This window comes from Papio anubis, chromosome 8, assembly GCF_008728515.1.
Source record: "Papio anubis isolate 15944 chromosome 8, Panubis1.0, whole genome shotgun sequence".
NCBI lineage: Eukaryota > Metazoa > Chordata > Mammalia > Primates > Cercopithecidae > Papio > Papio anubis.
Window position 1 is genome coordinate 132831939 of NC_044983.1, and position 288358 is coordinate 133120296.

At 38.4% G+C, this 288358-nt stretch overlaps 2 long non-coding RNA genes and 1 pseudogene across 2 annotated transcripts; 2 read left to right on the top strand and 1 right to left on the bottom strand.

Annotated features, from left to right (window-relative positions):
- Window positions 1-31518: 31518 nt before the first annotated feature.
- Window positions 31519-156501, bottom strand: LOC110744023. The gene is made up of 3 exons (XR_002524051.2): window positions 156266-156501; window positions 139105-139225; window positions 31519-36176 (listed from the first exon to the last, which is right to left on the bottom strand). It is a non-coding gene; the product is annotated as an uncharacterized LOC110744023 (long non-coding RNA).
- LOC110744022 lies at window positions 69651-72674 on the top strand. Its single transcript, XR_002524050.2, has 3 exons — window positions 69651-70043; window positions 70165-70271; window positions 72467-72674. It is a non-coding gene; the product is annotated as an uncharacterized LOC110744022 (long non-coding RNA).
- Window positions 85837-89283, top strand: LOC101019065 (annotated as a pseudogene).
- Window positions 156502-288358: the final 131857 nt, after the last annotated feature.

A 288358-nucleotide genomic window follows, 5' to 3' on the forward strand; every position in this document is an offset into this window, starting at 1 on the left:
GCATAAGAGAAGACGCTCCTGGGGAACTAGTTTGTATTTTGTTGAATTCCATTTTGAAAAGAATGAGTGGTGATATGAAAGTTCCTACGTTTTTACCTTGCTGTATGAGAAAAAAAAATAGTAGGCTAGTATGAAAAGGCAATATCATCACTCTGTTGGTTTTGCACAAAAAAACTTTTATTAGCTTTGTTTGGTTTTGTTTTTCTGCCCACAAAGAATATTACGTGTAATTTTTAGAAATTTAGGGAAAATCAGAGAAGCACAAAGAAGGAAAATCAGAAAAGCACAGAATTTATTTAACACCTAGAGAACAGAAGTAACTGCTGATAATGGCCAGGCTCAATTCTTCTCTCATGTATCTATGCATATTATGCATGGGAGGGCTTTTTTTATGTTATTATATTTTAAAGATTTTGTGTCATGTTCTATACTTTGAAATCAGCTGTTTCTATTTAATATCATAACTTAGAAAAAATACTCTTTCTTAATGAAATTTTGGGTTGTTACATCCTTTGTTGTAGTGAGCTGGCTTTAGAGGGTTCTGGTCTTCGGTTCTGGCCATTTCTGTCTTGGTCCCAAATCCTCCGTTAACCATTTGTGTTGCTTTGGGAAAGTCCCTGCCTCTCTTTGGATATCTATCTCATCCACCATATAAAATAAAAAAGATTGGAATTAGATGGTGTGACTTACAAGCGCTAGTGCTCTAGAATTTTCTAACTCTTCATCAGTGCAAAGTCTCCCCACCATTGCCATCAGAATCCTGGGAACCTGTGGAGAGGAGCAGGGCCCCATCTATTCCAGTGACCCGTGAAGGCACTAAGGAGGAGGAACACCGGTCCCTTTGTGGCTTCTCTTTATTCATTACTTTTACTTTCTGCTCCAAACATCCCCAGATCCCGCTCAGGCCCACGGAAAGGGAGTAAACCACCCCAGCAACGCTTTTAATCTTAGCATATATTACCTGTAGTGCCTCTACAAAAATAAAGTATTTTAAGACAAAACTGAAACAAAATATCCATTTGGGACAATAACTGCCTTTTTTCAGGACTTTAAATGTTGCATACAGAAGGGACATAGCCAAATGCAATGATATGTTTTCCATCAATGGCTCTTTGGCTTTGATGAAGTCATCAACCTCCTGAAGGCAGCATCATCCTAGGAGCATAGATCTAATTTGGAGTTCAGTGGATGTAGGTGCTGTGTGAGTTTGAGAAATTTGCTGAACATCTCTGAGCTAAATCGTAATGTATCATATTATAATAAAATATGTCTTAAGTACGTCATTCTTATTATTTTACTAATGTGGTTTGTGTCCAGAGTCATCTTCCAGGCACCTAGTGATGCTGCCCTGCTACCTCTCCGACTCCTCTTCTTCCCCTTTCCCTACCTCACTCTCTCTAGCTGCACTGGCCTTCTTCTCTCTGCTGCTTCTTCATTCTTGGCTTGCTATTCTCCAAGCCACCTGACAGGCTTGGTCTTTCTCCAGATCTTTGTTTAGGGGGTCCTTACTTTTAAATCCATGTCGAGTACCATCTTCTCAGAGTCCCGCTCCACAGTTGGTCGGTCCACCCACCTCAATACCATAAGTCCCTCAGTCACTGTCATCATTTTTTTTTTCTTGAAACAGGTTCTCATTCTGTCACCCAGGCGGGAGTGCAGTGGTGCAATCGCGGCTCACTGCAGCCTGGAAATCCTAGGCTCAAGCGATCTTCCTACTCCAGCCTCCCAAGTAGCCGGGACCATGGGTACATGCCACTACATGTGGTGAATTTTTATTTTTATTTTAGTGGAGTCAGGCTCTCCTTATGTTGCCCAGGCTGGTCTCAAATTCCTGATCTCAAGTGATCTTCCCAGAATTACTTCCTGGGATTACAGGAGTAAGCCACTGCACCCAGCACCGTTTTTAATCTTAGCGTATATTACTGTTCAAAAATAACTCAGGATTCTAAATATGTGTGAGTGTGTGTGTGCATTATGTTGTGTGTTGTGTGTGTAGCTGGTTTAGTTATTGACCTTATTCCTTCCCACTAGAAGTTTTGTGAGAGAAGGGGAGTCATTTGTCCTATTCACAGCACAGCATCTAGTACAAAGTAGTTGCCCAGTATGCATTTGGTGAATAAATGAATCAGAAGGAAGGAAGGAACAAAGGAAGGATGGAAATATTGAAGAGAGATTGGGAGATGAGGTTGAAATACCATTCTCATGGATCTATAACCTATGAAGGACCTTCCTTGTGTTTCTCCCCAACACGTGGGAAAGGGGAGTCATTGGCTTAGGCTGTGGGGCTGTGAAGTCCCCACGTGTCCTGAAGCAGCACATGCCAGCTATGACCCTTTTTCTTGGTTTGAAATAGATTTCATCTTAAAAATGTATTTTTCTTTTGCATTCTAATTCATACATCTATTTGTTAGAATATTTTAAAATCTGTTCCCTTGTCATCTGTTACGGGTGCTGTGAGAGGAGGCTCAGCACTCCTTATGGGGACCCCTCCTGTGACTCAGGTTCTACGTTGCCTGGCTGGAGGGGCCTAGCTGGTGACGGGAGTCTCTGAAAGTCTTGGGGATTGGTTGATCTTGTAAATGGCATGCCCAGTTCTAAGCTTTTTCTAAATCACATTTGATTTTGTGAAGAGGAGGAATTGTAAGACAAAAAGATAAGGCAGCGAACTGGGTTCCCTGACTGCTATCTGTCAAAGGTACACACATAGAAGAAAAAGGAATGCAATGTAGGCTTCCTCAATAACTGAAGGATATATTTTACTGAGTAAATGCCACTTTTACATGTAGACATAATGCTTATGTAGTATGAAAATTCTTTTATTCATTTTACATATTTGAATGAAGGTTTTATATATTTCTAAATATGCTTCATCAGTCATAGGAACTTTTGTACTTTGATGTTTTAGAAAGAACATGGTAGAGGAGTTAAGAGTGCTGGATCGTAGCCTTAGCAGGGACTGTATAAGAACCTCAGTTCTTGCCAATGAAATGCGTTTTGACTCTGCAGTTTTGTTTTTCTTCAAGCCTCAGAAATCTGCATTTCTAAGGATTTCCTTACATTAGTTCATAAATACTCAGGAGAACGAGATAAAAATGTGTCATCCCAGGTGCATGGTGCTGGACTCCATTTACAGCTGGGAAATGTGGCAGCATAAGACAATGCCAGAGGCAGACATGACGTGTACAACAGGCTTCCAGCCTCTAAAACATGAGTCAAGCAGACAAGCCAAACAGGTGATAAATGTCTGAGTGTCAAAACCGTGCCTGAATGATGTGAAAGTGAAAGTCGAACTTCTTCCTTACATCTTGTCAGAACCCCAGTGTCCTGCTTGAACAGGTGCTCTCTTCCACGTGGCCACCCTGAAGTTGGCTATCTCCAAGTTCTTTGATCTTGCCTATCAACCTCTCTGTTCCCTCTCTATATTTTCTTCTTTTTCCATTTTTCCTTCTATAACCAATTAATACTCAATTTTTAAAACCACTATAATCTCAGATCCTACAACTGGACTAACAACTAAGAGATACTGTCTCAGAGTAATGAGGCATTTACATAGAAAGCATCCTGCCACATAATGAGGTGTGGGTGAAAACAGATAGAAAAGTGGAAGACAGGAGTTACTTGTAGGAGAAACAGCATCGAGTGATTTGGAATAGTATATTCAGGAATTGGTGAGAAAATCACAAGGCCAAAGTATACAGTGTTTGAGACCAGCCTGGCCAGCATGGTGAAATCCCCTTCTCTAATAAAAAATATAAAAATTAGCTGGGGTGTAGTGGCACACACCCGTAATCCCAGCTATTTGGGAGGCTAAGCCAGGAGAATCGCTTGGACCTGGAAGGCAGAGGTTGAAACAAGTCAAGATTGCGCCACTGCGCTCCAGCCTGGGTGACAGAGTAAGATTCCATCTCAAAATAACTAAATAAATAATAAAGAGTACAGTGTTGCCAAGCGGGAAGTAATGTGAGAATTTTTTAGGAAGACAGACTGAGGACATTTCATAAATATTAAGCATGGCTTAATATTAGGAGCTAAGTTAGGTGTTAGAGGCACAAGAAACACAAGATAAATATGATCCCTGTCCTCATGCAGCATGCAGTCTAGGGGAGGGTGAGTAGTAAAATGACCAACAAAAAACAATTAAAAACAACTATAATTACAAACTGAATTTTTTCTATGAAAGAAAAAACTAAGACTAAGAGTTCAATGGGGTAGTCAGGAGGTGTCTCTAAGGTGATAATATTTGACTCATAATCTCTGTGGAGTCAGCAACGAGAATAATGGGAGAAGCTTCCAAGTAGCGACACCAGTATGTGCAAATGTCCTGAGGTGGAAAGGAGGTTAAGGAAGTGTTGGTGGTTGGAACTTCGTGAGGCAGTGTATGGGATGCCAAGGCAAAAACAGATAGGAGATAGGTTGACTAGGGCCACGATTCCAGGTTTGATTTCATTATAAATATAATGATGATATTGATAATAATGATAATTGTAAAGATAATAAAAATTAACATTTACTGAATTTTACTCTGTGCCTGAACCACTTTACATTTTTTAACTTATTTGTCACAACTATCATATAGGATGACTACTACCACACTCTTTATTTTACAGACATGTAAACTGAGGCACAGAGGCAAGAAATAACTTGCCCTAAATTACATGGATAGTCATGTAAAGTTAGCAAAGCATTTTATACGAGAATAGCCTAATTTGATTTACTTTTAAGAGGATAATTTTAACTGTCATTTGTAAAAATATTAGAGGAGGGCAAACATACAACCCCTAATTTTTTTTTTTTGAGGATGAGTCTCACTCTGTCACCCAGGCTGGTGGGCAGTGGCACCCATCTCGGGCTCACTGCAAGCTCCGCCTCCCAGGTTCACGCATTCTGCCTCAGCTCCCGGTAGCTGGGACTACAGGTCCCCGCCTACCACGCTCTGGCTAATTTTTTGTACTTTAGTAAAGACAGGGTTTCACCTACAAGAAATGCTGTGATGGTCTCTGGGCCAGGATGGTCTCTACCTCCTGACCCTCAAGGACCCACCCCACTTCCCCGGCCTCCCAAAGTTCTGGGATTGCAGGCTTGAGCCACCACACCCGGCCACAACTCGTAATTTTTAAGAGCATATTACAATAGTCAAAGAGAACAGGATGGTTTACATAAGGATTTTGGTAGAAAACATAAAAAGAAAAGGGCAGATTTTAAATATATTCTGAAACAAAATTAACAAAATATTTTAAAGGATCAAATGTGGGAGATAAAAGGAGAGAAATTAAAGACAATTTGAATAATTCTCACTTGACCAATTAGACAGAAAACACAACAATGTTCATTTCTTGAGTTGAAGAGTTCTAGGGTAGAAACAAGCAAGGGGCTAAAGCAGAGTGCAGACTTAGACTTATAATTGTCCTGCTGTGGTTTGCAAAAGGGTGGCTCCTTTGTTAACAGCAAGTAGTTGAAGAGAGTGAGCCATCAAGAACGTGATGCTAGATTCTCTTCTATATAGAAAACAGGCAGATGCTAAGACAGAGGCGGGATGAATAGATGTGTAGCAGGGTACATTAGATACAATGTCTCAAAAGTACAGTAGTCTCCGCATCTCCCTGCAAATCTTTCTGTATTTTCTCTCTTTTAAACACATACACGTACACACACACATACACAGTAGAAATTACTTATGGTATATATCAGCATTTCTGGGAGCGGGCTGTGGGGTTTATTTAGATCAGCTGGGTGAACACAGCATGAGGTATCTAGGAACTGGCATCCACTTTTGTGCAAAAGGCACACAGAAAACCACAAAAGTGGTACAAGTTCAATGAGGCCCTAATCAACAATCTGGGATTTGGGCCAGGGCTCCAGTCCCTCACTGAGAAACTGGAAACAAGACACAGGCTAGAATCAAAGCAGCTTGCTCTCCTTTGGAATGTGGCACGTTGAGGTGGAATTCGGCTATGCAGGAATACATTGCTCAGAGGTCTTCCCTGGAGCACTGGAACCTGGATCCAGCTGGATGTCACCAAGGCTCTGGCCTGAACGCAGGAGCTCATCTTGAGTTTTACGAGTCTATTTATCAGAGAGGCCTTCCTTGAATCTAAGTGATGTGTGTCCCCAGAGCTCTCTCCCTACTTTTTTCATCCCTGAGAATGGCATTCATCATGTTTTGCTGCAATTACATAAAACCTGGTGAAACTATAACTTTATAAAAATAGACTTTTCACTGCTATCTCTTCAGTTGATAGCACAGTGTCTGAAACATGCAAAACCTACAAAATGTGGGTTGCTGAGTGGATGTAACCTCTCATCCAAATTCACTATCAAATAAGTGTTGTATCACATAAACATGAAGGCTTCTCCAAGTATCCATTTGAAAATATTCATAATTCCATTAAAATTGTACAGCCAGCAAAAAAACATTTTCTAAATTAAGATGAATGTCCCGAGTTACCTTTATCTGAGATTCCCAGGATGGCCCTAACAAAGCACCACAAACTAGGCGGCTTAGAGAAGAAGGAACATGTTCTCTCACAGTTTTGGAGTCTAGAAGGCTGAAATAAAGATGTTGGCAGGATTGGTTTCTTCTGGAGACTCTGAAGGAAAATCTATTCTGTTCTTCATTTGTATCCTCTGGCGGTTGCTGGTATTTTTGTCATTCCTTGGCTTATAAATGCATTTTACAGACTCCAGTCTCTGCTTTTATCTTCCCTCTGTGTCTGTGTCTCCTCTGTGTCCAACTATCCTTTTATAAGGATTAGTCAATGTATTAGGGTCCACCCTAATCCAGTATGACCTCATTTTAACTTGATTACATCAGCAAAGACCCCTTTTCCAAAATGAGACTGCTAGTGGAACCAGAGATTAGTACTTCAACATATATTTTGGAAGAACATACCAACTTAAAAACACATGTCTCCTTTCAAAATGGCTCTTGGGATAGTGTATGAGAGCTTCTTTGTAATGGGAGACTACTTAAGAAGATGCTTGATTAAATGGCTGGTGGCTCTACCAATCCCAGCACCCTTTGGGAGGCCTAGGCTGGCTGGATCTGCACAGGTCAGGAGATCGAGACCATCCTGGCTAACACGGTAGAAACCCTCCCTACTAAAAATACAAAAAAATTAGCCGGGTTTGGTGTATGGGCTCTGTAGTCCCAGCCACTCGGGAGGCTGAGGCAGGAGAATGGTGTGAACTCCGGGAGGCATGGAGCCAGTGAGCTAAGATTGCGCCACTGCACCTGTGCCTGGCAAGAGCGTGAGACTCTATCTCTGCAAAAAAAAAAAAAAAAAGAGGAAATTAAAAAAAAAAAAAAAAAAGGAGATGCTTATCTTCTCCCCTTGCATGAGACTAGCCCCATGCTGACCTTTTGCATAGCTGATCTTTATTAAATATTCAACTCTAGGAATAGCTGGAAGTGCATTTCATTGTGGTGTCCTCTTTGGGTGCCATAGTTTAAAAAGCACAATTCCCTGTTCCCTGCCCTGGAGGAATAGAATGTCCTCCTTTCTGAGGGCTTCTGTATTAGTCAGGGTTCGCTAGAGGGACAGGACTACTAGGGTAGATGTATATATGAAAAGGAGTTTATTAAGGAATATTGACTCACCTGATTGCAAGGTGAAGTCCCACAATAGGCCGTCTGCAAGCTGAAGAATAAGAAAGTCAGTCCAAGTCCCAAAACCTCAAAAGTAGGAAAGCCGACAATGCAGCCTTCAGTCTGTGGCCAAAGGCCCTGGCAAACCACTGGTGAAGTTCCAAGAGTCTAAAAGCTGAAGAACTTGGAGTTCCATGTTCCAGGCCAGGAAGCATCCATGCCCTTCCACGTATCCTTCCATGTTCCTCTGCCTGCTTTTATCCTAGCTGCACTGACAGCTGATTAGATGGTGCCCACCCAAATGGAGGGTGGGTCTGCCTCCCCCAGTCCACTGACTCAAATGTTAATCTCCATTAGCAACACCCTCACAGACACACCCAGAAATAATACTTTGCATCCTTCAATCCAGTCAAGTTGACACTCCGTATTAACTATTACAGCTTTCCAGACCACTGGGCTTCTGCAGTCAACAGGGAGAAATCCAGCTCTAATCAGCAGGAGAGGGGCTGTGGAAGGGCCCCACATAGCATTTAACCCTGTTTCTCTCCTCCATTATCATTAGGCCAGTGTCTGGTTAACTGGGAGTCTCAGGACAGCATTTTTTAATAGATGCATATTTTATCTCACCCTAACTAGCTCTTTATTATGCAAATAAGCACTGTGTACTTTGTTTATGTTTCAGCTAAATCAAAGAATCTTTTGGCAGGAACTGCATTCTTCCAGCAGCCATATGTTGTTGATTAATCACACAAAATAGGGAGTTATTGTATGGAGTAAAGCAATTTCATACCAATTACTACCTATTGTTTAAGATCTCTTTGACACACTGTCTCATTTTATTGTATCATACCTTTAGAGGAGTGGAAACAGAACAGAGAGATAGAGAAAGCAAAGGGGAGGGAAAGTGGTTTCGAGGAAAGATGAGGGGACTTCCTTCCTTGGAGAGGGAGAGAGGGAGAAAGAAAAGCATCCAAAATTAAAACAGTAGGAAGAAATAGGAAGTATGTAACATGGGTTTGAATGAATTTCATAACTGAACAAGTCATTCAACAAATAGCGCCACCCCGTGGATTAGAGTTCTATGACACCTAAAAAAATAAACATAATAGGGAAGGCAGAGCAAGGCACCGGGATTACGAATGTTATTCTTAGAAGCATCCAAATGAAAGTGACTCCCCTGCCTGAGGATGGAGCGTGTAGGGAAAATTTCCAGCAGAGGAAACATTTAAAATACATTTTGCAAGGCAGGTAAGAATCTACTTCTTTGCAGGCTAAAAAGAGCTCCTCTGTATCCCACATGGACTGTGTGTGACACAGGGCACAGGACAGCCATGCACTGTTTAGTTTTGTTGTTTGTTTGTTTGTTTGTTTTGGAGACGGGGTCTCGCTCTGTCGCCAGGCTGGAGTGCAGTGGTGCAATCTCGGCTCACTGCAACCTCAGCCTCCCGGGTTCAAGCGATTCTCCTGCCTCAAACTCCCCAGTAGTTGGAATTACAGACAGACGCCACCATGCCCAGCTAATTTTTGTATTTTTAGTAGAGACGGGGTTTCGCCGTGTTGGCCAGGCTGGTCTTGAACTCCTGACCTCAGGTGATCCAGCCTCCTGGGGATGGATCGGGCGTGAGCCACCGCGCTCAGCCGCATTGTTTAGTTTTTGCAGATAATTGTTTAAGGCGGGTTTTATTGTTCCCAGATGAGACATGGAGAGTTTAAGTGACTTGTCCAAAATCACCAAGCCTGTAGGTCACAGATCGATGCAGAGCCATCCAAGCCTGGATGCTTTCCAAACTCAGCTTCCTCATCAATGTTCTTTTCAGGGGCCTCTATAGTAAGTTTTTCTTTGAGAAAGCCAGGTAAACAGGCTGGCGCGCCTTCAGCTTGAAGCTGCAGCCCCTGGGCACACAGAGCCCTTGCTGAGTAAATGCATGTGAAATGGACTATGGGGATGTGTGGCTTCTAGCACACAGACTTGCCCTTCTGTAGCCTAAACTCAGTCTCATCTTCCCACTGTCCACCCTATCTTTACACCAGTGCCAGTTAGTTCTTTGAGAAACTAGTTCAAATCCTATCAATTGTCTTCTCAAAAACATCAGATGCCTTGGAATTAGTGGGTTGGGGCAGTGCTGGTGGAAAGGAACTCCTCAGTGTGCAGTGGAGCCCCTTTATAATCCAGCTTTCACTTTTGCATTGCCTCACTCCAGTCTCTTCACTCTAATTACTCTGAGTGCCCTGAGAGTTCCCGTTTCTGAGCCGACACCTTCTTTCCCAAAATTATTATTTTTTCTCCTAGTTTCACTTGCTATTGACATTTGTTTCTTTTTTTGAGCCTCACACCAGATGTCTCTGCCATTTAAAAGCCTTTTTTCTAATCTCTCTGGAGTTAGCATGGTGTTCAGTGTTAAGAAAAGAAGAGGACAGTAAATAGTAAAATGAAGAAGACGGGGAGTAGACTAAGAAGAAAAGACAATGGCTTCATTAATTAGTTTTATCTGGATGCTTTTGTTTGGTTTCATTTGTTTTCTCTTACAAGGAATTCTGAGATAGAGAATATAGAGTTGGTGCAACAAAACAATGTCATCCTGGATATTGAAGGATGGAGCCTTCTGTCTAATACACTCGGTATGCTCAGTGTGTAGCGCTGGTCTACACAGGAATCCTTTGAACTAGGTTAGATGATGTCACTTCTCTGCTGAAAAGCCCTCCACAAGCAGGTCTTCGCTTGCTCAATCACAGGAATCCCCAGTGTTTAATACAGTAAATGTGGGGTATGTGGGAGCTCTTCTTAGCAGGCAAAGATGTAGAGTCTCACTTGTCGGCAGCCCCTAGCATCCTGCAGTCTCGTGGCCTCCCTCACTCATCCTCTCCAGACACATCTGCCTCCTCAAAGAACCACAAATCTACTAGCAGATATTCTCTCAACCAGCCTAATGTCTCTTGTTCTTCTCATTTATCATGTAAGTTCATTCTAATTCCTTAGCGTTTCGTTGTGCATCTAGGAAAAACATTAGATGCCTCATGAAAACAGTTTAGAAAGATCCAGAAAACAGCATATCTTATCTTTTGATTGCTCTAAATAATATTATCATTATTAGCACAGTTGAGGCCATGTTTTCTAATAAAAAATTTAAAGTATGTATCAGTAAAAAGCTCAAAGAATGCTCTGGAATTTTGGCGGGAATTCTGAGTTGCACTCCTTTTCCTTTACCAAGAATGTTTGAACTGAAAATACTTTTTCGATTGTATAAGCGATTTATTGTTCACATTAATATCTGTTCAATTATTACTTTCATTCATGTTAGAGAGGGATCATTGTTTCATTTTTTTTCCCTCTCCCACTACTCCCCATCTTATAGATTTAGCCATTCTGACATTAGTTTTTAGAATTCTACTGAACTTGAGAATTTGAAATTGTTCTCTATAAATATTGGACCATCAGTGCCATGTTACCCTTGTTATGCACCACTAAATATTATTTTTCTTCGAATTATTCAAAGTTCTGGATAAGTGCTTCTCTTGGTTGAGTAATATTACCTGTTTGTGATCCATTTTTTTTTCTGTTCTTGGAATCCTATGGGTGCTTTATTGGGTATAAATATTTAAGTGTTGCCAGTCATAAAATCTTCATTCATGAAAGTTGATATTAAAGATTTATTGTGAAACATGTAAGAGTAATGACAAAATACTTTGTCTTTAAATTTAGTATACAAAATCCACTTACTTTCTAATCTGAAAGACTTTTCTTGTAAAATTAACAACAATATATGTTTTATATTTCAAAATAGCTAGACAAGAAGATTTGAAATGTTCCTATTACAAAGAAATGATAACTATTCCAGGTTCTGGAGATCCTAAATACCCTGATTTCATTATCCCACATCATATGCATGCATCAATATATCACACATACTCCACAAATAGATACAATTATTATGTATAAAATAATAACATTTTATTTTTAATAAAAATGAAAATTAAGGTATAATACATATATGAAAGTGTCAGTAGAATCCTAAAAAATACTACTTTCTCTCATAATCTTCTAATATAAATTTTTTATTACATACTCACTAATGTCAAAATTAGGTTTCTTTTCCTAGAAACCTTCTTCTAATCTCACACAGCTGTGACGAACATTTTCCAGAACCATCATTCGTCACAAGAGCAAAGTTCAAAGTATTTTTGTCTTTCTTGTTCAATTTAAGTGTAATTTTCTTTATCTTACAATGGGAAGGCCAGCCTTATGAGTAATTCTCTGTTGTAGTCTCACAGTTTTGGTCAGTAATGAGATCTTTATTAAGTAAAGAATGTGTAATATCCTGTAGGTGTATAAATTAAATGTAATATCCACTTAATGGAAATCTGCTAATTTTTATTGTTTCAAATTTCCTAAAAATTTAATCAAAATGATCTTAAGAATTCCTATTTAATTTTAACTATTAGTTTTTCTCTTCTCAAAATACTTTTGTATCTATTTTTATCCGTATTCAAACTTTTCTTATTATTATCGATGAATCAAAAATAAAATGTAATTATATTAAAAGAGTACACATTTGAACATAACCACATTAAAATTTAAATTAAATAGAATAAATCAAAACTTAACATTTAATAATATGTTATCGCAATAGACTTACAAAAGATTATCTACTAATATTATAATACAAAGTATAAATTATATCAAATTAAATAAAAATTTATACTTTTAATATATGTTGAAGTTTTGAAGCAATCTGGAACTTACTAAAAAGCTGCAAATACAGTACAAATAATGTTCTTTGGCTTATCTTGATGCTTCATCACTTCAAATTGTTTAGTGTAATTTCTTACAAAGACTTTCTCCTACATACTCACAATCCAACCATCAAAATCAGGGAATTAATGCTGACACATTACACATTTAACTGACCCCTGTAATCTGCAGACCCTATGTAACTTTTGCTAATCTTGTCAAAAATGTCAAACTTATTAAAATGGAATGGTGGTTGTGAGGGGACGAGAAAAGTGAGAAACGGGCAGTTGTTCAATGGGTATAAAGTTAGAGATAGACAAGATGAATAAATTCTAGAGATCTGCTGTGCATCATAGTGCCTATAGTTAAAAATATGCAACTGTGAACATAAAATATTGTTAGCAGGATAGATTTCAGGTTAAGTGGCTGTATCTCATCAATCAATCAATCAGTCAATTAAAGGCTCACTAGGCTTCTGACCAATTTGCGTAATTCACATTTGAGGAACAATCAACAAGACCAACCATGTCACTCCCAGCTTTCCGTCATCATTGACCAAGATTTCTTTCAATAGTTATTTCTTTGGCTAAGACTATAAGTGCCAATCTGAAATGAAAATATTTTATTAATGAAACCACCTGATGGCCAGTCCTAAGTGTCAAGGCAGCAAGCAGGATGCAAAGGCAGAGACCTAAGGAAGAACAATTTTAGAAAATGAAAATGGAATCCGGGTGAGGCAGCTCATGCCTGTAATCCCAGCACTTTGGGAGGTCGAGGCAGGTGGATCACCTGATGTCAGGAGTTCGAGACTGGCCTGACCAGTATGATGAAACCCTGTCTCTCCTAAAAATACAAAAATTAACCAGGCGTGATAGCATGTAACTGTAATCCCTACTACTCAGGAGGCTAAGACAGGAGAATCGCTTGAACCTGGGAGGTGGAGATTGTAGAGAGCCGAGATCGGGCCATTGGACTCTAGCCTGAGCAACAAGAGCGAAACTGTGTGAAAGAAAGAAAGGAAGGAAGGAGGAAGGAAGGAAGGAAGGAAGGAAGGAAGGAAGGAAGGAAGGAAGGAAGGAAGGCAGGCAGGCTCTGACATGTTTCTGCACAGAGATATGAGATTCAAGGTGTTGAGCGAGCACAGATCCACATTCCTGGGTGTTTTCAGTCTGTACATGGACAGTAGCCTATTTGCCATATGTATTCATGGCTAATCCAGGACTAAAAATGACTATTGACGCACTGTGTGTGTTTCCTTCCTCCTTTATGTAGGTTTATTTCTTCCTTTCCAGATGGGTTTGTAAGTGGAAGTAGGTTAAATTTAGAACCCTGCTCTCATCATCCCACTTCCATTCAACACTTTTCTCTCACCCTGTCTTACCTTCCTGCTTTCATTGTGCTCTGTTCATTCAAACCCTTTCTGTGCAATCTATGGGGATTCTGAATACAAAATATAAGAAATACAATGATAATTCTCTTCTATTGTAATACTCCTGCATAAAGCAATCTCTGTGCCTGGAAAAATTCATTTATCTTCCACTAGTAATACTTGTGAGTAAAAGACTGCTGGAGAACTACCCCATTCTGTACTCCAGGCACTGTCACAGACACTGCCCCTTCACAGCCCCTCTCCTGAGCAACACAAAAACTGCAGTATACAGTCCAATGCCTGCTACTTCGTAGATTCCAAAAAATACACTTGGTGAATGGATAGTCTGCTGATTGCACACTTCAATAACATTCATAATCAATCTTTGAGTCATGATTACTGTTATTCTTTATAGATTTGAAATCAGAAACTGAACAAGGTATAGTAACAAAGACACCAAATTGGACCTCCCATCTTAGGACTCCAAGTCCAGCACTGTCTTCGTTATCCCTTGGTTGCCTCTCCATTGTAGGAAGTCCTAGTATTTTTTAACTCAGTTTAAAGAGAACAAAATGTTTCTATTTTCAAATCTTCCTTCAAATGGGACACTTTAACTTGACAATAGAATGGTTCAAGCCCCCTGTCTCTGAAGGAGGGATCTATAATTTCTCATCAAGGACTTCAGAGATAGATACCATAAAAATGCATGGGGTGATGGGCGATATGGATTATCTTGTTGCATCTATGAATGTGAGATTGAAATGTTTGACCTATTAGATTTTCTTTACGCTGATGAAATTTTGGATGGCAGCTTCACTTAGAAACTAAATTAACCAAAAACCTCCATCCTGTTCAGGAATAATTTGAACTCTGGATGGACTATTTGCTTTTCTGCCTTGTCAGATCCTTTTGCCATCAATAAGTGATTGGGGAAGAGTTTGCAGCCTCATCAGTTTTGGACTCCACATGAACTAAGTACCAAAGTCTTGTTTTGTTCCTGTGGCAGGGAAAAAAATCAGTCATTAATTTGTTACTTTATTTACTAATTTGTTTATGGAACCATCTAATAAATATTAGTGCGATAGAATTCAGAGTTTAAAAATGCAAGCATTTACTGCTTCCCAAAATCAACACATATTTCTCAAGAAAGTAGACGGAATAGGATCTGTGGCATCTAAAAGACTATGTTTAAGGAAGTTTCCACTTCCAAAGAAAATACAATCCAAACTTTCCTTAGAATTGATTAGGTGGGTGCCATACTCAAAGCTCCAAACCTTCTCTGGGTCAAATGTATAGGTACCAAAAACAAAGTAGAGGTGCCTCAAAAAGTGCCTACCTCATAGGTTTTCCAGCATATGGGGAGACAACTCGATGGCTAAATGTAACTGGGTCGCACACGTGAATAGGTACTTCTTCTGTTCCTGCCCCATCGGGAAGCTTCATGGCTAACCCTACTTTCTGCTTGAGAGGTACTCCATTACTCAAGACAAACAGGAAAACAATGTGGGGTCCATAGGAAAAGACACATTATTGGATTAATTTGGGATGATATATACTGTGAATTATTTACTTTAACATTTAATTTTATTTATTATCAAACTATTACGTGCTGTAATGAACATGCCATTTAGAGCTAAAGGCTTATAACACAACAGATTCAAGAAACAGGGCTTTTTATGTATTTCTACTTCTATCTTGCTCCCAGAGGCAAACTTCTCTACTTTTAGTTTTATTTTGCTTATAACTGTATTTTTATTTTTATTTCTGCTTCAGTTTATCTCCTACCTCCCACTTTTAGGATCTTAGTTCATTTATACTGCCACTTGCACTTTCCAAATACAATATAAATTATCTATCAATGGAGGCATGGCACGGTGGCTCACACCTGTAATCCCAGCAATTTGGGAGGCAAGACGAGCAGATCACCTGAGGTCAGGAGTTTGAGACTAGCATGGTCAACATGGCGAAACCCCGTCTCTACTAAAAATACAAAAACTAGCTGGGCGTGGTGGCAGGTGCCTGTAATCCCAGCTACTCAAGAAGCTGAGGCAGGAGAATTGCTTGAACCCAGGAGGCGAAGGTTGCAGTAAGCTGAGATTGCACCACTGCACTCCAGCCTGGCCACAGAATGAGACTCCATTTGGAAAAAAAAAAAATATATATATATATATCAATGGCCTTATCTACTGTGTGCTAATTTCAATATTCTGACTATAAAAATGCCCACTGCTGAGTCAGGTAGTGTATAGTTAATAAATTACCCTTGTTCAATTTTACATTATCCTTGAGAATAATCATAACTTACTTTTTTGGTTGTATATTTATTTGATATCTGTGTCTTTCTATATCCTTTAAAAATCTGTAAAGTATCCCTCCAGTACATTTTCTACACAGTCTAAACTATCAAATAATTGGAATTACATTTTTTCCTCCAAAGAAATATTTCTAAAACCATGTAAACTATCTAGATGATTGGTCTTGGGATCTGCTTTCCAGTTATAATCTAGGAATTTTTTTTCCATATCATCCTGGGACTTAATTTATTTTGCTTTTGTACTGTTGCCTTTCAGTGTCTGTATCTGCATCCCACTACCACATCCCTTTTTGTTGGTTTATACCATATTTTAAAAACTGCATCCTTGATCATATATTTGGTTTTAAAATTCTAAATTGAGTATATATTTAGAAGTTTGTCTGTGGAAAATAATTAGCTACTATGACTGAGAAGAAAGGACAAAAGAGGCAGGAGAAAATATTGAAAGTATCACAGACCAATGAAAATAGTGTTTCACGGCAAAAATGGTGATTATTTGTGTTGAATCCTACCTAGAATTCAATTAAAATGAGAACTTCAAATTTCTACTAGAGTTTGCAAAAACAGATGTCATGGGTATGCCTTAAAAGGAATATTTAACAGAGAGCTAGGATAAAATCTGACTGGGAATGTTCAAGGGGGAAGTGTGCTGTGGTGAGTGGAAATGGGAGTGGAGAATACTCTCTTTGGGAGTCTTTGCATAGATGGAGTGGGAGAAAAGAAATGAAAATAGCTAACATGGGGCCAGTAGTTAGAATATATTACAGGCTTGTACATTTGCATGCTGAACTAATAGAGAAGGACAAGAAGAAGAAAAAGAATGAATCAAGGGCAAAGAGATAACTTCAGAAGCCAAGCCATTGATCAGATGAGAGGAGATAAAAACCACAGAATAAACAGAGGGTTATCCGTAGGTAGAAACAAGACTACATTTTCAGTTTTAAGGTGAGGGCAGGAGAGGTAGATGTGCTTTCATATAGGTAGAAGCAGGAGTAAAAACTACTTTAAATAATATTATCTGACAGTGGGAATTACAAGGAATGGCTTTTAAAGCCATCTTAGAAGGAAAGGTCATTTCTTAATCATGATATACTCAGAAAACAGAGGCAGATTTTTTCTAAACCTATTACATATCTTTTGTAAAGATGTGTACTAGATGGTGTACTTTTAAAAATATGTGTAATAGCAGAAAAGCTCCTCTTAGCAGAAAAGCTAAGAGGCCACTTCTTAAAAGTGTATAACACACAGCAGTTTCAAAAATTCTATGAACTGGGAGCTCAGTCATGTAACCAAGAAGAAATACTTGTGAATCCATCTTCAAATATCTATTAAACACCTACTCTCTCTCTCTATGTTCTAATAAATCCTTTCTGAAGTTTATAAAATAAACAAAGTGTTAGCTGTTTTTTTGCTAGGATTGAAGAAAAGCCTTCCAAAGTAAGCAATGTGACAATAACATGTGGGTAATGAGAAGACCACTCAAATAAGAGAGGAAAAATCATTCCTGAAACCAGCAAACTGAAAGGCCCTGAGATGAAAGTGAGTTTGGAGAATCATAAACTGAAGGCAAGACAGGAAATCAGTTCCTCTTGCATTTGATTTCCAGGTTACGGGGCCAGATTCCTGCTGGACTTACTCCACAGAGACACTCACATCATCAGAAAGTCCAAGGGGTGTGATGTGATTTCCAAATGTTTAAACAACAATGGCCTGCATTAATAATAGTATAACTTCCAGACCAAGCACTAGAGCTCCAATGTTATTTTTTATTCTCTACAAGTCCCATTTATATCATCATCTTATGGCATTAACTAAGAACCCCATGCACAAGGAACAAATTTCCCCTTTCCTTAAGAGGATAATATATGTAGAAAATGACCATGTCACACTTCTCCACACCGCTCTGCTGGACCTCAGCTAGATCCACACTTCTATAAAATTAATAGTCTTTTCTACATTCTCATGACTAGTATTGATCTATCTCTTTATTAACATTTTTAAAAAATATCCATCTTTATTAATTTTATTCTGCATACACAGAGAAGGTATTCTCTGTGGGTTTCTTATTAAGTACCTTGCAAAAAATAATAAGCACACCATCTCCACTTGCCACCTGGGGCAAGGAGATGAGAAGAAAATGGTGACACCTTCTACAAGCCTGTCTGGACATTCCAATGGCAGAAATGAAGAATGGGTTCTCTCTATCTTTATATGCAGGAGAATGACAGCTGACCTCCTGCCTTTCAGCAAGGAGAGAAACAAACTTTTGCTCAACTGAGACATAATAGGAAGAGAGGAGACCACCCCTCATACTGTCTTATGCCCAATTTCTGCCTCCAAAGAAAGAAGAATTAAAAACTAAAAGGCAGAAATGAAATCCACAGGCAGACAGCCCGGCGCCGCACCCTGGGCCTGGTAGTTAAAGATCGACCTCTGACCTCATTGGTTGTGTTATCTATAGATTACAGACATTGTATAGAAATGTACTGTGAAAATCCCTGTCGCGTTTTGTTCCTATCTAATTACCGGTGCAAACAGCCCCTGGTCACGTACCTGCTGCTTGCTCAATCAACCATGACCCTCTCACATGCACCCCGTTAGAGTTGTGAACCCTTAAAAGGGACGGGAATTGGTCACTCCGGGAGCTTGGCTCTTGAGACTGAAGTCTTGCCAATGCCCCTGGCTGAATAAACCCCTTCCTTCTGTAACTCGGTGTCTGTAACTCTGTGTCTGTAACTCAGTGTCTGGGGAGTTTTGTCTGCCGCTCGTCCTGCTACAATAGAAGGGATCCCAGGTTATCACCCTAATGTTTTGGAAGGTAAATCTGTCTCCAACAAGGACCAGGTAAACTCAGGGGTCAGTCTTTTAAGTCCTAAAGATGTCTTCTTTGGTCGGCCCTTCACAATGTTTTGAGATGCAAGCAGCTGGAGAGATGGCAGTCTTGTCTTTCTGGCCCTGCAGGTCTTAATTTAGGGGTCTAGTTGGGATTGTATAGCCCTCTGGGATCAGATCAGTTAACTAGGAAAATGACTATGGAGCTTATTTGCATGGGATATGAGGAGTGAAATGCATTCTAGAGGAAGTGAAAGCAACATTTTCTATCTTTAACCATAGTCATTTCCATATCGCAGGAGGTTAGGGCTTTCTGTAGGAGTACTGAAAAATCCAAAGGAGTTTATTTTCGAAGAGGCAATTCAATACATTCCAAGGCGGTTAGTTTCCTGTTTGAAATGCTCTTATGGAAAAATAATGGGAATAGCAGTCATTATAATCAGCATTAGTAATCACTTACTTACGGGAAAGAAATTCTACTAACAGTTTCATATAGATTTGATTCTCACCACAACCCTATGAGATTGAGACTCCTATTATACAATTTTAGAGAAATATAAACTGTGGTGAAAACATTACAAAACTTTCCTGAATATCCACAGCTAGTGTATACTTGTACCCTCTTCACACTGAAGAAATGAAGCTATTCCAAATGACAACATTCTGTACTCTCTACTAAGCTGGTCGTAACACACACCTTCATCCTGCACTGATAATTTTCTTACCATAACTTTCTCTCATCCCATTTCCAGGACCTCAGTTCTTTAAGACATTTATTCTGTCAGGATTCCCAGATCTTCATTAAACCTTATCACTGTCCTCTTGATGCCCTCTTGTTTTTCAAAGTCCTTTTTAAAATCAAGTGCTCTGAATTCGATCCAAGTGCTTTTGTGTTAAGATAAGGAGTTGAATTTTCTTCTTAAAGGTGATTGAGAGGCATTGTAGGGGACTACAATAAAGCAGATTTGCATTGTTTAAGGTCACATTCACAAGACAATGGAGAATGACCAGGAAACCACCAACTAGCGGAAGAAAGGCATGAGTTTGATGGCCATTGAGTCAATGTGGTTTAGAGATGAACTTAAAAGAATGTCTTAGCAATGGGAATTTCCTCCTGTATTAAATGAGTTCTGACCTACTCATTCTAATTACCGTAGAACACTTTTCGCCTTTCAATAAATAAAATTAAATCAATTCTTGATATTGATACTGTTGATGTCTGCATTTTTCATTGCATTTCAGCAAAGAGGTTTATAATCTCAAACCACAAGAGGGGTTTGTTGAAGGAAATTCCCCAAGACTGTGGGTGATGCCATTTGGGTCTAGAATCTCTAGTATTTTTAAATAACATTCCCTCAGCCTATTATTTTTCAACCCAGATGGTCACCATATTTTATCTGGAAGGGGAAACAATCTGAAGGCTATAAAAATATTACATTGGGAGAAAAGGGTTTTTCTGGTCTATATAAATTTTGGTCATAGATATTCTTTTTTTGAGATATGTTTTGGATACCACATTCTCAACATTATAGATGTTTCCCAAGCACCTCAGTATCCAAGAATATAAAAAAGGGATTCTCATGTTATTCTCTAATGAACATTCATACATATACATTCATGTAGACACATAACATGGAGTAATTTGTGTATATAAATTACATGTAAGGATTCAATGTCTCTTCAGACTTGCTTCTACATATAAAGACACCAATATATGCCTGTAACATATTGTGGCCTTTATGGAGAATTGGGGGACAACAACCAGGCCTTTCATGTCATCTCCAAAGGAGGAGAGAATTTTAATGGTTACAAGGCAGAGACAAGCCTGACCACACAGATTTCAGGTTGAAAAATAAAGCTTAAAGGTTCTTGTTCCATCTAGTTTGGAAAGGATAATCTTTTTGATTTATTAAGATGTTTTATTTCTTTTTAGTTTGGAATCACTGTCTTTTGAAACTCTGTAAGACTAATGCAATAAGATATTCTTAAGCTGGCCGTCAGTTCTCAGGACATTCTGTATACCAAGGTGGAGCAAAGATGGAGTAAGGATGGAGCCAGGTTGGGGCAACTTAAAGTTTCTTCCACTGTAGGTAGAAGGAGAGCTTCTGCCTCCTATATGGTCCAGCCCAAGCAAAATAGACTATACTTAATGCAACGTTTTATGTGATAAACAGCATGTTTTGCCTAGCCTGTCCCTCAGCAAGTTTCAGTCACTTGGGATTTGAGAATTTGCCCATCTTCACTGTTCTCCCTTTGCCTATTTTTTTTCTCACATTTCGTATTCAATCAACTAACCTCTTTCCCTGCCTTAGACTCAATGCACACACCTCTGATGGGACTCAGCTAATCTAGAAGAGTCATTGCCTACAGAATCCTGGAACTAAGACATTGGTTTAAATTCTCCTTAGGGAAGAAACTAAATCAGGACAATATATTGGCCATAGGGCACACGTTTGCAAGACGTTTCACAAACTGAAAATATGTGGGAGAAATAGCTAAATCACAGACTAGTAAAAGGTTATTATCCATTTTTTCCCAAAGACAACATTCCTAGACATTTTCTGTAATACCCACAAACTTAATTATAAAAATGCCTATAAAACCAGAATTACATTTTGCAGGACTTGACAGGTCTTGATGGGATACTTAATAATTAAGAAAAAATGAAGTTGTATAAGTAGACTGTCAAGGAAAGCAAGCAATGTAATTCCAATATTCTGGAGAGTTTAAAAGAACAAAAGTTTGTAATACAATTGTTTCTTGTTAAGATGCTTGCTAAAAAAAATACTATGTGGTTGCTAAAAAAATAAAATACATTTAAAAAAATGGTTTGGAAATCCAACTCTGATGAGTATTAATCTATGACATTGGATAACTCCTCTAAATATACCAGTTTCCTTTTAGTAGAATATAGATAATTTTTACTTATATCAGTTACAACAATGAAACATAATATTCATATATATGTATATAAATTATGTGAAAATGCCAACATGTTGTAAATGATTGTTAAATGTACGTGAATTTAAAAGACCAAATTCCCAAGTCTCTTTAATGTTAATGCAATGATATTATTTTCCGTTTGACAGTAAGCCACAATAACCTTTTGTTAGAATCACGTTCCTTAGGGTTTGAGAGTCGGCGCGAGGAACCACCTAACACACAAATTTCGGCAGAAAGTCATTTACTGGTGCACCAGGGCCCTCTCACCTGGAAGGAATGAGGGAGAGAGAGGGAGAGAGCCCCGATTTGTGGCGATACATCTCTTTTATAGCGTTTAGGCTTCATTTACATACAGGCTATTGATTGGCCTCTTTTGTAACCTCGAGGCCAGGTGTCTTTTTCTATTTGGCGACGCAAAGGGGTGGGATTGGTACTAGCCCCGGGGAGGTCTGGGGAATGCAGTTTTCCTTTGCTGATGCAACCTTGGGTCTGGGTTGCAGCGATCGGGCCCCGCCACCTTTAGCATACTGGTTTGGAATTTCCGGCTGAGGCAGGGCTTGTTTTACAATTCGGAGGGCGGGAAAGCAGTTTTACAGAAGCAGAACAAAGGCAGTTAATCATTTAGTAACAAGTCTTACATCAAGCCTTGCAACAAACTCTGCCTGCGCCACGAACAAACAGAACCATTTACGGGGAGGGCCTAAAAGTTTTACTTTTCACTTTAAAGGCAGCTTTGACCATGGTAAAACAACTCCATTATTACCTACGAAATATGTTTGACATATTGCAAAGCCACACATAACTTATGACACTCATGTGAGTCTATGAAATAAAAGAGGAAACTTTCATTGTGCTTTTGTTGAGGAGCAAAACAAATTTGGCCCACGTTTTCATTTTGATATAAGTTTAAATTAATATCTAATTTTCCCTTGAGAAATACTGTTACAAACCTATAGAAGGGATTATGGGTAATATGAACATTATTGGAATACAAATGTTGGTACATTGCTCACTTTCCCTCCCTCATTTCTTTCCCCAGGTCTCAGTAAGAATGTGGCTATTTGGTATTCATAAGAAATTCAAAGGGAAATAAGTTTTGAATCATTTAAAAAGATTCTATAACAAACCACCTTTAAAAGTATTCTTTTATTTTTTAAATTGATAGGTGAAATTTATTTATCATGTACGACACGAGGTTTTGAAGTATACACACATTGTGGAATTAATAAATCTAGCAAATTAACATGTCTATTACTTTACATAGTGATCGTTTTCTGATGAGAATTGTTACCATTCACTTCTTAGCATTTTTCAGAATTGCAATATATGGTTATTAACTATAGTCACCATGGTGTATAACAGACCTCTTGAACTTATTCCTCCTATCTAACTGATGTTTTGTATCCTTTGACCAACATCTCCTTCAAGTACCCCAGCTCCTAGTAACCACTATTGTGCTTTCTGTTCAAGGAGATTAACGCTTTTACTTTTTTAGATTACATCTATGAATGACATCATGCAGTGTTTTGTCTTTCTGAGCCTAGCTTATTTCACTTAATGTCCTCCAGATTCATCCAGGTTGTGGTGCATTAAAAGATTTTCTTTCTTCCTGTGACTGAACAGTATTGCATTGTGTGTATGTACCACATTTTCTTTTCTTTGTCCATTTATCTGTTGAGAGACACTTAGGTTGTTTCTATCTCTTGACTATTGTGAATAATGCTGAAATACACAAGCGAATGCAGATATTGCTTTGATATACTGATTTTATTTCTTTTGAATAATATCTAGTAGTGGAATTGCTGGATCATATGATAGTTCTGTTTTATATTTTAGGAGCTTTCATGCTGTTTCTCATATTGTCTGTACTAATTTATATTCCCACCAACAACAATGGGCAAGGGTTCCTTCCCTTTTGTACACATTCTCAACAACACTTGCTATATTTTGTCTATTTCCTAATGGCCATTTTAACATGTGTGAGATGAAATCTCACTTTGGTTTTAATTTGCATTTTCTGATGATTAGTGACGTCGAGCACTTTTTCATGTAACTGTTGGCCATTTGTATGTCATTTATTTTATTTATTTTATTTATTTATTTATTTTTTGAGATGGTGTCTCACTCTGTCGCCCAGGCTGGAGTGCAGTGGCGCAATCTCGGCTCACTGCAAGCTCCGCCTCCCGGGTTTACACCATTCTCCTGCCTCAGCCTCCCTGGTAGCTGGGACTACAGGCGCCGCCACCACGCCCGGCTAATTTTTTTGCATTTTTAGTAGAGATGGGGTTTCACCATGTTAGCCAGGATGGTCTCCATCTCCTGACCTTGTGATCCGCCCGTCTCGGCCTCCCAATGTACGTCATTTTTAAGGAAATGTTTATACGAGTCCTTTGCCAATATTTCAATCTGTTTGTTTGCTTGCTTTTCAGTTGCTTGAGTTACTTACATATTTTGTATATTAATCTCTGATCAGATGTATAATTTGCAAATATTTTCTCTCAGTCTGTAGGTTGTCTCTTCACTTTGTTTATTGTTTACTGTGCAAAAGCTTTTAGTTTGATAAAATCTCATTTGTCTATTTTTCTTTTGTTGCCTGTGATTTTGGGGTTATAGCCAAAAAATTATTGCCCAGATCAATGTCATGAAGTGTTTTTCCTTACATTTTCTTCTAGTAGGTACATAGTTTTGGGTCTATGAAAGTATCAATCTATTACTGTTAAGTATTTAATCAATTTTGAGTTGATTTTTGCATATGGTGTGAGACAAGGGTCTAATTTTATTATTCTGCATGGTAATATCTAGTTTCCCCAACACCATTTATTGAATAGACTGTCCTTTCCCCGTTGTGTGTAAACTGTCCTTTCCCTATTGTGTGTCCTTGGCATCTTTGTTGAAAATCAGTTGACTATAAATGTGTGAATTTACTTCTGCATTCCCTTGGCATCTTTGTTGAAAATCAGTTGACTATAAATGTGTGAATTTACTTCTGCATTCCCTTTTCGGTTCCATTGGTCTATGTGTCTGTTTTAATGCTGGTACCATGATGTTTTGGTTACCATAGATTTGTAAGAGATTTTGAAGTCAGGAAATGTGATGCCTCCAGCTTTGTCCTTTTTGCTCTACATTGCTTTAGCTATTCAAAAACTTTTTTGGTAGTTCTATATGAATTTTAGGATTGTTTTTCCTACTCCTTTGAAGAATATCATTGGTCTTTTGCTAAGGATTACATTGATCTGCAGATTGCTTTTGGTAGTATGAATAACAATATTAATTTTATTAATAATATATTAATAGGGATTATAATATTAATTAATGTGGATAATATTAATATGCTTATTAATATCCATACACGTGGGAGATTTCTCCATTTATTTGAATCTTATTCAATTTCTTTATATTTCAGTGTAGAGATATTTCATGTCCTTGGTTAAATTTATTCCAAAGTATTTTATTTATTGTTGTGAGTGTAAATGGGACTGATTTATTTCTTTTTTAGATAGTTTGCTCTTTGATATGGTTAGGCTTTGTGTCCCCACCCTAATCTCATCTTGGATTGTATTCCCATAATCCCCACATGTTAAGGAAGAGACCAGGTGGAGGTAATTGACTCCTGGGGGAGGTTTCCCAATACTGTTTTTGTGATAGTGAGTAACTTCTCACTAGATCTGATGGTTTTATAAGGGGCTCTTCCCCCTTTTCCCGGCGGCACTTCTCCTATATACTGCCTTGTGAAGAAGATGCCTTGCTTCCCCTTCACTTTCTGCCATGGTTGTAAGTTTCCTGAGGCCTCCCCAGTCATGCTGAACTGTGAGTCAATTAAACCTCTTTCCTTTATAAATTACCCAGTCTCAGGTATTTCCTTATAGTAATGTGAGAACAAACTAATACACTCTTAGTGATTATATCGCTAATATCACTGATACCAGAAACAATCCTGATTTTCATATGTTGATTTTGTACCCTACAACTTCACTGAAATTATTTTTAGTTCTAACGGGATTTTTTTTTTTTTTTTTGGTGACATTTTAGGGTTTTCTATGTATAAGATCACGTCATCTGCAAATGTACAATGTAACTTTTTCCTTTCTGAATGTAATGACTTTCTTTCTCTTGCCTAATTGCTCTGGGTAGAATTTCCAGTACTATGTTGAATTAAAGGGCAAAAGTGAGCACCCTTTTCTTGTTTCAGTTTTTAGAGGAAAAGCTTTCAACTTTTTTCTGTTGAGTAGGATGTTAGCTATAGATTTGTTAAATATGACCTTTCTGTGTACAGGTATTTTAAACCATGTATTATATTTCCTTAAACTTTGACATCTAGTTATAGCAAACCTTCCTCATTTATCCTCTTTCTTTTTAAATATAATTCTGTATTTTTTAACTTAGACATAAAAAAGCCTTAAGAAAGTAATGGATCCACTTTTTAGTTGTTGAGTGTAATTACACCACTGTAAATGCTATGCATTGCTCTGAATCCATCTGGGTCTGTGTGCATTTCTGTAACAGTGAGGCATCCATCAAAACAGCCTTTTCCTTTGTGTGTTTCTATGGGCTGAGAACATTTAATAAACCCAGTCTCTATCATCAAGAGGCAACAATTTGAAATTATAATTTACTCACATAAACAAAAACCTAATGGAAGAGGACATTGAGGTTTCCAAATAGGTATTCTTAGAGTAGTTTATCTTTTATAAAAGTGACTAAAAGTAATCTAATTCTGTTGTTTTTTTCTAAATTTATTAGATACCATTGAGTTATAAAGCTATTACCTGGCAAGGGAATTTTGTCTCAGACTAAAATACTGTCAAAGTAATGCCAAGTTGAAATCGGATTTAAAATTGAAATTATCCATATGGAGGCTACAAGGCTGGTTTCTAAAGAAATGATTAACAACATACCCTATCACTTTAGAAATAGATTTAAGAATATACCCTCATTCCCAACGTTTGCAGCTGTAATATTCAACACCACCTTTATATGTATAAACTTTAATAAACGTCTGTGATTTATTTCACTCATTCATTTATTTATTCAATGGTAATTGAAAGTCTTTTCACCTGTATGCAATGTTGCTAAGAACATAAAGGTACGAAGATACAATTCGGGCCCTCAGTGGAGTTGTAGAACATTTATAAACATAAATTTTTAAAAGACTGGTATAAGAAAGGGAAATACTGCTATGGTAAATATAAAGTCTTCTTCCTTGCAGCCAACAACTTAAAATAAATTTTAGGTCAATTTAAAGGGGACTCTCTCTGAAGGGTCAGGGAAAGCGTCTTACAGAAGGTGGTACATAAACTATGCCTTAAAGATAACTGATGAAAGGGAGATGGAAAAGTCCTTATTTGGGTAAGAAATTCCACCTCCTCTACAAGTACTTTAATTTCATGGAATTAGCACAATAAAGGTTTATATCTTGCTCAGTTCACCTTATACACTCCACTTCACCCACGGGTGAGCTGGAGAGGGTGGGACTGTGGTTTGGCTTTATGCAGTAACCCAGATGTGGGGCACCTTCCTGCCACTGACTTGCCCCTGGAGTTCTCAGCCCGTTCTTCTGGATCTTGCCTATTGATAAGTGGTTTTAGAATCTGGCTCTGGAATTGGCAGCACTCACGTCTGTCCACATAAAAGGCCCCAAACTTCCTCCTGTGGCATGTCTAGAAATAAAAGCCTAGGAATTGTAGTTTGATATTAGGCCAAGGGAAAGAAGGGGTAAGACTTACTGATAAGTGGAGACAGTGCCTCCGGAGTGGATAAGGGGGATTCAAGGAGAGGGAATAGGACTTCTAAAATACAGAGAGGAGAGCATTGCTTGATGAAAGGGATTGAGGAAGGGGTACAGGGAGCCCAGACTCGGAACACCAACCACATTTATGTTGGCTTTGTTGGTAAGCTTAGATTTTACCATGCAGCACTGAGAGCCTACTATCAAACTTTAACTGGAGGAATATGAGATGATATTTGCATTTATTGAAGGGAAATCTGATGATTACATGGAGGGTGGATTGAAAAACAATAAAAGGAAGTGGCTTGTGATAGGCATAGAGAAATATAAATAAGGAATATGGAATTCGTGCCTCAATGTATACTTGAAGACTTGCATTTGTACAGAATTTGGGTCTCAATGTATACTTGAAGACTTGCATTTGTACAGAACTGTGAGTTTTCAAAACACAGCTTCACTGATCACTGATCACTTTTTATCTTTATGGCAAGAATGTGAGATGAAAAGGGTGTGTGTTCCCTCTTTTCGTTGAGGAATAGGTTCAGTTTAAGTGGAAGTGATAATATTTTGCCTTAAACAACTCATCTAAGAGACGACAGGGAAGATATTAAACCCAAGCCTTCTTCTTTATAGCCACCAACTTAAAACACATTTTAGAAAAGAAATTTTTCAGGAATCTGAGAGCCATTTCATGCTAAGCACAGTCATATCGGGTCTGTGCCCCACTAGCCTTTGAGGCTATGGGGAGAAAGTCTGGGAGTCCACCTAAGAATCCATAAAGCTAATTATTTCTGAGATAGTCAAAGTCTTCTCTAGAACAGCTCAGTGGCATTTTTGTGAGAATTTTCAAATTCTTAATTTTCTGTCAGTTTTGTTACTTATCAAACAGTGAAACCCAAATTGTCCTTGGGCATGTTGGCCACAAATAAAACATAAAATAAACATAACAGCCACAGTCAGATGCATGTTAATAAATTTTAGACTTTATTGGTCAGGAAAGTAAAATCATAGATAGATTTAATCAAGTTAACAACATCAAAAAATGCGTATCTGAGTCTACTAGAGAAGCATAATAATCTTTTGTTTTCTGTGTTCCTTATGGCATCTGGACAACACGATTGTGATAGTTCCATGTGCTTTTAGATAAACCTTCCTAATTCTTGAGGAGGACAGAAAGGTGAAATTCCTTGGAGTATATAGGGTACAAATATTGGGAACTTTTTCCAATAGTTGTTCTTCTGAGACAAACACAGAAAAAAATCATGAATATAAAAACACTGAAAATGCTTTCTTTAAACAGAAGACTGAGACAAGAAGATAGATACCATCACTATTTATTACTGGACTAGAAAAATTAATGCAATTTGAAAAGGAAAATAGATGAAAGATATGTAAAAAGAACTAATAAAACTATCACATTTTGAGGATGGGATAATAATATCACTTTAAAAACTCAAGAGAACAAACTAGAAAGCCATTTAAAACAATACAAAGATTTAGGAAGATAGTAGAGTACAGATCTCAGAAACCTATAGCCTTCACATATATAAGCTGTAGTAGAAATAATAGAGATTAGAGAAAACACTTACAATAGTAAAAAAAAATGATTTAAAAAACCCAACAGAAATAATAAATTTTTAAAGAGATTTTGGTGGAAACTAGAAAATAGTACAGATGAATACAAATGAAATCCTGAAGGTATGGTAGACTTACCTAAGAATAAATGCCTGAAAGAGTCTTGTGTTCTTTGTGACAATCATGAGAGTATATACTCACACTTCCCTTGCAGAAAGATTGTGCCAGTCCCCTTTGGGAAGCAGTAAGCTAACATCCTCTAGCTCAGCAAGGTCAGGATCCACTGCAGTGTTAGAGCTATCCCACACTCTTCCCAGGCAGTACACAGATAATGACTGAGGAAGGTGGCAGTGACTGAATTATCTATTACCATGTAATAAATTATCCCCAAATGCAGCAGGTCCAAAGAAGAATTAATTATTATTCCTGTGTGTATGAAATTTGAGTGTGGCTTACCTCAGTAGTCTGATTCAGTCTCCTAAGGCTGCTGTCAAAATGCAGCTCTGGCTGCTATCATTGGGTGGTTGATGGGTCTGGAGGTTCTGCTGCCAAAATGCCTCACTCATTTTACTGTTGGAAGAAGCTCCAGATCCTGGCAAACTGGAGCTCCCTCGGGACTGCTTGAGTGTTTTCACAACATGGCAGCTGGCTTTTCCCTCTGTAGGTCACCTTTGCGCCATGAGCTCCCAACAAGCAGGCTGAGACTCTCTCAGTTGCACCATAGTCTGTGGCTCTTCTACTCAATTCTCTTTCCATCTCTACTATGGGCTGAAGCTCTCCCTGCCCATGCTTGCCCAGTCTTTCACAGTCAGAAGCCTCCAAACATTGTCACACATTCTTACTTTATCTTGGATTCTGCTTTCTAGAGGACTAAGCACACTCAATAATTTAATTTATAAATGTACCATCATCACAATAAAAATATCAGACATGTTTCCTTTGAAATGCATACATATATGAAATAAAAACCAGTAATATGAATAAAAATTTGAAATTCATATACATTTATATTCATATACAAGGGTTGTTGGATTTCTATGAATACAGAATACAATAATTAAGGAAAGTCTGTTTAAGAACTACAGCAGAAAACCATCCTGAACAGGTCATAAGGCATATTATATTATAATGCTTCAAAACAATTAAAACTAGAAATAATAAGATGAAAAAATACATAAAATCTAGAAATATTTTGAAATCAATACGGAGTTTAAATATATGATAAATTTAACTTTTAAAATTGAAGTGGGAATGACAGTTTTTTTTTAGCAATTGGGTTTGAACAACTGAAGAGTTATATTGATGAAACTTAGCAGGATACGCCAGTAAAATTTCAAATAGATAAAAATTTCACTGTAAAATATGAAGTCATATAAGTATTAGAATAAAACAATATTAATTCCCTTATAAATTTGAAGTAAAGAACATCTTTTTTAAACTAATTCAAACTATAGAAGTTGTTAAATTGATACATTTAATTCTTTTGATATAAAAACAGTAAATACAAAAGAAAAAAAATCACCGTAAATAATGTCAGGGAAAAAAAAGAAAAATCTGATACAAAATATTTTCAACTTCAGGATGACCTGAAGTTCAACAACTGAGATTATCACCTTGATTTCTAAGAACTAGAAAACAATTTTAAAAATCCAAAGCAGGATAAAGACAAACATGTATATACACACTTACTCACCCACAAATTACAAATTGCCAGTACACACAGTACATAATATATTCACCTTTCTCTAGAGGAGAGAAAAGCAACTTAAAAATATACTGAGATACCCTTTCTCCGTTATCAGATTTTTGGTGGCAATGCTGAAGAAACAAGAACTTTGCTACCTAGCTGGTTAGAATGCAAAACGGTGTAAGCCCATGGAGGGCAGGTTTACGATACCTGTCAAAATTTATTTTTCATTTGTCCCCACAATCCCATTTCTGTTGCCTTATCCTACATAGTCACCTGTGCATGTGTGTGTACAGGTATGTTCATTGTAGCATTGCTCATAATCACAAAATATTATCATCCACCCAAATGTCCCTCTACACTCAGTCAATTCTTACTGTGCCTCTGTTAAAAACCAACCTTAAATGCGATATAAAATCAAAAGCAAGACATTCCTCTATGTACTGTTATAGAAAGCATTATGAGATACTGGCCGGGCGCAGTGACTCAAGCATGTAATCCCATCACTTTGGGAGGCCAAGGCGGGCAGATCACCCAAGGCCAGGAGTTCGAGACCAGCCTGACCAACACGGCGAAACTCCATCTCTACTAAAAATACAAAAAAATTAGCCAGGTGTGGTGGTGGGCACATGTAATCCCAGCCACTTCGGAGGCTGAGGCAGGAGACTCACTTGAACCCGGGAGGTGGAGGCTGCGGTGAGTCAAGATTGCACCATTGCACTCTAGCCTGGGCAACAAGGGTGAAACTCTCTCTCAGGAAAAAAAAAAAAAAAAAAAAGGAAGTATTACAAGATACATTAAGTGAAAGCAGCAAGGTTTCGTATAGTGTATATAAATTAGTACTTTTGGGATAAAAATGAAGGGTGGTAAGAACATGTACTCATATTTGCTTTTGTTTTTATGAAAGGACAATGCAAGAACACACACAGAGAAACAAACATGGGGACTTTCACAGGAGAGGAAAGACACTGCATTGCTAGGGAGAAAAGCAGGAACAGAGACTATTGATTCTGCCTGTACTTTCCTTACATTGTTTTGGATCCTTAATCAAATAAATGCACTCTTCCTTTAAAAATTAAGCTAAGTGCTGGAGGCAATTGTTCCTCTTCATCCTGCTCTCAGATCATATTCATATACACACACACCTATTACACAGATATTTATCACATTCTTTAGAGAGCTCCCTACACAGTGTAAGATGCCATAGAATACATCTATGAAGAAGATGTGCACAGGTGTTATGAAATATCTCTGTTTTGTAAAATTAATGGTGTTTGCCAGTTCTGATACTTGACTTTGATTTACAGCATGCTGAATATTGATATGGGTCGTTAGGCCTTTGCTAGGAGTCTCATCAGACCAAAGGAAGGCGACAAGAGGAATATATCCACCAATCCTGCTTCTATGGTACAGTACACTTAGTAACACACAACTGGAACTTTTCTAAACAGGAGACAGAATTCATTCAACAGTGCACCATCAAAGGGGCTAAGGGCACGTGGGTGAAGGAGGGACATGAGAAGGTGCACAGAGGATGTGATGTCAGAAGGGAGCCTGTCCTTAAAGGGAAAGATGCCATTAAGCCAGGAAAAAAGGATACAGGGTGTGTTCTGGGCAGAGACCTGTGTACATAAACATACCCAGGCTTCAAAAAACTACCTTAGTTAATGGAGCTCTACAAGATTTTACTGGGTTTAAGCCTGAAAAACATAAAGAGATGTGACGCCTCTTTCTAATGAAGAAATTTGTCCAATGAGGTGAAGAAGTTTAGAATTATAGGAACTGGGAAACTGAATGAAAATATTAACCAGGGAAAGAGTAGAACTGTATTGGAGCTTTAGACAGAGATATTGGAAAAGAAAAAAAAATAAAAATAAAAAACTCAGACTAAGGAAGGAAATTTAGTAAAAGTTTACCAGCACTCAAACATACAAAGCTTCAAAACTAGGAAACTCAGTGAGCCATTTCTGTGTTCTAAGACAGGAAAACCAGAATGCACAAATGCAGCATTGTCAGCTGGCATTCTTCCAGGAGGCCTTGCCGAGGTCTTGGTCAATCCACAGCGACTGAGTCCATTCCTTCATTGACCTTCCCCTGTGCTACCTCGTGGCCACCCGCTAAAAGTCACTTCATTGTCTTCCAACTCCATCTCCCTGGTCTTAATCAGGAGCAAGGCAGCAATTTTAAGAAAATAGAAAACCCTTTCATGTCTAACTTCATGCCTGCGTGAATTTCTTAGAATGCTTTTAGTGGAGAATTCCATTTGGCTGAAAGAGAAAATATAAGATGCTATGAAATGCAGGGTTAGGATAAGTAAATTGAAGCTATTATATTTCCTATTCCCTTAGTATCATCTTAGCATTAATAGATCCCTGACCTCGAAAATTGGGGGTCTTGTTACTTTTTTTATGCTCATTACTATTGTCTATGCTTCTCCGCCAGTCAAATTTATTTGGGAAGGAACCTTGAAAAAGCTTTCTAATCAGCCTTCACAGCAATGTTTTTATATATGTTAATTCATTTTCCCCATGTCCTTTGTTGCTATGAGATTTGTATTTTTGGTTTAAAGTGGAAAATCACCATGCATTGCAGAGCTACTTTTCCCCAATACCAGCACTTACCAGCTGCGGTCTAGTATTTTTTTTTAAAAAGCATTTTCCAGTCTGGCTTATCTACATTTCCTGGCACCAAATATTTACAGAGTGTCTCACTGGCATGCATATCTTAAAATGTATTTTGTATCTTATCTGTTGACTACTGGATAATATTTTAAAACTTATTTTGCTGTTTTCTAACTGTAAATGTAATTTTAAAGACTAGAGATTCAGAAAATAGTGATTTAGAAATGTAATGATGGAAGAAAGAAGGAAAGAGGAGATGGAAAGAAGAAGGGAGGAAGGGAGGAAAGAAAAAAGTAAAAAAAAAAAAAGTGCTAACTGAAGAACGATGGGGTTCATTAATTTGGAAAGGAGGCTTTTATTTGTCATAAAGGGTTGCGGCCTTCAGAGTGGCCATTCTGACAGGCTGGGAAGCACAGCCTCTGGCCAGAAGCCAGAAACAGACACTTTGAAGGAGGGGCAAAAAGAACAGGGATTTACGCTGAGCAGAGTGGCCAAATATACATCTTTAGTAAGCTATAGGAAGAGTCATGAAAATTTATAACAGGAGAAACATGCACGTGTGCAATTGAGCTTCATGCACCTTCATGAGACCCATGTTTTAAAAAGGCAGTGTTAGCATCAGCCTAATCCAAGGATGGAGTTTTCGGTCCTCTGACGTCAACAGGTGAAGGAGATGACACAAAATCCCTTAATGCACATTCTTCATAGACTGGCCAGAACCAATTCGTGGCCCATGGCATTTTATCAGGTCAAAAAGGAGAAGAAGCCTCAGGCCCTTGGTTGATAATTATATCAGTGGTAGAGACTTTTGGAAGGGCTGGTTTCCATTAAGCCCTCAGGGAAAGAAGGCCAATCATGGTTAACCAGGGAGGAGGTACACAGAGGTGTGTCTGATCCCCCATTCTGTCCTGGCTGAGGACTCAGTTTTTAAGGTTATGCTGCTATCCTCTTGGCCAAGACTGGTCTGTTCAGTCGGTTGAAGAGCTTAGAATTTTATTTTTAGGTTACAAAAGGAAGAAAATAAGGAAGAAAAACAAATAATTAAGCTTACTCTCACAGGGATGAAATTACTAGTAACATACTAGTGGATATGCTTACAACATTTGTAAGGCTGGTACCTTAGGTGCACATGGAAGCCCATATAACATATATCTAAATATCTAAGCATAAGTCAAACAAACCTACTGACAATAAATGTATATATGCTTTTCTTTCTACCTTGAAAAATAAATCTAAACAATGGCTGCAAGTTCAAATTCAAATATTGAAATGCCAGGTCCTAGAAGTTTCTCACCTTAGCATAGCAGCATGGAGGGGGCCTTGTCTTCCTCTGGTCTCTGCACTGACCTCTTCCACAGGGGGCCTCACGGAAGCCTTTGCCCATTCCACTTAATCCAGTCAGCAAGTTCAAGTCTTGATCATAGCTTCCAAAATAGCTGCATCTAGGTCACTTTCTAGTGGTATGATTCACACTTGAAAAGACAAATTTGGGCAAGAGGCTAGAACCTTTGAAGCAGGAACTTTTGGAGTCCTGGGTAACTAAGACATTATAAGGAAGGTAGGGTAAGGGGGTCTCCAAATAGGTACATGTCTTTGGCCCCACAGACACTTATGTGGGCAGAGGTAAGTTTTGAAGAAAGCCCAGAATAGAGTTTCTATTCCAAGAGTCTGATGCCTGTCAGTATTGCATGCTGGTATAGTGTTTCAGGTTTTCTATTACATGTACAACTTGCATGTTGCTTTATTCAAAATCATTTCTGATAGCATTACATATTGTAGTAAGCATTTATATGGCTGCAAAGATGCAAAGACAACCTTGATGTATAATAATTTAATTTTCCAAATCGTCTTGTAGATTTAAATTATATACATAATTTTTGTCTGGTATACACAGTGTCAACAAAGTACATATAGGGTGCAAAAAATTTCCCCCATTAAAATATGTATTCAACAGATTTCTAGTCATTAACTTCAAGAATGTGTGGAAAGTAGAAAAGTTGAAATTGTGAAGATTTTAGACAATTCTGTCAAGAAGCATGGCTATGAGGGAGCAGTAAAGTACTTGGTGTTATTAGGAGAGAAACTTGGGGTAGAAGTAGGCATTTGGGGGTGTGTGTGTGTGTGTGTGTGAGACAGAGAGAGAGAGACAGAGACAGAGAGAGAGAGAGAGAGAGAGAGAGAGAGATTGGTTATATGATAGTAATGAAAATACACCACTCACCACTAAAATTGAAACCCCTCTAGATGTGGGGACTGTGGAGGAGGCAATGTGAAGTCATGGAGAAGGTAGAATGTGATCTAATCCAAGAAAGAATAAAATGATAGGGAGGAGAAGCCCTTAATCACTCCACCATTCCAAAAGTGGATAAGGAAATGCAACAGGACATGAGTCGTGACACATTTGGATATTTGGTTTCAGTTAGTTGCAGCAGAGTCCCAAGCACAGACACAATTCTCAATAAGATGTTACAGAGTCATTGAACTGTAGTTTTATTTTCTCTGTGAATTGCAGCTGATGTCATCAGGTGAGACTGGGTTGGAGCAGAGAGATGAGAGGTCTGAATATTGGTGAGAATTTTCTTAAAATACATTGTAGAGAATAGGATAAAACGCTGGTTAAGGACTTTCTTCTGGGTTATCTGGACAAGATCAGGATTTTATTCCATGTTGGCCAAGGTTTTGAGTAGCATGGAGGGCAGATTGGTGTGAATTTTTTTCAGTACAACTCAGTATTCTGAAAGTATCCAGGGATCCTGGAGAGAGATGGCATAATACAAGTTGATGTTGTCCCAGTTTCTAAAAAAAAAGCAAAACAAAACAACATTGAAATAAAGAGTTTAGAGAATGGCCAAGGGAAGTTAAATTTATGGACCACAAATGCTAAGCTAAAAGCAAGTGAAGACAAGGCATTTTATAAATAGAAAAAAAGGGATTAGGAATGAGTAAAGAACTGAGGACTTTTAAAAAAGCTTTTATATTGGTACTCTGAAAAAAAAAAATCTCATCCTAGTTGCGTCTCTTTCTCTCATTGCTGGTCTTTCAATATTTTTTTAGTCTCTCACGAGATTCCCTATCTCCCTCCACTCTACTGTGTCTATATTATAAAATCCTCTATTTTATAAAATCCTCTTGTGATCCCTGTCCAGGCTGAAATTGTGTTCTTTCTCGAAGACTCTGTGTCACCTGCCACCTTGACAAGTGGATACTAGCCATTCTTCTATTGCTTATAAACTGCTTACTCAAGAAAGATGACGTGAGATTTTTGTTCTCATACAAGAGCAAAGGCCACGGTGTTTGCTTTACTTGTAATTTTCCACAGACAAAGGCACTATTTAAAGAATAATGTTGGTACAATTAAAAGCCTATACTAGAAATGAGCTGATCCATCTCTATTAACTCCCCATCCTATGAGAATCACATCATCTGGGTAATTATTAAACCATGAATGTGAATTTAGTTAATGTCCTCATCCTCCACATAGTATCTTATACGAAATCACTTCTTGGTCCTTGAAAGTGGTTTTTAAGCAATCTTTGAACCTTGCGGTGTGGGGATGCCTTAAATATCAGTAAATCACAGGCATGTTTTTATGCATTATTGATTTTCTATTGTCATTTACTACTTCATTATGTTTGGGGAGTTTATTATTTATAATCCCAGCGAGGCAACTCAACAAGGTTGCCACAAATCAAGCCGGTGCCTCTCCAACTAGCTGTCACAATTCTTTATGACCAGCCTGGGAATTTACATGATCATATCACATTCCTAACTTAATTTCAAAGTACAGTACAGATAAACTACCCAGTAATGTAAGAGGTGCTTAGCACTTCTCATTGAATATAAGCCTCAGGCATTACAGGAATGCATTATGAAACTACAGGGTACCAAGATTCTGTTCTCTAAGTGGTGAGTCCATAAAAGCCTCAGATTGTTTCAAGCTACGTATCTTAGAAGAGGGAACACAGTTTGTCTTGTGTAGAAAAAAAGTCTTAGGATTGTTCTAAAGCACTCAATTAAGAGTCCAAAAAATTTAAAAGTTCTGGTGAAATTAAACATAAAGAATACATGACCCAGGAAGAAAATAATAAATACTCTGGGATTTATGAAGTTTTAACATTTTAAAAGGTATATAATTATTATTTTGTATTCCAGAAAAGGCACCAAAACCATTAGATGCAAGTTTCAGAACATGACATTTATAATCAGCATAAGAAAGGGAGTTTCTAGTTAAACAGAAATGCAAAATTAGTGACCTTTTTTAAAGCAAGTTTTTGGGTTGCTCCAAAAATGCTTATTCTTAGAATAGATCATGAACATTCACCCTTTAATACCTGTAAACTCAGTAGAGAAAGGTGTCTAATTTTTGTGCTCGTTGCTGTTTTTGTTATTTCATTTATTAATATTGAATGGAATGGATATGAGAATCGGGAAGAGATAATGAAAACTGAGGGAACTTGTGATTATAAAAATGTGACTAAGTAGTAATTAAGAGACTTTTATGACTCTTTATTCTATATAACCTTAATAACATATAGAAGATAAAAATTGTATCCATCAGGATTCATCCACAGAAGCAGAACTACTTTATACATTTGTGTACGTGTGTTTGTGTGTGTGCATGAGAGAGAGAGAGGAGAGAAAGAGAGAGAGACACCCCACAGTCTGCCCTCTGTGCTGTTCTGAACCTTCATAAAAATATAACAGATATTCCATTTTTACCAATGTCCAGATAACCTGGAAGAGATTCCTTAGCTAGGTTTTCTCCTATTCTCCACTATACATACATATATACATACACACACACACACACACATATATATATATATTTTTTTCTTTTTTTTCCCACCATTCTTCACTCCACTCATCTCTCTGTTCTATACCAGTCTCAGCTGATTACTTACTCTCCAGTTCACAGGGAAAGTGAAACTATAGTTCAATGACTATATAACTTATCATTGAGAATTGTGTCAGTGCTGAGGACTCTTGTTTTAACTTCCTGAGATTGAATATCAAATGCATCAGGATCCTGTGATAGATATAAAGATAAATTTGTCAAAAGAATTTTGACTTACACAATTGTTGAGTTGCTTGGGCAGTCTCTGTAAGCTGACTTTCTGGATATGATGCTAGAGCTTGGAGACAACTGGACAGATCATCCGGAAGGGAAGGTAGTGTAAAGCGGTAGAGAACTAAAGCAGGGTGCAATCTGCAGGCATGAGCTGGAAACCCATGGGGAAGGAGTGAAACCCACATCACTTACTTCTGCCTCTACCCTGGGTTACACATGTACCCTGCAGGATTTGGACCCCTTTGTTAAACACCTAAACACACATACTCTTGACCCAAGAGTTGGAGAAGCACAAGGAGAAGACAAAAGAAGGTAGAGAAGTTGCTGCTTCATACCAATGAGGTAAATCAGTAGATCAACAACAAAACACATGGCTGAATAGAAGGGTGTTGTATCCTTTCTGTCCTACAAATCTCCTGAGAATTTTACTTGTAGACCACATTATATGAGCACATGCAAGAAACAGGATTCTGAAAAAGGTAGTCAGCCTCGCTGTGAAGTGGATGTATCACAAAGTCACTGAAAACTCATATTCCATTTCAAATATGAAAAAAGTGGTGTGAAGGATAGTTACAATTATAAGAGTTACACCCTCTGTTAGAATGTGGATGGACCTACACTACTGCATGTATCAAGAGTAAGAAAATTGGAACTTCAAGCATACAAACACAAAAACTAGATTTAACCAGAATATTTTATTTGTCCTCTCTTACTTTAGACTAAAAATGCAGGCAGTTGATCTTCAGTTTCTGCTGTGGCCTATATACAAGGATTAGCTAGTGTAATTGACCTGCTTCAGGTACTTAATCATATAGAAAATATTCTTGATCTTGTCAGATAGATCTGCTATGCAAAGCCTCATGTCTTCTGGGGATTTTGAATCTCTGGCGTCATTCTCAGATGATAAGAATCTACTTAAGTTCTTCATTACATCTTGATCTTGCATTTTCACTTTCTCTTCCTTGTTTTTCTCCTTCACCTCGGCATTTCATGGTCTCTTATTTCTGGTGCAATCTTAGATTTAAAAAGATACTCTCCCCTCACCAAATTAAAACCCACAGAGACTTCATCAACTGTATCAGACCTTTGACCACTCAGAGGAGAAAGACCAGACATTTGCCTTTCCTCCATATTTTACATTATTCTCTTAGGTGTGGTAAAGCTTCTCCTGTTTTTAATCATTTTTTATGTTTTTTTTTTTACCATGGCTATTTCATAATTCATTTTTATTCATTGATTTATTTAACAGACACACATTGAGTGTATACCATGCATACACACTGAGAATACTAAAATGAGATGTCCTCAAGAATACACATTAGATGGGAGGTAGATAAGTAAATGAATGATACAAAACCAGTTACCAAGCTAAATACAGCGCTATTAAAACAGAAATCAGAGTCTGGGTATGGTGGCTTATGCCTGTAATCCCAGCACTTTGGGAGGCTGAGGTGGGTGGATCACCTGAGGTCAGCAGTTCTAGACTAGCGTGGCCAACATGGCAAAACCCCGTCTCAATTAAAAATACGAAAATTAGCTGGGCATGGTGGTGCGCACCTATAATCCTAGCTACTCGGGAGGCTGAGGCAGGAGAATCGCTTGAACCTAGGAAGCAGAGGCAGAGGTTGCAGTGAGCTGAGATTGCGCCTCCAGCCTGGGCAACATGAAAAAGATTGCGTCTAAGAAAAAAGAAAGAGAAAGAAAAAAGAAAACAGAAATAATAAGAAGAAGATGATTCCAGAGTAATCAAAGGTTACAGATAGTGAACATATCCTAATGATCGCCAAAGGTTGACCTGATCTTCCTTTATGACCTTGGTTTTTGTTCTACAAATGAAACCTTGTGCCTGATTCTGAAGCCGGTTCCTGCCTGGCCTAACCCCATCTCATGCAGAGTAAACTCATGACCTACAACTATAAGCATCGAGCTGTCAAATGAGCAAAAGTAATGATTTCAGAAAAAAATGATCATTGGTAGTAGGGATAGAGTTAATGTATCAGAGAAGGCTTCCTAGCATTGGATAAGTTAAGCTGAAATTGTCATGGAGGATAAGATTGGCTTCTTGGCAAAAGGAAATGTATATGCAAATCTATAAAAATATAAGAAAAAGAGGGACATTCAAGACCATAAAGTTGCACTTAGGGGAAAAGTTAAAAGTAATAATAACACTTACAATCTTTGAGCACTTTTATTATAGCCAAGCAATATTCTAAGTTCTTATATGTGTTAACTAATACTAGCCAGAAATATATGCATATATTCTATTAGTAATTTTCATCATCCTCATATTACAGATGAGAAAACTGAGTGACATTAAGTATGAGAAAAGCTTAAGGAGAAAATCCAGGATAGGAACTCTTACCTCTTGACTCTATAACTTGAACTCTTAACCTTTGTTCTCAACATTGTGTGCCCATGAGTTTAGAGAGAAAGGCAAGCGTGGCTTATAGAAGCTCTGAAATCAATAGGCCTTGAGTGTCGGCCTTGAGTGTCAACCTTGATAGCAAACGTCCAAGTAATTGCAAACTGCAGAAAAGTGTGATCATATTTTTATTTCTACATTTTCTCCTCAAGGCAGAGTGTATTTTGAATGGAAAGGAACTAAAGACAAGAACTCCGGATAGCAAAGTCTTAAAATTTAAGCAAACAGCAATGAATAAGTTCCGGGGGAGGGGAAAAAAAAGCCAGTTACTGTAATAATGACAATTAAAGAAAAGATTAAGAGCTATTTATGAGAAAGAATGAACAAGGTCATTGGAAGTTAATAAATAAGCAGTAGATGAGATGACATGATTTCTGACTCTTGAGACCAAGTGGTACCACTACTCTATGATATAGAGAAGACAAGAAATGTAGACTTTAAAAAAGCATTAATTCAGTTATGGCTATATTGGCATTGCGTGTTCTGTATTGCAGGTAAAGCCAACTGGAGACGTTTTGGATATCATGAAAAATGACACATCCAAAGTTCAGGAGAAGAAACTCGATGAAGAAGATGGTTCCAGAGTCCAAGTGATCTCATTGTTCAGGTCCCACCTATGAGTGAGAACATGCGGTGTTTGGTTTTCTGTTCTTGCGATAGTTTGCTGAAAATGATGGTTTCTGGTTTCCAGTTGCGGGAAGGGGAACATCATACACCGGGGCCTATCATGGGGAGGAGGTAGGGGGAGGAATTGCATTGGGAGTTATACCTGATGTAAATGACAAGTTGATGGGTGCAGCACACCAACATGGCACAAGTATACATATGTAACAAACCTGCACATTATGCACATGTACCCTAGAACTTAAAGTATAATAATAATTTTTTAAAAAAAAGAAAAAAAAAAAGAAGACGGTTCCAGAGTAATCAAAGGTTACAGATAGTGAACATATCCTAATGATCGCCAAAGGTTGACCTGATTTTCCTTTATGACCTTGGCTTTTGTTCTACAAATGAAACCTTGTGCCTGATTCTGAAGCCGGTTTCTGCCTGGCCTAACCCCATCTCATGCAGAGTAAACCCATGACCTATAACTATCATCATCGAGCTGTCAAATTAGCAAAAGTAATAAACCCTCTATAGGAATAAAATCTGCCACTTGTTCTCTTGAGAAATTCACTGTGAATGGAGAAGCACTTAGCTAATAACCTTATAAACAAAATTATTCATTACTCTTATCTTACATAATTCAATCTGATGTCCCAATTCCCTATGCATTATGCTCTGACAACTGCATTGGAATTACTGTTTGTGCAGTTATAAAAACATTTCTCTTCATTGACTATGTATTTTTTGCTCTGTAAGCTTCAGGTCATTTTTTTTTTTTTCATCTGTAGCATCTTAATGAGCAAATCTGTTTTCCTTTTTGATAGGTTTTGAGGTAATTCTGTGTGTTTTTGCCCATTATGAGTTGTCCAAGGAATGGACAGTGCTACTTTATTACCACTCTGAATTATACTTTTATGAAAATAAAATAAAGTAAGATTTGGTCACCTAATTTACAGCTGTGTGTTACCATTCTAGGGAGATGCAAAAAAAAAAAAATGTATTCTTTGTCTTGTTCCTATGCCCTTTTTGGAGCTCCTTAGGTAATCTAATTAGAAGAAGAGTTTGGGAAGCTATTACTTTAAAATATATCTTCATATAATGAGAAAAATACATTTGAAAAAAATGCAACAAAATCGTGGTTAGGTCCCTCTCTCCTCCATAAGCCCTAAAGGCACTTGCCCTTCCTCCCCCATCACTGAGATTATTCTTCCCATCGCTTGTGCTGACACTACTTCCTCCAGCTTTTCTTTTAGTTGGAGGAATTCTTCATGGTTCTGACCCTTGATATTTCTTTTCTTTGTAATGTCTACTGTTGGCTGAATAGCTACCTATGGTCTTGGGATGTCATTGATCACCTCTAGGCTGATGGTTTGGAATTTAAAACAATAAAGATGGTACCAAACATTTGTGTATCAGGGCAGAGGTCTTTACTCAGTGGAAACAGCAAACTGTCCTTCTTCTGAATTCTTCTACCCTTTTATTTCCTTGTAGAAATGGACAAGTCTATTTTAAAATTCCACATTTCTTTAATCCTAGAACACTTGAAAATCTATACTTGTTCATTTGTGTTTACAGAGCAGATCACAGGGCAGTAGGATGCTTCAAGAATTCATATAAGGTTAACTTAAAGAAAGAAAAATGAAATTATAAGTAATTAATTTATGACATAATATTTGAATTCCTCATTCCTAGATCAGATAATGAGACTTCCAGGGTCGGGACAAGGTTGATTGCCATAAGATTCTGAGGTTTAAAAAAAAATAATGATAAGATCACTAAAGGACATCTGAAACTGACAATGCATCCACATTGTGGTGAAACCTCTGGATAATATCTATATAGTGGGCTTTCTAAAACATAGATCTGAAAATGTCATTCCAGTAAAATGTAAGCACTACAAGGGCAGGGAACTTGCACTAATGTATCCTGTGTACCACGAACAGCACCCAGCACATAATAGATCCTTAATAAACATTTGTTGAAAAGTGAATAAATCCCCTGGCTTAAAAATCCCCTTGCAATAGGCTAAGCCCACACTCAACAGCATAGCATGCAAGACACATTCAAATTTTTCTCAACTAATTTGGCAGTGTTATCTCCCTGTACATCATTCCATAATCCCACATAATCCCAACTAATTTCCAAAGACAATTCATATTTCTCCAAAGTTGCCTTTTTTAAAAAAAATAGATTTGTAGGAAACATATTGTGTTGAATTCACTATGTATTTTTTCAAGAAATGAGCTTTACACTCCTTTCTAACTGGGTATATGTAAACGTGGCATATACCACTCTGCCTTTGGAGGTGTTTAGAAATGATGAGAGAGAACAGAGACATGTAAAATAGAAACAACTACAAGGAAACACACACACAAATGTGCATGCACACACACACACATGCACACATACCACACACACATACATGCACACACACACACATGCACACACACATACATGCACACACACACGCATCCACACATACATGCACACACACATACATGCACACACACACATGCACACACACATACATGCACACACACACATGCACACACACATACACATGCACACACACACATACATGCACACACACATGCACACACACATGCACACACATACATGCACACACACATACATGCACACACATACATGCACACACACATACATGCACACACACACATACATGCACACACACATGCACACACACATACATGCACACACACACACATGCACACACACATACATGCACACACACATACATGCACACACACATGCACACACACATACATGCACACACACACACATACATGCACACACATGCACACACACATACATGCACACACACACACATGCACACACACATGCACACACACATACATGTACACACACACACACATCTACACACACACATACATGCACACACATATGCACACATACATGAACACACAGACACACATGCAGGAACACACATGCACACACATACACACGTGCACACTCACACATATACATGTACACACATACACATGCACACACACATACACACATGTACACACACATGCACACACACAGCAGAAAAGGGGCCATAAAGAGCAACATAATGGACTGTAATGTCTAAGAAATGCTTCCTCGAGGAAGTCACAAAACCAGAAAAATGGAGAATCGTTTTGTACATAGATACAGAAGTAGAGCTAGCTACACAATTTGTGGGATCCTGCCAAATAAAAATGCAGGTCCCCTTGCTCAAAAAGCAGAAAAAATTTCTAATTAAGGTACTAAAATACAAAGTTCTTTTCTGTCTTCCACACTTTCTTTCTTTTTTTTGTCTCTCAAAGTATCTTTTTTTTTCTTTTTTTTTTTTTTATTATACTTTAAGTTCTAGGGTACATGTGCACAATGTACAGGTTTGTTACATATGTATACATGTGCCACATTGGTGTGCTACACCCATTAACTCGGCATTTACATTAGTTATATCTCCTAATGCTATCACTCCCCGTCCTCCCATCCCAGGACAGACCCCAGTGTGTGATGTTCCCTTTCCTGTGTCCCAGTGTTCTCATTGTTCAATTCCCACCTATGAGTGAGAACATGCGGTGTTTGGTTTTTTGTCCTTGTGATAGTTTGCGGTGTTTGGTTTTTTGTCCTTGTGATAGTTTGCTGAAAATGATGGGTTCCAGCTTCATCCATGTCCCTACAAAAGACATGAACTCATCCTTCTTTATGGCTGCATAGTATTCCATGGTGTATATGTGCCACATTTTCTTAATCTACTTTATCATTGATGGACTTCTGGGTTGGTTCCAAGTCTTTGCTATTGTGAATAGTGCCACAATAAACATACGTGTGCATGTGTCTTTATAGCAGCATGATTTATAATCCTTTGGGTATATACTCAGTAATGGGATGGCTGGATCAAATGGTATTTCTAGTTCTAGATTCATGAGGAATCGCCACACTGTCTTCCACAATGGTTGAACTAGTTTACGGCCCCATCATAGTGTAAAAGTGTTCCTATTTCTCCACATCCTCTCAGGACCTGTTGTTTCCTGACTTTTTAATGATCGCCATTCTAACTGGTGTGAGATGGTATCTCACTGTGGTTTTGATTTGCATTTCTCTGATGGCCGTGATGATGAGCATTTTTTTCCATGTATCTGATGGCTGACTAAATGTCTTCTTTTGAAAAGTGTCTGTTCATATCCTTTGCCTACTTTTTGATGGGGTTGTTTTTTTTCTTGTAAGTTTGTTTGAGTTCTTTGTATATTCTGGATATTAGCCCTTTGTCAGATAAGCAGATGGCAAAAAATTTCTCCCATTCTGTAGGTTGCCTGTTCACTCTGATGGTAGTTTCTTTTGCTGTGCAGAAGCTCTTTAGTTTAATTAGATCCCATTTGTAAATTTTGGCTTTTGTTGCCATTGCTTTTGGTGTTTTAGACATGAAGTCCTTGCCCATGCCTATGTCCTGAATGGTATTGTCTAGGTGTTCTACTAGGGTGTTTATGGTTTTAGGTCTAACATTTAAGTCTTTAATCCATCTTGAATTAATTTTTATATAAGGTGTAAGGAAGGGATCCAGTTTCAACTTTCTACATATGGCTAGCCAGTTTTCCCAACATCATTTATTAAATAGGAAATCCTTTTGCCATTTCTTGTTTTTGTCAGGTTTGTCAAAGATCAGATGGTTGTAGATGTGTGGTATTATTTCTGGGGACTCTGTTCTGTTCCATTGGTCTATATCTCTGTTTTGGTACCAGTACCATGCTGTTTTGGTTACTGTAGCCTTGTAGTATAGTTTGAAGTCAGGTAGCACAATGCCTCCAGCTTTGTTCTTTTGGCTTAGGATTGTCTTGGCAATGTGGGCTCTTTTTCAGTTCCCTATGAACTTTAAAGTAGTTTTTCCAATTCTATGAAGAAAGTCATTGGTAGCTTGATGGGGATGGCATTGAATCTATAAATTACCTTGGGCAGTATGGCCATTTTCACAATATTGATTCTTCCTATCCATGAGCATGGAATATTCTTCCATTTGTTTGTGTCCTCTTTTATTTCATTGAGCAGTGGTTTATAGTTCTCCTTGAAGAGGTCCTTCACATCCCTTGTAAGTTGGATTCCTAGGTACTTTATTCTCTTTGAAGCAATTGTGAATAAGAGTTCACTCATGATTTGGCTCTCTGTTTGTCTGTTATTGGTGTATAAGAATGCTTGTGATTTTTGCACATTGATTTTGTATCCTGAGGCTTTGCTGAAGTTGCTTATCAGCTTAAGGAGATTTTGGGCTGAGATGATGGGGTTTTCTAAATATACAATCAGGTTATCTGCAAACAGGGACAATTTGACTTCCTTTTTTCCTAATTGAATATCTTTTATTTCTTTCTCCTGCCTGATTGCCCTGGCCAGAACTTCTAATACTACATTGAATAGGAGTGGTGAGAGAGGGCATCCCTGTCTTCTGCCAGTTTTCAAAGGAAATGCTTCCAGTTTTTGCCCATTCCGTATGATATTGGCTGTGGGTTTGTCACACATAGCTCTTATTATTTTGAGATACGTCCCATCAATACCGAATTTATTGAGAGTTTTTAGCATGAAGGGCTATTGAATTTTGTCAAAGGCCTTTTCTGCAACTATTGAGATAATCATGTGGTTTTTGTCTTTGGTTCCATTTATATGATAGATTATGTTTATTTATTTGCTTATGTTGAACCAGCCTTGCATTCCAGGGAGGAAGGCCAGTTGATCATGGTGGATAAGGTTACTGATGTGCTGCTGGATTTGGTTTGCCAGTATTTTATTGAGGATTTTTGCATCGATGTTCATCAAGGATATTGGCCTAAAATTCTCTTTTTTTTGTTGTGTCTCTGCCAGGCTTTGGTATAAGGATGATGCCTGCCTCATAAAATGAGTTAGGGAGGATTCCCTCTATTAATTGGAATAGTTTCAGAAGGAATGGTACCAGCTCCTCCTTCTACCTCTGGTAGAATTTGGCTGTGACTCCATCTGGTCCTGGATTTTTTTGGTTGGTAGGCTATTAATTATTGCCTCTTTTTCAGAGCCTGTTATTGGTCTATTCAGGGATTCACCTTCTTCCTAGTTTAGTATTGGGAGGGTGTATGTGTCCAAGAATTTGTCCATTTCTTCTAGATTTTCTATTTGAGTAGAGGTGTTTATAGTATTCTCTGATGATAGTTTGTATTTCTGTGGGATCAGTGGAGATATCCCCTTTTTCATTTTTTATTGTGCCTATTTGATTCATCTCTCTTTTCTTCTTTATTAGTCTTGCTAGCAGTCTATCAATTTTGTTGATCTTTTTGAAAAACCAGCTTCTAGATTCATTGATTTTTTGAAGGGTTTTTTGTGTCTCTATCTCTTTCAGTTTTACTCTGATCTTAGTTATTTCTTGCCTTCTGCCAGCTTTTGAATGTATTCGCTCTTGCTTCTCTAGTTCTTTTAATTGTGATGTTAGGGTGTCAATTTTAGATCTTTCCTGCTTTCTCTTGTGGGCATTTAGTGCTCTAAATTTCCCTCTACATACTGCTTTAAATGTGTCCCAGAGATTCTGGTATGTTTTATCTTTGTTCTCATTGGTTTCAAAGAACATTTTTATTTCTGCCTTCATTTTGTTATGTACCCAGTAGTCATTCAGGAGCAGGTTTTTCAGTTTCCATGTAGTTGAGTGGTTTTGAGTTTTTTAATCCTAAGTTCTAGTTTGATTGTGCTGTGGTCTGAGAGACAGTTTGTTATAATTTCTGTTCTTTTACATTTGCTGAAGAGTGCTTTACTTCCAACTATGTGGTCAGTTTTGGAATCAGTGTGATGTGGTCCTAAGAAGAATGTATATTCTGTTGATTTGGGGTACAGAGTTCTGTAGATGTCTATTAGGTGCTCTTGGTGCAGAGCTGAGTTCAATTCCTGGATATCCTTTTTAACTTTCTTCCTTGTTTATCTGTCTAATGTTGACAGTTGGGTGTTGAAGTCTCCCATTATTATTGTATGGGAGTCTAAGTCTCTTTGTAAGTCTCTAAGGACTTGCTTTATGAATCTGGGTGCTCCTGTATTGGGTGCATATATATTTAGGATAGTTAGCTCTTCCTGTTGAATTGATCCCTTTACCATTATGTAATAGTCCTCTTTGTCTCTTTTGATCTTTGTTGGTTTAAAGTCTCTTTTATCAGAGACTAGGATTGCCAGCCCTGCTTTTTTTTGTTTTCCATTTGCTTGTTAGATCTTCCTCTATCCCTTTATTTTGAACCTATGTGTGTCGCTGCACATGAGATGGGTCCCCTGAATGCAGCACACTGATGGGTCTTGACTCTTTATCCAATTTGCCAGTCTGTGTCTTTTAATTGGACCATTTAGTCCATTTACATTTAAGGTTAATATTGTTATGTGTGAATTTGATCCTGTTATGATGTTAGCTGGTTATTTTGCTCATTAGATGATGCAGTTTCTTTCTAGCATCGATAGTCTTTGCAGTTTGGCATATTTTTGCAGTGGCTGGTACTGGTTGTTCCTTTCCATGTTTAGTGCTTCCTTCAGGAGCTCTTGTAGGGCAGGCATGGTGGTGACAAGATCTCTCAGCATTTGCTTGTCTGTAAAGGATTTTATTTCTTCTTCACTTATGAAGCTTAGTTTGGCTGGATATGAGATTCTGGGTTGAAAATTCTTTTCTTTAAGAATGTTGAATATTGGCCCCCACTCTCTTCTGGCTTGTAGAGTTTCTGCTGAGAGATCCGCTGTTAGTTGGAGGGGCTACCCTTTGTGGGTAACATGACTTTTCTCTCTGGCTGCCCTTAACATTTTTTCCTTCATTTCAACTTTGGTGAATCTGACAATTATGTACCTTGCAGTTGCTCTTCTTGAGGAATATCTTTGTGGTGTTCTCTGTATTTCTTGAATTTGAATGTTGGCCTGCCTTGCTAGGTTGGGTACATTCTCCTGGATAATATCCTGAAGAGTGTTTTCCAAGTTGGTTCCATTCTCCCTGTCACTTTCAGGTACACCAATCAGACATCGATTTGGTCTTTTCACATAGTCCCATATTTCTTGGAGGCTTTGTTCATTTCTTTTTACCCTTTTTTCTCTAAACTTCTCATTTCATTTCATTCATTTGATCTTCAATCACTGATACCCTTTCTTCCAGTTGATTGAATAGGCTACTGAAGCTTGTGCATTTGTCATGTAGTTCTCGTCCAATTGTTTTCAGCTCCATCGGGTCATTTAAGGACTTCTCTACACTGGTTATTCTAGTTAGCCATTCATCTAATCTTTTTTCAAGGTTTTTAGGTTCTTTGTGATGGGTTTGAACTTCCTCCTTTAGCTCGGAGAAGTTTGATCATCTGAAGCCTTCTTCTCTCAACTGTCAAAGTCATTCTCTGTCCAGCTTTGTTCCATTGCTGGTGAGGAGCTGTGTTCCCTTGGAGGGGGAGAGGCACTCTGAATTTTAGAATTTTCAGCTTTTCTGCTCTGCTTTTTCCCCATCTTTGTGGTTTTATCTACCTTCGGTCTTTGATGATGGTGACATACAGATGGGGTTTTGGTGTGGATGTCCTTTCTGTTTGTTAGTTTTCCCTCTAACAATCAGGACCCTCAGCTGCAAGTCTGTTAGAGTTTGCTTGAAGTCCACTCCAGACCCTGTTTGCCTGAGTATCAGCAGCGGAGGCTTCAGAACAGTGAATATTGCTGAACAGCAAATGTTGCTGCCTGATCCTTCCTCTGGAAGCTTCATCTCAGAGGGGTACCCAGCCGTGTGGGGTGTCAGTCTGCCCCTACTTGGGGGTGCCTCCCAATTAGGCTACTTGGGGGTCAGGGATCCACTTGAGGGGGCAGTCTGTCTGTTTTCAGATCTCAAACTCCATGCTGGGACAACCACTACTTTCTTCAAAGCTGTCAGACAGGGTCATTTAAGTCTGCAGAGGTTTCTGCTGCCTTTTGTTTGTCTATGCCCTGCCCCCAGAGGTGGAGTCTACAGAGGCAAGCAGACCTCCTTGAGCTGTGGTGAGCTCCACCCAGTTCGAACTTCCCAGCTGTTTTGTTTACCTACTCAAGTCTCAGCAATGGTGGGCGTCCCTCTCCCAGCCTCACTGTCATCTTGCAGTTCAATCTCAGATTGCTGTGCTAGCAATGAGTGAGGCTCCATGGGCGTGGGACCCTCCGAGCCAGGTGCGGGATATAATCTCTTGGTGTGCCATTTGCTAAGACCATTGGAAAAGCGCAGTATTTGGGTGGGAGTGATCCAATTTTCCAGGTGCCGTCTGTCACAGCTTCCCTTGCCTAGAGGGAATTCCCTGACCCCTTGTGCTTCCCAGATGAGGCAATTCCTCACCCTGCTTCAGCTCATGCTCGGTGGGGTGCACCCACTGTCCTGCACCCAGTCCGACAAGCCCCAGTGAGATGAACCCAGTACCTCAGTTGGAAATGCAGAAATCACCTGTCTTCTGTATTGCTCACTCTGGGAGCTGTAGACTGGAGCAACTGTTCCTATTCAGCCATCTTGGAACCACACCCCTACAGTTTCTTTCTCAACTTGGTTTGTTATAGTATTTTTATTTACTATGTAATGCCATTCTAGCTAAAGAAAAATTAACATTTTTAATTATTAGCATATATTATTGCATCTTCATGTTGTACAAGTTTAACTGTAAATAAGAGAACATTTAATTCACAAAAATATCATCAAAATTACACAATTTGTATTCCATCATTGGTACAGGTATGTGCATTTAGCTTTTACAATGTAAATACTGTTTAAAGCTAACTCAGTGGTTTTTATTTCACTTCTTGAAAAATGCACATGCTACCAGCACTCTCTACCTTCAACTTACTGATGAGTAACAAAGAAAAGAAAAGTAAATATGTTATTCTATTTTTCCCTTTCCTCTACACCATCATTTCCAGTAAGTTCTACTTCTAAAGGAAACTGGGGCCTCTCAGGGTTCCTTGCACCCCTTCTCAGTCACAGATGTGCTGCTTTTCTACACACTTGGAGTCTTGCTGAATCCCCATGCATCCTGTCCATCAGAACACTGTGCCCATGAAGCCTCAGAATGACCCCATATGCCTATGGGGCCTCACAGACATGCATGTTACACATACCTCCTCGGCTCACATGAATACTCCATTGTTCCTCCAAATTTCCCTTTCAAAACACAAGCTCAAAGATACAACTATTTAAAATTTCATAATGGGTGACAGTAGAGAATTAAACAAAGGTTGCCTTCTTTCTGAATGTAGGACCCATTGCTAATGCACCATTGCCGCCAGCTCTGACATGAAGCAAAAGAGAGTAGGGCACGCTGGGGAAAGTTACTTCATCTAGGATGGTTAGAGCACACAGCGTAAGAATAGTTCTGTGAGACGTGAGATGAAAAGTATCTTAAGACATGCCACCAAGTCACTAATGGCATCTAGGACTCTCTTCAGCCCTAGATACACTTTTCTGTAGAATTTTAAAATTTTGATTGTTTTCCCTTTGAAAGATGTATTCTAACTTCTATGGGAATATGCTATCCTGCTTTCCACCTTAACCTTCTGAAATGTTTGTTGACCTATATTCTGCCCAGGCAATCTCAGTCACTTGTTATTTCTATTGTGATCAAACCTAGATAGTCAGCTCAGATTTCATGCTAAAGCACCAATTCTTCAGGTCACCTACTGGACATGTCTCACAAGTATCTCAAATCATCTGTCTTTACCAGACCATCCGCTTCCCAGGGTGCCCCTTCTCAGGATCCAGTTCTTTACTCTTGAAATCTAAGAATCTTTTCTTTTTTAAAAAAAAAAAAAATCACTCTATTGAACTGCTGGCACAGTCAAAATAATCTTTAAATGTCTACATGTGTCATCTCAATGTCTACCTCCCCAGTTTAAGTTTAGGTTGTACTGTCTTTTGTTTTTATCTGGAACCTTCTTTCTTCCTTCAATTCATGCTTTACACAGGGGTTAGAGGGTCATTATAAAGCCAAATCTGATCACATCACTCACCTCTTAAAATTTCTTTAATGCCTTGCAAGGTCCTAAGATGAAATCCAAATTTCACAAACTGTTTAAAAGACCAGCATTATCCAGGCTTGAAAAACATTTTCAGTCTCAGTTTTTCTCACCTTGATAGGCTGGGAACTAGGCTCTCCTGCTGTAAGTTCAGCAAGAGACTCAAATATTTGTGTTTTAGTTTACTCTTCTATAAAATCAAGGTAACTTACATAATTTTTCATAGGGTTGTTAGGAGGAGCGAAAGAGCTAATATATGCCAAGTATATAAAATATTAAGCACCATTTCAGTATAAGTTATTGAATTAGTCAATTATTTCTAGGTAATAAATAAACCCAAAATCTCAATGGCAAACAGCAATAAGCAATTATTCCCCACTCACAAGTATGAAAGTTGGCAGGTGGTTTAATTTGGCTGTGGAACACCTGCTATTGGATCCAGCCCACAGATCCAGCCCATGTGCTCAGTCTGGAACCCAGACTGTAGATACAGTGTTTACCTAAGCATATTCTTCTCCTAACAAAGGTGGGAAGCTTCTAGGTAGATGAGTGTAAATACAGGATGCTTGTACGTATTAGGCTCAGGATTGTCACTGGGTCATTTCTATTTTTTACATTGAGCAAGGCAAGGCCAGGGCCACAACATGGCAAGTATAACATAGTATTGAGATTGGGGGAGTGGTGGAGTCAGCAGTTCCTGAAAAACTATCTAATTTGCCACTGTAATTGTTGCACATCCCTATTTCCCAGGGCTTATACTCCAGCTATACTCTATATAATTTATGAAATTTATTAAAATTATCCATGAGGTACTTTGCATGGGAAATATCCAACATGCTGCCTGGAGAAGTGTCTCTACTTTACCCATTTAGCCAAGTGTCTTATTGATGGATTTGGATAGATGATTAGATACAGATACAGGTATTAAGAACAGTGCCTGTCTTGAATAGAGTAGGCTCCCAAGAGATATTGGTAGAATAAATGAAAATTAATGATTTCTGGAAATATGTGTTTGTGACATTTAAAGACAGATGAGTAACAGAGACTTGGTATAATGTGAAACCAGGCTGCACTGAGATAGTATCTGAGTAACAGACGAGAGACCCCAGAGCAGAAAGCAAGGTAATAGCAGGCACTGTGGAACACTTCAAAGCCACATCAGTGTGGTTGATACTAAGATAAATCTCTAAAAACATCAGAAGCCTCTCCAGGTTCCATTATTAAGGCTGATGCACACTGAGATGCAACACAGCCCATAGGGTGCTAACAAAGGAAAAAGAGACATTGAAAACCAGGCCATATCAAGATAGATTTTTATTATGGAGAGTTGAACATAAAATACAAACCATAGCTCAAAGGGGCTCAATATAGCCAAGCCCCAAACTAGTGGTGGCGAGGGATAATAGGAGGGCAAGAAAATAAGATTGAGATCAAAGCAGGTCACAAGCAAGTCAGGGTGTCAATGTGAGTACATCACATAAGAGTAAGTGCAAGAACCGTAAGAGAATGCTAGAGGCCAAGTCCCTCCCATCCACAGGGATGTAATATAACTGATAGCATGGCATCAAGAGAAGGCCTGAGAGCCATAGGAATTAAGTACAGACGGGAAACAAGAGGGTAACAACTTCCTAACATTTCTGCCATTTATTGTGAGTCCGTGATGTGCCAGGCAATGACAAAAGGACTTTGCATGTATTATCCTACAGTAGTCACATAACAGCCCCCATGAAGTGTATGTTCTTTGTTCCCACCATGTTACAGATGAGATACACAGGCTCAGGGGGTTTCAGAAATGTTACGGTTCTATTCCTAGGAGTAGTGCAGCTGGGGGTAGATTAAGATATCGGAGTCCTGTTGGTGCTGGCGATAAAAATGCCCCAGTAATGCATTCACTTGGCAATGTCCGTGGAAGGATCCCATGACTTGGTGGGCATGTGTGTGTCTAGGTCCCATCCACAAGCTACCAGTAGGATAACTCCACTTATTTTAACTCGTCCTTAGTGAATCTTTTATCTATACTTTTATTTTCCACCCGAGCTTTGGAAGGGGTGTCCTGAACTGGCTAACTGCAAACGTTTGGAACCCACTGTTAAAAGACACTTAGGAAAAGTAATATCTAATTTCTGACATGAGCCATCTTTGCTGTTAGGTGAGTAATGTGCCCAACCCCATGAGTGGTAATCAAAGAACTTTTTTCCCCCTCCACTGGAAGTGATGTCAGTGGAATTCGAAAAAGATACATTGTTCATCTTTATAAGAAATGTGTGAGTTTGCTGATACGCTCCCTTAAAAAACTACCAAGAGAAAATTATCTGTTTATTATTCATGTGTATCTTTTCAATTCACTTGACCCCATTTTATATTACCAGAATCTCAGACATCAGTTAATGACTGAGTAGTATATTCCTAATGTGATCTTTCAGGATAATTAGTCTCTGTATTTTTCCTACAACAGTGTTCTAATATGAAAAGTTGATTTTGTTGGGTTTTAAACATACAAAAGGTTAAAGACATAAACTGTAAATTATCTATAAAAGGTAAAAGTCTGAGTGATGCTCTAATTAAAAATAGCCTATTGGGTCTGAATATCTTTTTTCACTTCAGAATCTTTTTTTTCCTTCTTCAGACAAGTCTGTTTTGCCAGTATTAAGTAGTAGTAATAATAATATTATTATTATAATAAAGAGAATATCAGCATGTAATTATAAAATACCTGATGCAGACTATCATTTGAAATTAACTGCCCCAGGGGCCTCAAGCAATTTAACTGAGCTACTGTTGATATTGGAAATTCGACCTTTTTATTAGTGATTGACAACCTGATTCTAGAGAGTGTAAAATTTATAGATTCCATTGCAAATTACATTACCTCAATTCTCCAAGGGACAGGGAAAAAAAAAGTAAGGCCTCTGTAGTTTCATGGTACAGTGGATAATAAGAAATTCCACTTTATATATTCCCCAATCTGAAAGGAAGTAGGTCCTCAAATTCAATGCTCCCATTGCTGTGTGCTGTGTGGTTGAGGTGGTGTGTATCCTCAGGATTTATCCCAACTTCTAGAGGACATGGGCAGGAAAAACTCCCTTTAAATCTCCAAGTTTGTCAATTCTTGAGAACTTAGCCCAACTTTCTTTTCCTTTCCTTTCCTTCTTTTTCTTTTCTTCCTTTCTTCTTTCTTTCTTCTTTTTCTTTTTTCTGGAAACCTTCCATAATAAGCCAACTTACACATGATCCCTGTATTTTCTCAAAACCTTTTGTATCTATCTATTCCTCTATGCATCAGTCAGGGCTCAACCAGAGAAGCAGAGCCAGTAGGATCTACAAACCGGACTTGTTACAAATAACTGGCTCATGCAGTTGTAAGCTACATAGACTCTGGCTGCGTCTCCATGCCTGATGTTGGAATATGAAGCCCATGAGGTAGGAAATTAAGAAGGGAGTATTAGGAGCAGCCTGTAACCTAAGAAAGATGAGCTGGAATTTCACAAGGACAGACTGAGTCCTTTGCCTGTTCTTGTTGTCTCTGACCCTGGTGAATGGGTTTCCTACAAAAACTAAGCCCTTTGTCGCAGAGCTGAACACACACACATTTGACTCAAGAACCCTAAAAACTAAAGTAGAGATCAGGGAACATAAAGAAATTGTAGGATCAGAGGCTGCTTCATGTCAACGAGGTGAGTCAGCAGATCGGGAACGATGTGTGTCAGCTATAAAACCGCTAATGCCTTTCTTCTGCCCTCCAAATCCTGCAGGCATCTTCCTTGTGCTCCATTCTTACAGAAGCATACAAGGATAAGAATTCTCTAAATGTAGGTCAGTCTAGTCAAGATGGGCACATTACAAGACCATTCTGTTGTGTCCAGAAATTTCTCCAAAACACAGGGGCTTAAAATTATAAAATAATAGTAGTAACTGACACATATTATCATTTTTCTTGAATTTATGGGTTAGTGGTCTATTCTGGTTTGAGATAGCTTCTCTGGAGCTGGATTATCTATGATGTTCTTACGTGCCTTGGGTCTATGCTGAGGTGGTGGTCAGTTGGGGCATAAAAAGTAAACCTGCAAGAATTCTTGAACTTTATGATGAGCTTATGGTTAATAGTGGCATTTTTGCAGTGAATCTGTAGAATAGAGAAAATGAGTAAATCTACTGATGCTCTTGGAACCAGGTTTCTAACTCTGGGAAAAAAAGATATACAAATAAGGGAGGAAAAAAGATATACAAATAAGGGAGGGAAAAATGTGAGGAAGAGTGCACTTATTTAGATTTGATTTGAAACTCTAAGACATCTCTGTAGCAATAGGCCTACTGAGCACCCACGTATTGATTTCTAATTATTATTTACCATGAAAATGAATGAGAACATTTTAGAGAAATGGGTGATTTCAGATTTGTGGTAAGAAATAATATAAGATAAGCCTAGGACATTTTGTGCCAGAAAGTACAGAAGCTATTGAAAACTAATAGAAACATGTCAAGTAGATTGAAACTACTTTGAAATTCAAACCCCAGTCTAATATAAAACAATTTAAAAATTAATAATGATAATCATAATGCAGTTATAATTAAAATATTATACTATATTGAATTTTAAAACCTAGAAATTCATACACATACTTAAGCAATAGGATGAGGGTTAGGAAAAGGGAATCTCATCTTTACAAGAGAATGACAGCTTGTAAATGAAGAAAGAGTCAGAATTGGAAAATCATCTCACATTGATTATATAACAGCACTCTGTGAAGATGCATGCTCTTTTGTTTCAGAAACTGATTTATCTAAGTAATGCAAGTAGCCGAAATGTATTGGATTTTGAACCAGAAGACTGTTGTACAAGGGAGAGTTTTGCAAATTATTGGCTCTATAAATTTACACTGGTTAGATAATTTCTATGAGCTCAGTTACCATAGCTACATTCAATCACTAGTAATACTTATCTCATCATTGCTAGCTGTTTTAAATGAGATGATGAATGTAAAGTAATAGATAAATATAACCTATTATTTATAAGGACCACAAGCATCAAATTAAGAGACTATAAATGAAGCATTAGTCCATGAATAAAGCTTCACAATAACTCGAGTACTCAGGAGAAATCAGTACAGAGTAATTAGAAGTGTTTTGTTCCTTTATTCTCCAATGTCCCTTGATTTTCCCTTTTGTTCATTTCCCGATTCACTTTTATAAACAACCCTGAATTGTATGGCATTATGAAATGTATACCATTAGAAAAAGTCGGTCTGAGAACACACATAGGCAGTTCTTTCTTTTTCTTCTTCACTATGGCAATTTCTACTTAGGCATTGAGAAATATATTACTGGGGAAGATTCTGCTGATATCAGGCTTTCTACACAGGCAAGGTGGCACTGTGCAAATCACTAGTCTCTTGCAGCCAACCAGAAGGTCCTGATTGCCAACAGTGATAAATGAACCCATATCAAGCCTTCCATGCTTGTTTCAAAGAGCCAAGCATTTCTATTTCTCTTTTCTTGGCCAATGTTTGTTTCTGGCAAGGAAATGCAGTGGCAGAGGTTTTTATCTTTTTTCAATGAAACTCATGCTTAGATTTAACTTTATTTTATTTTATTTTTTTATTGATACATAATAGATGTATATATTTTGGAAAGGACATGTGATAATATAATACACTCACATAATCAAATCAGGGAAATAGAGATATTCGTCACCTTAAATATTTATTTTTCCAAGCTAGGAACATTTGAATTCTTCTCTTCTAGTTATTTTGAAATGTACAATAGATTTCCCTTGCAATTTATTTATTTCTGACACTTACTTGTGGTTCAGAAACATATATTGCCACTTCAACATCAATATTAGAAATTTTGAGGATCAACAACATCCAGCAACTAGAGAGAATGCAATTAGAGGGAAAAGGTGTCTTTGTTATGCCTCAATATTTCAATAATAAAGGAGAGAACAAAATAACTGAGTCCAATCTGTTCCCCTCCAGTTGTATAACATACAATTGTATTTCAGGGGAACACATTACAACCATACACACTGAGCTGTTGAAAATTAATCTTCTTATTGCTGGGACTATTTACAATGAACAAAGAATTTTTAAACGCTGATGTTCTGTTTGAAAATTTATCTCGATTTTATCAAAACTGATCTATATAGGAGCTCTTATGAAAGATGAATCAAGGAGATATTCATGTTAACTTTGGTGACTTCCATTGACTTGGAAGGTGACAGAGAGTTCTCTGCCTCAAAGACATTTTCCACAAATACTCTTAAAAGGCTCATCTTTTTAAAAACACTGATTTTGGGCCGTGCGCGGTGGCTCACGCCTGTAATCCCAGCACTTTGGGAGGCCAAGACGGGCGGATCATGAGGTCAGGAGATCGAGACCATCCTGGCTAACACGGTGAAATCCCGTCTCTACTAAAAAATACAAAAACTAGCCAGGCGAGGTGGCGGGCGCCTGTAGTCCCAGCTACTCGGGAGGCTGAGGCAGGAGAATGGCGTAAACCTGGGAGGCAGAGCTTGCAGTGAGCTGAGATCCGGCCACTGCACTCCAGCCTGGGCGACAGAGCGAGACTCTGTCTCAAAAAAAAACACAAAAAACAAAAAACACTGGTTTTGTTGTACAATTTAATTCAGATTTCAGCTGGACATTCTTGCCTTCCCATTTCATGCTAAAGTAACCCACGTGTTGCTCCGGCTTAGCTTTTGAAATATATCACTACAGACAACTCCTATTAAGTTAGTCATTGCTGTTAGACTGATATGTCAACTCGGCTTCTATTTATAAACATCCTATTTATAAAGTCTGCTTTACCTATAATAAACCCCAACTTACTATATGTCAAATATTATACATTAATAATTTTAATGTCTATAATGACTCTACAAAATAGCTGCTATTATTACGTTTTGTATACGTGAGAAAGAAGAGCTAACCCCTGGCAAAGCGGGGGTTGAAACCCCAGCTGACTATCCTGTAGGAGTTGCATGTTACCCACTGCAGTGCTCCTTTAGAAAGGTCATCTGCTTTGAGAACAGCCTGGCCAGTATGCTGAAACCCCGTCTCTACTAAAAATACAAAAATGTACCCAGGTGTGGTGGCTTGCACCTGTAATCCCAGCTACTCAGGAGGCTGAAACAGGAGAATTGCTTGAACCCAGGAGGCGGAGGTTGCAGTGGACAGAGATCGCACCACTGCACTCCAGCCTGGGCGACAGAGCCAGAGTCCGCCTCCTCCGTCTAAAAAAAAAAAGTAAGAAAGAAAAAGAAAAAAGAATGAAAATTCTGGCTATGCATTTTAGGGGCTGGTGATCCAGGATAAGAAGTTACTTTATACAACTAAGGTGGTTGTCTGTAAAAAGAAAATGATAACAACTTCTTGTCTTCTATAGGGTATGATGTGAGAATCAAATGAGACAATCTATGTGAAATTGCTTTAAAGAGTTCAAAACCATAGGCTTTAAAATTACCCTTGTCATTAACATGACTTGTATAATTAGCATTATTGCTCCTTATGCCTCTGACAAAATGATTTTACTGAGAATATATAACACTTTTTCATATTGTTATTATTATACTGTTCATTTATTTCCCTATTATATAATGCATTGATTCATTTAGCATTATGTTTTTTTGAGCTGCCAGCCATGAGATTTTAGATTCTGAATAAATCATAGTCTTTGACTTTGGGCCTGGGAACTGAGAAGGTTGGAGGGGATGGCTATGTTATACAGAAGCAAATAGAGTACAGCAAATGTGCTGAAAACAATATTCACATTTTGAAAGCAAAAAAGTAGCTCTGTATTGACAAGACTATGACTTATGACTGATGGGACAAGAGAGTGGAAAGATAAAACTTGAATTAGACTGCAAAGGGTATTGTATGTCATAATATGGATTTTCAACTTTGACTTGTGAGAAATGTACAATTAAGGAAACCTTTTAAGTAGGTATTGCTGGATAGCAACTTCTCCCTTAAACATATTATTGCACTTCTCTAAGCCTCAAGGTCTTCATCTTTAAAACGGAAATGGTGATACCTCCTTTTCAGAGTTTCTCCAAGAACTAGAGCTAATGCACCTAATGCTTGTGACATCGTGCACATACACACTCAATAAACCCTGGTCACTAATGCCCAGGTAACATAAGACTGTTAATTTCTTTTGAGAAGCTCTAAAATAAATTATTCATATAAAGTCAGTCATGTTTATACTTTTAAAACTTGTGTTCATACTTGAGCTTCTTGGATGGTAAGTGAATGAGCTTTCCTTTCATTTTAGCTGCTCAGTGCAACTATATATTTTGAAATTATATAAATTATATATAAGACTAACATAATGAAACCCCATCCCTACTAAAAATACAAAAAATTAGCCAGGTATGGTGGTTCAGGCCTGTAGTCCCAGCTTCCCAGGAGGCTGAGGCACGAGAATCACTTGAACCTGGGAGGCGGAGGTTGCAGTGAGCTGAGATCGCATCACTGAACTCCAGCCTGGGTGACAGAGTGAGACCCTGTCTAAATAAATACATAAATAAAATTAACATACTGAAGTTCTAAAAGATGAAAAGCAAAAAGCTTAAGAGACCCCCCAAAAACAGCATGGTACTAGCTTCTCTGGGTATTTGTTTTGTTGCATGTGTTCCACACTTGAAGCTGAAAAAGTCAGTGACCCAAGAAACATCAATAGGTGCAGACACACAAAAAAGGTCCAATAGCCAAAGGATGAGGAAAAGGGCAGCTCAGCAAGACAAAAAAATTTTTGTTCACAATAACAACTCTACTCCATGCAAACACTACTGAAAATACTGTGGCCCCACCACACTTGTACCAGAAAATGCTGAGTGGAAAGCCTAGGCTTCCACCCTTGTGAGGATATAATTCGTAAATCCCACATTCTCTCTCCTGGATGATGTAACAGAAGGTCAAGTAGAGAGCTCAGACTTACTTTCATCTCTTCTGGGTAAGAACCACCCTACCACAGTATCAGAGGAGACCATGTTCCAAGCCTGGACTTCCATCATTATCCAGAAGTAGCAAAGCTCCCTTCTCCCTACCTGTTGGGCTGATGTCAGAGGAGGCCTAGCAGAGTCAGGACTTTTACACCGTCCAGTGCTAGTGAGGCACACGTACCCTTCGTATGTCAGTGGAGGTCATTTCAGGAATAGCAAGGAGGTACTCCTGTCCCTCCAAGCCCTGATAGTATCAGTGAGGGATACTGCGGAGCTACAGTTTCAACCTCCACCCAGCATTAAAGGAGAGCTTCTCATTGACTTTGGAGCCAATAAAGGCCAAATGGAAAACTTGGACATCTCCCCCATCTGGCAGCACCACCACTTTCCTTATAGGAATGATATCAGAAGAAGTCAGCTAGAATAAAATATTTAAATTAAGATCCAGAATCTTCTTAGTAAAATGGTAAGGTTTCAATAAAAAATTATTCATCATATCAAGAACCAGAAAAATCTTAACTTGAGTAAAAAAAGACAATCAACAGATGGCCACATCAACATGACAAACATTTGGAATTATGTAACAAAAATATTCTGAAATAATGAAAGGATAAAGAAAATAATTAGTGACCTTAAATTGAAAACAATCAAAAGTATCCAATCTGAACATCAAAGAGAAAAAAAGAAGAAAAATATAAACATAGTCTCAGAGCCTTGTGAGATTATAACAAATGATCTTACATTCATGTATTCAGAGAATAAACAGACTGGGAGGGGAGCTTAAAAGGAGTTCAAATGAATAACAGCTGATTTGCTAAAGAAATACATCATCATATTTGTGAAGCTGGACAAACCCCAAACTTGAAACACTCAAAGAAATCCACATCAAGAGACATCATAGACAAGCCTCCATAATCTAAACACACAAGGAATATTGTGGAATCAGTGAAACATTAATGACACTTTACCTATAGGAAAAATTAAATTACAGAAGATACTCATTGCAAACAAGATAACAATGGAAACCTAAATAAAGTGGCAGAACATTTTATAAGTGTTGAAAAAAGAGAAATGTCAAGTTACAATCCTGCATCTAGCAAAAGTATCCATAAAGAATAAAGGAGAAATTAAGATATATTTAGGTAAAGGAAAACTAAGATGTCATCATCAGACTTAACTATAAAAGTTAACTAAAGGAAGTTTTCTAAACAGAAAGAAAAAAGAGAAATCTTCAAACATCAGGAAAAAAAGAAGAAACACAGGAAGCAAAAGCATAGGTAAATATAATAGACTTTTCCTCTTGGGTTTTCTCAGTTACTTTGATGGTGTATGCAAAAATGGTAACGCTGTCTGAGGTAGTTATAAATATTATAGAGAAAATATTTTCAAGGATTGCATTATAAACAGGGGAGAATAGATGGACATTAAGACAGATAGTGCTGTATTTTAATACCTCACTTGAAATGGTAAAATGTCAACAACATGAGCATGCCAATACATTGTGCATATATAATTTAATAACTAGAATAACCATTAAAAAAACTACACACTAAAAAATAAAAACTTTGACATTCTGGTAGATTAAACATAGCCACAGATTCCTTGCAGTTTCTCTCATAAAGAGGTAGAATCCATTTTCCTTATCCTTATATCTGAACTGTCCTTATTTGTGGCATGTTTAATCAATAGAATAAGGTGGAAATTGCATTGTGTGAACTCAGTAGCCAAGGCCTCTAGAGCTTCCATTTTTGCCCTCTTGGAATGCTGCCAAGGGACCACCATGTGGAGAAACCCAGGATGAAAGATCACATGGATGAGAGGCCAGCCACCCAGCAGTCCTAGCTGAGCTGAGGCCGCAGCCCCCCTGTCCTCTGATGGCAACTGCTGGAATAAACACAGTGAGGCCAGCAGAGAAATCACCCAGTCCGCTCATAGAAGACTGAGAAATAATAACTGAGAAGCAATAAAATGTAGTTGCTTTTAAAAAATTCTATACAAAGGGATGTACTCAAAAACACCATCAATAAATCAAAATAAAATTTATTTTTAAAAGTTCAAGTAAACCAAAGGATGATGAAGAAAGAAAAAAAGAAAGCCACCTAGCTCAGAAAAAATAACAACAAAAAAGATGAACTAAACTCTAACATATAAACCTGTATAAAAATGTAAGCAATCTCAATCACTTTATATTAATGATGTTTGAATGATAATATTTTGGCCATGCATAGTTAAATAAAAGGTAGTATTAACTTAAATATATTAGTAAATATATTTAATTAATATGTAAAAATTATATAAAATGACCAAGGGAGTTAAGTCCACAGATATAAGACTCATTCAATATTTGAAAACAAAAAGATAACAAGATCATATTAACTGATACAGAAAAAGATTTGACAACATTCAATATCCTTTTCTGAAAGTATTTCTCAGAAAAATGGGATTAACGGCGAACCACCTCAGCCTGATAAGGTACATCTACATAAAAAAGAAAGATAACACATTTAATAGTGAAAAAAATAATGTTTCTTCCTAAGATCATGGACCAGGAAAAGACATTTTCTTTTTTCTCTCTTATTCAATGTAATACTGAAAGTTCTAGCCAATATAAGACAAGAAAGGAAAATCAAAGGCATACAGTTGAAAGCAGTAAAATTGTTTCTATTTGCAGATAACATGATTGTGCACATAAAAAATACCAAGCAACATCGAAAATAACTTGTAGAATTAATAAGGGAATTCAATGATTTAACAGGATATGGGATCAACGTACAAAAACCAAGGTATTTATATATGCTAGCAATGAATACCTGGACACCAAAATTGAAAATACAATGCCATTTAAAATCACTAGAAAAATGAAATACTTAGATAGAAATCTAGTTACACATATTTAGAACTTGTATGTTAAAAACTGCAAAAGGCATATAAATAAATAAATATAGATCTAAAGAAATGAAGACTGACCATTTTAACGGCTTGGAAGACATAATATAATAAAGATTTCAATTTTTCTTCAATTGATATATAGGTTTAACACACTTCCTGTTGAAATGCAAGCAAGACTCTGTAAATATGGACAAGATTATCCTAAAATTTATATGAATGGCAAAGAAATGAGAAGACTTATAAAAATTTTGAAAAAGAACACAGTGGGGGCAAAAATTTACCGAGTTTCAGGATTTATTACATAGCTAGTAATCCAAACTGTTGGTACTGGTAGGAAGATAGACATATAGACCAATTGAACAGAAGACAGAATCCAGGAACAAACCCTTACACATGTATCCAGCTGAATTTTGAAAATACGCAAAATTAATTCAATTTAGGAAGAATAGTCTTTTTAACAAATGGTGCTGGACCACTTGGAAGAAAAGAATACCCTTGAATTAACCCTCACAACTTATGCAAACATTAATTCAAAATGGATCAGAGATATCAATGTAAACTATAAAACTATAAAAGTTTCAGAGAAAATAAAATTAAAATCTTCAAAATGGAATATTAGGTAAAAAGTTTTCAAGGTTGGCACAAAAACTTTGACCCATAACATAAAACATTGTCAAATTAGACCTCATCAGAAGCAAAAACGTTCGCTTTGCAAATACTCTGCTACTGTGGAGGACAAAAGTATAACTTACAGACAGGTAGAAAATATTTGCAAACCATGTACCCTACTAGTATCTAGCATATTAAATATCTCTGATAACACTAAAAAAAAAAGTAATTTGAAAATAGAAAAAAAAGTGACATGAGACTTCACCAAAGAGCATAGATGGCCAATAAACATATGAAGGTGTTCAATCATTAGACATTAGAAAAATACACATTGAAAACATTAGCTATCACTATAAATCTACCAGAAAGACTAACAATTTAAGAAAAATAGCAACAACACTGGTGATTACAAGGACATGGAGAAACTAGGTCACAGATGCATGGATAATGGGGAGATGAAATGGTACAGCTACTCTGGAAAATAGTTTGCCTGTTTCTCACAATAAATGAAATTATCATATAACACAGCAATTCCACTCCTGGATGTTTACCAAAGAAAAATGAAAACTTATGTTTACACAAAAACTTGTGCATGAATGTTCACAATAGATTTATTTGCAACAGACCCACACTTGAAATAACCCAGACATCCATTGATGGACAAATGGTTAGTTGTGATACATACACCTCGTTGAATCTGATTCATAAATAGTATTCATGAATAAAAATGAATTAACTATGAATACATGTAACAACTTGGATGAATATTCAGACAAATTTGATTGTAAAACATAAAAACACAATCTCAAAATATTACACACTGTATGAATCAATTTATGTAACATTATCGAAATGATAAAATTATAGAGATGGAAGAATATTTGTATTTCCTAGGTAGGAGTTAAAGATATTGTGGGCTGTGAGTGATGTGGGTATTGCTATCAAAGAACAACATGAGGAAATATTGTGTAGAAGAAAAAAAATGCTATCTAATTGTATCAATGTCGATATCTTGATTTTGACACTGCACTATAGCTTTGCAACATTTTCCATTGGGTAAGACTGGATAAACTGTACATGGTATCTCTCTTATTATTTTTCATAACTGCACATGAATTTATAATTATATCTACATTTTAAAAAGTTTTTATAATTATATCTACATTGTTTAAAGTTTAAGTATAAATGGTACTTATATACTTTATTCTATTTTTTAAAACATTGCCTCAAGCTAGGGAAACAGGATAATTACTGTGGGAGAATTTTGATGGAGGATTTTTTGATTGCACAACTCTGAATATATGACAAAAGAAAGAGGTTTAAATTCTAGTTTTTCCACTTGTTCATTATATGTGAATAATCTGTGACCTACAATCTCTTCAATTACAAAATGGGAATAAAAGAGCATAATGTTAGTATTATTATGGAACATAAAGGGGATAGCAATATAAGTAAAATTAGCTGCTGCTTACATGCCAGATGAATTTTCTGAAATATGATTGGTAGTTCATGCAACTAAAATTTATTAAATAGAAATATGTGCTTTATAATTTGTAGTATCAATTAAACATATTATGTGTTAATTGTGTGTCAGGCACTTAAAAGTGCTCTGGGGACTTTTATACATACTGAGTCATTTAATCTGCAAACAATGTATTATTATTATTTTCATTCTTTCTTAAGAGGAATGTATGTTTAAATAGAGTGAACTAACCCAATCCAAGATCACCCAGCTAACAAATGTCATTAACAAGGTTTATGGATTCGGTTTGTTCTGAGATTTTAGTCACTAGAGGATTATATTACACTAATTTTCTTCTACCTTGGGGTGGTATCCGGTAAGTGACTTCTAACATCCCACGTGAAAGCCGATAGGGGTGTTTTGCAAGTACCCTAACATTTTACATAGATGGCTGGCAAAGTGTGAGTTAGGGGAGATGGAGAAACTTTGTAAGTGCCTGAGATCTGGAGTTCGCCAAGAGGCCAATGAGAGTAGCATAGATGTAAATAGCTGATGACAGAAAAGTTATAGGTAGTGAAGTAGTTAGTCCCAAGAGGTGAACATTGAGTCACATCAGGAAAGCACTTGGTCTTACAGTTATTGAGCCGTACAGATACAGTGAATGTGTGGTGTCTTAACATTGCAGGAAGAAGGAACATTAAGTAAATATCCATTTGAGATGACATGCAGGGGCCAGAAAGCCATCAGTTGTGTGTAAGTTCAGTGCTTAAAATCAGGTATTCAGTAATAGGGAGGAAAATACAAAACGGGAAGGAAGTGAATGCCTCATTATGGCATTACTTTAAAAAAAAACAGCATTGCTGTTCCGTTTATTTCACATATTAATGAACCTTTATATAGTAAGCCATGTGCTAAGCACTATGGCTGTGGTAATAAGCAATACAGACGTATTTCTGTCCTCATGAAGATTTCACTCTAGTAAGGATAAAGACTATTAAACAGAATGGAAAGTCAGGTACAAACACCTGAGCATTCATTTTAATCAACTGAATTGTGTGTGTTTCTTTTATGTTAGGCTCATAACCAGTACACAGATTCTGAACCTATGGGCAAACCTCCTACAACTCCTTATAACTCTCCTGCAAAGAAAAGGCAAAAAGGGATCTAGGCAGCATTGCACATACAGGCCAACAGCAGTGAGCTCAACAGTGAAAGGTAGAAGACAGGTAAGAACAAGACTCAGGAATTAGGATCTTGTTGCCTTGTCTGTAAAACACCCTCTGCTCTTAATCACATATTTCTCACTTTCAGTCTTTTCTAGAATTGCAAGTTACTGCTAGAATTCATACTGGGATAAAGACAGCATGGAAAGTGGGGGTCGAGGCAAACGTTAACCTAATTTATAGGATCTTGGTAGCCTAACAGTTTTATAAATGTTTGAAAATAAATTACTCTGACATAAAGGAGTAGTTGGCATTTATATCAAGTCTAGATTTGTATTTTCCAGCGAGTCCAGGTGGAAAATTGTGTAAAATGTAAGACTTCATTGAGCAGCCAGATGCTGCATCTGAACTAAGATTTTGTGGGTCAATAAATAACCCAGATCCATAAAGTATGTGATGGTAATGGGAAATACTATAATTCCTTTTAACAGATCAGAAAACAGCTGTTTGTTTTTCCCTTTAATAAAAGAAAAATATTTTCTGTTTTTTTTTTTTCTTAAAAAGTCAAATATCAACGTATCAGCACAGTTGGAAATACCCAGCATATTATTCTTATCAATCAAATGTCAGAACCACAGACCTTTGACTTTCTGGATCATTGGACTAATGAAGGTACAGAGTGAGTTTGTTTCTCTGAGGTGCATTCTGAATCTTTGCAGGGTCTGTCTGCCTAGCAGGAATTTGAGGTTAATATGAGTGCATTTGAGGGGACTGGCCATCAGAATATCCCATGGATAGAAAGGTTTTAACTAATGGTTTTCTTTTTCTTTTTATTTTCATGACTGAGAGTCAATTCTCTCCATAATTTTCTCTTCTGAAACCCCTGCTTTAATCTCCATAATTCTCCTCCACTACCATCCAGTTTATATGACACTGTCTGGCTGTGGCTATAATATTTGAGTCTAGGTAGGAATAAGAATATTACAGATATGAGAGCAAATAAGCTTAAGAATTGCTAAGATAATAGTGGCAGTAGTAGTAATTATACCAAAATAGAGGTATCACTATCATCTATAAAGAGCTTTAGATCAAAACTCAATGTTTCTCTTTTTTGTATAAATTTAAAGGATACAAGTGCAGTTTTTTTCCCATGGATATGTTGCTTAGTGGTGACGCCTGGGATTTTCGTGTAACTATCACTTGAACAACGTACACAGTACTCACTAAGTAATTTCACATCCCTCATCCTACTCCCACCCTCTCACTTCTTCCAACTCTCCAGTGTCTATTATTTCTCAGTTTTCTAGTCTTTGATTATACACTAGTTTCTGTGTGATCTGGAGTCAATCACGTCTCCTACATTTTAAAAATAAAACCTGCTTTGTTGGACAGTCCCAATGAAAGCAAGAAGAGTCTCAAAGAGATATGGTATGACTGGAAGGATGAGAAGGAATTTATTACTAGAGACTGGTGAAACAACCCTCATTATGTGAAAGTTGAAATTCAGTGACATTGTTCTCTGTGGTTGTGTGGAAAATAGAAGTTACACTTAATTAGCTGGTAGATCTAGCTAAAAAGGTTTCTGTTTATCTTGAAGTGTGAATGGGTTGTGTCCATTCTTTTGTGTTTTCTGTTGAGTTTTTTATGTTTTTAGCCAGATGTGACAAGATATGGATAAAAAGAAATAATGTTTTAAAAAGGACATTTTTTAAAGCAAAAAATATAAAAGAAATATAAAATGATTTGCTGTGTTTAGAAAATAAATCTCATTATTATACTTAGATTCTCTAGATTGCCAAAAACTCAGGATTAAGATAACCAAAGCAAGGATTGATTAACTCTTTTTTAAAATAAAAAGCCAGAGTAAATATTTTGAGCTTTCAAGTCATATTATCTTTGTTGCAAATACTCAACTCTAAAATTTTAATGTGAAAGCATCTATGACAATGTGAAATTGAATTAACATGGGTGTACATTTTGCCCTCAGTATCCATGGGTTCCTCATCTTTGGATTCAACCTACCATAGATTGAAAATATTTGAATAAAAATACACCAGAAATAACAATACAACAATAAAAATACAAATAAAAACAATAACATAACGAATAAAAACACATGGTTATTAAAATAATGGTTATTTACATAGTATGTACATTGTATTGTATATTGTAAGTAACCTAGAGATGATTTAAAATATATAGGAGGATATGGGCAGGTTATATGTAAATATGCCTTTTTATAGAAGAGTCCTTAGATGTTGGTGTTTGTGGTGGGTTCTAGAACCAATCTCCATGGATACCAAGGAACAACTGTATTCATAGAATTTTATATCCAAAAACATGTGACTGGCTGAATTTGGCCTATGGGCTACAGTTTGCCACCCCTAATCTAAAGTCTATAGCTATAAAGTCCTTTATCAAACTTCAGACAGATTTGAAAGTGTGCCACATAGACCCTCTCTACTAGACAGTTTTCCAAGACTCTTGAAACCATTGTTCCACAGCATTCTGATTTTTCAGGTAAGCCATAGAGAGGTCTGTCACAAGGAAATCATTGGGTATGGATTTTGTTCAATAGAGTTAATCTCAACGAGATTAAAAGAAAGACTACAATTTTTTTTGAATATTGTATTGGCGAAAGCATGATCAGCTTGCACTGAAGGGAACAGAAAAGGTTCACCATCAAACAAAACAAAATACCACAGAACATTCAGAACCTCAGAACTTCTATCGGCAGGATATAAGGTGGTAAGTCTACTTAGCTACAGATGTGGGATGTTTCTTATGTGAATGGAGAGATGACACAGAGGGCTGAATCAAAGCCCTAGAGAATTGAGCCAAGCTCCGCAGAATAAATCCTGAGGAGCAGTGCTGGGTTTTAATGAAGAGGTTGGCAATATGCGCCAACCGAGTTTCATAATTGTTATGGACCAGTGACAGCTATGTGTTTTACTTTTTCTCACATTTTGCATACTACTGTCTATGGCAATTCTTCTACCCTTGAATCACCATATTATATTAGTTGGGTTGGGGGTAGATACGTGTGTCTTCAGTTGGCGAGTCTTTAAAATGAAAGGAACTATACTCAATGACGATACTTGAGGATCTGCACCATAGGAACCTCATCCACATATGGGTGAGATCTGATTTACATGACAAGGCTTTTACACTTCGATGGCATAATGGGATGAGAATTTAGGTAAATTGGAGGAGGGGGAATAAGTGTATTTTTCATGTTGGGGAAAAGAAATAATGTGTGACCAGAGGGTAAACTCTGGTAAAATATAGATGAACACAAAGTTTTTGGTAGTCTTCCCATTGACAGGTATGAATTAATTTCCATCCAATTTATACTGACCTGACCTCAGTGACTTGCCTGACCAAGAGTGTTGAGCAAATAAGGATAGGAGACTATCAAGGCTAGGTGATAAGAGAGCTTGCTGCTTCTACCAACAATCTTTCTGAGATTCCTGAAACACCATATAAAAAGTCTTACCAAGCTTAGATCACTTATGCAGAAGGGACTCATGGGGGTGCTCTGGTTGATCAGATGAAGCCAGTCTTCTAGGCACACTGACAAGGCACCAGACATGTGAAGTAGATGTCTTGAATCCTCTGAACCAGACCATTTTTAAACTAGATACAACTGCATATCAAACTGCATGCAAACCATCATCTATGCAACATATGCAACAGATATAATAAATTTGTTAAATTTTGTTGTTTTAAGCTGCTGAATTTTGTGGGACTGTATTTCAGCAAAACTGGCATGAAGGTTATTTACAGTCTATTTTCCCATTCATTAGGAATATCTATATATATTGCCACCTAGATATCCCTATGTTCCATTATAGGGTGGCGCTCTAGACTACATTGAGTGAATTACCTAATGTATACTCTATGTTCCATATAATCTTTCTGAATCCTGAAAAGACTTCATTCCAAAACTCATTTGGCCCTAGGGGTTTTAGATAAGGAATTTTGGACATGTATTATTTTCATCATGTTGAACTTTAATTTATCCTATGTCTGAAAATAGAAATGGGCTGCTTTGCAGGGTCTATAAAAATTTAAGAATAGAATAAAAGGGTATATAGTACTCAGAAGTTTTGCTTATCTCTAACAAAGACTCTGTTCAGTCAGCTGATTGGGAATCCACTCATCTACGGCTTCCATCTCCTGAAGTAACTTTATACCATGGTTTCATCTCATCTATCTAGAACAAGTGCCCTATTTCTTTCTTACACAAACTATGTGTTGTTGTTGTTGTTGTTTTCCTCACTGGTAAACCTCCTCAATTCCATCTTCGTTTATTATAAGTCACTTAAGAACCCAGCTCCTAAAGGTATAAAGAGAGTTAATGATTTCAATTATTACTATTATAACCCAAAATGATGAATTTGGGCTGAAGAATCAAGAAAGCCTGACTGTCCCCTAAAAAAGACATTGAAGCTCTCTACAGCTTTGAATCAAATCAATATGATTTTCTTGGGTCAACTGTTGAAGTAATCTTGGGATTTCACTTCTGGCTGTACTTCAACATTTCTTTGCACTATAATATCTCTTTGTTTTTCTCACAAATACAGAAGTTTCTTTTTTTATTATGTAATAAAAACAAATACAATAAAAATGTCCATTAAAGTAAATACACTAATGAGAGAAATGAATACAAATACATTTTCTTATATATTATAATTAACTGTTTGATTTGAATGGTTATTAGAAAAAACTATGAAATTATATACATAATTTTAACCTTATACCAATTCATAGTAATGATTTTAAAAGTAAATATTAGAAAGGGGCATAATATTTTCAACACCTCTTAATGACTATTCATGGTTTATTCATAAAGGGGATTGTTTTCATAAACTAAATTGAAACAAATTATCAATTTTCCCAAAGGTTTCTATTAATTTGTTTATGTCTGTTCTCTTTTAAAGCAGCTGCTGTATGATAGTCCAGATTGGTAAAGGACCACTTATCTGACCCTCAGAGCTCAGTGGGTGAATCTGCAATTTGAACACTTATGAACATGACTTTCCCTGGCTCTTTAAAAAGTGTCTCTCTCTTAGTTATTAAATTAGTCTTAAGATTTGGTGAGTTCCAACTGCCTCAAATTTTATCATGATTAAATTCATCCTGATTATATTTGTTGCCTCTGTGTGACATCTACAAAATGTAGCTGATGAGGTTTATGATGAAAACATCCACCACGGTTTACTGTCTTTTGGCAGACCATGCTTTCTTAGGGAACATTTAGATTAAGTGAAAGTTCTAGACAGTGGTCTCAAATATATTTTTCTGAATTGTCTACTCACTTTTACTACACTTAATTTCTTGGGCCACAGTGAACAAAATTAATTTTTCTTATAAAAGACAACTCTTTGCGTACTTAAGACAGCTTCCACAAATACCCTCTGAGTCATTTCAGGACATTTTTTACTCTTTTGAACACGTTCTAAAATGACTATCATTATAAGAGTAGGCTTATCCCTAAGAATTACCATCCACCAAAGGAAGCTGCCTCACCCAAAATGTACACTCTTTCCCCAAGAGAGCCTCCTGCCATGACTACAGGTGTAGGCATAGAGGCCACTCCCTGGCCTAAATGGAGAGCATCTCTGCAGGGTGGTCTCGGCTCCAGCGTGCCACAAGGGATGGGCTGAGGTCCTGCTGTAAGTGCATCACGGTGCACCTTATCTCTCTGCTTGTTTCTGCTCCCTTCACTTCTATGCAGATATTAATCTAGGGAGCACACCCCAATAAACACTCTGCTTGCAAATCTCCATCTTTGTCCTTGGGGAACTCAACCTAAAACACCCTTCATCCTGTTCTGTCATAGCAAGGTTCACAGTCCCTAGAAACTTGGGTTCTGACACTGATGGTGGGCGTCACTCTCCTCCCATCACTGCACCTGCATGTAGTCACATGATGCAGTCACTCCTACAACTGAAGACATGGGAATAAAAATACAGACAACTATCAGTGGAACCTTACATACCACCAAAGAGTGTGCGGTCAGGTTGAGAGCACACACACAAAATGCATGATTCCAGAATGTTCTAGAGATTCAGAGAGTCCTTTGAGGTCAATGGCTTTGGTACTGATACTCATTACAATCTATTTAAAAATGGATGGACATCTTTGGTCCATCCATCTGCAAAAGAGGCCACCCTTCACGGTAGGAGGTTTTAGAACCAGCTGAGGTATTTCAAACAAATTTAGCGGTACTTGAAACCAATCAAGCTCACATTCTGTGTCTCTCTCTTTCTCATACACACACACACACACACACGCACACACACACACACGGCACACGGACACACAGCCCTAAACCTTTGCAAGTGTTGTTCCATTCTGCCTTTCCTCCTTTTCCTAACATTCTTTACCATGCTAATCAGTACTTAGTTCTTCTGATCCAATTTTGTACATTTCTTTCCCTGGAACCTCTCCTGATACTCCAAGATGGGATTGGATTTTTTTGTCTTTGTGCTCCCATAGAGTCCCAGATTTAAATTTCACTGGAATTAATCATGGCACACAACATCAGCAACAGTAACAAACACTAACCTAGCATTTATGATGTGTCGAATACCGCTCTGAGCATTTTACATGTGTCACCTCAAAGGTACTTCCCCTGTCTGTTAGCTTCGTCTTACAGGTGTGAAAAGTGAGGCACAGAGTTTCAGTGAATTACTACAGAGATTTACAGAATATTTAGCTATAGCCAGGCATCGCTTGCCACCTAACATCAGGAATGTGATCAGAAAAAAATGTGCTGTTAGACAATTTTTAATTGTGTGAACATCACAGAGTGCACTTACATATACCTATCTGATATAGTCTATTGCCTATAGGATACAAACCCATACTGCATGTTACTGTACTAAATACTATACTAAATATTTAAATTGTACTAATACTGTACTAAATACTGTACTAGTACTTAGTACTAAATTTAGTATTTAGTACTAAATACAACTGTAACACAATAGTAGATATTTAGTACTGTACTAAGTACAACTGTAACACAATAGTAGATATTTGTGTATCTAAACATATATAAACATAGGAAAGGTGCAGTAAAAATACACTGTCAAAGATAAAAATGGTGTACCTGGATAGGGCACTTACCATGAATGGGGCTTACAGAACTGGAAGTTGCTCTGGGTGAGTCAGTGAGTGGTGAAGTCCTAGGACACTGCTGTAGATTACTGCAGACTTTATAAACACTGAGCACTTAGGCTACACTACATTTATTCTGTAAATTATTTCCTCAATAATAAATTAACCTTAGCTACTGTAACTGTTTTTACTTCACAAACTTTTTTGAATCTTTTCAACCCTTTCATAATAACATTTCACTCAAAACACACATTGTCTAGCTGAAAAAAAATACTTTCTTTCTTTATGTACTTACTATATGAGCTTTTTATTTTACAATACATATATTCACTAAAAATGTTTATTAGAATCTTAAAATCTAAGATACACACAGTAGCCTAGGTCTATGCAGGGTCAAGATCATACACATCACTGTCTTCCACCTCCACACCTTGTTCCACTGGAAGGCTTTCAGGGTCAATGACATGCATGGAGCTGCCATCTCCTATGATGATAATACTTTCTCCTGAAGGACCCGCCTGAGGCTGTTTTACAGTTAACTTGTTTTAATAAATAGGAGTGCACTTTAACTAACAATAAAATTATGGTATAGTAAATAGACAAATCAGTAACATAGTTGTTTATCATCATTGCTAAGTATTATACACTATATATGATTTTATACCCTGAATTTTATATGACTGGCAGTGCAAGCTTATTTACACCAGCATCACCACAAACATGTGAGTAATGCTTTGTGTTAGACATTAAGGTAACCCCAATGTCACTAGGTGATAGGAATCTTTCAACCCCATTGTAATCTTATGGGACCACTGTACTTTATGTGGTCTGTCATTGACTGAAAGGTCATTACATAGTGCACAGTTGTACTGACTTGTGGGTTTCACCTGATTATCTAATTCCCAGCAGGCAAGAGATCTGCTTTACTCACTATAACAATGCCAGTTCCTAGCACAGGAACTGGAATAATATATATTAAAAAAAAAAAGTTGAAAGAGTGACTTAGAGAATAGTGGGATTTATATGCTGGCTCCAACTCTGCATGGCTGCTTGCCCAGGCAATGGGTGATAGATATCCTGGAGGTTCACTATGGCACCCCTACTGATGAGAGGGCTCCGCCATCACCCTGGGAACTGCAGAGTGTGTTTTCATGTTTCAGTGACTGGGATATGATTAAATTGACCTACCCTCTACCATGGGCACACATCAGACAGTTACCAATGAGTTTTAGAAAAGTTGTCCTGTAGAATTATGTCAAGGATACTAGTAACAGGTAACTATCATGTATAGGTTTGTGATGCAGAGACAAAACCTCTTTGAATCCTCAACACAGTATTTTGAGGTACACAGCATTAATATGATGCATATTTTGCAAACGAGGAAAGCAAAACTTAGAGTAGTAAGATACTCAGCCAAATTGATAATTCTAGGCAGTGATGGGTTTCTGTGAATTCTTGGAGTCTTTTCTTCATATATTGTATGAGTTTCCTATGGCCTGTATGGCAAATTATCACAAATTTAATGATTAAAGCAATGAAAGTTTATTATCTCAGACTTTATGGAATTCTATCCATTCTTGTGGTCAGGAGTCTGAAATGTGTTCCATCGGGCTAAGGTCAAGGTACTTGGCAAGTTTTATAGCCTCAATCCTTTCTTCTGTCTTTTGATGCCTCATTCATATCTTTAGTGTATGGACAAATCACAGAAATAAAAGATAGGTGCTTAGTTTTAACACATGGATTGTTTCATCATGAGATTGCCCATAGATGCACGTTTCTCTTTTGTGTCTTCATAATGAATTTCATAGCCACAAAAGAGTACAACATGTCGGAAATAAATGCATCCCCGGTATTCACAGAGGTTAATGGATTGTCCCAAGATCACACTCAGTGACAGGAAATCAACTGCAAGGTGATTGGTTGGTATCCCAGTGCATTTTTTTTTTCACTTATACTTTAAAATTCAAATGGAGCACATTAGCCCTTTCTTGATTAATTACCAGAAAGGCACAGTACACAACAAAACAAAAAACAACAAATGATAGGTATAAAGTTCTTTTTAAGTCTACAGGTCCTCCAGTAAAATGAAATCTTCTTAAATGAAGGCAGTTTGTTTCAATTATTCCACATTCCCAGCACCTAGTACAGGTCCTGGCACATGGGAGGTATTCCATAAACATTTACTAAGAGAATAAAACATTTTCTATTTGAGTTCACAGAACCTGTTTCAAGAAAACATAGCATAGAAATCTCAAAAGGCTTAAGAATTTACTCAAATGGAAGTGCAAATAAATCAGCAGTTGGATGTAGCTATCATAGAACAAAGGTTATTTTGTGTTCAAACAATAGAAAAAACATGGGTCTCAAAATGAGATGATCGTTTCACTCTACACTGCATTGTTTATAGCACAATAAGCATCTGGTGTTAGAGAGTCAACAAATATCTATTGAGCATTTACTGCACACAAGGGTACATGCTAAGTCCTAGAAATCCAAAGGTAAACAATAGAAGATAATCCAAGACCTCATGGTGCATTATGTTAGTGGGAGTTTAAACTTTTATGTCAGAAAATAAGTTGCATAAAATAGAACTGTTTCTATAATTGACAAATATATTTTCATTGAAATGATTCAAATACAACTAAATTATCAACACTATCTACTGATATACCCCTTTTAAAAGATAACCTCTCTTCATGGTTTGATATGCAAGTAATTAGTTATTTAAATAAAAGTACACACATTGCTATGGAGAAGAAATACCAGGTTATTTGAACACCCAAGCGTAATATTTTACCTAAATCATGAGGTTGTATTTGAGGTCATGGATGGAGTTAGCTGGAAGAAAAGACAGGGAAAACCATTACAAGTAGAGGATAGAATACTGAGACATTTTTAGTATACTAAGAAAAAATAATGTCCTGAGATATCGTTAGAAAAAATTATTAGATGGTAGCAGAAAGACAAAAGTAGATATTAGACTAAGGTGAGATTGAAAAGAAAATATTTCAGGTCCTGCAGGAATATCATGGCTATTATTTATTCTTCAAGGTCCAAATACTCCTGGACTTTGGTAAACTAGGGCATATTCATATAAGGGCATAAGGGTATATGAAGGACATATAGTAAATCATGTCATATAATGAAGAGGTAAAGACTCTGAGTATGTTCAATCTGAATAAAGACAGACTAGAAAATTATAATCCATTTCATATTTTGCATTTCTCTAGCTACTTGAGGTTGAGCTTTCTTTCCTACATTTTTACACAATTTACATTTATTTCAGCGTTTTCTCTATTCACATCCTTTCTCATTTTTATCCTGACTTCTTTACCTTCTTCATATCAATGTAGCAAGTAATTATTATTAAAAATATTATTTTTAAAAATTTTATGTGAGGCAAATATTTTCTACAGTCTATAATTTGTGTTTTGACTTTATATTAAATTATTTTTAGCTGTGCATTCATAAATGTGGGATGATGTCTTTGTAATCAAATGTATCAGTTTTTTCCTTTATGACTTTTGGGTGTCCTGTCTTATATTGGAAGACATACATATGTTTCTAAATTTTCTTCTATATTTTCTCCTATATTCTACATCAAGGGTGTGAGTGTTAACTGGGAGCAAAAGGGTAAGAGAGATCAACCTTCTTTCACTGGCCCCAGAGCTTCCATCCCACCCCAAGGAAAATGAAGTCCACCGTCTGTTCTAGTCCCTTAATGTTCAAGTAGAATCTTCTTCTTAGATGAAAATTTCAGTCTTAGCCAGTCTTTTGTCCTTAATGTTGTTATTACAAGAGTGTTTTTGGAAGAAAGCTAAAAAAAAGTGCTTACAAATTATCCATAAACACACACTTTATCTTTCGAATGTAACTAATGGTGCACTAAGAGGTATCAATATATGTTCAACTGCACTGAATATTGATGTCTTTTGTTTAAAGGGTGTGTCTCAGGAAGGGGAACATCACACACCAGGGCCTGTCACGGGGTGGGGGTAGGGGGAAGGGATAGCATTAGGAGATATAACTCATGTAATGGGTACAGCACGCCAACATGGCACATGTATACATATGTAACAAACCTGCACATTGTGCACATATACCTTAGAACTTAAAGTATAATAAAAACTAAAAAAAAAAAAAAAAAAGGGTGTGTCTATGTAATTTTTGGTTTCTTAAATTTTTACCAGAGTCATTTGAATTGTTTCTACCATTCATGACAAATATTTAATAAACTGGTTTAAGAGGAAAATTATGGAAAAAAAAACACAAAAAAATGTTATTACTCCTTTCATTTGTGAAGAATAATGTCAGTTCCTTCTAAGAATTTTATAACTTGACACTCCCTTGCTGGGAATAAATCTGATTCCTCAAAATGAATTGTTTTTCCTTCTTCAAGCGGAATTTCCTAGGCCCACATGTGGAATTTTAATACAATACCTTACTGTTGCATTATTTTTGTGTCTGTAAGAGATGTTAATTTAATGGAGTAGTATCATCACAGATGTCTAAAGACAAACCACTTCTGTATTATTTATTTATTTATTGTGGTAAGAACACATACATAATATGAATTCTACCCTACTAACAATTTTTAAAATTTTTAGTTGTCATGTAGTTATACATATTTATGGGTATAATTTAACAATTTGGTACTTGCATATGTTGTACAATGATCAAATCAGGGTAGTTAGTATATCCATTGCCTCAAGCATTTATCACTTCTTTGTGGTGAGAGCACTCAAAGGCCTCTCTTCTGGCCACTTTCTAATATATAATAACTTACTGTGCAGCATAGTCACTGTTCCATGAAATACAGCCCCAGACCTTATTTCTCTCATCTTATTGTAACTTTGGAACTGTTGACCCACCTCTCCCCATCCTCCTCTTTTCCCCCTCCTTTTCCCAGTCCCTGGTGATGACTGTTACACTCTCTATAGCCGTGATATCAATTTTCTTTATTTTCTAGCTTCCACATATGGCATTTATCTTTATGTGTTTGGCTTGTTTCACATAACTTTGTGACTTCCAGGTTCATCTATGTTGTTACAAATGACAGGATGTCATACTTTTCATGGCTAAATAGTCTTCCACTGTATATGTGTGCATCTATACAAACACATATACCACATTTTGCTGAGCCATTCATTATTGGGCACTTAGGTTGAGTCTATATTTTGGCTTTTGTAAACAGTGCTGAAATAAACACGGGAAGGCAGATATGTCTTTGACATACTTCATTTACTTTAGGTATAAACCTTTCAGTGGGGATTGCTGGATCTTGTTCTATTTTCAGTTTTTTGAGAAACCTCTGTATTGTCTATACTAATTTTCAAATCTACCAAGAGTATACAAATGTTTCCTTTTCTCCATCCTAACCAAGACTTGCTTTATTAGGCATTTTGGATAATAGCAGTTCGAGGATAAGTGAAGTATCTTATTGTGGTTTTGATTTCCATTTCCATGATAATTAGCAATTTTGAGCATGTTTTTCACATACCTGCCAGCCATTGGTATGACTTCTTTTGAGAAATGTCTATTAAACTACTTTGCCCATTTTTAAATCAGATTTTTTGGGGGTTTCTGTCGAGTTGTGTAAATTTTTTAATATATTCTGGATATTAACTCCTTTGTTAGATGTATAGTTTGCAAACATTTTCCCCTATTCTACAGGTTGTCACTTTCTTCTGTTATCAAGATCCTTTGCTGTGAAAAAGCTCTTTAGTTGGATGTAATACTATTTGTCTATTTTTTGTCTTGTTGCTTTTACTTTTGAGGTCCTTATTTTTTTTAAAAACAATCCTTGCCCAGCTAGATGTTGTGAAATGTTTTGCCTATGTTTTCTTCTAGTAGTTTCACAGTTTTTGGGGTATACATTTAAGTCTTTAATCCATTTTGAGTTGACTTTTTAATATGGTAAGAGATGGATATCTAATCTCATACTTTTGAATGTGGATACTCAATTTTCCTGGCACCATTTATTGAAGAAACTGTCTTTCCTCAATGTGTATTCTTGGCACCTTTGTCATTTACAGTATAGTATCATTACCTATAAGCACGTTGTATAGCAGATCTCTAGGGCTTTTTAATCTTGCTTACCTGGAATGTGATACCTATTAAATAATAACTTCCCAACTCCTTGCAACCTCTGCCTCATGCTTCCCTTAGCCTCTGGCAACCACCATTCTATTTTTAGCTGGTAGACATTTGACTGGTTTTGATGCCTCATATATGTGGAATCATGCAGTATTTGTTCTTCTATAACTGGCTCATTTGATTTAGCATAATGTCCTAAAGTTTCATCCATAGTGTCAAAAATAGAAAGACTTTATGGAAGAATTTTAAGTAAAGACTATCCAATGTATATTCTGTCATAAAGTAGCGAAAAAGGCCCAAAGATCGCTGCTTTCTCTCCTTGGCATAGAAGGACAAGATATTTCTGCATTATCTGTGGTCTTACGATTTGTCAGTTCAGTCAATAAAGAGAAGAACAGAGAGACCAGTGAAAAGTTATTACCTCTCTGAAACTCAGCTTTCTCATCTGAAAAAAGGGGAATGATAAGAAAACATCTCCAGGTACTTCTTAGATTTGACCTTTGAGTCTCATCGGCTGCTATGAGATGTTAACACAAGCAAACAAAAGAACTAAAAACGATGACAGGAGGAAAGTAGTGTTTCTGTTGGACCTTTGGCATTCTCCTCGGCATCTTCAGCTGAGCTTCAACAGTAACTAAAAACGCTATTTTTTCATGTCTTATTTGGGATCAAGTAAATATTAGCTATGAAAATACTTTATAAATAAAAAAAGTTCTTTGCAGTAGTTAAATTTTTTTTGAAAGTAAGAACAAACAGCATTGGCTAAATGAAGTTAAATAAAAGATAAACATACACTGAAACAAACAAAAGCAAGGGTGAGTAAAACAAAATAAAATTATTGGCAGGTTCTTGAAAATTTTTAAAAATATTTAAGGAATTATATAACCTTGAGAAGGCCATTAGAAGCAAGACTTTCTGTAGTACACTACTGCTAACATGATACAGCAACAAGGCAAGTGATACAATTAAAATTCCACCTTCTAAGGAGATAGAATCTGAATGGCCTAATTTGGATCAGGTGTCCTCCTGGGTCTGTCCAATTTGGCAATTGTAGTGACATGGTGACTTGTCACTAGCACTGGTGGCCTGGATCTGCAAAGAGGCCCCAGTGTCCACAACAAGGTAAAGTGAAGTGGAACAGCAGCTCTACCTGAAACACATAATAAAATGTATTGTTTCTCAGCAAAAACAATTATGTAAATATATTATATAAACAAACATTATATATATAATTATATATAATATAAATGTGTATGTATATATATATAAATTGAGTAGCTCAATACATGAGAAAAAAAGAGAGCTCTTGGACATTTCTGCACCAGTCAGATTACTCTATTGAAGCCCCAAGATGGCCTTACCCCCATGTTTTGTATCTAAATATCTCATACAGACTAGGAAAAATCTATTAGATCACCATATATAGTACTTGAGAACAAATACTTTGATAAACATTCAGGTGATATACATGTAAACAACAACACCACAATATCTCTATCCTCTTAGAAATTAAAATTCAATGGAAATTTAAAATCTCAGAAATTAAAATCTAATAAAGGGGCAATGGAAATTCAGTGCAAAAGTCAAAGGCCATGGAGTTGGGATTCTGGTTTATTATCTATGCCTATATATGTGTGTGTGTGTGTGTGTGTGTGCGCGCGCGTGTATGGAGAGAGAGAGAGATATATAGATATATCATATATACCTAGGCGCGTGCGCGCACACACACACACACACACACACACATATATATATATATATGCAGAATATAATAAAGTTTTCTAAAAATTTTATTAAAATGTTAACCAGGGCACAGAAACATTAATGAGCTAATAATAACCATGAACACCTGATTTAAAAGACTGATTATTTGGAGGATCTAGAGAAGTTTCAGCTTACTTCATGGCAGATGGAATTTTAGTGGTGTACCTCACCAGCAGCACTACAAAAGGAATAAACCTGTGATCCTGGAATTAGAATCCTGGGACCTGTCCACTCTGTCCACTTTTTCACCCCAACGCAAACTCTGCAGCATCCAGAAAAATAAGAAACTGCTAGTTTTAACATGAGAATTTTATTGTTTCAGAAAAATTATAAAGCTTCTACTTCTCTATCCTTGCATTACATATTCTATAACTACATAGATAGCCAAGGATTGCCATTCATTATAAGCATACATTGATAGTGCAGAGGGCAGTGTCTGTCCCAATCCATGTTTCCTTGTCCTATCTTTGAATTAGCTCATCTGCAGTTCTAGTGGATAGTTACCAGCAAGGTGACAGTGTCTCTGTCTCTCTACATCTTTGCTTCAATGCTTGCTTTGGCCATGCAGGCTTGGTCTGACCTGCAAGTCCAACTCAAAAGTGTAAGAGAGCTAAAGCTGCCAGGGTCAATGTTTACCACCTGGGGGATGGGAGTCAATGGATAAATGACCTCAGACTCTCCAGGCTTGTCTAGAAAAGCTTGAATGTTTCTCAGAGAGTCCCTTGTGGTTTTCGAGTTCCAGTTGTTTAGAATGGTAAGCCACTCACCAATGTACTCTATTGTATTTTCTCTTCTCCTATTTCACTTTCACACTCCCTATCTGGAATCATCTCTCAAATAAACTACCTACTTCCAAGTTGTTGTATCATGGTCTGGTCTAAGACAGACAACCAGATTGTGATAGAGAAAGAGAGAAATGGAGAGACGAGAATTGTCTGTAAAATGGGGAGAAGTGCCAAGTTCCTATAATATCATTCTAGATAACATGAAATAGGTAGCGTTTAAGATGAGGTAAACACTATTTGCAAACTTTCTAAGAAATGCAGTTTTTATGTTCTTGGGCTCAGAATGCCATTTATAAGGACAAAATGTTACTTGCACCAGAATTCAGTATATTGAATTGCATAAGGAAAGATCTGAGTATTAGCAGATTATAGACCCAGAACAGGACCTGTCCAGAGCAATTATATCATTTATGAAATATGAACACTTAAATAAAAGAAGAAGAAGCAAAATGAGAGGGTTTTTTTTTTTTTTTTACTCAAAACAAATGCACTTTTTGATGCTGAGTTTCTTGGATGGGTGGTGCATAATATCTCCGTTAGGATCGATGAATGTAGTTATTATCGATGACAATTATGTGTCTATACATACACTTAGGTCTCACAGAAAAAAGTCTACTCATAGTAATACATTTTTAAAAAATACATTAAAAGTCAGAAAATAGCAAGAGGCAGATGTTCCAAACTCTTGGGACCAAGACTAACAGGGATAAGAAATTTCTGGATCAACACTGCAATAAATGAAAATCTACATGATGCCACACACTAGGGAGACATTAACTTCCTCTTGCATCTGTTGGATATCAAAGCTATTGATCAGTAGAGACTTGCCTAGAGGGATTTCAACTATGAAAAATACTCTGCAATGAATAAGTGTTTGTAGAAGAGACTCTTAATGGGGGATTGGAATACAGGATAAATCTCCCGTGCATATAGGACCTAGTGATGGCAAAATAAAGTTATTTATTGATGTTCACTACTATAAATATGTGCATGTTCCACAACCTTTGCTAAAATTCTTATACATATCTAATCCAGCTATTTATGGAATTCTAGGATTTGCAAGCATGCAGAAATAGCTAAAATAAAGATAGATGGATGTATAATAATCTTGAAAAAATTATAACTTTGGAAACCTCTAATAGTACATTGAAACAAAATAAAAATAAGACTCATTGCTGTTGACATATGGACATTTTTTCCTCTCTCTCAAGAAGGGAAGATTTGGATTTTCTTTAAGATTGATACTGCTATTTTTTGAAACATTTAGTAGATGTCTTTCTATTAGCATAAATATATATTTCTTTCTACCTGGCCAAGTAGAAACGAATAGACTCAGGAAAATATAAGAAAATAATCATTCCTTGAAAAGTAGAAACTGAACCAAAAATAAAGACAGATTGACACCAATGATCATACACAGCATGCTGGTAAAAAGATCAGCTGACACTGTACACCAAAATAATGGGTTTAAATGATGGATGAGCCAAAAATCCCATGAGGTGAGATAATTGCTCAGATAGTATCTTTTATCTTCGAGGACATGAAATCTCTAGATTGTTGTATTAATGAAAGGCATTATAACCAGACACAATTATGTCAGTAATAAATTGAAAGAGAAAATTTTAAGAGCTAAACCTAATGGGCTTAGAGGCAGAGAGGGGAAGAAGAAAGAGAGAGAAATATTTTCCCTTATATATTATATCCCAGTGCACCATTAAATCTTTGCAAATATTGGCTTTTTGAGGACTTCTTTATGAAAAAACACAAGTCTCTTCGTTAAATAAAAACACTACTTCCTTCTGTTTATTGATAATTAATAGGTCTGGTTTTACATGAACAATTTTTACAGTGGGTTGTTTAGCTGAGAGAAAATAAAATTTAGGCAGATAATTAGAAATATTTACATATTTAAAAGGACTGAACTTTAAAAAATAATTTGATATATTCTTTCTGGTTCCAGGCAGTAGATCATGCAAAGGTTGAGAATTCATTGAAAGATATAAAAATAAGATTTAAAGAAAATAACTCTCCTTATCTATTTTTGATGTGAGGTAATACTAGCCTTGTAATACAAATTGGACAATGCCTCTTTTATTTGTTTTCTGAAAGAATGTTTTTGTCATTGAACGTTAAATAGAACTCACTTGTGAAACTGTCTGCTGTGCCAAGATTTTGATTGCATGTTTTATTTAAGTGAATAATTGAATAATTTACCTAACGGCACTAATTAATTACCAAAGCATGATTTATACTTTTTTTCCTTTTTATTTTTTTGTTTTAGAATTTTGGTACACTACTTGATTAACTATATGTCTAATTGTCTAGTTCATTTAAATTTTCAAATTTGTTGGCGGAAAGTTGTTTGTTGTATTTCTGTATCTTTTTAAATTTCTGTTTATCTGCGTCAATACTAGATTTCATATTTCTTATTATGTTTACTGGGGTCTATTCATTTTTCCTTCATGCACCCTAACAGAGATTTTTCTAGTCTTTCAATCATTTTGAAAATATTTATTTGACTTTGTTGTTTTCTCTTTTACATCTTTGGTTTACATGTCATTAATTTAGGTTATTTGTTTCATTATTTTTCCTATTGTGTGCTTCATTTTCAATTATTCCTTTCTTACTTAATATTTAAGTATTTTCTCATTTTGATTATAAGCATTTAGAGCCATAAATTTACCTCAACTCTTCAAGTAAGCTGCATTTCACATGTTCTAATATGCAGCATTTTCCTCCCACTTAATTATTTAAAATTCATAAATGATTGTGAATTCACAATTAAGTTATTTGTGAAACAGATAAATTATTTTAACAGCTTTTATAGGTATTTTGACAATAAATTGCAAATATTTAAAGTATACAATATAAGTTTTGACATATGTATACAGTCAGAAACCAGTCACCACAAGATAGTGAACATATCCATAACACCAGAAACTTCCTTGCGTTCCTCTATCTGTCCTTCATTGCCAACCCCAGCTCCAGACAACCAGTGATCTTTCCATCACTATAGATTTGTTTGCATTGTATAGACATTTTTTAAATGGAATCATGCAAGTAGCTACCCTTTGTTGTCTGGTTACTTTTATTCAGAACAATTAATTTGAGATTTGTACTTAGATTGATGAGTAATATCTTACTGTTTGGGCATATCACCATTTGTTTATCCATTTATCTGTTGCCTAACATATTTTTTTTCCAGAATGGTTGCAATATTTTAAATTTCCACCTGCTCTGAATGAAAGTTCTTAAGGTGCAACATACTTTTCAATACTTGGTATGTTCAGTTGTTTTAATTTCAAACATTCTAACCAGTGTGCAATGGTATTTGACTATAGATTTAATTTACAATTTCCTAATGACTAATGAAGCTAAGTGTATTTTAATGTGCTTATTTGTCATCAATAGATTTTTCACCAAGGGTCTATGCACATTTTTGCATATGTTTTTATTAGATTATTTTCTTATTATTGAACTTCAGTGTTCTTTATAAGTCCTGGATCCCATCTATCATCAGACATACCCTTTGCAAATATTTTCTCCCTGTCTGTGGCTTTTCTTTTCATTTTAATGACAGTTTTAGGAGCAGAAATTATTAACTTTGAAAAGGTAGTAGTGACACATATTGCTCGGAGGATGGTGGATGCTGGCTTGCACCATGTGGTTCCCAGCCACCTGTGTCCCCTCGTGTTTGGTTTCCTGCGTGACAACCAACTCTTGGAGATGGCCAAGAGGTTCACCAAAGTGACAGGAACTACACAGTAGGATGCCAACGCGTCTTCCCTCTTGGACATCTACAGCTTCTGGCTCAAGTCTGCCAAGGCCCCAAAGTGAAAGTTACAGGCAAATGGAGCAGTGACTAAGAAAGCTAAGAAGCAGCTAAGTGACGGCAGTGACGACAGCAGCGAGGAGGAGGGGAACAATCAAGGGCCCCCAGCTAAGAAGGCTGCTATACCTGCCAAGGGAACCAGTCTGCCTCAGCATCCTGAAAAGGCTGTGGCCAAAGCATCAGAGCAGCAGCGGTGAAGAATCTAGTGACAGTGAGGAGGAGACAAAAAACAAAAGCCTGTCCAGATGGAGTCAAGCCGCAAGCCAAGGCAGCCAAAGCTCCTCCTAAGAAGGCCAAGAAATCTGATTCTGATTCTGACTCAAGCTCTGAGGATGAGGCACCAAAGAACCAGAAGGCAAAGACTACACCTGTGGCAGCTAAACTCGGGCTAAAGCCATATGGGGTACTCTAGCTCCAGCAGCACCTAAAGTAGCCAATAGCAAAGCAGCCAGCAGCAGCTGCAGCAGCAGTGGTGACTCAGAGAAGGGGCGGACAGCAGCCATCCTCGAGAAGACTGTACCCAAAAAGCAAGTCATGGCCAAGGTCCCAGTGAAAGCAGCTGCCACCCCTACCCAACAGAGTTCCAGCAGTGAGGACTTCACCAATGAGGAAAAAGGGGACCAGAACCTTCCAAAAAAAAAAAAAAGCAAAAAACAGATCCCTACAGTTCAGTCCCCCGACCTTCTGCTCCTCAACCATAGAAGTCTGTGGGAACTCACACTTCCAAGAAAACTGCGGGGAAGAAACAGCTTGCGGAAAGCAGTGAAGACAGCATGGATGAATCTAACTCCAGTTCTGAGGAAGAGGAGAGACCCCTGTCTATGGGAGTCATCTCTGAAGCAACAACCAAATCACCTACAGCAAAAAGAAAGCAACAGAAATCTCTGCAGACAGCTCAGACCCCGACAGCTCTGAGGATAAAGGAGCTCCTCCCAAGCCAGCCAGTGCCACCAAGAATTCCTCAAATAAGCCAGCTGCCACTACCAAGTCACCTGCAGCAAAGTCAGCTGCAACTCCCAGGCAAACTGCAGTCAGTGGCCCGAAGTTTCTGACAAGAAAAGCTGACAGCAATTCCAGTGAGAAGAAGACAAAGATCACTGTGGCCACCCCTAAGCCCAAGGTGACTGCCAAAGCAGCTCCTGCCAGGCAGGTACTTCAGGATGGTTGGGTCTGCAGCTCTGATTCAGATAGCTCCAGGAGTGAGGAGGAAGAGAAGACATCTGAATCCCCAGTTGAGAAGAAGCCACAGAAGGCAGCAGCAGGCATAACCCCTTCCAAGCCAGCCTTGGAAAGAAGGTAAAGGCCGAGGGCAGCAGCAGTTCTTCCTCTGATGATTCCAGTGAGGATGAGGAAGAGAAGCCCAAGGGCAAGGGCTCTCCAAGTCCACACCCAAGGCCAATGGCACCTATGCACTGACTGCCCAGCATGGAAAAGCAGCTAAGAACAGTAAGGAGGAGGAAGAGAGCAAGAAGACAAGAAAAATGTAGCAGTGGCAGTTTCCACACCAGGTTCAGTAAAAAAGTAGAAGCAAAATGAGGCTGTCAAGGAGGCAGAGACTCCTCAAGCCAACAACATAAAGCTTCAGACCCCTAACAGAGTTCCCAAAAAGAAGAAAGGAGAAAAAAAGGCATCATCCCCATTCTAAAGGGTCAGGGAGGAGGAAATGGAAATGGATTCAGGAGTGGCAGACAACTTGATGCCAAAGGAGGTGCAGCTGGAGACTGAAAGAGTGAGCCAATCCGGTTTTGAAGTTCACCAAGGCAAATCCTTCTGGCACGAGAAAACTAAGAAGAAAGCAGGAAGGCTCAACCTCTGTCCAGGTCACTTTCGTTCAGTTTGGCAGAGAGTGACTGGGCCATCTTTGGTGAAGCAGGAGTGATGATCAAACACCACTCACTTTCTCCAGTGGACCGGAGAGCCCTCAGCTCTATAGGTTGGGGCCTTGATGAGGATGAAAGCTCAGAGTAGGTCCTAAGACTTTACAGTGGAACATCCCCTCTTGTCCTTTTCTATATTCCCAGTTTTGTGCAGATTTGTTTTTGAGTGTTAAGTAGCAGGGACAAAATAAGGGGAATGCTATTTTTTAAGAAAACTGATTTCTACTGTTGTCCCCTTCTTCCTTTTCTGTGAAAGTCCTCATACTAAGAAGTTTGTATATTTTATATTAAATCACTCCCTATTGATTTTTGTTGTGATTTTCAGAGGTAGAGCCCCATGGATAAAAATCTTAGCTATGGGCCAGAATACAGTAAAGGGTCGTATGTATGTCTTGTTACAGTTAGAAGAAAAATTCTGCCTTTGTGAGTGCACATGTCCACATTGCATCCCTCTCTCCCTCAAAATCCTAGAGAGGGATACTAAAGAATGGTTAATCTATATGCAATGCCTATTAAACATGCACTATGTACTTCATCCTCATTCACTGGGTCTGGGGCTGAAGACTGAGGCCAACGTGGACCTAACCTACTTTTTGGAATAAAATTTGTTGTTTTGTTACAGGCAAAATTCTGGTTTGGTGTGAATGCCTTGGGTCAGTCTGAATATATTTTTTCTGTAATTTCATCATTATTACATGATGTTTGCAATACATGCTTTGCTTTTTAATTTGAGAGCAAACTTTTCTACTGCTGAAAGACATTTTTTGACGACTTGACTATTGCTAATATTGAGTACTGAGTCGACTGCATTCTCTCATTTTTACATTATAGAGAACAAAATCACATTAATTTGAAAAATAAATATCACTTGGTATTTCCGTCTTGTCTCCAGAGGTGATACAGAATTGGTTTCATTAATTCCTACATGGCTGGGATCAAGAAAGTAGGAAACAAAACCTTTAAAACCTCAATTCTCAGTAGGAAGTAGGTTACATTAGGTGAATTTTTAGGTAATCCATATATGTTCTAATGGGTTTAGAAAGAACCTTACAGAGCATATTGCATGATAAACCTGAGTGGAGTGGGTTTGGGAGAATAAACTAACAGGATTATTGTGTCTTGTACTTGCGTAATTGACGTGCCCCCTTCAGAACCTGAACTGTTAGTAACAGTGGCAGTAACACCACCAACCAGTGAGCAGAGATACAGCTCTTAGGCCAAGCTGGACTCACCATATGGCTGTAGGAGGTGACTGACAAGCAGCAGTGCTTAGCCAGACCAAGACGAGGAGGGAGGAGTCAACAAGCTTTCTGGAGGCTGAGGGCTTCCAGTGGTGGGAAACTGTGCCCCAAGCCTTTATGGATGAGTTACAGGTCTTAACATTAGTCTCCTCCTGCATGGTTTCCACACCCACTAACTAACCTGATGATAACCTGGTTTTCCACGTGACTGCCTCTAGGAAGAAAATGTACTGTTCATGCTGACATTGGTATTTCAGTCTGCATGATAAAAGTTCTACATCTTACTACAAAATAATAAACTGGCTGGTTTATAATGGATCTTAGGAGTTTTATTGTTGTGAGTCTAAACCCCTTCCATTCCCTGCCCAAACCAGAACAACCTGGGTGGCAGGTAGAGGGCTGGGGTCCAGACCTGTGAATTCCCTGCAGAAGCTTCTTAGAAGCAGCTTACAGGCTTTTGGCCACAGCTTGTCTCATCGTGCCTTTTCCAGGCTATCTTCCAGCCTGGGCATAGTCTAAAACGGGGGTTCGCAAAATGACCTATGGGTCAAATCTAGCTCATGGCCTATTTTTATATTACCTAGGAGCTAAGAATGGTTTCTACATTTGTAAAGGTCTTTAAAAAGGAGGCATAATATGTGGCAGAGACCTTATCAATGGCCCACAGAGCCTAAAGTATTTAGGATGTGGCTGTTTACAGAAAAGGGGGCTCCTGGTCTAAATGAGTGATCTGTGAGACACCAGCTACTCACTGGAATCATCTGGGGAACTTGAAAACACTGCTACGCAGAGGCCCATTCTGAGATTTCTTAGTCCTCTCTGGTGGGACCTGGGTGCTAAGATTTTTTTTTTTTTTTTTTTTTTTTTAGACGGAGTCTCGCTCTGTCGCCCAGGCTGGAGTGCAGTGGCCGGATCTCAGCTCACTGCAAGCTCCGCCTCCCGGGTTTGTGCCATTCTCCTGCCTCAGCCTCCCGAGTAGCTGGGACTACAGGCGCCCGCCACCTCGCCCGGCTAGTTTTTTGTATTTTTAGTAGAGACGGGGTTTCACCGTGTTAGCCAGGATGGTCTCGATCTCCTGACCTCGTGATCCGCCCGTCTCGGCCTCCCAAAGTGCTGGGATTACAGGCTTGAGCCACCGCGCCCGGCCGCTAAGATTTTTTAAAGCTCCCAGGTGATTCTAATGAACAGCTGGCGTTGAAAACTACCTATCTAAGAGTATTTGAAAAGAAATGATTGGTATTTCCCCCATTCATGCTTCCATTTTCAAATGTACTTGTTAAAAATAATAACATAAAACGAAATTTTGTCTCAGTGCCATTTCCTGAAACCTGTTTCTCCTTCCAGACAGCTTTTAGGTATGCACTATTACATGCGTCCTCCCCTCCCTTTTCCTTGCACAAATGGGTTATATGTGCAGTGTTTTGCCACTTTTACAGGTCGTTTTACAGCAGAATACAGCAGCTCACTTTTAATGGCTCTGCTGTGTGGTACTCCATTGTGTGGAAATAACGTAAGTTATTTAAACTAATAGTTTATGGGCAGATGTTTAGGATGTTTGAGGGTTCTGCTGTTACAAATAGTGTTACAGTGGATAGTTTTATACAAGAGACTGAGTGTCTGTGTGTATTTTTTGTAGGACATATTTCTAAAAGTGATTACTGGTTCAAAGGATATGTGCATTTAACATTTTGATCACTATTGCCTTTCAGAATTATTGTACTAATGTATGGTTCCAGCAATACTGTACCAAAGAGCCTGTTTGCTTGTCCTCTTGCCAACAATATTTACCAAATTGATCTTTGCCGCTTTGATACATGAAAATGCTCTTATTGCTGTTTGCTTGTTTTTTGTTTTAAATTAACCATAAAAAATAAAGAAATTTACCTTTTTTTCTTTTGTGAACCATGCCGTTAGAGTCATATCTAAGAAATCTTTTACTAATACAAGGTTGCAAATATTTTCAACAATTTTTCTTCCAGGAGATTCGTATTAGTCATTTTGGATATTGTATTTAGATATATGATTTATTTTTAATGAATTTCTAAGTATACTTTGTAATGAATAGACTCATCTCCTTCATTTTAAAAGAAACAACAACATGCGTGTGAGGGAGTTCTGCTTCCAAATTCGCTGTGGTTAAACTGTAAGACTGGGAGCTAGAATCAATGAATTCAGGCCTAGCTCTACTACTTCCTTTTTTATTATTATTTTAGGACAGGTTCTTGCTCTGCCACCCAGGCTAGAGTGCAGTGGCACGATCATAGCTCACTGAAGTCTGAAGCTTCAACCTGCTAGGCTCAATCCATCCTCAAGCCTCAGCCTCCTGAATAGTTGGGACTACAGGCACACACCATCACGGCCGGCTACTTTTTGTACCTTTTTGTAGAGACGGGGTTTCACTGTGTTGCCCAGGCTGGTCTCAAATGCCTAGACTCAAGCAATTCGCCTGCCTTGGCCTCCCAAATTGCTAGGATTACAGATGTGAACCACCACGCCCAGCCTCTAATACTGAATGTAATAAGTATGATCATCAGCAGGTCACCTGACCCTTCTGAGCCTGCTACCTTATATCTAATGTAAGTGGGTGTGATTGATTGACTCCAAAGCTCCTTCTGATTGCTAAGATTTTCTCTTAACAGTAGTTGATATTTTTACTCATTATTGGTCTCATACAAAACAGCCAGCCATAAATTTCTTTGATGCTCTCTTTTTACTGTTTTACGTAGGTTAGCTTGGATCATCACTTTAATAAAATTGACTATTAAAATCTAGGCCGCTATATGGGATTATAAACCGGATGTTTTTCTTTTCTTTTTTCTTTTTCTTTTTTTTTTTTTTTTTTTTTTTTTTTCTTTTTTTTTTTTTTTTTTTTGAGACAGAGTCTTGCTCTTGTTGCCCAGGCTGGAGTGCAATGGCGCAATCTCGGCTCACCACAACCTTTGCCTCCCAGGTTCAAGTGATTCTCCTGCCTCAGCCTCCCGAGTAGCTGGGATTACAGGCATGTGCCACCACTGCTGACTAATTTTGTATTTTTAGTGGAGATGGGGTTTCTCCATGTTGGTCAGCCTGCTCTCGAGCTCCCGACCTCAGGTGATCTGCCCACCTCAGCCACCCAACGTGCTGGGATTACGGGTGTGAGTCACTGCCCCTGGCCCCAGAATATTTGTCTTGATATGATTGTGAGGTCTCTAGATTTAAAAATGCTTTATATTGAAAATTTTACATCCTGAAAAAAATGTACCTTTTATTTATTTCCCAATTTAAATATTTCAAAGGAATTTGTGCTCTATCAGAAAAGATTACACAAAACAAAAGACTTGTGACAATTCAGTTATTTAACCCTGTGACAGGTTCAAGGAAGCGCTCACACAGCTGTGAGGGGTTCCCACAGACAACGTAGTCATGACTGTTCTACTACTCCTTTTCTTGTCAATGAGGAAAGCAGAGTAAAGGTTTGCGGAAAATAGTTTAAAGAAGATATTTAACTTTACTGGATTGCAACATAAGGTCCTCATTTTGGTAACTATATATATTGTACGTTTCCCCTAGTTTTAGGAAAGGAAACTGCTTGTCTAAAATGGTGACAACTCAACCATATGTTGACAATTCCCTTGGCCAGTGGGAAGTCATGGGTTTCCTTTGTGTGATAGCAAGCTAGGGCTCATTAGATTCAAATTCCAGTGACATACAGAAGCTGAAACCCAAAACACACACTTGGCTGTGAATCCAAGAACATACATTTTCTACCAAGCCCTGCAATCATGGCAGTGAGAGTTTGGGGGATGTGCACAGTGGAAATACTAAGAGTTGGGAGCCCGATGATCTGAACTATGGTCCTAGGACCTACCATTGTGCATCCTAAGGCAATTCATGACAAGTATTTGGCTCATGTTTTTCCATTTGTAAGGGAAAAAAAGACTAAATAATATCTGAGAACATTAGAAATGATTTTGTAAAGCCAGTGGCAGAAAATTGATGCCTAAAAAAATTGCATCTATTGATTTACCAATGCTTTGGAGTAGCCCAAATTAATGTCAAAGGTGGACCTTGACTCTGCCTTCAGATATGCTCTTGGCTCAAGTTTGTATGAGTGTGAGAACCTTCTGCTTTTTTTTTTTTCCTAAGAAAATCTTGAATAGAGCTCTCTAATTCCACTCATGCTTGTAAACAATTCGCCTTACTCAAATGTTGTGGACACAGATGAGCCCTATGTTAATCACACCAAATAGCCACTTACGATATTTTTACTAAGGGGTACAACTTTTATCTCATGGCATCTCAGTTTCCACAGCTCAGATGAAACATAATGGTTATGCATGAGTATTGCTGTGGGCTCCCACACACATATCTTATTCCAAATAGTCCAAAGTGTAAAACTTCCTGTCAAAACAAGTCAGATCAGCAAAGGACTAGAAAGTTGACTCACTTGGTTTTCCCCTGGTGTGGTATCATGCAAAAGTATATCTGGTTCTTGTCACCTCCTGGACTCCAGGCACAGAGGTCCTAAAACTTTGAGGATTTCTGAGTGATAAGTATGTCTCCTGTTTTTGTACTGGGTCCCTTTTATTATACATGAGTTTATGATAATGAGGTGACTTAGAATGGGGCTTTATGGTCTTAGGGTGAGGCTGGTCAACAGAGAGACCCAGTGATTCTGGGTTGGAACATTCAGTCCCACCCACCAACCTTTTGGAAGATGAATGGGGGGCTACAGACTGAAATCTAAAACACTCTTTAAAAAATTATATTTAGAGAGCCTCAGAATTGGCAGATACATCCATGTTCTGGGAGGGTGGTGCCTCCAAATCCACAGGAGCAAAGCTCCTGAGCTCAGGCTCTCACCAAGCCTTGCCCAATGTACCTCCTCAACTGGCTGTGCATTCGTTTCCTTTATAGTAACCTGGTAACTGTGAGCAAAGTGCCATCCTGAATTATGTGAGCTGTGCTAACAAATCAGCCAACCTGAGGAGGGGGTTGTGGGAATTCCCAATTTATAGCTGGTCTGTGAGAAATATGGGTAGCTTCAGGATTTGTGTTTGGCATCTACAGTGGGGGCAGTCTTGTGGGACTCAGCTCTGAAAGCTGTGGAGCCCGATGCATACTCCAGGTAGCAGAATTGAATGAAATTGTTGGACACCCAGTAGGCATTTGGAGAATTGGTCATTGGTGTCAGAAAACAGCCCACCTTCCTATCCTCCTTTTCCATCAATATTGTTTATAAATGAACTGTCCATTAAGGTCATCATCTTTATGAAGGGGCCCAGGTCCTATGAGGGGCAGTTGAAAGGACTGGGAATGTTTAGTATGAAGACTCAAAGACTAGGGTCTGAGTGGACTCTAGGGTACATGTGTACAACGTGCAGGTTTGTTACATATGTATACATGTGCCATGTTGGTGTGCTGCACCCATCAACTCGTCAGCACCCATCAACTCGTCATTTACATCAGTTATAACTCCCAATGTATTTTTCATGCTTTCATTTCACATGCTCAGTCAGATCCATTTGTAATAACTCTTTCAACGTCTTTGTCCACTAATTCTATCATTTGTGCCATTTCTGGAGTGATTTCAATTCATTGATATGCCTATTCATTCTGCCTCATATTTTCTAGCTTCTTTTTATGAATAATAGTTTTTACTAAATATCATGTATGAATTTTATCCTTTTGCAGCCTGGCTATTCTTGTATGCCAGTACATGTCCGTGAACTTTGTTCTAGATCTCAGCTAATTTACTTGTAATTATTTGTATCCTTTTAATTTTTTCAAGCTTTGTTAAGTAAGAGAAGAGCATCAGTGAGTCTAGGACTTGTATTCTCCCATAAGGGAGGTAAAACTCTACTATGGAACAGAAACCCTCCCTATTAACCGCCCATTTAAGCCTAAGACTTGTTCCCTTGTTTCAGTGTTCATTTCACTGCTGTCTGATATTTTACTTACGTACATAGGTCTGTCAGTCTTCAGCTGAAGACTCAAAGAAGACTGTCAACAGGTATCTAGAATTCTCTCTCTTTTTCTCTCTGTCTCTGTTTTGCTGCCTCCTCTCATCTGCGATACTCTGTGCCATTCATTCAAACAATGGACCACCAGGGTCCTTCTGGGTCCCCCTTACCTGGTCTGTGGTCTGGAAACACTTCACGCAGTTAGCTAAGGCAATGATAGGGTTTGCCTTATTTGTTTCCCATTCTAAAGGGATTAGTCTCCGTATCAACTGATGTCCAATATTTTTAAAGTCACAATTATATGTATTTGTGCACTTTTAAAGTTGTTGTTTTTCTTTTGGATGGGAGGGTCAATCTGTTTCCTGTTATGCTATCTTGGATGGAAGACAAAATGGGAAGTTATTTCTTGAAAGAGATCTAAATGGCATTATTTCATGACAGATAGAGTCAGCCACAAAGGGATAGGATAAAATATGATGATTAATGTATAACCTGGGCCCTGAGAGAAGAGCATAATACATTCAAGATACCAGTTTCTGGAAGGAACAATAGCAAATGGTGGTCTCAGATTCTTTTGATTCCCTCTGTAACCACTAACAAGCAAAGCTTAGTGTCTGTGATGGTTAATACTGGCTGTCAACTTGATTGAATTGAAAGATATAAAGTATTGATGCTGGGTGTGTCTGTGAGGGTGTTGCCAAAAGACATTAACATTTGAGTCAGTGGGCTGAAAAAGGCAGACTCACCCTTCATCTGGGTGGGCACAATCTAATCAATCTAATCAGCTGCCGACAAGGCTAGAATATAATCAGGCAGGAAAATATGAAAAAAGAAAATGGCCCAGCCTCCCAGCCTCCATCTTTCTCCTGTGCTGGATGCTTCCTGCCCTCAAATATCAGACTCCAAGTCTTCAGTTTTGGAACTAGGACTGGCTCTCCTTGCTCCTCAGCCTGCAGACGGCCTATTATGAGACCTTGTGAGAGTGTGAGTTAATATTGAATAAACACTTAATAAAATCATATATATATGTGGTTGTGTGTGTGTGTGTGTGTGTATATATATATTCCATTAGTTTTGTTCCACTAGAGAACCCTGAGTAATACAGTGCCCTTGTTCAAAGTTGAAGTTTTTTTCAATTTTATATATTAGTGTGTGTATATATGTACTAATGAAATACATATAAATGGAATATATATATATATATTCCATTAGTTCTTTTCCTCTAGAGAACCCTGATTAATACAATGCCTTTATTCAGAGTTGATGTTTTTTCAACTTTACATAAAAATTGAACAAAATTATTACTGAAAAATTTAGGATTTTTTTATCTACATCTAACTAGCAATATAAATAAAGACACCATCTTCACTTACGCACAGCTTCAGTACAGTACAAGTCTCTCTTAACACAGACTTGGTCACTTACACAAAAGTGTTGCCTTTAGCTCCACTCACAAGAAATCTCGAAGCTACTCTACTGGGCTGGTGTCTTTGAACACGTAGATATAGCATCAGTCTTCATCAATATTCATTCAGAGCTAGGGAGGCTGAATCAGGCGAATAAATGAGGGGAGATGAATGGACTGGCAAGGGCAGCAACTAAGACTGTAGAAAGATAGATTCACCTTCTGCTTGATGCAAAGAGGAAAGCCTCCATGTTATATTACAAACTAAATAGAGTTGAACAATTTATTCTAGGATTTCAGAGGAAAGATCTTCAGCATTGAGAACGGAGAACCCAGAAATATTATGCTAAATACGTGAGAAATGTTAGAAGACACTTTTTCTTTCCTGAATTTACATAAAAGAAAAGTAGACGTAGGTCATTCAACATCAACATTTTCAGCCACTGCTGGAGAATGGACCCTAGTAACAACGACTGCACATCGACAAATGGACCTTTTATTTTTATTATCGAATTATGCGACCTAAATTATACATTCCTACTCAGCTAGTGCTACACTTCAAAAGACAGATTTTTATAGCTGTTAAGAAAGCATACAAAAGAAGCCAAATGTGAAATAGTATTGCTTGCCTTTACTTTTTAAGCAGGACAAAAGAAATAACACGTTCAGTAATTGATTGGAATAATGGATTCCGGTATTTATTTAACTATTAAGGAAGGAAAAATGCTGACATGTAAAATAACAAATGTTAAACTTCTTGATTTTTAGTTGGAAAGATTAAGGAGTCATCAACTTGTTATGTGTTATTACTTTCTAACATTTTATATTTCTTAAAACTGTGGAGCAATTTTGAGCTTATGTCTCCTTTAAATAGCATGAGATGAGATGGGGTCAAAAAATAGAATATGTTATAAATTTATATTTACTGCGGTCCAAAGGTTAAATTAGCTACTAAAATTAGTAGTGAGGCCCTCATTCGTGGATATGTAAAAGTAGAGTCTGTGTAAAAATTCTTCTTCACTTAATGCATTATTCAAGATTCCCCAGATAAACAGAAACAATAGGATATATATGTAAATATGTGTGTATATGTATATGTGTACATATGTGTAGGTATGTGTATATATATTTTTATATATCCTATTGTATATAAAATACATACACATATAAGAGGAAGTTTATTATAGCAATGGTTCACACAATTATGGAGACTGAGAAGTCACATGATATGCCATTTGCAAGCTGGAAAACCAGAAAATCCTCTGGTTTAATTCTGCTCGAGCCTGAAGGTCCAATAACCAGAAGAGTCAGTCCAAGGTTAAAGGCTTAGAACTGAGGTGGAGAAGGGGAGGAATTTTTCCTTTTTCCACTTTTTTATGTAATTTGAGCCTTCTATTTATTGGATAATGCCCATTCACAGTGGTGAGGAGAAATCCCTCTCTCTCTTTTTAAATTTAGCCTACTAATTCAAACACTAATCCCTTCTGAAAACACCCTCACAGACACCCCTAGAAATAATGCTCAATTCACTATCTGGGCCTTCTGTAACCCAATTTGATGGGTAAAATAAACCATCACTTTTATGCTTACTATACTATTAGTGAGAGAGAAGGAGGAGAAAGAAAGAGGAAAGAAGAGAAAAAGTAATAAAGTAAAGGGAAGAAAAAGTGAAAGAAGGAGGTGAAGAACCAATTTACGAAATGGCACATTTGAGGAAGTGCAAAAGACAATATGCCCTTTCAATTATAAATATGCTAAGCTGATAAAGCTGCAGACATTGACAATAAGGCTAAAATGTGGCACACTTGGGAAAAAAATAAAGCCTCTGTATTTTTTAACAATTTTGTATTATGTCCTTTTGAAATTGCAAAGCCAAAAGCCATAAATACTATCTATGCATTTAAAAAGCCACTTCAAACACTTTGAAATGGGTAATAGATGATAAATATCATGTCCAATAGAAATATTTTAATTTAAATTGTAAATGTTTTATCATCAGCTATTAATTAAAAATTGTTTCAAAATCAATAGAGAACGAGGAGGAATTACTGAATGCAGGAGAGAGAATGAGGAAAGCCTGTATATAAATATTGGATATATAGGAGAAAAAAATGAATATAGTATCCTTTTCTGATTTTACCTGTCTCTCTGCTTATACCCCTTACATATTCTATGCAAAGTATGCAATTGTAGTCAAGGAGTTACTGTCTTACATGCCTAAGAAAATGAACTGGTGTACAATATGTACAAAGAGGTCATCACACTGGAAATTAAATTTAATCTTTTTTAAATTAAATCCCTATTTTTAGTGGCATTGCAATGTTTGTATCTCAGGAAGAAAACACCCCATCCAATCCACAAACAGCTATCACATTGAAAGAAGACAGAGTCATTGTGATCATAGCTATCAAAAAGAAGTATTAAAAGGATAGTATGGAATTCAACCCAGCATGACCACAGAAGTGGGACACTCAGTCAGCCACGCCTGTATTGTGTTCATCCACATGAGCTAAGAGCTCCACCCACGGCCTTAGTTTCAAAGCACCTGTCATGATAAGGTGCCAGATTTCTTTATTTTCTGGTTGATTCAGAGACAGAAAGTATTTTCATTAAAGATCTTGGATAAATATGTCAAATCACTAAATAATATCAAACACTGAAGACTTCAATAAGTGAGCCAGTGTGTGTGTGTGTGTGTGTGGGTGTCTGTGTGTGTTTAGGTAAAGTATTTATTAGGGTGAAAAAGCAGCATTTCCTGTTTGAATTCTTGTTGTTACGGATGTTTCTATCTTTGCAACCATAGAAATGGACACAAGAAACGGCTCTTATTATTTGGGGGTGTCAAAAAATCAAAAGTTTTTTCCATGTCTATTGAGATAATCATATGTTTTTTGCTTAAAATTCTATTTATGTGGTGAATCCCAATTATTGATTTGTGTATATTGAATCAATCTTACATCCTAGGAATGGAGTCTACTTGATCATGGTGAATTAACTTTATGATGTGCTGTTAGATTCACTTTGCTAGTATTTTGTTGAAGATGTTTACATCTAAGTTCACTAGGGATATTGGCCTGTAGTTTTCTTTTCTCTTTTCCTTCTTTTTTTTTTTTTTTTTTTGGTGTATCTTTGCCAGGGTTCAGTATCAGGGTCATGTTGTCCTTTTAGAATGAGTTATGGACGCATCTCTCCTCCTTGATATTTTGGAATAGTTTCGCTAGAATTGGTACCACATTTTCCTTCTATATCTGGAAGAATTCAGCTATGAATCCATCTGGTCTAGAGTTTTTTGGGTTTTATGTTTTTCTTTTATTACAGATCCAAATTTGGAACTCAATATTAGTCTGTTCAAGGTTTCAATTTTTCCTTGTTGTTTTTGATTTGCTTATTTGGATCATCTCCTTTTCTCTGTTAATCTAGTTAGAAGTCTATTGATTTTGTTTATCCTTTCAAAAAACCAAGTTTTAGTTTATTTGATTCTCTGTATGGATTTGAGTGTCTCAAATTCATTCAATTCTTCTCTAATTTTAGTTATTTAATTTCTTTTACTACCTTTGGGGTTATTTTGTTATTGTTTTTCTAGTTATTTTAGGTTTGCTGTTTACCTAAAAAATATCATTCTGAACATTAACCTGGGGAAAGAATTTGAAACTAAATCCTCAAAAGCAATTGCAAAAAGAGTTAAAATTGACAAGTGGAGCCTAATTAAAGAGTTTTTGCACAGCAAAACAAATGAAACAAAACAAAACAAAAACATATTAATGGAGTAAACAAACAACCTACAGAATGGGAGAAAATATTTGCAAAGTATACATCTGACAAATGTCTCATATCTACAACCCATAAAGAACATTAACAACTCAACAAGCAAAAAGCAAATTACCCCATTAACATGTGGGCAAAAGACATGAACAGACACTTCTCCAAAAAAGACATAAAAGTGGCCAACAAACATAAGAAAAAAATGCTCAACATCACTAATCATCAAAGAAATGCAAATCGAAACTACAATGAGTTATCATCTCACACCAGTCGGAATGGCTATTACTAAAAAGTCAAAAAATAACAGATGCTGGTGAGGTTGTGGAGAAAATGTAATTAATATTGTTGGTGGGAATGTAAAATTACTTCAGCCACTGTGGAAAGCAGTTTGGAGATTTATCAAAGAACTTAAAACAGAACTACCACCCAACCCAGCAATCCCATTACTGAGTGTTAAGAACTTACCTAAAGAAGAATAAATCATTTTACATAAAAGACTTGTAAACTTGTAGGTTAATCACAGCACTATTCACAATAGCAAAGACATGGAATCAACCTAGATGCCTATCAGTGGTCAATGGGATAAAGAAAATGTGATACATATGCACCATGGAATACTACACATAAAAGAGAATAAAATTATGTCCTTTGCAGCAACATGGATGGAGCAGAAGGTCATTATACTAAGCAAATTAACACAGGAATAGAAAATCAAAGTATCACATGCTCTTACTTATCAGCAGGAGCTAGGCACTGGATACACATGGACATAATTAAAATCAACATACAAAGGGAACTATGAGACTGGAGAGAGTAGGAAGAGGATAGAGGCTGAAAAACTACATATTGGGTACTCTGCTCACTACTTGGGATATGGAATCATTTGCACCTCCAACATCAGTGTCACACAATATACCCATGTAACAAACCTACACATCAACCCCCGAATCTAAAATAAAAATTGAAAAAAATAAATAAAAAGAAACAGCAACAACAGAGTGATTTTAAACACAATAAGACCCTGATCTTAAGATTTCACCTTGAAGATAAACATCCATTTGATCATATTTCTTTTAAAACACTGTGAGATTGGCATAAGTAGTAAAAGTGTGTGTTTTCGTGCATGTGTGTGTGTGAGTGTGTGTATGTATTGCTTGATTTGAATTCTGGGTCCCTGGCCATTAAGGAGAATCAAAATTCAATTCTAGTCATATGTTCATTTATGAATTTGTCCATTATTCCCCAAATATATTTTCACTGGCCATTTTATGGTCCATATTGAATTAGAATTGAAGATAAAACGGTAAATAAGAGAGAGATTCTACCCACAATGAAAAAGAAAATCATAATGTGGAAGGTTCTATGGGTGTAGTCAAAGAGAGATACACCTAATAAAGGCAATCATTCACACTCAGTCTTGGTTTATGAGCGTGACTGAGTTAGATGAAGGGATATGAACAGCATGGGAGGGGAGCATTGCACACAGAGTTTGCAACTTGGCCTAACACCTAACTGCAGAAGTGAGAGAGTAGCCATCCAGTGCACATATGCTGAAGCATTAAGTGTATGTGCATATGTGTGCATGTCTTTTATTAATTGGTGGCTATGATAAGGGATGAGGTGGTGAAACTCATATTGAACATTTTCTCTGTGCTTCATGTTATGATATATACCCAAAACAAATGAAAACCAGAGTCTGAAAGGACATCGTGACCAAAAAAATGATGTGTATCTATGACATGCCAGAAATATTGCTAGGCACACTCACTAACATTGTTGTCCATGTGTAACGTGTCTAGAACTTTACACAATTTGCTTTATTTAAACTTTCTGGAGAAATAGATCAATAGTCAATCATATTTTACAGATAAAGAGAAAAAAACTTCTAAAAATTTAAGTTAAGAAAAGCTTAACTTTTCTTAGTAGTAGAAGAAGATTCAAAACCAGATATAGGACAGATTGAAGCTGTATTTACAAGGCAATTACAAATGTGATCACTCTGTTTACACTTCTAATCTCCTACAATCCATTCTCAATACAATACATATATGTTATTTTTTTAAATGAGAATCACATTAGACATGTACAGATACACACACACAAACACACACATACACACCCCCCTATGGAAATACAACCCTTCCCACCTCCTTAAAGCATGCCACTGACTTTCCATGGCATGTAGAGCATACTCTCACTCCTAACATCAGTGTTTTACCTTACCTGGCCTATTTCTTTAAGCTCTGAGTTCTTTATGCCATTACTTAATATATTCCAACTGCCTATTCTCTGTGGTTTAGCCTGCCAGGCATTATGTTTGTTCTAATCTTTGCACTCATATTCCCTCTGCCAAGAAAACTCTTAGGTTCCATAGATGGCTTTATCCAATGTTCAAGTACTGCCTCAAGTATTACCTCCTAGAGTCAATTTCCCACCATTTAATAAAAAATGAGCACACTCATCTCCTGGTATAAGCACCAGTATGTCATCATGATCTCTTACATTTTTCAGTTTATTTACTGCCTAATGATACGTAACGCTATACAATGCTTTCCCTTGCTTATTTATACTAGTTCTTTCATTATTATCTATAATCTCCTAGAGGATGTGGTAAATTTAATTTTAATTCATTGCAATGAAAATTTTCTGTGTTCTACTATAGAGTGAATTTTGTGTTACATATATGCTAAAATCAATCTAGGTTTCTTTTTCATGAGTGCATGTTTTCCTATTTCTATCACTCTATAACTTTTTAGACAATTAAATCTTTCATGTCCTTGGTTAATGTTCTGGTTTTCTTACTTTGTCAAATATTTGATGATTTTCAATATAATTGTGAATTTTTATGTTTTTCCTTTGACTCTACCATTTTTTTCCTATATTTGTTAGACCAAATCATTAGGTCAAAAAGTTTCAAATATTTCATGTCTGGTTAGTGGAAACTTCTAATCAGGATTGAAATTTTATTTTCTTTTTTTGTTTTACATGTTAAGTTTTCTTTTAATGATCTAAGCATTTTTATATCACCTTCCCTCTGTTATATTTTCTTGGTTTATCTTTTTTTACTCTTCATTTCTTACCTTCTTTTGGTTATATTCATGATCTATTTATTTCTTCATTTGAAAGATCCATTTTCTACTTCAAAAAATTTATGTAGCCTAACAATTCATTATTTTTAGATATTGAAATGATCACACACTTACAGAAAAGTTGATGATATAGTAAATTAAAAATGAAAAAAATACTTCAATTACTATAATCTGGAATAAAAAAGGAGACATTACTACCCACCTTATCTAAATACAAAATATTATAAAGAAGAAATGTGAAAAATGTTATGTTAAGAAACTCTATAGCTCAGATATAATTGAAAAACTCAAGAAAAAAAAATCATGAATCTAGGTAGAACTATAATAAACTTCCAATAAATGAAAGCTCAAGCACAGATGCCTTCAGTAAAGTAGTGAATTCCACCAAATGTTTAAAGAATCACCTTAACATAGAGCTAACTTCAAAATTCTTCTCAAAACAGAAAATAAGGAACACATCTTAATTCATTATTTCAGGCCAGTATCACATTAATCCCAAAAGCAGACAAGACTTCACAAAAAAGTATAGACCAATATTCATTATGATATGTACACAAAAAATCCTCAACAAAATTCTAGCAAACTAAATCTAGAAAAAAGGATCATATACCGTGACCAAGTGGATTTACTCCAGAAATGCAAAACTGGTTCAATATGTCAAAATCAACCAATGTAATACACCATATAAATAGACTAAGAAAGCAAAACAAGACGAGCACATGTTCATCTCAATAAATATATAGTAAATCTGCTTTCCAAAGTCCAGCACCCTCTTAGTAAAAACATTCAGCAAACTAGGAATAGAATAAAAATATTCTCATGCTAATAAAAGCATCTATGAAAAGTCCACAGCTAACATCATACTTAGTGTCAAAAGAAGCAAAACTTTCCCTTTAAGATCAGGAACAAGACAAAGATGTAAGTGTAAAATAGTACATCCACTTTGGAAAACAGTTTGGTTCCTGAGTAAGTTAAACACAAGTTGCCATATGATCCAGCAATGCCACTCCTCAGTGTACACCCAAGTGAACTGTAAGCATATGTTCACACAAACACTTATATATGAATATTCACAGCATTGTTATTTCTAATAGCCCCAAAATAGACACAAACCAAATATCTATCAACAGATAAACAGATAAACAAAAGGTGACATAAAATACAATGAAATATTATTCAACCATAAAAAGGGATGCAGTGGTGACACACGGTATGACATGGATGAACCTTCAAAACATTGTGGTAAATGAAGGAAGCCAGGCACAAAGACCATATATTATATGATTCAATTTATATGAAATACCCAGAATAAACAAGTCCATAGAGGAACACAGATTACATGTCAGGGTTTGTGGTCAGAAAGGGAATAGAGCCTCAAACCTGTGTTTTTGTGTGTATGGTGATGAAAATATTCTGGAATTAGTGGTGATGGTTATACCTATAAATATACCAAAAACTGCTAAATCATAAACTTCAGATTGGTTAACTTTATAATATGTGAAATGTATCTCAATTTAAAAAACAAAAAATAACAAAATGAAAACATAGTAGATGCTCAATAAATTAAGCACTTTATGGAAAAGAGTATCGAGTACAAATATCACCATATACATGATGTGTAGAGAAACGAAATATCAAAAAAAAAAAAAAAAAGAGAAAGTGCATGTGTGAAATAATGTGAAAATAACTAAATGTATAATAAGGAATAAATTAAATAAGATGTTATTAAATGTTGGCAAACATCTACAGTGGCCAACTAATATAATTACTGTTTAAAACTAAAACTGGTTGTTAGGACTATTTCTGGTCCTAATCCCAGCCCTATCAGTACATCTCACTAAAGTGTTCGAATCTGTCTGAGGAAACGTCATCATCATCCCAAAGCAGGAAGTTCGGGTGGCATGAATTCAAATAGTCTTGAAAACATTTAGTTCAGTTTATATGCTTTTGGGAAAAACAAAACAAAACAAAACACGCACATTGGAAGAACATTCTCATAGCAGTATTTCCCCCATTACATACCATGAATTATTTATGAACTGAGTACTTTATGATGAATGTAGATGTTTGTCAGGATTAAAAATAGCAGCTCTTTCAAAAGTTACTCCCCACTGCCACCCAGCTTCAACCCCTGCAAATGCTGATTGCTTTAGAACCAACACAAAAGAATCAGTAATTCACATAAGCAGGTAAGACTTGGTATTTTTTTAAGCACTATATTTTATTCTGGATTTTTTATGTCAGTGACCCGTTTTTACTATGCCTTGAAAATTTCCATTTTAGGAGACATTCAAAACAGCAACTCAGCTGGTGCTCTAAAAATGGGATTTGACTCATCTGATATAAAATTCAGTTCATACAGATGCAGTTTCAGAAGTGGCCATAAAATCAGGTTTTCTTTGGCTCTCATTGGCTCCTTCCCACTCTGTCTTTGATATCAAGGAAGTCATTCTGTCTATTATATTTTATTATTCCAATTATTTCAGCTTGCCACATTTTATAGTATTAATTATAATTCAACTAGAGATTTATATACTACACATCTGTCTCTCTGCAAGACAATTTCTATCCTCATTCAAATATGCATGTTGATAAAATTAACATGATTACCAGCAAATTAATTCTTTCATCTGTCATGGTTCAGTTTACCCTTCATGGCTTATTGAACTATTTTCCAACTTTATAAAAAGAATGAAAATAGTTTGATTTAAATATATCAGTGCCTATCGTTTTAAATCATTTTGATGAAATAAAAGAAAAAGATCTTGCTTCAATTTGAATCTAGTAAGTTTTATATATGTTAGCAGTGTCAACAAAGGGAAATAAAGCAATTTTTGAGAATTTGATCTAAAATTTTCATGATACCATCTAAATTATAGAGTAAGCACTGTATTGACACCAGTGACATGGGGAAAGTGTATTTCTCTTGTTCCTATGTTGTTCTGGAATTGTCAAGGAGCTGGCTTAGGTTAGCAAAAAGGACACTGAACCTGGAATAGAAAATTCCAGTTACTGATTTCAAATGAGGCATTTGCTGTCTGCATCACTCAGAGAATTACAGCTAAGTATCCTGAATCTCAGGTCCAATGAAAGGAATGAAGCTATGTTTCTGTTTGATATGACATGAAAGGAAAGGAAAGGAGAGGAGAGGAGAGGAGAGGAGAGGAGAGGAGAGGAGAGGAGAGGAGAGGAGAGGAGAGGAGAGGAGAGGAGAGGAGAGGAAAGGAAAGGGGAAAGGGGAAGGGAAAAGGGAAAAGGGGAAAGCAGAAAGGAAGGGAAAGGGAGGGAAGGAGAGGGAAGGAAGGAAGGAGAGGGAGGGAGGGAAGGAAGGAAGGAAAGAAGGAAGGAAGGAAGGAAGGAAGGAAGGAAGGAAGGAAGGAAGGAAGGAAGGAAGGAAGGAAGGAAGGAAGGGTAAAGGAAGAAGAAACCATTGCAAACCCAGAGGCTCCTTTGCTGGCATGCCTCTCTTTGTGGACCACTGTGATAGATAAAACATTTAGAGCAGCAGCTGCAGTTGAGCTCTTTCTTCAAAGAAAGGCAAAGCTCTAAGGAGGAATTCATGGGGAGGAAATGGGCACTGCTGGATCCAACAATCTAGCTATTAGACTATGAGCTACTCTGGAGCAGTCCAGGGCAAGACACTCCAAGAAGCAGTTCTGCAGGGGAATGGTTTGAGTACAGAAGCCTAATGGGGTCACTGGCAGAGCACTCTAAGTCAGCTTGTGACCACATCATAAAGGGTGTCTGTCACATTAGTGGACCCATCCTCCCTTCCTCAGTATTGGTGTCTGCCCTTTCTGCCCACAGACCTAAGAGACAGTTTAGCACAGCAGTTAGTAGCTTGGTGTCTGGAGTTAGGATGGCTTGGATTCAGACTCAAGCTCTGCCATTTACTAATGCTGGAATCTTGTAAGTCTTAACCTCCCTGTGTCTTCACGTTTCTCACGTGTAAAATGGAGTTCTTATAAGTGTTGAAAGGAACACCTTGTATAAAGTGACTATTGGAGTGGATTGTCTCCATATGTTGATATGTCAGTGTTACTGGTTTTGATTAGGAAAGTGCATAGAAGAAAGTCTTTTTTTTTTTTTTTTTTTTTTTTTTTGAGACGGAGTCTTGCTCTGTCGCCAGGCTGGAGTGCAGTGGCACAATCTCCTCACTGTAACCTCCACCTCCCAGATTCAAGCGATGCCCCTGCCTCAGCCTCCTGAGTAGCTGGGACTACAGGTGCTGCCACCATGTCTGACTAATTTTTTTTTTTTTTTTTTGTATTTTAGTAGAGATGGGGTTTTACCATGCTGGCCAGGATGGTCTCGATCTCCTGACCTCGTGATCCACCCGGCTCAGCCTCCCAAAGTGATAGGATTATGGGTGTGAGCCACCGCGCTCAGCCAGAAGAAAGTCTAAGAGACCCCGTTTCCAAAGTTGTCAGCCCACTGAATCTACTGCTGTGTGACTGTGGGATCCTTGTTCACCCTCCTCTCATGTTTCTGTTTACTCATCTGTAAGTGGTAATAAAATACCTTCCTCACAAGTTTCTCACTAGGATTAAATGAGACAACAGAGGGGGACAGGCACGCCGTGAATATCCACTAAATATGAGATGCCACTCCAGTGATTCTGGAGCAGCAAGGCAGGCCACTCTGAGGTCTGGCTGCATACATTCTCAGTCTAGGTCTTCTCTTTCTAGGGGTGTCACTGTCAGTGAATTACTTAGTCTCCTCGTTAGTATCCCAGGTTTTTCATCCGGGGAATGATAGAAACTACCTCACAGGGCTGTGTGGAATTAAATGAGTTTAAACGTGAAGCTTTTGGATTATTGCCTGACACAAAAATTTGAAAAGAATTGTAGCCCTTATTATCATTGCTGTTATAATGATTAAGATGGTGAGGAGGAGGAGCATCTGAGTGAAAGCAACAGCATAGAGGTGCTTCCGGTTCTTACGTGGCAAGTGGTTTGGACACCCCACAGGGAAAGCTCCCCTACATGATCCCAGGACAGTTACAAGCCCACAGCCATTCATGGGGGCGAGCAGTAGGGGAAGTCCTCACAATTGTACTGTGAAGCCCACATGGGACAGAGAAGAGAGACTCTTGTCCCATTGGTAAAATCAATTACAACAAACTATGATTAAAACCTCTATCTAATCTCCCTAGTAGATTTTCATGTATGTAGAAATTAAAGGCATCACATCTTTTTTTTCCCCCACAGTCGGGCGCTATATAGAAAATGCCTAGTATATGGTAATAAAATATTTGACTCTGGGAAGGCATCATATTTACATCTCAATAACTACAGAGCAGCAGCTTTAGACATTCTCTCTTCTAATATTTACCTGTGGAGCATCTGGTATGTGCCCGGGTCTGCTAGGCTCTGAAGAAACAATTGTGAGCAAGTTAGATACAGTCTCTTTCAGGAAGTTTAAAATTTGGTGGAAGGTATAAGAAAAAGTAAACATTAAAACCTCTACTTCTCTTAATTCTTTTACAAGTGCTTTTTATTCTTAGAGGACACATATGCCCTAAGTACAGTCAGGACACCTGTAAATAAGAAGATGGGGCCACTTTTTCCAGAGCAGGTCTCAGAATCCGTAATACTATTAAGAACTCTTCCTAATCAAAAAGCATCCTCTAAAAGCATAAAAATATAATATACCCAACTAGCTTATATTTTTGACAGTCGTTTATAGTAGAACACAAAATATCTGATAATCCACCGTTTGTCTGTGAATTCTGAATTCTATGAAAATAATGAACAGGAAGTTTCCAGGAAATTGAACATTTTAAAGGTCATTCTAAGAGATGATAGCACAAAGAGGGCAAAAGAAGCAAGACTATAAATGCTAAATTAATAAAATCTAAAGAGGAACAATGTGGATTTATCCTTTACATCATCCAGGAGATGAGAGAGGAAACAGAAGGCCTTTCCCAGGGAATAACAGTAATTGATAATAGCTTTAAAATAGCTTGTTCATTGAACTCATATTTTTAACTCATGTTTAAAGAGTAAATACTCTTAAAATGCAAAACATATTTTTCTTTAAAAAAAAGGCATTTAAATTAGAAAAAGTGTAATGTTGGGAAAAATTCATGTTAATGAAAAGCTCTAGTAAACACCTTTGAATCAGAGAACAAGCATGAAGGTAAAGTTTAGAAAAAATAGAGTTGGAAAGACCCTGTGTTGGAGACTTCTTATTTCTACGCATGTGGAAATCGGGAGTCAGAATGATGACTTCATGACTCCAAGGTCCTATGGCAAGAGAGGTGCAAACCTGAGGTAGAGGCCGGAGTGCTATGTCCCCCAACAGAATCGTCAGCTTTTGTGCTGGGCCTGTAGGTGCCATTCTTCAATCCTAAAGGAAACACCATTCTAGTTTTGCTGAAAATGAGACACAGTGGTTCTTAGGTATGGGGATGATGCAGCACAGACCACCAGTGAAAACTGGGTTTGGAACTGTCTAGATATCAGCTGCTTACTGTTGAACAGACTTAGTGAACAACCCAATAGTACTGCTGGGCTTATCAACATATACCCAATGGCCTCCTCTATGCAACAACCCAGCCTCTTCAATTCTTATGACATGAGGTGTTCCCTGCTTCCTTGGCTATTGTAGTAGCTTGAGAAGTGGGCATTGGGCTTCAGCTGGATTAATCAGTGCTTCCACTTCTTAGTCACAGTGATTGTCTTGAGGGTTAGACATGTAACTAAGCTTGGTTACTCTTAGTTATTCTCCAGAATCATAATTATACCTAGGTTATATGGTTTAGATGCTTGTCCCCTCATATGTTGTGTTAAAACATGATTCCCAATGTTGGAGGTGGGGCCTGGTGGGTGGTGATTAGACCATGTGGACAAGTTCTTCATGAATGATTTAGCACCCTTGGTGATAAGTGCATTCTCCCTGGCTGAGTTCCCATGAGCTCTGGTTATTGAAAGAGTCTGGGACCTCCTCCTCCTCCCTCTCTTGTTCCTGCTGTACCCATTTGGTGCTTCTGCTCCCCCTTCACCTTCTGCCATGATTGAAAGTTTCCTGAGGCTTCACCAGAAGCAGATATGGGTGTCAAGCTTCCTATACAACCTGCAGAACTATGAGCTAAAAAACCTCTTTTTAAAATAAATTACCCAGTCTCGGGTATTTCTTTATATAAATGCAAGAACAGACTAATACTCTAGGTATAAGAAGATTCATTTCTTTCTAGCTATGAAATTTAAATGCTAGGAGTTGAAGGGGGCCAAATTCCCACCAAGTGGAGAAAACAGAAGTTAAAGCCAGTGAATGATATGATGCAAAGATGAAAGATGGAGAAATTATTACAGTAATAGGGAGTCACTTAATCAAACTGTTTGTATCTATATTATTTTACCTCCACATTTTCATGAGCTAATACATTTTTATTGTACCTAAGAAATTTTGAGTTGTGTTTTTTATCAGTCTCAATGTGTCCTGTCAAATATTTTTGCTAAATAAATAACCTGAATGGCTACAACATTAAGAATACATGGATATTGTGCTAAAATTTTCTATACTATTTACCTAATAACTATACCATAATCAGCTGCTACTTATTCAACACCTCTATCATTCAAGTTATTTTATGTTATCCACTTTATTTCTCACAAAAATATCTTCAAATAGGGCATAACTTTCTTTAGTATTTAGATGATGGAATTAAAGTTTACAGAAAACAAGGGATCTGTTTATTGCACTCATGGCTCTTGAAAAGATCTGTATACAAACAGAGTGGCCCCCTGATTTTCCATACTGTATGTACATGCTACAGTAAAGTCTGTGCTGCCCCTCCAAAATTCATGTTGAAATTCAGTCCCCAGTGCAGCAGTGAAACCTTTAGGAGGTCATTAGAGGGCTCATGGATGGGATTAATGCTTAAAGGGCCTCTGGGAAGTAGTCAGGTAGGCTCCTGTTTTCCCCCTTCTGCCCTTTTGCTGAGTGAGAACATGGAAGCACTGCCCTCTGGAGGATGTAACAACGAGGCACCATTTCCAAGGCGGAGACTCAGCCCTCACCAAACACTGAACCTGCCTGCGCCTTGATTACGGACTTCCCACCCTCCAGATCAGTGAGAAATATGTTTCTATTATTTATAAATTATCTAGTCCCAGGTGTTTTACGATAGCAGCACAAACAAACAAAGACAGTAACTGGGACTGAGAAGTGGGGTGTTACTATAACAAATAGCTGAAAATGTGGGATTGGCTTTGAAACTGGGTAATGAGTCAAGAATGAATGAGTTTTGAGATGCCTGTAGAAAACCTTAGGATTGAAAAAGGACTCATTGGATAGGATACTATGCTTATTTCCTGGATGATGAAATAACATATACAGCAAACCCCTGTGACATTCAATTTATCTGTAGAACAAACCTGCACATGTAACCCTGAAACTAAAATAAGAATTTTTTTTAAAAAAGAAAAAGCGTATATTGCCATGAATGGAGCATTAAAGGCAATTCTGGTGAAGGTTCAAAAGAAGAGAGCTGTAGAGAAGGCTAAATCTTCTTAGAGATTATCTAAGTGGTTGTGATGAGAATGCTAGTAGAAGTATAGGCAGCAATGGCTATTCTGATGACATCTTTGACAGAAGTAAAGAATGTCTTACTGGGAACTGGAGAAAAGGCCATCCTTGTTACAAAGTGGCAACAAACTTGGTTGAATTGTATCCATTCCCTGGGGCTTTGTGGAAGGCAGAATTTAATAGCAATAAACTAGGACATTTGGGAGAAGAAATATCTAAGTGTTGAGGGTGTGGCGTGAGTTCCTTTGACTGGTCATAGTAAAATGTGGGAAGAGAGAAGCTAAGTAAAGGGAATATTTATCATCAAAAGGGAAGCAGAACCTAAGGATCTGGAAAGTTCTCAGCTTGTAAAAAATGAGAAATTATATTCAGCAGAAAACATCAATGAACATGAAGAAACCAAGTGCTACTCATCAGGACAATGGGAGAATGACCCTGAAGACCCTTCAGAGATTATCAGCATTGCCCCTCCCATTACAGGCCCAGAGTGCTAAGGCCTGGACAACAGAACCATGTCATAAAAGGGGCTTCAGGTGCCCTTGGAACCACTCACTGCCCTCTCCTGCTTCAAGACTGCTCCCAGCATTAGGGAGCAGTGCTCATTTGTTTCCCTTTATGTGGCTCGAATGGTTCCAGGTGCAGCTTGGGACACCCCTCCAAAAGAAACAAGCCGTAAACTTCGGTGGTGTCTATCCCTGGCCAACTCTCCAGTTCACAGAGTGAATTACCTATGGAGACATACTTACCTCCAAGTAGATGTCAAACGATGTCTCAGAGAGCCTCGGGGCCCAGGCAGAGGACTGGGGTAGGGGCATGGCCTACATAAAGCATCCTCATGAGGGCTCTGAGGGGATCATGGGGCTCTAGTGGGATCCTGGGGCAGGGCTACTCTCAAGATGCCAGAGCTGTAGAGCTGCCAGTGTGCAGCTCCAGCCTGGGACAGCCACAGGCACGTGACTCCAACCCTGGAGAGCTGCCACGTGAACTGCACCCCGCGAAGGAGTGGGAGTGGGGCTGCCAGGAGCTTTGAGAGCCAATCCCTACCCCAGTGTGTTCAGAAGGTGACTCATGGAGGGAAATAATATTTTTCTAAAACGTTAAGATTTAGTGTTTGCCTTGCTAGGTTCTGGATTTGGATGGAACCTATTACCCCTTTCTTCCTTCCTGTTTCTCCTTTTTGGAATGGGAATGTCTATCCTATGCTTGACTCACTATTGTATTTTAGAAGCACATAACTTGTTTGATTTCTCAGGCTTACAGCTGAGATAAATCTGCCTCAGGATGAATCATACTTTAAGTCTCACCCATATTGGAATTAGATAATATTTAAATGAAATTTTGGACTTAGACTTTAAAGTTGATGCTAGAGTGAAATAAAACTTTGGAGGTTATGGAATGGATTGAGTGCATTTTGTATATGAGAGGGACATACATTTTGGGAGATCTGGGGCAGCATGCTATGGTTTGAAAATTTGTGTCCCTCCCTAAATTTATGTTGCAGCTTTATCCCCAGTGCAACAGTATTAAGGGGAAGAGCCTTTATTAGGTGATTAGGCCATGAGAGCTCTGACGCTAGGGCATGGGCCTAGAGCCCTTATAAAAGTGTTTGAAGGGGTGAGGTCATCCTTTTTAACCTCCATCTGTTTTTGCCGTGGGAGGATACAGTAAAAAGTCACCAACTTCAAAAAAAGAGCAGGCATCACCAGACACCAAACCTCCCTGCATCTCGATCTTGGACGTTCCATCCTCAGTACTGTGAGAAATAAATGTTTATTACTTACAGATTACCCATTCTCAGGTATTTTGTTCTTGTAGCACAAATAGACTAAGATACTATCTATACATGCCAAGTGAGGAGTTTAGTCTTTACGCTAAAAGTTAAGGAGATGTATTAAATGCATTTTTGACAAAACATGGGAACAATACAATTTGAGTTCAGTGTAGGGGATGAAGCAAATATCATATGTTAATTAGTATCATAACTTTGTCATTACGTGATCATAACTCTAAATGTAAGAGTGTCTCAAACAATACATCGTCCAAAGACCTTCAGCGGGCAGATGAAAGATCCAGGATCCAGAAACATAAAGTGCTTTTCAGGTTAAGTTTTAAAAAATTGTTAACATAAAAGAATCTAATTTGGTCTCCTGGTTGAGTCATCCATTTACTCCATGGACATGTACATTCTATTTCTGGTGCAAATCGGGACACTTCTTTGCATTACTTAATTGAAACTTCCTGGCCTAATAATCTTCGGTCAATTTATTTTCCATCTTAAGATATATCTTTGTAGATCCTTTATGTCTTCAGTAAGACTTTTTGAATTAAGAAAGTTATATCACTTTCATTAATTTTCATTAGCAAATGTTTGATTAAGCTACGACTTTAGAGAAACTTGACTCTGTTGGAATCTGCCATGGTGAGACTTAATGTTCTTTGACAAAGCAAATAGCTAACAGAACAGTTTTCACTATTTAAGAAAATCTTCAAAACAGGCACTGTTTCATTTTAATGTTTGTGAATAGCAGTTTGTTACGGAATTTTAATGGTTCGATTATAACAACCATTTCTAAAATGAATCACAGTTATTATCATTTAAGGTACGGCATAAATTGTCGATTGTAATTGCTTACAGACTTTCCTAAAACAATAATATGTCTACATCATATCTGGAGCATACTGTTGACTTAATAAACCGAGGAGGGGTCATCATAAAACTAAAACAAAAGATGGAATGACTGAGAAAGACTGCTGTAGCAATAAAGATTTACCATTTCCTCAAAGTAAAAATTAAACTGAAATTAAAGCAGCAAAAAAGGTCATTTTCACCTTCAAACTTAAAATCTTTATTGCATCTTCCTTTACTAGGGTCTGTGAGAATTTTACATAGAAAGAATGCTTGAAATTGTTTCAGTTAATGGATTTCTAGTGTGTTTAGCTATGGCCTCTCATTAGCAAATTATCCATAGTCTCAATAGGAAAAATAGATTAAGGATGGATTTTTATACAGTTGAATCAAGAGCAAAAGTTTCCGGATATTTGTACCTCAATCTGACCCCATTCCCCATCTCCTATTCAATTTGATATGCCCAAGTCACCAATGAAGAGTGTAAACTCTGCAGCACCATTCTACTCATCCAATTATTTGACTGAAAATATTAAAACCAGAAAATAGACATGAATTTGCCAATACTTCAAACCTTATTAGTACAAAATCTGGACTAGGAAGTCAGGTTTCTTGGAGGTAATAGGGAGAATATTCCATTGTGCTGGCTATTGTTCAAGAATCTTAGGATTTCTCCTACATTCACAATATTCTTCTGGAACTTGCAGGCTCTTGCTTTATTATTAAATGATTGAAAGCCCAATTATCCTTTGGCTAAAGAAATGAATTGTAGTTATCTGTAGAATCTGCCTGAAAAGGTGGCTATAATTCAAAATAATTTGGGAAAAAAATGAATATCCATTTTTATTTTTACCAAAACCAAAGAAGTCAAGGGAATAGAACATTTAAAATAGAAATGGTAAAACTTGAAGAGTTGGAACATTATTTTGTGAGCCAATATTCTATAGGTAAGTTAACAGTCTTCACTTAATTCAAATTATAACCCTGTGTATCTTTGCCAGAGACAGAGCCTTGATTTTTGAAGTCAGACTTATCAAATTAATTTATCATCTGCTGAATTGATAAATCAGATTTCTGCTATAATACTGCCTTACACAAATCCCACAAATCTTAGTGGCCTACAAAAGTAAATATTTGCAGGTCAGTTACAGTAGGTTTCTTTCAGGATATTGGTTGCTATATTCACCTGCTTCCCAGGTAAGACAACACTATTGTACATACTGAACATCACATGCACCCACACAAACATAAACACACACTTAATGTATTTAGACAAATTCCCTAAAGAATAAATCTTTGAATTAAATATTATGTACTCTAAAATAATGTCAATTGATTATCTTTGAATTGCTTCTCTAATGACTTGGGATTCACCTAGTATTTTCCTTTTAAATTCTAATCTTCCTTACTGACTAATAAATTTGTAACATCAGTCCAACCAATCAATGGCCTTTGGTACATGAAGAACAAGTAAGGATCCTATAGTCCTGTATATTCAAGACAATTTTTTCACTATTATTGTTGAGCAATTTCCACCAATAAGCAACTTTTTCTACTCATAGTTTCTAGTTCTCATACGTAGCATGCTGGCATGTGGAGTCATTCATATGTGCCTGTCTGCAGAGGTATGGAGTTTTCTTTCAACTTTTATGTTCGTGCTCTCTTTGTCTCTCTTGCTCTCTCTCTCTCTCTCTCCGTATTTCTTTTTCTTTTTCTCTTTCCAATATCAAAGGCCCATCAAATAGTGAAAAGGAAACTTAAAAATCAAACTGTCAAAAATTGTATTTATAAGCCTGCTGTTTCCTTGCTTATTTGATTTTTTTAATAACAAGAAAAGTGAGTATCCAAAGATTTCCCAGCCCGTAGGTTTTTCCAAATGCCATTGTCTTTAAAACAAAAAGATGGGGAAAAATCTAACAGTGCAACAACAAATAAACTAGTGTAACTAACTCCATTTTCGTTTAAAGGCCTTTATTCATTCCTCAAGACAGGCCAGGATAATTTTAGAACACAGAGGTAAAATGCAAAAATAGCAACCATATAGCTTTTGAAACTAACTCTGGGATTAAAGAAGAAGTATGTAAACAAGTAAATATGTTTTGTTAATAGGAGCATCCTGAACTGACTAAAGACAAAGGTGTTCCCAACCTCCTCGGACCCTCTCTGGTTCCCAGATGTCTGAGGTCGCCAGTCACCTCCTGATCACAACCCCTTCTTTTCCCCCTGTCCTTAACACAAAAAGAGCCTGAAATTTGTACCAACTCGAGATGGCTAGTCCACCATATTCTCAGTTTGTTGCCTCTGCGAATAAACCTACTTTTCCTCCCACCAACCCTCACCTCTCAAGTTTTGGCTTTTGTGCAGAGAGCAGCTGGATTGCTGTTGACCCATGTCATGTCATTGTTACCGAACACCAGGGGTTTGGTCCAAATCTCATTGTTTACCACACCGAAAACCAGTCATCAAGACAATGAGCATCACCGGGGGTGGGGGGGGGACAACTTTCTTTTACGGGTGACATCTGCCAGAGAGATGGGAGCCAAATCTCAAATCCATTTCTCCTCTCCGACAAAAGTTAGGGGTTTACACAATGGAGAAGGAAAAAAGAGAGGTGGGGAAGTGGAGTTGGCTAACAAGTGGCAGGTGGTCAGATAAGGGTTCTAGTATCTCATTGTAACCACAGGCAGAAAAATAGAAATTAGGGAGAGGTAAAGTAAGGAAGGGGAATTGGTCAATAGGCAGCAGGTGTATCTTATTGTCCACGTGTGGCGATCCCAATAGCCTCATCTCTCTAATATCTGGAAGGCCTGAAAGTCAGTTTTCTAAGAAAGGATGTAAGTTTAAAATTGGGCCAATTTCATCCTGGTTTCTGATCTTCAGTTCTCCAAGCAAAGAATTATCTTATTTGGAAAGTTGATTCTGTACCCTCGGTAAGTCCCTTTAGTTTGGGTGCTCAGAGGCTTTCAATATGCTTTTCTCTGTGATGTGTTTATCTGATCCTGACCCAGAGACCTGTTGTTTTAATTTTTTTCATTTGTATACTTTTAAAATGTTTAATTTTTTGTGTACATGGTAGATATATGTATTTATGGGGAACGTGACATCTTTTGATACAGGAATACAGTGCATAATAATCACATAATGAAAAACAAGGTATCCATCACCTCAAACATTTATCATTTATTTGTGTTACAAACATTCTAATTATCCCCTTTTAGTTATTTTTAAATGTACAATAAGTTTTTATTGACTGTAAGCACCCCATTGTACCAGACCTTATTCATTCTATGTATTTTTTTTACCTATTAACCATCCCCACTCCCACACCAACTACCATTCCCAGACTTTGGTAATCATTCTTTTTTCTTATTATTATACTTTAAGTTCTGGGATACATGTGCAGAATGTGCAGGTTTGTTACATAGGTATACACGTGCCATGGTGGTTTGCTGTACCCATAAATCTGTCATCTACATTAGGTATTTCTCATAATGCTATCCCTCCCCTAAGCTCCCAACTCCAACAGGCCCTGGTGTGTGATATTCCCCTCCCTGTGTTCATGTTTTCTCATTGTTCAACTTCCACTTATGAGTGAGAACATGTGGTGCTTGGTTTTATTTTCCCTTGTTAGTTTGCTGAGAAGGATGGTTTCCAGCTCCATCCATGTCCCAGCAAAGGACATGAACTCATCCTTTTTCATGGCTGCATAGTATTCCACGGTATATATGTGGCACATTTTCTTTATCCAGTCTATCATTGATGGGCATATGGGTTGGTTCCAAGTCTTTGCTATTGTTAATAGTGCTGCAATAAACATACGTGTGCATGTGTCTTTATAGTAGAATGGTTTATAATCTTTTGGGTATATACCCAGTATTGGGATTGCTGGGTCAAATGGTATTTCTGGGTCTAGATCCTTGAGGGATTGCCACACTGTTTCCACAAAATGATTGAACTAATTTACACTCCCACCAACAGTGTAAAAGCATTCCTATTTCTCCACATCCTCTCCAACATCTGTTGTTTTCTTTTTGATGATCGCCATTCTAACTGGCATGAGGTGATATCTCTTTGTGGTTTTGATTTACATTTCTCTAATTACCAGTGATGATGAGCTTTTTTTCATCTGTTTGTTCGCCGCATAAATGTCTTCTTTTGAGAAGTGTCTGTTCAGATGCTTTGCCCACTTTTTGATGGGGTTGTTTGTTTTTTTCTTGTAAATTTGTTTAAGTTCCTTGTAGATTCTGGACATTAACCCTTTGTCAAATGGATAGACTACAAAAATTTTCTTCCATTTTGTAGGTTGCTTGTTCACTCTGATGATAGTTTATTTAGCTGTGCAGAAGCTCTTTAGTTTAATTAGATCCCTTTTGTCAATTTTGGCTTTTGTTGCCATTTCTTTTGGTGTTTTAGTCATGAAGTGCTTGCCCATGCCTATGTCCTGAATAGTATTGCCTAAGTTTTCTTCTAGGGTTTTTATGGTTTTAGGTCTTACGTTTACGTTTTTAATTCATCTTGAGTTAAATTTTGTATGAGGTGTAAGAAAGGGGTTCGGTTTCAGTTTTATGCATATGGCTAGCCAGTTTTCCCAACATCATTTTTTAAATAGGGAAGCCTTTCCGCATTGCTTGTTTTTGTCAGGTTTGTCAAAGATTAGATGGTTGCAGATACGTGACATTATTTCTGAGGCCTCCTGTTCTATTCCATTGGTCTATATATCTGTTTTGGTATTAGTACCATGCTGTTTTGGTTACTGCAGACTTGTAGTATAGTGTGAAGTCAGGTAATGTGATGCCTCCAGCTTTGTTCTTTTTGCTTAGGATCGTCTTGGCTATACAGGCACTATTTTAGTTCCATATGAAATTTAAAGTAGTTTTTTTTTTTTTTTCTAATACTCTGAAGAAAGTCACAATGGTAGCTTGATGGGGATAGCATTGAATCTATAAATTACTTTGGGCAGTATGACCATTTTCACGATATTGATTCTTCCTCTCCATGAGCATGGAATGTTTTTCCATTTGTTTGTGTCCTTTCTTATTCCCTGAGCAGTGGTTTGTAGTTCTCCTTGAAGAGGTCCTTCACATCCCTTGTAAGTTGTATTCCTAGGTATTTTATTCTCTTTGTAGTAATTGTGAATGGAAGTTCATTCATGATTTGGCTCTCTGTTTGTTATTGGTGTATGGGAATGCTTGTGATTTTTGCACATTGATTTTGCATCCTGAGACTGCTGAAGTTGCTTATCACCTTAAGGAGATTTTGGGCTGAGACTATGCGGCTTTCTAAATATACAATCAAGTCATCTGCAAACAGAGATGATTTGACTTCTTCTCTTCTTTTTGAATACCCTTTCTTTCTTTCTCTCGCCTGATTGCCCTGGCCAGAACCTCCAATACTGTGTTGAATAGAAGTGATGAGAGAGGGCATTCTTGTCTTGTGCCAGTTTTCAAAGGGAATGCTTCCAGCTTTTACCCATTCAGTATGATATTGGCTGTGGGTTTGTCGTAAATAGCTCTTATTATTTTGAGATATGTTCCATCAATATCTAGTTTATTGAGAGTTTTTGGCATGAAGGAGTGTTGAATTTTATTGAAGGCCTTTTCTGTATCTATTGAAATAATCATGTGATTTTGGCATTGGTTCTGTTTATGTGATGGATTACGTTTATTGATTTGCATATGTTGAACCATCATTGCATCCCAGGGATGAAGCCAACTTGATTGTGGTATGTAAGTTTTTTGATGTGCTGCTGGATTAGGTTTGCCAGTATTTTATTGAGGATTTTCGCATTGATGTTCATCAGGGATATTGGCCTAAAATTTTCTTATTATTGTTTCTCTGCCAGGTTTTGGTATTAGGATGATGCTGGCCTCATAGAATGAGTTAGGGAGGAGTCCCTCTTTTTCAGTTGTTTGGAATAATTTCCGAGGGAATGGTACCAGCAACTCTTTGTACCTCTGGTAGAATTTGGCTGTGAAATCGTCTGGTCCTGGGCTTTTTTTTTTTTTTTTGGTTGGTAGGTTATTAATTACTGCCTCAATTGCTAACTTGTTGTTGGTCTATTAATGGATTTGACTTCTTCCTGGGAGGGTGTATGTACTCAGGAATTTATCCATTTCTTCTAGATTGTCTAGTTTATTTGTACAGAGGCTTTTATAGTATTTTCCGATGTTAGTTTGTATTTCTGTGGGATCAGTGGTGGGATCATTTTTTATTGTCTATTTGAATCTTCTCTCTTTTCTTTTTTTATTAGTCTGGCTAGCAGTCTATCTATTTTGTTAATCTTTTCTAAATACCAGCTCCTGGATTCATTAATTTTTTGAAGGGCTTTTTTATGTCTTTGTCTTCTTCAGTTCTGCTCTGATCTTAGTTATTTCTTGTCTTCTGCTACCTTTTGAATTTGTTTGATCTTGCTTCTCTAGTTCTTTTAATTGTGATGTTAGGGTATTGATTTTTGATCTTCCCTGCTTTCTCTTGTGGGTATTTAGTGCTATAAATTTTCCTCTAAACACTGCTTTAACTGTGTCCCAGAGATTCTGATATGTTGTCTTTGTTCTCACTGGTTTCAAAGAACTTATTTATTTCTGCCTTAATTTCATTATTTACCCAGTAGTCATTCAGGAGCAGGTTGTTCAGTTTCCAAGCAAAAGCAAAAGAACAGAAATCATAACAGTTTCTCAGGCCACTGTGCAATCAAATTAGAACTCAGGATTAAAGTAATCATTATTCTACACTCTATATCCATGAGTTTGTTTTAATTTTTAGCTCCTACAAAAGAGAACATGTGAATTTTGTCTTTCTGTGCCTGGCTTGTTTCACTTAAATCCCTCTAGTCCCATCCATATTGATGGTTTAAATAGCAGGATCTCATTTTTATGGCTGAATAGTATTCCATTGTGTATATGTACCACAGTTTATTCATTCATGTGTATATGGACATTTAGGCTGCTTCCAAATCTCAGCTATTATGAATAGTGCTACAATAAACATGGGGGTGCAGCTATGTCTTCTATATACTGATTTACTTTCTTTTGGGTATATACATAGAAGTGGGATTACTGGATTATATGATAGCTGTATTTTTAGATTTTTAAGGAACCTACATACTGTTCTACATAGTGGCTGGACTAATTTACATTCCTAGTAACAGTGTATGGGTTTTTCCTTTTCTCCATATTCCCACCAGCATTTGTTACTGCCTGTCTTTTGAATAAAAGCCATTTTAACTAGGGTGAGATGATATTTCATCATAGCCTTGACTTGCATTTTTCTGATAATTAGTAATCGTGCATAACTTTTCATATACCTGTTTACCAGCTGTATTTCTTTTTTAAGAAATGTCCATTCAGATAGTTTGCCCATTTTTGAATCAGATTATTACATTTTTTCCTCTAGAGTTATTCGAGCTATTTATATATTCTGGTTATTAATTATTTGTCAGATGGATTGTTTGCAAATACTTTCTCCCATTCTCTGCGTTGTCTCTTCACTTCGATGATTATTTTCTTTGCTATGCAGAAGCTTTTTAACTTGATGTGATCCCATTTGTCCATTTTTGCTTTGTTTGCCTGTGCTTGTTGGGTATTACTCAAGAAATTTTTGCTCAGACTAATGTCCAGGAGAGTTTCTCCAAAGTCTTCATTTGAGGTCTTAGATTTAAGTTTTTTATCCATTTTATTTCATTTTTATATATGGTAATTAATAGGAGTCTAGTTTTATTCTTTTGCATGTGGTTATCTAGATTTTCCAACACCATTGACTGAAGAGACTCTCCTTTCCCCAATGTATATTCTTGGCACTTTTGTTGAAAATGAGTTCACTGTAGATTTATGGATTTATTTCTGTGTTCTGTATTTTGTTCCATTGGTATATGTATCTGTTTTTATGCCAGTACCATGGTGTTTTGGTTACTATAGCTCTGTAGTATAATTTGAAGTCAGGTAATGTGATTCCTCCAGTATTGTTATTTTTGCTTAGGGTAGCTTTGGCTATTCTGGGTCCTTCGTGGTTTCATATAAATTTTAGGATTTTTTTTCTACTTTTGTAAAGAATGCCGTTAGTATTTTGATAGGGATTGCACTGAACCTGTAGATTGTTTTAGTAGTTTCGACATTGAGGAAAGATTAATTATTCTAATTCATGAAGATAAAATATCTTTCCGTTTTTGTGTCTTCTTCAACTTACTGCATCAATCTTTTATAGTATTCATTGTAGAGATCTTTCACTATTGGTTAAGTTTATTCCCAGACATTTTGTTTTATTTTTGGCTTTTGCAAATAGGATTATTTCTTGATTTCTTTTTCAGATTGTTCACTGTTGGCATATAAAAATGCTACCACTTTTCATATGTTGATTTTGTTTCCTGTAAATTTACTCAATTTTATTTATCAGTTCCAATAATTTTTTTTTTTTTGGTGGAGTCATTAGGTTTTTCTGAATAAGATCATATTGTCTGTGAACAAGTAGAATTTGAATTCTTCTCTTTAAATTTAGATGCTCTTTATTTCTTTCTCTTTTCGAATTGCTCTAGCTAGGACTTCCAGTACTATGTCGAATAACAGTGGTGAAAGTAGACATCCTTGTCTTTTTTAAGGTCTTACAGAAAAGGCCTCCCATTTTTCCCCATTCAATATGATATTAGCTGTGGGTATGTTGCATATGGATTTTATTGTGTTGAGGTATGTTCCTTCTATACCCACTTTACGAGATTTGGTGGTGGTGGTGTTGTGAAGGGATGTTAAATTTTATCAAATTTTTCTGGATCAGTTTAAATGATCATATCCTCTTTGTCCTTTGTTCTGTTGATATGATGCATCACATTGATTAATTTGCATACATTGAAACATCCATGCATCTCTGGGATAAGTCCAATATGGTCATGATGAACGATCTTTTTAGTGTGTTGAACCTGGTTTGCTAGTGTTTTGTTGAGTTTTGCAAAAATATTTAACAATAACATTGGCCTGTAGTTTTCTCTTTTTCTTAATGTGTTTTTCTCTGATTTTGGTATCAGGGTAATACTGGCCTCATAGAATGAGTTTGGAAGCACTCCTTCCTCCGCTATTTTTTGAAATACTTTGGGTAGGATTGATATCAATTCCTCTTTAAATGTTTCACAGAATTCAGCAGTGAAGCCATCAGGTACCAGGCTTTTCTTTGTTATGGGCCTTTTTATTACAGCTTCAATCTTGTTACTTGTTATTGGTCTGTTCAGGTTGTGGATTTCTTCATGATTCTGTCTTGGTAAGTTGTGTCTGTTTGTTCTAGATTTTCCAATTTATTGCATGTAGTTGCTGATAGTAGCCATTAATGATCTTTTAAATTTATGTGGTACCAGTTGTAATGTCTCCTTTTTCATCTCTGATTTTATTTATTTGAGTCTTCTTTTTTTTTATGGCTAAAGGTTTGTCAATTTTATCTTTTCACAAACTAACTTTTTGCTTCATTGATCTTTTGTATTATTTCTGCTCTGATCTTTATTATTTCCTTTCTTCTACTAATTTTTGGTTTGGTTTGTTCTTGCTTTTCTAATTCTTTAAGATGCATCATTAGATTGTTTATTTGAATGTTTTCCTCTCTTTTGAGTAGGCACTTATAGCTATAAATTTTTCTCTCAGTTCTGCTTTTGTATGGGTTTTGGTATGTTGTGTTTCCATTATCATTTGTTTCCATTTTTTTTTCTTGTTTCTTTATTGTTCCATCAGTCATTCAGGAGCATATTCCTTAATTTTCATGAGTTTGTACAGTTTCCAAAGTTTATCTTGTTATTGATTTCTAGTTTTATTTCATTGTGGTCAGAGAAATACTTGGTATGATGTTAATATTTTTTAATGTTTTAAGACTTATTTTGTGACCTAACATATGGTCTATCCTTGACAATGATCCATGTACTGAGGAGAAAAATGTATACTTTGCAGCTGTTGGATGAATTGTTCTGTAAATATCTATTAGGTTCATTTATTCTAAGTACAGATTAAGTCCAGTGTTTCTTTGTTGACTTTCTATCTGGGTGATCAGTTCAATGCTGAAACTGGGATACTGAAATCTATTGTACTGGGTTCTATCTTTTTATTTCTATAAATTTAAGGGGTACAAAATCATAACTTAGCCCTTACAAATCTGTTCTTTCCTTCCCCCCGCCCCCCCCCTGTTGAAGTTGTGTTTCTTTGTTTTTTGAAGGTTTTCATTTGGTATTCCATGAGGGAAATCTGAAGTGATTATTTTTACCCCAGAACTTCTACAGATTAATTTACCTAATTGTTTTCTCAGTATGTTACAGCAAGGATTTTGGGCAAAAGAGGATTAAGAATGACGAAACAAATAACTGGAGTCAAGATTTCTGTTGGCCAAAATTGGAAATTTGATGAGTATTCCTCCCAGTCCTTTACATAAACCTGACCCTCAGTCCCAACACTCTCTAGAAAGTTCATGAAAGCAACCATGGTACCAGCTTATATCTCTGGATTTTCCCACATGTTCTTTTTTACTAGCCCATTTGACAAACTGTTCTCTGTGCCTCTCTTCCTAGCCTATCATCTAGCTTTATAGATCTCATCTTCATATTTGTCTGAGATCCTTTTTCCTGCCAGCACTCTCTACTCACATTGTGAGGTAAAAGTGGGAGAGCTAAGGTTCTTAGGCTATCACCACCTGAGATGTTAGGTCTGTTGCCCTGGGAGCAGTGGTGACAGATGGCTATGCCCCTCACTGTATCTAGGCCATACACAGCAGCTTTGTGATGACAACCCAAGGTTGCACCTACAGGTAACAGCCCTAAAATGTCAACTGTCAGAGGCAAGGAAGGACTGGGCTCTTCCAGGCACCACTGACCCCATGATGACTATAGATGCTGTCCATGTCCAAAGAGTTTCATGGGGAAATTCACCACATTTCTAGCTTTTTTGATGTAAACAGGGAAACTTGAGTGAGTAGAATGTTCTTATGACTGATCATTTCAAGAGACTGAGTGGCCAAGCATATTGCCACTAAATGCTGTTCAAACCAGTTTCTTGGGCTCATCTGTCAGAGTGCAGCAAACAAAAATAATTTTTGACTTAGAAATTATTTGATTTGGCTGGGCACAGTGGCTCACGCCTATAATCCCAGCACTTTGGGAGGCTGAGGAAAGCAGATTACGAGGTCAGGAGACTGAGACCATCCTGGCCAACATAGTGAAACTCCATCTCTACTAAAATACAAAAATTAGCCGGGCGTGGTGGCACATGCCTGTGATCCCAGCTACTCAGGAGGCTGGGGCAGGAGAATTCCTTGAACCAGGGAGTCAGAAGTTGCAGTGAGCCGAGATCACACCACAGCACTCCAGCCTGGCAACAGAGCAAGACTCTGTCTCAAAGAAAAAAAAAAAGAAATGATTTGAATTATCCTCATTCTCAGTAACATGTATCATCTGACAAAAAAAACTTTTTGAGGGGATGGCGGGACTTAAACCCAGCAGATCCTAGGAGAAATGCTCTGCAGATCTCATCTTCACAGGCCTGCATGTTGTGTTCTTGCCTCGGACAATATTCTGAAACCATTTATTGCAAACTGGCTTTTAACATCCCAATCTCGATCTTGTCAGTCATCCTTCAAAGAGGTCTTTTCTGACTACCCAAATTATAACAACTTTCTTTTTTTTTTCTGATTTTAATATTCTACCTCTTTCATATGCTTGATAATACTTCATGAGTCTTAAAATTATTTTATGTATTTTCTTTCCAGTTTGTTTATCACCTTTATCCTTGGAAGGAATGCAAGCCTAATAGGGACTGAAATTATGTCTGTATGTCTGCCGTACTTGCTATTTTATCCCCAGGGTACAGATTTTTACACATGGTAAATTACAGGCAATATATCAGGCATCCTGACTGAATGCCACTAAACCACTTCTATTCTCTTTCCTGAAACTCCTGCATTTTGGCAACTAGTTCTGATACAACTTTCTTTTTACCACATGCCTTTCCTGCCTGGGCTATTATTTTCCAAATCCTCTACCTATGGTTCCTTCATGTGGCTTATAAACCCAGAGGTTCATACCCAGTGTCCTTCTCTGCCTTCTCCTGATCTGAGCACGAAGTCTTCTATTCTGAAAGCTGACATTCCACATGTCTAAAATGCAATTACTTTCTACTTACAGACTCTAGCATCATCTAGCTCTATTGGTTCTTTATAGCTTCCTCTGTTTCTATGGAGATGGATGGATTTAGCCACTACTGTGTAGGGCCAAAGATTACAGAAACAGAAGAGATGGGATTAACTTGGACACTCTTTGTGTAATTAGCATCTAATGAATCTATCCTCAAAATAGATCACTCACAACACCATTAGTCCAGAATCATAGCTGTTCAGACTTCGTGTTATAAGATGTCGAACAATGACTCACAGCAGGGACTCTAAGAAGCACTTCTAGGGGAAAATGTCTACTGAATAAACAGTCTGATCAACAGAGAGAGAATGACTCATTTTTGTTTCCTGTCTTAATGTGTGAAAATGCTTTTCCTGTAGAAATGGACTGCATTAAGAAGCTTGGAGTCATTTTGCCAGACTCATTTGTGCAGTGGATTAGGACCTAATACCGTTATTGAATTGTATGTCTTAGAAAAGAAAAAGAAGCATGTATGGTGTGTGCAATTTCTCTTCACTTCCAAAACCAGGTTACAAGCCTTTTTTTTTTTTTTTTTTTTTAACTCAGGTGGGGAAGAGTCTATAAAAGTCTTCCCTTTCACAGAATAGAAAAATTAGGCTGAGAACACAAGGGGTTAGAACAATGTCAAAGACCTAACAAGTGACACAGTGAGCCTAAATCTTGGGTGTCCTGATTCCTGATACTTCTCAAGGCAGAATACTTTCTCTCAATTACTTGGCGGCCTCTCACACTTACAAAATTTTAAGTCATATATCATGATAGAAGATGGAAGCTTCTTGACTAAAGATAAAAGGAAAATTACAAATCCATCCAGCAGAAAGTAGCAATTATAATGGAGCTCATGGCCAGGAAGTAATTTCAAATCAGATTACCCTCTGTCCTCATTTAAGAAAACCATTCCCCCTGTTTTTCAAGATGTCTCTGCTATTGCCCTAAATTGTGATCTAAGCTTAAGTCTCACGGCTTAACATGTGTTGCTTATTCCATTAAATCACACTGCTTTGGGACAAACTTCAACAGCCCTAAAGGGGTGTGGTGGAAATATGTGCTATTCTGTCTCACAGTGTCATGGTCCTCCTTTTTGATCTAGTAATTGTGGTATCAACCACCTGTATGTAAGTGTCGTCTCATGGCTCTCGATGTCAGCTACACCATGCCTAACTTGTTCCAATATGTGGTCTCTTTGTCCTCTTTGTGGCAACAGCACGCAACATCAGAAAAAATGAGGGGATTAATACCACAGGGGTGACATTGGCAAACAGGGCATGGGCTTCAATGGACAAGTGCCCACTTCCCCGTGCCTCACGTACATTACACTGAAGAATACTCTCTAGGGTTTCTCACAGGGTGCTAGGGAAGTTAGCATTCATTGCCCTGTGCAGCAAGCAGCTCAATTACTCTCCCTTGCTATTTATTTTCCTGAAACCTTCAGTGTTTCGCAGGCCACCCACTTTTTTCCCACAGGGTTACATTCTAAAATAAATTGTCTGTGTACATATGCTGCTTACGGTCTGTTCAGGGAGAACCCAAGCTGCACAGAACTATTTCTTGCGTGCTTGGTAGATGGATTATCCATTTCTTCTCCAAAGAAACAGAATCAATAGAATCCACCTGTCAATTGATTTATTATAAAGAATTAACTCATGGAATTATGGAGACTAAACAGTCTTAAGATCTGCAGCTGGCAAGCGGGAGACCCAGAATAGCTGATGTTCCAGTCCATGTCCGAAGTCATGAGAAACAGGAGAGCTGATTGTGCAAATTACAGTCCAAGTCTGAGTTCAAAGGAAGGAGATAAGCAATGTCCTTGCTCAAAAACAGGCAGAATTCCCTCTTATGTAGCCTTTTTGTTCAAGTTGGGTTTTTAACTAATGGGATGAGACCACCCTACATTGGGGAAAGCAGTCTGCTTTTCTCAGATTACTTACTCAGTTAATCTAATTCAGAAACACTCTCACAGACGCACCCGAAATAGTGTTTCCCAAATGTCTGGTATCACATAGCCCAGTCAAGTTGACATATAAAATTAATCACCACAGTGGGATAGAGTATTGCATTAATCACAATGAATAAAGAAGCTGTATGTTCCAAAACTTATATATGTTATGTTACAAATCATTTTTAAAACCCACATATCAGATAGATAGTCATTTTTAATTTTAACTTATAGAGACAAAAACTAAGGAACAGCTGGGCATGGTGGCTCACACCTATAATCCCAGCACTTTATGAGGCCAAGGTGGGCATGTCACCTGAGGTCGGGAGCTCAAGACCAGCCTGACCAACATGGAAAAATCCCATCTCTACTAAAAATACAAAATTAGCTGGCTGGGTGTGGTGGCACATGCCTGTAATCCCAGCTACTCCGGAGGCTGAGGCAGAAGAATCCCTTGAACCCAGGAGGCAGAGGTTACCATGAGCCGAGATCATGGCATTATACTCCAGCCTGGGCAACAGGAGAAAAACTCTACCTCAAAAACAAACAAACAACAACAACAAAAAACTAAGAAACGAAGGGTTAAATACATTAGTCAAATTCACACATATACTTACTAATAGTAAAGGATCAATATAACATAAAACTACATGATTTTTCTAAAATTAAATACTACCTTTCCAAGGAGGTCAAAATCATGTCCCAGGCATACCAAAATAATTTGATTTATTATATTTTTCCTTCAAAATCTAAGCTCCTTAGTATGGTACCCAAATCCATTATGATGATTATACTGTTACATAGTTATCTTATTTATTTTTATTTCAACATCCCAATCCTTATTGGTTTGTTTTATGACAATTAAATGAGATAATCTGTAAAATGTGCCAGTAGGTACTAGTTATTGCTGTCCTTTAACTTCCACTATATTAAGAAATAGAGATATATGTATGAATAAATCTAAATATATAGACACAGAAATGGAAAACAAGTAAGTGTATTCATAGCTACATTTGAGAATGTCTGTTTTAATGTTCTTACATTACTTGTTTCAACAATGTTCTCATCGAAATTGTATTAGTCCGTTATTACACTGCTATGAATAAATACCCGAGACTGCGTAATTTATAAAGAAAAGAGGACCAATTGACTTGCAGTTCCACATAGCTGGGGAGGACTCTGGAAACTTACAATCATGGCAGAAGTCACTCTTCACAGGGTGGCAGGAGAGGGAATAAGTGCAAGCACAGGAAATTCCAGATGCTTATAAAATCATCAGATCTCATGAGACTCACTCATTTTCCTAAGAGTAGCAGAGAGGAAACCATCCCCATGATTCATTTACCTCCACCTGGTCCCACCCTTGATATGTAGGGATTATGGGGATTACAGTTCCAGGTAAGATTTGGATGGGGACACAGAGCCAAACCGTATCAGAAATCCTCACATATTTAACCATTGCTTTAATAACATTTATTTCTAATTTCTAAAGTGACACAAAATTGAATAAAGTAATGCATATGTTATAGAAAATGTGTAAAGTTAATAATCTATATTGAAAAAAACTCTATCTTCTCTACCACCCTGAGAATAACTATTAATATTTAATGGTAATGTATTTGTGTGAATTTACATTTCTATCTTTGTGTGAATTTACATTTCTATCTTTATATTTGTTTCTATATACCCATTCATATGTTCACGTATATCCATAACAATAGTTTAGCTAACATATAAAAACATAGGTGTGATGATTAATTTTAGGTGTCAACATCATTGGATAAAACATAGTCAAGATGGCCGAATAGCAACAGCTCCAGCCTCCAGCTCTCAGTGTGAGCAACACAGAAGATGGGTGATTTCTGCATTTCCAACTGAGGTACCAGGTTCATCTCACTGGGGCATGTCAGACAGTCGGTACAGGACAGTGGGTGCAGCCCAATGAGCGAGAGCCAAAGCAGGGCGAGGCATCGCCTCACCCAGGAAGCGCAAGGGGGAAGGGAATTCCTTTTCCTAGCCAAGGGAAGCTGTGACACACAACACCTGGAAAATCGAGTCACTCCCACCCTAATACTGCACTTTACCAAGGGTCTTAGCAAATGGCACATCTGGAGATTATATCCCGCACCTGGCTCAGAGGGTCACACGCCCACAGAGCCTCCCTCATTGCTAGCACAGCAGTCTGAGATCTAACTGCAAGGCAGCAGCGAGGCTCGGGGAGGGGTGCCCGCCATTGCTGAGGCTTAAGTAGGTAAAGAAGGCGGCCAGGGAGCTCATACTGGGTGGAGTCCACCGCAGCTCAAGGAGGCCTTCCTGCCTCTGTAGACTCTACCTCTGGGGATAGGGCACAGCTAAACAAAAAGCAGCAGAAACCTCTGCAGATGTAAATGTCCCTGTCTGACAGCTTTGAAGAGAGCAGTGGTTCTCCCAGCAAGGAAGTTGAGATCTGAGAACAGACAGACTGCCTGCTCAGTGGGTCCCTGACCCAGTAGCCTAATTGGGAGACATCCCCTACTAGGGGCAGACTGACACCTCACACCTCACATGGCCAGGTACGCCTCTGAGACGAAGCTTCCAGAGGAACAATCAGACAGCAACACTTGCTGTTCAGCAATATTCTCTCTTCTGCAGCCACCATTGCTGATACCCAGGCAAACAGGGTCTGAAGTGGACCTCAAGCAAATTCCAATGGACTTGCAGCTGAGGGTCCAGACTGTTAGAAGGAAAACTAACAAACAGAAAGGACATCCACACCAAAACCCCATCTGTACATCGCCATCATCAAAGACCAAAGGTAGATAAAATCACAAAGATGGGGAAAAAGCAGTGCAGAAAAGCTGAAAATTCAAAAAATCAGAGCACCTCTCCTGCTCCAAAGGAACACAGCTCCTCACCAGCAATGGAACAAAGCTGGACAGAGAATGACTTAGACAAGTTGAGAGAAGAAGGCTTCAGTCGATCAAACTTCTCAGAGCTAAAGGAGGAACTACAAACCCAGCACAAAGAAACTAAAAACCTTGAAAAAAGATTTGACAAATGAATAACTAGAATAACCAATGCAGAGAAGTCCATAAACGACCTGATAGAGATGAAAACCATGATACGAGAACTACTTGACAAATGCACAAGCTTCAGTAACCAACTCGATCAATTGAAAGAAAGAGTATCAGTGATTGAAGATCAAATTGAATGAAATGAAGCAAGAAGAGAAGTTTAGAGAAAAAAAAAGTAAAAAGAAATGAACAAATCCTCCAAGAAATATGGGATTATATGAAAAGACCAAATCTATGTCTGATTGGTGTACCTGAAAGTGACGGGGAGAATGGAACCAACTTGAAAAACACTATGCAGGATATTATCCAGAAGAATGTCCCCAACCTAACAAGGCAAGCCAACATTCAAATTCAGAATACACAGAGAATGCTATAAAGATACTCCTCGAGAAGAGCAATTCCAAGACACATAATTGTCAGATTCACCAAAATTGAAATGAAGGAAAAAATGTTAACGGCAGCCAGAGAGAAAGGTTGGGTTACACACAAAGAGAAACCCATCAGACTAACAGCAGATCTCTCAGCAGAAACTTTACAAAACAGAAGAGAGTGGGGGCCAATATTCAACATTCTTAAAGAAAAGAATTTTCAGCCCAGAATTTCATATCCAGCCAAACTAAGTTTCATTAAGTGAAGGAGAAATAAAATCCTTTACAGACAAGCAAATGCTGAGAGATCTTGTCACCACCATGCCTGCCCTACAAGAGCTCCTGAAAGAAGCACTAAAATGGAAAGGAACAACAGGTACCAGCCATTGCAAAAACTTGCCAAAATGTAAAGATCATCTATGCTAGGAAGAAACTGCATCAATTAATGAGCAAAATAACCAGCTAACTTCATAATGACAGGATCAAGTTCACACATAACAATATTAACCTTAAATGTAAATGGACTAAATGGTCCAATTAAAAGACACAGACTGGCAAATTGGATAAAGAGTCAGACCCATCAGTTTGCTGTATTCAGGAGACCCATCTCACGTGCAGAGACACACATAGGCTCAAAATAAAGGGATGGAGTAAGATCTACCAAGCAAATGGAAAACAAAAAAAGGCAGGGGTTGCAATGCTAGTCTCTGAAAAAATAGACTTTAAACCAACAAAGATCAAAAGAGACAAAGAAGGCCATTACATAGTGGTAAAGGGATCAATTGAACAAGAAGAGCTAACTATCCTAAATATATATGCACCCAATACAGGAGCACCCAGGTTCATAAAATAAGTCCTTAGAGACTTACAAAGAGACTTAGACGCCCACACAATAATAATGGGAGACTTTAACACCCCACTGTCAACATTAGACAGATCAATGAGACAGAAAGTTAACAAGGATATCCAGGAATTGAACTCAACTCTGCACCAAGCAGACCTAACAGACATCTACAAAACTCTGCACCCCAAATCAACAGAATATACATTCTTCTCAGCACCACATTGCACTTATTCCAAAAGTGACCGCGTAGTTGGAAGTAAAGCACTCCTCAGCAAATGTAAAACAACAGAAATTATAACAAACTGTCTCTCAGACCACAGTGCAATCAAACTAGAGCTCAGGACTGAGAAACTCACTCAAAACCACTCAACTACATGGAAACTGAACAACCTGCTCCTGAATGACTACTGGGTACATCACGAAATGAAGGCAGAAATAAAGATGCTCTTTGAAACCAATGAGAACAAAGATACAACATACCAGAATCTCTGGGACACATTTAAAGCAGTGTGTAGAGGGAAATTTATAGCACTAAACGCCCACAAGAGAAAGCAGGAAAGATCTAAAATTGACACCCGAACATCACAATTAAAAGAACTGGAGAAGCAAGAGCAAACACATTCAAAAGCTAGCAGAAGGCAAGAAATAACTAAGATCAGAGCAGAACTCAAGGAGATAGAGACACAAAAAACCCTTCAAAAAATCAATGAATCCAGGAGATGGTTTTTTGAAAAGATCAACAAAACTGATAGACCACTACCAAGACTAATAAAGAAGAAAAGGGAGAAGAATCAAATAGACGCAATAAAAAATTATAAAGGGGATATCACCACCGACCCCACAGAAATACAAACTACCATTAGAGAATACTATAAACACCTCTACACAAACAAACTAGAAAACCTAGAAGAAATGGACAAATTCTTGGACATATACACCCTCCCAATACTAAACCAAGAAGAAGTTGAATCCCTGAATAGACCAATAGCAGGCCCTGAATAGACCAATAGCAGGCTCTGAAATTGAGGCAATAATTAATAGCCTACCAACCAAAAAATGTCCAGGATCAGATGGATTCACAGCCAAATTCTACCAGAGGTACAAGAAGGAGCTGGTACCATTCCTTCTGAAACTATTCCAATCAACAGAAAAAGAGGGAATCCTCTCTAACTCATTTTATGAGGCCAACATCATCCTGATACCAAAGCCTGGCAGAGACACAACAAAAAAAGAGAACTTTAGACCAATATCCCTGATGAACATCAATGCAAAATCCTCAATAAAATACTGGCAAACCGAATCCAGCAGCACATCAAAAAGTTTATCCCGCATGATCAAGTAGGCTTCATCCTTGGGATGCAAGGCTGGTTCAACATATGCAAATCAATAAACATAATCCAGCATATAAACAGAATCAAAGACAAAAACCACATGATCATCTCAATAGATGCAGAAAAGGCCTTTGACAAAATTCAACAGCCCTTCATGCTAAAAACTCTCAATAAATTCAGTATTGATGGAACATATCTCAAAATATTAAGAGCTATTTATGACAAACCCACAGCCAATATCATACTGAATGGGCAAAAACTGGAAGCTTTCCCCTTACAAACTGGCAAAACACAGGGATGCCCTCTCTCATCACTCCTGTTCAACACAGTGTTGGAAGTTCTGGCCAGGGCAATCAGGCAAGAGAAAGAAATAAAGGGTATTCAATTAGGAAAAGAAGAAGTCAAATTGTCCCTGTTTGCAGATGGCATGATTGTATATTTAGAAAACCCCATCATCTCAGCCCAAAATCTCCTTAAGCTGACAAGCAACTTCAGCAAAGTCTCAGGATACAAAATCAATGTGCAAAAGTCACAAGCATTCTTATACACCAATAACAGACACACAGAGAGCCAAATTATGAATGAACTCCCATTCACAATGGCTTCAAAGAGAATAAAATACCTAGGAATCCAACTTACAAGGGTTGTGAAGGACCTCTTCAAGGAGAACTACAAACCACTGCTCAATGAAATAAAAGAGGACACAAACAAATGGAAGAACATTCCATGCTCATGGATAAGAAGAATCAATATCATAAAAATGGCCATACTGCCCAAGGTAATTTATAGATTCAATGCCATCCCCATTAAACTACCAATGACTTTCTTCATAGAATTGGAAAAAAACTACTTTAAAGTTCATATGGAAACAAAAAAGAGCCCACATTGCCAAGACAATCGTAAGTCAAAACAACAAAGCTGGAGGCATCATGCTACCTGACTTCAAACTATACTACAAGGCTACCGTAACCAAAACAGCATGGTACTGGTACCAAAACAGAGACATAGACCAATGGAACAGAACAGAGCCCTCAGAAATAATACCACACATCTGCAACCATCTGATCTTTGACAAACCTGACAAAAACAAGAAATAAGGAAAGGATTCCCTATTTAATAAATGGTGCTGGGAAAACTGGCTAGCCATAAGTAGAAAGCTGAAACTGGATCCCTTCCTTACTCTTTATACAAAAATTAATTCAAGATGGATTAGAGACTTAAATGTTAGACCTAAAACCATAAAAACCCTAGAAGAAAACCTAGGCAACACCATTCAGGACATAGGCATGGGCAAGGACTTCATGTCTAAAACACTAAAAGCAATGGCAACAAAAGCCAAAATTGACAAATGGGATCTAACTAAAGAGCTTCTGGACAGCAAAAGAAACTACCATCAGAGTGCAAAATTTTTGCAATCTACTCATCTGACAAAGGGCTAATATCCAGCACCTACGAAGAACTCAAACAATTTTACAAGAAAAAAAAAAACAACCCCATCAAAAAGTGGGCAAAGGAAACGAACAGACACTTCTCAAAAAAAGACATTTATGCAGCCAACAGACACATGAAAAAAATGCTCATCATCACTAGCCATAAGAGAAATGCAAATCAAAACCACAATCAGATACCATCTCACACCAGTTAGAATGGCAATCATTAAAAAGTCAGGAAACAACAGGTGCTGGAGAGGATATGGAGAAATAGGAACACTTTTACACTGTTGGTGGGACTGTAAACTAGTTCATCCATTGTGGAAGACAGTGTGGCAATTCCTCAAGGATCTAGAACTAGAAGTACCATATGACCCAGCCATCCCATTACTGGGGATATACCCAAAGAATTATAAATCATGCTGCTGTAAAGACACAGGCATACATATGTTTATTGCGGCACTATTCACAATAGCAAAGACTTGGAACCAACCCAAATGTCCATCAATGAGAGACTGGATTAAGAAAATGTGGCACATATACACCATGGAATACTATGCAGCCATAAAAAAGGATGAGTTCATGTCTTTTGTAGGGACATGGATGCAGCTGGAAACCATCATTCTCAGCAAACTATCACAAGAACAGAAAACCAAACACCACATGTTCTCACTCATAGGTGAGAAATGAACAATGAGATCACTTGGACACAGGAAGGGGAACATCACACACCAGGGCCTGTTGTGCGGAGGGGGGAGGGGGGAGGGGAGAGGGATAGCATTAGGAGATATACCTAATGTAAACGACGAGCTAATGCATGCAGCACACCAACATGGCACATGTATACATACGTAACAAACCTGTACATTGTGCACATGTACCCTAGAACATAAAGTATAATAAAAAAAAATAATTAAAAATACACTTAAAGTTTATTTTTAAACAAACAAAAAAAAAATAGCCGAGTAGCTGGTAAAGCATTATTTCTAGCTGTGTCTGTGAGGGTGTTTCTGGAAGGTACTAGTGTTTGAATCAGTGAACTGAATAAGGAAGATTCACTCTCATCCAGTACGGGTGGGTACAATCCAATCAGCTGAGGGTCCATATATATATATATATATATATATTTTTTTTTTTTTTTCTCGCTTCCTAGCTTGCTGACAGTGTGTCATTTTCAGCCTCCCTTATCATATGGGCCGATTTCCCTAATGAAGCCCCTCTCATTTATCTATTTATCTGTCTTTTACCTAGCAATCATCTATCTATCCTATTGGTTCTATCTCTTTGGAGAACCCTTGCCTAATAAATAGGAAAATGATGATATATGTATTTTCTTTCAGATGTTTCAGTTTGGAGTGATGTGATGTCTTTCGAAGGTGGCTTCAGTTTCAGTGAAAGCAGATGATTAAGGGAAATAAAAACATTCATAACAAGTTTTGCAGGGTGGGATGGTGGCACTTCAAAGTGAGTTTGGTAAGTAACTGAGAAGAGACCTTGATTGACAGGATTTTCCAGAGTATTCAGTCACTCACAACAGATACCAATTATCAATATTAGGAAGATAGGAAGATGATTATTAACACAGACACTGTGGAAATGATCCCAGGAGTTTCTCATCTCTTATAAGACCCCAGAGGAAGGTGTATGAAATCAGAGAAGAGCTATCTGTCTCAGCTCTCTTTTACTGTTGGTGTATGCTTGCATACAGGCTGTGGTCTGAATGTTTGTGTACCCTACAGATTCATATATTAAAATTATATCTCTCCAGGCGATAGCATTAGGAGGTTAAGTTATTGAAAGGGATTAGGTGATGAAAGCAAATTCCCTTCTGATTGGAATTAATTTTCTTATAAAATGAGCCAAAGAAATCTGGCTAGCTCCTTTCACTATGAGAAAACATGGCAAGAAAATGCCATTTATGTATCAGAAAATGGGTCTCTACCAGATATCAATTCTTTTAGCAATTTATTTGTGGTCTTCCGAACCTCCAGAACTGTGAGAAATCCATTTCTGTTGTTTCTAAATCACCCAGTTTTTGGTATTTTGTCACAGCAGTTTGAACAGATTAAGAATGTATTTATCTTAATATATTTAACTTTACTTTTGTTCTCTATAAAATGGGAATCGGTAGTCACTCTATTAAGTCTTTATGTGTTACTATCTATTCAACAAATATGTTGAATAAATGAATGAATGAATGAACAAATACAAAAGTGCCTTATCATCTGTTTGCTTTTTAAAAATATGAGCAGTAGAGGAGGCAGAGCAAGATGGTGGAACAGAAGACTTCACCAATTCCCCCGCACCCCATTCAAAGACTCAAATTTAACAACTATCTACATAGAAACCAAACAAAAAAAGCACCTTCAGAAGAACAAAAAATTAAGTTAACACTTACAGTACCAGATTTTAACTTCACATCACTGAAAGAGGCACCGAAGAGATATGAAAAAGTGTCTTGAATCGCTGACGCCATGCCTCCTCCATCCTCTGGCAGCAGCAGTCTGGAGAGCGTTTCTCTGCATTGGAGAGAGGGAGAACTCAGCAGTTGTAAGGCATTGAACTCAGTGCTGCCCTGAGATAATAAGCAGAAATAATAAGCAAATCAAACTCAGCTGACACCTGTGCCTGGCGAGCACATTTAAACCAGCCCCAGCCAGAGGGGAGTTGCTGATCCTAGCAGTCAGAACATGAGTTCCTCCAAGTCTCACCACTGTGGGCTAAAGGGCTCTCGGGTCTTAAATAAACCTGAAAGGCAGTGTAGGCCACACGGACTGCAACCCCCGGGCAAATCCTCATTCTGAACTGGGCCCAGAGCCAGAGGACTGCAGGGGCACAAGACCTACTGAGACACCAGCTGGGGCAGCTAAGGGAGTGCTGGCGTCATTCCTCCCTTAAGCCTGGGCTGCAGAGCTCGGGGCTCTAAAAGAGACCTCTTCTTTCTACTTGAGGAGAGGAGAGAGAACAGTAGCGAAGACTTTGTCTTACATCTTGAATCTAAGCTTATGCATAGCAGGATAAGGTACCAAAGTCATGAGGCTCCCTTTCAACATCTCTACCTCCTGTACAACATCTCTAAACACACATGGGCCAGAAGGGAACCTACTGCCTTAAAGGAAAGGATCCAGTTCTGGTGGGCTTCATAACCTGTTAACTAAAGAGCCCTTGGGCCTGGACTAACAAGTAGTGATTCCCAGGTACTACATAGAGGGCTTGGGTGAAACATTGAGACTTGCTGCCTTCAGGTGAGACAGCACATCCCCAGCTGTGGTGGCTATGGGGTGAGACTTCTGCTTGAGAAAAGCAGAGGGAAAAATAAAGGGGATGTTGTCTTGCATGTTAGGTACCAGTTTAGTCAGAGGGTAGAGCCCCAAGTGAGTTGTTAGGGTCCCACCAAGCCTTGGCTCTTGGATGAAATTTCTTGACCTGCCTTGGGACAGAAGGATGCCCATTTTCACCATTATTCAGTATAATATTAGAAGTCCTAGCTAGAGCAGTCAGGCATAAGAAAGAAATACATGTAATGCAAATTGGAATGGAAAAATTCAAATTATTTTGGTTAACAACTGGTATAATCTTATATTTGGGAAAACCTAGAGATGCACAAAAATACTATTAGAACTAATAAACAAATTTAGTAAAACTGCAAGATACAAAATGAATATACAAACATCAATAGCATTTCTATATGTCAACAGTGAACAATCTGAAAAAGAAATAAAAAATCAATCCCACTTACAATAGCTACAAATAAAATTAAATACCTATGAATCAACTTAACCAAAGACATTAACGATCACTATAATGAAAGCTATAAAGCACTGCTGAAAAAAAATTGAAGAGGACACCAAAACAATGGTAAGATATGCCATGTTTATGAATAGGAAGAATCAATATTGTTAAAATGTCTAGGCTATCCAAAGCAATTTATAGAGTCAATGCAATCCCTATCAAATTATCAATGACATCCTTCACAGGAATAGAAAAAACAGTCCTAAAATTTATATCTAACCACAAAAGATACAGAATAGCCAAAGTTATACTAAGCAAAAAGAACAAAACTGCAGGAATCACATTATCTGATTTCAAATGATACGACAGAACTATAGCAATCAAACCAACATAGTACTGACATAAAAACGGACACATAGACCACTGAAACAGAATAGAGAAGCTATAAGTAAATCCAAACACCTACAGTGAACTACTTTTCTACAAAGGCGCCAAGAATATACACTGAGGAAAAGACAGTTTCTTCAGCAAATGGTGCTAGGAAAACTGGATATCCATATGAAACATAATGAAACTACACCCCTATCTCTTACCATATACAAAAATCAAATAAATAGGGATTAAAGATCATCTGCCTATATCCAAACATCTCACACACTCACTAAATATATACAATTACCATATACCCACATATATCCAACAACTACCATATACCCACAAAAATAAAATTTAACATTTTTAAAAAATATATGAGAAGTAACCATTAACAATAGCATTTTCAGGTTAGTGCCTTTGTGATGAATCCTTCCAGTAAGAAGAGGGAAATCTTAAACCAACAAATCCAAAAGTATAGTGAGGCAATGTGGAGGAATGAAGAAATACAATGCACTGAAATGCAGATGGTCTAGGTTTACAATGCAGCTGCTTATGCTTCCCTTCAGCAACTCGGTCAGTTTTGCTCCACTTTCTCCATCTCTATGATGGGCTTCATCTTTTAATAAAGGACTGATGACTAAACATTAAGAGCTCACTCCATGCCAGGGACATGTCTAAACATGTAAAGAGGCATGTCTCTCCTACAGCCACTGTCCTCCTGTGTTGTAAGAATGTCCTTCATTTTCTGCAGTAAAGCATCCTTCTCCAAATTCAGCCTCATTGTGTAGGAGGAATTGACATAACCCTACACCACAGGATTAGTCATCACTTTCATTCTTGACTTGCTAAGTAAATCAGCACATTGTCCTCCACTGGCTGCAGGGATTGATTCAGGGTGAAAATTTACTTCCAAATCAAGCCAATGAGAATTAAGGCAATGCTTGCTGGGGTTTCTGGGAATGAAAGGTTCTTCCACTTCATCTAGACATTGTGTGAGAAGATCAGCAATTTATTAGCCCAATCTGAAAATGAAGAATGTGCTCAGAAGTAGTAAGGCTAAAATAAAGATACTGGTAACTACATGTGCACCTGGTATCTTTGCAATTTATATATATATAAACCAATATGTGTATGTAAATTTATTCAAATGAAGTATTTTCTGTTTAAACTGATGGACTTTCTATCAACTGACAAACATGTGAAGACTTCTATCTAGTATCACATGATTATCTCTTAAAATAGCCCTCTGTCATTATATAGAAACTATCATTGTCATTCTCATTTTATTGGATCTTAAAGTTAAGAAAACAAGAATTTTAATAAATTCTGAAAATCACACAATTAATAAGAAACAAAACCAATTACACCTGATTGTAAGCTTAGTGTCTGGATTTTTAAGCATTCTGCAATACTGACTCTGCAGATTTAGACCCAATTCCATTTTCCACATTGTGTTGTAAGCCAACAACTGTGATATAGTGCAATGATGCTATAATAGTTCTTTATATGAACAGAAATGAGACCAAAGAGGAAGCAGTCATTAGCCATTTGCTTTATGTTACCTTATAGGTATTGGAGTACTGATAGATCTGTCTTTCTCACAGAGTAATTTTAAGGAAACTGCAGCATAAACAAGATCAAGTTTAAAAGTCCACTAAATGTTATATAGTGAAGCAGAAAATCTTTCACCTCAGTCAGGAGACATGAATTTGAGCTCTTAGTTTATTCTAGACATATCCACACTTTTCTCGACCCTGTTTTTCTCATTCATAGGAAAGGAACTTCAACTAGTTTTTCTCCCAGATCTAACTTTGGAACTCTGTGGCTTTTTGGCACGTTTCTATCACCTAGAGCTCTGCTCCCTGCACTTGTGAGTGTGTGGTGGTGAGAGGCCTGATGGTGATCACACTTCCAGCCTTTCTTATCCCTGTGCCTTCAGATTGACCTGTGGTTTGATCACTGGTGTGCAAAATGTTGCAGAATTTCACCCCCAAAGCAGTGGCATTTCAGATGGCAACCCTATAATAGCAGGCGAGAAATAGATGAAATGGTGAAATAGCATGGTTATCAAATGCTGTGACCAGAAAGAAAAACAGAATGGCTTAAAAAGTCAGCCAATCAACAGTTGCTGCTAATGCCAAGTTTTCCATAAACGATTAAAGGGTAGATTATCGCTCTGCCTGCCATCGTGAATTTCTTAATTATATTATGTTCCTCGGCAGTGCCTGGCACAGGCTTGGGAGTTTTCAAAATTCTCATTTAAATTCATAACTATCAACAATTAAAAGTGTATCAGAGGAAACAAACAAAAATCTCACATGAGCAAGTATTCAGATGGTAGATGAAAGGCTAAAATATGGAATACCCATGAGAGATCTTTCTATATTATTTAAACAATGAGCTCAACAATCTACTTAGCTTAGGGAGGACATGTCTCTATGATACCTAATTCCATAAACATGTGGAAAGTCACTGTGACAGAAGAAAGTGAAAAAGATACATCTCTGTGTGTGTGTGTGTGTGTGTGTGTGTATACACACGTATGTGCTCATTCAATTGTCAGAATGGCAATTTTTTAAAATTATCCACCCAGTATTGGTGATAATATAGTGAGACAACCTCTTCCTCCATCCTGAATATTATTGGTGAGTGTAGAAATGACTATTGAATGAGTAAAATATTAAATTAGTGAACTCAGATTCAACAATTTAAACTCTAGAATTTATCCTAAACAAAAAGAACTCAAGTGAACAAATATATAATTTTAAGGGATATCACAGCAAGTTTTATAAAAGACAAAATCACAGATAACTAAGTTATTAAAAAGGGGATTACCTAAACGAAACAAAAAAGATATTAATACAACACACTACTATGTAATAATGAAAACAATGATTGGTAATGATTTACATCCACTGTCATGCAATGCTTACTCATAATATATTGTGTGTGATATGGCTTAAAAACGCTAACCCATGAATTCCTACTACCTATATGTTCACAGAAAATATTATGTGAAATGAAATACAGTATAATAAGTGGCTACCTCAAGACAATTACTACTTACTTTACTGCCTACAATATTTTATATTTCCCAAATACTATTATCAACAGTTCAAAGAATATATGTTAAACCATGATAGTTAATTTTTAAGTTGCACTTTCTTTGGTATGTTTCTAGTTCTTTCACTGATCCTGGAGGAGGAAGAGGAAAAAATGGTGCTGAAGAAAGTATTCGAGTATATTTTTATTTTCATTAACTCTTATCTCATCTTTACTCTTTCCCCACTTAAAGCAACTCCTCATCCACTTCAGGCCTCAGATAGCCATCTCCCTGTACCAGGAATTTAGGGACGAAATAGCTTTCAATTCAATCCCAATAATGTCCTCAGGAAGCTCACAGTTTTGTCATGTAAAATAAGAAAAGTTCATACAACATGAATTGAAAGGTAGAATGTAAAAAAAAAAATGGGCTTGTTCAAAGGAGAGAGGCATTGCTTCTAGCTGAGGTAAACCAGGGAAGTCTTGAGAGTTGAAGAGTCATTCAGTGGACCAGAAAGAAAGAATAGGAATTACATCTTAAATGATTAAAGGAGAAAATTCAGGCAAAATGATAAATAAAGGCCATTCTGTATGGACAATGACTGAGTCATAGTGAATAAATCGGAATTGTGGGATGAATATCTGGATACACATATTGGATCAGACTGAAAAGGTCTAGAGGCCATTTTTAAATATTTAAGGCCTTATTCTACTATCAATATGCGTTTTTGGGAAGGCTTTTAATGGAGAAGGGTGTATTATTGTCAAATTCACAATTTATAGGTTTTCATACTTTGGTGTAGTGATTTTAAATCAAACTTAATCTTTTCATCATTATTAGTTCCTCTATTCATCTACTTACATCGTGAGCATTTGAGCTCCTTCCATATGCAAGGCCAGATGCTCTGAGGTCAAATAATACCACTAGGATATTTGTGGTGTCACCAGAGATGAAAGTATTACACAGAAGGCCAGACATCCACCAGCTTCATGGACAGACATCACAGTCTCTGAATAGTGTGGTGAAAGACATGAGCTTTGGGGTAAACCAGACCAAAGGATGAGTCCCAGCAGGAGCAGGGTCCCTCCATATCCTGAACTTTAGTTTCCTTTTTTATTAAACCACAGTTCGTATACATGCCATAAACTCACAAGAAGGTTAAAATGAGATACTGCAAAACCAGGTGCTTCGCATGTGTTAAATCTCTCCACCTTCACTTTTCTCACCTTTTAGTTTATATCTAAGTAATGGAGAAAAAAAGCAATGTTGCTTTACTGCTGCTAATTGGATACACACAGTAGATGATTTTATCTCTATATGTAATATGTTTCCAAACTCCAGAGTGAAGTATACAACTGTCTAACAGACATGTCTATCTCGCTATTTCTTAACATATTCATACTAAGTATGTCCCATGCTGCCGAAGTGTACCACCAGTCTCTGTCCGTAACTGTCCATTCCCAGACACATGAGTAAAAAAACTTCTCATCTTCAAATCTCATCTTCAAAATTCTTCTCCCTCTCAAATGTGATGCTCATTCCTAGGTCTTTAATTTGCACTTTTATTGTCTCTCTGGATGACAAGATTGTAATTTCAATTACTCCATCTTCCTGCACAATATCTGGCATAAAATGTACATTCAAGTTAATTCATTTGAATAAATTTTGGTTTTCAAAGCTCAGTATAGGAAGTACTTGTAGACTAACCACAAAGAAAATAAATTATGGTTTGTTGCTAGTCTCCAAAGAGAGAAAGTCAGACTGATGGAGATATATTCAGAGAAAGAGGCTAAAGAAACCATTTATTTCACTCAAGGGTGATGTTTACAACAAGTCATAAAATAGGTAATGTTCCTTTACATCTCCAATGAATGATTTGAAGAGAACTAACTACACAGAGAGTGTGGTTTTTCTCCCAATAGGGATTACATAGAGATTATAATGAATTATTTAATTCCAGTAATTCAACCTTAAAGCAGATTCAGTCACTTTTCCCTTAACGGTGTAATTAATGCTCCAGGAAGTATATTTCCCTGGATGTTACTAAAGATTTTACTGTACTAAAACTGGAGGATAGAAATGAGCAATTTGGAATGCTCTAGAATGTCAAAGGACTTTTTGGGTACATTTTAGATAGACCAGCCCTAAAAATGTCTCTCTCTGTTTCCATAGTGACTACAGAGGACAGAAATAAGGTTTTGTTGAACTGGTCTTCATAGCTCAGCTCTAGTACCTATGGTTTTGGTCTTTCTTCAGGATTTTCTACATTAAAAGAGGAGACAGAATGTTGGAGGACTATAAAGGTGGGCATTATCATGAGAGTTTATTGATCCTTTCTTCCAACTGTTATCAAATGAGATTCTGTGATATAACACACAGGGTGAAAACTATTGGAAATGCACACAAGGAGGCAGTTTGAATTATAGGAGAGCACGGCAAGAATTCCATACCCAGACTTGAAACCCATGGGGGTGTGAGAAAAGAGCTGAAGATGAGAAGATACTGTACATCATTGAGATTTTCTTCATACTGACCTTTGCCTAGAGCTCAGCCCTCAGTGCCCCTATTTTCCTGTATTCTCTTTTTCGGTGACCTCACTCTTTCTCATGTTTTTAAACACATGCTTATGTTCACAATTCTGATGTTTATATCTCCAGTTGAAACCTTTGACTGAATTTCAAAATCTCATGCCCAGCTTTCTACCCGATTCTTCTGCTTAGACTTATCTCACCAGCATATTAAACTTAATTTCAACACTGATCTCTTAAGAGAGTCTTATCTTAAAACGTCATCTTCCCTTAATAACTGCTCTTCCCATCTTATTTACAATCAAGAAAATAGTACCACGTTTGGTCCATGTCATCAAGCTATAAAACTGATAATCTTCATTAACATCCTTCCTTTTGCACCCCCATATCCAAGCTTTACTTCCCTTTGTTGATTCTACCTCCAAAATGAATCTTTCCAGTTATCTCTGCAACAACAGCCCCTCACTTACTCCAACTTGTGATTAGCTCTAACCTTGATCACTCCAATATCTCACTTGTTTTTTTCTATATTATCACTTTCATCCTCTTGTAATCAATACTATGCATAGCAACATAAATAATATTGTAAAGAATCAATCCTTTTATATCAAGTCCAAGATTAAGTTTGTTCAAGGGTTAAATAAACATATTTTCACTTAAGCTAAATTCCAAAATCCCTATGTGACCCTTGTGACCCATATAGCCTGTCTTTTGCCTACTTTTCCAATTATACATTATTTAGCTCTCCCAGTATAATTCAGCAAAAGTGGCTTTAGTTTTCACCAATCTCTTTCCCATTTTAATGGCTTCTGGTGTTTTCTTCACCTAATATTCTCCTCTCCAATTATCTGTAAATCTGGCTCATTTTCATCCATTACATCTCACCTTACACATCATCTACTGCAAGAAGCTGGCCATGACTGCCATGAGGAGGCAGGTATTTAGCATTAGGAATTATCTCCCCCATGTGTTTCCTTCATAGCATTTATCACAAGGTACATGACTACCTCATTTTTCTTTATTGTCTCTCATCTCCAGTAAACTACAAGCTCCGTAATGGCAGATGTGTGGATATATATACAATATATGTTTACCAAGGTGAGTAACTTGCAGAGACTCTGTCACATGGTGGGCACTGAGCACATATGTGAAGAACAACTCATTGACATACTGAATGAATGAATGAATGAATGAATGAATGAATGTCTTGCATTGATCTAGAAAGCTAGCTGCTCTTAAAAACATAAAGTCTTTATTCAATCAAATTTTACTGTATGCTCATATTTAGGCCAGTGTGGGTGTTCCAGGTCATGAACTGCTACTAGGATACTTTTCTTCACCAAGGACTAAGTCTCGTCTATCTTGCACCTTCCCCAATTTTAGGTTCCCAGAATTGTCTCCATTCAACCTCTGGATGGAAAAAGAGAGACAATGTGAGAGGTCACTATAGGGCAGACCTGGAAAAGCATCCCGACTGCTCACCCTCCTCTAGACATGCCTGTCACATGACCCACCACAGGGCCCTACCTAACTGCATGTGGGGCTGGGAGATGTAGTCAAGCTCTGTATCTGGAAGGTAAAGAGAAGAGTTGGGTCAAAAATCTGACCATCTTTGACATACAAATTTTAATTTCAGGGTGTGAAACCCTGTCCTGCACCTTGATGTTTTTCTACTATTTCAAATCTACAGTTCATCAATCTCCTGTGAACTCATGGTGTGAGCTAAAACTATTAGTCAATTATTTGGACATGTTTCCCACACACTTTCCAACATTGATCTTATTTTAAAATGTGTGTGCATAAGGGAGTGATTAAGTATCAAAAGTCGATGTGGAAGAGTGAATACTTTACTTTCTATTTATCCTTTAAGTTATGTGCTTCAAAGCACATAGTAAATGAGGAGAATTCCACAGCTCCCAACTTTGATTTGGGGAATTCACTGGCTGCCTGTTATGTAAGTCCCTAAGTGCAAAGTTCTCCCACATGCAAACATTTCTGGTAATAACTGGAGATAATATCCTATGAGAAAGACCTTGACATCCGAGGAGGCAGTGGACAAGTGATTCTTTTTTTGTTGTTGTTCTGGCAAGGACAACAACTCTGAACACTATAATTACAATTGAGACTTCTCCTGAACAAAATCCACAAGCAATGAGAGTAATGAAAAGACACTAGGGAAGGAAAGATAATGAAAGAGCCCACACACAAAGCTCAGAGAATGTCCTTGGCAAAAGAATGTGAGTAGGAGATTAAGAAGTGCTTGAGAACAAAATAAAAAGGTAATACAATTAATTCTATGCTGGGGCAGCTGTTTTTGCTATTAAGAAAATTGAAGAAGATGTACTCAGCCCTTGGAATAGCACTTCAAATGTATAAGGGGAAGGACCCTGAGGGAGCTGAAGGCTCCATGCACTCAATTTTCAATACATGAGTGAGCACATGAATGAAGAAAGAGTCAGGGATGAGGGAGGCATGCTGTGCCAGCTAGTTCCTCGGGGTCCTTTAATGTTTCAGGACATTCTGGAATACGGTCAACATAGTGGTGAGAACAGGGTGCAGACCCTGTAAGTATGGGAGGATCAAAGGATCGATATCCTCAAAAAGGCCCCCTCAGTGAAGTCATATAGCAATGTTCTATTTTCACCTGGAGTGGTGTTAAGCCCAAGACTGGGATAAGGGTGATGGCACTAAAGCAGGACCTAGAATATGGTTACCAGATGAAATAAAGGACACAATTTAAATGGGAATTTCAGAAAAACAATATTTTTTACTGTCTCCAACATTTTATGGAGCATCCTAATACTAAAAAAAAATCTATGTATGCATATGTATGTGTGTGTGTGTGTGGATGTGTGTGTGTGTATATATACACATATATACACTTTACAAATATAAAGTATACATATACTTTATATATATACACATATATACACTTTACAAATATATATATTTTACACAATAAATACAAAGTATATACATATATATACTTTCTATATGTATATACTTTGTATTTATTGTATATGCTTTGTATTTATTGTGTATGTGCACTTGGATTTTTCTAAAAGCATACAGTCATATGCATTCACAAAAAGAGAGCCTGAAATTGGAATTTATGTTTAAAAGGCAAGCAAAGTGTAAGAGTTTGGAAGATTTACATCCTGACCATATGGTAGGATGTATACATATATGTATACATATATACATATATACTTTGTATTTATATGTATTTATTCTTATTTATACACATTTTCAATTTGGGGGGCAGCTGGTATTTATATTTGCTAAATCACTAAACTAGAAGATCTAAAGATTAGACCATGTCTTTGAAAAGACTTTTGAGTTTATAGCCAAAGCTCAGTATCAACATTTCTTCATAGGCTCTTAGACCTGAGAAATAAGAGGCGTCTCGTGACTTACACTCAGGCACACACAGTCACCTGAAGCATGTGTAGTTGTTCAGGTCAAGGACTTTGCTCCATAATGCAGCATCCTCCCTTTTTGGAGCTTTGAGCTGTGAGCATAGCTGGCACTGCAGGAGTTACTAGGTGATTGGATTTGGCTCTGTGTCTCCACCCAAATCTCCTCTCAAATTGTAATCCCCATGTATTGGAGGAGGGGCCTGGTGGGAGATGATTGGATCATGGGGGTGGATTTCACCTTGCTCTTCTTGTGATAGCAGGTGAATTTTCACAAGAGCTGATGGTTTTAAAGTCTGGCACTACCCCACCCCATCCCCACCTCTCTCTCTCTCCTTTCTCTCTCTCTCTCCCTCTCTCCTGCTGCCATGCGAAGAAAGTCCTTGCTTCCCCCTTTGCTTTCTGCCATAATTGCAAGTTTCCTGAGGCCTCTCCAGCCATATGGACCCATGAATCAATTAAACCTTTTGTCTTCATAAAACACCCAGTTTCAGGTGCTTCTTTATAATAGTGTGAAGACAGACCAATATAGAAAATTGGTACCAGGAGTTGAGACACTTCTATAAAGATATCCTGAAAATGTGGAAATAACTTTGGAACTGAATGATTTCCAGAAGTTGAAACAGTTTGGAGGGCTCAGAAGAAGACAAGAAGATGTGGGAAAGTTTGGGACTCCTTATAGACTTGTTTAATGGTTTTGACCAAAATGCTGATAGTGATACGGACAATGAAGGGTCCAGGCTGAGGTGATTTCAGATGGAGATAAGGAACTTATTGGGAACTGGAGAAAAGGTCACTCTTGCTATGCCTTAGCAAGGAGACTGGTGGCATGTTGCCCCTGCCCTAAAGATCTTCGGAACTTTAAACTTGAGAGAGAAGATTTCAGGAACATGGCAAAATAAATTTCTAAGCAGAAAAGCATTCAAGAAGTGACTTGGATTTTTCTAAAAGCATACAGTCATATGCATTCACAAAAAGATAGTCTGAAATTGGAATCTATGTTTCAAAGGCAAGCAAAGTGTAAAAGTTTGGAAAATTTACATCCTGACCATATGGTAGAAAAGAAAAACCCATTTCCTTGGGAAAAATTCAAGCTGCCTGCTGCAGAAATTTGCGTAAGTAAAGAGAAACTGAATGTTAATAGCCAAGACAATAGGGAAAATGTCTTCAGAGCATTTCAGAGATCTATACGGCAGTCCCTCCCATCATAGGCCCAGAGGTCTAGGAGGGAAAAATGGTTTCATGGGCTGGGCCCAGGGCCCTGCTGCTCTCTGTAGCTTTGGGACATGGCACCCTGCCTCCCAGAGGCTCCAACTCCAGCCAGGGGCCAAGGAACAGCTTGGGCTATTGCTTTAGTGGAGGCTTCCACTGCCAAGGCGTGGGGCTTGCAACCTCTGAAGCAGTGCTCCTTTCAACAGCACATGGTGTTACGCTTGCAGGTGTGCAGAAGACAAGAGTTGAGCTTTCGGAGCATCCATCTAGATTTTAGAGAATGTATGGAAATGCCTGTATGTCCAGGCAGAAGTCTGCTACAGGGATAGAGCCCTTGTGGGTAACCTCTACTATGGCAGTGCAGAAGAGAAATATGGGGTTGGAGCCCCCACACAGAGTCCCCACTGGGGCACTGCCTAGTGGAGCTGCAAGAAAAGAGCCACCATCCTCCAGATCCCATTAAAGTAAATCCACTGACAGCTTGCACCACGCACCTGGAAAGGCTACAGACACTTAATGACAGCCCATGAAAGCAGCCAAAGGGGGCTGTACCCTATAAAGCCATGGTGACAGAGCTGCCCAAGGCCTTGGGAGTCCACCTTTTGCATCATCTTGCCTTGGATGTGAGACATATAGTCAAAGAAGATTACTTCAGAGCTTTAAGATTTAATGACTCTCCCACTGGGTTTCGGATTTGCATGGGGTCTGTGACCACTTTGTTTTTGCCAATTTCTCCCATTTGGAATAGGAACATTTACCCAATGCCTGTATCCCCACTGTATCTTGGCAGTAACTAACATTTTTTTATTTTACAGGCTCATGGGCAGAAGAGCTCAGATGTCTTGGCTCAGATGAGATTTTGGAATTGGACTTTTGAGTTAATACTGGAATGAGTTAAGACTTTGAGGGACTTCAGGGAAGGGTTGATTGGTTTTGAAATGTGAAAAGGGCATGAGATCTGGGAGAGACCAAGGGCAGAATGTATAGTTTGGCTCTGCATCCCTACCCAAATCTCATCTTGAATTGAAATCCCCACAAGTTGGAGGAGGAGCCTGGTGAGAGATGTCTGGATCATGGGAGCAGATTTCTCACTAGCTGTTCTTGTTATAGTGACAAGAACTGATGGTTTTAAAGAGGACACTTTCCCCCTCACTCTGTCTCTCTCTCCTGCTACCATGTGAAGAAGGTCCTTGCTTCCCCTTCTGTCAGGATTGTAAGTATCCTGTCACCTCCACAGCCATGCAGAACTTTGAGTCAATTAAACCTTTTTTTCCCCTCATAAATTACCCAGTCTCAAGTAGTTTTTTTTTTTTTATAGCAGTATAAAAACATACTAATACACTGGGCATGGTTGCAGCCCTTTCCAACCAGTAAAACACTATAAAATCTCCTGAGAGGAGTAACCAAGGAGTAAAAAGGCAAATAATCATAAAAGAAGGAACCAATTTTATTTGGTATTGTACTGTTTGTTGTTTCTCACATGAAGTAAAAGTTACCCTTGAAATTAAAAGTATCTCTCTTATAAAACTATCTTGGTAGCTCTATAGTGTTCGTGACCCAGTGGAGCTTCAGGCACATCTGTGGAAGGTAATTCTTCACAGACACTGTAGGATTTCATTGCCGCTTTTGGGTTGTGACTCAGCTCCTTTGGTAAATATAGCCCATTACAGACTTTCTCCAAGAGCCGAATTATAGTAATTCAATTTTTAAACCTACAAAACATTTTGTTGCAGTAATTAACCCAAAGGCTTTAAATTGTATCATTTCTTGATGGATCACTTATATTTCTATTTTCTTGATTTCTTACTGGATTTTAAAAATAGTCCCCTCTGGTCTTTCACGTGATCTTATTTAAGCCCCTTTCCCCTAGTGAGACTTTCTTTACAATAAAGTTACTGGGTAAAATTCATTAATTAATTGACAGAAGATATTGAACTCCTGGGTGTTTGAACAGATATACAACAGTGGAGTTGAAGAGAAAAAATTGGAGGGAGAATTAGTTCTTCTTTGTTTGCAGAGATACAGTAGGACAACTCCATAGCTCGTCTCTGTTGGTCATGAAACTAATCACGAAGAGGATAATGAGAACTAGAGTCTAAAGGGAGAGATCTGGAGATAGATGAGAGAGTAGGGCTTCTCATCCAATTAGCTGTGGTCAGATTAAAAGCAGTACAAAGACAAACTAACACTACAAACACCTTGACTTCATTTAGATATAGTTCCAACAATGTATCTATATACTGTACAAAAAGCAAAATCTATTCACATTTCTACATGTTGATTTACATATTGTGGCAGCTGCTATTAATGGCCAACAAAAATCCCTTCAGCAAATATCACTCCACAACCTTTGATTGTGTCCTAATATAACCACTTCCAACGTTCTACCTGCATGCTTTCTCTTACCCTGAAGCAAGCAGTCAGGACATGCTAGGGAGTAAAACTCCTGAGACAGTCGTCAGCTGGTACTAACAAGTTAAGACAATTTTGAAGTATCTTTTATAAGGTTTCCCACAGGTTCCAACAAGAATGGGTGTCTGTTCCCTACAGCAAAAGTTTGCTCAAGATAGTGCCTGCATGGGCTTTCTCCTCTACTTAGTATCAGTTTGATACTAAGTTTGATGGAGGTTTCTTTATAGGTGACAAGACATTTTTATCTTGCTGGCTTTAGAATTCTCTGTTTGTCTTTGAGTTTAGACACTTTGAATATAATGCACCATATAGAAAACCTTTTTGCATTATATCTCATTGCTAGTATCAAAGGATCCTTTAATATTTAAATTTCTTGCTAGACTTGGGAAGTTTTCGTTTATCGTTTCATTAATTTTTTTATTCTTTCATTATTCCTTTGGCCTCTGAGACCCCACTCAATTGAATAATTATTCACTCTATGGTGTCCCATATGTCACACCTGCTTTGTTCATTTTTTAAAAATACTTTTTCTCTATATTATTATCTGGCTGGTTTATTTAAAAAGACCTGTCTTGAAGTTCTCAGATTCTTTCTTCTCTTTAGTCTAGTGTATTGTTGAATCTTTAGAATGCATTTTGTAGTTTATTCAATGAATTCTTTTGTTCTATAAATTCAGTTTGGTTCTTTTCTTATGATAGCTATCACTTTGGTGATTTTTTTCATTCACATTTGGAATTATTTTTTCTATTTGTTGTGTTTTTCAGAATTCTGTTGTATTTCTCTGAGCTTATTTAGAATCAAACATTTGAATCATTTTTCTAGAATTTTGTAATTATTTCTATTAAAATCTGTTGCTGGAGAAATATTGTGTTCCTTTGGAGGTGTCATATTTCCTGGCTTTTCCATGTTTCTTGTTTCCTTAGTTGATATCTGCACATCTGGTATAACAGTTACTTCTTCAAGTTTTTAGAATTTGTTTTTGTGGGGGAGGACATTTTCCTGAGGATGTATCTATTATGATTTTGGGCAGGGCGATTTGGCTTTGATTCTGAGTGTGTGCAAGAGCGTAGTCTCTGTATGATTTCTTCACCTGTAGACATTTGTGGTATTTGCTATTTCCTTAGTGGCTTAGGATACAGTTACTAGTGGAAGTTGTGGTAAAGTTGAGTGGAGGTTAACATGCCAGGTAGACCAGACTTTGATCTCTAGTGGTGGCTGTAGTGAGCTGAACATGCCTATCTTTAGGCCTTAGGGTGGTGTATGCTGGCACCTGTGTTAGTAGGTACGGTCAGGATGATTCTTGACCCTCCAGGTGACTTACTTAGATGCTGGTAGTAGCATCAGTGAGCATGGTGGGTAGATGAGTTCTCAGGCTCTGAGAAGCTGGCAATGGCAGTGGCAAGATGACCTTCTGGTTCTTAAGTGGTATGCACTGGTGTTGGCAATGGCTGTGATGGACTGCATGGACCAGTCTCTAGTTCCACATGTGGCATAAGCAGATAGGTGCCAGCTGAGATGGTAGTGGCTGTGTGGTCAGGCCCAACATCAGGCCACTTGGTAGAGTGTTTAGAAGCCAACACTGGTGGACAGGACTGTGTGATCCCTTGGTTCCTGGACTGTGTGCTTTGGTCTGGGGATCAGGGATAAAGGCAGGCCAGAAGGTCTTGTCCTCGGGCCCCCTGATGATGTGCAACTGCCAGCAAGGGCAGGGTAATCCCCAGGCTACCTGTAGAATTCTTGGGTTGGGGGCTTCAGTGGCCATACTGCTGTCCTGCAACTGTAAAGAGCAGAGGTACTGGCCAGCAGAGGATACACACACCACTCACGCCTCAGCTTTGGTAGGTGGCACACTTTGTGCCTGATATAGTAGCTGGTGCCTTGGAAATGTCTTAGCTCTGAAAGTTGTAGCACACGATCATTAATATCTCGGCCCTGAAGGTAAGAGTCCATGATTCTCTTGTGCCTCAACCTCAGAGTCAGTGGGCTCCAGGAAATTACACATCTGTTGGGGTGGGGCTTTAAAATGGAACTTTGCTGCGGCTGCTTATGTCTCAGGGAGTGTGTGGGGCCCGCAAATCCTGTCTCTTGGAGTAGTCCCCTCACACAATTGTTTGGAAATTCCCTGTTAGGGAGCTTCCCAATATTTGGGAAATACTCACACTTAATTTAGTTATTTTAGGGCCAGTGAGGGTCAAAGAGAGCTCCTGTTGCTAGAATTGCAGCTGTCCATGGTGAGAATGTGGCCCACTGGGGTCTCTCACTCACTTTTTCCTTGTATTAGGGAGTCTCTTGAGGCTTCCAGCCAATCCCAGAAGAGCAGGCAGCCTCTCTTCCTTCCCCTTATTAGCCTTGGGTATTGCCTTCGACTTTATGTTAAATTTCAGTGTTCTCTCTTAGACGATCTATCTGAAGTGGAATTATCTACCTTCTATTTTGGTTCCTTTTAGTGGACAAGGTTTTAAATAGTCTTACTCACAACCTCCTTAGACGTGTTAATTAATTATAGCATCATCTACCCCTCTCCTATTGTGGAAACTGTAATGTCATCTGTCTTGTTTGGTTAAGGCTCTCATGTGAGGACATCAGCATTCCCTATCAGCTGTTTTCTTCAATCCAATCCCCAGGATTTTGCAGACAGAAGGTAAATTTAATATACCCTGCTGTATTACATGTTAGGGTTTTGGCTTCAGCTTTAGTAAGCACTTCTACGCTGCCGAGCTCGATGGAGTCACACTTTAGCCCCCTAGTGAATGAAGACTGTGAAATCCTATTTCCCAAGCCTCCTTGTCTACATTCTACCTATTTTCTTCGTGGTGCTTTCAGGAATAAGGCAAAAATTACCTCTTTCCAAACCAGAGAGAGTCTCAGGTCCATCTGGCTGCAGTTGTCCTACAGAAAAAAAAAAAAATCAAATTTGTTCAGAAGTAAGTGATTACCATGACAGAGAGCCACATGATAAAGCAACATTTTTACACACACACACACACACACACACACACACATATATATACACACACACATAGTTTTACTTCTGAAATATATTACGGAGTATGAACCAACTGGGCATGTCAGCTACTTCACTATAATCTTTAGGAGTAACAGAATTTCTGCTCCTTAACCTTGGAAGAAAGCGAGAATGGGGAGGGTAAAGCAGTTCCTTGTCTTTCCCGGAGATTGACGTGGTAATGATTTCTTTTTGTTTTAATCTCACCATTACAGTCAAAGTCACCAAAATATGAATGTCAAAACATTGTCTTTAAAGACAGTGAGTAAATTTTATTCATCGCCCTATCACATAGGAAGGTATTAGAGAAAAGAAGAATGAGTAAATAATTGCTTAAATAACTGTGCTCAGTTCTGCTTGCCACTGGACATCTGGACCATCTCCAGAGGAAATCAAGCAGCTACTAAATGACATAGAAACAGAACCAGATGATAGACCTAAGGATATTTGGCTTGGGAAAGACAAGGCGCAGGGGAGACACAAGAGTTATCATCAGATATTTTAAAGACTGTTGTGTATAAAAAGAATTAGCCTTATCTTGAGAACAAGAGTCAATACAAGACAGTCAATATGAGAGCTGAGAGAAGGCAGATTATAACATTATTTATAACTTCAGCAAATAATTATGTTTAACTGTCACATAGGCATGCATGCATGAAGTTGTCAATATTAATAAGATATTTGCCATTATAGACTCTTTAACATAAAGTTGAAGACAGACAAATAAATCAGTCAAAAAATTTAATAATTAAAAAGTATAGAATCTTTGAAGTTTATTCCAGACTATTATGCAGTTGGTGAAATGCACACACATATATCTTTCATTTACTCCAAGCACACACTCTTGAGTATCTTGATATACTGAAACTTTTTATTGAGTAATGCCCAGTACTATTCCTACGATGATATAAAGATATAACTTTATACTCCTTGCCTTTAAAGATGAACACAGCCAGGAAGGTAAGACATACGTGCATTAAATGGGAAGTCCATATGCAAGTGATATATTTATCAGGAATATATTTAGGATTACATATAAAATGTTTGTGGTCCTAAGTGTCCAAAAAAATGAGAGACTCACTATGGCCAAAAAATTCAGAGATGCTTCATGGAGGAGCTAGGAGTCGGACTTGACCTCAAGGTAGAGTGAGATTTATTAGATGGAGAGAAGACAGAAGCTGTTGTAGCTAGCAGAATCCCAGCAGGACCGTGACGTAACATGAAACAACCCGTGGTTCGTGGCAATAATCAGACACAATGAATTCTGCCCCGGAAGAACTGGCATGCCAGGCCATTAAAGCCTATTCACTACTTAGCAAAGTTTCTGTGCCCACTTAGTGAGGTCTCAAGCAACACAGAATGGTGGTTAAGATAGTTATGAGTACAGAAGGGAGAGTAAGCACACGAGCCACCATCCACAGTAAAAAATGTGTGTGTGAGTGTCTGTGTGTGTAGCTGTATATGATTTTGTAAATGCATATGCACATATGTGAACCTATGCCTAATAAAATAAAAAATACAAATATATATGAGAGAGAGAGATATATGATTTACCTGTATTTATCTATGGAATTATTATATGCTGATATAACACTCTTATTATAGTTCTAGCTATAGGTTACAAGAAGTTGTTGTTCATCTTGACGTAATTAAGAGAACTGAAATTGCTAAAGAAAAGAATTTTGGAGAGGAATATTGGTTGTCCCCCATTGCATTGTATACTGGGAAGGTGTTCCGTCACAACAGATGCCAGATTATGTCTGCTTCTTGAGTAAATGATAATTTTGTTATCTTTTTGCTTATTTCTATTTTCTATCATTCTACAATAAACATTATTAATGAAATAAATAAGAAAATATGTATTTATAAGAAATATATTGCATAATGTTGTACAGTGTGTAAAAAATTTCAACACATACTCATTTATTTAACTTGTACAACATTCACAGCATTTGCCCAAGGGGAAATTCGGTATTGGTTATCTCGTTGACCTGCCATGGCCACAGACCTAGTAGGCATCAGACTAAAAAGCAACTACCCACAGCCTGTAAAAGAATCTGGCCCACCTCAATGGTGCCATTTTCAATGAACAGAGAATCAGTTCTGCCAGCCAGACCGTTAGAGTGGAGTGGGGTGGATTTTCCTCTCCGGGTGACTCCACAGCTGCCCTTGCTGTGACAATCTGATAACCTTCTTTCTCTTCAAGTGCAGAGAATAGCAGAAACATGCAGGATCAGATACGAGAAAATGGATTTTGACAAGGCATTTTCAGGTTTTCAAAAGGCAGGTCTTCATTCTGGCCTGATGTTTCATCTGGATTTGTAATCTCCCCATTATGAGAAAATCAAAAGAGGTCATTTGGAGAGGTTTTATCTTCTTCTTCTGTAAAGTCCTTATGAAACATTTATGAGTTTTCTGACAATACCAAACCAAGCTTTTTTTGCCATTCTTCCTTCCCAAGCTATGCCCTTCAGAGGTTCCTGGCTTATTCCAGGAGATAGTGAATATGACCTACACTGTCTTTTGAGATTAACTCATTAATGACGACGGTTTCCCCTTCTGCAAATCTCTCAATCTCTACTACTCCTAACTTTCTGAAATAACTAGTGCTGAATTTATCAAGTGCAGCTGCTTAATTTTGGAGGTTAATTCTCTACAGCATTTATTTACTTTGCAATTAACTCTAAATATGAGATAGCATGCAAACACTGAAATAAAAATTGGATTTTTTATTAGATTAACATTAGATTCTCTCTCTCTTACTAGTTGCATGTTCTTGGGCATGATTCAACCTTTCTTAGTCTCAGTTTCTTCATCTGCATACTCTAGGTAGAATTAAAGCTCACAGACTTCTGCTGTAGGAAAGACAATTTCTGCCAGTGTTTATTAATATGTATGAGCTACTTAGATATGAAAAAAATCAATATTAGTAACTTAATTTTTCAAATACTTATTAACTACCACATGCCAGAGCCCTTGCATCTGTAGTGTGATCATTCCATAGATGAATATGGTTACAGATACTTAAGATCTCCGAAAGAAAACACGAGAACAAACTATTAAATTCAAATAAGTCAGAAGTATAAACACCAGTAGAAAACTCTTGATAAATCAGTATAATAAGAAAAATAATTTTAAAATTAATTGAGCATCTACTATGCACAAAAATTTAAAATATTTTTTCAATTCTTTCTTATAATCATTCAGTTTGGCAGATCACATTATTTTAATTTTGCTAACGGAAAAAATAAGTGATGCTTGGGAATATTAACCTGTCCAAGGTGTAGGAATAGAATTTTAGTAAGTTATATCCAACTCCAAACATATTTTTTCTATTTTTTCCTACCACATTATATTCTTTATTTTGTTCATCTGTTTTATGTAATATGATACCATAAGAAAACTTTTTCTCTTTCTCTCTTAAATACACACACAATACATATATTTTATATATTATATATATATATACACACAATATCATATAATATGTTATGTTAATAAAGGCTCTATGTGTGTATACACACATACTTATATTAAGATACAATTAATATAATCAATATAAATAAAATATACATAAAAGACATAAGATTCACAAAATAAAACTGAAAACAAATTGTGCTCAATTAAACTTAAATTCAACTCCATAATAAATTAAATTCTTTTTTTTTTTGAGACAGAGTCTAGCTCTGTCTCCCAGACTGATAAATTAAATTAATTCTTAACGTACTACAATAGCTTCCTTCAAAATTAACTTACTTTCAATTTCAAAACACCGTGTATTTTGCTTAACAGTTTTCTGTTTTGTCTGTGTGTGTGTTAACTGTTCACATTCATATTAAAGTTTGAGATTCCCATGGAAAACAAAAAGCGGAAAGCTTTATGCTTCCTGTTTTCATTAGAAGAGAAATGTATAAAATTGAAACTATTTAAGTTTTGAACAATGTATTAAGTTGACTGTAAACAATCATGAAGACTTAATGTAAGAACTGTAAGAAAACAGTAATTTAATAGTGCTAAGTTTTGAAGTACTAATTAAATCTTAGCTAAACCCTGCTGTAAAGAAGCTTCTATAGTAAGTGTCTTTTCACAAACTTTTCATTTCCCAGTCTCCAGATTCCAGAAGTCTATTACCTTCTCCTTTTAAACCTAGACAGACTCTCATGACTGACTTGGCCAAAACAGTATGAAAGACATCCAACTCTAGGTCCAAATACTCTGTGCGCTTCTCCCTAGGCATTTTTCTTTGGGCAGGGGGTGCCAGAGAAGATGGGAGAGTAACTGACTCCTAAAACACTAGCCACCATGTTGTGAGAAATCTCCAGATGTCTTTAGAGGAGCTAACATGGAAAAGAAACAATACACAAGCCACATTCTCAGCTGGGCTTCTGGGCAATAACCAGCACCAACTTGCTCAGCCTTGCGAGGTCATCATCTTGAAAGTGGATCCTTCACCCTCCAGTTAAGCATCCAGGCTGATGCTGTGTGGAGGAGAGTTTTCCCCATCACACCTCACCTAAGTTGCAGATGGATTTATAGGCAAGCTAAGTAGCCATTGGTGCTTTAAGCCACTAAATTTTGAGATGGATTGTTATATTATAGTAGGCGACTTATTCACTTCCTAAGAGAAATGCTCTACAGAGACAAAAAGTCTACAAAGTCTACAGCGACTATAGCATGATCAATTTTCTTTTATTTACTAATTTTTATGTTAATGGTGTTTTCTAAACTGAGGTTTCCAAAACAGGGATTAAGTGTGTTCTTGTTTCATCCCCTGGTCACAGCACTGTACTTTGAAGATTTTGTTCAGTACATATGTCCAAAGGCTGACATATGTTCACCCTTGCCAAATTATGTAATGCGAAACATGAGTTCAGAAAAAAGATGATGAGTTCTTAAGGAACAAAGGTTCAGTTCTCTACTAGATTTAGGAAAGACATGGAGCATCAAAACACTTATTTTATATAGGTAATCTATGAGAAGTCTTACAGGACAGGACTTTTATATTTTGTTTAATACTTAATCAAATATTTTGATCAACAAATTTTACTTTTATTACTCACTTTTACAAATGATATTATTATATAATTGCTTTACAACAAACTACACATATTTGAGTTTTGCAATTTGGTAAGTTTTATTATATTCATGCACCTGTGTGACTACAATCTCCATCAGTATAATGAACGTATCTGTCACCCCCAAAGCTTTCTCCTGTATAATCAACCCTTTTCGTAATTAAAATTCCCCTCTCCCACCTGTTACCAGCCCCTATCTAGGCAACCATTGCTCTGCTTCTTTCATTATTGTAAAAATGAAACCAACTGATGTCGCGAGTCTCCGGGCATGATGCACTGAGAAGGATGTAACATTATCTCTGTTGTATTATTGACAAAAATATTTAACTGAATATAATTGTAAGAAAAAATTAGATAAAATTTAGAAGATGGGTAGTTCTAGAAGACAGATGTCCTAGACTTTTTAAAAATAGTAATATAATGAAAGACCAAAAAAGATGAGAACACTATTTGAAAACTATTTTAAAGAAGATTAAAGTTATATGGTAACCAGCTACCATACAGGATAGTTGTTTGAATTTTGAAATAAAAAATATAAATAACAAATTTGAACAGTTAGGAACATTTGAATATGAATTATCTTCTAGGCAGTATTACTGTGTCAATGTAAAATTTCTTATGTATATGAGTGATTATGCAATATCCTTGCGTCCCAGAGATGAGCTCTGAAGTATTCAGGAATGAATGTCGTGACATCAGAAAGTTTTGTTTTCAAATCAAAAGGCAAATACAGTAAAATGTTAAAATTGACTGATATAGATAAATTTTGGGGGGATATTTGTTGTATTATTAAATTGTCTATAGGTGGAAATATTTTAAAATAAAAAGTCATTTAAAAACTATTATTTATCAGTAGTCTTAGGTGAAAGCAACTGAGACCTAATCTAGCTAATTAAAGCAGAAAATAATTTATTAGAAGTTATTGGGTAGTTCAGAGAAGCTCCGAGAAGGCCAGATAGTTAGGTGTGGAACTTCATCACCAGAAACAATGCCAATGAGCTCATTTCACAAAGATAGCATCACTGATTATCCTGGTAATAGACAGTGCTGCTGTCACCAAACCTGAGCAAGGACAGAGCAGCTCAGTCCACCACCTCTGTACCCATGGGAAGTAGCTGCTCTTTTTTTGCCAGAAAGGATTATGCAGAGTTTCCAGGTTCTGAGACAAAGTCCAACTTACATCCAAATGATTGGCTAAGCTTTATCATAGGATCCCAGGAGCCCAAGAAAGCAGAAATATGACTTCTTGCACAGTTAGAGGTGGTTTGCGCCTTGTGCTAAAACTCACAAAGTATGGCGGTCAATTAAAGAAGAAAGGGAGTTGGCATGCTGGACGAATGTCAAATGACAAAGGCCCAAATGACAATAACCTTCACCAGTAACTTCAGTGTGACCCTCAGGTGGCAAGAATCTAACTTAGAGTAGATTTTTGGGAAGTACAAGATTAAACCGATCTTTGAGGTTTCTACATGGTACAGCACAGCTAGCCATGACAGGAAGCAAAATAGGAATTGGGACCTGGAAGATTTTCAATGAATAGCGATTGATCTGCCTATTGGCCCTGAGAGTGCCTTAGCCATGGATGACGAAAATAGACCTCAAATACCAAATAAAACTACAATAGGCTATTGTACTAGGATTAGTGTTGAGATTGAGAACACCAATCTCCTGATTCTGGTAGCATCTTCTCCTGGTAGATGAGACGGACATTTTAGGACTAGGCTAATCTTCCAGGGTGTTTTATAGCTTCTTTGTATTTACCGTAGAGTCAACTCCCTTACCTCCTCTCACTCAACAAGGAGCCATCGGCACCTCCTGGAGTATCTGTCAGTCTCATGAGGTCAGAGGCCATGTCTGTTTAAGGGTTCACCTTTACAAAACGCCTCATTGGCCTGGCAGCCACCATGGCTGAAGGAAGACATTGCTCACGTGAAACGGTTCAACATGGTGAAGCTTTTCCCACCCACTGCAATGAGACTGGGCTTTCCCCTAGAGACTTTCATGGCTTTGCAAATAACTCCTCTAATCCTGGTCCTTTAGGTATGTTTTCCATCATAATTATAAGCTTTTCAATTAAGGAGGCTATATGTCTTTTTCCTTTGCATCTCATGTTCCTCTACCATAGGAGGCACACAATAAATGTTTGTTGACAAAACACCACCAATGAAAACAAAACCACGCAAAAACAAAATGTTGTCTTTAACATAATTTGTCCATTCTTATTTAAAGCATAAAATGAATAGAAAATTTCCAGAGATTTCACCCAAAATTCTAGACGTTGTACAATTCTAATAGATTGTTACTCTCATAAAGTCAATTTAGCGAACTTTCGTCTTCAGCCCATAATGAACAAAGCTGTCATTGTATATTGTATGTGCTTTATTTTTTGTGTGAAAAACAATAAAGACTTGTCCTTCAAGATTATAAACTTATTGGGAAAAATATACTTGTCAAAAACCATATTATATACTCAGCTTTTAATTAATGTCAGAAACTGTTTTAATACATAGTACCATGCATTCATGTGACCTTCATAACAGTCATACAGTTGATACTTTTATATTAATACCTCAATTTACTGATGAGAAAAATGAAACACACAGACATACATAGCTAGTAATCTAAGAATTCTAGCATTAGAAGTCAGGCAGTCTCACATCAAACTGCAACAGAAAAAGAATATTAGAGAAAACTGAAGAAATCTGAGTGAAATACAAATTTTAGTTAATAATAATGCATTGATATTGTTCATTAGTTGTGCCAAATGTACCATGTGAGATGTTAGCAACTGGGGAAACGGTGTGGGGTATGTGGGAACTTTCCATGCTATCTTTACAACTTTTCTGCAAATCTACATTCTTCTTAAATAAAAAGTTTGCTCAAATAAAAAAAAAGGAGAAAGCAATGAAAATAATAAATTTCCCAACAAAATGTATACAAGAAACATTATTTGAAGCTTGTATTATATAAATGCATTGAAAAATCCTTGAAGTATACATAGCTAAGAGTTTTTCAGTGTTTAATGAAGGGCTGCATATATTTCTATATAATCTAACTATTTTATAATAAGAATGTTTTTTGTATTTCACATTTATTGTGGACAATGCAAATAAGATCAGAAAGGAATTTTGAAATGGGTCATATTTAAATTTTACAGAGAGGAGTAAGAGAAAAACATTCTGGACAGCAACAACATTGTAAGCAACAGGTCAAAGTTAAAATATGACTTATTCAATATCTGGAAAATATGTAGCTATGAATTCTCTTTTTTATACCTATAATTTGGTCGTGTTCTGTTAATGAATTTCCCTTCCCATCAACTTTTATCATAAATTCAAGCTGCCTCATATGAGGTCTATGTAATCAAAAATGCACCTCCTCTACTGAAATCCTGGGAAGGGTGAGGGACAGGGCCATTGATATAATCAAGAAGCATCAGTCACCTCAGCCAATGGCAAGCAGCCTTGGATATGGAGTAAGTGTCAAAGCCCCTTCTGACAGATGTCTTTTTCAGACTCTTCATTTATATCTGGGAAGTCGCTGTAAAATTGGCATTTGAGCAATAACAAGACTTTGCAATTCTCTCTTTGGAACTTGAGATTCATGAATGATGCATGTCTATGCAGATTTTTCACCTGTGACAGGAGTAGTATGGGCAATTTCTCTAATATATTAAGAAAACCAGCCATGATACCAGTAATGGATGTAAACGAAATATTCCCATCAGTTAAGTCAGTTTATTTAACTATTTCAGGTCAGCCTGAATGCTGGTGGGAGAATGCTGAGCACGGAAATCAGTTATTGATGAGAATCTTACAAACAGCAGCCCCTGATCATGAGGTTCTCAGTTAAAAGATGGACAGGTTGTTGCTTGCTTCCTGCTTCATTTAGGTATTTTTTTCTGTTGAACCATACCACCCGAGTTGGGCACATCCCACGTGAAAAACCAGCTGGTGAGCTCTGCAGAGCATTTCTCTGAGAGATCACACAGATGGCAAAAAAGGGATAAAAATTATCTGTAACCAGTACCCGCCTCTGAATGAATTGGCAGGCAAGGGCTTATAACTTGATGTGTTTTGGATTTCAGGCATTTGGGTCTCCTAATTCCTCATATTGAGGCTCCTCATTCTCTGTCATCACTTTTATCTGACAAAGTCCTAAGTAAATTATATTTAGGGAAATTAGATATTGCTTTTGGCACCCTAGTGAACTACGCATACTAAAGATTAAGAAAATATTTTCACAGTAAGAGAACTCTGGACTGGGAAAACAGGAACCTCATTTCTTGCCATGACTGTGGAATTGACCAGCCACCTGCCCCCGGAGGAAGTCACTTGACTTTGCTGGGTCCCACTTGCCTTATCTAAATATAAAGCAACAGGACTTAGTTATATTCCAATAACGAAATGCTCCAAAACTTTCCTCTGACTACTTACCAAAGAAATGTTGACTTTCAAGACTAAAGCAATTTGAAATGCACTCTACTTAAATGTTTGTTGCTCTTCATTTCAAATAGCTACACTCTGCAGTCCCACACAGGGATGATAACAATGCCTCATCTTTTATAGTCTTACTGTTTCTCTTCCCTCAGGTTGTTCCCTTATTATTCCATGTGCTGTATCAGATCACACCACCAACAGACCTGAAGATGCAGCCAGTGTCCTCTTCATTTTTCACACACACACAAATCCACATACAGAAGGAACCCCATCATGTGCCGCAATGCGGCTTCTTCTCCCCGATCTCTCTCCTCCTCTCTACTTGGTGTATGTCAGTGTGATTGCCCTTAGTGTCTTTTGGTCCTGACCCAAGAGGGCACCATCTGACCCTCCCACTGTGCAGTGGGCTTCTCCTTAATGTCTGCTTGTCCTAACCCAAGCGTGCACCATTTGACCTTCCTGCTGTGCAGTGTGCATGTCCTTCATGTCTGCTTGTCCTAACCCAAGAGTGCACCATCTGACCCTCCCACTGTGCAGTGTGGTCTGTCTGTCCCACCGCTCTACCAATCTCTCATGGGTAGACAAGCATCTTGCCTTTCTATCCCTTCTGTAATGGTTAGGCAAAGCAACAACAGTAACAACAGGGACAAACAACAACAAAGTTTCTCTGTCTTGGTTCAGTAGGGATGATTGCGTAGAAACGGCCAGTTAATTATCTTGCTTATATTAAAAAACAAAGTGAATCCATGTGAATTTTTTTTAAAAAATATTAGGCCGGGCACAGTGGCTCATGCCTGTAATCCCAGCACTTTGAGAGGCTGAGGTGGGTGGATCACCCGAGGTCAGGAGTTTGAGACCAGCCAGACCAATATGGTGAAACCCTGTCTCTACTAAAATTACAAAAAATAGCTGGCTGTAGTGGTGTGCACCTATAGTCCCAGCTACTCGGGAGGCTGAGGCAAGAGAACTGCTTGAACTTGGGAGGCGGAGGTTGCACCGAACCGAGATCGCACCACTGCACTCCAGCCTGGGCGAACAGAGCGAGACTCCTCAAAATAAATAAATAAATAAATAAATAAACAAACAAATAAATAAAATGTGAAAAGTATCAGGATGTGCTTTTTAGTATTCGGGGTCAGAAATAAAACCTTACTTTTCTTTAAATAAACCTGAAGGCAAAATGCAGAAGATGATATTTGCCATGAATCTTTGAGGAGAAACCAGGGTAAGGTTAATGAGAATCGCCAACTAATTTGTGCACTTCTTAAGAGCATGAATCATGTTTCTGTTTTAATTATCTCTCCACTGCCATAGGCAGTTCCTGAAACAAAGTTGAAAGTGAACATAGACTAAAATATCTTTGTTTAATGCATCGCACAGGTTATCGGATCCCCCATAAGACCCTGTGAGGGAAAAAGGGCATATGTCCTCCTTTCATAGATGAGAAAACGAAAGTACAGAGGGTAGAGTGACTTGTCCACTGTCACGCGCTGACATTTGGCAGAGACATGTTGGCTTGTTGCCATCTAAGACCCCAGCTGGCATCTCTCATGTATGGTGGATTCAGCTGACTATCTTACATTGCCTGGATAGAACACCCTTTATAGATAATAATCCTTTCTTTCAGACTTAGAAAAACCATAACTGAGGACCACCTGCTATGAGTGTCACAGACAAGCCTCAGAAGCCACTCATTGTGGTTATAAGGGAAATCGAAACATGTGCTAATGTGGGTGTGGCAAATGATTTCAAAGTGAGAGTTAATCAACTGGATTGAGAAACTTGGCTATTGACCGTGCAGAAGCTGCTATTCAGTGGAATACTCACCAGCCATGCTGCTTGTGATAAAATGCAGTTTTTCTACATGCTCCTGTGACAGTATATTAAAGAGGCCTGAGATACCATTATTAACATGTAAAAGGATACCAGATATTTCCCTAAGAACCTGCACTGATATCCTAGCATGGACCCTTAATGGCCCTTTGATCTGCTCAAGTCACAGGACCTTTCCCAGGATAAGCTCCTCACCCGTGATTTAAGGAAAGTGGGAAATGGCATTTGATAAGAGTCTAGGTACACAGAAGGTAAGTTTGCAGTCCAGTCTCTGATGAGATAAAATAAAACACATATATAGCATTTGTTTGATATTTGCCATGAATCTTTGTTTAATACCAGGTACCATTTGTTTAATACTAGGTACCCTTGTCAGTGCTTAATGAATATGGACTCACCTAATTCGCTAAACTCATTAGAGAATAAAATAATTCCCATTGTAGTCATGTGGAATATGAGAAACAGAAAGTAATTTGTTCAAAGTTACATGGCTATAAGTGGCAAAGCCAGGATATAATCCCAAATCAAATAGAGATGACTCTAAAACAAACAAATTTTTTTTTTTTTTTAAAAAAACAGGCTTTGTACTGCATTTCTACTTTTCTGAAATTGGATGAAAGAAATAGACTAGGTCCGAGTAGTTTGCTGGATTCTGACTTATACTGTGAGAGAGCTACCTTGAGTGCAGCTAAATCTCTATGACCTGTGGTTTTGGTGATGGGAAGAGGGTGAGCCCATAGGCCTGACTTGTTTCCACTTGGCATCTCTCATGTATGGTGGATTGAGTTGACTCTTACATTCCCTGGATAGAACACACCCCACCCTTGAAAGAACACTCCAACACAGAGAGCAGTGTGGCATAGCAGCTAAGAGCAGAGGCTCCAGTGCAGCAAAGCGGCTGAGAGCAGAGGTTCCAGTTGGGTTCCACTACTCCCAACTCTTCTCTTTCTAGCGGTGTAACTTTGTGCAAACCAATTAACTTCACTCCAACTCAACTTCCTCATATTCAAATGGTTGTGAAAATGTGCAACCCTTCGGCCCATTGTGAAGATTAAATTACATACATATTTATGTATGCATACATGTGCATACATATATAATAAATTCTAAAATATGCTCTAAAACATAATTTAAAACTATATTGTGTGTGTGTATGTGTTTGGGGCTTAGTAAATGATATATAAGTACTAGCTATTATTGTTATATTTTTTGCTTAAATATAGCAGAATTAAATCTGAATATAAGTAAAAACTAATACATGGAAACAGGTTTACATTTTTAATAAACATAATGAAAACTTAGAGTCCAATGACTTGGTTTTGTAATTATGCTTTCCAGCTTATTATATGTAAAACTATGGATAAGTTACTTAAACTTTCTGAATCCTGATTTCCTTCATTGTAAAATATAGATAATTATATGTACTTTTAAGATTTTCTATAAGGAAATCCTTTTCTGGCATGGTCTAGATGATCAAGGAAATTGAGATCTTTCTCCTTCTGCAGAAACATAAGCAGGACACTCCTCCCCACTCTTCCGTAGATTGCTGGTTTGTAAAAGGCATATGATGATCAAATATATCCCTATGGTATTGACAGGTAAGTTCAATCAAGCAACAAGCAAAGGATTTGAAAAATAGCTGTCCCATAGAATCTGTCAGAGTCCACTTAACTAGATATTAGTAACTGCCAGTTTCTCTAAATGACTATTAAACTTGCAGTATATAGGCTCTTAGTCATCGAAAACAATATATATCTGTTAATTGACACTCCACGTCTTAAAATGCTTAGACTCCACAACCACTGTGGCAGGCAGGAAAGGTTCATAACAATAAAAAGGATTCCTAAAGATGTACAATTGGTATTCACATGATACTGAAATAAAACCCTTGGTTGATGACTATAAAAATAAACAAAGAAACAAAAAATACATTGAAGTCCTACAAGTTATGACACCCACCTGGGTAAATTCCATGAAATCATGCACCACCTTTTAGGTTCACTTATAAGACTGCCAGTCTCCTTTCAAGCCTGAACCATGTTGCAGAATTGCCATTCCTTCTGCTTTGGTCTTTCCTGAGTTAACTGCCTTGAGATGTATAAATTGTACTTCATTCTTCTTTCCCACACAATATCAGCGTCCTTCGTCATTGGCAAATTACTCTGGAGCCAGATGGATCTTTTTAAAATATAAATCTCACCATGCCACATCATTACTTTGTTTATGACTTCTCTGCCTTTAGAATAAAGTTTGAAAAATACTCTATTAGGTGTGTTTGTCCTGGCAGGATCTAGCCCCTGAGTCCCATAATTTTAAATTACTAGGCTTGAGTTCCTCTACTTCCCCTCACTCCCAAAACTTTCCACACCACACACTTCCATTCATCCTTGCAGTCAAAATGTAATGTTCTTTGGTTCTTTGGTCAGGGACGCCTTAATCTGATTATTCACATTTGATGTTAAGTCCCCTTATGTAACATTCACCCCACTTCAATTTTTCTTTTTTATTGTTTCTTCTTGAAACTTAGCCCACTGTCTTTATGTGAATGTCCATTAAGACCATAAACCGTATGAGGTTGAAAACGAATATTCTTGTTCACTGCAATAGTCTCTGTATGTAAGGAAGAATCTAGTACTTAGCATGTACCGATCAAATATATGTTGAATTATATTAAAATATGAATATACCCCTTAGCCCATTAATCATGCTCTATGATTATTATTACCATTATTTTTATTAGTAGTAGTTCTAATATTAAACTTTCTTTTTTAGCTGTATGGTACATTTCAACACTGGATACTGAAAGAGGGACTTTCTTCCTTTTCATTTCATCTCATGTTTACCTAAGTTCCCTGTATCTGAAGTCCTTTCTAAGGTACTGTGACTTTCATCTTGATAGAATAGTGTGCTATTTTCCTGTACTCAAAGACACATGGATGCATTTTCATTTTTTTCCCACTCTAGTCTAACTTGTTTTGACAACTCCTATTAAACACTTTTTATAAGGAAAATGAATCCCTATAAAAATTCTTTTAAGGCTTTTTGTTGTTGTTTTTCAGGGTTTCTTTGCATGTGTTATGCAAATAATGCAGCTGTGGCTCTGAAATACTTCCCATAAAGGAAAAAAAAAAGAAAATCTACTAAAATAGAATGGAGATAACACCAAATAACCAATTTTATACTTTTTTTTTCCACAAATTACATTGAGTATCACTAAAATCATATGAAATGAACCAGGCCTTTCCCATATGGGTTAGTCTGTTTCCAGCTAAATGCTACAATTAAAAGTGGCTGCCTTGCCACTGGATGTTCACGTGGCCAAACCACAAAGCTACCTCCCAAGAAGGAATCATTGTTGGTGAGCAGAAGTGTCCCATCCACTGTCCTCCTTCTCTATGACAGCCTCAGAACCAGAAGCCCTTTCCCCATGTCAAGGACATGCCCTAGTTTTTGCTCCCCCTTTTTTCTTTTCTCATAGACTTGGGATTAGTAAGAGAAGATAGATCTCTTTCAGAAGATGACAATAAGAGTGCTTCTACCTTCTCATTTTCTTTCTTCTTCTGTAAAAGAAGTGTTGGAGAAGAATAATCTACAGAAAGTTTTAGTTGGAAGGATCCCCGTTACAAAAGACAGGTTAACAAGAGAAAATCGAACAAAAGTTCACTAACATGTACATTTCACATATACATGGAGGACACCCAGAGAATGAGAAGTCCTCAAAAAGGTAACTTTGAATTCCAGTTTATATGGCATCATTAACAAAGAACAGTATATTTTTAGATAAGTGACAAGATAAGGGAAAAGAACTTTGAGTCTCCAGGGGCAACAAATTGCAAGAAGGCAGATAACTGGCAGATAAAGGCTGGTTAGTGAAGTTTGTTAATGTAGATTCCTCTGGTCCCACTGCCAGGTCTATGAGGGTTCAAAGTTGTCTTCAGTAGTTACCTTTGTTTCCCCTGACAGAGGAGTGGATCTCTTTTGTCTTTGTAAATCTAACTTCTGCTTTTAGGCAAGTAGAGGGAGGGCAGAGAGCTTTTTTGTATCTTCTTCTTAATTGTCTTCAGCTCATCAACACTTCGTATTTTGGGGAAGCATATTCTGGTCTCTCCAAGAAGATAAATATGATTTTCCTTAGATCTTTCCATGGCCCCTCCTTTCTCAACTTTCAGGATCCAGCTTGATCAATGTTATTTCCTCTAAATGAACCTTCCTTGACCAACCTACTTTACTCTGATTTAGTATCTGCATGGACTTATGTCTGCTTCCCTCACTATGTGAATTATGAATATATGAACTATGGGGACAATTAATCCAACTTTTTCAATGCCAAATTTTTATCTATGACAGTGACAGGCACACAATGACAGAAACATATTTGTGGAAGACAAAGGAAGGAAGGAAGAAAAGAGGGAAGAAAGGAAGGAACGGAGGGAGAGAGAGAAGGAGGGAAGGAGGGAGGGAGGGAGGAAGGAAGGGAGGAAGGAATAGGGGAGGGAAAGAAGGAACATTCAACTAGCAAAATTTTAGCTTGGGGATGACTGAACCAGGATGGCATCTAAAGAGCTAAAAATATGCTGGGAAAGGGGTAAGGGAAGGATCTCCTAAGGCTAGTTTTTAATCTAGGTTCATAAAGGGATGACCAACAGAACTTTTAAGTTCCCTATTTAGTCTTGATCTCCAGAAGAGACACATGAACTTCAGAGAAAGCTTAATCCCCAGGAATGCAAGGTACTTATTTGGCTGGAGTGATCATGTGCTCGCTTTGAAATGTAGGTTTTATTTACTTTCCAACACAGCATGCAAAATTCACTAATAGACAAGACCACAAACAAAAAATGATATGCCCTTACAAGAAAGAGATTAGAATAAGGTCTAGGAGAAAGAAAAGGGAAGCCTTGTGTTTAGGGCTCTGTTAGCCTTTAAAGGAAAGGCCTTAAAAGGTTATCATAGTTTTTGCATAAGGAAGTTTTCAACAATTTAGGAACATAAAGAGAAATTCAGGGCAAAATCTTCAGGCTGCTAAGTGTTACAGATGCAGGCACAACTCAGGCAAATATATTTTTAATAAATAAATAAATGCTAAAATATGTTCTAAAAAGGTGAGTTAAACAACAGTATTCAAATCTATATATAGTCACATGGTAATTATCTCCCTAAAGCGTTCTCACGGGAGCATTCCTTTCTTTGAAGCCATTGTCTTGCTTAAGAGTCACTATTCCTCCTGCTGGTGAAAAGATTAAATTCCTCAAGGATCCTGCCACATCAAATGTTCGATTGTATGAGAATAATTTCTAAACAGCATAATCCTGCTTGACAAAAACCCACTTTGTGAAAAGCAGACAAGCTCTGGGAATCCCCCGGGTGTTTCCTCAGTGCTCAATGTATTTTAGTCAACTCAAACCAGGTGTATGCACTCTTTCTTCCTGCTCACATACCAGGCATCTGTTATTCTGCTAGTTCCTATCAAGGACAATAGAAACAACTTCTTCTAACATCAGTAAGAGGTCAGTGCTTATTTCTGAAGTCCTAGATGTCTGGAGGCTAACATTCTCCAGTCCTGGCAGAGGGCTTGCATCAGTCAAGAGAGGCTAGGCTGTTACAAAATAACACAGGGCACCAACCTAACGGTCTAACATAACTGTATTAGTCTGTTTTCATGCTGCTAATAAAGACATACCTGAGACTGGGTAATTTATAGAAGAAAAAGGTTTAATTGACTCAGAGTTCCACGTGGCTGGGGAGGCCTCACAATCATGGCGGAACGCAGAAGAAAAGGAAACTTAGCGTCTTGCAGGGCAGCAGGCAACAGCGCGTGTGCAGGGGAACTCCCTTTTATAAAACAATCAGATCTCGTGAGACTTACTCAGTTTCATGAGAACAGCATGGGCAAGACCCGCCCCCATGATTCAATTACCTCCCACGGGGTCCCTCCCACCACTTGTGGGAATTATGGGAAGTACAATTCAAGATGAGATTTGAATGAGGACACAGTCGAACCATATCAACAACAAAACTTATTTATTGTGCTAACAATGTCTGCATCATGTTCTGTCAACTTGCAATCAAGCTTCCTGATTATCCTGGCTCTGTGAGAGTGGATGCTTCAAACTTGTGGCTTTTCAATCCCAACCATCCTTTCGTAATTGCTGTATCACGAAAAAGAAACGTGAAGAATTGAGCATCAGCTTTTAAATGTTTCAGCTTGGAAATGGCACCCATTACTTCCTGATATCATCAATTTCTGGGAACTGTTTACATGGAACCCCGTTAAGGAAAGAGGATGAGAAAGGCAGTCTTCCATGCATCTTGGAAATATTAGACACACCAAGATTGTCTACCACAGGTCGCTAATAGGACTTTTGGTCCTTTTCTCAATCTTTCAGCAGTTTTTTTGTCTTACAATTCAGTACTTTCTTCTGCACTCCAGCTCTGTTTAACTGCACTCATCATATGGAGTGATGGTGGTTGGAGGTAGAAGGTGGAGACAAGAAAATTGAAAGAAGAAGGAACGTTCAGTAAGCTAAATCATAATGTCAGGAAAAGAACAGTTCCAATATATTGTCCTGTGAAATTGGTAAATAAGAATATTGATAGATATACACAAAAAGCATTCATAAAATTAGTTACAATGACTAGGGAGGATTAGATGCCAGAGCTTCTGCTATGCATTTTATGTAAGTTGACTCCACCTTCCATCACACGCCTCCATGTAATCCCTAAAGTCATAGAGTTAGAGCACAGGAGGATTTGACTGTAGCTCCAACTGACTTCAAACCACATCCTCTTTCTACCACATGGTATGAAGCAGTGACTATTTAATTAATGTTCACTGGTCTGAACTGCAGAGCGATGAATAAATGCAAAGAAAGCCCTGGGTGAATTGAGGGAGAAAGTTCTGAAGTCTAAGAAGATGTAGGTGGTTGCTTGCAAGCACTTCTTTAGGTGTTTCAATGTCAAAAATTCAATGAGAAATAATTATATTCTTTTCCTAAAGACCATTGAATGCTTATGATGAAAAGATAAGGGGCTTTAACAAATGTTAGTGGAGCTCCCTGAGACATTCAAAGAAGTTTAAAATGTAGTTTCCTCTTTCATTTTCATGGCCAGAAATGTTAAGTACTTTATTAGCATTTCACTTAATTAGTAACTCTGAAATAAAAGGGAAGATCAAGTATGAAACTATCTAAAAACAGAAACACCATCTCCAGCCTACTCACTCCAGTATCTTCTGGGAAATAACCAAAGATTATGGAGAGCTGATTGTTGATATTTTAGCACTAGCCATCTTTCACATTTAAAAGGTGATTTCACTACTATTTAATTTTAGATATTTGAAAAGTTATGCTGGCCTTGCAATGAACTTAAATCCATCCACACTACCTCAGGGGAAAATAAATTTCATTGCTTAAGTATTCATAATAAAATAATTATAAGGGAAAATGAGAGCTGCATCTCAATGTTATGCTCCACTACTTGATCTGCAAGAAGATACAGATAATAGCTACTGGGTTTTGATTCACTACTTTTGTTAGTCTCTGTTCAAGGCTTTACATGTGTTTATGAACTTATTCCTCATCATATTAAACATCACAGCTGGATGAGGTAGTTACAAACACCTTCAGTTTACAAATGTGGGACCTAAGACACATGCTAGAGTATTGGTTAATATTTGTTAACATTTACTAAGTATTCTTGAAGTGACAGATTCTATTAAATGCTTTCTGAATTTAATGGTAAAATCCTCACGTCAGTCCCATGAGATGGATACTGACACTAACCCTCTTTTACAGATGAGATCACTGAGGCTCATAGAAATTAAATAACTTGAGCAGAGTCATCATGCAAGCCATGGGTGACAAAGCAAGGATTCAGCTTTCACATATCGTCCTGGTAGACCTTAGATCAAAACGTTAGCTTGCCTGGTTCCAAATTTAAGAATGTTTTCTTCCTTTCTAGTGGCTCTGTCGTTAAAACAGGGATATATATTTTTTAGTTTATTTTATGGTTCAAAAATATGCTTCATTAATCCATAGTGATTAAGTCTTCTTTAAAAAGCTCAACCACTCCCAGAATGTCTGTAAGTTTCTTCTGGAGTCTTAAAAAAGAGAAATTGTGATATCTAATCATTAAAATTAACTGCATCCAAACATGCTGGAAATTCAAGCTCCCAAGACCTGCTTTCTTGATTGTAACCTCTAGTGGCTCTTAATCCAAAATACAGCTGAAGCTGTCTATGCATTTGATGCCACTCACTTCTTTTTTCTCTTCTTGCAGTATCTCTTCTGCCCTGGATAACCTGATATGATGGTTTGACTTTGGTAGAGTTTAGGGATTTGGTGCTGACCCATTAATTTTATTTATTCTACATATAATTTGATTCATTCCTTGGCATGAAATCAGATCTTAACCTTCCCATTCAAATATCCAGGCATGATGTGTATCTGTTACTGAAAAAGTGCATGAATAGATGAAGGCATATATGTTCTGCGTCTTTGGGGGATTGTAATCTAAATCCCTCTCATATTCCTTGAGTATTACAAATCTATTGCTTCTTCTCTCATTCACATTCTTAAACCTTCTACTTCTGAGGGAATGGAGACAATAACATTATTCATAGCTAACGTTAGTGCCAGAAACTGTTTCAAATATTTAAAATATATTAGCCCATCTAATTATCCCAATGGTAACGTGAGTCAGGCGCTTCCACTACCCTATCAGCCTAGAAAACTGGCACACAACGTACTTCAGCCAATTAAAGTGCTCAGTTGGAGAAAATTTCAGAGAGCACTGGAGGTTGACACACTTCGGTCATTTCCCTCTTCCCTTGCTAACAAAACATTGACTTTCCTGTCCACTGCCATATGGCCAGTCATTAGCAATCCAAGCCTTTATTGTACTAAGGTAGTCTTGTGACCCAAATATGAAGGGCAGTATGCAGGGGTTAGAGGAATCCTTCAGAGAGTTTGTTTTCTCTATAAAAGCATGGAATCTTACAAGGAGAAAATCTTTTTGCCTGTGATTCTTCTTTCCTGTTTTGTTGTCTGCACAAAGGTTATAAAGAATAACAGAGACCTTTTTTTTTTTTTTCATAATGCAAGAGGCACACAGGCAGCAAATGTAATGCCTGGACATAGTAAAGAATAAAGAGGGAGAGCATCTATTCTCTGATTACATTACTGAGCTGCTGAGCCAGCACTATGCCACCTACCCTCAGAAAGCCTTTGATTTCAGATAGCTAATACCGTGACTACTTAAACATTATAAATTGATATTCTGTTACTTGCAGCAAAAAAGTGCTTTTAGCTGAAACAAATTTCACACTCAAAGTGAGTGGGGCACTGCAAATTACAGACCCAAGGATAAGGATTTGGCTAATTAGCAAATATAGTTATAGCAGGAGATAAGAATCCAATATTTGCAGGCAAGTTAGACAGGATTCCAGCCTGACCCCCAAGGTTCCTGCCTCTTGGTGTACTCGCACCCTCTCTGTTATTCAGTCCATCACTAACCGAGGTACTGCTGTGAGGAGGTTTTTCAGATATAACGAAGTTCCCTAATCAAATAATCTAAAACTAGAAAGACTATCTAAATGGATCTAACTTAGTTACGTGAACCTTTTAAAAGCAGAGAGTTTTCTCTGGATAGCTAAAGAAGAGAAAGTCAGAGAGATGTGTCTAGAAGTTAAAAAAATAAAAAAATTTAAAAAGCATGTTTGGAACTACTATGGGAGCCACATGTCAGTGAACATTAAGCAGCTTTATTGATATGAGAGATAGTCTCTGGCCAACAGCTACCAGGAAAATGGAACCTCAGTCAATAGCTGCAAAGAAATTAATGTTTTCAACACTTGATGAGCTTGGAAAAGGACCTTGAGTCTCAAATAAGAACCACATGCTCTGCCAGCATCTCAATTTCACTCTCATGAGACCCTAAGCAGAGAACCCAGCCACACCATCCTGTTCTCTGAATCTGTGGAAACAGTGAGATATATTTTAAGCTGCTAGATTGTGATAGTTTGTTAGGAAGCAATAGAAAACGAATGCAGTAGGCTAAAAGTAGTTGACCCTGGTTATAGAGGAGGAAGCATTTAATTAAAATATCTGCGACTGCACATTGAAACTACCACCACATCTCATCTGAGGATGTAATATTAGGAGAAAGGAAAAAAGCACAATAATGGATATTTAAGTTTCTTATAGTTGTCAGCAATGCTGTACAACAGAGATATCAGATTAGGTATGTGGTGAGAAAGCTGGACACAGAGAGAAAAAGATATATAGCCTTCTAAGATGGGCCTTTTTCGCCAGCAGCCTGCAACCTTAGTTTACTAAGAACGTCACAACTTGGAACCATTTTGTATTATAAAAGTCAACTTTTGTAACTCAAACTAATATAAGTAGTGCAACCAAAACAGTGGATTCAGCAGAAGAGAAGTTTGACAAGAGGTCCATGAATTTCTCAAACCCTTCCCATTCAGCAATTTTAAATGCAGCAATTCATGTATTCCGGCAAAGTAATATTAAAGTTGATTCTGTGCCCAGGACAATGGACTCAAAAGGCCGTAGGTCAGAGACAAGTAAACTACAACTTAGAGGAATGCACGAGGCAGCTTTGACAATTAAAGGGCCTATTACAATGTCATTGGGAGGACGATGGTACCTCCAGTGCCCACTTGAAGAAATGACCACTGAGTTCGCTTAGTTCTCCACCATACCCTTGATGACAGAAACAGCCTAGATGGGTCACAATTCCCCAAGAATTGTCATACCACACCTACGTTGCACCCCTACTTAATTTTAACACATGTCTTATATATACTGACAACTAGTTTCTCAGATATTCTGCATGAAAGAAATAGTTCAGAATTTTAAGCTGGACAAGTCTGTGTTTGCCCCCAACTCTATCACTTATTAGATGAACTGTGCCCACTTGACTCACCATGTTTGTTAAATTATTCCAAATATGTAGTTGATGCATGGGTTAATGATCAACCTCTACTTCTATACAGGATTAAAACATATCTTGATGAAGAGGAGCTGTCATTTCAAATATACTGACTGCCGTTATTCCCCCCATGCTTAAAACAGCAGTTCCATTCTCAGAAATCTTTCTGTTTCTTGTGCTCCATGTTAATGTGCAGGGAATGGCTGAAAGGACCATTTTTGAGTCCCATATATGTTATTCACTAGCTGCATGACTTTGGTAAAATTATTTCCCAAGGCTTGGTAAAGTACCTGACACCAAGTCAGAATACATAAGATGTTCAGCACCCTCCCCCACTTTCCTTCCAAGGTTTTAGTCACTGTATCTCTAAGGGGATTCATTACTTAATGGGCATGATATATACTATTTGCATGATGGATATCCTAAGACTCCTGATTTCACCAGGATACCACCTATGCATGTAATAAAATTACACTTGTCTATCATACATTTATGCAAATAAATAAATAAGATATTTTTCCATTTGGAAGTCTATTATCTTATAATCTGAAGTACTTTTTTCAGTAGGGTACAAGGAGACGATGGGGTTTAGCAGACAAAGACAAAATGTTCATTGTATAAGAATGAACAGTAGGAAAAGAAATCACATCATGCCTAAGACCCACTTGATAATCCATTGGCTCAGCGCTGTTGTTAGGCATCTGGATTCCTTTTGTTCATATTAAAATGGCCCAAAAGCATTCCATATATTGACCTCAAGATTCCCTGCTTACAAGGTTTTGTGATTAGTTTTCAATAACTATATTTGTTTGACCTCCCCAACTCCCATACCTCTGAAACATAGTGAATTATTGTTAGGTGATTAAACATCATAAACGTTATTTTTAAAAATCACATTTTAATGAATTGATCCTTCTATGATTCTCAGAGAACTTTCAATTCAAGTGCCATTTGGTTCCAGTCACTTTCCTACCTATAAAGTATGTGAATTTGTCAGAATAGATTAATTCAGCAATGGCCACGACTAATGCCTGGACGTTGAGTAGTTTGGCACAGGACGTGCTCCTTTCTTGCTGACGTCAAGGTCCGCTGCGCTCAAGCATTCTCTGAGGGAACTGTGCTGTAATATTGACAAAGGAATCTGACCTCCTTACATCCATGAATATTGTCATCTTAAGCTGACGTGTTTTCAGCAGCAAAGATGTGAGAGAATGACAGAGTTTTCTGGGACATTTTAGGGTTTGTCCTGAAAATAAAGAGCATCATTCCCAACCATGTCCCATATGACAAAAAGTCAGTTGCATGGTTCTGGTCTCACTGCAATGGGTTTGGAAATATAGACTCCACAGGGCTCACTGCAAGCGGTTTGGAAATATCAACTCCACATATACACACCTCCACAGGTGTGGATAGACGGATTAGATAGATAGATAGATAGATAGATAGATAGATAGATAGATAGATAGATCTTTTAAATGCCTGCAAAACTTGGGTTCTAAGTCAGTTTCCGCCATTTATGAATTCTTTGGTAGAATGTTGTATAATTACATTGATCCTATTTCTTTAGCTATAAAATAGGACATTTGATTTGTTTTTTTTGTTTTGTTTTGTTTTTTTGGGTTCTTTAAAATTATACTTTAAGTTCTAGGGTACGTGTGCACAACGTGCAGGTTTGTTACATATGTATACATGTGCCATATTGGTGTGCTGCACCCATTAACTCATCATTTACATTATGTATATCTCCTAATGCTATCTCTCCCCTCTCCCCGCTCCTCCCTCCCCCTCCCCCCTCCCCCCTTCCCCCCCCCCCCCCCCCCCTTCCCCCTCCCCACAATGGGACCTGGTGCTAGAGAGGATGTGGAGAAATAGGAACACTTTTACACTGTTGGTGGGACTGTAAACTAGTTCAATCATTGTGGAAAACAGTGTGGCGATTTCTCAAGGATCTAGAACTAGAAATACCATTCGACCTAGCCATCCCATTACTGGGTATATACCCAAAGGATTATAAATCATGCTGCTATAAAGGCACATGCACACATATGTTTATTGCAGCACTGTTCACAATAGCAAAGACTTGGAATCAACCCAAATGTCCATCAGTGACAGACTGGATTAAGAAAATGTGGTACATACACACCATGGAATACTATGCAGCCATAAAAAAGGATTTGACTTGTTTTTAATCAATTTTTTGTTTTCACAGCTAAGAATCACTATATGTCAGGCACCCTACTGGGCATTTAGGAAACAAATATGAGCAAAGCAGATACCCCCCTTTTTCATGAAAGTGACATGATACCAAAAAAGGCAGCTGCTAATAAAATAATGAATAATCAGAAATCCAAATGGAACTCCGTATTAGTTATGAATGTTAATAAGAGGGTATGCAGGATGTCATTAGAAAGTATTTTGGGGTATTTGTCATAAGAAGTTATGGACGGATTTTTTGTCATAACTGTAATTGATGTGAGCTCTGAAATAGAAAATAAGTAGACTAAAAAACAATGTGGGGACATTTTCAAAGGAATTAAAAGGGATATATTGATATTGGAAAAATAAATGTCTGTTTTCCATACATCAACAGACGCAATGAACAAGGTAAAAGTTATTATTTCTTATACTGTGTGTAAGAAAAGATATTACTCCATAATCCACCCCAAACACAAAAGCAAAACAAGTAAAACAGCAACAAAGGAAAAATCTCTCTTCCCCAAAAGGCAATAAACACTTCTTTAATAAATGTACCCTGTTTTAGAGATGACTTACTTAGTTCACCTCTGTTCTTCATTTTAGCAGTTACAGGTCATCTTACACTGGGTTGCAGACTCAAGCCTTAAAAAATCTGTGATGTCTGAGCTTTCTGCTATGTGTCCTTTTGAAACAATTCATTTGTGCCCGAGATATGGATCACACCTGAACTGTTCTTTGTACTAAAGGAAAGGCACAGTGCCTGGTATACAGTCAGTGTGTAATGCATTAGTTAGTTTTTACCCTTGGTCTCCACAGCCCTAGAGGTGGAGACAGGTAGAGATAGAGTTGCCATCATCATGGCTACATTAACCCAAAGCAGATTTTAATTAGAGTGTCTTTAATAAGTTTCTGAGAATCTAGAGGTCATGTCTCCCTTGATGTTTCAGAACATAATGTCTCATTGAGTTTTATTGACATTATCACTGACCCCCAGTCACCAACTAAAATCTGCTTGATTTTCTCTTGAAGTTTTGTAGTGCCCTATATTTAAAAATCCTAAGTCCTATAAACAGTGCCCTATGTGGTTATTAAAAACCATGCAAATTGATGATATATAATAACTTAGGCATAGATGAAACACATCTGATACTTAAAAGAATAGGCTTCTTTTCCTCAGTATTCTATTCTTTTTCAAATTCCAGGCAATAATTACAAATTAAGATTGAGTGTGCCTTTTCATATTAGCTGAAGTTTTGATTCCATAAAATAGACACCAATACAAGGTTCTGGGTGAGCAAACATGTGCAGTCTAGATTCGATTTTGCCATTCTTCACAAAAGAACATTGGATTCAAAGAGTAATAGGTGCAAATGTTGGTTTTACTACTTACTTAATTGATATTAGGTTTAAAGGACACAGTAATCTGGGCTCAGCAGAGGAATTCCCTGATGAATTAGTGATGTCTGTCAGGAGCCTGGGGAGGAGCTATGAGAAGAGGGTATGTGGCAGCCCAAGATTTACTTATTCGTCATTCCTGTCAAAAGCAATCACTGTGACTTCCCATATTCCATAATGTCCCTTGGCAGCAGTGGCCTCATGAGTCTAATGGGTATAATCACATCTACTGTGAAACCAAGAAAATTACTGAGGCAAGTTTGAATCAATTTAGAGGTTAATTTTGCCAAGGTGGAGAACATGACTGGGAAAAAGGAACAAAAAATTGCAGGAACACCTGTGATCTGTGCTTTCTTTAAAGAGGGTTTGAGGACTTCAGTATTTAAAAGGGAAAGAATGGACAGTAGGGGAAAGAGAAAAGAACAAGAAGGGATGGGTGGGTAAAAGAGGCAAGTGACTGTATTATTTTGAGGCTTTGATCCGCATTCACCGAATTCACATTTTCCATGTGAAAGAGGGGGAAGAAGAACAGTCAACTATGAATTAGCCTTGCACTCAGTGAATCTGCATTTTTCATATCAGGTGAAGTAAACATAGAGTAGAGGAAGCAGTCAAATATGCATTTGTTTCAGATGAGTGGAGGGATGACTTCTAGTCCTGTCTTTGTCCTGTACCTTTTTTTAGATTCGCTTCACGGTATTTTTCTTTTTTCTTTTTGAGATGGAGTCTCACTCTTGTCGCCCAGGCTGGAGTACAGTGGCATGATCTCGACTCAGTGCAACCTCTGCCTCCCAGTTCAAGCGATTCTCCTGCCTCAGCCTCCTGAGTAGCTGGGATTACAGGAGCCCGCCACTATGCCCAGCTAATTTTTGTACTTTAAGTAGAGATGGGGTTTCGCCATGTTAGCCAGGCTGGTCTCGAACTCCTGACGTCAGATGATCTCCCTGCCTTGGTCTCCCAAAGTGTTGGGATTATAGGTGTGAGCCACCATACCCAGCCATCATTGTATTTTTTAAAAACATTTTTCTAACTTTTATTTTAGGTTCAGAGGTACATGTGCAGGTTCGTTATATAGGTAAATCGTTGTGTTGTGGCGGTTTGGTGTACAACACAATATTTGGTGTACATCACAGTATTCAGTAGGTATGTTTTTGATCCTCACCCTCCTCCCACCCTCCACCCTTAAATAGGCCCTGGTGTCCCTTCGTTGTGTCATGTGAACTCGATGTTTAGCTCCCACTTGCAAGTGAGAACATGAGGTATTTCGTTTTCCATTCCTGCATTAATTCACTTAGGGTAATGGTGTCTATCCCCACCCATGTTGCTGCAAAGGACATAATCTCATTCTTTTTATGGCTGTGTGGTATTCCATGGTGCATATGTACATTTTCTTTATCCAGTCTACCATTGATAGGCATTTATGTTGATTCCATGTCTCCTTTGCTATTGTGAATATTGCTGCCATGAATGTATGCGCACATGTGTGTTTATTGTTTTGTACTTTTGAAGATAAGCTGTTTATTTACATTGCCAGGATAAAATTTGATAGAACTTTGTTTTAGGGTAAAGATAAGAGGGCCTACAGGGATTTTCTTGTGAGCAAATACTGAGGAAGTTCTTCTAGGTGGGTACATGACCTTCTATCTTTGCGGCTATCTATGTAGGAACAAAATGGGAGGCAATTTTGCATGACTCAGTTTCCAAGCTTAACTTTTTCCTTTGGCATAGTGAATTCCAAGCCCTAAGATTTTATTTTATTTTCACAATACCATGCACCATTCCAGGATAAGGAGAACTTCAACTGAGTCAATGCCTGTAAAAATTCTTCAAAAAGCAAGGAATTGAAAAATAATAGGTTTGAGTAATGATAATTGCATTGTTGAGTCATTTAGGGATCATGTTAAGGTGGCTTGAAACACCTTATAATTTTATTGCCTCACAACCCTCAGGCGAGTAATGCAAAGTTAGAACAGATATTCTTGAGAATTAAATGAGTGCCTTGATTTTGACATGAAGCACAATCTCACCCTGTGTGAGACAAGTTTGCTTTGAAAAAGTAAGAGTGCTGCACAGTTTAAACCTTTGTGGATACTGGTGTCCAGCAACTCTAAAATCAGAAAGCTCAGACTTCGTTATTTGCTAGCTCTGTTATCTTGCACAACTTTATCTCTTAATGCCTTGTTCCCTCGTTGATAAAGTTGTAATATTAAGAGCACTTAACTCAGGGAGTTGTTGAAAAAATTAAATAAGTTATATATGAATTAGAATTATTCCTGACATAATGGTTCGTGGCTATTATTAATCAAATGGCACTCGAAGGCAGAGGATTCTAGAACCAGTAAGCCACACAAGCACTTTATGAAAACGAGGCATCTAAAATTATATGAGGTGAGGACTGAGAAACCAAAGTGGCTGGGAAACCCAAGCCTGGCCGGGGGAGTCCACTAAGTACTGTGTAGTTGTCAGATGCAGTACTGATCTTTATGAGATAGAACTTGATCATGGACCAGCACCTCAAATCACTGATGAGCCAAATACCACAGCAGATTTTCCTAAGGAAGATAGCATACCTACCAGTTTAATTATAATCTCTGTATTTCGTACTAAAAGTCATTGGCTTCAGTTCAGTGAAAACTGAACCTGGTAAGCCATATAGCTCTACATAAGCAGACATAAATTCTACATGGACACATAAAGACCACACAAGAGTATTAGGCGCCCAGTAAGCCTGCACTGCAGAGTCGTATCTCCTTGACCCCATTCTAATCATGTTGTAACAGAAACTCAAGTTCAGTTGTTCACCGCTTGCAGTCCATTAATAAGAGCAAGGCCTAGTATAAAGAAAGCAACTTTTTATTCCAAAGCTAGCTAAGGAGAAGAAGTAGAGGCTCCCCGCCTTAAGGGTGCCACTTTGCTAATGGAGCAGAAAGCAGGTGCTTTTAAAAAGCATGAATGGCACATGGTTGTGGGAAAACACAGGAGGGAGTCAATGTAACTCACTTTGCTGCCTTATCTACCAGGCAGCGGAGCTGGTGACCACCGATGCCTTTGTAGAAAGAACTAAGTTAAAGGGACTGAAAATCTCCAGGTGGGAGAGAGTTTGCTAACAGGCATACTTTGGGTTGCAGACTGACTGTTGTCTCTCAAGCAATCTCCTGGTGGGAGAAAGTTCTGCTTTGGAGCTTCTAAGCACAAAGTTAGATGGACTTGCCCTGTGGGGAGAGTCTGGTGAAGGAGAGGTAAAAGGTTATAACCGTACTTCTAGAAAGCACAGTAGGAAGTGGGAAAAAGGAGAAGAGAAGGAGGAAAATAATTAAAATATCTCTTTGAAAAATGGGGGTACTGGGTTACAATGTCCCTTTGGATATTGCTAATTAGAAAAAGTTAGCCCATAGGCAGTTAGAAAAAAAAGTTTGCCTAATGACTATAATAGAAATAGTCTGATTGCCCCATTTCTTTCTAAAAAGGGGATATTCCTGCATATTGGGGGAAGGGGTACATGGGCAGTCTATACTTTCAAATCAATTTTGGTGAGAACCTAAAACTGATTAAAAAAATAGAAAATATAAAAGAATATATATTCCTTCTAAAGGATGAAATTTAAAAAAAAAAAAAAAAAAAAAAAAAACAGAAAAAGAGAGTAATTCAAAGAGATGATCTCCCGGAAAGTAGGAGCTTTGAATCTTTTTTTAAATCAGAGTGACTAAACTTTCTTGTCTTGTTCCTGGTTTGACTCGTCACTATTAGGATTGCTTTTCTTCCTGGTAGAGTCAGATAAATAAATGCAAGGGAAAGGCATCTCAGTTAAAGTTGGGATGTGGTTCAAAACACTACTATCAGTGATTCTAGCATTTTGAAGCTACTTAATGATGAAGCTCAATGAAGAAGAAATAAGTCCACAATGCAGAAATAAAAAAGTGATTTGGAGAGTACGGCTTATTTCAAGAGACCAGAGGGAAGATTCTATTCATTGCTTTTAATCAAGGGTAGCCAGGGTGCAGAGCTGTCTTAGTCTGTTCTGGTTGTCATGACAAAAAGAAACTACAGACTGGGTGGCTTAAGCAACAAACACTTATTTCTCACAGCTCTGGAGGTGGGAAGCCTCAAGGTGACAAAGGATTAGATTCCTGATGAAGGCCTGTTTCTTGGCTTGTAGATGGCCACCTTCTTACTGTGTCTGCACATAGAGGAGAGAGAGGAAACTCGTGTCTCCTCCTCTTCTTACAAGGGCATCAATTCCACCATGTGGGCTTCATCCTCGCAATCTCCTCGGAAACTAACTATGGTCATGTGTTGCTTAATAAGGAGGATACTTTCTGAGCCATGTGTTCTTAAGGTGATTTTAGCAGTTTGTGAACATCACAGAGAGTATTTCTACAAACCTAGCTGGTAGAGCGCACTACACACCTGGACTATGTGGTCTAGCCTAGCATTCTTGGGCTTATAAAGTTGTACAGCACATTACTGTTCTGACTACTGTAGGCCATTGTAACACAATGGTAAGTATTTGTGTATCTAAACATAGAAAAGGTACAGAAAAAATACTATGTAAAGGCTAACCAATTTAATTTATATTTAAACATAGCCAGAAGAAAAGATTTGGAATATTCCTAATGAAAAGAAACAGTAAATGTTGGAGGTGATGGATATCCTAATTACCTTGATTTGATCATTATACATTGAATGTGTGTATCAAAATACCACATGCACCCCATAAATATGCATTGTTATTATGTATCATTAAAAACATAGATCCACAGATAAATAATAGATGAAAAAGGGTCCACCTATGCACCTACACAGGGCATTTACCATGAAGGGAGCTTGCAGGACTGGAAGTTGCTCTGGGTTAGTGAATGAGTGGTGAGTGAGTGTGAAGGCCGAGGATATTACTATACAGCACTGTAGACTTCATAGACACTGCACACATAGGCAACACCAAATGTATTAAAAACATTATTTTTCTAATAATAAATTAAACAGTATACTGGAACTCATTTACTTTATAAACTTTTTTTTTTTTTTTTTGAGATGGAGTCTCGCTCTGTCACCCAGGCTGGAGTGCAGTGGCATGATCTCAGCTCACTGCAAGCTCCACCTCCTGGGTTCACACCATTCTCCCGCCTCAGCCTCCCGAGCAGCTGGGACTACAGGCGCCCACCACCACGCCCGGCTAATTTTTTGTATTTTTAGTAGAGATGGAGTTTCACCGTTTTAGCCAGGATGGTCTCGATCTCCCGACTTTGTGATCTGCCCGCCTTGACCTCCCAAAGTGCTGGGATTACAGGTGTGAGCCACCATGCCCAGCCTTTATAAACTTTTCAATTGTTTTTATCTTTTTATCTTTTTTGTCAAAACAGTTTAAGACACACATTGTACATCTGTGCAAAAAAATAATAATAATTCTTTCCTTATATACTTATTCCATATATGCTTTCCTATTTTTAATTTTTTTATATTAAACATTTTTATTAAAACTAAGATAAACACACACTAGCCTCGGACTACACAAATTCAGGATCATCGTAGGAAGCCAGATACAGCCTTCTGACTCAGAGGACCACCATAGTCCTAAAGAGAGGACAAATATTTCAAAGTACAGGTATAATCCCAGGGAGATGATGACTAACTGAATAGCAGCCAGGCAGACTCTAGAAGGGGAGAAAAGGTAGATTCCCTGACCTAACACCCTCTTACTGATCTTATTATTGATTTCTTTCCTGACTTACTCCTCTTTGTTCACCACACTTAAGCCTGCAGGGTCATTTTAAAATATAAAGTGATTTCTTCAATGTATTTCCACCACACGTAGAATAAAATACCAGGTATTTCCATGCTTTAGAATATAGAAGACAGGCCAGGCACAGTGACTCACACCTGTAATCCTAGCACTTTGAGAGGCCGACGTGGGTGGATCACCTGAGGTCAGGAGTTCAAGACCAGCCTGGTCAACATGGTGAAACCCCATTTCTACTAAAAAATACAAAAATTAGCTGGGCATGGTCGTGGGTGCCTGTAATCCCAGCTACTTGGGAGGCTGAGGCAGGAGAATCTCTGGAACCCAGGAGGTGAAGTTTACAGTGAGCTGAAATCGTGCTACCACACTCCAGCCTGGTGACAGAGTGAGACTCCATCTCCATAAAAAGGAAAACAAAAGAAACAGAATCTGGAAGATAATTCACAAAATGGCACTCCCTGCCTCACTTTCCAGTATTGTGTGCCGTATACCATGCAATCACCTCCTTGGAATTCTTTCAGGTTGTGGAAGTCTTTCTCACTTACACATTGGCATTGAGGTTTCTCTCTATCTCAGGTCTTCTTTCCTCTACTCTTCACGTGGCTGGATACCTTTCATTTTATTTTCTCCTTCTAAATGTCACTCACTGAAGTGATCCTATCTAAACAAACAACTTACACCATTATTTTATTTTATTTATTTTATGTTTAGAAACAGTGTCTCATTCTGTCACCCAGACTGAAGTACAGTGGTGTAATCGGAGTTCACTATCCTCAAACTCCTGGGCTCAAGGGATCCTCCTGACTCAGCCTCCCAAGTGGCTGGGATTATGGGCCTGAGTCACCATGCCCTGCTTGCTGTTCTCTGTTATGCCCCACTATTTGTTTTCTTTCTATCCTTTATGACAACCTATTCATTACTTTCTTCATATTTTGTTGACTGTTACCCTTACTAGGCTGGAAACTTAAATGGAAACAAAGACCATGTTTTTGATCTTCTTGATACAATTATCTAAAATAGAACCTCACCTAAGTCATGACTGAATGTACCTAATTGTACTTAATAAAATCTACTGAAGGAAAGAAGGAAGGAAGGAAAAAATGAAGGAAGGAAGGAAGGAAGGAAGGAAGGAAGGAAGGAAGGAAGGAAGGAAGGAAAGAAGGAAAGAAGGAAGGAAGGAAAGAAGGAAGGAAGGAAGGAAGGAAGGAAGGAAGGAAGGAAGGAAGGAGGAAAGGAGACAGGGAGGGTGGGAGAGAGGGACCAAGGAAGAGAAGGAGGAAGGGAGGGAAGAAGGGAGGGAAGGGAGGGAAAAGAGGAATGGAAGGAGGAAGAAGGAAGATGCACCCACTCACTATGTCAAGGAGAGCTGTGAATCCATTGATATGCAGGAATCGTCGTCACTAATGCCTACTCTCATTCTTCAACATCAAGTTCAAAAGGCACCCCTATGAAACCATCCCTGATGACCAGGAATAGGATTGGGTGCTATCGTCTTCCCACTCTCATCACATTCATTCTGTGTCTTCAGAAAGAATAAGCAAACCAAGAGTTACAGTCTTATCTGATGCCACACCACCACAAATGCCTTAATGATGGAGAGGATGTCCAATTAATCTCTACATTCCTAGCACACTCTGTTGGGATGGAACATAATAATCAGCCAATAAAATTAACTGTGATTGTTTCCGTTAACACTATTGGTCTTAGTGGTATTATCATAAATTCAGTACTTTAAAGTAAAGTAAATCAAATTAAGCCTTGATATTTTTAGCTTTATGTCAGTTAGTAGTCTGGTCCATTCCTGAGCACATGAGCCTGTTAGGCTGAAGCTATTGTTGTACTCACTGTCCCTATACATCAGCAGCATCAATGGAGCTGAAGTCTTCCCAGATAATGCATGTCAGTTTATAGCAACATACCGGGTGGTCTTGTTAGAGTACAAATCCTAAGGCAGTGTATCCGGGGTGAGGCCCAATATTCTCCATTTCTAGCAAGCTCACAGGAGATGGTAATGGCTGTAATTCACACAACACTGAATAGCAAAGTGGCAGAGCACACGTGAATCAAGAGAGTCAATGTAACAGCACTTTATCAACATTAGGAGGAATATTGTTTTCTGTTGGCAGAAACTCCTCAGTTAACGTAAAGCCATAATTCAGTGTCAAAACTAATTTCAGGTGAATGGAAAGTTAATGACAAGCCCACAAACCACTGGTTATGGATTGGCCAAGCATAATACAGAATTAGTTCTATGTAGTAGTGACTGAAGGGTCTTGAGTCAAACTGTCTGGGTTCTTACCTTGTTATGCCACTGGCTTGCGTTGGGACCCTGGTAAGTTATACACCAGATTTATATCTCTAAAACCTCAACTTTCCTTATCTATAACACAACGTATTAGATTGAGTACATTCATATTACATATAGGAAAGAAGGAAGGAAGGAAGGAAGGAAGGAAGGAAGGAAGGAAGGAAGGAAGGAAGGAAGGAAGGAAAGGAATAATACCTCTGTATTAGAATCTGTGCAAGAAATAAAAAGTGACACATACTACTCTTAGCGCAATGCTGGCAAAATATAAATATAGAATATATTTTAGCTATTTTTTAAAATTGGCACTAATTTTCACCTTCTGGGAAGCCATTTCCAATTTTCTCCAGGGAGAATTAACCACTATTAGCTCAGTGCTGCCATAAGAGGCACAGTTAACAGTGACCTGCTCTGGTCTGTGTGAACGAGATGTCTACATGTGCTCATTACTGGTAGGCTGCAACTTCCTGGAGGACAACAGGGCCTTGTACATCTCAGGTGGGTCAGTGCATTCGGATTTTGATGACTTGTCTTTTTGGATAATTCAAAGCAGCAGTTCCACCTCTATCTTTGGTATTCGACATTTTGTAAAGTTCTCTATTCATTAAAATCTTTCTTTATTCTTTGAAGTGTATCCCATTGTTAAGGCCCAGCTAAGCTGACTTCTCTAGGGAAGCAATCTCTGATGCTCCAGCCGTGTACCCACTCCCTGTTGTCAGCACAGTGACTGAGGAGGTAAAGCTCCTCATGGTAGAGTTGAACTGATTTCCTTGACAGACGAATTTCTATGTCAATGTTTATATGTTGTTTTCTTTTTCCTTTATTCCAAGGTGAACTTGGTTTATATTAAAAAGATACTATCTTGAATGAAGGATGTGGTCATAGTCCAATAGTCCCTGTCTCTGTTGACAGAATCATGGCAAGACAGTTGAATTCCATTTTAGACATCAGACTTAAGAAGCCATACAGACCCACAGACAAATATACAGACCCAAACAGGAAGAGTCCTGGAAGGATTCAAAATCATGTTATACAATAAACAGCAGAATGAATAGGCATGTGAGAAATCAGGTTTGGTTTGCACAATAACAGAACATTTCCCTGTGAAAGAAGAGACGGACCTCTTGTAATGCCCCAAAGAAAATTGTAAGGTTAAACAAAGCTCGTGGTGTCGAATTCCAGGCTGAAGAGCTATTGGATGAGGTCTTCGGGTTTGCTACTCAAGGATTCAGTGAGAGTTGAACTAGATACCTTTTAATTCTATCTCTAATTTTGAGAGTCTATGATGTTTTCTGAAAGCTACATGTAAGTGGAGACTGTATTTTCAATTCTCAGGAAAGGACCCAGCACTTAGTGTCATGTACTTAGTGAGTATATGTTGAATGGGTGGATTAGATTTCTATTTTGTTCTAGACTACAGGGAACTAGCACATCTCGGAGTATCCCAAACTTCTCTGTCCACTAACGAATATCAAAATAAAGCTTTAGGAGACTTCAACGTATTTAATTAGCTTAAAGAGCCAGAATCGTTTGAGCTAAATTTCTTATCTTAAATTTCTCATTCTAATTGTGAAGACACAGGCAATAAATGTAATCACCTTGTATTCACATTCATGTCATAACTATTTCTTACCCAGTGCCCGTAACTATCTCAATTATCTGAAGTGGTTCAACACCACAGTCAAAAATAGGCTAGAGTTGGCAATAACAATAAAGCTAAAAAGGGTCCCGTCTACTTTATGACTCTGTGGAACCATTATACTCCTCAGTATCCAAGTGAGTCAGATAACAAGAAGACATTAAAATGTTAGCATCCTCAAACAACAGTGTGGTTATTGCTTATTAATTATACCAAAGGAGCACAACTAATTAGTTTTAAAAGGTAGCATTATGTATGCCAGCGACAGATCAGAGAAAGTCAGTGGGCCGTATAAAATTCTTCAGAGAAACAACTGACACCACCTATTTTTCTTTTCTTTCTTTTATTTTTTTCTTTTCCAAGACAGAGTCTCACTGCGACACCCAGGCTGGAGTGCATTGGTGCTGCAATCTCGGCTCACTGCAACTTCTGCTCCCTGGGTTCAAGCGATTCTCCTCCCTCAGCCTCCCGAGCAGCTGGGATTACAGGCATCTGACACCACAACTGGCTAATTTTTGTATTTTTAATGGAGACGGGGTTTCACCATATTGGCCAGGCTGGTCCTGGACTCCTGACCTTAAGTGATCCGCCCACTTTGTCCTCTCAAAGTGCTGGGATTACAGGCATGAGCCACCACGCCCAGCGGACACCATCTATTGACCGTTGTTCTGCACACCTAAGACACATAAAAATAAACATACAGGACTGGGAGAGCTTGATCCATAGCCTTCCATTTTGAGTGTGGATTACAATTTGTGCATCGTAATACTTGTTTTCACAGGGATTTTTCTCCTTCAAATAAAATTAGAAACAATTTTCAATCTTTTTTTCTTAGCTTGTCTCCTCTCCCAGTGAGAATACAGAGGATGGGAGAGGAAGATACGGGAGAAATATCTAATTGTTTGTCAAATGTATCTATTATGAAAATGAATTTATAAATTTAAAGGTGAGCATATTTTGGATTTAAAAATGATGATACATTGCTTTTTATAAGTACTTCTGAAATTTGTATTCCTATCTTCGTGTATTAGTGAACACCTTTCCCCACCAAAATGTTATCATTATAATTTTTTTAATTTATTTTAAAACCTCTCATTTACAGATTAAAAATTGTATCTGTTTCTTTAATTTATATATCCTTCATTTCTAGTGCATTTTTATTATGTCAAACGTCTCCCATGTATACTTTTATAAATTACCTGGTCTTATCATGAGCAATTGTCTTATTAAGTTGTTTTTCCCCCTTAATGTAAGAACTATTAACATATTCTGGGTATAGTCAATAAAAACCTACCCAAGTGTCCCAGATTTGGTGCTGATCAAGCAAGAAGGTAAACATCCTAATAAGGAACATTTTTAAGGATATAAAGTTAAATGTGGTCATGAATAAGCAACTGAAAAATCTCAAAACAAATGGGAATTAGCAAAACAATATTTTGTTTCCAAATTTTGGCTACCCTCTGAGAGCTGGGATGTGACACAGTTAAAATTGTGACACAGTTAAAATGAAATCGAGTAATTTCGTGAAACATAAAAGAGTTACAAAAAAATGAAGAAAAACAACTGCATCTTAGGAAACAAGTCACTTATTTGCTGAGAAAATTTAAAGTCACACAATATTTCTGCCCACACCCTCCCTGAAAATGTATTATATTAAATCTTAAACTTTATTGCAGAACTCACTTGGTTTGCCATATGATTGTGTTTAGAAAGGAATCCAGGAAAAAAACATGTGGACACTAGATATCTGAATGTGAGAAGATATCCGAAATGGAACACACAAATAGCATAGATATATACATAGATATGGTATACATAGGTGTAGTATCTGTATCCACATCTACATATCTAGATAGATAGATAGATAGATAGATAGATAGATAGATAGATAGATAGATATGTATCTATATATATCTATAGTCACTGATTGGGGGAAATCACACACCAAATAAGAATTCTTGGCATGGTTACTTGTTGTGTATGTATCCTTGAGCAAGTCACTTCCTTTTCTTGATTTCAGTCCCTTCATTTCTAAAGTGAGGAAATTAATAACAAGATCCGACTGAGTTGCTCTGATAAGTGAGCAGCACACAAAAGTTCTTATAAACTCTGAAATCATTTATGAATATTAATATTTTGTTGTTGAACAATTTTACAGAAAGATGAAAGAAAACTATGTTTTTGCTTAAATAAAACTCAAGTGATTACTTTAGTGCTCATTTTTAGTAGTACTGGTATTAGTGTTGTTTTTATTTAACTAAAATTTCTGAGTGCTTATCACGTGCTGAGCAATGATCCACACACGATATAAGCTCATTTAAATCACATCAGATCTTTTCAAATGAATGGTAATGGAATTTCAATTTGACAGACAAGAAAAGTGAAGTCCAGAGTAATCAATTAATTTTTCCAATGCAATGAGGATATGATGAATAGTGGCACCAAAGGATAAAACCATGCCCTTGGGCATCACAGTACACTGTTTTTCCAGCAGAGGATTAAGAAGGGTCAACTTGGAAAGTGAGTTTTCATTACATAGAACTGTCTCCTTCTCTTAATGTAGGCATACTACGACTGCTATAGTTGTGTCCACCAGACATGACTGGTGGGGGTGGAGGAGTTGCCGTGTAGGACACAGGATGTCTAAAATTCAAAATTCTCAATTCCTACACAAACTTCACATAACTCATAAACTCTGCCCCAACCCTTGCTTTGTTGGCTTCGCAATTCTACTTCAGCCACATTCTGCAACCATAGCATCCAGCACAGCCCATTTATTTAACATATTACCTGTACACATACAGTGCCCCACTACCAGATTTCTGGGAATGGAGAGGAAGGGGTTGGCCTTGTATACACATGCTATTGGTGTGTTGCCCCCATTTCTGAGTCCTGCATATAACTTCTGGAATGTTCCACATGATGTTATCACTTTTTCCTTCTTCATCCTTATTAATATTAGCTCAGATTTCTATTTCTTTTTTAAAAAATCTATATTTGCCTCTTTTGCCCAGCACATCTCTTCTTTTTCCTTCTAATACAAAATATTAACCACATTAACTGGTCCTCCTAATGCTATCCCTCCCCTAGTCTCCCACCCCCTGACAGGCCCCGGTGTGTGATATTCCCCTCCCTGTGTCCATGTGTTCTCATTGTTCAACTCCCAATCACGAGTGAGAACATGCGGTGTTTGTTTTTCTATTCTTGTGTTACTTTTCTGAGAATGATGGTTTCCAGCTTCATTCATGTTCCAGCAAAGGACATGAATAATATAATACATTGAGGGATTGCATTGGGAGTTATACCTGATGTAAATGACGAGTTGATGGGTGCTGACGAGTTGATGGGTGCAGCACACCAACATGGCACAAGTATACATATGTAACAAATCTGCACATTATGCACATGTACCCTAGAATTTAAAGTATAATAATAAAAAAATTAAAAAATTTAAAAAAAAGAAAATTAAATGAGGATCATATAGGTAACAGGCTATATAAATGGCAGTAAACTGGAAATACTTGAGGGATAATTTTATTGCTTTTCATTGGTGGTTATTGATATGCTCACTTTAAATCTAAACACAAGAATTTTCTCCTTTGAACCAAGGTTATTTTGGATGTACAAGTAGAACTTCACCTTTGTTTATCCAAAATAAAATCAATTATTTAGAATGGTTAAAAAAAAAATACATTGTTAGTAACTCTAGCCACCAGGTTATATAACAACTCTCATGAACTTATTCCTCCTAAGTTAAATTGTGTATCCTTTGACTAACATCTCCCCACCCCCACTCCCATTTTATATTTTAAACTTCTTCTACTTTCCTACTGGATCTCTGAAGTATTTCAGTGAGAAATGCTTTCAAATGCAATTTAACAGAATATTTAACTAGAAGTGCGTGTTGTGGAATTTTGAAGTCCACTCAAAGAGTCACTGCACAAAATGTAAGACTAGGAACACTGTTGGTATAACATAGTGAACTTGCTGTCACTGATAGAAATCAAGTTACTAGACTTCAAGAAAAATGATATACAAAGGGTTCTCACAGTGAGCAGGATGTTGGTCTAAATCAACATTTCTGGAAATTTTGTCTGATGACCATCTATCCCTGAGTCATTTAGGAAACTTAAGATAAAGCGGATTTCTAAGCCCCAGAGTAGGATTACTGAAAGAGAAGTTCTGGAGTGAGGTCATGAAATATGCATTTTTTGCAAGATTCCCAAATGGTTGTCATTCAAAGTTTTGAGAATCCTTTGTCCATATAGTCATTAAAATTTCTTTCAATTATTTCATTCCAAAGACTAGTGATTTGTCATCTAAAAATGGAACAGTAGACAGGAACAAGGCTGACTCTGGAATGTTGAACTACATGTGCCAGATACTCCCTTGGACAGGAACTGCTGAAGAGGTGGGAATGTGTGTAGCTTTGATCAGCCCCTAGTCCTTAACAGTCCCTGTGCATTTTACCCACATAAATTTACTCAATAAATGTCTGAACCTATGACCCATTCATTCTCTCATATCTCTTTCCAAATATTTTATTCATGAATTCAAGAACCCTATTTGAACAATATTCTAATACTAGACACTGATCCAGGCACTGAGTCGCAAACTAAAAGCAATCATTTTCATCCCTGAGGAACTTACGTTAGTGTTTAAGTGGAAGAAAACAATGGGGAGAATATAAAGCAATAGTTTATTTGAATATGGGATATTACAACAAAGACATGCAAATCGTTGCCATTTAACACTGTAGGATATATTTTTTTAACTTTTATTTTAGGTTTGGGGGTTTATGTGCAGGTTTATTATATACGCAAACTTGTGTAACAGGGGTTTGTTGTACAGATTTTTTCATTACTCAGGTACTTAACCTAGGACCCAATAGGTATTTTTTCTGTTCTTCTCCCTTCTCTCACCCTCCACTCTCAAGTAGGGCCCAGTGTCTGCTGTTCCTTTTTTGTGTGTCCATGAGTTCTCATCATTTAGTTCGTACTTGTAAGTGAGAACATGTGGTATTCGATATTCTGTTCCTGTGTCAGTTTGCTAAGAATGATGGCCTCCATGTTGCTACATTCTTTTTTATGGCTGCATAGTATTCCATAGGGCATATGTACCATATTTTCTTTGCCCAATCTGTCATTGATGGACATTTAGGTTGATTTCAGTCTTTGCTATTGTGAATAGTGCTGCAATGAACATTTGCATGCATGTGCCTTTATGGTAGAATGATTAATGTTCCTCTGGGTATACACCCAGTAATGGAATTGCTGGGTCAAAAGGTAGTTCTGTTTTTAGCTTTGAGGAATTGCCATACGACTTTCTATAATGGTTGAACTAATTTATATTTCCACCAACAGTGTGTAAGTGTTCCCTTTTCTCCACAACTTTGTCAGCATTTGTTATTTTTTGACTTTTTATTAATAGCCATTCTGACTGATGTGAGATAGTATCTCATTGTGGTTTTGATTTGCATGTCTCTAATGATCAGTGATATTGACCTTTTTTCATACGCTTGTTGGCAACATGTATATCTTCTTTAGAAAGGTGACTATTCATGTCTTTGCCCACTTTTTAAATGGTTTTTTTTGTTCTATTCTTGCTCAGAGAAATCAGAGATGACATCAAGAAAAAAATGTAAAAACATCCCAGGCTCATGGACAGGAGGAATCAATATCATTAAAATGGTCATACTCCTCAAAGAAATTTACAGATTCAATGATATTCCTATCAAACTACCAAGGACATTCTGCGCAGAACTAGAAGGAACTCTTTTAAAATTCGTATGGAACAAAAAGAGCCTGAATAGCCAAGGCAATCCTAAGCAAAAAGAACAAAGCTAGAGGCATCATGTTTTCTGATTTCAGAAAACTACACTACAGGGCTACAGTAACCAAAACTGCATGGTACTGGTACAAAAAGAGACACGTACTCCAATGGAACAAAACAGAGAGCCCAGAAATAAGGCTGCACACCTACAACTATCTGATCTTCAACAAGGTTGACAAAAACAAATAATAGGGAAAGGATTTTCTGTTCAATAAATGGTGCTGTAATAACTGGCTAGCCATATGCAGAACATTGAAACTGGACCCCTTCCTTACACCATATTCAAAAATCAACTCAAGATTGATTAAAGAGTAAATGTAAATCTCAAAGCTATAAAAATTCTGGAAGACAACCTAGGCAAGACCATTCTAGACATAAAAATGAGCGAAGAATCATGGGGGGGGGAGGGGGGAGGGATTGCATTGGGAGTTATACCTGATGTAAATGACGAGTTGATGGGTGCTGACGAGTTGATGGGGACAGCACACCAACATGGCACAAGTATACATATGTAACAAACCTGCACGTTATGCACATGTACCCTAGAACTTAAAGTATGATAATAATAATAAAAAAGAAAAAACTATATATATACACTGAAACAAATAATGGGCACAAAGAAAAAAAAATTAGCGAAGATTGCATGATGAAGATGCCAAAAGCAATCACAACACAAGCAAAAATTGACAAGTGGGATCTAATTAAACTTAAGAGCTACACAGCAAAAGAAACTACCAACAGAATAAAGAGACAACCTAAAGAATGGGAGAAAATATTTGCAAAGTATGCATCTGACAAAGGTCTAATATCCAGCATCTACAAGGAACTTAAACCAATTTAAAAGAAAAATAAATCATACTAAGATATTTTATTAGTCACTGAAATAGGGGAGCTTACTATCATGAATAAAGATGTTAAAGGAAGTCTTCTTTGTTACGGATATTCTGTTTGCCTCTCCACGAGCACTCTGTCATCCCTTCTTACACATATTCACATATAGGAGGCCAACAGTTGAGTTGCTTCTGATTACTACTTGGCTCCAATTATTGAGCAATAACAGCAGGTGATCAGCAGCTCAGAGAGGAAACAGAATGAGACCAGGATGATCAACCTCAAAGCCACATCCTCCTTGCTGAAATTTGTCAGTTAGTTCTCCCCTATGTAAACCACTCTTTTCCCAGTTGATCCATCCCCAAAGCTAAAGCTACTGCTAAGTTCTGATAATTGTTTCTTCTCTTGCTGTTTCAGAGTTAAAGATAGTAATGAGCTTTCCCACTTGCCATTCCCAGGTATATTCACTGACCCTTCTTAGTTTCCTTAACGAAGCCATACATTTGTAAGTATCCTATTCATTAATTTTTTTTTTTCAGTTATCCTTTTTGAGAATACCAAGTCTTTATTTCCTGGGAACTCATTACCTGAATTTGAGAAGAAGCCTTGCCAAGGCTTTTCTCAATAAAGAATACATTTGGAACTTTAGGATGGCTCATGTGGCTAGAAGGAAGTTTAGGAGTTAATAAAGATGAGATCAGAGAGAAGGCAGCAGACAATTATTCTGCCTTTCTTAAGGAGTCCATATTTTGTTTTAAATTTTAATGGGGAGCCAATGTTGGACTTTAAGCAGTGATATAGTCATATTCAGGATAAGTAAACAGGCCATAGATCAGACTGCCTGAGTTTAAACCCTGGCTCTGACAATTATTTGCTTAGTAACCTTGGTCAGGTTACTTAACCCTTGCAATGGTTACTTTTATGTGTCACATTGACTGGGTTTGGGGGGCCTGGAATAAACTTTATTTCTGGATGTGTCTATTAAGGTGTATTGGATGAGATTAGCATGTGAATCGGTGGACTCAGTATAAGAACATGGCTCTCCCAGTGTGGGTGGGCATCATCCAATCCATTGAAGGCCTAAATAGAAAAAAAGTACAAGAGGGAGGATTGGTTCAGTTCCTGCCTGCCTGTTTGAACTGGGACACTGGTCTTCTCCCACCCTTTAACTGGGGTTTACACCATAGGCTCCCCTGGTTTTCAGGACCTCAGAGAAGAATTGACGTTACACCTGTCAATCAAGAAAAATTACTACACAAGTCTCAATCACTTAGGAGGTTTATTTGCCAAAGTTAAGGACATGTACCCAGGAGACAGGTCTATGCCTTTCTCAAAAGATGATTTGGAGGGCTCCAATTTTAAAGGGGAAAGGGCGGGGTATTGAGAAGTACACAATTTTCATGTAGGAGGTGGGTAGAGAAAAATAGTCATTCATGCCTTTGTCTGGCTTGGTGAGCCTGCATTTTTTACATAAGATGACATAGACAAATGGAGCAGAGGAAAAATATAGGGAATTTGTGTTTTATATGAGACAACATAGACAAAATGGGACAGGGGAACAATCAGATATGTATTTGTGTCTAGTGGGCCAGCTGGGGGGCAGGGGTGTGACTGCACCTGTTAAAATAAGCTATCAATTTACATTGCTGTGGTAAAATTTTGACAGAAACACCTTAAAAGCTCTTGCAGCTCACTAGGAATTTCCTTGTGGGAAAAATATAGGGTAGGCATGTAGCTTTTCATCCTCTAGCCATCTTATTTAGGAACAAAAAGGAGGAGGCAAGTTTGTGTGACCTAGTTCCCAGCTTGACTTCACCCTTTGACTTAATGAGTTTGGAGTCCCAAGATTTAATTTCCTTTCAGACACCACTGGTTTTCCTGGATCTCCAGCTTACAGATGACAGACTGTGGGACTTCTCAGCCTCCATAGTCATGTGAGGCTCATCACCATTCTTCATTATGTATATCCTGTTGGTTTGGCTTCTCAGGAGAACCTTCACTAATGGAAGCCTTTTGTGCCTCACCTTCCGTACATGTGAATAGGAGATAGTAATAGCACCTGCACTTAAAGTAGATGTAAAAATTAGAGTTAATACATAAAAGAACTTAAAACAGTGCTTAGCACATTGTAAGCCATTTAACTATCGTGATTATGTTTTTAAAAAGATCACCCTGGTAGTTCTACTAGGAACACATAGCGGAAGCACAAAAGCAAAAGCAGAGAGATGGCTGCCAAAAAAAGCAGAGAGATGGCTGCAAATACTTTTCATGGTGCAGGTGAGAGACGAGGGTTCGCAGAAAGTGGAGACATCAAAATGTCATTGAACAGACATCCACATACTAGCATTCTTGAGACCTATAATCAAGTCACCCAACATAATTCAGCCTCAATCTCGCCTTTGAAGATAAACTTACTGTGGCCTACTTTTTCTGGGTGTTGCGAAGACAAACCATCTGTTTGTGAAGTTCTTTAAAAGTATATAATATAGTTTCCATTTATTTTTTTCGTAAGTTCTTCTCCAGCTCCAATAGTGACAGCAAGTTATTAGTAGCCTATACATAACCTCCAAAATGACCACTAACCATCTGATACCATAGTAACCTGCAGTAAATTTTAGAAACATGTCAGCCAGTTAGGTAAATCTTCTTTAATTTTAATTTAATTCTATTGATGAATGTTGAGGATAATCTCTTGAAATTGATTTCTATTGATTTGTGTCTAATGGAATTCAATTAAACTCCAGTGATTTGCATTGAACAAATTAAATTGCACAGACTAATTGGATTGAAGGCATTTTCACTGAGGTGGAGAGCATTTATGGGGATGAACCCACTGTGATATGGCTTTAATATGGGCTCCTGGGGTGATAGTTATTGGAAAATTATTAAAACTCAGCACATGTGTCGAATATTGAGAGCACTTTTTTAAAGAAAGATAAACTGCATAGGTCTTGTAATTACATTAACTCTTTGGCTCCATCATCTGTAACTAGTTGAGGACTGGGTGTAAGGGCTGCTTTTCTAATGGTTTTGATCTTAATTGTAAAGAATGAGGAATGCAATGCATCTGAAGAGAAAAGGCAAGGTAGAGAAGGAAGCAAACATTCACTCGGCATTGGATGATTCTTTTGTGCCTTTGTTTTTTAAAATAAACACTCAAATAAACCTGCATATAGCTGCCTGCCTTGAATACATCTTGTGTAATATTTCAGATCCTCTCAGCTTTTCCTGTCCCTTATTTTAGCCACAATTGCAACAGTCCCTATTTTAAGATGCACTGCATCCTGTTAGTGTCCCACCTCAGATCCTTGCCAGTTCTGTCATCTGGGACTTCTCTGTTGACACTACTGCAAAGGACATCATAGGAATCCACTGGGGTTCACCTCTACATGCGACCTAGAAATATAGGGGAGTTAGCAGCCCCAAGAGTAAAGCTTTGAGTAACAATGAACGACTTTGGGAGGCCGAGGTGGGCAGATCACTTGAGCTCAGGGGTTCGAGACCAGCCTGACCAATAAGGCGAAACACCACCTCTACTAAAAATATAATAAAAAGTTAGCTGGGCATGGTGATGCACACCTGTAATCTCAGCTACTTGGAGGCTGAGGCAGGAGAATTTTCTTGAACCCAGGAGGCAGAGGTTGCAGTGAGCCAAGATCGCATCACTGCACTCCAGCCTGAGAGCCTGGGTGACAGAGCGAGATTCTGTCTCAAAAAAAATAAAACGAAACAATAAAACAATAAATAGGAGTTCATGAATTGAATGTTTGTCCTCCCACATTTATATGTTGAAGCCCTAACCTCCAATGTGATGGTATTTGAAGGCAGAGTCCTCGGAGGTAATTAGGTTTAGATGAAGCCATGAGAGCAGGGCACTCATGAGCCCTCTTTCTCTCTCTTTCTGCCATGTAAGGACACAACAAAAAGACTACCACCTGCAAGCCAGCAAAAGGGCCCTCACCAGAAATCAAATTGGCTAGCAGCACTTTGATCTTGAACTTCTCAGCCTCTGGCACTTAAGAAATACACACCTGTTGTTTAAGCCACTCAGTTTATGGTATTTTATTATCAATCTGTCTTACTCCATTCTTGCTGCTACAACAAAATACCTCAGACTGGGTAATTTACACACAACAAAAATCTATTGCTCACAGTTCTGGAGGACAGAACATTCAAGAACGAGGTGTCAGATTTGGTGTCTAGTGACAGCCTGTTCCTCATAGATGGTGCCTTCTGTCCGTCCTCACATGACAGGAAGAGCAGTTTTCTTTAAGCCTCTTTTGTAAGGGAACTGATCTCATTCAGGAAGGTGGAACTCTTATGACCTAACTGCATTCCAAAGGCCCCGCCTCTTCATACCATCACCTTAGAGGTTAAGATCTCCATAAATGATTTTGGGGAAACACAAATCTTCAGATCATAGCACAGCCTGAGCAGAATCATAGGTTAATCAATGCATCAATGCTTCCCCATTTATTTTCTTGAATTGGAGGTCCTGAGATGCTCAAGGAACCAGGGACTTGACTCCATGTGTACCTTGACATTGACTTATTCTGCCCCACAGCTTGGCTCCTGTACTGACTCCTGATTTCAAAAGATAGTGTTATAATTGAGCCTTTCTTTGAGGTTCTGCTTTCTGAGAAATCCAGGCTAAGCCAATTCAGTTGCCCTCAATTCACCAATAAATATATAAAGCTTAATATAGAGATTCTTTAAGAAATATTTCACAACACACCATTTGGTAAGTTGGGATTCAGATCAAGGTCTCCTTGACCACAGTGTCTCATGGGAGGAAGAGCCAATTGCTCATCCACAAGCCAGAGATCACGTGGTTCATGGTCTCTAATCTAATCCTTGGAGCTCTGGCATCATCCCCTAGCTTCGCTCTCCAGTTGCCTAGAACTGGACTGACTGACATTCATTTACCTGAGTAGATTTCTAGTCCAATCAGCAGTATTCAAGAGGTGTTTCAGAAGTTTCTAAGAATTACTCTCTGGTGTTCAACACTCCAAATGATTCACGTACAAGGAATATGACCCTTTTACTGCCACATGTCCTGACCTCCATTTTGTTGACCCGGGTTCTTCCTAGATTTTCCACTGAGCACCGGTGGCTAACTGACTGGAGGACTGCTGCAGTCCCCTGGCCCTTGTCACTGAGGTCCCCACATACCTGTGCTCCAGCAGGTCCTGGTTATCCTTGGGACAATTTTCTAACATGGATCCATGACTGATGCACTATAGATCCCTAATAGCTGTGAGCAGAAAGGGAAGGGGTTGGAGATGGAGACAAATCCACAAATCCAGGTAATAGAGAAAGCTAAGGTAATGAATTCAATGATTACCAAATGCTACATGCTTTCCCATCCCTGTAGAAGAGTTTGCTTTAGAGCCACCAGGTACCTTCCTGGGATCTGCCCTAGAAAATTTGTAATTGAGAGCTGCTAAAGAGGATAAGGATCTATTCACTCTGAAGCTCATGGCACACTTGTGTGTCATTACCCATGGACACAGGCTCAGTGTCTTCAGCTGTTTTCTCTGATGTTCACAGTCTCGATGTATTCTTTGATAATTTTAATGCTTTAAGAATAAAGGGCCTCATATTTTTATTTTGAACTGGACCCTGGAAACTATTGGAAAGATAACAAAACTTAAACTCTAAGTCATCTTGTTGACAAGTACACATTCCAGGGCCTTAGAAGGGCCTTCACAATGTGATCAAATGGTTCATTGGTGCTGAGAAAATTTGTGAAATTGACAGCATAACAATTGATAAAGATATGTCTCTCATCACATATTTATAAAGCATTTCCATACACAAAGCCTTGTCTAATTCACATGGAATCGATGAGAGATTCTTGGGGCAAACATTGCAACCCTCAAACTAGGTTCAGGGCCATTTGGAATTTCCACACAACCATGTTTACCTTTCTCTTAACACTTAGCAGACTGACCTGTTGGTGATCCTTTCATAGCAGGTCATAAGCTGCTAGAGAATAGAACCCATGTCTTATTATGCTTTGTCACCCCAGCATCCTATCCTGGGGCTGGTCAGCAAGGAGGCAATCCTAAATGTTTTTAAATCTGAACTTATTACCTTTTGGAGACTTTCCATATAATACGACTTACGGCAGTGTTCTTTCTGTAACAAGTGCTTGAGTCAGGGGGTAATTTCCCTGTTTTTCCCCCTCTATTTTTATCCTGCCCCCACCAAAGACTAAAAGGCACAAGAATCAAACGAGAGACAAAGCAAAATATTTTGAAAAACCTTTAAGAAATTGTGATCCAAATAATTTTCCTAATGAAGACCTGAGACATCTGTGAAATCCTGGGTAATGAGCTCATTCTGCCTGGTAACTAAGGAGGCAGCGCGTACTCCAGCAGGTCAGAAATATATCCATATGTTCACATTTTTCAGTAGCATCTGGGCTTTCCTATGCTGAAACCTAGAATAGCAGAGTCAGGAAGGAATTGGAGAGCATGTGTTCCAGGGCCCACTTCATGCTCAGGCAATGGGGAGCCAGCGAGGATGCCTGGGGAACATGTCCAGGATCACAAGTCAGAGCCAGACTGAGGATGAGAAGTCCTCACCCTTAGGGGTCACAGGGAAATGTTTCCAGTTTTAAGCTTTCACTTCTGGTTCATGTTGCTTTCACCCTCTCTTACTGCAAAACAAACAAACAAATCATAAAATAACTGAAAGAAGCAAAATATTATTTCTGATGTTTCTACCTGGATGTAAGTCTGAAATAAATTATATAAATTCTACTTCAAATTGTGGGGACCTAACTGTCTCCAAACTTACTACTCAGGTCAGACAATAATCAGATCCCAAGGCCACCAGAAGAAATATGATTGGAATTTTGAAGTTCCCATCAAAAAGGCAGGACTAGAACCGGATCTCCAGACATTACTTGTCCTGCTTCTTGTAACATTATTAGTTTCAGTTTAGTTTTGTTGAGCCCATTAGAGCCCATTACAATAGAGGTCGTATTACCCTCCGCATTTCTGAAAATCCCTAGGGAAGTGACTGAAGTCACATATCCATCCCTGGCCCCATGGAGACATGTCTATAGGTGGAAAGAATATTTTGAAGGGTTTCAAAAGCTTTGTCCTCGATAAACTCTGCTCCATGACTGTTTCATCTTTGTCTGTTCTCCTTATGTGGTTTCTCATTCCCTCCTACTAATGTTTCCTTCATGCATGACCTGCGGACCTGTACCACACACTGTCCTCTGTGGCATGTACTATTCTTCCTCCACCTCATCACCTCGATCTTTTGTTTAGCCTGGTGATCTTAGACTCACCTCACTGTAACCGACTTCTGATGAGGGTCCTTTTGTCACAAATGCTTCAGACACATTGAGAAGCTTGCAGTTCTCCACATGAGCAAACTTCCTCCTCATATCTAGGACCGTGCATATGGAATAAGATATGCCCCCAAATCAACACAGCATCACCTCCTGAAACTCACCCTCATTCTACAGTCTCAGTTTCGATGGAACTTTCTCCCTGAAATATTCCTGGGCTTCCTAAAGTTCGGTCATCTTTTCTGTGTTTCCATACATACCATTATTCTCTCTCCTTTGGTTGTAATTAATACACTGGATTATACCTGCCCATTTATATGTGTGTGCCTCCAAATTTAACCCTGAAGTACTTGAGGTGAGTAACTGGGTATTTTTTCAAGCTATTTCCAGCACCTCTTAAAGTATCCATGACATTAATAAACATTAAATAGCCAAATGACACAGTTTGAATTCATTCCAAGGTCTTCAGTTTGATAGCTGAGCATTTATTAAATAAATACTTTAATGCTTATTTTGTACCATGCAGAGGTTCCTTCCTGGGGTAAAAGCACAGAGAAAAGCAAATGAGAATCCTCTCTTGGAGATTCTATTGCAGAAGAGGGAGGCATGAAACAGATAAGAAACAAGGAAAGAAAAAACAATTAACTCATGGAGAAAAGTTAAGAAAAGGATGAGTTGTATTAATGCTAAAAAACAGAACAGCATGACAGACTGGTGAGATGAGGCAGGAAAAGTCACTTCAGACAGGATGTTCCATGAAAGCTATGTGAAAACCTGGCATAGCCCATATAGCAATCTGGGAGAAGTGTCCCTCCAGGCCAGGAGGTGGACAAACAAGGGCCCTTGGGCTGTAACTTCATGAGTTAACTTTTTCAAAGAATAGAAATTAAGCCAGAGTGGTGAAGCACAGGAAGCTCCCCTTCCAAACAGCTTCCATGTTTGGAAGCACCGAGGACAGTGAGATAGACCATTGATCAGGCAATGGACTTCTTGGCCATGACCAGGAAATTGGAGTTATTATAAGTAAAATTGGAAGCTCCTGATGGCTTTTCATCACTGCTGTGATATAACCTAAACCATGTTCTGAATCATCTCCCTGGTTTCTGGTGAAATGTGGAATACAGGTAGCTCAGAGGGAAGCCAGACATTCTGTAATGTTATAGCTGTCCAGGCAAGAGATGATGTTGACCTAAGATAGCGGGTTAACAATGGCAGGTGCAAATAAATAGACACATAAGACTTGCTGGCAGATTTGCGTTTTGGAGTGAAACAAAGAGAATAATCAAGAAAACCTCTTGTTTTGGGTTTGGATAACTGGGTGTGTGGTAAGCCGTTTACTGAGGAAGAAACGGAAAAGAGTTTTATCAACAAAAATCAGTTATTCTATTTTGGGCCTTTAACGTTTAATGTAAGTTCATACATGATGTTCAACTGTCATACAGGAGATTTTCTAAGTAAGTTTGGACTTCAGGAGACTGGTCAGCACTGAAGAGATAAATCTGGAGTCTTGAGTAGATATGATTCTACTTTAAGGTATAAGACTGGATGAGAGAGAATGTAATATAGAAGAAGGACATCCAGAGCTGGGCTCTGAGCACTTCAAAATAGAATTTCAGTGGAAACAGCACCAATGAGTAAAAAGGGCTAATGAAGAAGAAGTCGTGGAAACAAACTATTTCAACAAGGTAGGCATAATAGGAACAAGTCATGGAAAAAAATGGCAGCTACTATTTATAAGCATTTCCTCACCGGCCATTAGTGATTGTGAGAGATGCCACATCCTACTCAGACTGCAGGAGTTGATCTTTGCATTTGTCAAAAATGGAGAGTACTAGTCCTCTTCCTACCTCAATAGCGACCTTTTCCACATTTTTCTGGTATCTAAACCTTGGAGTGCCCAAAGCTCATAGCTCTGGCTTTTTGCTCATTCTATTTCCAGAATTTTAATGCCCTCTAGAAGATGAGAACTTTCTCACTGAAATCTATGAACCCTGATTCCAATAAAGAGCTATCAGGGAACAACTCTATTTTGATATTTCACAGTAACTCAAGCTCAAAATACCCGAATCTGAAATGGTAGTTTCAGAAGATCTAGCATGGAGTTAATGAAGCTGAAGCTTCAGGACCGTCACTTGCACTGATTCCTTCTAACTTCCAGTAGCTAATTGAGAGTTTTGAGAGTTCTTTTTCTTTTTTTTCTTTTTTTAAGGGAGCTGCCAAATTCTGCAAACTTTACATCCCACAGGATCTGGATTCACTACTGCTTGTTTTCTCCTCCCTCACTCCATTCACTATCCCCATTAGTGGTAACTCCATCCTCCTAGATGGTCAACCAAAAACTCTTGAAATAACTCAGTATTTCTTTATTTCTCCCACATTTCATGTGTTATCCAATGCACTAGTAAAGTCTACCCACTCCATCTCCAAATTGTCCTCAGAATCTTGTCTTCATGGCTATCACCCTAGTTTCTACCACTATCTATCACCTGAGAAATTTAAAAGCTTCCTCACTGGGCTACCTGATTCCTCTTTTGCTCTGCTTTGTTCTATTTTGAACAACATCTGGAACATTCTTTCTTTCTTTAAGGTCATATCATAGCATGCCTATGCTCAAGATCACTAATAATGCTCTCATCTCAGAGTAAACATTGAAGTCATCATTATGGGCTCAAGGCCTATGTATGGTCAGCTCTAGGCCACCCTCCCCATGTCTTGCCCTACACCTGACTCCTGTTCTCACTCCACTCCAGCAACACTAGCCCCTCATTGCTGTTTCTTGTTTCTGTCATAGAACCCCCAACCTTACTCCCTAGCCCTGCAATCCTAGGACCCTCAACCTTACTCCCTAGCCCTGTAATCCCTCCCCCTTCCCCCGGCACAGACACTCATGCAGGGATCATTCTCTCCGTCTGCTCAAATGTCACCTTATCAGAAAGCTTCTGTAGCTGCCCTCTCAAAGGAGTACACACAGTTCCTCTTTTCTGCGGGACACTATCTGCCTCTTCTGCTCTACCTCTTTGTCAATGTCTTTTTACGCTGTGACTACACAGAATGCAATTATTTGTCTATGATCTCTCATCCCTCAACTAGAATATTACTATGAATACAGGGACTTGTCTTTCCTTTATTTTTAACAGTACTGTGTCCTTCATACTATGTCCTTGAAAAGCATTTGATAAAGGAGGTATAGGTTGTAAGCAATTTCAATAAATTAAGTGCAATGTATGCCAATGTGCCATGTAAGCTCTTAAGCCCTTTGTACGTGAAAGTGGCCATTTCCAGAAATGAATCCAGCCTGTATCTTATAATCTTCAGATGGAGAAGTCGTTTCTCTCCAGGTTCTGTGTTCTGTCCTTTTCTCTTCCCAGGGCTCTCTCCCTGTTACGAAGAAGCTTTCTGCTTTTCTCCCAAAACATCCAGCTCTGAGAAATTAATATGATAATCATTTATTCACCCTTTGGTGTGCGTTTATGTCAGTGAGGTTCTGCCTCTCACAGAGATAAATGCATTACACACCTCAAGTTTAGTGTAAAACATAATGCTCTGTCTTCTGATGAAAGATTTTGTTTTTTTCTCTTTTAAAGCAGCAGCAGCAGCAGTTTGGAGAGGTTTATTTAAAATAAGGCAGAATTCCCTACTGCCCTAAAAGCCTCAACTTGGAAAACAGCATGGTGAGCGGGAAAAAATAGGCCTGGGGACTGAGGGGCTGCTGTGTCTCTCATCTGGATAGGAAGGGAGGATAAGCATCCACTTACCCCAGCTTCTGTCCTTCATCTGTAACACATTTGCTGCTACACATTGTGTCTGCATAGATAAGAGAGAAGAGGAAAAGCTCCTCTTCCAGTCCTTGAAGTCTTTAGCCTGGGTGTCTGCAGAGGACAATGCCTTGTTCTTTAAGATGCCCAGCAGGGCATTGCAGTACATCTATAAAAATGCAAGTGAGATAAAATATAAAAATAAGAATTAAAAATTAAATACAAGATATAGAAAGCAAATAATAAAATTATGCAATTGAAAAAATGTAAGAATGTAAAAAAGTTAGGAAATACTGTAATTGGAAAAATAAAGCAAAATAATATATATAGAAAAATTAAGAAAAGAATCAACAAACTAGAGAAAAAATGGAAGTACGTAAATCTTAGATAAAATTAAAAATCATAGGCTAATTTATGAAAAGCAAAAGGAAAGAAAGTGCTGACAGAAAATAACCCAAAAGATAAAGTAAAGAAAAAATAAGGGAGAAAAAAAGTCAAGAATAGAAAATGTAAAGAAACAGAAATAATGTTAAGAGAAAGAAAAAAAAAATAGAGGGGGATGTGGATGAATGAAGGCAAAAATATTTAAAAATAAAAAAAGAAAGAGTAAGAAAGATAAAGTGAAAATTAAGGAGAGAAGGAGGGAAAGGGAATCATTAAAATCAAAAGAAAAAATCATGATTAAGGAAAACAAGTTAGAAAATAAAAATGTAGTTAAGGAAGAAAGAAAGGTAAGAAAGGAATATAAACAATGAGAACACAAAAATGCAAGTGATCAAAAGCCATAAGACACAAAAGTAAAGGAAAAAATAAAAGAAACCTAAGAAAGTAATAGAAATACCAAAAGCAAAATAGAAAGTGAAAATAATACAGACAGTAAAGAAAAGCATGATTAAGTAAAAACTAGAAAATAAGGTAAAAAAAAGTAAAGCAAAGAAGTCAAGTGAAGAAAGAAAAGGAAGTATGGATATATGGACTTTCTCTCTGGACAGGAGCAAGGAGACACGCCTGCTTTACTGTGACAACATGATTTATCTGCCTTGAAATGGGGCTGCTGGGCAGAGATGGAGAAAACTCGGGGTTTTGATGAGTAAACACAGTTCCCCAAAAGCCTTTCTTCCAGTTACACTTTCTGGCTGGTGAGGGTGAGCTATTAATAATATTATTTAATCCCCAAATTACAGGTGCATCGTTTCTTGAACAAGATCAGGGACATAGGAGTTTACTGTGGAAGAAGATGATGAGAGAGAAAAGGACAAAGAACTAAAAGTTAAGAATCAGACTGGGCATGGTGGCTTACGCCTGTAATCCTAGCACTTTGGGAAGCCAAGGTAGGTAGGTCACTTGAGGTTGGGAGTTCGAGACCAGCCTGACCAACAGGTGAAACCCCGTCTCTACCAAAAAATACAAAAATTAGCCAGCCTCAGTGGTGCATACCCGTAGTCCCAGCTACTCAGGAGCCTGAGGCAAGAGAATCGCTTGAACTCAGGAGGCGGATGTTGCAGTGAGTTGAGATCACACCACTGCACTCCAGCCTGGACAACAAAGTGAGGGCTGTCTCAAAAAAAAAAAGAAAAAAAAGTTAAGAATCATAAATTTAGAGCTAATGAACATAACAATGGGAAATAAAGGATAATAAAGCCATATGCTGAAAATACAAAATAACTAAAAATGAATGAGTTTGTGAAGAAGAAAAATAGGTAGACAGAAAGGCAGTGGAGGGAAGAAAGAAAAGGAGGAAATACATTATACCAAGGGAAAGAGAGCAAATTTTACAGAAAACAGAATGATAAGAAAGGAAAAAATAATAAGTTGAACTTGAAATCTGGCTATTTCATTGAAACACCTCTGTTATTGTGTATGAAGAGTCAATAACATGGACAGGAAAGAAAGAAGTTATAATTATCTTTCAAAAACTCTTATTCCTCCAGTCTTGGTTAAGGTATGAAGCATCTGCAAAAAGTCCTGGAAATGTGTCAAGATAGAATTACCTTTCTGAATCATTATTTCTTTTGCAGTAATAACACTCACTCCCCCTGAATAATAAACTTATGGAAATGAATCATACAGCCAACCTGAGGAAATTAATCAGCAAACCTGGGAATACAATTTGGGTCTTCTCAACAACATTCCAACTTAATATATTTCTAATTGAAAACAAGGACAGTTAGGCTGGTTTTTGGTGGTTTTATGTCTTTAATATGTAATTTTTATAAACGAAAGCTTCATATTGCACTTTGGGGGTGATAGTTGCAGAATCCTTGGTAAGTTTTACTGCAAAGACATGTAGTAATGTATATGCCAGCCTCTTACATGACAACAATTGAATTTCCACTTTCAACTGTTTTAAAATATAAACATGTGGATTGCACAGTCCTATGTTTCGCATTGCTTGTGAAATGTTGAGAAGGCATTGTGTTGACAAATGCAGCATGACATTAATCCCAGTACACGATCCCCCTTCTGCTTGCACCTAACTTCCCATTGCAGCCTGATGGTGCATAGGTGTGAGTTTATTCTTTGTGATCTCTGCAGAACATCAGCTAACATCACAGGGACACTCTCAGAAGAAGATCACGAAAGGTTGTGCCCTTTGGAGCCAATATTGAGGTTCCTTACCACACCGGAAAATAACAGACCTCAGACAATGGATTGCTAACCACACCTCACTGAAAGCACCATCAGAGAAACATGTGACAAAGAAAGTGTGATGATGAAGATTATCCGTGGCGAGGATATGAGAAGGAAAAGCTGAAGCCATCACGAGAGACAATGCTGTGGCCAGTGCATCTGTCCTACTGACGCATGGGTGGCTAATCTGGAGCCCTCCTCCCAGGTCAGAGCCGTCACTGCAAGCCAGAACATGAAGTAGGGCATGACCCTCTAGCATCCTCCTCGACCTCTGCCTCCAGCTGGGCACTTCCCTGAAACTCCCCGGCCCTCCTTCCAAAATATACAGGTCTCCTGTGTTATCAAGACTTTAATACTTTTTCAATGAGAAAGCAGTCAACAAAAACTAAAAAGCATGAGGAAGTTACAAACTTTACATAGGTTTTATAGTTGCTGTCTTTTGCTTGCAATATACTAGTATTCATTGAATATAGTAAGATATTCGATTATAGGATATATTAGTAGTATTAAAAGTAAAAATATTTAAAGATTATGGTCTATTTGGGACAAAAAACTACTAGGCACTTTTCTTCAATCAGCCTACAGTTCTCTCATCAGCTTTTTACAACGGTGAAGCAGGACCTGTTAGCAGAACCATGCCCTCCAATTTAGATCCTAAATTTGCCCCAGTCCATGCCAAGGCCTGTGGCAAGGTAGATCACACCCTTTAAAAATAAGTGGCAGAAAGTTATGCTGTATCATTCCATGCCAACAGAATACTGTATTTTTGAAATTTTATTTTACCCTACTTTCGAAGAGCTCACCTGTTACCATTTCTTGAAGGTTGACCTAAGACATAAGATGTCTGGGGGGAACTCAAAGGACTTTATTACTCATGATAAGGCAAGCAACATTGTCATCAGCATATTAGCCTTGGTTTCCATTGTTCCCAATCCCAAGGGAGAGGGAAGCATAATGTGGCCCAGATAAATACCACGCATCGGTGGGTTGGCATCACAGCTGAACAACACTGGGTTTGGGGAATCTACTAGCTTTATAGCAAACAGTAAACTGGGCTATTTGTCTAGGAGAAGCAAGACTACTAGCTGTGCAAACAACACTGAGATATGGCCTGGGTAGGAAGCTCTCAGAGCGCTGTGGTCTTGGTACAACCAGAATCACACAGTGGAACACAGCAACCCGAACTTGCGTTTCCCAAATGAATTCTCCCAATATAGAGATTCTATCTTACGTAACTTGGAGAATTCTTTCTTTATAGCAAAAAATACAATTTATGCTGTGTACAGAGTAACTAAAGGACAGAAATGTTCACTTACATTAATCAAGGAACAAGATAACGTTTCATGCAATATATTCAGTACGATATATCATAATTTAATAAAATAAATAATGATTGAATAACTGCCAATTGTTGTTGGTTTTTTTGGGGAGAACTTTACATAGATGGTTCAGGGTAGTCCTCTATAATCTAAATGTAATCTACAGGGTGCTGTCTGTGTTGCCAGGGCATATTAACAGAGTGTTTGTCTTTCTGAGATAATAGGAAAGTCACAGGCAATCCCCTTACAAAGAAAGGTGTAAAAAATCTTAAAAAGCTCAAAGAAAGGTATTTTCTTAAGTGATTTTCACAAAGTCAAAGAATCTTAACGTAGGTGCTCATTTCCTTTAGGTTTTACTGTTATTCATTCATCCATCCAACAAAACGTATCAAGAGCTCGGACTGTCCCTGCATAAACGGAGTGCAAGTCGTTCTACTTAGCATGACTTCACATAAAATCAACCCTTGCATTAGCAAATTGAACCACTAGAAGCATAACTGTTTTCAGAGTAAGTATGACAGACCGAGGTCTGTCTCCAAGATAGCAAGCATCTAGAATAGAATCTAAACGACTAATCAGATTGTGTTTTCCAGACTTCTCAATATGACATGTAGCAAAAGACAATGAGAAGCTTGAGGATTCATGGAAGAACTGTATGTGTTACTCTCCATGCCAACATGCACACTCGCACATACCCCATAACATCCTACGTTTATGATATTAACTACTTCTTCCACACTTCACCTTTATTGTAAAAAGACAGTCAAGTAGAAAGAAGAATTCCAATAGATATTTCATCAACGACAGAAAGGGCTTCCTTGTATTTAGTAGATGAGGGAAAGAGGTCATGCGAGAGGGTAGAAAAGACATCTGAAATTTAGTTGCTTTCTTATTCCTGGCAATAGCAACAGTAAATATCTGCATAGAGCATCTCCATTTGCACATCCATCTCATCTGAATTTTAGAGTAGCCCTGTGAGATAGGTATTAACATATGTCCCATAGTGTAGATCAGAAAACTGTGACATTGTCCCAAGACCACTTGGGAAGTGATGGGGCACAAATAAGACTCAGATGTTCTGCTTCCTGAGTCTGATCTCATTCATTAAATTGAAGGACTTGGATGGAGGTTGAAAAAAGTTGGACTAAGGTTGAGGTTGATGTTCACCCGTGTGGAAAGTCAGAGTTGTCCATCTGGTAAGAGAAGTAACTGACAACAAATAACCATGGTCTTATGTGCCTGTACAATCAATATGTAGTGAGTTGCTTAGACACTGTTATATTCACTCAATTACTTGACACTTGCTATCACTCAGTAGGGCAAAGAGAACTTGCATGTATCACCTCACTTTACAAAAAATTTTACTGACAGCCGAGCGTAATGGCTCACACCTGTAATCCCAGCACTTTGGGAGACTGAGGTGGGTGGATTACCTGAGGACAGGAGTTCGAGACCAGCCTGACTAACATGGTGAAACCCTGTCTCTACTAAAAGTACAAAAATTAGCCAGGTGTAGTGGCAGGAGCCTGTAGTCCCAGCTGCTTGGGAGGCTGAGGCAGGAGAATTGCTTGAACCCAGCAGGAGGAGGTTGCAGTGAGCCAGGATTGTGTCATTGAACTCCAGCGTGGGCAACAGAGTGAGGTTCTGTCTCAAAACACACACACAAACAAACAAAAAATTAACTGAGAACCAAAGAGGTCAAACCATCAAAAGGTCACCCTGCTGGGAAATGTTATGAGGTAGACAACTTTACAATGTAAGGCAAATCTTCTCCTCTACCTAGGAGGGAAAAGTCCCTCCCACCATCCCATTCTATATTTTCACTCCCTCTCCTCTTCTTCCCTCCTTCTCCTCCCCTTCTGTCACCTCCTTCCCTCTTCCTCCTACCCCTTTCCTCCTTCTACTATTTCTTTTCCTTTTCCTCCTCCCACACATATGCGACACAGAGACACATCTCATAAGGCATGAAAGAGAGATGACTAGCACACTTTTTAGGCAATTATTCTAATATATTATTAACTTCAAGAGGGCTCATCCCAGCAGTTTAAATTCTGGAATAACTCCCTTCCTTCCAGACTTCACCCTCTTTAGCATTTCTTAATTTCACGGATAGCTTCTGCTCTTGATTGAAAATGACAGTTTTTGAGGGCCAGAGGCTGTCTTTGTAATGATTTGATCTGTCCATATATATATACATGTCTCCACGTGAGCTGGAGGCCAGGCTCTGTCCAGAGGTGTAGCCACAGAACCCTTTGCCTTGCAGAGTTATTACGTGTATCGAGTTCGTGTCTAATTTTCTGTAGGGAGACTGAGAGAAGTACTTGTGTCTCCCTGACCAAATATGTTAGAATTGTCGCCTACCTTCAGATACAGAATTGCATGACTTCAAACAGCACAGACGCTGGAACTAGATTTTGAAGATGAGAAGGGGGAAAAAAAAAAGGAGACACAGATGTGGGCACTTATTTCACAGAATAGAGTAGTGAGATATTTAAGCACCAAAATCAAAGACCATGGGGGGAAGCATCCAAACTCTGGGCTTCTGCTAGAAGGTCCTTTTTCTTCCACAACAGATAAATGACCAAAAAAAAAAAAAAATAGTTGAAGACAGCATAACTCACTTTAAACTCATTTTGACTTATTTCGTAAAGAATTATGAAACTACCAGGAACACAGCTGAGTGAGGGCAGGCAGGCAGGGCCTGCAGAAGGCGCATTCTCTGTCCTCTAGCTCCCTCATGTGGTAGGGAGGGTGTCCTGCACAGACTTCCCCTCTGCACACAGAAAGCTGAAGTCAATGCCTTAAGAGAAATGGTCCCTGGAAGCAGTAGAGGAGGGAGGGAACCGTTCAAACTTGAAGTGGGAAAAATCAAGGGAATTTTCCAGAGAGAATTCTGAATTCCAAACATTTCTCAAATACATCCCTTCCTTCTCCCTACTACACTGAACTGCTTCAACTACTGGGAGTCTTTGGCCCGGACCCCTGCAGTAGCTTGTCTCCTTGATAACCAGCTCCTCTCCCTGTAGTCTGTTATTTGAACACGCAAATCTTACTAAAAGGGAAAATGTGGTCATGCAATGTCCTGCTTAAAAATCCTTCAAAATATAGATTCCTTTTGAAAGCTTTTCTGAACTCCACACCCAGCACTCAAGGAAGCAATAGTTATGCCGTGTAACAAACTATTCCCCTACAGCAGTGTTTTACAAAGCAGTGATTTTATTTAGCTTAAGATGGTGTGGGCCATCCAGCTGATTCTTCTGGCCTGGGCTTCCTGATTCCTCTCTGCATAAAGAATTAAACAAAAAATAATTTAAGATGTGTTATAAAAGTATAGTACAAACCACCTGGCCCATGGTAAGTCAGAGAAGAAGGAAAGAATCAGCAATTTTTCACATTGAAGAAATTGTGGAGAAACAAGAAGGACTTGAATTGGTCCTTATTAGTCAGGTTCAGGGAACTGAGAATTACTTTGTCGCTGACACTCTGCTGAGAGCTTCACATGAGCTAAATTAATATGCTTTCCTTTAAATCTCCCAAGATAGGCATCACTTACCTTGTTTTACAGATGAAAAACGGAGTCCAAAAAGCTAAGAATTTTGCCTAAAATTACATACCAAAAAAAAAAAAAAATAGAATAAGCATTTGCAATTGGTACCTTTGACTCTAAAATTCATGAACTCTCCACTGCTTGTTCTTTAGAAAAAAACAGATGTTTGATTTATGGTAATATATTTAATTTAAATCTCTAAAAATTACTGTAATTTTGTTTACTCTATATTGAGCATATGCTTCCTAAGGTCATTTCTACCATAAGCAGCACAGACTGGCTTGCTGTTAAAGAGAAGGCTATAGGGGCCAGGCGTGGTGGCTCACGCCTGTAGTCCCAGTACTTTAGGAAGCTGAGACAGGGGGATCACTTGAGGTCAGGAGTTCAAGACCAGCCTAGCCAACATGGTGAAACCCTGTCTCTACTAAAAATACAAAAATTAGCCGGGCGTGGTGGTGGACATCTGTAATCCCAGCTACTTCGGAGGCTGAGGCAGGAGAATCGCTTGAATCCAGGAGGTCAAGTTTGCAGTGAGCTGAGATCATGCCACAGCACTCCAGCCTGGCCAAAAGAGCAAGACTCTGTCTCAAAAAAAAAAAAAAGAGAGCGAGAGAGAGAGCGAGAGAGAAGGGCGTTGGGGTGAGGCAACATCTCTCATAGATCTTCAGCTGTGACTCTTCAGGACAAATGGCCATGGGGAAGTCACCTAACATTTTAGGGCATCAAATTCTTACTTTTTGTGTGTTCATACGTTGCAATTTATTAAAACAGTGATAAAATTGCCTACAGGATTGCCTCAAAGATTAAACAAGATAAATGTGTGCAAAGCATCTAAAATCCTGCCTGAACATATATTGGCTACTCATAAAATGACACGTATTTTTATTATCATGATGTCAAATAGAAGATATTAGAAAAGGGTAACATTTTGAAAAGGGGACATACCCATTTGGGAAAATGATAAACATGAATGGTGGGAGGAAAAAAAGACATAGGTTGGAAAACTCCCTGTACAACTAACAGTCATGATTCATTATGAGCTGTAAAATGGGACCATCATTTGGGACAAGAGAAACTAATTTTGTAATAGAGACAATTCCCCAAGCAGCTATTTCTGATGTTTTGAGTGGGGTAAGAGTCACTTCAAAAATCATAGTGGAAAGTATTCTGGTCTTTGGGAAATATATTCCATCCCATTTACAAAGCACTGAAATTTTAGCTACAAGCTCCAGCTTACCTTGGCAAACAGAAGGTGCTCAAAACTGGCTGTTGAGTCAGACTCTAATGCCTGCATCTCCTAATTGCTTATCAAATATGTGTTGAACAAATTAAACAATATTTATATTGCAACAAAGGAAATTAACCACATATCATCTACTTCCTGTAACAGAGCTAACCATTTAACTGTTTCTTCTATTTTTACTCCACAGATGTCTTTCATTTGGAGAAAAAAAAAAAAGGAATGTAAGAATGTAAGGTGTCATCAATGATTAGGCATTGGTGACTAGAATTGTATTTAGTGTATATATGAGCTGTTGTGATGGGAAAAGTTTAAGTACCTGGTTTTAGTCAGAAGAGAGGATATCAAATCAGAATTCTCTATTGATAAGATGCATTCTCTCAATTAATGCTTCAATATCTGGAGAGTGTGGGCCAAAAACCCACATTCAGGAAGGAATTTCTTTCTTAAGATAATAGGTGGCAAATAGGTAGCTTAGAACATTCAATTGAAGATTTGCTGCTTGTATGACACAGTATATATAGGACATTGAGACAAGGCCTAATCCATCCTCCCCATTTAGAGCACAACAAGATGGCTTGAAAATACAGGGTCTGGAGTCAGATGCTCTCACATTGAATCGTGACTCTAAGCTTCATATTTCTGAGATTATGAACAACCTATCTCCTTTATCTGTGCCTTTATTTCATCAGCTGTGCGATAGGAAAAATATTGGAATCAAATTCAGAGTTTTGTTGTAAGGGAGAAATGAAATACATGCTAAGTTTAGCACACTATTAGGACATAAACAATTCTAACAGTTCTTAGCTATAAATATTAGTAGTACTCCCTATGGACTTTCAAAGGACTGTTGAGTGATAGTAATAGAAATATTTAAAATTCCATAAGCATGCCTCCTTTGATTAAATCTTGTTATTATTTTTATTACCCTTATCATTAATGTTATTATCATTATGGTAAGTCATCGGTCTAATGAACTGAGGAATGAAGTTTGTGCTGACATCAGACATATAAAAGAGATAATACTAATAAGCCACAAATCTTTTTTTACTGGTTCCTAGGAAAAGAGGAAGTAGGGATATAGTAAATGTCAAATATGTCAAATACTGCTCTAGGTAGTTTATATTAATATTAATTCATTGATTTAATTCTCATAATCATCCTTCAACTTGAGTATTACAAATCCTACTTTGCAGATGAAATTGGAAAAGAAACTACATTTTTGCTTAAGCTAGTATTTGCCTAAGCAAGTTATGAACAGATCTGGGCTTGAACTTAGGTTTCACTAACTTTAAAACCCTGACTGTTTTCACTACGCTAGCTCCTCTTTAAAATCAGTACCTTTTAGGTAATGGGTTCTAGTTTCCTTGAGTTTCTAGTTAATTAATCTACACTGTGTTGTAATAAGATGAGCAATGCGCCAGTGTCAGAAGACTTCCCTTGAGGCCTGGGTCTTTCTATTCCCTAACAGTGAACCTGGGCAGGGCTATTTGCACTCTTTGAAACTCAATTTCCTTATCTGCAAAATGGGCATAAGTAGTCTCTTACTCACAAATGATTTGCAGGCATACAACAGAATAAATATGAGAGTGCTATGTCTATTATAAACACCTTAGGAAAAATAGTGAATAAGTCACAGAGTGCCAGTAAATTTATAAATGTCTCAATAGCAGAAGAATCAGGCAGTGTCATATCCTGGTCCTCTCACACCTTAGTCATCTTGTTTACCGCCATCCTCAATTTCTCATTTTTACACCCAGCCCAGCCACCATTCACCACATCGAAGCCATGTGGCTCTGTTTAATAATCTCCAAAAGTGTCACTTTTTTCCATGATCACTGCTAACACCCTAGTCCAAGCCACTGATAACCAGATGACTGCATCAGCCTTGATAACACACGGCCCTGCTGTCACATACACCCCTCTAGAGTCCACATGCCACAGGGGCCAGCACCACCTTATAAAACCTAGATCCCAACACTCATTGCTTTCAAATCAGCTCTGCTCTCTATTACGCTAACAATGAAAATCCAAACTCTTTGTGTTAGCCCTCAACGGCCAGCGAGACCCAGCTCTTACCTATCACTTCGTTTCAGGTCCAACACTCCAGCCGCGCAAGCACACAGAGCTTCTTCCAGCTCTTCCATCACAGCCAGCCTATCTGAGCCCTGGAGCCCTGGCCCTCTACCTGGAGCACCCCAACCTCAACTCTCCAGGAGAAGTTCCCTTCTTCGCATTCGGGTCTCAGCTCAAAAGGCCCCTCTTCATCAGGACCTGCCTGTCTCCTGGAGCTAAATAAGAGACCCACACCCACTTCGCTCACACCTGTAACACCTGCTGTCGGCATGGCATGTTTGCTACCTGAAAGTCTGTTTGTTTATTCACCTCTTGCTTGTCTGTTGCCCTGGCAAAATTTAAACTCCATGAAAGAAGGCACCTATGTGTCCTTCTCAACACTAGCAAGCAGAACAAATCATAGGTTTGCAAAGAATATATGTTGGATACATTTTAAAAAGCGAATTTCTCTTATACTACTGCAGCCGCAACCGTACAATCTTCTGCCTGCAACTGTTGGCTTTTAAATCCACCTGCACCGCCCCATTCAAGGATCTTCAGTGCACCAGAAAAATCAAGAAAATGAAGACAACTCTCTTGCTCTGGAATCCAGAGCTCCCCAGATCCCGGCCTGCACCTGCCTCTGAGGCCTCCTTCCTCACTCCCTCCTGCTCACACTCTTTCCTCCAGCCACACAGCTGCAGTCTTCTTAGGCTGCTCCTTTAGCCCGAACTAACCCTTCATTTACATAATCCTTTCTGTCCTACTCCTGCCTTGCTTTGTCCGGGTGAGATGTTATGTATTTTATTTTTTTATTTTTACTTTTTATTTTATTTTTATATTTTATTTTTATTATTTTATAAATCATATATTTATGTATATTTACATATTTTATATTTTTTAATATTTACATATTTATACATTTATTATATATTTATATATTTATTATTATACAAATTATGTATTTATTATAATATATATAACAATATATTATAATAACATAAATAAATAATATGTATTTATTATTTTTATTATTTTATTTTAATTTTTAATTTTATTTTACGATGCTGTTTATTTTCTAGGTGAAACTTCCCCTGATCATTCCAGGAAGAAACTCAGTCCTTCCTCACTGCTCCCACAGCTTTCCCTCGATTGAACACTGAGCTGTGTTTGGTTCTGTTTTGAAGCTGTGAAGGTGTCTCTCTACCTTCTATTTCTTTGAGGGTGAGAGGAAGGGGTTGAAAATGATATTAATATGTTGACTGTTCACCACTCATGTTTATACACATTACCCACTTGAAATTCTGCTTCAGTACTTCAAGGAGCATTTTACCCATTTCACAGATGAAGACATTGAAGTTGAGTGAGATTATGTAAGTTAGGGTTACACCACTTACATGTGGCTAAGTTGAGAATAAATCCAGGTCTGACATCAAAGCCAGTATCTCCTGCTTCCTTCTTTGTTTCCCTCCATCAGGTCTACTCCGGAACAACACTGAATTTAATGTAAGGGATTGAGCTGAAGTAAATCGCATGGAACTGGATGAAAAACTCCGCTGTACTGAAGGCCAGGTTTATCTGTTTCTCAGTTGGATCCGGGAGTCCTTGTGCCTGTCGTTGTTTACTTGGTCGGTTTCCCTCCCATGCCTAAACATTCTTACAAAATGAAGAGAGAAGTCCCAGGCCCCGGGGAGCAGTGCTCCTCCTGACGGTGCCAACGGTTGCCTGTATTACTGAGCTGCTAAGCTCATTGTTCTTTGGCATTTGTTTCCATGGTCAGGGTGAATGGATTGTGGCTGTTGGATGAGACTGAAAATTAGGTGTATTTGGAGATGAATTCATCTGAAATTGTTGAACTAACAACTCAGGTGGCAAATATTCAGTTCATGCTTGAAAAAAAAGGAGAAAAATACAGCATCTTTCCCCCAGTGATCTCTATAAGAAAAACCTGAAAAGCCACCAAATTAAAATTGCATTGTTTTCTCTGGCATTCATGCAGATTCTCACAATATTCAAAGCAGTCATTTTATTTCAATGGCTCAGGAAAAAATATGCTTCACATAGCTTAAAAAGATAGATTAAAACTTCATATTTGAAATAATGTCAGGGTCAGCCAAATTCACTAAGGCAAGCTATCTGGGAAGGGTTTCTACGCAGACGCACAGAAGCACGTGCCAGAGACTGAGCAAGGTGGGCCTTATCAAGCGTCTTGGGCAAGGAATGGGAGTGGGATTCAGGACCCTGTTTCCTAGTCCTAACTCTGGCACCAGCTTACTGACAGACCCTGAGCATGTTGCTTCATTTCGCTGATACACCCATTGTCTATGCTGCAGCACTGAGCACCAGTGACATGTTTCCGAAAGTTTAGAAACAGAATATTGCCTGAAAATGAAATGAAGCATCTCCAAGACCTGTTCCTTTTACTGAGGGACCTTGTTCAAGCTTAATGTCTCTGAATCTCAGTGTCTTCATTGATAAAATGAAAGAACAAAACAAAAAACCAAAGCAAGGCCTTTTTCACAAGGCCATTGGTGAGAATTAAATGAGGTGATGTATGTGAAAGTACCAAGATGCTGGCTAGGGGCTGAAAAGGTGCCACGACCCCAGCTGCATGGCTGATAACAATGAGTTAGAATTCACGGGTCAGCAAATTATAGCCTGCAGACCAGCTGCCTGTTTTTGTAAATAAAATGTAATTGGAACGGACTCACGCCCATTCACTTACGTATAGTCTACAGAAGCCACAGCGCTGTGCGGTTGCTTTAGAGACCATGTGGTCTTCAAAACCAAAGATATTCACTATCTGGTCTTTTACAGAAACGTTTGCCAATTATGGATTGGTAAGGACTTTGTCAGCTCTCACACAGGCGAGAATTCTTCCCTATCTCTTCTTTTTGTTTTGTTCCTGTCTTTACAATCCCCCCTCCTCCCTCCTGCCCTCTGTTTTTTTATATCCTTTCCTTTCTTCCTTCTTCTTTTTACTTTTCTCCACAAGAAACAAAAGCCTAGATAAATACACTGAGCCATTTACAAAATAAAAAGAGATGAGCCTTCCTCCTGGGGGATGTAGGTGGTGCCAAGACCCATGCATGGTATGGCCTGGGTTGCGGAGGCTGCACTGCATCCCACAGTTAACTATGGACTGGGATTCTGAACCAGGAAACAAACTAGATGAGCAGTCAAATATTACTTAGACACCGCTGAGGCTTTGTAACACGGTGCTGCACTTATCCTGGTTTTTGAAATCATTTTGTGTCTTTCCCGCTAGATTGTGAACTTTCTGAGAATAAAAGCTTGCCTTATTTATTTTAGGGATCACATACGTGAATCACAGTGTCTGGCCTTTAGGCTCCATGACTGCTTGTTGAAGTAAATATTTATCTTCAGAATCATGTTTCTCATTAATTTTATTAAGTATGTTAATTAGAACAATTAATATTGTGTTACTACTATTATGTTATTTATTCTAATAAATTCTACAATATGGTTTAGGCTCTTAAAAAATATTTTAAATTGTGTGCTTAAAAGGGAATCATTTATTGAAAGCAGAAACTGACATTTTGTATCATCTGTAAGGAGATGAAAAAATAAATAAAAGAACAACTAAGGACATGTGTGTTATAATTTGCATGATTTGAGGAGTTTTTACCCTTATATTAGGAAATAATAAACACCATTCCCTCCAGACGCTCCATCTGGAGATAATGTGTCATTAGGAAAAAGCTGGGGCACAGCTGGGTCGTAGACTAACCTCTACTCTTTACCCAAGTGTGACCGAATCCACCTGTGAGACATAAGACACATTTCCATGATCTGCTCATCAGTTCAACGTGGGTCCAATTAAAGCCTCATTTGCAGGAACTAATCATAGTTAGCTGCAAATTGGAGGAAATGCTACTCCAATCAAACGCATAATTCCCCTTCCCCTATGAGTTAAGTTTCCTGGCGTTATGTGACATTTAGCCGTTGGCATCACCCTCAAAATTATCCCTTTTGGGAAAGAATTATTGCATTAGGAATACAATTCTAACTCATGTTTAGTTTTAATAAAAACTAACTTGTTTTCCGCTCAGCATCTCCCAATCTTACTTTATAATATTTGCAAACTTTGATGTCAATTCAATCATTTCCCGTCTGATTATCATATCCTGTGAATACGGATAGCAGTGGCTTCCATTTTTTATTTAAAATACTGATTTGACATATCCTTTCCAAAGGCTTTACTCATATTATCACATTTAATTCTCAAAGTAACCCCAGGAATTATTTATTTATTTATTTTGATGGTACCACATTTACAATCAAAAATAGCAATAACAACAACAAAGCAGAAGTTTAGGATGAGTCAGTAAATGGTTCACATTTGCATAATTAGTAGTAAAGCTGGCTGTTATTAGTGACTCTGTTTAGTTGCTTAGTCTGTACTGGTAATTAGTAAGACCTGCTGATTTTCAGGCCAATCAAGAGTGTAACACGGAGCAGGGCAGGAGGAGTCATCACATCAACACTTAGCATTTCTGCAAGAACCGCCTCCTACAATCTGGATGCTTCCGGAATTTTAAGAATTGGAGAGGATTGGTCAGATTACTATCCTCTCTTAGCCATTCCAAGCTTAAGAGACCCTTTAGGAAAGGGGCTGGCAAATTATGATTATTAACATTTTAAGTGGTTGGAAAACAGAAGAATATTTTATGATACATGAAAACTATATGAAATTCCTATATCAGTTTGCATAAACCAAGTTTTACTGGAACACAGCCACACATTTATTTTTGTGTTGTCTGTAGCCACATCAGAAGAACTGGGCTACATTAGAAGCACGGAAGAATTGAGTGCTACGGCAGAAGAACGCAGTAGTTGCAACAGAGACCCTGTGGATCACAAAGTTCTAAAATATTTCTTATCTGCCTCTTTAGTTTGTTTCCTGTTTTGGGGTCCAGCCTAGTTGCTCTCTCCTGCATGAAGCCTTGCTTTAGTATTTCTTGCTTTGTTTCTTTTCCCTCCTCTGAATATAAATAGTATAGTACCTACAGTATCTAAACTATTGTCTACCATTTTATTTATACTGCTAGGACTGAAAGGCTTTAATTTCATCTCTTCCGATTGTGCTTGATGCTTGAAACCCTCTGTAACAACCCTGAACAATAGAACTTTCTACTGGATGATGTAAGTATCCTATAGCTGTGTGGCCAAATATGGTATATGTGGTGATATGTGGCTACTGAGCCATTGACATGTGACTAGTGTGATTGAGGAATTCAATTTTGAAATTTATGCTAATTTAAATTTAAATTTGAACTCCTAGCCAGGCATGGTAGCTCACAGGAGGATCACTTGAGCCCAGGAGTTTGAGGCTGCAGTGAGCTTTGATCTAGCACCAGTCCACTCCAGCCTGGTGACAGAGAAAGACCTGGTCTAAAATAAAATAAAATTAAAATAAAATAAACAAAATAAAATGTAAATTTGAGCCCCCGCCTTCGACAGTGAAGGTCAAAAAGTTCCCTGCTGAGCCATTTCCTAGTCTCAGCTGGGATGATTCAGTGCTAAGAAACTCAAGCCCTCCCCAGCGTTCCATTACATCTTTGGGCAGCTCTTGCTATTTGAACGTCTTCATGGAGAAATGTTTTCACTGAGACATGTTTCATTGAGAAACGTTTTCCAATAACTTGCATATCATTTTTAAAATTCTACTCTTTATGGCCACGCAGAATAAACCTAATCTCCCTGATAGTGTCAATCCCTCGCGTAAGGAAGAGTACGTGCCAATCCACACAGGCATCTGCTTTGTTCTCTGAGATTGAACTGGAAAAATAAAGGGGATAGAACTGCACCAAGCAGAATGGAAGATATTTGATGGTTCCCTATTAAATATTTTATGCCCAGCATGGAAACTCTTTACTTTATTGGGGTCTAAGTCCTAGTGGGTGGCAGGGATTCCACCACAAAAGACCAGATGTATCTTCTCTCAGTCTGCCAGAAGCTATGCCTCAGACATATGACCAAGGTTCTCTCTCTACCTTGAATTTGGAAAGAATGAGACAAATAGAACAGAGAGTAAGCGATAATTCATGGCACAGTGGCCAAGTGTGTTGGCAGCAATGTTCGAACTAGACCATCCCTGGCTTTGAACCTTGGCTATGTTCTCGGTTTCCTAAACACTGAAAGTTCTGGTCCTTCTTACAAGCCTGGTTCTTGCCGTTGCTTCTGTTGGCTCTATGACATACTTCTAGAAATTCTGTATTAGACTGTTCTTGCATTGCTATAAAAAAACACCTAAGACTGGGTAATTTATAAGAAAAGACACTTAATGATTTCACGGTTCTGCAGGCTGTATAGGAAGCATAGCAGCATCTGGTTCTGCAGAGGCCTCAGGGAGCTTACAGGCAGGGTGGACGCAGGCACATCACATGGTACAAGCAGAAGCGAGAGACAGAGGGGGAAGAGGTACCATACACTTTTAAATGATCAGATCTTGCGATAACTCACTATTGCAGGGACAGAAACAAGAAGATGGTGCTAAACTATTCACAGGAAATCCAACCCCATGATCCAATCATCTCCTACAATGCTTCTCTTTTCCACCTTGGCTTTCAGAAAGGAAGGAGATTTAGAGAACAGGTTGGGTTTCTGTGTGTAGATGTTGTTCCTGGGTCACAGACCTGAAATGGAGGGCTCTGCGATTATTGGGAAGAAAAAGAAGCTGCAGGTATGTAAAGAATCATCTTCTATTCCAAGGCCACAGTCAAGGCAAGAGCTGGCCCTGACACTGTGAATCAATGATAAAATCTGTAGATATTGAAAACCCAGGAGGAATTACCCAAAATAAGATTGTTCTTAATGAGAAGTCTGGTTCTTCCAGGTGTTGTCTTGAATCTGTTGTCAGATAGATCCTAGTTCAAGGACATGTACTATGTGACCTTGGGCAAGTCACTGACTCTCTTTTGAGTCTCATTGTCTACATAACAGAAACGATAAGACTTGGTTTACAGAACGTTACTGTGGGTACTAGCAATGTAATACCAGCCAAACCATACAGGAATTCCCCAATGTGCCTTCCAAAAGCTTGTGTTAGAGATGTTCTTTCTCCATCCTGAAAGCCCAAGCTCTGTACAATTCTATTTCTTCCCTCTGACCCTGCCATCAGACTATGTTTCAAGTATAGATCACAGTGGTTTTATCACAAGGGTGTTTAAGAGGTCCAAGAAGTTGAATGATTCGTTCCAAAGCAGAATGATATTCTCCTTTGGGGACAGGTATCTCTCAAGCAGGAAGTTTCTGAGGGTCTTGCAGCTCCGTTGATAGTTCTTGCCCATTTCTTTTGCCAGACCAGCAGAGAAATGAACGAAGGGCTCCTTAAAGTCTAAGGTTGCACTCTATGAACTGCTCTGATAAGAGAAGGAAATTACAAATTTTTGTTGGAAGTGGAGCATGTGCCCTCAGGGGACTCTCAGGCAATGGGCTAGATATAGACTTAGGGAACATGACTACATTGCAGTGGGTGCTCTCCAAAACAGATGTGTCCAAGATGTCCAGTGGGACACACAGCCGGAGGTAGTTTATTCTGCCAGGGAATCATTAGATGCACTGACATTTAAGTTGGATCTTACGAGATTAACTCATTCTTCAAGCAGAAAAGAGAAAAGTCTGGAATGGTTAATGTGGTTTATGAAGGTGTATGTGAGGATGCAAATGACAGGAGTAAAGGCCCAGGGCAGAACCGGATTACACAGGTCACAAAAATCCTGCCACTCATTTCCATACGCAGAACACACTGCTGAGTGTCTGACCATCTGAGAGCTCTGCACAAGTCCTCGTAAAGTGAAACAGCAATGTGTTCAAAATGATGCAATGCCATGCATTCTAGTGAGGGGACTCCTACTCTGAGTGTGAGGTGGTATTTGATGGTCCAGCTGGTCCTTAGTGACTCTCACTCTACAAATTGGAAAAGGAAAGAGGAGAAAAGGAGGAGGAGCAGGAGGAGGGGAAAAACTAGGAGGCAGCTCTGGAAAACGCAGCAGGTTACCTAGTATTCCAAGGAGGAGAAAAATGGAGGAAGGTGCTCTCAAATAGAAACTAGTTAAGGGGTAATTAGAGGAGGAAAAAAATGGAATAAACTTGTATTTGACATTTACCTATTTTGAGAACTATGCAGCTAATTTATGGTGATTGCTTCCAAAAAGATATGGAAGTCTTGATTGTTTCGATGACTGATCTACAAACATAATGAACATCGATATATTTAGGGCAAGATACATGGCCAGTTCTGATACGGTAACAAGAAAGCAAGCAGCATTTTTTGAGTGTCTTCTATGTGCCCAACACATTATCACATTGAACCCTCACAAAATCTTCTCAGGGAGATATGATTATCAGCTCTCTGTGAGGGTACAAAAACCTGCAAAAAGGATATGAGTTACAAAATACATCAACTGCTATGCCGGCTGACTGCATATATCAGATAGATACTTCTATGGGCCAGCTGAACCTCAGGCAAAGGGTCTGTTGTGGGTGTGGAGGGGATGCTGCCATGATCTATATGCAGGCACTAGCTCCCAAAGGGGTCTGTGACTTGTGCCCTAAGTAATCCAGTCTTAATCTGAAAGCAATGAAATGTCATTAAAAGTTTTAAACCCGGGAATGCAGTCATACTTTTGAAAAATTCTGGAGGATCAATCCAGCAACAACTTACAGGATGTATTAGAATGGCGTAAGACAGGAGGCAGAAAAAAACAGCCAGGAAGCAGCAGCAGGAATCTAGGCAGGAAATGGTGGAAGGTGATGAGAGAGCAGTGGAGATTAAGAGCAGGGGCTCAATTCAAGAGCTAGAAAAGTGACAGACCGAGGATAAATCCATGGTTGGAGACAAGGTGCTGGAGGAAGGGAGAAGAATTGGTTGGCTTTGAGTTTGAGTTTGCATTTCAGAATGGATGACTGTCAAGCACACACATAAGACAAGGTAAGGGCAAGGAGAGGACGCACCTGGAATGGGCAGTGAAAACACATCTAGGCACTCATAGACTGGATTATTTATGACCTACATAGTGAGAGGAAATCCAAGCAAAGGTGCCAGCCCCCCCGTCATCCTTGTCCTACACATCATAAAAGACACCAAAACAATAGGGGCAGCCTGACTGTAGTCCAAGTTATGGGATACCTAGTGTTGTTGGCGGAATAGTATCCCCCAAAAGTCATGTCTATCTAGAATCTGAAAAATGTGACCTTACTCAGAAGTGGGATTTTTGCTGATGTAATTATCAAAAAGAACCTTGTGATATCATTATAGATTTCAGGCAGTCCCTAATTCCAATGATCAGTGTTTTTATAAAAAGAGAAAGCCGGCCAGGTGCAGTGGCTCATGCTTATAACCCTAGCACTTTGGGAGGCCAAGGTGTGCAGATCACTTGAGGTCAGAAGTCTGAGACAATCGTGGCCAACATGGTAAAATGCTGTCTCTACTAAAAATACAAAAATTAGCTGGGTGTGATGGCTCACACCTGTAGTCCTAGCTACTTGGAGGCTGAGGCAAAAGAATTGCCTGAACCCAGGAGGCAGAGGTTGCAGTGAGCCAAGATCACACCACTGCACTTCAGCCTTGGTGACAGAGAAAGACTTCCTCTCAAAAAAAAAAAAAAGAAAACAAAGAGAAAGGCCACGTGAAGACAGAGACAGAAACTGGAATGATGCTTGCACCAGTCAAAAAATACCGGGATCCAATGCTGGAAGAGACGAGAGAGCCTTCTCAAGAACCTTCAGAATGATGGTAGCCATGCCAACTAATTTAAGGAAAATTATGCTAATTTTCCTTAGGGTTGGTAAATTTCACACCAGCTACCAATGTCAAGTAATTAACCCAAATTAATAAAACCTGGTGTAAATTGTGTTTAAGATTCTTACCTCAATAAAGCTAAGCTTTAGCTAAACTGCAAAAAGCTGCAGCTAAAGTAAAAATAAGCTATGAGAGTGACTTTAATATTCTGAGAAACAATGCTGTGACCAAAACTGGGATTACACTCCCACTATGCTCAGCCATAGCCCAGGTAATGTTAGGGCAAGGGGTAGCTTATGAGTGGAAGGAAATGGGCTACATTAAATTCCATCCATTTACTTTAGGAATGTTGGCCTCCACAACTTTAAAAGAATAAATTTATTTTGTCTCAAGCCACCAAATTCATAGTGATTTATATAGCAGCACTAGGAAGCTAGTGCACCCCGTTTCTAAGGAGCCAATTCTGAGCTGTAGATGCAGCTCTATTCTTCTATCCTGTACTTCACAAGGATCCAGGGGACGATGAGAAAGGTTCATGGTAGCCTCTCAGGGAGAGAGGGAAGGGAGTGGGAGATTGTTCGTGGCCTCCTTACAAGCCTCCTGCCTTCTCCCGTCCCGGGGGCACATGGCGCTCTTCAAGAATTCTACTCACTGCAATTCGAGCTGTTGCCCATGTGAGTTAGTGCAATGTTTCCAAGGCACTGTGGTGGAGCCATTCTCCTGGTGATGGTGTGCTCTGAGCTGGAATCACTACCAGAGACACGGCCTGGCACTTAGTTACAGAAGAGCATGACCTCACTTCTGAGATGGTCTTGGAATTCTCTAACCTAAAATCACAGTCACATTCTCTGATGTTGAGAATGCGTGAACCACAGAAGCTGGGTCACACACACCCACGTAAGTCTCTTCAGCTGACAAGAACCTGGTTTAATGCCCAGGGATGATAACTGAACACACTTCCAATGCCTCTGCCACCTTGCTTACGGGCACAGCCTACCTGTGGGCTAGGTTTGCTTTGATCACCATCAATATTGCTTGAACCAATCCCCTGCTAAGGACTTCTTTGCTGACTCAACCACCCCACAGTGACTAGGGAGTTGCCAGCTCCCTGCCACCAGGTGGGGCTCTGATTTTTCCCTCTCCCTACCAAGGAGGGTACTGATCCCTTCCCTCTCCCCCACGCAGATGCGGCTCTGATCCCTTTCTTCTTCCGCCCTAGGTGAGCCTCTGATCCCTTCCCTCTCCCACCCAGTTGGGCCTCTTATCCTTTCCCCCTCCCCACACCAGGTGGGCCTCTGATTTTTTTCCCTCTGCCCGCCCAGGTGGGGCTCTGATCCCTTCCTTCTCCACTCCCTAGCTGGGTCTCTGATTCCTTTATCTAACTCAACTCCCCGCCCCAGGGTGGGGCTCTGATCTCTTCCATCTCCCAGTAAATGAGGCTTTGATGCCTTCCCTCTCAGTGTATCAGTGAGGTTTACTCTCATATTGGGCAGATTCTTCCAGTGCCTGATGGCTTTTGATGCCTTCAAATTGCACAGCTTCATATTGGAGTCATTCGTCATCTCCCTCATTTCCTGGGCTGCCCATGGATTAAATGTCATGGTACTAGTAACATCTGAACCATGCTGGTAGTTATTCCCTTTGGTTCCTGTTTTAGCCTGTCCAGTTGCCTTTACCAGCATGACGCTCAGTGACAAACTCCTGTAATCTAAGGTCCCTTCAAACTCAGTGGCTTAACTGTCCTGGCCATCTTATCATTTCCATGCACATATTTTTGAAGTTTGTGGTATAAGGGGAGAGTTGATCATAAGAACTTGAGGCCACAATGTCCAGATTTGACTTCTGTGTTTGCTGCCCACTAGCTCTGTCTTCTTAGATAAATTATTGAACCTCTCTGGGCCATGGTTTACATACAGGGATAATATAAGAATTGAATGAGTTAATATAAATCATCTAAAACATTGTCTGCCACATAGTGGAGTCTGGAACTCTAGGAATATTAGCAAGGAAGAAGATGACATTGATGGCAGTGATGATATGAACCCTGACAATGTCAATCCTGACCACGTTTCCCCCATGCCTGTAACTTTGCATTATCCTCTAGGAAGGCACTTACTATCTTGTAAGTATTAAAACTGTCCTTTTTTTTTTTTTTTTGCACCAGCATATTATGAATTCCCTGAGGGCCACAGTCTTGTTTTATTTATCCTTACATTCCTGGCACTAGGTAGAAAGAGCTTTAGCAAAATTATTGTCCTCACTCCCCTCTTCACCTTATTAATTCTTTAATAGGATGTGCAAATGGGCCCGATCAATGTGAAAGAAAAATGAATGCTTCAAGAATTTAAATAATTAGGTGGTATAAGTATAAAATATTTCTAAACCAAAACCCTGAGTTATAGATTGGATAGCAATTATATGAGCAGTTTGAAACTATAAAGCCCATATTGTATGTTTTTCTATTGCCAGAAATATATTGAGTAGAATTGTACACTGTTTTTTTTTCCTTCTCTTTAGAGGTTATTTAACTCTATCAATCTTATTTTCAGTTTAATTATGAAACCAACACGCCAAACACACCATACATCCAAAAACAAATTTAGCCTTCTGAATATTAATTAACATTGTTTCAAAGAGACGGCTGCTGTTTATCATTGATTTAAATTAAATATTGAGAAGGAAATTAAAGAGATTTTTATTTCATTTATTCAGCAGCAACATTACAGTTTATACAAATGAAGGCATAATTAAACAGCCTGCCATTAAATTACAATCTGCATCTTATGTAAGCAAACATATTAAAATTGAAAATGCTTGTCATGAATATAAAACCAGCCTGCTTGAATAAGAATTACTCTGAATGTATGATGCACATTTAGCAATCGTTTTGTTTAATTTCCAGAATGTACTGTGGCACTTTTGATGTGACCGGTTGCGTTGACTTCTGTGTTTGCTGCCCACTAGCTCTGACAGGTTGCATTAATTCTGAGACATATTTGATAATAATGACTGTAAGATTACAAATAATAGCTAATGATGTGGTAATCCCTGGTAAGCACTTAATTCACACTAAGTAATTTAATTCATGAGGTGGGTATCATTACTATCTCTTCTAGAAAGTGTCTTTTTTGTTTGTCTGTTTGTTTGATGGTTTAGTTTGAGAGAGGAAGAAATTAAAGTCATTAGGAAGCAGCAACAGGACGAGGCGAGGGCACCCAATCGCTGTAAGCCCTGATGAGTACAACGTGCAAAAGAAGCGAACAGAGTCCCCTTGAGATGCTGTGGCAGAGAATCCAATGCTGAGAGTCAGGTTACAGTGGGAGCAAGAAGGTACACAGGCCGTTCAGCAAAGTGAAGCTTCTAGAAAAAGACTAGTTCTGGGAATCACTTCGTAGATGGTGTGTACTCACTTAAAGAACTAGTCCAGAATACATTGATAGAGTTAAATAGGATTATTTTCCAAAATTATTTTTCTAACAGCATTTCTTTACATTAGATGGATGACTTGAACAGATTGCTTAACTCTCTGAGTTTTCACTTGCTCATCTACCAAGGGAAGATGATATTTACAACTCACCCCAAAAACCACAGGGAATAGCACATAAATGGTGTCTGGTATCTAGAAGAGGCTCAAAGAGTACACTTATTAAATGCTTAAAAATTTAGACTAAAATTTAAAACAGCTTGCAAGAGAGATGTCCTTTCATAACTGTGAATCAAGAAATAGTTCTGAGTGGACAGCATGGGGTCTCAGGGAATTGATCATCCGTTACCCTGCCTCTGTCTTCCTTCCCTAGTCCCATACCTCCTTGATATCTGGGGGGTATGTTTTGCATTCAGAATGGCCCCCAGTAATGTATAATCCTTTTAAGGATGCACGATCCAGGAATGCTGAGCAGGGTTAAAAATGCACAAAGCAGTAAAAAGAAATTTTAAAAATAAATAAATAAATGAGCAAGCAGCTTACCCACAGCCATCCTAGTAATCACCAGATGGTAATTGCGGACAATAGATGTGACGTAAAATGCATTGATCTGACCAAGCAAAATTGGACTTGGAGAAAATACATTTAAACAAAGGAATTTAATGGTGAGGATGTATCTTGGGAAGGGAAGTGAACCTTTTTCCCAGATGGATCTTCTAATATGACACATAAAATTTAAACTTTTATAGCTGGCATCAGGTTGGGTGCTGATTTACGCTTCAGGCATCCAAAGTTCCTCTGCTTCTTTAGTACAGCAATTGTCGGGCTTCATGATGAGTCAAGGTATATGGCATTCGGCAATGGCTGCTCCACATTTAGCCCCAACGAAGCTCTCTTCTCTATAAATAAAATAATGCTCTATCTTTCAAGGTTTTTCCTTTTCAAAGCAGTCTCAGCTATCTCGACTTTCTAATAATTCATGTATTCATGCCACATATCTTCCACAGGCCCCAAAGAGTCCCACTGGAGTTTTGTTGAGTGCTGGGAAGGCAGCAGTGGACAGACAGCTACTCCCCTCAGAGTTCATCATTCACTCTTCCAGAGGCTCCATGTACATGTCAAATAGGTTTTCTCTTCAAATATTATTGGTTATGCCTTGTGTAAATTTGTGGGTTTTTTCCTTTTCTTTTTTTTTTTTTTTTTTTTTGAGATGGAGTTTAGCTCTTGTTGCCCAGGTTGGAGTGCAATGGCACGATCTCATCTCACTGCAACCTCTGCCTCCCAGGTTCAAGCGATTCTCCGGCCTCAGCCTCCCTAGTAGCTGAGATTACAGGCATGTGCCACCATTCCTGGCTAATTTTGTATTTTTAGTATAGTTTGGGTTTCTCCACGTTGGTGAGGCTTGTCTCAAACTCCTGACCTCAGGTGATTCACCTACCTCAGCCTCCCAAAGTGCTAGGATTACAGGCGTGAGCCAACGTGCTCGACCTGTGTCAATTTTTAAATGACTTTCTTGAGGTGTGATTGACATACCAAAAGCTGTACCTATTGAATGCAGAGCATGATGAATTTGGGGATAAGTAGACACCCATGAGACTATCATCACAGCTGTGAATTATCCATCACCTCTAGAAGTTTATCCCCTTCTCTTAATTTTTAGTTTTTTGTGTGTGAGCGATATAATACTTAATGTAAGATTTACCTTCTTACCAAAGTTTTAAAGTGTACTCTACAGTTGAGTTGATATGGTTGATATGGTTTGGCTGTTTGCCACCCAAATCTCACCCACATGTTGTGGGAGGGACCAGGGGAGTGGTAATTCAGTCATGGGGGCAAGGTTTTCCTGTTCTGTTCTCATTATAGTTAATAAGTCTCACAAGATCTGATGGTTTTAAAAAGAGGAATTCACCTGCACAATCCATCTCTCTCTCTGCCTGCTGCCATCCATGTAAGATGAGACTTGCTCCTCCTTGCCCTCTGCCATGATTGTGAGGCTTCCCCAGCCACAATGGTCTCAAATGGAGATGAGGAACTTGTGGGAACTGCAGAAAGGTGACTCTTGTTATGGTTTAGCAAAGACACTGGTGGCATTTTGCTCCTGCCCTAGGGCTCTGTGGAACTTTGAACTTGAAAGAGATGATTTAGGGTATCTGAGGGAAGAAATTTCTAAGCAAAAAAGGATTCAAGAGATGACTTGGGTGCTGTTAAAGCCATTCAGTTTTATAAGGGAAACAGAGCATAAAAGTTCAGAAAATTTGCAGCTTGACAATGCAATAGAAAAGAAAATTCCATTTTCTGAGGAGAAATTCAAGCCGGCTATAGAAATTTGCATAAGTAATGAAGAGCCAAATGTTTATCCCTAAGATAATGGGCAAAATGTCTACCGGACATGTTAGAAGTCTTCATGGCAGCCCTTGCCATCACAGGCCCAGAGGCCTAGTAGGAAAACATGATTTAATGGGCAGGGCCCAGTGTCACTTTGCTTTGTGCAGCCTAGGGACTTGATGGCCTATGTCCCAGTCACTCCAGCTGTGACTGAAAGGGGCCAATGCAGAGCTCGGGCCATGGCTTCAGGGGGTGTAAGCCCCAAGCCTTGGCAGCTTCCACATGGTGTTGAGCCTGTGGCTGCACAGAAGTCAAGAATTGAGGTATGGGAACCTCCATCTAGATTTCAGAAGATGTATGGAAATGCCTGGATACCCAGGCAGAAGTTTGCTGCAAGGGTGGGGCTCTCATGGGGAACCTCTGCTAGGGCAATGTGGAAGGAAAATGTGGGGTGCAAGGCCCCACACAGAGTCCCTGATGGGGCACTGCTTAGTGGAGCTGTGAGAAGAGGGCCAACGTCCTCCAGACCACAGAAGACTAGATCCATTGACAGCTTGCACCGTGCACCCGGAAAAGCCACAGACACTCAACAACAACCCGTGAAATCATCCAGGAGTGAGGGCTATACCCTGCAAAGTCACAGGGACAGAACTGCCCAAGACCATGGGAACCCACCTCTAGTATCAACATTACCTGGATGTGAGACATGGAGTCAAGGGAGATCATTTTGGAGCTTTAAGATTTGACTGTCTTACTGGATTTTGGACTTGCATGGGGCCTGTAGCCCCTTTGTTTTGGCCAATTTCTCCCATTTGAGATAGCTGTACTTACCCAATGCCTGCTACTCCCATTGTATCTAGGAAGTGACTAACCTGCTTTTGATTTTACAGGCTCATAGGCAGAGGGGACTTGCCTTGTCTCAGATGAGACTTTGGACTTTGGACTGTGGACTTTTGAGTTAGTGCTGAAATGAGTTAAGACTTTGGGGAACTGTTGGGAAGGCATGATTGGTTTTGAAATGTGAGGACGTGAGATTTGGGAGGGGTCAGGGTGAAATGATATGGTTTGTCCCCACCCAAATCTCATCTTGAATTCCCACATGTTGTGTGAGGGACCTGGTGGGAGGTAATTGAATCACGGGGGCAGGTCTTTCCTGTGCTGTTCTCATACTGATAGTAAATAAGTCTCATGAGAGCTGATGGTTTTAAAAAGGAGAGTTTCCCTGCACAAGCACTCTCTCTTTTTTGTCACCATGTGAGATGTGCCTTTCACCTTCCACCATGATTGTGAGGCCTCCCAACCACTTGGAAATGTAAGTGCATTAAATCTTTTTCTTTTTTAATTGCCCAGTCTCTGGTACGTCTTTATCAGCAGTGTGGAAACAGACTGATACAACAGTATTTTTAACTATAAGCACCATGCTGGACGTGAGATCTCTAGGACTTATTTTACACAACTGAAACTTCATACCCTTTGACTAATACCTACTTTTCTGGATTGCCAAGCCCCTCTTCCAGTGTTATTGACTCTTTGCAGTGAACACCAATTTTTCTGTAGGGCTTCCCCACCCCACAGGGCCCCTTAGTGCTCACTCTCTGACAGCCCCCAGTCCATGTGGTTACAGTAGAAAAAGTCATGGATAAACATATCATGACCTAGCCTTCTCTCCATGCCCTACAGCTGATGAACCAGGAACAGGATCCTGATCCAACCCATCAGAAATTGGGACTAAAAGACTTCAGATAGTCTGACTGCACTATTGAGTGAATATTGGTAGTTGATGACTGACTGACAGCTACTTCCTGCCATATTGACTGGAAAACAGTGGCAGTTGATATGCTGATCTGAGAAAGGACTCCCTGGTAGAGTGCACTGGTCCTCTATTGCAGTCCGTGCTCAAGGGTCAGCTGTAGCCCTACCCTTGGAAGCTGCGATGCATTTCTTCAACAACAGAATCAATTCTTATTTTCCTTGAACAAACTGAAATAGGTTATTAAGACCTGTGTTCCGAGGTCAGGAGATCGAGACCATCCTGGCTGACACGGTGAAACCCCGCCTCTACTGCACACAAAACTAGCCGGCAAGGTGGCGGGCGCTCTGTAGTCCCAGCCACCGAGGCTGGAGGCAGGAGAATGGCATGAACCTGGGAGGCGGAGCCAGTGAGCTGAGATCTGCCACTGCACTCCAGCCTGGGCGCAGAGCAAGACTCCATCTCAAAAAAGACCTGTGTCCAACAAATATTATCTTAAAACCTCAGCAAATACAACTTAAAGGGTTTTTTTCTGTTTTGTTTTGTTTTCTATTTCATGTTATAGGAAGCCTCAATTTAAAATTCTGTTGGTCAGACTGGGTCCAAATAAACAAGTGGTTTGGTGAATTGTTTTTATCCATTTTCGAGTGTGATTTATTGATTTAAACCCTCAAAGTATCTTCTGCAACACTCTCTTGAGAAACAGTTGTGAACTTTCTGATTGTAAGGCTTTTTTCCAGGGGCTAACATTTGGTTAAAAAAATAGTTTTGAAAACACAACTTCAACCTAAAATTTTTTAGGTCTATAAGTTAAAAAAAATTTTAGGTCTATAAGTTTAAAAAAATAAAGGGTGGGGCCAGACGTGGTGGCTCACACCTGTAATCCCAGCACTTTGAGAGGACAAGGTGGGCAGATCTCCTGAGATCAGGAGTTTGAGACCAGCCTGGCCAACATGGTGAAACCCAGTCTCTACTAAAAATAACAAAAATTAGCCAGGTGTAGTGGCAGGCACCTGCAATCCCAGCTACTCAGGAGGCTGAGGCAGGAGAATCTCTTGAACCTGGGAGGCGGAGGTTGCAGTAAGCTGAGATTGTGCCATTGCATTCCAGCCTGGGTGACAAGAGCGAGACTTCGTCTAAAAAAAAATAATAAAATAAAGGATATAGCTTGAATGAGAGAAGAGAAAAATAATCTGTCATTAACTAGACAGAATTTTAAAAAAATATTTTTCCCTGTTGGAGAGTATTTCCCTATCTTCTAGAACAGCAGAACATACAAGTGATTTTTAGTAGAAGACCCAACATTGAGTCTGAGAAATCATGGTCCAAGAATTTAACCTTCCTTCTGTGAGCTCCTGGCCTTGCTTTGTCTCAGCTATCGATACATGAAGACATGGAGAGTTTCAATTAGAATTAATTTGGTCACCGGGCATGGTGGCTCATGCCTGTAATCCCAGCACTTTGGGAGGCCGAGGTGGGTGGATCAAGACGGGGAGTTCAAGACCAGCCTGGCCAAGATGGTGAAACTCCATCTCTACTAAAAATATAAAAATTAGCCAGGTGTGGTGGTGGGCACCTGTAATCCCAGTTACTCAGGACGCTGAGGCAGGGAACTGCTTGAACCCTCAAAGCAGAGGTTGCAGTGAGCCGAGATTGCACCACAGCACTTCAAACTGGGTGACAGTATGAGACTCCATCTCAAAAAAAAAAAAAGAAAAAAAAGGAAAGAAAGAAAGAAAGAGTTTGGTTACCATTTATTTACCTCTGTAACTCAACTAAAAGATAAACTTCAGGCCTTTCAGGAGCTTCTGGAAGCTCCCATTCTTATACAAAATTATGACTCCATTCTAGTAGACTCTACTAGGACACCCAGAATGGGCACTACCTATTCCATTCACATCTCTGCTCTCTCTTTTCCAACAGAGATTCAGTTTCGTACTATTGTATTCTGCCTTAACTCTCTTTATCAACTCTGCTCTACATTTTCTGGGGCCAATCATCACTTCTTCCAATTTTTCTCTTTCATTTTTTTTTTAATTATTTTTTTCTCTTATCTCATTCAAGATGCACCCTTTTTGAAAAAAACTTACAGAAATTCCTTCCGTTGGCCAACTCAAAATTACTCCTAGCAAGAAACAGAGTGTACCAGGACTCAGGTATTTTCCCTCACAGTCCAGCGATTTTGTCCTGTGTTCCATGGGATCATATGCTTGCCTGGTCATCTATCATCACTGCTTTTCCTTCTCAGAATCTAAAGCAATTTGATAGTCTTCCATGTCCTACATTGACAGAGACTAGGGGAAAATGATTTTCTTCAGTAGAAAACATTTAGTTGCATGTAAATCTGGCTGCAAAAAAGCAAATATAGTGGGTCTTGCTAAATGATGGTTAAAATTGGATTGTTTCCATAGGCATTTGGTGGAATCTGTAATTACCTCTCAAAAGCCATATCCTGGAAAGTTGCTTTTTTATTATTTCCTTTCATTTCTTTCCAAACTAACAGTGACTGCAAATGTCTCTAGATCTGGCTGTGACTCCTCCTAATACAACTAGTTGTTACAAAGCAAAATCATTAGCATGATGAAAAATTAATTAGAAAAGTCTGTTGCAATTTATAAATATGCATTTGTGGTTAAATAAATCCAAAGTTTTGAATTTGGCTTGGTGCCCTTAGGGTGGATATTTTGCATGCTTGGAGTGTACCAAACAAGAAACCTAATCAGATTGGTTCTGCCATAAATGGAAGCCATTTATTTGGCCCTAATTGGGATCTAAAAAGTTATTAAAGCATATTTTTGGAGTTTGTTCAAATTAATTACTGTGAAGCCAATGGATTTATAGGCAAGTTATTTTCTCAAAACATTTTTTTCTGAACCAGCTGTACCTTGTTCTAACAAATGAAAATTATATGAATAGAGCAAATATAATGAGCTATCACAGATGGAAGGAGAAGTGGAGTGACCTAGGTTTAAGGCAGAGGTTTGGGAGGCTATAAAATAGAACAGGTGTTTTTGCATTCATGCTCTCAGGGCCCCATTCACTAATCTTTCTACCGCATTTCCACTGGAAGAAACAAAACACATTTACTGCAAAGAGGAGGGAGCAACTTGCTATTCAACTGATTTTGAAGAAACATAGCTTTATGTTCTAAATCTAGACTTGTCCTTACTATATAATAAGCAGGCAAGTAAAAGTAGCTTTAATTTCTTAAGCCTCTGATTTATATGGCTGGATGGGCTAGGATACTCTACATCCAGGTTAAGAGATTCAGGATAGATTTGACTTGTGATTTAGAGTTTTTAGTGAGAGAGAAGTCTAGGTATTTATAGTCCTTATTCTTTCTCTAAATTCTGTATATTATCTATCTGGGTTGGAATTACAATTTGCAACAAATGGCATTCATGATTATCTTAATAAATATTTCTATTTTAATTACAGGCACCTGTTAGCATATGACATTGATGTCATCTTTAACCCTGGTGATGACCACTATAGAACTCCTGGCTCCCTAAACCCAGTGACTACAGCCTTGATGCTACTGGTGGCAATTGCTTGATTCATAGAATCATATTAGGAGTCAATATCAAATGATCAAATCTTCTTCCCTGGGAATGGTGGACTTCTAAGGAGACGTAAGCATACTCATATCCATTCGCTCTACACACATTGCCATTGTAGATGATGTTCTGCATCTAGTAGCCTAAGAAGTAACAAGATGTGTGCACTTTCTACAGGTTTGTTTCCCAGAATTCATCCAAATAAGTTTTGTATAATAGATGAATTTTCGGAGTGTTTTTTTGTACAAGGATCAGCAAACATTTCTCATCAGCTTCTGATTTCTATTGTCCTCCTCCATTCTATCTCCCTGGTATTGTTCTCCTTACAATATAAGTTTCTCTCTGGGGTGATTTCAATAGCTGTCAGCCTTTTCTTAAGCACAACCAATCATGTTTCCAACTAGGCCCTCTCCAACTTACTGAAATAAAAAGAAAAGAAAATTACACAAGAAATCATCCGTATTATAACATGAATACCACATTATAAGCTTCAAAAGTCAGGAATGATTTTTATAAAAATACAATTTGCTTCAACTTGAAGGAGTATTTGGGAGTGATATGTAACTCAACCAATAATTACTCAAGGAATAAATGAGTAGGTGTAAAACCACCTTACGGAAGTATGTTGCACTCTACTGTTTGAGAGAGACTTGAGAACACATCTCAGATGTTTTGTATTTGAAGAACAGGTCTGAAGGTACAGGTGGTTTTCTAAAAACAGGAAAAAAAGAAAAAAAATGGCGATGTCCCAGCTGAAATCCATTTCCCTAAACAGAAGCTATTATTGGTGCCTTACCCCTAATTTCACTTCCAACAAAGGATATGAAATATCCAAAGAAAAATGTGGGTGATGGGTGAACGAGAAAACACTCTGCTAAGAGTTATTTTTGAAGCTTCAAACAGAAGGCCACAGTCAGGAGGAAACTCATACAATGATTCACCAAGTACTCCAACTTAACATCGCATAAGAAAGGCGGGACCTCTGAGAATCTGGAATAAACAGATACTTGAGTGGAATTCTGCCTGGAGCCTGCAATAGAAGAGAACATTGAGGCTGACTGTGGCATTTCCTGCAGACTCATGGATGAGATTTAAGTGATCTTAATAAGCTCCCAGAAAGTAGGTCCTGGTAAAAGCAAATGTAAATTCTATCTGGAAAAAAAATGTTCCAAATGCAGCCCCTTGGAACTTCTACAGATTAAATTTTTAAAATGTGATTTTATAAACAAAAATTATAAAATATGCAAGAAAATTGTTAGCAGACACAAAAGCAATATAAAAACACTCTACCCGCCGCATCCACTCAATGATTTTAGATACTGGAAATAACAGATGCAGAATGCACAATAGCATATGAGATCTTTGAAGAAACAAATGACTGTTAAAAACTAGCAAGGAGCAAGTCACTATCTGTTATGGACTGACTGTATTCCTCCTCAGAAAATTTCATATTCAGGAGTCCCAATCCCCAGTACATCAGCATGTGACCTTTTCTGGAAATACGGTTGTTGCAGGTGTAATTAGTTAAGATGAGGTAATACTGGAATAATGTGAGGTCATGATGGTTAATTTTATGTGTCAATTTGACTGGGCTACAGGGTGCCCAGATATTTAATCAAACATTATCCTGGGTATGTCTGTGAGGGTGTTTCCAGATGAGATTAACTTTTGAATTAGTTGACTAAGCAAAACAGATTACCCTCCCCAATGAAAGTGGGCCTTATCCAATCTGTTGAAGACTTGAATAGAATTAGGAAGAATATGCTCCCTTTGTATGGCTGTCTTTGGGCTGGGACACTGGTCTACTTCTGCCTTAGGACTCAGAGTAGAAACTTAGTGTACACTATCAGCTCTCCTTGTTCTAAGGCCTTTGGTCTAGAATAAGAACTGTATTGTTAGCTCTGTGGGGTCTCCTGCTTGCCAACTGCAGATCTTGAGGAGTCTCAGCCTCATATCCATCTGAGACAATTACACACACACCCATAAACACATGCTCATATACACATACACACAGACACCACATACACACACACACACACACACACACGTTCTATTGGTTCTGATTTTCTGGAGAACCTAGACTAACATACAGCAATAAACCCAATTTGACTGCTGTTGTTATAAAAAGCGGGAATTTAGAAATAGACACATGTGCACAAAAGACACTGTGTGAACATGAAGGCAGAGACTGGGGTGATGCATGCACAGGCGAAGAGACCCCAAAGATGACCAGAAAACCACTGGAAGGTAGGAAGAGAGGTATAAAGCAGATGTTCCCCCATGGCCTCAGAAGGGTCCAACCCTGTCAACACCTAGAACTTGCCATCCTTGCTTCAACAACTGTGAGGCAATAAATTTCTATTTGATTGGTGACAGTGTTACAGCATCGTGACTATAGGAATCCACTATCCAAGCAACAGGAAATTTATTTTAAAATAAATAAATGTAACTTTGGGGAATAGTAATGGAATTGTTCAGATTTAAAACACAGCAAATAGTGTATCAGCCAGGGTTATGTGCATGAGTTAGAAACCAACAATTTTAGGAGCAGGCAGGAAGGATTTAATTCGAGGAAATCGGTTGATTTTTGAATCATTTTTGTTTCCTGAAATGGCTCACAAACCACTCCGCACTGACCGACCACCATTAGTGCTAAGCCAGAATCAATAAATTACTTCCATGGCCACCACGATACATGCTGCTCATTTCCAGAAAGCCAGAGAATGAAGAAAGCTCTGACCTAAGGATGAGGGTGGCAGATCAGGAAGACAGATCCACGGTCACCACCATTGCCATTGAGTGTCAGGACTGAGGGAGCTGGAGAGGCGACAATGCCATGTCACAGGTGATCCTCGCATTCCTGAGACCCTACTAGCCTGCAGCAACAACCAGGTCCCACCGCAATTCTACATTTCAAATCTCATGCAAAAACATCTAGGACCCTACTTGTAATATAGTCCTTGAAATATAGTCATTTTCTCTTTTAAGGTTTCTACCCAGAAAGTAGCTTGAATGTGAAATGAGTGAGTCCACCCAGCATACACAGCAGAGGGAGGCTAAGGAATGGGTTAAACGCAGCAGAAGACAGAACTAGTGTGCAGAACAGAACACAGACCCAAACAAGTGTTCAGAATGCTTATTGATTTGAGGTGATGGGAAACATAAATAGATTAAAGGACGTTGAGAAGAGAATATGAATATCTAAATTTATATCTATTTGTATCCTAGAAGCAGGGAGAACAGAAAATGTGTATTATTTAAAATTATAGTTTCTGATAATTGTTAAATCCTGTGAGAAACATGAATCACAAATATAAGAAACACAAGGCATGCAAAGGAGGATAAATAAAAAGAAATTCAACCCTGGACACATTGTCTTGAAATAGCTGCATGCCAAAAACAAAATGACAACCTTACAAGTAGCCAGAGAGAAAAGTCATACCATTTATTAAAGGATGATAATTAGACAATAGTAATGTCCCAAAAGCAAACAAACAAACAAACATACAAACAAAAAATCAGGAAACGATATCGTCAAAGAACTAAGATAAAATAACTACCAATGAAGAACCGGATATTCACAAAACTCAGTCTCAAAACTAAACACACTTTCAGATATGCAAACAAAAATCAGAATGTGTATCCTTAATAGAGTTATTTATCTCAGAAAATAATAGAGTATTTCAGATTTATTTATTTATTTGATTTTATAATAGAGTATTTCTTTCAGAAAAATAAACTACAGAAGGAAGATCTTAAAACAAAAGGATAAACAATCCCAAAAGGTGTATAAACATAAGTAAATACAAACAGACAGTGCCTAAAGAAAATAATCATCATAATAATCATAATATTGTCAAATCTGTGGTTTATAAAATAAGTCAAAACAAAAACTTTGAAAAAATATCATTTGCAAATCATAAGAGTAATAAAATCCCATCTTGTTGGAAAGAGTGAGTAAGCAAGATAAATTACCCAGTGTAAAACTCCAATGGCAACAATTGAAAGAATATAAATGAAGTGTTTAACATAAAGTTCAGTAGAATAAAGTGATATAAACAAACTTTTAAAAAAATAGAGTAAAAGTCATTAGTTCAAAAGAAGGAAAGTAAATGTGAGGGGACAATCAAGCTTAACAAAAAGTGGAAGATCTATAATAAATTAAAAATTCCTAAAATAAGTCCAATATTCTAAATAATATAAATAGAACAAACTATTTATTTAAAATACATTAAAATGAGATTTTTAAACAACCACAATAATCTTCTGTTTGTAAGAGATCCAGCCCAGAGATATTGAAATTAAAAATATGGAAAAAGGTGGCCAGGCATGGTGGCTCATGCCTATAACCCCAGCACTTTGGGAGGCTGACATGAGTGGATCCTCTGAGGTCAGGAGTTTGAGACCAGCCTGGCCAACATGGCAAAACCCTGTCTCTATTAAAAAATACAAAAATTAATCAGGCATGGTGGCACGCACCTGTAGTCCCAACTACTCAGTAGGCTGAGGCAGGAGAATTGCTTGAACTCAGAAGGCAGAGGTTGTAGTGAGCTGAGATCGTGCCGCTGAGATCGTGCCCCTGCACTCCAGTCTGGGCAACACAGCCAGACTCTGTCTCAAAAATAAAATAAAAAAATAGAAATATGGCAAAAGATATACAGAAAAATAATAACCAAAATGTGGCTGGCTTAGCTTTTAAATGTCATGTAAAATAGACTTTAAGAACAAAAGAATTGTTTACAAATACAGATGGTTAAATACTTTCATACCTAAAAGCTTCTATTAAAATAACTTCAAAGTATATAGAGAATAGAAATTGACAAAATTAAGAAATCCCCATCATCGTGGGAAATTTTAACATATCTTTCTTTTTTTAATTTTAATTTTTATTAAAAACAAACAAAAAAAAACCCAGAGGCTAGGCACGGTGGCTCATGTCTGTAATCCCAGCACTTTGGGAGGCTGAGGCAGGTGGATCATGAGGTCAGGAGTTTGAGACAATCCTGGCTAACATGGTGAAACCCCATCTCTACTAAAAAATACAAAAATCAGCTGGATGTGGTGGCGTGCGCCTGTAGTCCCAGCTACTCAGGAGACGGTGGCAGTAGAATCGCTTGAACCTGGGAGGTAGAGGTTGCAGTGAGCCGAGATCACGCCACTGCACTCCAGCCTGGGCGACAGAGTGAGACTCCATCAAAAACAAAACAAAACAAAACAAAAAGCTCCCACAGGATGTATGGGTTTGACACATAGGTAAAGGTATGCCATGGTGGTTTGCTGCACCTGTCAACCCATCACCTACGTATTAAGCCCAGCATGCATTAGCTATTTTTCCTAATGCTGTCTTCCCCACCCTACACCCTGACAGACCCCATTGTGTGCTGTTCCCCTCCCTGTGTCCAGGTGTTCTCATTGTTCAGCTCCCACTTATAAATAAGAATATGTGGTGATCGGTTTTCTGTTCCTGCATTAGTTTGCTGAGGATAATGGCTTCCAGCTTCATTCATGTCTCTGCAAAGGACATGATCTCATTCCTTATCATGACTACATAGAATTTCATGGTGTACATGCCCCACATTTTCTTTATCCAGTCTATCCTTGATAGGCCTTTGGGTTGACTCCATTTTTTGCTATTGTGAATACTGCTGCAATGAACATACACGTGCATGTATCTTTGTAATAGAATGACTTGTATTTCTTTGGGCATATATCCAGTAATGGGATTGCTGGGTCAAATGGTATTTCTGGTTCTAGATCTTTGAGGAATTGCCACACCGTCTTCCACAATGGTTGAATTAATTTACATTCCTACTCCAGTGTAAACATGTTCCTGTTTCTCTGCAACCTCGCCAGCATCTGTTGTTTCTTGACTTTTTAATAATTGCTATTCTGACTGGGATGAGACAGTATCTCTCTATTTACTGTGTCAAGCAAACAAATAAGTTAATGAAGACTGATAAAATTTGAATCATACACTAACAAAGGCTGATCATAGAACGCTGACCTAACCATTTGAGATTTAAAAAAATTATTCTCAAGTACATATGAAATTTAAAACAAAACAAAACAAAATCTTACCACATTCTAAACAAAGTAAGTTTCAACAAACTTTAAGTAGTCGGTAGTGTACAAAGTTTTGGGACATGATGCATTTACATAACAAACCATATGGTTTCAAAAACATTGTTAAGTGTTCATATCTCTTTGCGCTCATGCCCTTTGATAGCACCTACTGCACTGACTTTGGACTTGGTCTCATGACTTACAGCAAACTTGAAAACGTGCTTGTGCGTGTCTACTTCCTCTCATGCTTCCTCTCTTGTGAACCCAAACCACTGATTGAGAACAAGCCTAGGGTAGCATGTAGGGGACCTGGGGAAGGTGACACGAATAATCAAGGTTATCATAGACCAGCTTATAGCCAGCAGGTGTGCAAGTATATGATCCCACCCAGCCAGAATTGGCAAAGGATAAGGATTCACAGAAGAAACAGGAAGATAGGAAAAAACTAACCCAGTGTGTGAAGTGGGAGTGGGTAGAAGGGGAAAGTGGGGTACCTTTCAAAGAAGACTTTCTTGAAGTAGGATGATATAGCATCTGTAATGTAACTGCAACTTAAAGCTGTTTGGGCTTTAGTCTCACGTAAGCACCTTGGAGACTCTGGGATACAAATGTATTTTGAATAAGGATGTTATAAAAATTAAATGAGATGCACACTGGTGCATATGTAACCCACACAAAGCACAGACACATGAGTCATACTAGACAACATTGGACAAACTGCTTATACTATCCATGGACACGTAAGCAATAATAAATTGTTATAATAGACCATTTGGCTTGGAGGGTCCTTAGTGTCTGATATTATAAATAATGTGGGTATATTATATTCCTAGATGTAAAATTTTAGAATAAAACATTAACTATATTCAAAAATAGGTATTATCAAGTCACCTTACATCTCCAACAGCTTATAAGAGAACTATTTACCTTACAATCTCTATCTTGTGAATACAAGAAAGTGATGTTATATCTCATGTTATTATACTTTGCATTTAAAGTACAAGGATTTAATTATATATAGAATATATCCTAAAGGAGGTAAAAATTAGTAAATAGAAAACAAAAATTTTAATTGTATAATATATTATCATTGATGTGTCTATGAATAGTCTTAGCAGTTAATCCAGTGCTGTCTGGTGTCATTCATGTGTCTGTGCTTTGTGTGTGTTACATAAGCATCTTTGCTGATTCTGGCTGGGTGAAATCATATATTTGGACACCCACTGGTTCTCTATATATACACCTGATATTTATGGATATTTACAAAATACCACCCATGTGCCACAACCCTGGACATGAGCTCGTTCATTGAGCTCAGGGATTCCACACGGATGGTAAAGCTGATGAAAGCAGGTCTGTCTCTGGGGTTTCAGAGAGATTAAGTGCCAGCCTCTGTGCAGCTTGAGTAATTTATTTAATAGATGCACCTGCTTCTGCCAGCTGTGAAACATTTGGTAAGATGACCTGAGGCTCATTCCACGTGCTTCATGTCACATGAATGACATGTAGGGAGGGAGAAAGGCAGATGTAGGAGGGGAACATTCTGGCACCTTTTAAGTGTCAGTTGGAAATCCTCTGGATGGTACATTGTGGAAAGTCTATCTTCAGAGAATTCAAAGGATAAGCTTCTGTGATAGAGGTTTATTCCAGGAGGGACTTCACAGTGACGCAAGTCTCTCAAAATCCATGTGGAAAATTTTTTTTTTTTTTCTTTAGATTGAGTCTCACTCTATCGCCCAGGCTGGAGTGCAGTGGTGTGTTCTCGGCTCACTGCAACCTCCGCCACCCAGGTTCAAGCGATTCTCCTACCTCAGCCTCCCAAGTAGCTGGGATTACAAGTGCCTGCCACCATGCCCAGCTAATTTTTGTATTTTTAGTAGATATGGGATTTCACCATGTTGGCCAGGCTGGTCTCAAACTCCTGACCTCAAGTGATCCACCCACATCAGCCTCCCAAAATGCTAAGATTACAGGTATGAGTAATCACACCCGGCCCCCATGTGGCAAATCTTAATAACGGAAGGGTGCCACCATGTATGACCCTCTCACAAGGGAGACAGCTCAATACGGTGCTCTAAAGCAAACCTAAACTGCACAAAGCAAAAATTACTGGGTGCAAAAATGCAGCTCCATTGAATTCATAGTGAATCAACACAAATTATAGAATATTTACTTCATATCACCAGGTGCTAGGCCCAGAACTGGTGATCCCAGGGTAAATGTGAAAGAATGCCTGCCTTTGAAGAGACAATAGGGTAAAGTCCTCATGAAAATGAAGAGAGATAAGCCTTATGATATGGGCTATATAAGGATTCACGGAAGCAACAGGAAGATAGGGAAAAACTAACCCAGTATGTGAAGTGGGAGTGGGTAGAAGGGAAAGTGGGGTACCTTTCAAAGAAGACTTTCTTGAAGTAGGATGATATAGCATCTATAATGTAACTGCAACTTAAAGCTGTCTGGGCTTTAGTCTCATGTAAGCACCTTGGAGACTCTGGGATACAAATGTATTTTGAATAAGGATGTTATAAAAATTAAATGAGATACACACTGTCTGGCATTTAGTAACTGCTCAATGTATATTATTTTTTACTATTTTTCTAGTCATAGCCAGCATTCATTGAGAACTTAGTGTGAGTTAGGCAATTAGTCAAGTAATTTATTTTACTAAAAACAAACAAACCTCCTCAATGAATTGTTACCATAACACCTCTACCCTACGAGCACTGTAATTATTGCCATTTTATGTTGGAGGAAATTATGACACAGTGTGGATAGATAGGTTCAAGGTCTTGAAGCTCATAAGTAGCAGAACCTATAGTCAGAACCAGTCTGACTGCAAAGTTTCCTCCTTAACAAATATACTCTACAGCCATGATAATAATAAGAAAAACAAGAACAGAGGACAGTTGCATCTTGCTTAGTGTGTGGCAAACACTGTTCTATCTTCTAACTTATATCTCACTTAATTTTCCTAATAATCAGGTGAAGTCAGTGTTATCACCTCCATTTAGTAGATGAGGAAAATGAGACATCCAGAGTTACATAGCTTGTTCAAAGTCAGGTAGATAGCAGATGGCAGAGCCAAATGTGAACTCACACAGACTGGGTCTAGATTCTGTAAGCATAACCAAATTTCTAGATCAGTGATAGGGTTTGGCTCTGTGTCCACACCCAAATCTCATCTTGTAGCTCCCATAATTCCCACATATTGTGGGAGGGACACAGTGGACAATGATTGAATTATTGGGCGGGTCTTTCCCATGTTGTTCTCTTGATAGTGAATGGGTCTCACAAGATGTGATGGTTTTAAAAATGGGAGTTGCCCTGCACAGACTCTTTTTGTGCCTGCCGCCATCCATGTAAGATGTGAGTCACTCCTCCTTGCCTTCTGCCGTGATTGTGAGGCCTCCACAGTCATGTGGAACTGTAAGTCCATTAAACCTCTTTTTTCTTCCAAGTCTAGATTATGTCTTTATTAGCAACATGAAAACAGACTAATATAGTAAATTGATACTAGGAGTGAGACACTGCTGTAGATAACTGAAAATATGAAAGAGACTTTGGAACTGGGTAACATGCAGGGGTTGGAGCAGTTTGGAGAGCTCAGAAAACAGGAAAATGTGGGAAAGTTTGGAACTTCCTAGAGACTTGTTGAATGGCTTTGCTCAAAGTGCTGATAGAGATATAAACAATAAAGTCCAGACTGACGTGGTCTCAGATTGAAATGAGGAAATTTTTGGGAACTGGGGCAAAGTGACTCTTGTTATGTTTTAGCAGAGACTGGAGGCATTTTACCCCTGCCCTAGAGATTTGTGGAACTTTGAACTAGAGAGAGATGATTTAGCATATCTGGTGGAAGAAGTTTCTAAGCAGCAAAGCCTTCACAATTTGACTTGGATGCTGTTAAAGTCATTCAGTTTTATAAGGGAAGCACAGCATAAAAGTTTAGAAAATGTGTGGCCTGACAATGCCATAGAAAAGAAAATCCCATTTTCTGAGGAGAAACACAAGCTGGCTGCAGAAATTTGCATAAGTAATGAGGAGCTGAATGTTAATCACCAAGACAATGAGGAAAATGACTCCAGGGCATGTCAGAGACTTTTGCAGCAGCCCCTCCCATCACAGGCCCAGAGGTCTAGGAGGAAAAACTGGTTTCCTGGGCTGGGCCCAGGGTGTCCATGTGGTATGCAGCCTAGGGACTTGGTGCCCTGTGTCCCAGCTACTCCAGCTGTGGCTAAAATGGGCCAACATAGAGCTTGGGCCATGGCTTCAGAGAGTACAAGCCTCTAGCCTTGGCAGTTTCCACTTGGTGTTGAGTCTGTGAGTGGACAGAAAAATTGAGGTTTGGGAACCTCCACCTAGATTTCAGAAGATGTATGGAAACGCCTGGATGCCCAGGCAGAAGTTTGCTGTAGGGTTGGGGTCCTCATGGGGAACCTCTGCTAGGCAAATGCAGAAGGGAAATGTGGGGTAGGAGCCCCACTCCCACAGTCCCTACTGGGGCACTGCCTAGTGGAGCTGTGAGAAGAGGGCTACCATCCTCCAGATCCCAGAATGATAGATCCAGTGACAGCTTGCATTATGCACCTGGAAAATTCACAGACACTCAATGCCAGACTGTAAAGGCAGCCGGGAGGAAGACTGTACCCTGAAAAGCCGCAGGGTTGAAGCTGCCCAAGACTGTGGTAACCTACCTCTTATATCAGCATGACCTGGATGTGAGACATGGAGTCAAAGGAGATCATTTTGGAACTTTAAGATTTGACTGCCCCACTGGATTTTGGACTTCCATGGGGCCAGAAGTCCCTTTGTTTTGACCAGTTTCTCCCATTTGGAATGGCTTTTTTTACACAATGCCTGTACTCCTGTTCTATATAAGAAGTAACTAACTTGCTTTTGTTTTATGGGCTCATAAATGGAAGGGACTTGCCCTGTCTCAAATGAGACTTTAGACTGTGGACTTCTGAGTTAATGGTGAAATAATTTGAGACTTTGGGGGACTGTTGGGAAGACATGATTGGTTTTGCAATGGGAAAGCATGAGATTTGGGAGGGCCCAGGGGTGGAATAATACAGCTTGGCTCTGTGTCCACAGCCAAATCTCATCTTGTAGCTCCCATAATTCCCACTTGTTGTGGGAGGGACCTGGTGGAAGATCACTGAATTATGGGGCCAAGTCTTTCCCGTGCTGTTCTCATGATAGTGAATGGGTCTTACAAAATCTGATGGTTTTAGAAACGGGAGTTGCCCTGCACAAGCTCTCATTTTTTTGCCTGCCACTATCCATGTAAGATGTGACTTGCTCCTCCTTGCCTTCTGCCATGATTGTGAGGCCTCCTGAGCCATATGGAGCTGTAAGTCCATTAAACCTCTTTTTCTTCCCAGTCTAAGATATGTCTTTATCAGCCGTGTGAAAACAGACTAATACAGTCAGATTCTCTGAGATGGAGAGTAGTGTGCAGGTTGTAAACTTGGAAGTGTTTTCAGGATCAAAGCAAAACAATGAAGAAAATGGGATCCAGCAAAGGGAAAGGTTGAACTGAAACCCAGTCACAAACAGACCTCAGCACATCCCACCAAGAAGCTCTGGAGAGGGGATCAAACTTCAAAGTTGTCCCAAGAAGAAAAGGAGGTCCTGGGGTTTATTCTGTTGCATGGACTGATCAATCATTTATTATTATGTAAGAGGTCTCTAGGGACTACATAGCTGACTAAGACAGTACATTCGACTGAGGGCAATCCCCAGGGAAAGATTCAGCTGTAAGTGTCAACAACCAGCACTCTCAGCACCTGGTCCTGCATCCAAGTCTGATGACTCTCTCTGCCCAACCCTGCTCCTTCTCCTTTTCCTTCAGTTATTACACACACACACACACACACACACACACACACACATACACACACACACCAAACAACAACAAAAAACAACCTGTGGCACTCTCAAATCTGTCTGAGCATTTGCTTCCCAGAGACTGCAACCAGCACACCTTTGCAAAGTGGAAGAGTGTCAACATCATCAACTGGTGACCAAGAGGCTAGCTTGTGTCCTCAGAGGATGGTACCAGGCTGGAGTTTCAACAATGATCTCTCCTGTGGCAGTTTTGACATCTGTTCATCTTCTTTCCCAGGGCCCTTGCAGTCTGATAATTCTGTATCACAGAGGATGTCTTTATATAGACAGATCCTCCCCTATCAAACCTAACTTCTTCCCCACCTCAGTCCAGCAGCCTCAGGGTGAAGTCTCATATGTACTCTCCCAGTTCCTGTCAGCACATGTTGGGTCTGTCTTGTGACTCCTCTGGGGTTTAGTCTCCTTCACCCTCAGGAGGCCCAGCAATTTCTCAGATGAGCTATGCTATGACTCCACCATTGCTTTTGAACCTCCAGGAAGAGAGGTTCAGCTACATCCTGAGGGAGGCCCATACTGTCATCAAGACAAGGCTTTTGCATTGCTGTCAATCAAGATTGGAGAACTAGCTGTTGCACAGAAAGGAAGGGGTAGGCCATGTCTACAAGAGTGTTCATTGAAATCTATGTGTTCATTGTTTTAACGTGTTTATCTAAGTGTCAGCACCCTCAATTTCAGAGTCATTCTTCCAATTAGGACCCTCACTTTGACCTAGTGGACTGGCTGAAATTAAGATTTAAACTGCCTTTGAAGGACAATTACCCTTAAAATAATGTCCTAGGCATCCTCACCTTTTTTCCTTTTGCCTTGGAGTACAGTTTATTAGACCCAGTGAGAAAATACTACATCTAAAATGCTCTAAAACCCCCAAATTTTAGAGCACTGACATGATACCACATGGGTGGCTGAGATAGTGACATTTTTGCTTTTTGATGGTTCAGTACATACAAACTTTGTTTTATGCACATAATTATTTAAAATCCTGTATAAATTACCTTCAGGCTATGTGTATAAGGTAGCTATGAAATATAAATAAATTTTGAGTTTAGACTTTGTTCCTATCCCCAAGAGATCTCATCATGTATATGCAAATATTCCAAAATCTGAATTAAAAAATTCAAAACCTGAAACACTCCTGGTCTCATTTTGGATAAGGGATATTCAAGCTCTATATGAAATTATCTGTATATATTTCCAAGGAGGACTTCTGACTTTCAAATTTAACTTTCAATTAGTGGTTAATCACTCTCAGCCTTTTATTGTCTTTTGCCTTGAGCTATAGACATTTAATTATTCAATTCCATCATTCTTATAATCACCACATCTCCTAAATCTCTCTGAAGCCTGAGGTATTGCACCTGCTAGTACATTCCCATTCAGTACTGTATTTGCCTGCCTCAGCTCACTACGGATGGATGCTGTCACAAGTGTACTGAATCCCTCGGGCTCCCATGCTTCCCCTATCACCCGTGATGGGATCTGCATTGCTAGCCCCATAAGATGATTCAACTCCAGCGTTTCATTTTTCAGTCTGCTTTCTTGGACTACTTCTGCAAATTCCCTGAGTAGCTGTGTTTTCATGAAGAAAATGTACTTGGAAATGTTCTCTATATGGACTTGGAAGGAGGAAAGCAAGAATGGCCTTGTGATGTGGTGGCTACAAAAACCAAGGTTGATGCCACTGGCATTCTGCAGTGGGAGTGGTCCTTTGGAGTTGTTTGAAATTTAAGACAAAGGGCTTTTGTACACACACAACAACCTTTCCTTGGCCATGGGTTGCCTCTGGAAAAGGAATATCATGTTGGGAGAAGCAGCTCCCCTATGCCAAGAGGACTCATTGGTGTGCTGTGGGTAGACAACCCTTTCTGAAGTTGGGACAATGAGTGCTGTGGTGATACACCTTACAATCTGTGTGTTTTACTCCTCAAGAGGTTACAGTAGAATCTGTATCTGAACAGTGAATGGGCATTAGTTGGATGGGAGGTGTGGGAGGTGTGGGCAGAGGAGAACTGAGCACCCCAGGGTGAGAAAAGACTGGACACATAATGCATTCACATTGAGCTTCGCTATGGGGTGTCATGTCATATAATGTAGCACATTCTCTTTTAACAAAGGTGTTTCATTTGTGTGAAGTTGATGGCCTAGAAGGGTTGAGAGAAATCCCTTGCAGTCTTGCCAGTGGCAGAAAAAGGCAGGAGTAGAAACATCAGAAAAGGGAAAAGGAATTCTAGTGTCAAGGACCTACTAGGCTCCTGGTGTCTTTGTAACCTCTGAGAGAGAGTTAAATAAGAAAAATTCATGCTGCCGCAGGCCAAGAGGAAATTGGATAATGCAACAGAGAAAGTGTCAAGGGGTCGACACTGTTTGCACAATGAGGGGCCTTTTTCAGTTGAACCCAACTTGTTATCTGCTCTCTTCCTGCCCCAAATCCTTATGAATCAAAACACCCCCATTTGTCATCCCATAGGAGAGAGAAACAACGCTGATCAGAGAGGCCGAGCTACCCATTGGAGGACAAGCAGGAAAGAGGTGCCAGGTCTGAGAATAAAAGCTGTAGCCAGCACCGTGCAGTGACAGCTATAGAGACAGCATCTCCTAATGCCACATGAAGTTGCCAACTCAGATTGCAGAAAATGCAGAAATTTAATTCTTTCAGTTCTGAAAGTGTACACCTTGACCAGCTGCCCAGAGAGAATTCAAAGTCCTCTGTTGTTGACAAAATAGCCCTGATATGACCTTCACGTTAAATGCACGGGGGGCACCTCCTATGTGCCTGGCTCTGTTTCGGCTGCTTTTTACACATACCAAGTCATGAGATCTGGCATGCTGTGAAGTGAGCACTGCTAGCACCCAACTATACAGATGAAGCCAATGAGGCACAGAGAGCTGAAGGGATTTTTCCAAGACGATACAGGATGTTAATGGAAGAGTCTGGGTTAAATTCAGGCATCTAGGAATACATACTCAAGCTGAAAAATATTAAAGTAAGAATGTGATTAATAGGCCGGGTGCAGGGGCTCATGCCTGTAAACTCAACACTTTGGGAGGCCGAGGTGGGAAGATTATGAGGTCAAGAGATCGAGATCATTCTGACCAACACGGTGAAACCCTGTCTCTGCTAAAAATACAAAAATGAGCTGGGTCTGGTGCTGCGTGCCTGCACTGTAATCTCAGCTACTTGGGAGTCTGAGGCAGAGGAATCGCTTGAACCTGGGAGGCAGAGATTGCAGTGAGCCAAGATCGTGCCACTGCACTCCAGTCTGGTGACAGAGTGAGACTCCGTCTCAAAAAAAAAAAAAGAATGTGATTATCATAAAAGTTAGGTTAGGACAGAGTCAAGGAGGGTAGTAAGAAAAGGTTTTGATTGGAAAGAGGAATGTGGGCTGTTACAAAGTTCAGAAGATCCTATTTCTTGATGGGTGGTGCTTACATCAGGGTTTCTCACCTTCAGCACTATTGACTATTTGGGCTGAATCATTTTTTGTTGTAAGATCTGTCTTCTACAGCTAGGATGGTGAACAACATTCATGGCCTCCTGTAGCTGGGTACCAGAAACACTCTATCCTGCAGTTGTGAAAACCAAAATTGTATCTAGACTGCCAAATGTCTCTTAGGGTGCAAATTCCCCTGCTAGTTGATAACCACTGGTTAGCTATGAAGTTTACACAACCAGAATTGGTGATGCATACATTTATGCTATGCACATTACTGCATGTTTACTATATTTCTCATTAAAGTAAGTTCAGACAAAAAAATATATAGTGTAGTACTTGGTATGGACTAGATGTTAAAACTGTGATGAATTTTCCATTCCTCTTCCAGATCCAATATTTTCTATTTCTGAACATATCTAGGGGGACTTCTATGCCATTTCTTTGTCTGATCCCAGCTCCACAACTTCAAACCCTCTTTTAATCCAGGCTGATATTGTTATGCATCACTTCACTTACATCATTCTATTTTCATCGTTTTGTGAGTTCTTTTCTAAAGACCAATTTTGGAAAACAGTTAAACGCATAAGAGAGTAAATATGTAATATTACAATTAATACCCTTGCACTCCTCATGTCAGATGAATGAATATTAAGATGCTGTCTCATTTGCTTCAGAGATTTTCATTAAAAAAATAAATATTACAGATGTCCTTTCCTTTGTACCCTTCCTCACACCTATTTCTGTTCCTTTAACCTCAGAGGAAATAGTCACTATAAAATTGCTATGTTTTATTTTTTCTATAATTCTGCTATGTATGTGTGCATGTCAAAAAACAATAAAACAATGTTAACACAATTATTGTAGCTAATATTTCTTGAGCATTTGCTGTATCAAAGTCAGCCCAATGCTTCATTAAAATTATCTTGTTTAATATTCATAACAAACCTTTGAGATAGTGATATGGTTTGGCTGTGTCCCCACCCAAAACTCAACTTGAGTTGTATTTCCCAGAATTCCCCCGTGTTGTGGGAGGGGCCCAGGGTGAAGTAACTGAATCATGGGGGTTGGTCTTTCCCGTGCTATTCTCATGATAGTGAATAAGCCTCACGAGATCTGATGGGTTTATCAGGGGTTTCAGCTTTTGCTTCTTCCTCATTTTTCTCTTCCCGCAGCCATGTAAGAAGTGCCTTTTGCCTCCTACCACGATTCTGAGGAGTCCCCAGTCATGTGGAACTGTCAGTCCAATTAAACCTCTTTTTCTTCCCAGTCTTGGGTATGTCTTTCTCAGCAGCATGATAACGGACTAATACAGATGGCCACTATTATTTTCCTAATTCCTCAGTTAAGCAAACTGACACATGAAGATGCTGAATAAATTTCCCAAGTTTACATAATTAAATTTTACTTAAATGTTAAATTTTGCAGAAATGTTATCAAGCAGACTTCATAATTTTCTATTTACTCATCTGTTTTTCTGGTAAGCTTTGAACTCTTAAAGACACTGTATTCCCTTGCCTCAGTGTCCATGGGGGCTGCAGCAAAGAACTCTGAATAATAATGAACACACAAATGAGTAAGAAAATACATGAATCAAGAAATCAATAGACCAATGCAATTTCTCTCTGCCATCTCCTGTTTTCAATCTAGCTGCAGGGTATCCTTCTCCACTCACCTTTCTTCTTGTTTCTTCCATGAACATGTCCTCCCCATGCCCGGCACGGCAGACCAACTGTTCTCCCCGCTTAAAATTCTCTTTGCAGTCCGTGCTTCAGAGGCTGCTTTGAAGAACAGGTGCAAGGAGGAAGTGCGTCAGGGGACACTTCAGGCAAGTCTGAAGTGGCACCAAAGAGGCCTGGGGGTATTATTAAAAATGTGCCCTGGCCTGATCTAAGGCGGACATTGTGGGAGAGCAAGAAGCCCTTAACAAAACACCTGGGAATATCAGTCCAGCCACTTGGGGGGCCATTACCTGGACAGACGGGGTGCACCTGAAAACACACTGAAGCACAAAAATATGTTTTCCTATTAAGGAGGCATTTTGTATTGATGCTAACTTATGTTTAGTATGTTTAGATGAAAGATCAAACTTGCCTGAAAATGAGGATACAACAGTACCCACTTGATAACGTTAGGAAGCACCTTCAATGAGCTAATGTGCATAGTACACCCAGCAAGGGACCTGAGGACGTGTCAATCCAGTAAATGTGAGAACAACTGCTGCTTCTCCCAGAGCATGGTTCCAGTCACTCCTCACCAGATCGCAGCCTCTGCTCACAGCTCCACAGACACATGCAGCTTCCACACAGTTCCCTGCCACCCACCTGAGATGCTTCCCCCTCAGACCCCACACCTCCAACCCAACTTCATTTTCTAGATAGCAAATTCCTACTCCTTGTTTCAAGGTTGAGCATAAAGTCTCTGTCTTCATCACCCATCTACCTGCATACTCTCCTATTTGGGAACAATTCTACATCTACTTTGTGATTTTAGGGTAACAGGGAAGTACACATGTATTGCTATACCCATTCTGTTGATTAAAATCGATTATGTGAATAACCTTCTATAATTTTAATTACAGTGATAATAATAATAGTGATATTTCTCGTCTTCTGCCTGGCGTGGCTTTACTCTCTGTCCATAGCACACAACACTGTCCAACAATTTACACACTTATTTGCACTCACTTATTGTCTTCCCCTCACTCTAGAATGTGATTACTCTCTGGGAAGGGCCTCTGGCTGGCTTGGTCTCTGCTGTATTATCCCAGCCTGTGTCCAACATACAATAAATGGCTGCAGATCAAAGGCAGACATTGAGCTCTGACCCTGAGTTGAAGAGTGTGGTAAGGGCTCCAACACTCCTACGGTATGAAGCCTTGAGAAACTTTATAGCAGCCATTGTCATTGCCTTTGATCAGAGTGAATGCAGGTGGGATGGCAGGAAGTGTGAGGAGCCAGGGCTGTTCAGGAGTTTCAAGCATTTAAAGGTCATGCTGCTAAGTGAATGGTGAGAGTCAAGGTTGGACACAGCTGGGTCTTGGGCCTCTGTATGTGTCTTTTTCCCTAAGTCATTCTTCCTCTACCACTAGACTCATAGGGACTCAAGGGAAAAGACCTAGTCAAATGTGTTTTGTAGACCCAACGCCCGGAACAGTGCCAGAACCTACAAGAAAGTGCATGATGAATGAATGAATGAGCCGATGAACATATAAAACTGAATAAATCCCTTGGCGAATGGACTGAAAGGAGGTAGAAACAACGAATCCTGGATTTGCAGACGGGATCAAACAAGTAATTCCTTCAGACTGATGCTGTCCAGAAGCCCGGAGGACCTCAGAACCATGGGGATGAAGATTCAGTGACTGGCCCTTAGCATGACTATGAAGATTCTAGGATCAGCCCTGTGGGGCTGCTGGGCTCAGGAGCATGGCGCGCTGCTGACCCCCTGTGGCTCAGGTCGTCCAAACACCGAGTCCTACATCTGTGTGCAATCTGCACTTTTGACAGTAAACAGGAACCTTCTGTCTTTTCATCCACAGGTTAAAGTAACATAGGGACTTCAGACATCATTTCTTGTACAGTGAGGAGACACTAATTTAGCTTGGGGGAGTGTTGGAAAGGCTTTGTATAGCAGATGCACCTGACACTAATAGCTTAAGAGCGTGGCCCTGAGAATCACCCTATGGTCTAAGAAGAACGTGTGCTCAGAGTTCTGAACTAAGGAATCTGGAGTGGCCAACTTGGAGATTCATTCCGTGTCTACAAGGAACATCTGAGCCCCTGGCCCATCCCATGGAACCCGGGCCATACAGGAGAACAAGGCCCTTTGTACTGGGTTAAATGAGGATTGCTAGGTGGTGGTTCTTAGGGTAAGTATGTAAGTCATCTCAATAAAATCTGGGTCTCATTCACTGACTCTGGCTCTCTTCATCAGTCTCTGGAACATGGTGCTATCCCAACTGAAGGCAATGGGGGTCCAGCACAGAAGCCCCTCACACAAATAACTTGATCCAAATAAGCTCATGCAGGTCCTTTAGCATGTAGATGTACACGTAATAAGAGTCACTTTGTGTGAGATTGATCGAGGAAGAACCACCAAATGAAAGGGTTCCTATATCCTTTGTTCTATTGTTTTTCAGAACTTGAATTTTGCAATGCTGAGAATTGTATGGATAGTAGACTTAGGAATTGAGTGTTCTGATCTTGGGGTGATAAGTACTTGAAAATATAAAGTTGTTACATTGATGGGCAGATAGAACAGTCCACATAGAGGCAGAAGGTCCCATTTCTAAGTTGTGCTGAATTGTCTACAGGATTAAGCGAAACTTTTCTTACCATAAATAAATCCTATTTATAGCAAAAAACACCACAATCGTCAATATATCACACAAGTATGAATTTCTTTTGTTTTATAAAGTAATTTTTTTGTTTCAGTGTTTATTTGTCCTTGAATATGACATTTTCCATAATCCTAAAGGTGCCTCAGAGAGCATGGTATTTGAAAACTTTATTAAGTAACCTATCAAAAGTGATATTGACCACACAGCTGAATCAGAATCATGTGTGATTACATGTTAAAAAGAAGTCGGAGAACTCTATTCCAATGTTTTTATTTCTCAGATGGCAGAATTGTCACTTGACCACAAGCAGAAAGTAGGTACTAAAAGAGAAATTTGAAAAATTTTGGGTTCTTCCAATGCCACACTGTTGTATTTCAACTTAGAACTAAATAGAAGAGAAAGAACATTTGTTAACTGTTTTCTCTGCGTCAAGTACAGTATCGAGCAAGGCATTTTGCATCCACTAATCCAGTAAACATCACTGTGATGCAAAGGAAAAGAATGTTTGCTTATCTATTGCCTTGTGACGGATTGTTTCCAAGCATGCTGGCTTTAACAATGATTATTTTCTTCATGATTTCATAAGCTCGTTGGGCTCAGGTGGACAGTCTTCACTTGGATTCTTTCAAGTAATTGCAACAATCAGGGGTTGCATAAGGAGCTCTCCAAAGGCTTAAAATGGGCTGGTATCCAAGATAGCTTATTCACATGACTGGCATTTGATGTTGGTTTACTGTAGATCTCAGACAGAGCCATCAAACAGAAAACCTGTTCATGGCCTTTCCTTGTGGCTTGGGCTTCTTGCAGCACGGTGTCTGCGTTTAGAAAGAGGGTGTCCCAAGAGTAAACATTCCATGAGGAAGAAAGGTGAAGGTCCTGGGCCAATTAACGGACATGGCTAGAATTGGCAAGATACGATTTCCACTGAATCATATCGGCCAAAACAGTCATAGAGCTAGTGCAGATTCAGTGGAGTGGAGAATGAACTTCGCTTCTTGACAGAGGACTGGTAAGGTCATATAGCAGAGGATTATGTGGGATGGGAGATATTTCTGGGGTTATATTTAGAATACATAATCTACAGTTCACATGTATCCCACATACACTTATAGGGACCCCACACTTGGGCTTACTACTCCCCCAAGGAGAGTTTATGATGAAATAGTAAAAATAATAAATGCATATTTCATAAACATTATATGTTTGTAATAAATTTTATTGAAGTTGATTCTATTAGAAAGAAGACACATAAAGAACTCTTTTTTGAGATGGTCTTTTCCCGGGTTTGGTATTCGAATGAGGGGTCTATGGAAAAATACCCTCAACTTTCTCAGAAAGTTGTTTTATGGTTGAAGTGGACTATGAGCAATATCCTTTTTAAATCTGAAGTCTAAACAAGAGTTTTACAACTCTTGTTCTCTACCCTGTGGCCATTTCTTTCTTTGTGGTGTTTTGCTGTATGGAGAGACTAGTTATGAGAACCAATTTTAGTTTTGAACTCCGTATGTCCTGGATTTTTTATACTCCTCTAAGTCCTGCTTGAAAATTGAACAGTTACTTTTTCAGCTTCACTTTCTCTATCTGTACCTTATATGTGGCTCAAAGAAATAATTTGGCGTTTCCACCATTGTGCCTTCTAAACTTTTTAACTAAACACATGAATTTATTATTTGTATACAGTACATTTCATGTTACTACTAGCAATATGTTCTTTCAACATTCTATTAGCATATATTGTGTTTCTTGAGGTTCCTATAATAGTTTTATCGCTGTTTTCCAGATCCCCCCAGGTGTTTATTTGGAACCTTCATCCCAGTCCTAAATCCAGTGCCAAGTATTTTAAGCAGGATTTCACTTCATTTCTGGTACCAGTTTCTGTTCTGATTACTTATTGTGTAACAAAACACTCCAAAACCTGTGACTTAAAATCATTATTTTTCTTTTCTCATAAGAATGAAGGGTGTCTGGGCTCTGGTGAATTTTGTCCACTTGAGGCCTGTCATGCCGTTTCACTCAGATCGTGGCTGGAGGCTCAGGTGACTGAATTTAAACTTGATTTATGACATGCTGGGAGTTGATGATAGCTGTTGGCTTGCAGATAAGCTGGGGCTATTGTACGGTGTATCTAGACTTTGAGTTTCTCAAAACATGGGGTCTTGGTTCTGAGCTGGAACTTTCCAAGAACAAGTTTTCTAAGAGGCAGTCAATGGTCACTGCCAGTCTAATTAAGGGCTATGCCTACAATGTACACAGTGTAACTTCTGCTGCATGCTGTTGGTCAAAGCAAATGCTAAATCCACAATGATGGGCTTCATCTCTTGGTAGGTTATTACACAGTCATATTGCAGAAAAGCTTGTGGAATAGGAGATATAATTGTGGCCAACTTTGGAATATACGATATGCCATAGAGGCACTGCTCTACTATTTTATACATTAAAGAACAGAAAAGTGCTCATCTGTCACCCTGTTACTCAAAGAAAGTGCTCAGCAGTTGTAGTTCTCCTCAATATGTTCCCATCTAATGTAATATTTCCATCACCTAAAAGCATACAATAATTTCACCTATCTTAAAGTAAAAACTTTCAACTCTATGTTAATCTTGAACTAGCACCCTATCTTCTTCTCTTTATTTCAGACTATCTCTTTTCATTCTTTCTTAAATCTACTCTGATCAGGCTCTTCTTCCCTCTCTACCAAACTGTTCTTGGCAACATCATCAGTAATTTTCACTTTGCTAAACTCAGTGGTGAATGCTTCAGTCCTCACGTTATTTGACCTATCTGCAGCTTCTGAAAGGGTTGACTGTTACCCTAAAGCACTTTATTTAGCTTCCCCCAATATCATTCTCACATGACTTACCTTCAATCTCTTTGGCTGTTCTTTCTACTTTTGCATTCTTAGCTTCCTTTTATTTCATAATTTGAGAGTATTGGAGACCAAAGTCTCAGCACTTCATCTTGTTCCATTGTATTTAAAAAGTATATTTTTACTTTTAGTAATATCATCAAATATCATGGATTTGAATACTCTATATGTGCTTATGTCATTTAAAATTATATCCTCAGATCTTGCTCTGGGTTTCAGACTCTATTTCCAACTGGCCACTCAACACATCCAATCATGTCTAATAGACATCATATATTTAATATGCTCAAAACTGAACACTTTTATTATCCCCCAAAGACACCTCTTCTTTAGATTTCTACCTCATTTGATGGAAATTCCATTATTCAATGACATTAAACCAAAAAAAAAAAAAAAAACCCAGACAATTCTGAATTTATCTCTTACTCTCAACCCCCTAATGTAATCCATCAACAAATCCTCTCTACCCTATCTTCAAAATACATCTAGAATATGAACACTTCTTATCATTTCCACTACTAATATCCTGGTCCAAATTTTTATCAAAATCATTTCAATAGCTTCTTTGATATTTTCCTTTATTCAAACTTATTCTCTATAAACTACACTCAACAAATCCGCAAGATTCATCCTCGCAAAACAAGTCAGATTATTACGCTTCTCTGCTCAAATTCTCCAAAGGCTTTCTATCTTCATCAGTGTAAAACTCTTCACAATTACCTATAAGACCAATATAATCAGCTTGCTAACAAGTAGCTCATTGGCATCCCCTCATAACTGTACCATATATTGAGATCAGCACTTGTGTCTCATGCTGACAGATCAAGAATTTAGCAGCAGGTGTCTCTAGATCAGCCATAGTAAGAGGAAACCCATATTTCTAGGCCCATGCACAGTATCTATTCCTGACACCATGGCTACACTGTTCACAGGCCCCTACGTAACAACAGGGGTTGCCAAGGACAAAGGGGGTCGACATCCAGTGGGATGTGCACCTGTCCTACAGGTGTTCCAGTTCCTCATCTGTGGCACAAGGTTTCTGGTTGGCATCAATGCAAAACACAAAGACCCACACACTCTGTGCCCACTCCAAAACACCCTTCCACACTCTTGTTCCACAGACCACTTTATCTCTTTCTTCTTAGATGATTTGTATTTACAAAGAAATAAACAAAAAAACCCTGAAAGCTTACAGAAGTCTATTATTTCATAGCCTACAATCACCTTGTTCAATTGCTTACAAACTAAGGTAACAAATATTTATTGATAGAGTGAATAAGTGAGCCAGGTTCTGTGCTACAAGGACTCATTCATCTTATGTATCTGCTCACCAGCTCTTGACGTATATATGATTATCCCCAGTTTATTGCATCTCTCAAAGGGAAAGTAATGGTAGAGCTGTTAACTGGCAGGGCTAAGATGGGAACCTAAGTAGGTATGATGCAAACCCTCATTGATTGAATAGCACGGAGCTCAGCATATGGTGGGTCTCATTAAAATCATTTTATGTCCCTTCACAACGGAAAGGATGATACTCACAAGCATGACAAAGATCTAATAATGAGGTTTATGTAGGAGGGATTTATAAAATATAAAATGCTATATAAATGGCCAGATCCATAGTAAATCAAATAGACCCCTACTTCTCGAGTGTAGCTGCTATTTTATGACATGAAAGTCATGAAATTATAATATTAGTGACTACAAGTTGAGACCTCAGAGATGAAAGTGAAGAATACTTTCATTTGCAGATGAAGGAATTAGAATGCAGGAAGATGAAGTGAGTTACTTAAAATCAACTCAGATAACTAGGACCCAGGTTTAGTTCAATTCTCTTTCCACTATAACATACACCTTCAAATGAACATTTTATTTTATTGATTTATTTCTTTAAGCAGAGTTCCATCTCCCAACTTTATTTGAACAGAATTAACCAAACTAGTTAAAACTTAAGAGAGTTAACAAAGCACGAATGATTTTTTTCTGCACTCCACACCTCATTCAGACCCACAGTACCCACTAGGACAGGATAGTGCCAGGTGAGCTCAATTTCCTTACCTGGATCTCCAATACAAAATGTGGAGTTTGTTCAGGTCTTTAAACTCTCGGCTAGCTCTCCAAATCTGCAGTTCTCCTGTATTGGTACCTCACTTGTTTTTTACTCCTAATATCTTTGTTTCATGGTTGTTTAAATTGCAGAAGTAAGGAAAGGGAGAGTAACATTTATTAATCAATTTCTATGTGCCAGTTTACTTGGCTTTTAAACAGGATTCTTTGTGTGTGTGTGTGTGTGTGTGTGTGTGTGTGTGTGTGTGATGGAGTCTTGCTCTGTCACCCAGGCTGAAATAAAGTGGTGCAATCTCAGCTCACTGCAACCTCTGCCTCACGGGCTCAAGTCATTCTCCTGCCTCAGACTGCTGAGCAGCTGGGACTACAGGCGTCCGCCACAACGCCCAGCTAATTTTTCTATTTTGAGTAGAGACAGGGTTTCACCATGTTGGTCAGGCTGGTCTCACACCCCTGACCTTGTGATCCACCTGCCTCGGCCTCCTAAAGTGCTGGGATTACAGGTGTGAGCCACCACTGTGCCTGGCCTTTTTTTTTTTTTTTTTTTTTTTTTTTGAGACCGTCTCGCTGTCTTGCACAGGCTAGAGTACAGTGGCAAGACCTCATCTCACTGCAACCTCTGCCTCCCAACTGCAAGTGATTCTCCTGTCTCAGCCCCCTGAGTAGCTGGGACTACAGATGGGCACCACAATGCCTGTCTAATTTTTGCATTTTTAGTGGAGATGGGGTTTCGCCATGTTGGCCAGGCTGGTCTTGAACTCCTGACCTCAGGTGATCCGCCAGCCTCAGCCTCCCAAAGTGCTGGGATTACAGGCGTGAGCCACCACACCCGGCCTGAATGCTTCAGTTCTCAACAAATTCCCAACCACTCTGTTTAAAATTTTTCCCACATTTTGGCTATTCTCTCCCTCCAGCATGTCATGTGTGTTAGACGTATATGAAAGCTCAAACTGCTCTCCACGTGTTTTTACTTCTCTTTCATATTTCGAATCATATCTATTTATGTGTCTCTATATAGTCATGATGTATCTATACAAATATCTCTCTGTAGTATGTATACTACATATATACTATATGAAATACTGATATACTAAGACGTATTAATATACTGATATACTAATATATACTAATACTATATATACTACTATTAATATATGATGCTATATATAATGTTTTGTGTATATGTTGTAAACTATCTTGTATACATAAAAGGTATTATATAGTCTATACAATATGCTATACATACAAAATGTACTCTGTGTGTGTGTGTGTGTGTATTGTTTTGGGGATTTTTTTCAATTTTAAAATTCAATTCACTAATTCTCTCTTTAATAAAATTTAATGTTAATTATGCTTCCTATGGACAGTATTAGAATTATTTATTTTAGTGGCTTTACTTTTCAATTTCAACTATTATATTTGGTTCTTATTTATTTGACAGTCTTTTTAAAATTTATTTATCACTGTTTTCATTGCAAAATTGCTATTTCCTTCTCCTATTTCAGAATTCTAAGTATCCCCCCTTTTTTTTTTCTTTTATTGAGACAGAATCTCACTCTGTCACCCAGGCTGGAGTGCAGTGGCCCAATCTCAGCTCACTGCAACCTCCACCTCCCAGGTTCAAGTGATTCTCCTGCCTCAGCCAGCCTCCTGAGTAGCTGGGATTATAGGCACGCACCACCACGCCTGGCTCCTTTGTATATTTTTAGTAGAGACGGGGTTTCACCATGTTGGTCAGGCTGGTTTCAAACTCCTGACCTTGTGATTCGCCCGCCTCGGCCTCCCAAAGTGCTGGGATTACAGGCGAGAGCCACCACGCTCGGCCTAAGTGTAGTTATTTTAAAGTACACTTTAAATACACACATACACACGGACACATTCCAGTTGCGTGTGTGTGTGTGTGTGTGTGTGTGTGTCTGTACTTTTTGGAGCTGGAATGGGGGTTCTCTTTTGCCATGCGTTCTCTCTATGGTATTGCAGTTCCACAGCTTGACCCGCTGCATTGCACAATTCTACCTTTTACATCAGAGGGTTTGTGTCTTTGGTGTACCTTGGGGGTTGCTATTGTCAATATGCTATCCAGGAAAAATTCAAACGAAGTTACTGTTTATAGGGTTGCTTTTAATTAGTCAATAAGACCCAAAAAAGTGGCATTCAAGCTGTTGGGTGAAATGATTTCAGGTCAAGTTCACTGATGAGAATATCCTGTTTGGCTTCTTTTTCTTCACAGACTCCCAGGGTCCTTCCCAACAGTGAGTATCCAGGCTCTCTTTTCTGAGAGCTACAGGGCTTCACTGTCCATCAACACTCAATCCTAGGAGTTTCCTCTACTGTTAACCTGAACACATTTTCTTCTTGTTTTTGAGAGTATGTCTTTAACTAAATGTCTTTAACTAAAGAGCAAAACAATGACAGAATGTTGCATTGAAATGCGGGAAAGAGGATTATGAATTCTGTCTGTCATCTTGAATATAGGACTGCATTCCATATTTATTGCTTCATGTTGAGACCTCTTACCTCACCAGATCTCTCCAACTTAGTCCTTTTCTGGATTTCAAAGTTAAATGCAGCAATTTTCTTACTTCCTACCTTTGCAGCCATGTGCAAATTACTTTATGTTTCAAAATCTCCATCTACACTTTTGGATACCAGGGACTAATAATACTGGGCATTGTTGTCAGAATGTTTAAAAAGTATGTGAAATGCCAAGTAATATTAAATGTTGATAAACGCTGTTTATAATCATCGTGTGATTATTCACTGTGTGCAAAAAGAGTTAAATGAGACCCATTGTTTTGGTTGTGTGCTTTGCAATTAATATGCTATGGTTTAAATCCTAGCTTCATCACTACCTGTGATTTTAGAATACCACTCAAGTGCTTTAACGCCTTAGTTTCTTCATGTTTAAAATGGAGATAAATGAAATTTTACATGTAAAGCACATGGCCTGTGGAGTAAGCCCTCAAAAAACAAAAAACAAAAACAAGACTATCATTTTAGTTTTAATTTTTGCCTTTACTAATTATGACACCTCAACCAAACTACCTCTAAAATAGGGAAACACATCTATATCCCACAGGGATATTGCAAAGATGTCATAGAATTCTATCAATTTGAAGGGGCCTTGTTAGCTAGATAGTTCAATTCCTGTGTCAGGGAAGGTTTTATGGCTTGACTTGTGTCCCTGAAAAAAATATATTTTGGTCCTAATCTCCAGTACCTCAGAATGTGACCTTATTTGAAGATAAGGTCTTTACAGAAGTGTCAAGTTAAAATAAGGTCATTAAGGCCTAACTTATTCCACTGCCTGTTGTTCTCATAAAATAGGAGAATTGGAACACAGAGACAAACATTACAGAGGGAAGACCATATACAGAGACAAGGAGAAGAGGACCATGTGGTGATGGAGTTAGGATGGAAGTGATGCAGTTACAAGCTAAGGAGCTCTTGCAACCCCTGCAAGCAAGAGAAGGGCCTGGAACATATTCCTCACTAGCACCTTCAGAGGAAGGCTGGCATTGCCAAGACCATGATTTCAGACAGCTAGCCTCCAGACCTGTGAAATAAGATACTTACATTGTTCTATGTCACCTGGTACTTTTTATAGCAGCCCTAGGAACTTATTACAGATGGTTATGTTCATAACTGTCATTATTAAAAGTAGATGGTTCTTGAATCTGTAACATGTTCCCACACAATACTTTCCCTGAATGCTTACTCAGGTCTCTCTTCCATAGGCCTAGAGGGTTCTCCCACTCACTAGGTATCTTTAACCTACTTTTAGGCTTAGCACAATGCTACACCATGGTTCTGGAGTGTTCTTTCTGACTAATCTCACAGATGTGGTTAGGTGCTTCCCCATACTCCTGATTCTTAGCTCTGAGCTCGCTGCCCTGTGAGTTTTGACACCTGTGGTCTTTTCCACACACTGTAGTGTGAGATCGCTGAGAGCAGAGCTGTCTCATTGATCTGTTTCATCTCATGGGGGAATAAAGAGAAAACAGTGAGTAGACATTTTTTGGGTTTAAATCCATATTACCTCTTTCTATTCCCAAAGTATGCCAAATGAAAGCTTGCTATTCTTGGAATGGAAGCACAAACGAATCAATCTATATGTCAAATGCCATAGCTCTCCTGAAGCGGGTGCCGAGAAACATTCATTAGAACACTCTTATTTTTTACTGATGCATAATAGATGTACATAGTTTCAGGGCACATGTGCTAATTTAAAAAATGCATATAATTTGTAAAGATCATATCAGTGTGCTTGGGATATCTATTGTCTGAAATATCTTTCTTTTTAATGCTAAAACCATACAAATCCTTCTCTACTATTTCGAAATACGATAGATCATTGTAAATATAGTCACCTTACTTATCTAGCTAATACTAGGTCTTATTTCTCCTATCAGGCTGTATATTTGTACCCATTAATCAAATTCTTTTAAACGGCCCCACACTTCTAGCCTCTGGGCTTTGTGGTTGTTTTGTTTCATTGATTGATTTTTTAAAGGAAATAGCTATTTAGACTTGGGCTTGATACAGAGGGTAGTATCCAGAGAGTGCTCACTGGTGGGTCACCTGTTGTTACAATGTGGAAATATTTCTGAACTGCCTCCAGCCCCTCAACTGATTCCCCTGACTCTTCCCAGAATCCTTGTTCCTTCCCATGATCTGTCTACAAGTACTAAGTTGGGACCAGCTGCGGGTCTCCTCCTGGTCTAAGGCCAGAGTCTCTGTGTGGCCTGGGCTCATATGCAACCAGTTGTGGACTATGTTGAACATAAGCCCTGTCTTTATTTTTGTTTCTCTGCTATCCTCAAGGTGTATCAGTTCCCTCTTCTTTTTTAGAGATGGAAAAACAAGAGCTTTCTGTTACTTTCTGTGGTTGTTTCAAGACAAAGGATGGGTTGCCCAGTGGATGGATGCCCCTCCCCAGCTAGGCTAGAGATTTATTACAGCCAAACACTCCTTCCTCAGAGGGAGGGAGCACATTTGACAGAATGACCCATTTCAGGTCAGGATCACACGACTCTCCAGACCCAGCAGGTCTCATTTTTCTCTGAGCAGGATGTCACCCCTGACAAACAGGCACATACAGCTATTTGTGTAGGAGTTAGCACTACTGGCCTTGCCCCTCTGTCTAGCATTCCCATCAGCCTGCTCTCTGATGCTTTTTCTTTTTCTGTTTTTTTCCTCTCTTTTTTTTTTTTTTTTTTTTTTTTTTTTTTTTGAGTTTCTTTTATTTCCCAAAGCCTCACCTCTCGGACAGAGGCATTCCCAGATCCCAGAGCCCAAATTCCAGTTCAGGGCAGATGCATGGGAAAAGTAAAAGCCAGCACTTAAGAGTTAAGATGAGGAGAGTGAGCCTAAGTGAGTTTATGGGTTTTTTTCCTCTTTTGTCTAAATAGAAAAATCAATAAGGACTCTATGGAACCATTAATAGAGATTAAATGCCTAGAAACAGGCTTTACCTCATTTGGAGGCTGAGGCTGTTTTGGTATTAATTGTATGCTCTTTCTGTAGCCCTCATCACTCCATTCCAAAGGCCTGGGACATGCACTGTTGAAGCCCCTGTTCTTACTGGCATTATTGAGTATAGTAAGAATCATGACGCACACAACCTCTTCCCTGAAATTCTGAAATTCTCTCCTTGTGTAATCCTCTTTGCTTTGTCCTCTCTGTCCTCTTTGTCCCGTTCTCCTTAGCCCTCTCCCCAAAGCTCCCCTTTGCCTTTGTACTAACTTAGAAAGAGGTTTAAAAATGACAGGAGGAAGTGAACAAACTGCTGAGCAAGAGAGAAAGACAAGTCCAGGTGGACCTGCAAACCCTAGAGACCTGGCAGCTTCCCTGGCGCAGGTCCTCATCAAGGGAGAGACCAAGGTCCTGCTTGTTTAATTATCCAGTTACACTTATAAAAATTCTTTTTTTTGCTTTAAAAACACGCAAAATGATTTTTGTTTCCTGCAACCAAATGGTTTTGACAAATGTATTTCCCATGCCCTCCTAAAGCACTTATGACTTTACTAAAAATGCTTGATTTTTAAAAAAAAATATTATAATTTATAGGTCAGGACTTAGTTCTATAGGTGATGACTTAGCCTAGATATTAGAACTCTTCAAAAATCTACTCACAGGGTCAGTCTCAGAGCTTGTGGTAGGTAGGTCTGATGAACTATTCACATTATTTAGGCGACAAGGAGAGTTAGTGAAGAAGCCCAAGTGGTCATTGTACCATACGTGTTCTTAGGCTATGTGTGTGAGCAGAGATTAAGGGATACTGTTTACTATTCATCTATGCATAGTCACAGTGCTGATGGCGTCTAACTCTTCTCCAATTCTTGCTACCTACCAGAAAAACAGTATGATGAACAATTTGAAAGATTTATCTACACATAGCAACAGCATAAAAGGTGGGCCCTAGGCCGGGCAAGGTGGCTCATGCCTGTAATCCCAGCATTTTGGGAGGCCCAGGCAGGCAGATCATGAGGTCAGGAGATTGAGACCATCCTGGCTAACATGGTGAAATCCCATTTCTACTAAAAATACAGCAACAACAAAAAATTAGCCAGGCGTAGTGGTGGGCACCTGTAGTCCCAGCTACTCTGGAGGCTGAGGCAGAAGAATAGCATGAACCTGGGAGGCGGAGCTTACAGCAAGCCAAGATCGCGCCACTGCACTCCAGCCTGGGTGATAGAGCAAGACTGTCTCAAAAAAAAAAAAAAAAAAAAAGGTAGGCCCTAGTATTATTGTTTGCTATTCAAATAAGGAAGCCTAAATAATTAGCTAACACATATTAACAGTTCCTGGCACAGAGCAGGTGCTATGGAGTTTGTTTTTATTTCAGATATTATTTTTAACTAGTCTAAGTTGGCACAGCTGGCAAACAGTGAAAAGTTAATTCAAATCTAGGTATTTTGATTCCAGAATCCATTAAAAAAGTCCTGATTCTTTACTGTCAACTTATATTATGTCAACAGATTTTTGAAACAACTCTGAAAAAAACAGACATTTTATTTTATTTTATTTTATTTGTATTTTTAGTAGAGAAGGGATTTTGACATGTTGGCAAGGCTTGTCTCAAATGACTGGCCTCAAGTAATCTCCCCACCTTGTCCTCTTAAAGTGCTAGAATTACAGGCATGGGCCACTGCACCCAACCCTCATAGACAGGGTTGTAAACTTCTGCTCGAAGTCACATTGTTAGGAAGAAGTTGGTGACCCAAGGATTCCAACTCAGATATGACTGACTCCAAAGTCTACATTCTTCCCATTCTTCAGAGGAAAGACAGCTGCAACCAAGAAACGTAGGGTGCAAAAGAGAGGAGAGGAACTTGGAGACTAATTTTGACCACTTCTTGTTTGTTCTTTAGATGATGCTAACAAATGGATCAAACTAAAGAGCAGAACTTTTGTCTTTCTCTTTATATAGCCAACCACCAATCAATCTCTTGATGAACTTTGCCTTCTTATGTGAATAATCATTTATCTTTGTGTCATTTTCTCTGGAGTAATTATTATGATTTCTCATCTCAAAAAAGCTATTAATGTCAGTCTGTAGCAAAAAAAAAAATTAAATAAAAACATTTCAAAAAATGTCACAACTGATTATAGTTCTAATTGTGCCTGTTCCCAAATTTAGTACCACATTGCACATTACTGGGTAGAAACAAACCATAAATTATTGTATTTATGACATGCATTGCAGCACAGAATTGCATGCCAAATTCTTATGACAAGCATAAAAGAATTATTCAGAAATACTGCTCTGTTTGGTGCCAAATTTAGTGATAATTTATAGCTGTCTGAATTTCCACACCTGCTGCGAATTCCCTCAGGTTCTCAAGTTTTACTGATTCCCCACTGGTGGAATTTCAAGAGCATCATTTACCTGTGGGGAAGCTATGACTCTTTCACTGTGTCCTTCATTACAATCTAAAAATCTAGAAATTCGGTCCTTGCTAAGATTTGACAATGGCATGTGGAAACACATCTCATTGTCCTATGTCCTGGAAGGCTGCAGAGCTCTCCACTATTGTGGCCAGCTTCCCCGTTTATTATGGTAAGAAGAAGTTTAAAGAAAACATTAAGAATTTGTGCAATGAGCAAATGGGGACCCCCGTCTATGCCTGGGTTGACTTATAACCCACTTTTTTGTAGCTATCTATTTAGTTTTAAAAAAAGCCATTCTTCAATCAGCACAGTTACTTGGATCCTTTTTTCCCTCAGTGATAACGTGGCAATAATTAGGATGACAATAATGCATGTATCTGTAATTTACTGAATACCTACTCTGTTCCAAACTTTTGTTTTTTTTTTCCTAGCACATCTAATATCCTACTTAAAATTTTGAAGAGCTGATAGCATTGACTACATTTTAAAGAGATAAAGAGAGAAATGCTGAGGCTTACTAAGACTATGTAACTTTCTCAGGGTCCTATGGCTAATGAGGAAAAGCTAACACTAATTAAGTACCTAAAATGTGTGAGGCCTGCTCTATGAATCCATTTCTCAAGGATCCTCTTCTAGCCCTCTACGGTGGCTACTGTTTTTTGTCCATTTTATAAACAAGAAGCTAGAACATAAAGAAGTAAGAGGATTCATCACAAATCTCACAACTGTGTGATTCCTCATCTTCAGGAGTGGTCATGTAAAGCCTAATATCAAGTCATAGCATGTTTGTATGACTTGTACACTAGAAAGAACATGGAGAGTAGCAAGCACCCTTTTGGGCTGCCCAGGCTTCATGTCCACTATGTTAAATGCCAGCAGTGTTCCATTGAGGAGTTGCCTCTGTTGCCTTGATATGCAGTATTGGTAGGACACACAGTCAAGGTGCCCCATCTTTGCATGACCAGGGGGTGGGGTTATGAACCAAGCTGAGACAGCTGCTCTGTGCATCTCTAAAACAATGTGTGCATAGAGCAGGACTCATATACTGCAGGCAATCAGCGTTAGCTTTTTTTCATTAGCCATGGGACTCTGGGAAAGTTTCATAATCTCACTGAATCTCAGTTTTTAGAAACGTGGTGACATAAAAAGAAACTGATTTAATCTCGGCTATACCAAGCCCAAGAGCTGCCTGGGCATCAGCCCTTTATTTTATTCATTTATTTACCAATATGTCCATAACCCTTGCCAATTCTGTTTTAAAAGCTTTATATATACTAATTCATTTCCTTCTTACAGCATGTGTTCCTTTGTGAGACCTGCCTTCAACTTTTGAACTAACCCTTCTCCCCTCAATAATCTCCATGTATAGTTTTTCCTTTATATTTGTCAGAGCTAGTCTCTATTGTTGGCAACTAAAGAATCCTGTTTAGGCCGGGTGAGTTGGCTCATGCCTGTAATTCAAAGCTCGAGACTTCCTTGGGAACACACCCTGTCTGCTAGTCTGAGAAATAACTCACCAGCTTGATGCATGCTGTTCTTTTCTTCGTCTTTCCTCTGTTAATCCTTTGCCTGGAACAGTTGTTACTTTACAACTTTCTGACTCTAATGAGCTTTTTGTGTAACATATAGAGTTTGCCCAGTTTTTCTGCCCTAGGTCATTATTCAGCAGATCCAACTTTCAGCACTATTGGGTAAGACTCTTCCTCTAACCCTGTATAAGCCCATCTTTCAGTTTGAAGCCACATATTGCAAATCGAAGCAAGAGTTCTTATAGTTCAGGAATTCCAAGAAGGGAACGTTCCGGTGATCAAGCTATAATGTTCAGAAAGACTTAACGACAAGTTTATCTGAAATTACTTCTTCAGTACTCAGTATTTTCAAACGAGGACATCTTCACCCTAAGAAAATATGTGTTAGGCTTTTTTTTTTTTTTCAATCTTTATTTTCCTCCCTAAGAAACTTTTTTTTCAAGCAGCTATTCTTCTATTGACTTTCAAGTGCTGAAAATAGGTCACATCCTGGCTAGGATCCTGGCTACTTGGGGCCATCAACACTTTTCTGGTTTATTAGTTTGTTTTTGACTCTATTTTCACTAGGAAAATAAATGTATTCAGATGCCTAATGAGTATTTAATGCTCTTTCCAATTCATAATCTATGACATTTTACTAAATGTTAAATTTTTTAATGTTAAATTGCTGATTAGAAAAATTTACCCACAAAAAAGCTAATCTGTAAATGAGATAAAGCAAGTAAAGCATAAGCAGGATTTCAATAAAATTTTTATTGCTGCAAAAAAGTACCTTTAAGTAACCTTACTTTATCAATGCAGAGCACAGTAAGAACTGAAAAGATATAAAAGCAGTAACAGTGGATTCCAGCATTTCCCTGTCCAGTCAACCTGTAATAGAAAAGACTGCTGCCACTACAGTGTCCAGAGCATGGGATGGAAGGGCAAATAGCTGAAGATACAAGAAGGCCACCATGTGACAGACATGAACCTTTCTTTTTCTCTCCTCAAGGAAAAGTAAAGCCACTAAAATAGGAAGGAAGGGAGGAGGGGAAGAAGGAAGGAAGGAAGGAAGGACGGAAGGAAGGAAGGAAGGAAGGAAGGAAGGAAGGAAGGAAGGAAGGAAGGGAGGGAGGGAGGGAGGGAGGGAGGGAGGAAAGGAGCGAGGGAAGGAGGGAAGGAGCGAGGGAAGGAGGAAGGGAGGGACGAAAGGAAGGAAGAGAGGAGAAAAGGAAAGTTGGAAAGGAGAGGAGAGGAAGGGAGAGAGAGAGGGAGGAGAGGTAGAGAGAGAAGGTGTTGAAGGCTTGAGGGTTAAAACCAGACTGCCTCCATGTGGCATCTAAGGTTCTTCCAGTTCTAATCATGGTCTACCATTCATTGCCTCTATCCATCCATTTACTCTTCTCTCCACTTGCCACAAGTGTGCCCTCTGTGTGGGGTTCCTTTTCACACTCAGTCTGACAGTCCGCAAAGGCTGTCCCCACTTACGGGGACACACTACCCTGTGCCACCTCACCAACTCTGCACTGAATTCTTATATCATGATTGAGAAATAATTCTGAAGTCATTACTTTGATTCAAACCTTAGCTTTATAAACATTTACAGAATGTATGACTTTGAGAGAGACATTTGACTTCCTGGTACCTCAGTTTCTTCATTGTTAAAGTGAATTATAATACCTACTTCTTATGATTATTCTGAGAAATAGCTGAGATAACACATGTAAATCTTAAAATTATATCTGGCAATTAATAAGTACTTGATATATGTTAACTATTTTTAATTTATTCCTCGTCGATGCGGGTCAGTTACAGTATCACCTCCCGGGGGAAATTTGATTGGTTCCTCTAGCCCATAGAATAGTGGTCGGTTATTCTCCAATCTGCCCTCCCATAGTACTTCATAAGTAAGCATGGGATTAATCTCATTGGTAATAATCTACTAGTTTCGTGTTTCTCTCTCACTCTAGAGTTAGAAGCACAGAACCATAATCACTGAAATAAATACCATTATTGGATGTCCTACATTGTTTAAGAGACACAAATTTCTCCACAGCTCTATGCACATCCTTCTACCATATGACTTCACTGCCCCTCTCAAGAAGCAAAGTCTATTTCTCCGCTACTGGAATCTGGGCTGGCTTTATACTTTATTTAGGCCAATCTGGAAAATGTGATGCCATAGGATTCCCTAAAATTAGCCTAGACCTCAATCAGCTTTGAATCTTCCACTCCGTCTCTTGTTGCCTTAAGACTGTCATATTAGCCTGGGCTGATGAACTTAAGGGTGAAATAAAGGTCAGTTAGCAGCAACCCCAAAATGCCAAAGGTATTGAGTGAACCATCCAATTGAGCCCCAGGGGACTGCCACCAGAGGAGTGACCTTAGGGCAAGAGAAGTAGAAAAATCATGCAGCAGATCCCAACCCAAATCACTGACCTACACAGCTGTGTGGGAAAAAATAAAGAAAAGAAAAAAAGGTTATTTAAAGCTACTAAGTTTTGAAATGCAGGAACAGGTAACTATTCATGTACAATTTGGCATGCCATGTCTTATGCTAAATGAAAGGAGCACTTAGAAAACATGATCACATTTACTAATTACAAATCTCCTACAATAAAAGTGTCAGCCCACAAGTACTAGAGGAAGAAACTCGATGCCAAAGAAGGTCAGCTGATTAATACTCTAATATTCCTATATGAACTATCTAGATCTTCAAATCCATGGGTATGAACTTCATAGAAATGATCATTAAAATCTGTACAAACTTAAAGAATTTTCACAAGACTTTTATTGTATTCCTTCAAGTATATTGTGCCAAATTGGATAACCATGACAGGCACAGGATTGTCTAAATACAACCAAGAAATTGAGACCAATTAAATTGCTGCACTCTTCTATCATTAGAATATTGCAAACGTTTCTCCTTTCTACTGCTCTGTGATCTGGAGGTTTAGTAACAGAATCCATTCTTTATAAAGAAGAAACAGTTTTCACTCATACGATGTGACTAAGACCTAACAAAGTTCATGGCAGATGAAAATCCCAGGATGCTTTCATTCAGAGAATTTCTTAGATGTCTTTTTTTCTTTTTTCTTTCTTTCTTTTTTTTTTTTTTTTTCTTGAGACAAAGTTTCACTCTGTTGTCCAGGATGGAGTACAGTGGCACAATCTCAGCTCACTACAACCTCCATCTCCCAGGTTCAAGTGATTCTCCTGCCTCAGCCTCCCAAATTGCTGGGATTACAGGCATGAGCCACCGCGCCTGGCCCTAGATGTCTTTTTGACTCAGGATTATACATTTGTAGCATCATGGCTTTTCTTTCCTGTGTCTCACCTTCTCATTCTTAGTGACTTTTCCTGGCATTTTTAAATCAAGATTGGGCCTTGAGCTTCCATAATCTTAGCAGAGATTAGTCATTGGGATTCAGAAATGAGGAATTAGAATTCTAGAATTTCTAAAATTATGTTATCTTAACATACTAAGATTATTCATAACCCTTACTCATTATTATTAATGTCTAAACAAAATGGTTTGGTAATTCAATAGCTTGAGTTTAGCAGTCTATACAAAGAAATATGGCCTATAGCAAATATTTGAACTTTGGGAAATATCAGTGGACACCATGAATGTCTTAGTCCATTTACTGATGCTGTAAAGGAATACCTGAGGCTGGGTAATTTATAATGAAGAGGCTTATTTCACTCATCATTCTACTGGCTTTACAAGAAGTATGGTGTCAGCATCTGTTTGGCATCTGGTGAAGGCCTCGGGCTGCTTCCACTCACAGTGAAAGGCTAAGGGGAGGTGGTGCATGCAGAGATCACCTGATGAAACAGGAAACAAGAGTGGGGAGGAGGAACCAGGCTCTTTGTAACAACCAGATCTTATGGGAACTAATGTAGTGAGAACTCATTCACTGTACCCTGAAGGGAGGGCACTAAGCTATTCATGAGGGACCCATCGCCATGGAGCTCTGTGGGTTGAGGCTGGCCTCCCACCTGGGAGACAGGGATTAACCTGACTCTCACCCTTACAGTATTGGTGGTAATGTTGTTGTTATACCTTTTTAACACAGCGTACACAGGATTTACCTCAAAATCAGAAATGCATTTAGTATTTTAAAAAGTTTTTTGATTTGTAGCTCTTTATTAAAATTCTAGAGATGTTAGACCCTTAAATAGATAGATAAATTGATAAAGACACATACTTCACATACAGATATCTTTTCATAACCATTATTTCATTAAGTCTCACTTACCTGCCTCTCCAAGATATTATTTGTATAAATTTGTCTTTCTTAGCTCAAAAAAAAAAGTTTTCTTGATTGATTTTTTAAATGAAAATATCTTACAGAAAAAAAAAACCCTGGATTTGTTGGCTTCCATTGAAAATATTGTAGGAAATCTGGGAACATAAGCCAACATTTCCATTTAAACATGTTGGGAAGTTGTTTATTCATCAATTGCCTTCTTAAGATAAGCTACTTACCCCTCACTCACCGCAGCACATTCCACTCATCATGGTACCCCTACTGTTGATACTTCATGTCAAGGGAACTTACCATTGAATGACACAGTTATGTCTTCAATCACTAAAGAAGTAAATCCATCTCGCTTCAGTCATGTATATAACCTACTCATTCCCTTTAGGACACACACTGGAAATTCCTAATATTGTCAACTGATGAATCTTCACTTCTCATACCCTGAGTATTTAGTCCCCTTAACAATTGATGTAAACAAAAGTGACAATCTCAACTTCTCTTTTTTCCTCAAAGTAATTTATCATTTTTAACACAAACAGATATTCTATGCCAGTAACAATCCATACAATAGTTTCTCAAACTTGAGAAATTGCAGGCTTCTTTTAAAGTAGAAAATATTGTGACTTTTTGTATTTTAATTATTTTCAAACAAAACACTTAAATACATTCTTTATGCTTTGAGCTATTTTGCATCCCTGTAGCCAAAACAGATTTATCAATTAGATATAAACAAAAGTATAAACTGATACAACACTAAGAAATAACACAAAGCAATGAAATAGGTGATGCTGTTTTGTTGAAGAAAAACTCTTCTTTGTCATGTGAATATATTTTTGAGAAACAAGCTCTTGTGAGTCTGCCATCCCTGTACTCTGCAGGGTGAACAAGTTTCCCAACACTCTAAAAACGTGTATTTATATATTGTGTCATATTCTCCTTAAGTCACATACATATTTAATCTCATTAGACAATGGCAATTAAAACAATTCTCCTTGGTTGCATCACTCTCATAAACTGAATGGTTTCTCAAATAATATGGCAGTCCTTCCATCAAAACTGGTCATCTCAATGGTACAAAAATTCTTTGCATCAAGCTTATCAATACAAATAGAAAAAAATAATTACAAATATTTATATAGGACTTAGGAATTCATGGCTTGATAACCTAAGGTTGAGGAACATTGCTTTAAGTTTCATCTTTGGCAAGATATCAGCAATTATTCCATGGATTTGCTGTCCTCATTGCTATAAAAACATCCAAAGAATTTGGTCTTTCTGGACAAGGATAAGATCATGAAAGAGAACCATCAACAAACTCTATATTGATGAGTTGTGTTTAGATTCTAGTTCTTCAAATTGAAGACTCCACAAAATAATTTTCAGCCTAATTATGAGCCTTGATGAACCTGACTGGCCGTTGAAAGAGACCACTATTCCTCAAAAAGTTAAATAGAGTTATCATATGACTGAGAAAGTCTATTCCTATTTTCCCAGAAGAATTAAGGAGATCGAGACCATCCTGGCTAACACGGTGAAACCCCATCTCTACTAAGAAATACAAAAAAAAAAAAAAAAAAAACTAGCCGGGCGAGGTGGCGGGCGCCTGTAGTCCCAGCTACTCGGGAGGCTGAGGCCGGAGAATGGCGTGAACCCGGGAGGCAGAGCTTGCAGTGAGCTGAGATCCGGCCACTGCACTCTAGCCTGGGCTACAGAGCGAGACTCCGTCTCAAAAAATATATATATATATATATATATATTTCTACATAAAAATGTATACAGGAATATTCATAGCAGCATTATTCATAAAAGTCAGAAACTGAAAACAATCCAAGTATCTATCAATTAATAAACTGATAAGCAAATATGGTATATCTAAGCAATATAATATTATTTACCCGTGAATATGAATAAAGTACTGGCACAATATAGATGAACCTTGAAAACATTATGCTAAATGAAAGAAGCTAGACACACAGGGCATATTTGTTTTATTCCATTTCTATAAAATGTTCAGAATAGAAAAATTCATAGGGACTGAAGGAAGATTGTTAATTTCCAGGTATTGGCGGAGGGGGGAATTGAAAATGACTGCTAAAGAGTAAAGTGTTTTTTTGTTTTGTTTTGTTTTGTTTTTTGTCTTTGTGTGTGTGTGTGTGTGTGTGTGTGTGTGTTTGATAAGATAAAAATGTTCTGAAGTTAGGTAGTGGTGATGGTTGCACAAGCTTGAGAATATGCTAAAATCCACTTGATTGTTCACCTTAAAATAATAAATTTATGGCATATGATTCATATCTTCTTAAACAAAAAGCATACACATTTTAAAAATAATCTCTAATGAGACTTTCACAAAGTATTCCAAAAACATGAGCCGAAATTTTCCAGACAAAATATTTGTAAACCATCTAGACACAGTACAAAAGAATTAGCATGTCTTGATGGCAGGTTTTATGTGAAACAGAGCTGTATACAAAGTAAAAATAAAATCCAACTGGCAGCAGATTATTAATCTCTCTTTCACCATTCTAAGGAGCTGGATTCATGTATCAGTCCATTTTCACGCTGCTAATGAAAACATACCCGAGACTGGGCAATTTACAAAAGAAAGAAGTTTAATGGACTTACAATTCCATCTGGCTGTGGGGGCCTCACAATCATGGCAAAAGGCAAGGAGGAGCAAGTCACGTCTTGCATGGATGGCAAGAGGCAAAGAGAGAGAACTTGTGAAGGGCAATTCTTATTTTTAAAATCATCAGATCTCATGAGACTTATTCACTATCAGGAGAAAAACATGAAAAAGACCCGACCCCAGGATTCAATTATCTCCCACTGGGTCCCTTCCACACCACATGGGAATTATGGGTGCTAAAAGATGAGATTTGGGTGGGGACACAGCCAAACCATATCATTCTGCCCCAGCCCCTCCCAAATCTCATGTATTCACATTTCAAAGTCAATCATGCCTTTCCAATAGTTCCCCAAAGTTTTAACTCATTTCAGCATTAACTCAAAAGTCTACAATCCAAACTGTCATCTGAGACAAACCGCCTCTGCCTATGAGCCTGTAAAATCAAAAGCAAGTTAGTTACTTCCTAAATACAATGGGGGTACAGGCATTGTTGGGTAAATACAACTATTCCAAATGGGAAAAATTGGCCTAAACACAGGGGCTACAGGCCCTATGCAAATCCAAAATCCAGTGGGGAAGTCAAATCTTAAAACTCCAAAATGATCTCCTTTGACTCCATGTCTCATATAGAGGTCATACTGATGCAAGAGGTGGGTTCCCATGGCTTTGGGCAGCTTCAACCCTGTGGTTTAGCAGAGTATAGCCCCCTCCTGGCTGTTTTCACAGACTGGTGTTGTGTCTGTGGCTTTTCCAGGCACATGGTGCAAGTTGTCAGTGGATCTACCATTTGGGGATCTGGAGGATGGTGGCCCTTTTCTCACTGCTCCACTAGCCAGTGCCCCATTAGGGACCCTGTGTGAGGGCTCTGACCCCACTCCTTTCTGCACTGCCCTCACAGAGATTCTTCATGAGGACCCCGCCCCTGCAGCAAACTTCTGCCTGGCCATCCAGGTATTTCCATACATTCTCTGAAATCTAGGGGGAGAATCCCAAACCTCTGTTCTTGACTTCTGTGCATCCACAGGCTCAACACCATGTGGAAGCTGCCAAGGCTTGGGGCTTACACCCCCTGAAGCAACAGCCCAAGCTGTACCTTGGCCTCTTTCAACCACAGCTAGAGTGGCTGGACTGCACACAGCACAGGGACCCTGGACTGGCCCAGGAAACCATGTTTTCCTCCTAGACCTTCAGGCCTGTGATAGGAGGGGCTGCTGTGAAGACTTCTGACATGCCTGAAGACATTTTCCCCATTGTCTTGGGAGTTAACATTTAGCTCTTCATTATTTATGCAAATTTCTATAGCCAGCTTCAATGTCTCCTCAGAAAATGGTATTTTCTTTTCTATCACATTGTCAGGGTGCAAATTTTCAGAACTTTTATGCTGTGCTTCCCTTATAAACCTGAATGCATTTAACAGCACCCAAGTCACCTCTTGAATTCTTTGCTGCTTAGAAATTTCTTCTGCCAGATACCCTAAACCATCTTTCTCAAGTTTAAAGTTCCATAAATCTCTAGGGCAGGGGAAAAATGCAACCAGTGTCTTTGCTAAAACATAACAAAAGTTACCTTTGCTCCAGTTCGCAACAAGTTCCTCATCTCCATCCAAGACCACCTCAGCCTGGATTTCATTGTCTATATCATTATCAGCATTTTGGTCAAAGTCATTCAGTAAGTCTCTAGGAAGTTCCAAACTTGCCCACATTTTCCTGTCTTGTTCTGAGCCCTCCAAACCATTCCAACCTCTGCCTGTTACCTAGTTCCAAAGTCACTTCCACATTTTTGGGTATCTTTTCAACAGCGCCCCACTCTACTGATACCAATTTACTGTATTAGTCCATTTTCACACTGCTGATAAAAGCATAACTAAGACTGGGTAATTTACAAAAGAAGGAAGTTTAATGAGCTTACAGTTCCATGTGGCTGCAGAGGCCTCACAATCACGGCAGAAGGCAAGGAGGAGTAAGTCACATCTTACATGGATGGCAGCAGGCAAAGAGAGAGAACTTGTGCAGGGAAACTCTCATTTTTAAAATAATTAAATCTCATGAGACTTATTCACTATCACCAGAATAGCACAGGAAAGACCCACCCCCACAATTCAATTATCTCCCACTGGGTCCCTCCCATAACACACGGGAATTATGAAAGCTACAAGATGAGATGTGTGTGGCGACACAGAGCCAAACCATATCAGTCCCGATGGAAGGAAGCCATTTTAACAGGCATGATGACTAATTATCACAATAATTCTTCCAAGAGAAAGAGTAAGCTTATTTGTTTGTTTGTTGATTTGTCTCTTTGTTTATTTTTCCTGAGAGTTATCTAGCACATCATGACTGCTTCCTATTTCTGATACACCAGAATGAAAAATAAAAGCAAAAGGAATATGCAAAAACTTGAGGTAGGGTGAAGGAATGTAGAAGCTTCATAAGATTTTTTTTAAAAAACAGAAATCTCACTGCCAAGCAAAGCAAGGAAAAATATTTTAAAACAAAACTATATCAGGCAAAGCAATTATGGTTCCTTTGATGATTATCCAAGGAGAATATTTTATTCTTTCTTGTTTATGTGGTTTCAGGCTGTTTTTAGCAAACTGATGGTTTTGACTGCATGGAAAATTCAATTAAACAAGTGATTCATCTTTCCTTTACAAAAAATCCTGACTGGCCATTGTATTCATCAGGGCTTTTCAGAGAAACAGATAGAAAGAAAGATAGATTGATAGATCAATAGATTGATAGATATCTAACAGATCTATCTCCTATCTATCTATCTATCTATCTATCTATCTATTGATCTTGTTAGTATTCCCTGCCTAGATAAATAGGGCCATCTATCTATATATCTGTCTATCTATCTATCTATCTATCTATCTATTCATCTATCTATCCATCTATCTGTTGATATGGTAAGGGACAGAAAGAAAGATAGACAGATTATGTGGATTGGCTGATGTGATTATATGGAGGCTTGAGAAGTACCACAATCTACTGTCTGTAAACTGGAAAGCCAGGAAAGTCGGTGGTATCATTTAGTCCACATCTTGTCAAAAGCCCTGGAAACCAGGGAAACTGAGGATATAAATCCAAGTCTGATGACAGGAGAAGATGACATGAGATGTCTCAACTCAGGCAGCCAGGTAGGAAGCAAAAATGGGTTGCAATGTCCCTTCTATTACCTTTCATTCCATTCAGACCCTCAACAAATTAGATACCCACCACACTGAAAAAGTCAATCTACTTTATTGATTTCACTGATTTGAATGTTCATCTCATCTTGAAACACCCTCATAGGCACACTCAGAAATAATGTTTAATCTGAGCACTCCATGGCCAGCTAAATTGACATGTAAAATTAACCATCAAATTAACAGCTAAGCTTTTTGTTTATGTTCACCAAAACTGATGGCCTACTTGGTGATTGTGTATGCTAAGAGTTTCTTGTAAGAATTCCACTGCAGAATTATTACTTACAGTCATCATTTCTGAATGGATGAAGCTGAAAGACTTGCATTATTATCCCGAACAGATAAGAAATGGTATGTGACATAGATAAGTTAGCTGGCTTTTCTAGGTCTCTGTTAATGAAATAGAAATAAGATCAGTTCTTCTTTTTTCTAACTCCATATTTATCTCTTGCCACCAGCATCTAACCCTTTTGGAAAAAGAGGTTTTCGTTTCAGCATTTACTGAGGCCAGTAAGTAACTCTGTCCTGACATGGATGGTAGACTTTGTCTGTCCATGGTTAGAAAACTTAGTAGGTTCGTGGTAGAGAACATAGAGTGTGTCCAAGTCAGTCTGATGCAGTTTAATTTCTTCTAGCTTCTTTAAGAAACTCTACATCAGGATTAACCCTTGGAAAAATATGCAAAGGTATGAATTCACTGAGAGAAATAAGCATTGAACTACCATGAAAGAAAATCTGTGACCATGTCAGCTTCCTTACTGTATGAGAATCACTCTCTTCTTCCCTATTGGAAATATTGTTCATTACTATTACAGAAATGGATGATTAAAAATATGATTTTATTCTTTCTACAGCCCTAGCATTGCATATAGTACCTGGCACAGAGTATGTCCCAGTAAATATGGTTGTTGAACAACTGTTGACTTTGTAAACAACTTAGCAATAGAGCTTATGAAATGAATTATATGTCCAGAGATATCTAAAGAAAAGAGAAGGTGGGAAGGGTCAAATTATAACCTGAGTCAGGAAGGAGGGTTGATTTCTCACTGGGGTGAAGGAATGCCGGTGATCTTTACTCTACAGATTACAGATTACCTGAGAACAACAAGAAGAACAACAATGAGAACATCTCATTTTTGGAATTGTCCTTGTTGGAAATTTAGTAGGTATGAGGAATAACTGGGACTACTATTTATTGTGGCCTTGCTAGATGCCGCTGTTGTGCTGTTGCGTGGAAACACACATAAGACTGGTGTTTGCAGGTGGCTATTGGAATAAGCTGATCTATGGCAGTCAAATCATAGGTGAAGAGAAGCTGTGACCTCCTCTCTAATCTGCTCCTCTCCTGTGTCTGTGAGTCCATTCTGATGAAACAGATGTACTTGTAAAAGGGTCACATTTCATCTTCTCCTGTCTGTCTAAGTCTTTGCTTATATCCTAAATATCAATGTGATCTTCCATATTTGTGGTTTGGTCATCCATTTCGTTTCTGATCCAAAAATGCTCATTTTTAGAGCATTCTATTTAGGACCTTTTACATCCACAGCCCACATCAATAGGCTAACTGTCATACAACACACCACAGTTGAGCACAGTTGCCAAATTAGCACTGACCTAGAGGTCCTAAGACCTGCCCATGTTCTGTAGAAATAAAGGTTTACTCCCCAACCCATCTCTTCTCCCTCCACTTTCATGCACACACACACACACACACACACGCACACACACAAGCCATCGCCATAATTCATGAACTCAAGAATGTTTGTTTTTACCAGGACTCCCAAATCCCTCAAAAGCACCAGACTCTAGAAACACCATTTAATTTTGGCCTCTGACTATCAACCCTACTTACTTCTCCACAGGAAAAGATATCCCCAAGCTCACTATTTAAATTATTGTACCTCATTTTTGGAAGTAATATGGCAATATCTGCAGTCTCTAGTGTTGTTCATGGTCCTTGTTTTACTTTGTTTCCAAAGCAGACACTTACTATAACAACAATAACAATTAACCAATATTAGCTGGTGCTTTGATGTTTGCTGTCTGTGAAAAATCAGTGTTTCCACTGAAATAATTATGTTCTCTTTAAAACAATTTCATTTCACAACTAGGAAATCATAGATGCAGAGAGGTGAGGCAATTTGTACAAAATCATATGGTCATTCAGTAACAAAATCCACCCTTAGACAAAAATCATCTGCCTCCAAAATTATATTTCTATTATCACAGAGCATCCTGTCTGCTGGCAGGAACTTCAGTAGAAATCAATTGACCAGCCTCAAATTATGTCAGTTGTAATTTCGGTGTTTATTTCTGCACTTAGTAATAAAAGGCTGCAAAGCAAGAGTGAGTATCTCTGCGCAGACCATGTAGAGTAAAAAGCAACATCAAACTCACCAAAGAATTCAGACGAGACCACAACTGGGCACTTTCTTGAATGACTATCACTGGCTATCATCAGTTTCTTACTCAGCTGGGATGCACAGATGTAACAGATTGCAATGTGTATCCTTCATCATGTTTACAAAGAAGTTTGTGGACTAGATAGTTTTTAGTTTTTGACACTCTTCCCCTTTATTGCTGCCTTGTAAACTTCCATTTCCACTAAGATGAAATACCCATTTCTCTAGGACTCTTTGCCTCTTCACCAACCCTTCCCATGTGAAGATACAGTTAACAAACCCTTCTTTTTGTTTCTACTCTCCTTTCCATAGCTCTGTCTCTAATTACTGTTTGCCATGCGATGCTGAAGGCATTTATTTAATCTGATTTCTCTTGAAACCATGCTTCTTGAAGGTAGGATCCATTCTGATTTAGCCTTCTACTTTTTGACATAAAGTGTCGATAAATTTGCAGATGTCTGGT